Raw genomic sequence first — 287,637 nt, 5'->3', positions numbered from 1 at the left:
TTAGCAAAAACTCCCAGTTAAGCTTTCATTCTCTTAGAACTATTTGGATGTTGATACAGTGATCCCAGACCTGTGACCCTAAGTGAACCTCCAACTTAAAGTGTGGCCTTATTCATCCATTTGTCTGCACTAATTTTTGGTCCATTGAATTGCCTCCCTCCTTCTGTTTGTGTGTGTGTGTGTGTGTGTGTGTGTGTGTACATGCACATGTGTGTGTTGACATGTGTACATGTGTGTGGAGGCCAGAGGACAACCTCAGAGTCATTCTCCAGGAACACCTGACCATCTTTTCTGAGATAGGGCCTCTTACTGGCCTGGAGCTCACCACGTAGGCTGTACTGGGTAGTCAGTGAGCCTCAGGGATCTGCCTCAGGACCCACCCCAGTGACATACTTCCTCCAGCAAGGCCTCACCTCCTAAAGTCTCCATAATCTTCCCAAACAGTGATGCCAATTGGAGATGACGCCTATGGGGTACATTTTATATTCTAACCACCACAGAATGATGCCATCCATAGTCAAGATGAGTCTTCCCCTCTCAATTAACCTAATCAAGATAATCCCTCATTGGCATGCCTACAGAGTAACCTAATCTGTGTAATCTCTCGATTCTAGGTCAAGTTGACAATGACTATAAACCATCACAGTGATTTATGAAATGGAATCTCCTACTCTCTAACACCACATTGGAGACCACTGAGGAAGGTACACTGAAGATGATGGTAGCTCACTAAATTCTATAACCAGAAGGGCCTTTACAGACTAAGGATTTTGTGCCTTGGCACTGGGATTTGATGCACACTATGATTAGCAAATGCAGACTGAGTGCAAGATTCTAAACATTTGTTTAAAATCTTGACCCATTAGCTCATCTCCTCAGCTCCCTGCCGCCTTACCCATTTAGTCCATCTTCACTGTGTGATGGTTGACAGCAGTTAGAATAATAACCTAAGAGACACATCTACATGTTTTGCTGAGAGTGTTTCCAAAGAGGATTAAGTGAGCAGGGAAGACCCCCCGCCCCCGAAGTGGGTTGTACCATCCCATGACTGAATCAAAGGAGAAAAAGAAAAAAAAAAAATAGCTGAGCACCCACATTTCCCATTCTCTGTTTCCTGGCTTGTGCCAAGGACCAAGCTGCCCTCACCACAGTATCTGCATGTCATGATGAATTGCAATGCTCTGAATGTGAGACAAATTATTCCTTCCTCCCTTAAGATGCTTAAGGTTCTCAGCCATACCAACAAGAAAAGAAATTAATACAAAATGCTCACTCTGTAGACCAAATGAGCACCTGAATATGCATGTTCAAGTGTAGATGATTGTCTTGATGATCCCACTAATTGCTACATGGAGACTTTTTTTTTTCCAGCACGGTGCTCAGTGTTCCCATCTGGAGGAAGGGGATGCTGGCCATTGAGGGCTTGCACAGTAATGGCAGTTCTGATAGGAAATTGTCCGCCCTTACAAGAGTGGCTCTTTCTTTGATCCTGCAACTTGACTCCAGTAAGCAGAGGTTGGACAGGGAAACAATAGTCTCAGGCCAAAATCAGAATGGAAATTGGCATAACCTCTTTCCTATTATGAACTTGGTAGTTACTTGGGACTGGGGGCTGGGGACTGCGGGGAGACTTTTTAAGTCTCTGGAGAAAGTCCTTTGAGTAAATGTCTTAGTTTTTCTGATTTTATTTAGTGGTAAGGAAATACTTTTTCTGGTGAAACTGGAGCTTGGCTTAGAAGAATCAGTCTATTCAGCCCAACATGAGGAATTCCTGTTTCTCTTATGAAAGGTGCTCATGAACCACAGAGAACCAGCACAGGAAGTCTGGCTCATGAGGGCACCTGTTTAATGGTTAGGCATTGAGTCCCCTGTTTAACACAGATGCTAAAAATTAAATTATAAGCCTATAATTGAGTAACTTTAAAAACAGGCAGCATACAATTTCATTACTTTCTATTTCATTTTAATATTATCTTGAGCTTTCATTCATATATGGCAGAAATCCTGTAAATGATGCACTGCTTATTTATCTCTCTGTTTTTCCTCTGTCTCTTTTTTGGGAGTTGAGTCCTAGGGACTTTTAGGTTGTTGTATTTTTTTCTGCTGAGAAGGGAGAAGGTAATTTTCTTGAATCATCATTCATAAACTTGCCTGTACTGGTCCTAGCTTTTTGTCCTTTGCCACAATTCTAACAATTTTATTTTCCTCTAATTACAGTCCTATTCCAGTCCCATGAAGCTATAAATGACAGTCACCTCCAACTCTGTCTTTATACCCTGTTTTATCACCTAGGTGCTAAAATGTCTACTCAATAAGCATATTGAGAAAGAAATCAGGGAACCAGTCCCATTTATAAGACAAGAAAAGTTAAATATCTTGGAATATTCCTAACAAAGGAAGTGAAAGGCCCCTACAATGAAAACATTGAAACACAGAAAAAAGTAAATTGAGGAAGACACAAGAAGATAGAAGATCTCCCATGTTCATGGATTGGAAGAATTGATATCACAAAAATGGCCATCCTACCAAAAGCAATATATAGATTCAATACAATTGCAATTAAAATTCCAGCATCGTTCTCCACAGAAATAGAAAAAAAAATAATTTCAAAATTCATATGGAAGTACAAAAGGCCTTGGATAGCCAAAAATATCCTCAGCAAAAAGAATATTGTTGGTGGTATCACCATACCTTATTTCAAGAGTTACTACAGGGTTGGAGAGATGGCTTAGTGGTTAAGCGCTTGCCTGTGAAGCCTAAGGACCCCGGTTCAAGGCTCGGTTCCCCAGGTCCCACGTTAGCCAGATGCACAAGGGGGCACACATGTCTGGAGTTCGTTTGCAATGGCTGGAAGCCCTGGCGCGCCCATTCTCTCTCTCTCCCTCTATCTGTCTTTCTCTTTATGTCTGTCGCTCTCAAATAAAAAAAAAAAAAAAAGAGTTACTACAAAGCCATAGCAATAAAAACAACTCAGTACTGGCACAAAACAGACATGTAGATCAATGGAATAAAATAGGTCTAAATATAAGTTCTAGTAACTACAACCACCTGATCTTTGACAAAGAGCCCCTTGCCCCCTGCAAAAAGCACACTGGAGAAAAGATGGCATTTTCAACAGATAGCTCTTGAGAAACTGATTAATCACATGTAGAAGAATAAATTTTCACCTTGTTCTCTCATCCTTTAGGAAAATCAACTCCAAATGGATCATGGACCATGATATAAGATCTTAAACTATGAAATTACTAGAGAAAAAATAGGGAGAACATTCCTAGCTATAGGTGTAGGGAAAGACATTTTGAATAAGACCCCAGGAGTCCAGGGCCTATGACAAACACTCAACTATTGGGATTTCATGAAACTAAAAGGCTATTTATTATATAGCTAGGCAAATCATCTATAGAATCAATAGAAACTTATAGAATGGGAGAAAATGTTCACCATTTATATATCTGACAGCTATTTAATGTCTAGAATATACAAAGAATTCAGAAAACTAAATAATTAAAAAAAAAAAACACTGATTAACCAACTCAGATTAGTACAGTCCTCTGGGACCTCAGCTCAGCAGAATAGGTAGTCTGGCACATGTGTCCAGGTAGGTGGAAGGCAAGCCCTTACATCTACCTAAATGTGGGAAGTCTAGTCAATGTGACTTACAGAAGTCAGGTCCTGGCACCTGGCCAACCTGCCTGACCTGTGTCAGGGAACTCCAACCAGCATGACATCAGTCTTTCACCAGTAAGCTTTATCCATGGTCACAAGGGTAAAATCAAAGGTTCCTCTACAGCTAGTTATAACCAGGTGTTCTGATCAATAAGAGCTGGACACTACCATCAGTAGGAGTCCCACAGAGGACTAAACAAACTGCCAAGTAGCACTGAGAAGAGTGGGGAATTAAATCTGGATCAAATACGAGAGAGAGAGAGAGAGAGAGACATAAAGAATATGACTGAATCTCAACCCCACCTGTTTCTGGCCACCTAACTCTCTTAGAAAATAAGCCATAATCACCAAGGGGAAATGTGAGAGAAAAATTCAGAATCCTATTTCTGAAAAAGATCAATGACCAAATAGAAAACTCAACCAGATGAATGAGCTAAGGAAATATTCAAAGTCTTGACAAGACAGTCTCCAAAGAAGAATGAAATTAGACCCACATATCTCACCCTGTACAAAGGTCAATTCAAAATGTATAAAAGACCTTTTTATAAATGCAGAAATACTGAAGATACTAGAGGAAAACAGAGACAATGCAATGGAAGTTATAGGTATAGTAAGAACTTTCAAAGCAGGACTCCAATAACACAAGGAATAGTCCCAAGAATCAAGTGAGACTACATGCAACAAAATGTTTCTCTACAGCACAGAAGCTGTCATCAGAGTGAAAAGAAAGCCTACAGAATGGGAGGTCTTGGCCACCTGGTCTTCTAACAGAAGTACTGATATCTGGAACATATAAGAATTACAAACACTAAACACTAAAAACACCCTGGTTATCAATAAATGAACTGATAAAATGAACAAACAGTTCTCAAAAGAAGAAACACAAATGGCCAAGAGATGTTTTTTAAAAGTTCAGCATCATTAGCCATTACAGAAATACAAATTAAAAGCACAGGATTTCATCTCCCTCCAGTCAAAATGACTGTCATTAAGAAAAGCAACAACAACAAATGCTGACAAGATTGTGGGGAGAGGAGAACTCTTACTTACTGATGGTAGGAGTATAAACTGGTGAATCCACTATGGAAATCAGTTTCTAGGTTTCCCGAAAAGCTTAAAATTAAGCTACCATATGACCCCTATGCCACTCGTGGGCATATACCCAAAGGACTTGGTATTCTACTATAGTGATACAGTACATCCAGGTTCATTGCTGCTCTATTCCTAGTAAGTAGGAAGCAGAATCAACATAGTTGTCTATCAACTGATGACTGGATAATGAAAATGTGGTATAAATACACAATGGGGTTAAACTCAACTGTAAAGAAAAGTGAAATCATAAAATTTGCAAGAAAATGGGTAGAACTGGAAAAATTACACTAAGTGAAGTAACTCAAGCCTAGAAAGACAAAAAATTCCATGCTATGTTTCATATTTGTATCTTGACTTTTAATGTTTGTGTGTAAGTAAATAAGGGGATGTGAGAGTGAGTATAGGCTGGAGTCAAGATAGGAGTCCATGAGAGAGGAATAAGAGGAGACAATAAGGAGTGGCAGGGGACAGGATAAAAGGAAGCATGCAGTATGATAGCAGAAAGAAGTCTTTATTTGGAGGAGGGGGGAAAAAGAGGGGAAAAGGAAACCAAATTTTTATTTGAAAACACCATAATGAAACCTAATTCTCTGTATACTAATAAAAATAATTTAAATTAAATAGTAATATTCATTGTATAATTGAAAAAAGGTATTGATTTTCTAAGAAACCATAGTCCTCAATGGAATAATGAGCAAAATTAAAACACATATAAAAGCCTGAATTAACAAAAAGCCCCTGAAACTACTAAGTGATCATATCAAGGTTGTAGGATAGCATACAAGTTAACATGCTTGTTACGTTTCTATATGCCATCAAGGAACAAGTATAATGGAGAATTCATAATATTTTGATTAGCACCAAGAAAAAAGAAATACTAGGTATAAATATGCCAAAATACATACCAGGATCTATAGGAATTCTGATAAAAGAAATCAGAGAATTAAATAAATGAATGTTCCTCAAACGGCATGTGCTAAAGGCTTTTTGTCAGTTGGTTGGCTTTTTTTTTTTGGGGGGGGGGTTTGAGGTAGGGTCTCACTCTGGCTCAGGCTGACCTCGAATTCACTATGTAGTCTCAGGGTGGCCTTGAACTCATGGAGATCCTTCTACCTCTGCTTCCCAAGTGCTGGGATTAAAGGCATGCACCACCATGCCCAGCTAGTTGGTTGGCTTTTGAGAAGTCATCGGACAATGAGGTTCTAACTTCCCTAATGAATTAGTTCACTGACAGGAGGCAGAACTGTTAGAGGAATTAGGTTACTTGGGGGATGCCCTGGAAGGATATTTTGTCCCTGGCCATTTTCTGTCACCTCCTCCTTCCCTTCCTTTATCGTCTGATTCCTCCTCCTCCTCCACCTCTTCCCCCTCCTTCTCTGTCTTCTTTCTCTCTTGGTGTCTCATTCCCTCCCTCTCTTCTTCCTGGCTACCAGCATGAGGCAGAAACTGTTCACATTACTTTTTTTAGGTATTTTTCATAGAAAATATTTGTGACATAGGAGATATTTCATGTTTGTGGATAAGAAGATTCAATATTATTTAAGCTTCTCAGCATATGGTCCCAATATAATTTAAATAAAAATCCTAGCAAGTTGTTTTGTGGGGAAAAAACTCTAAATTTATTTGCAGTAGCAAAAGATCTAGAATATCCAACACAACGCTAAAGAAAAGAATAAAGTTGGAGGGATGACAGCATCCCAATTCAGGATTTATTATGAAGCCACAGAAATCAGGACCGAGTGGTATTGCTGAAATAATAGAACAGAAGAGAAAACCCAGAAATAGATCTATACAAATAGAGTTAATGGGCCTTTGATGGATGAACAAAGGCAATCCAATGAGGAAGACGATAACCTTTCCAACATATGATGCAGAAACAAGTGAACATTCACATGTAAAAATAAGTTAGACTTTGTACCTTTCACCAAAAAAATCAGTTCATGACCCACAGACCTGATATAAAATTCAAAACTATGAAATTGCCAGGTGTAACATAATCTAGATGTTAGCCATAACATTTCAGATCCAACATCAAAGGCATGATCCATGAAAATCCTAATTGATAAAGGTATGGTCCATGAATACCTAATTGATAAGCTAGACTTCATAAAGACTAACATTTTCTGTTCTGCCAAAGGTGCTATATTAGTTGCCTTCTGGTTGCTAGGACAAAATATCCAGCAGTGATGAGTTTAAGGGGCAAGGTTTACTTAAACTTGTAGTTCTGGGTTACAGTTGATCATGGCATTATGGAGGGCAGAGAGGATGACAGAAGCTTGAGGCAGCTCATCACATTCAGTTCACAGTAAGGAAGCAGAGAATGATGGATGAGTGCTTAGCCAGCTCTATCCTTTTTATGCAAAGTTAAAATGGCTCTTCCCAACTTAATTAACCTAATCACAGACATGCCCAGAGGCTAACCTAACCTAGACAATCCCTCACAGGTGTTCTTGGTCCTATCAAGTTGACAGTAAATATAAACCATCAAAGATACTGTCAAAGGAATGGGAAGCTAAGACCCAGACTGGGAGAAGCATATTTGCAAAAGACACATCTAATCAAGAATGGTTATCCAAGATATATAAAGAACTCTAAAACCCCAACAATATTAAAATCAGCAACCCAATAAAGATGAACAAAGACCTATGGCATATGAAAAGCTCACTATTATGTCTTTAGGGAGTTATAAATGAAAATGAGATCCTACTACATTATGAGAATGTGAAATTGAGAACATGGACAACACTCATATCTGGTGAGGATGCTGAGCAACAGGATCATTCATTGCTAGTGGTGATACTGAAGGAAGACCATATATTTAATGTTTCTAGCTTATATTAGTTTAGATGGATTATAATCAATGTATCTATAACAAATGTAAATGTACCTAGGACTTTCAGTGACATGACAGATACGGCACTTCCCTTCTCTGAAACTGCAGCAGGGGAGATTCCTCTGATGGTAGCTAACAAGAATTCTGTGACTCTGAGCCTGACCCCTTTAGACAATATATACTGCCTTATCTCAGGAGATGGCCGCCTGTACGTCATCTTATTTGGCAGAACCCTACACTCGTGGATGTAAATCTCTCCCTCTCTAAGCACAGGAGATTTCAGAGAGAGGCCTGTAAAAGGTATATGAGTCCAGGACAGTTTGAATTCCATGTAAGATCATAAGCAAAAGTTAAGGTCCCAAAGTTTCAAGTAAATTGGAATGGGGCCTCAAGGAAGATTTCTTTTCTTTGCATTACTGAAGGTCTAAGTTTGAAAAAGGGATCTGAGGGTCGAAGCATTTACCTGAAGGAAAGTGCTATAGAATTAAGAATGGAGAGTTGATAGGAAGCTCTATTCCTTGTGTGTCTCTCAAGATTTCATTTTCTCTTCTCTAATAATTTGGGATAAATGAGAGGGTATGGGGATTTACAGAAGGAGAGAGGATTTTTTTTTCTTCGATTTTTCAAGGTAGGGTTTCACTCTGGCTCAGGTTGACCTGGAATTCACTATGGAGTCTCAGGGTGGCCTCGAACTGTCAGCGATCCTCCTACCTCTGCTTCCTGAGTGCTGGGATTAAAGGCGTGCACCACCATGCCCAGCTTGAGAGAGAATATTTTTATCTGAGTCTCATTGCCCATTGTTTTGTATTTTGAAGGCAAGGTTTGGACATAAATGGGGATCATGTAGGATATCAGAGATGTTCCCTTTTGTTTGTTGAGGAGGGTACAGTCTGGAACTTCTGCCACAAAGTCACTGTCCCTGAACAAAGGAAAGGAATGGAGCTGGTAGCATTGGGATGCCTGGGGTGCCGCGGTGCTTGGGAATGAGCGTGTTGTGGACCCATGATTGTGATCATTGTCAGCACCATGGTGTCTGACTCCGAATGCGTGCTGTCTTTTTGATTTGTTACCTATTATTGTGCACAAGCTTCACTACCTTTTGTTGTGGTCTTCGTATGGCTGCCGTCATCTCTGTGTAGAATGCAGCTTCCATCTGCCTGCAGATGCGCAAACAGAAGTGGCAGTGTTCCCCAAAAATTCCTTGGGTGTACTGAAGGGAAGAGAATGACTCCTTGTATTTGAGAGCCCAAATACCATGGGGACATGGCATAGACAAGTGTTGTCATGCCTCTGCACATGTCTTGCTGCCCTTGAGGGGCTGTCTATCTGCCCACTGGCAGAAAGACTGACATTGCAATGTACTTTGGGTTCATTCTTATATGTGTGCTTCATGGCCCAGCATGAGTCTGACCACTGTTGCAGTAAGCTGGGGTGAAGGCAGGGGTCCCCTCGCCTCATATGTGCCCTAACCTACCCCAACAGTCCTGTAGTGTGGTAATCTGAGAAGGAGGTTGGGTCTGGTGCACCTGTGTTGTCGTCAGAGCTTCCATAGTGTTAGTTCCCTACCTGAGATTCCTGCACCTGAGTCTATGGTATCCCTGGGGCTGGGAAGGAAATGAAAGGAGATGGGGTAAGAAAAAAGGAAGGAAGGGAGGGAGGGAGGGAGGAAGTCAGGGATCTTGGGTTTCTTGGAGTTAAAGGGTTTTGGCCCCATACCCTCAATGATTCCAGAAGTGGATTTGTGAGCTAGGTTTTTGCTATCAAGTAAGCTTATGATATTGGTGGTTAACTTTGGTTTTGAATTTGGTTCCACAAAATGAATGAAAAAAATTCCCCTTCTGAAGCATCTCTCTGTCTTCAGTGAGGGACCAACACATTGTTGGCAATGCATGCATGTCTCTGCTTGTGTCCTCTGTGATACATTCTTTAACAAACAAGTTTCCCCAAGGCCCATGAGCCACTGTAGTGGAATAGTTAAACCTGAGGAGGGGGCTTAGGAGGGCCTGGCTTGATTTATAGCCAGTCAGTCAGATGCACAGGGAAGATGAGCAAGGGCTTTGATAGGCATCTGAAATTGGGGGAGAGCAGACTTTGGACTCAGTCCTCAGCTCCTGCAATTTGATGTGTTCCCCCCCCCCCCCGGTACATCACATGTGAGATGAATTGAAATTAGAGGGTACCAGCTGGTGCCAGCTGCAGAACTGATTGCTTGGTGGGTGGGAAGACCACTCCACACCTGGGGTCAGGGGTGTGTTGTGAGAGTAGCTAGAATTAACAGTTTGATTTTCCTCAGTACTCATTGAAAGGTGGTTTTCTTATCCTATCATTTTTGTGTAGTGGCAAACCTTGTGTGGTTACCCAGGTCTCTCTGGTCCCAGAACGTGTATTCTGTTGGGAAGTCCACATGGGTGCTTTCTTCTTGCTACCCTACTATGCGTCTGCCTGACGAGCAGCTGCCCACATGGAAGTGGACGTGCTTCGGTGAGATGGTGATGAGCCAAGAGACAGGAATTACCAGGAGAGTGACGTGGGTCTCTTCTGAGTGCGGACATTGATCCCATGGCTGCCAAGAATCCGATGCTCCAACCTTAAGCAGACACCTGAGCCTCTTCACCATCCTACAGTGTCAGCAGTGCTTTAAAAGCAGGAAAATGGAAGCACAAGGCCTGCTTGTATCTCATAGCTGGCAGGGAGTTGGCGCCAGGACAATGGAGAGCTCTGAATGGACCCTGCACAGCCAGAGCCCTTGCAGCTGGCCATTGAGGGGCACATGGTCAAGGTTAGCAGAGGAGGCACGAAGCACCCTCTGACCATTCCTCTACACAAAACCACTTCTAGGAGTATCACTACAAAAGAAAAATAGAATTTTATTTATTTGTTTGTTTGTTTTTTTAGTTGAGCCCTATAGCTCTCCTACTGAGGTCTCACCACACACCACTGCCTATCGCTTCACAGACTTGGACGTTCCCTGAGGAAGCCACACATTCCTCCACTGCTTGTCACATTCAGGGATTCAAGGGCTTTTCTTTGGCTGGATGCTCAAGGATTGCCCAAATTCTGGTTAGAGATTTCTGTTTTCTTACAATGATTATTAGTCCTTATGCTCCTAGTGCAAGCTGGGAGGCTCTCCCCTAATTATAGATTGTACAATAGCGTTTTCCCTTTCAGAGCCTGAATGTCTCTAAAAAGAAGAATTAGGAAGTTTGTTATTTTGCTTGATGTATCAAAATATTCCCATTGAACCCGGCATTGATAGAATACACGCACTGACCCAGCGCGTAGTGATAGACTTCACAGTGTCAGCATGCCACAGCAGTCAGCGGCAGCCGCGGCGCTTGCCTTCCTAGGCCTGGCCGTGACTTTCCGCCAGCATTTTGTTTACTTTACAAATTCAGTGTCACATCAGTTTAAGCTTTGAAACTGAGCACAACATGTTTTCAACAATATTTTAAATACCACTGGCAATTCCTTTCAAGACTAAATATAAATATAAATGCTTTTAAAAATTATACAGTGGGCTGGAGAGGTGGCTTAGCAATTAAGGCACTTACTTGCAAAGCGTAAGGGCCAGAGTTTGATTCCCCAGTACACACATAAAGCCAGATACACAAGGTAGTGCATGAATCTGGAGTTTGTGGTGGAGAATGGCCTGGTGTGCCATTCTCTCTCTCTGTTTCTTCCTCTCTCTTAAATAAATAAAAAAATTTTTTTTTAAAGACACAGAAAGGAAAAACCAAAGTAATGGAAAGATATATCATACTGAAAAACATATACAGGGGCTGCAGAGATGGCTCAGTGGTTAAGCTGCTTTCCTGCAGCCTAGGTCCAAATCCCCAGGACTCAGGTACCAGAGGTACAAAGTGGTGCATGCGTCTACAGTTTGTCTGCAGTGGCATGTGGCCCTGGCACACTCATTCTCTGTCTCTCTTTCTCTTTCCCCCTCAAATAAATTTTTTAAAGTTTAAAAAAATATACAGACTCCATAAGGCCATTTTTATGCAATTATACAATGTACTTTGAACACATCTCCCCTTCTCCATACTAAATATACTTTTAAAAATAAAAGAATGCATTTTTTAGGATCTCCATCTCTAGAATTTCTCCTGACCTCTTTAGAATTCCCTATCTGCCTACTCACGTTCCTATCCCATGTCTGTTTCCTCCACGTAGGGACATGTCGTGTGTGTAGACACTAGGTTGCCTGAATTAAAATGTCCATGACCCACTGTTATGTTCTGAACTATTTTGAAATGTAAAGAATAGAAGAACAGCTTTAATGCCTCAAATGAAATAGGAAATCTGGAGCTTGGCCAGGTGCTCAGTGACATCAGGGAAGTCTTATAAGCAATCCTTTATGCCTGCTCCTCAGAGCACACAGGGTTACTGTAGCTCCAGGCTTCACATCACCTCCAAGACAGTCACATATAGTGGTTTTTGCTTGTGTTCCCAAGATTCTGTCACATGGTTCTTATAGTAGGAAAAAAAGATGTTTCAGTCAGTGGTATCTTGATTTTGACCGTTCAGCCTCAGTACTGTGAGAAACAAGTGTATGCCATTTAAACCACTCGTTTGTGACATTTCTGTTATATCTGCTCCAACTGACATACATGCTGCATACATAAATTGCAGACATAGTCTGACTTAAATGCTTTATTATTTTCTCTCAAACTGGAGACTTTAAGAATAAATTGATGCCCATATTTTAGGAGGTTGATAAAACTAATATGAGTGCTAGTCATGCTTGAGAATAGACTCAAGCTACTGTTTTCCTTTTTCAAAATAAAGGTCAACATTGTCTCTAGAAGTACAGTATGAGGGGAGAGGCAGCTCTGCCAGCCTGAAGGTGCCTTCTATAGACCAAGAAGATGTTATGCCCCTTTGAATTATTTCACTTTATCTGTGCATCTATTCCCTGACATGAAAGAGAAATATTCTATGTACACTCACTAAAAATTCCTTGTAGCTCAGTCTGTAAAGTCCTTGCCTTGCAAGCATGAGGACTTGAATTTTATCCTCAGAACTTAAATTCAAAAATCTAGGTGTGGTGTTGCTTGCTTATAATCCCAGCATTGGGGAGGTGGACATAGTCTATCTAGCCCAATTACTTGTGTTTACTTTCTGTTGCTGGGACAAACACCTGGCCAGAAGCAGCTTATGGGAGGAAAGGGTTAATTTCAGGCTTACAGATAGATTCCAGGGGAAGTTTCATTATGGTGGAGGAAGCTGGCTTACTTCATCATCCATCCATTAGTAGACAGAGAATGAACTGCCAGAGATCAAAGTGGCTCTCTGCACACAGTTTAGGGCTAGATTCAAGATCTACCCTCCTGGTGACACACCTCCTCCAGCAGGGCCCCACCTTCTGGAGAATAAGTAGGAAGCATAACCAAAGACACTTGAGGCTATAGGGACATTTACATTCAAACACCACAGAAATGAATGTTCTTGAGATGTTTAAATCAGAAAATGCTTCTGGCAGCAGTATGTGTAAAACCAAGTTTCATAAACCATCTATACAGTAGAGAGAGAAAGGACCTCTGAGATTATTTTATCTTCTTCATATGAATTCTTGCACAGGACACACACTTAACCACTGAGCAATCTCTCCATCCCCTCATAGGAATTCTGATAAAATAAAATGTTATCACTTTCTTTGGTACCAGTTAAGGGATTGCACACATTTTGTGGTTAGCTGTTAGCACTACTGGTGTATCTGACTTTTCCCATTTTGAAATTGAATAAACAAGTGATATTTGAACCAATATCTTCATCATGTGAAATAAATAACCACTGTTCACAAAATTTGCACTTGTATTTTGGCATTTTGGGGATATGACACACAGATAAAATGTAGATCACAGGAACCACAGAAAGAATAAAAAAGATTGTCTTGATTTCACAATGTCCTGAGCACACCTGCCATTTAGAAGTCCAAAGTGATAACGAATAATACAGGCATTTGAAGAGATGAAATGATTGTGAACTCTTGAACTACACACCAGTTAAATTCAACATTGGGTGAAAAATCTCAGGTTATTCTCATTGGCCTAGTAGGGACTTCTCTGTTTCTAGGGCTCAGTCATCCACCAAAGCTGTGCTGACCTCCTCTACTGTTTTGGGGAACTTGGGGCTCATGGTTGGGTGACTTTGAGAAGCAGAGGCATTCAGAACTGGGGCCTGTCAGAAGCTTAGGGCTCTGTTGACCTGCCTCCTTTTGAGGCACTCACTTGCTTTGGGGCTTGGTCAGTGTTAGCTGTTTTTCTGTTATAACTGAAGCTTTGGCCAAACATTAGCCTTTTCCTGTGTGGAATTTGGAAAATAAATATTTTAAATTATACTCTTATTACCCCAGCCCTTTACCTGCAGGTCAGTAGGTCAGGGCTCCCAGACCTTATCTGTGGGGATCAGGATCTTCTGGTAGCACCTTTGTGACTCAAGCCAAAATCACAGACAGAAAATTAGCATAAACTGTCAAAATCTTGTTATTTATTTATTTATTTATTATTATTATTATTATTATTATTATTATTATTGCTGAATCCATGACATTTAGGGCATTCTGGCAAAACAGGACAGAGGCAGAGCAAAGCTGTTGAATACGGGCCATCTTCCGTGTCTGCAGGACGCTGCTGCCCTGATTAGGGATCTGTGGACTGAAGTGGGTCATCGCTCTTTTCACTCTTTTTCTTATCTTTAGATGATAAACATGAGGGTTAGCCATGGTGGAGGCTCTGCGGTGGGTTCCTGACCTCTATGCCAGATATATGATGTGACTCAGGAGGGTTGATGACACAGGGAGCCTCCCTCAGCAGTCTGCTGAGGTGGAAGTGCTGGCTAAGGGTCTCCTGCACCCAGCTGCCTGTCTCCAGCTTCAGCTGTGGTCATAGCACAGTGTAGATTTGCTGTTCTCAAGGGGGTGGATCATCATTGTTCCCTCTGGGCATGTTTTGTGCTTCCAGAGCCTCGAGTGGGCACCTAGCAACCCAACGGTGATGGGCAGGTGTTACCCGGAATTTCTACAAAGGACTGCAATGACTAGCTGCCCAGCAAGTGTGTGAAATAAAAAGCAGTCATTTCCTTGGATACACCTGTCAGAAAGAAATGAGAAAAAGTATTCATGTGGGAAGAGGAACCAGAGGAAAACAATGCACATGAGAATAAGGTTAATGAGAGCCAAGGGAGCAAGCAGACATCCATGGACATGCTGGGGAGGAATGCACTCAGAGTGGAGGGAGATGGGAATGCATCCAGGGGTAATAGCGAAACATTGTAGGATGTAATTACTCTTTCCAAATGAATATGTGGGCGCAGTGCAAATCCAAAGCCTTAACAGTGTTCAAGGATCCCCCAAAATTAAGCATTTGAATAAAAACAAATAGGAAAACGTGTGCAAGGTTACAGGGATCCTGAAAGAGAATGTAGGTGAGGAAGGAACCCAAGCTCTTTGGATTTCACTGCCTTGTTAAGATCCAAATGAAACTAAGGATTGGGCACACTGGGATGTAGCTTTTTTTTTTTCCCCAATAAAAAAGTGCTTAAGTTTCAGTGAAAGCAACCAGAATTCATCCAAGGATAATTGGAAACCAGCTTTGAAAAAATAATATTTTGTTTATTTAAAAGAGAGAGAAAGAAAGAGGGAGGATGGGTATGCTAGGGCCTCTTGCCACTGCAAACAAACTCCAGACTCATGGACCCACTTTGTGCATCTGGCTTTCCATGGGTACTGGGGAGCTGAAGTGGCAGGCTTTACAAGCAAGCACCTTTAATCACTGAGCAATTTACCTGGCTCTGAAAAGCAGCTTTTTAAGAATGGACCTGTGGTGAAGAAGCCAGCTTGACCTCTCAATGACCTTTTGTTGTTTGCACTTCAAAACTACCTGGGCATAATGTTTGCCCTCCTCCTCTGAAAAGAAGCACTCATTAGAAGGTCTGGTGATTATTTACACTTATGCAAAAGAACCTTAAAATTCCTTTTATCACCATCAACCAGCAAGTAGATGCTTTCCTCTGTTTTCCTATAAATTCCCTTGTTATGAACCAAAGGAGAGGCAGAGTTGAGTTTTTGCTTCTGTCTTCTTAAAGCTCTTTCTTTTTGCAAATACCAGTGTCACCATGTTGACTTCTATGCAAGTTGTATAACAAACCCTTGCTCAATATTGTATGAAGCAGTGCAAAAAAAAGTATAGAATGAAAGGGAAAGAATGAAAGCACAGAGGTGTCTGGAACTTACCGAGGTAAGTGTCCAAGAGAGGGAGGGAGGGATTATATTGTGCATGTTCTTAGAATAACTGGGCCATATTATTGGGAGGAGAATGTGTGGGGCTGACTGTCACGATGTGTGGCATAGGGCACCTTTGGTCTGAGTGCACAGTGCTGTGTGGCAGGGTCACACACACAATGCTGTTATATGGCTAGGACCACCAAGTGCGGTGAGCATGGCAGTGAGGGGCTGACTGTTATTCTCCTGATTCTCAGCTTGCTTGGGGGTAAATGGAATCAAGTCTTTCCATTGTTACTAAAAGAACTGCATTAAAGGCTGCAGGACCAGGCCAGAAGCTCTATCTGTGTCTACCCTTCCATGGAAGTAAAGCAAAATGAGCCAGGGGAAGGAGTGTCCAGGTGCATCCCTGAAACAATAGAAGGTGTGGCTCTGTCCTCTTGGCTGTAGTTGGCAGAAGGGGTTTGATGAATTAGACTGCTCCTGTATCCACCGATAAAGACCTGCCTGGAAAGATTGGATAGTTGTTCACCCTTGGCTTGTCTGTGGCTAAGCCTCTGTGCCCAGCTGGACCACAAAGGGGAAATGCAACAAAAATTTGAGCAGAGGAGATATTTTAGAGCTCTTTTCTAAAGAAGGGAGAATTGCTGATCTTACAAGCAAACTTTGCTCTCTGAAGATTTCAATACTAATTTTGCACATTTGGAAATCTTAGTTGGTTATGTAGTGGGAAAATTTGGGTTCTGGAGTGCTTCCTGGAACCCCAAGCCCTGAGTTCACATCTGCAAATTAACCAAAGAATTGACAATTCCAGAGAATTATTTTTAAAATACCACATTTTATTCAGATTTTGTAAAGGAGTATGGAAAGGAGAAGGCTGGGAGGTAAGGGGAGAATGGGACAAACTCACCCACAGCTGGAAGTTCCCAAGTGATCAGAGGGAGCCACTGCCCTTCCCTTGCAAAGGTATTTATAACCTTAGGGTGGTGGCCTGTCTTTTGGCCTAGGTGAACCAGCGGGCCAGCTGGTCAGGTAGGGCTAGGGGTTGTCTCAGGAAGAGATTAGCTCTGGCACCAAGTTTCTGGAGCCGAACTTGACCAACCACAATGTTTAAATCCTATAAATGACCTCCCTCCCAGGAGGGGTCCTGACTATGAAAAAAGAAACAACAACAACAAAACAGTTCTGTGGATCTAGGAAAGAGATAAGAAATCAGATCATTGATTTTTAGCAAGTATAAACTTTCCTGCCATTTTTACCTTCAGGGGTCCAGTCACACTAACTCTACCTCCATATCAGCTAGGCAGACTTTAAACCAAAATCCAAAGTTCTGGGACTGAACCAACTCACAACCACTCGGGCTTCATGATCTTTGAGCACATATCTGTGTGGGCAGGATTACCAGTGCTCAGGAGGCTACTGGTGAGACAAAGCACAGACTTCTGTCAGCAAACCCTTTCTTTCAGACCCATTTGCACCATAAATGAATGAGTAGGGGCAAGTGGCCTCAAAGGAAGAGGGTGACTTCTAAGACCAAAGAGCAGGGGAGTCAGAACCATCTCCTCCACCTCCCTACCCATGGAATGCAGTGAATAAGCAAGGAACAACAAACCCAGAGGGAACCTTTATTCTCAAGCATCAGATAAGTTAGCTGGCCGTTGCCTACCTAGAATTTCTGCTGGATGTGCAGACCAAAGGATGTGCTGGAACCTCTCCCTGCCCTAGAGGGTTGTGTGTAGCTGGGCTGTGGGAAAAATAGGACTTTGGAAGCTCTATCCTAAGCTTTTCATTTGCAGGGAGGAGGCTGGGCTCTGATCACTGCAGTGGGTTGAATGAACAATATTCTGAGAAGCAGGGTCTTCCTGGATGAGTAAGTGACTTGGAATCTGTTAAAGGAAGATTTCAAATAAAGAGTGGCATTGAGTCCAGCTTATCAAAGACACAAAAGAACAGCAAGCTAGTGGCAAGGACAGCTGTGTGTAGTGCACTTGTAAGTAAATTAAAGACAAGAGATAAAAAGGGGTCCGAAGTCAACACTAGAGATGACAATGAAGACAAATGGTCAAAGAAGGACTATGGGCAATGAGCAATAAAGAGTGGCCCTAAGGGCCCATTGGTGGAGTGAAGTGCAAAAGCCACACTAGGCAGAAACAACACAATGGCATGTAAATAAAGTCTGGGAAGCCTTTCCAAATGGTGAGAAAAGCAGACAAGGCAGGGATGAAAACAGAAATGCTGGGATATCATGAGTGGTGACCTTTGTTTCCAGAGAAAAGAACAAAAGCTGAGCACACACACGACTAAGAAAAACATATCCATACCTAAAAATGGAAGGAGATGTGTCTGCTCAAGAAGGATGAGCAGGTATGGATGCAGGTGACAGTGGGTCGCGTGCCTGGGGCTCAGACGCCATGACAGGGACCAGTTTCCTTCCATGTGGATACAGAAGGGTGAGGAAGTGGTGACATTCAGACTAGAAGAGCCAAGAAGATAGAGGGAGGGAAGTGTAGCAGACAGCTTCAGGTTGGCTGAGATAAACTTCCAGACCAGGCACAGTTACGGAGGGAGGGGTTTATTGAAGCTTATAGATCTCAAGGAAGTTCCAAAACAGCAGAAGAAGCTGACCTGTTTTACAGGACCAAACACACAGAGAGAAGTACAGGCTTAAGTCAAAAGCCACACAGGACAACACACTTCAGGAACTCCCACTAGGCAGTTTTCATATCTTTAGATTGAAATCTGAAATCTACCACCACACCTTAAGATAGGCCCAGTGACATCTCCTCCACTGAATATATTGGGGGTCATCTGTTCAGACTACCAAAGGAGGTCAACCACAGACTGGGAGCAGCACTGTCTAGGGCAACTAACAGGCCAATCAGAATGGCCACTGTGTAACAAACAGGCCAATCAGAATGGCCACTGTGTAACAAACAGACCAATCAGGATGGTTGCTGTGTAACAGACCAATCAGGATGGCCACTGTGGTTTTTCTGGCCAGGTGCTGCCCTAGCACCAAGGAGACACTTCCCATTCCTTGAACTGGTCTTTCCTGTCAGCTTTCTTCCTGTTAGATTCCCTTGCTGTCCACCCACTTCCTGTTCAGCCTATTCCCACTTACCTCCCACCTGTCTAGTTCCCCTTCCTCCCTGTCTCCACTTCCTCCCAGACCCCATTCTGTTCTAGCACGCTGCGTTTCTTGTTCCAGGCCTTATGCCCACGCTGCCATGCACAAACCCCTGTGGTAGGGGATCTTTGAGACCACTTTCTCTGCCAAGGCAGGATGATAAGAGCTGCCCTCTGCTGAGTGAGTGATCTGATCCACTGGAACAGGCTGCGGGTCAGGCTTACAGGAGCCAACTTAGCTTGGGCCACAGAGTGATGGGATTTGTTGATTTCTGAAGTTTGTGAAATGTTTCAGATCAACACAGCTGTGGCTTATTTTTCTTTTTTCTCTGCAAGCACTGCTTAGCCCCTTTTCCTGTGTCCACAAGGAGCCAGACCACAATGCTTGTCTCAGGGTCTTCAGAGCTTCAGAGGGTGCAGAACCTTGTATCTCAGCAGGTAGTCGTGCTCGTGAGGCCTGGGCTGGGCCCTCAGAGGAGCTCAGTGAGTAGCTGAGTTCAGGGAAGGCACTGGTGGCCACCCATGTGGACCTTCTGAGGAATTGTGGGAGCAACGCCTTGGCTTCTCTGTCCACTCTGGGAGGTGGAATTGAGAGTGGAGGATACATTCTAGATCAAGCAGAAAGGGAGGACTCCAAGCTTGGCCTAGAAGGAGTTCTGCCCATAGTAGAGCTGCTGACGCCAAGCACCTGCTGCCTTTGTAGTGTTGGACCAGGGTTTGTGGTCTATGCCCCCGCCCCCACCCCTGCCTTGATTTTGTTTTCCCCTCATGAACTATATGGACACCCATTGTCCTTCCAGTTGGAAAATACACACAGTAACCATAAAGAATTTTCTTTTAATTTGCTATGTCTGGAACTGGGGCGATACCTCAGTGGGTTAAGCAAGTCTGGTAAGGTGATTTCAGATACCCAGGACTCATACAAAGCTGGACATAGTTTGAGTGTCCATAATCTCAGTGCTTATGATGAGAAGAGAGCAGAGAGGGGAGAGCCCAGGTGCTCAAGGACCAGCTAGCCTGGCAAACACAGTGGTGAGCAGGAGGGACTTTGCCCTAAATTCAAGGTGAAGGTGAAGACTAATGCTTGGGATTGTCCTATGAGCTACACCTCCATGTGTGCGCATGGGCATGCCACACTTACGAACACACACACACACAATTAAAAAATGTTTAAAATTTTTATTATGCTTAAAAACACCTGGGCTTAAATAATGGCCTAACATTCATTCTTTATTTAAAAATATTTATCTACTGGAGAAATAGAAAGAGAGAGAGGAGAGGGAGATAAAAAGGGAACCTCTCATTTATGTGAAAAATTCTTAGGAAAAATTTTTTAAAGGATTGTAGCATAGTAACCCTGGATTTCTTTTAAGTTGTATGAAATTTTAAGCAAGTTCTAAACAATAACACCAACAAAAACCCATGAAAGTACAGGGGTTTTCTTCTCTCCCCTCATCCCAGGGAGAGACTTGGTACTGTTGGTGAGCATGACTGATAGTCATGTCAGTTTTCATCCAGAGCCCACCCTTGATGCTGCATATCCTACAGGTTTTAATGAATGGATGCATTATAACATGTATCTGCCACTATAATATCACACACAGTGTTTTCCCTGCCCTACAAATCCTCTGGGCTCTGCCTGCTCTCCCCCACTTCTCTAATTGTTGGCGACCTCTGTAGAGAGCACAATTAGTAAGAGCCATTGACATAGGCACAGCTACATCTTCCTCTAGCTGATCTGGTAGAGATCAGATCAGGGAACAGCCCCCCTTAAATCCTCCTCTTGGACTGTTTGTACGGGCCTGACCTTGTGCAGATAAATGGTCTGCAGCTGCCTCATTCCTACATCGTCTGACCTTGTCCCCCATCCCCATCCCTTATACGTATTCGATAAAAGAAAGTTGTTACCAAAGCTTTTCTGCTTGTGTATAAATTAAACTCAGGCTGGTTAGTGGTGCTGCAGTGTCTCCAGAAGAGTCTGCAGACCACCTGATCCCAGCTTTCACTTTGTTACTGTACCTGTCTTTCTTTCCTTCTCATCCTCCACTCGTCCCTAACAGGTCATCACTGCGTTCATCGTGGCAGACCTCTGACCATTCCACGGTCTCCATCATTTTGCCTTTTTCTGAATTTCATAGGGTAAGAGTCCTAGAGTGTGCAGACATTTCAGATGGACTCCTTTTACTTAGTAATATGCACTTGAGTTCTCTCCACGTCTTGTCATGGTTTGCTTGCTCAGTTCTTTTTTAGTGCAGAGTAATTTTCTATTGTCTAGATGAATCACAGTGCATTTGTCCATTTGCATACTGAAGAACATCCTAACTGTTTCAGATTTGTTTTTGACTTTTAAAAAAATCTTTCTGTGTTGTCCAGACCAAATTAGCCTAGCTTATGCTCCTCTTGCCTCTGCCTCATTAGTATACCACGATGCTTGACCAAATTTGGTCTTTGGGTAAAGCTGGTATGAACATCCATGTACAGGTTTTTGTGTGCATACAACTTTTCAGTTCCTTTGGGTAAATATTTAGGTGTCACATTGCTAGATGGTATGGTAAGAGTATATATGGTTTTGCAAGAAACCACCAAGCTACCATCCAAAGTACTGCGGTGGACTCCCACCTGGAGTGGTGAGTTCTTTCCAAAGTATTGAGCAAATACCACTTTATCTCTTCTCCAGGAAGTTGAGTTCTATAAAGGCAGTGTTTTTCTGTGGCTGATGTAAGACCCCAAAAAAGGGACACTGGAATGAATGGCAGACAGAGTTATTGTACCCACCCCATTTACTCACATGGGCATTGAGGTCACTTTGACATTTGCTGGTGCAGACAGTGTTTTTGGTGACTTCTTAGGAACAGATCTTCATTATCACTGGCATCTGGTCCTGATGCTTACTTGGGCCCCTGGTCCCTGTGGGATCAGATCAGCATGCATTCTCAACAGTAAACATTGGCATCTGGTCCTGATGCTGACCGGGGGCCCTGGTCGCTGTGGGCTCAGATTGGTTCTGACCATGAGCTGTGAACCACAGTCGCAGTCACATACTGCATCCTGGGTGAACGGCAGCCAGGAGGCCTGTCAGCCCAAGTCTAAGTGTTTAATAGACCATTCAAACTCAGTCACCATTAAATGAAATACAATTCATTCTAATGATAGGGGAAAATACGTCCTCTTCAGAGGTCATTCGTGTAGTTGACCTTTTTCTAATTTTCATTCCTAGGACCCATAAAGGTGCCATGTCAGTGTTGAGGGCAGACAGCTTGATCAAGCCTCATGAGAAGGTCAAGGCTCATGGTGAGAAGGATTGGACAGTTCCCATATCTGCTGCTAGATGGTGAGGGACAGGCTGAACGTAAGTGAATAAACAATGACCTTCCCCAGTCCATAAGCAGCAGGCCAGCTCTGCTCCTAGCAAGCAAACACAGGTCCCTCCCATGTCTCTGGAGCTCCGGAGACTGCGGTGGGGAAATTTCATGCAAGTGCACCTAGGGCTGTACTACCTGAGAAGGGCAGACACCAGGCGCCCAGCATCTAGAAAAACTTGTGAGAACTTAAGATCTAATGCAAGGACTTTGAGCCTCTGGTGTCATGGCTGAGCCTCCACCATCCCACAACACCGTTGTCCATGCCCAAGAGAGAGTACACTCAGGGAGAGGGGTAGGAACAGGGAAGGCATGAAGAATGCTATGGCTGGAGTCAGCCAGGGCACCAGTAAGAAAGCTGATTGGTGGAGGGCTGGGGTGAGGGTCAGGGCCAAAGCCCCAGGAAGCCTCATGTTGGCAGCATGCACAGGATTCATGGTATAGCCATGTGGTGGTTTCAGTCAGACATCCCCCTTAATCTGAAGTGACCTGAATGCATGGTCTCCAGCTGATGGCAGCTTGGAAGGTGGAGCCTTGCTGGAGGAGGTATGTTGCAGGCAGGCTTAGGTGTGTTACGGTCAGATAACCCTTGCCAGAGCTCATCTCTCTCTCATGTAGCATGTGATGTTCCACCTGCAGTGGCAGAGGTGATGCTCAGCCTCTGCTCGTGCCATCTTTCCCCCTGCCGTCACGGAGCTAGCCACAAGAATCCCTTTCCTCCCACAGGTTGCTTTTGGTGGGGTGCTTTGTCCCAGCAATATGAAGGTCACTACAACTAGTCCTGAACTCAGTCATTAGAGTTTTACTTTTTAAGCACTAGCTGCCATGTGTTGCTCTACAGGCTGCATAAAAGCAAGGACCTCATCATCTGTCTTCATAGTCTGAACCTTGCTACTCCATTGAAGCAAAGTGGAAAAATACTCAGCCCATCCCCAATTTTCCACTTGACGATGGTGCATAGAAATAGAAATATATGTTCAGTGGAAACAGTACTTCAATTTTTGAATTTGGATCCTTTCCTGGGCTTGCAATGTGCATTTTATCCTCTCTCATGATTCTGGGCAGCAGCCACTACAACTTCCTAATCAGCCATGTGGCCCTGAGGAGACACGTCTAATATTCAACAGTCCTCTTACTGAGCTATGATGTTCAGTAGGTAAAGTGTAGCAATCACAATTTCCACTTAATGGTATTTTGAATTTAGGATTGGTTGCTTAGAACGTGGCCTCAAGGTAAGAACAGGAGCATTGGTTTATGCTAAAAATCTGAAAGAAGCAAAGTTGGGGGAAGTTCCTTCCTCAGAGGGTGAGAAAAACATCCTGTTGTCTATGGCTCTGACTCTTCCTTGGGGCAAAATCCATGCTTAGCCAACTCCTCCAGTGAGGTAGTTTGTCCAAATGACAGAGGAGTTGCAGAAGGGTGCCCACAGCTTTGGCCACTGACCTGGACAGAAAGGGCTGGAAGCCTGCTTGGTTTAGTCGTACTCTGCCTCTTCCCTGATCCTTGAATGCAGGTACCCATTGTCTAGTGGTGCGGCACCTGCCCTCGCCCTCTGAGGGCCTCATGTGTGCTTGGCTTCAAAGAGAGACTTGGTGAATTTTCAACAGATTGGATTAGGTCTGGAAAGGATTCTATTGAAATACCAGAAAACTCATTGCCTCTCAAGTCCTAGGAGACAACTATTTTTAGTGAGTGTTTTGTTTCCAAAGGCACATAGCTCTGGTGAAACCAGCTGGGGGTTCATCTAATCAAGTTGTACTTGGGAATGTTTATGCTAATTCCTGAGAACAACCCCCTCTATCTGGGCAGTGAATGCCCCACTCTGCCCCCTCCCAGTCTTTCTGGATCTGGAGAAAACATGGCCCTTGCAGGCAGGGCCACCGATACTGTTATCTCCAGTCCTGTCTCATGCTTTTATCTTACTTTTACAATAGATCTTTGCATAGGGTCTCAGACATGGGGTCCTTGAGAGAGGCACAGTCATATCAGCCCACACATTTTACATGTTTTCATTTATGTGTGGACTATGTGATGGGACTTGGCTACACACACACAGAGAGAGAGAGAGAGAGAGAGAGAGAGAGAGAGAGAGAGAGGGAGGGAGGGAGAGAGAGAGACACACAAAGGGAGAGGGAGAGAGAGGGCTCCTTCTCTGCCTATATCAGTTACTGTCTCATTGCTGGGACAATTCCCAGACCAGGGGTTTAACTTGGTTTATAGGTCCAGAGGATAAAGTCTGTCATGGAGGGCAAAACATTGCAGTAGTAGGAAGCTGTCATCACACTGTCGCATCAGGAGGATGGACATAGAGCAAGAACAGCAAGTGGGACTGGACCCTAAAACCTCAAGGCTTGCCTCAGTGACACACTTCCTCCAGAAAGGTTCTGTCTCCTAAGAGGTCTATAAGCTTCTGTGACTGTACCACCAGCGGGCATCAAGTGTTCAAACCCATGAGCCTATGAGGGACATTTTACTTTCAAGAACTACACTGCCCTCTATCATTTTATGCTTCTAATACTGTGTCTACCCGAGAAACATTTTCTGTACAAAGACTGTTTTTGGCCACTCTTTAGACAGATTGTTCTCACCTTGCTTCCCAGCAAACCCTAACCTTCCCACTTTTTCCAAGTCTAGTTTTAGCATGTGTGTTAGTTTTTTTTTTTTTTTTTTTATCTTGCTGCTATGGACAAATACCAACAAGCAGTAACTGAAGTAAAGGAGGATTTATTTTAGCTTATGGGTTAAGAAGGGATTCAGCCCTTCATGACAGAGAAAACATGGTGGCAGGAACATGAGGTAGCTGGTCTTTAGTCAGAAAGTGGGCAGGATGTGGGGCTAGGATATAAACCCTCAAGCCCTGCCCCCATGACCCATGTCCTGTAGCAAGGAGAGGTCACATAACCTTCCAAAATAGTGACCCCAGATGGGGACCAAGTATTTAAACACATGAACTTATGGGGGACCACAGTAGTTTCAATGTGATAGTTTAAATGTATGGCCTATAGACTCAGGTGTTTCATTAAAATTGAGCTTGCAACATGAACCCTAGCAGACAGGTGGGCATGTTACTGAGGGAAGATCCTGGAGTCCAGCCCTAAGGAATGTTTGGGGGTGGACCTTCAGTCCAGCCTTACTAGGTGTGTTCAGAGCAGTTTTGAGCTCTGGCAGCTCCTGCTTGCTGGTGTTGGTATTTTCTTACAGCAGTTGTTTCTCTCTGCTTGGATCTATGGAAGTAAGCAGCTTCTTCCCCCTTGCATTTTGTAAGCCTGAAATAACCCTCTTTTTCCTGTAATCAGAGTTTGGTTGGATGTTTTTGTCCCAGTAACAAGGAGCAGACTGCAACAGGGACATTTCACATTCAAGCCACAATGGCATGAATCCCATTAAGGCAGTTTAGAGAAGATCTTTCTACCCTTAGTATCTGATCAGGTTTCTTATCCTCCACGACCTTTCCTATGCTAGTCTCTTTTTTTGTAAGAACACTGTCAGGTCAGGTTAGCTTGAATCCACCTGCCATGATGTCTCAGTCATTTTCTGTCCGTTGCATCCTTCTCACCACCAACGTAATTCACTCCTACTTATCCTTGCTGGGTTCAGAACTGAGCTGTTTTAGGTTTAGGTCTCTTCTCCCCTTATGCCATGTTTTCTGAATAAAGTGTGCCTGTATTCTTTCAGCTACCATCCACTCTTGGTTCTCTTCACCAGCTGTTAGGCAGACATTGTCTCCCCTGAGCAGCTGCTATGCCTCTTTGCTCAAGACATGTGATGTCTGTGTGTTCCAACACAGACTCTCCCGCACCAGCTGGGTGTTCTACAACTCAATTCAAATCTGACTCCAACACCCTGGAGTTAGTGCAGATTCCACAGATTAAAAAAAAAAAAAGTCCTAACGTCAGATGCCTGTCATGAATTATGTCCTTATCTAGGCTCAGCCAACAGTACATTTAGAACTTCTCACAATTCCCCTCAGGCTCACTAGTTGGCTAAAACCACTGGTAAGTGAAAAAAAATCTTGTGTTTATGATGCCCATTTTATTACAAAGGACACAGCTGAGTGGCCAAACGAAGAGGCTACAGGGCTGAGGCAGGAGGTCCTGAGGACAGAATTCTCACAGAGTTGGGGTCAGCCCTGCTCACTGACCAACCAGGAAGCTCCCAGCCTGTGCTCAGTTTTCTTGAAGCATCATTAAATGGGATGACTGACTGACTCACTGGCCACTCAATTGAAAGCTCCATTTCTCCATGGCAATGGGTGGGAACTTCTAATCATGGGTATGTTAGTCAGTTGTCCTCATAAACAAATACCTGGCAGAAACAACTTAGAAGGAAGATTTATTTTGCTCATGGTTTCAACCCATTTTGGCGGAGAGTGTATGACACAGAAGTTCAAATCCTGGCAGAAAGGAATCAGGGTTGGGCAATCACAAGAAGAGGCTAGGGTAAAAAATTGTCCACAAGGACACTTCCCCACTGACCTACTTCCTCTAGCAAGACCCCAACTTCCATTATTTCCACCACTTTCCAATAGTCTATTTAATTTTAATTCCATCAATAGATGAAACATTCATTAGGCAAGAGCACTTTAGGAACTAATTGTCTCTGGAGCTGCTTCCACAAGTATATCCTTGGATGTGTTTTTTTGAACACCCAAGGATTTGTCAGTCTCATCAAGTTGATAACATGAACTACAATAATGGAGTTGGCCTTTCTAGCCACTGGCTCTGTCTTCAAGCTACCAAGAGACACATCACTGGAGCACAACAAAGATTGGGTGCTCTCATTATCATCTGAAAATTATAGGGCTCTTAGAGCTCTGTGACAAGCACCAGGGACAAAGATCAGATACCATTTTTATTTCACAACAACCTGAAAAAGAAACAGGACTAAGTTCCTTCCATTTACTTCTCTTTATTTTTTTCTTCTTTCCTTACATGATACTTTTTTTTTTTTTTTTTTTTTTTTTTGGTTTTTTGAGGTAGGGTCTCACTCTGGCCCAGCCTGACCTGGAATTCACTATGGAGTCTCAGGGTGGCCTCGAACTCATGGTGATCCTCCTACCTCTGCCTCCTGAGTGCTGGGATTAAAGGCGTGTGCCACCACGCCCGGCTACATGATACTTCTTTTATTAGAAACCAACTGTCCAAGTTTAAGAGGTGGATAGGGTAGATCCCCATGGGCTCACATGGAGAAGATTTAGCCCAACTATTCAAAATAGTGATATTTTAAATAGCATTCATAGAAGAACAAATGCTAGGAACTTGAGACCTGTTTTGGTACCATGTTCTGAAAATAGAAAATGGATATAATAAAAGTCCTATCTGATTATTATGTCTGAATTGTGTCCTCTTAAAATCCATATGCTGAAGTCTAAACCTCCAGGATATTAGGATATAACCATTTTCAAAGACAGAGTCTTTAAAGAGCTGATTAAATTTAAACTAGGCCATTTGGGTTGGCCCAAATCTACTATGACTTGTGTCCTCATATGCATTGGAGGTCAGGACGCAGACACACAGATGGATGACCATGTGGGGACACAGGAAGGACATGTTGAGTATATGTTATAATTCTGTGTATTTTCAATTTACATTTCTTACACATTTTATTACCAAGCATTTGAAAAAAATTAAATAAATTTATTTATTTATTTGCAAGCAGAGAGAGGTAGAAGAGACTGAAAAGAATGGGTGTACCAGGGACTCCAGCCACTGAAAATGAACTCCAGATGCATGGACCATATTGTGCACCTGGATTTATGTGGGTACTGGGGAATCAAACCTGGACCCCATCAGGCTTTGCAGGCACATGCCTTAACCACTAAGCCATCTCTCCAGACTCCCAATCATTTTTTTTTTACTATTCCACGCTATACATATTTAATTATTTCTAATAAATTGCCTGAGTTTTATGGACTTAGCCACAAAACTCAATGTTTAATATTTCTTTGTTCTTTGATTTCTTCCCCGCAATTTTATTTTCTTTATTATTTTTCTTTATTTTCATGTCCATGTATGTCAGAATCTCTTGCTGCTGCTGCAAATCATTGCTCATTGGGCTTTATGTGGGTGGCTGGGGATTTGAACCAGGGCCATTAGGCTTTGCAAGTAAGCACCTTAACCATTCAGTCCATCCTCCTTTTTCTTTCCTTGTTTTCCTTTTTCTTTGTCTTTTCCTGTCATCCCTTCCTTCCCCTTCCACTTCCTTCTTCTTCTTTTTCTTCCTCTCTCTTTTTCTATGAAACCAGGAGAGTGCGCCACTTGATGTGTAGCCCAGGCTAGCCTCAACCTTGCAGTCTCCTGCCTCTGCCTTCCAAGTGCTGGGATTACAGGTGTGTGTCACCATGCCCAGATATTTCCTCTTTTTATAATCTCCACAGAAGGATATGTGGTTTCACTTTGACATGACCGATTCTCCAGAATCCAGTCAGTGGCATCACTGGGGTACTTTTGGAAGGTGTCTCTCCAAAGGCTGATGGGAAGGAGAACTTTTGTTCAGATATTTGATTGGTAATTCATTGACTTGTGACTGGTCTGTATTATTATTCCACATGACTAACTGTATCCCTTTTCATCCTTTCTTGAAGGAGCTCCCTGAACTGGATATCAATTTTACTTTGCTTTCTACTTGTCAGCAAGGACACACTCATCCCACTAAGCTTCTGGCAAAAGGCATATTGGGATGGTATTGTGATGGCCTGAACAGAAAGCAACCTAAACAGGGAGGGTCTCCAAGGCACAAACTTAATTTCTTTCTTTCACAGGTATATTCTGAACTTGTAGATTATTAAACAGGTACATCTGTATCACCATACTCCAGTGCTGGGTATGTACAGATAAGATCAGGTTACCCACATCACTGTACTCCAGTGCTGGGTGTGGACAGATGTGATAAGTGTATCCACATCACTGTACTCCAGTGCTGGGTACGGACAGATGTGATCAGTGTATCCACATCACTGTACTCCAGTGCTGGGTACGGACAGATGTGATCAGTGTATCCACATCACTGTACTCCAGTGCTGGGTGTGGACAGATGTGATCAGTGTATCCACGTCAATGTACTTCAGTGCTGAATGTGGACAGATGTGATCAGTGTATCCACATCACTGTACTCCAGTGCTGGGTGCAGACATATGTGATCAGTGTATCCACATCACTGTACTCCAGTGCTGGATGTGTACAGATGTGATCATTGTATCCACATCACTGTACTCCGGTGCTGGGTGTGGACAGATGTGATCAGTGTATCCACATCACTGTACTCCAGTGCTGGGTGTGGACATATGTGATCAGTGTATCCACATCACTGTACTCCAGTGCTGGGTACGGACAGATGTGATCAGTGTATCCACATCACTGTACTCCAGTGCTGGGTGTGGACAGATGTGATCAGTGTATCCACGTCAATGTACTTCAGTGCTGAATGTGGACAGATGTGATCAGTGTATCCACATCACTGTACTCCAGTGCTGGGTGCAGACATATGTGATCAGTGTATCCACATCACTGTACTCCAGTGCTGGATGTGTACAGATGTGATCATTGTATCCACATCACTGTACTCCAGTGCTGGGTGTGGACAGATGTGATCAGTGTATCCACATCACTGTACTCCAGTGCTGGGTGTGGACAGATGTGATCAGTGTATCCACATCACTGTACTCCAGTGCTGGATGTGTACAGATGTGATCATTGTATCCACATCACTGTACTCCAGTGCTGGGTGTGGACAGATGTGATCGGGTGTATCCACATCACTCTACTCCAGTGCTGGGTGTGGACAGATGTGATCGGGTGTACTCACATCACTGTACCCTAATGCTGGGTGTGGACAGATGTGCTTAACTTCTTACATCAATCTTCTTGTCATCTTCAGAATTCCTTTCAACACACAAATACAATCTTCCTAGTGCCACCCCATCTGCTTGCCATCCACAGACTTCCTCTTTTATTTAAGAGGTTATGCGCATCATACATCTTCTCATCAGTTTGTTGGTTCCATGATTGTATCTTTATATAATATGAAAGCCATTTTACCCACACAGTATTTCAGTCTTCTTTGTATAAATTTTCTTTGATATGACCAAGATGACAGATATGCCAGTTTCAGTGTTCTGAGCATTGCACAGATTACATGTGGACTTAATTCTACACTTTATCCCATCAACATGTAAAAAGTATCAATTAAATGCATTTAAATAAACAAATAAATATTTCTTAGGTCATTTAAATTATTCATTTTTCTCAATAATCTTTCATTTTTTTCTTTGAATATTCATTAAATTTACACATGAAATCAATTAGGGAATATCGTGGGAAAAGATGGACTTGTGTTGTCTGTTGCATTAGGACATTTGGCTATATGTAAGGCTAGAACCGGTGTCTTGCTCATAATAGCATCACCATTTTCAAATGGATAAATATTGAATATATCACAAGACAGAAGCAGGAGTATCTTGAGTTTGAGGCCAGCCTGAGTGATATCACTTCTCAAAGAAGAAAAGATTCAGATGTATAAATAAAAGGTGGGTGGGGCTGCAACTCTGATAAGGTAAAGGAAAAGTGCATTTTGGTTTTTTATTCCACAGAAGGCAGGTGTGAATTCTGGATGGAGTGCCTGGAGCAGTAACTTGAAACCCCCAAGGCATCAGTAGTAGCAGAAGGATTGGGCATAGGAAACAAGAATGTGAGGATGCATGGGGTCAGCCTCAGATCCTGATCTCTTTCTCAGCCCATGGGAGGAGCTTCTAGTGTCCGCTGAGGAGTAGAAAAGAGACTGAGACCTCAGAGAGTGCAGATGTCCTGCTCTTCCCCTTTCTCCTCTTTGTGCACCAGGGCTCCTGTCTCCAGGCCATCCCACAATGGAAGAAGAGAGGTAGAGGCAGCAATAGCCAGGAGCCACAGTGCTTAAAACTCCAGAGAAATGAATGCCCTTCGTTCTCAGAAGAGCTAGTGTCTGCAGAGGTCAGGCAAATACCAGTAGCTTCTTTTCTGCCTTTAGCCTCCCATCCCTTGGTTAAAGATAAGGGTTCTAAGTGCTTGGTAGAGCAGAGGAACAAAAGTGCCATGCCCCTTAATAGGGGCACTAGTGAGAAGACAGTATCAGGGAGATTGCAAAGTTGGAAGGATGCATCAAGTGGTTAATGTCGTGGGTTTATTCTATGCAGCACCTGCGTGACTCTGACTCTATCACACTGAGAGTTTCTGCACCAGAACTGCCAGCTAAATCCCAGCTGGGCTGGGTGGGTGACACTCAGGTGTGGCAAACCTCAGACCACAATCTACAGAAGGCAGGTTAGCACTGGTGATCTGAACCCATGTTCACAACACAATCCCACATTACTATTTGCACAGAGAAGCAGGGACATAGTGTTGTGAGTAGGAAAAGAAATCAGCATAAGCCAATGTGAAGATGGCAATGATGGTGGTGTTATCTGACAAAGACTTCACAGCTGCTGTGCATGGGGAAGAACAACCAATCTTGAAGAACATGGAAGACTAGAGTCTCAGAAGAATGAAAAGAAGGAAAACTGAATGGGAATTATAAACCTGAAAAACATGGTAGCCAAAAACTAAAAATCAAACCAAATTAAATAAAGCAACACACACACACCACAGAATCCTAGCATGTGTAGCAAGACAGAGGTGAGGAGCTAATTTCCAATAACACAGAGGAAAACGTTGAAAACAAAAATGGTACTAGAAGACCAACAGCCTGTGGGATGATGTAAGAAGGTCTAGTGTTTGTGTAGCAGGCGTCCCAGAGGGAAAAGATATTTGAAGGTTTAATGACTAAAGACATCTAAATACGGCCAACAATCTGAACCTAAAGACTTAATCTCAGTAAACTGTAAATAGGAAAGACAAATAGCAATTCAGCACAGATATGCCACAAAGATCACTAGAAAGCCTTGGACGTGTTGAAAATGCTACAGTAGTGACAAGGGCTTGATGACTCAAATAGGATATATTCTCTTCAAAACATGGAGACCAGAGAGATTAACAAACATCTCTAGGAAAAAAAAAAAAAAGTAAAAAGAAAAAATCATCAACCCATGACTCTACATCCGGGGAGAGAATATTTTTCAGGAATGAAAGCTAATAAAGCCATCTCAGATGATGGGAACTAAGAGAACTTAAAGGGAAAGCTCTGTTCTAATATTCCTAAAGAGGAAGGGCACTAGAGGGGATGGAGAATCAGCAAAAGAGGGGCCACAGGAACAGTTAACATCTGGGTTTCTTTAATCCACTAAAACTTTCTGGTGGGCTGGAGAAATGGCTTAATGGTTAAGGCACTTGCCTGCAAAGCCAAAGGACCCAGGTTCAATTCCCTGGTACCCACATAAAGCCACATGCAGAAAGTGTGGCACATGCGTTCTGGAGTTCACTTGCAGTGGCTAGAGGCCCTAATGTGCCTTTTCTTTCTCTTTATCTATCTGCCTTTTGCTTTCAAATAAATAAATAAAAATAAAATATTGAGGAACTAAGAATGATGCTTATAACATTGTTTGCCAGGGTTGCCAATACACATAGATGTAATTTATAGCATAGCAGTGTAGGCAAGGGAGGATAGGATGTTCCTATGTTCATAAATATTCTCTATTCCACTTGAAGTGGTAAAATATGGATTCTAAGTTAAGCATACATATTGTAATGCTGAAGCAATTTCTGCAAAAATATATAAAGGAATATAAACAAAACCATGATAGATAAATTATGTTCAAATAGTGCACAGAAGGAGGAAAGGAAAAGAGAGGGATAAAAAGCAAAGGAGACAAGCAGGAATGGTAGATTGAATTTATTAATAATTACATGGGCTGTAAGTAATTAAGCACACATTTTTACTGCACCTAACATTATTATCATAAATATTAAGTTCTATTAAGTTTATCATAAATATTAAGTTCTATTATATGTGCAGGCATATACTCAGCTTTGTGTCCTGTTCTCTCAGACCCCCTTCTCCTCACTCCTCCTCTCGTAGCTTTTCTCCAACAGTTTCCTTTCTACTTTCTTATCATTTGTTTTTTAGTTTACGCACAGGAGAGGAAACATGTGATCTTTGTTATTCTGAGTCTGGATTATGTTGCTTAACATGAGGACCTTTGGTTCCATCCATTTCTCTGCCTGTGACATGATTTTATTTTTCTTTGACTGAATAAGATTCTATTATGTGCGTTTAATATTTTCCTTATCTATTCATCTTTTAGTGGGCACCTAGGCTAATTCCACAGCTAGAATATTGTGAATAGTGTGATAATGAACCTGGGTGTGAAAGTGTTTCTATCATGTTGCTGACTTTTATTCCTTCAAGTATATACTCAGGAGTGGTATAGCTGGATTTTACAGTACTTCTAGTTTCAGGTTTTTTTTCAAGAACTTCCATACCTGTAGGAATTTATATTCCCATCACTAGTACGCAAAGGTTCCTTTTCGTCACTGGATATGTCTTTTTGATATTAGCCTTTCTGATTTTGATGGCGTAGAATTGGTTTGTGTTTCTTTTGCTCTCTTTATAAGGGTGCTTCTCTGTAGCTCAGGCTGCCCTGGGTCCACGAGCCTCCTGCCTCCAGTTGGGATTGCAGGTATGCCCCACTGCACCCAGCTAAAATATCAACGTAGATTTTATTTGCATTTATTCTGATATCTGAAGATGTTGAAGATATTTTTTTTTTAGAAATTTATTGGGCATTTGCATGACTTTTTGAGAACCGTCTTTTCAGATCATTTGCCCATTTGTTTATTAACTTGTTCTTTTGTTGATAACTTTTGGGGTTCTTTGTATAGTTTGGATATTAATCTTCAGAATCAGTGATAACAGCTGGAAAATATTTTCTCTCATTCCGTAGGCTGTATCTTTTTACTCTAGTGATTATTTCCTCTGCTGTGCAGGAGCTTTTAATTTGAAGCACTCTTGTTTGTCAATTCTTGCTTTTATTGCCTGCGCTATTGAAGCCCTATCCAGAAATCATTGCTTGGTAAGCACACCAAATAAATAACAGAGAATGTTTAGATATAGTTGAAATATGAACCCAAATCTTTGGTATTAGAAGAAAGTTTGTTCATATACCATGATACAGCTAGGTTAAAAGGAAGACTATAAAATGATATAATGTAAACATTCTGACTTGGAAATATATGGTGGCTATATTCTTATTAGACAAAATACACTTCAGAACAAAGAATATTATTGGTGACTAAGCATAGTATTACCCAATAATAAAAGAGCCAAGTTGCTAAGAAAACTTAGTGCTAAATATACCTGTGCCTAAAAATTGCAGAAAATAAAAATGTATTGGGCAAAAAAAGAATATATAACCCCATGATTATGCTGGAAGTTTCAACACTACTCTCTCAGTAATTCATAAAATGAACAGAACAATTAAACTGCCCAGTAAATTGCATCTAATTGACATACAAGATATACCATAAAGCAGGAAAAGCCATAGTCTTTTCCAGTGAATATGAACTATTCACCACAAATAGACCACATCCTGGGTTAAATTAAATGCTAACACATTAAAGAGAATTTCAATCATACAAAGAATGCATTCGAGAGAGAATGGAATTGGGGCAGAAACCAGATACAGGAAAGGAAGAAACTCTTCAAGTATTTGGAAATTAGACATTTTTTAAGGTCACACATACTTCAAAAGGAGTCTCAAGGGCAACAAGGAAATACTTAAACTGAGAAAAAGTGAAAATATATCAAATGTAAGATGCTGTTAAATCAGTGCTTAGGCAAATTCAATCTATTCCATTGAATAAACAGTATCTAATCTTCTGTATTAGGAAACTAGAAAAAGATAGGGCAAAGAAGCCTAAAGCAAGAATTTTTTGTTGACATCTTTTTTTTAAAAAAGTTTTATTTTTATTTATTTATTTGAGAGAGAGAAATAGATAGGTAGGTGGGGGGGGGAGAGAGAGAGAATGGGCACACCAGGGCCTTTAGCCACTGAAAATGAATTCCAGATTCATATGCCACCATGTGCATCTGGTTTATATGGGTACTGGAGAATCAAACCTGGGTCCTTAGGCTTCACAGGCAAATGCCTTAACTGCTAAGCCATCTCTCCAGCCCTTTTGTTGACATCTTTATCACTTGAAAACCTTCTTTTTCCCCTTTACAATGTTTGTACTTTACCTTTCATTGGTTAGAATGTCCAAGAAAAAGAAATACAGATAAATAAGTCCAGAAAAAATTAAAATTTATTATTTCTTATCACCTCAGATTTTAGTAGAAATGTCTCCAACACATTACAACAAGGCTTTGGAAGACATTTGCATGTATCATTCTTTATTGTGTTAAGTAATACCTTTCTTCTAACTGGTAGTTCAAGAAAAAATTAAAAAGTTAAACTAGATATTAAGTTTGATTTAATTTATATAATATTTATTTAAAATAGAATGCAGTGAAATGGAGCACAATTCCAATCTTCTTCCTTAAAAAGCATGATTTGGGGCTGGGGAGATGGCTTAGTGGTAAAGGTTCTTGCTTGTAAAGCATGCTGTCCCTGGTTCAATTCCCCAGCACCCATGTAAAGCCAGATGCACAAAGTGATGCATGTGTTAGGATTTTGTTTGCAGTGGCAAGAGTCTTTGGCTCCCTTCTTCTTTTTCTCTCATAAATTAATAAGTTATTTTAAAGTGATTTTTATTTTACTCTTGGGGAGTAGGAGAGATAGAAATGTCAGGGGGTGGGGTGGTTAGAAACAGCCTCACTGGTTATATCTGCAGAAAGATTTTAAAAACATCATGATAAACTTTGTATTTAGATTTACTAAAAATACATTTGTTACCAAGAGGATATAGAGAATAATCTTTAAAAAGTACATTTTATTTTAGAGAAACTTCAAAACCAAAGGAATCATTTCTATGAAAATCTGTAGAGAAAGTATATGAAAAGTCCCTCAAAAAGTTATTATAGGGCTGGAGAGATGTTTCAGTGGTTAAGACACTGCCTGAAAAGCCTAACGACCCCAGTCTGATTCCCCACGTAAAGCCAGATGCACAGTGGTGCATGCATCTGGAGTTCACTAGCAGCTGCTGGAGGCCCTAGTGCCTCCATCCTCTCTCTCTCTGTCTTCTATCTTTTTCTGCCTGCAAATAAATAAACTAAACTATTGAAAAAATTTAAAAAGTTATTACAATATCAACATGACCATATCCTTAATACTTCAGAAATTAATACTAGGGATTATCTCAATTTCTCTTGAGTATATTTCTAGCAAATAAATTCAGACATGTTTCATGAGAAAAACAAATGAAAGTGAAAAAAATACCCTCTTGTAAAGGTAAGGCTTGTGGCTGGTAAGCCCACCCCAGTGCAGGTGGGCTTCACTGCCTCTTCCTCAGCCCACCCCTGTCTGCAGCACAGAGGTAAGGATGCATGCGAGTCTGGCTCCTGCAGCATGCTCCCTCAACCCGGCCAGCTTCACACACTGCACTTCCCTGCCAGAGACTTAGGTGGGGGCGCCCAGGATGCCAAGTTGGGCCCACATACACAACAGTTCTGCAGTCACAGAGTCAGTAAGGAGCGAGGGCGAGGATCCCCCCACCCCCTGCCTTCTTGCTGTGTCCTCTCATGGGGGAGAAAGAAATGTCTCCCATCACAGGGACCCTAACTGGATGTGGGGTCACAATGTGTAGATGTTACACAGTGTGTACCTGGAGTGGGGGTCACAATGTGGTAGATGCCCAGAATGGAGTGCAGAAGCAATGCGAGGCCGAGCTGTGCTGTGTCTTGTGAGATAGGGACTCAAGACGTTTGTTCTGTGGTCGTTGTTGCCATGCAGATTTATGCATTAGCTAGGGCTGCCATACCAATTCCTCATGTACTGGGGAGCCCCAGACAACAGAAGTCTATTCTCAGACATGAGGTTCAGTTTTGAGTGAGCAGGGCCTGACTACTCTTCAGGCTCTAGGGAAGATCTTGTATTATCTTGTCCAGATTCTTGGAGCTTTGCAATGGGTATCTTATCATGATTTTGTAGCCTCTGAATGGCACTTCACAGAGACCAGGGGTAGACAATAAGCCCTCCTGATGGGCAGGTGACCAATGAGCAGGTGTAGGAAGGCTGCAGACACAGGCCCAGGCCCCTGAAGAATATCTATGAGTTTTGCTCTTGGTCTAGGCTCCAGAAAGCTGCTGGATTTTCTGGATCTTGGAACTGTAGTTCACCATGTCTGGAACATAGTAGCTGGAAGGTTAGAAAAAGCCTCTAGGGCTAGTTGCTCAGGGATAATTTGCTTTGTACAGATCAGAGTTCAAGGGAAGTGAAGTTAGGCCATGACAGCACAAGTGAGGAGGCAGCTCGTGCCAGCACAATCTAGGGAGTGGGACCTGCCAGGACTTGGTGAGGGTTGATGGCTGAGGAGTGTTGGTACAGAGTCCCAGTGAGTTCAGCTGGCTTCTCCATTCACTTGCTAGAGGCCCTTTGATGCTTGGTGCTTTTGCTGCTCTTTTACTGGTGGTCCCCCATCCCCCATGATGGATCTGCCCCTTACCTCAAAGGAGGCCTGGTAAGGCAACGTTGAGCTTCCAGTGAGGGTTGAGGTCTTTGCTGTAGTGTGGCATCACTGCAGGGCTGCTCTGGTCTCTGACTTTCTCATGTCCACATCCTTATGCTCAGGTGGCTTCCCCAGCAAGCTTCTGTCATGCAGGGACCCAGGCTACAAGAGGAGCCACACAGCTAGCACCAGAGCCGAGTCAGGCAACACCTTCTCCAACACAGTGAGGAGGAACTCAGGAGGTGTCTGTAGGATATTGACTGGCTTTTGCAGGTGCACCTGTGGGTGGGTGTTGTTTTCCAGGGTCATCTTAGGGAGGGCAGGTGGGCACTTAAGGGACAGTGCATCAAAGAGTGAGACCTAGGCAGGAAGTGCCTTCCACACTAGCTAAGAGGAGACACTTGAGAGATGACTGCTTCATTTCCAGGTGGCAAAAAACATGCAATCACTGATTTCCTTTGTCCTTGTTACATTTACGCAGGCAAGACAGGGCGAGCAGGCACTGGTGTGGGAGCATGCGGAGGGCAGGGGGGCCAGGACCAGCCTGCAGGTGGGCACAGAACAGAGGCTAGAGGAGGGTAGATGCCAAATGCAACATGGAGATGTTAAAAAATACACACTTAATTGCTGCAGAAAGTGCTGGGGAATCAGAACTATATTTGGATTGGAATGACTTATTGGCAAAATATTACAGCAGATGCTGGAAGGGTGCTTAATTGGGGGAGGCTGCCTGCTCAGATTCCAGAGATTCAGTGTCTGATGCAATTTAAGTTTTGCAAAATACAACATCTTCTAGGAGGTTGAGAGCTACCATATAAATCGTTTATTAGTTGTTAAAATGGCATTTTTCTCTTCTCAAAATAATTTGAAATGATTGCTAATGACTGGAAAAGTTAAGTGGCTTCTGGGGGGGGGTGAAGGAAAAAAGAATTACTACAAATGATAGGCTGTGTGTCATTATTTCATTTACCCTTCACGCTGAAACTCCTGAAAATTAAATAATTGTCTTTACCCTTCCAAAATAAATTAGGCATCACAGAGACCCAGTGAGGAAAATTGAGTCCAATTGTTTCTAATGAGGATGCAGTTTCCCTCAAGAGCCATCATGTTTTCAAGACACATTTGAAAACACCTTTAAAAACTTTTTTGTTGGAAACATAATTACAACTTTGTCATATTTCCATCTAGTTATCTTTTGACCCCTCCCCTTCCCCCATTCCAGAGAGGGTCCTCCTCAGTGTGGGTATCAATAATCACAATGGGGGTCATGAATGAACCAGGTTGTTCCTGTTGGGAGGGCAGTACCCCACAGTGCACCTTCCCCACCCTGTGGCTCTTACATTCTCCCAGCCACCTATTCCACAATGTTCCCTGGGTGTTGGAGAGCATGTTAGCAATTGCCTTTAGTGTATTAAGGCTGAGTACTTGACAGCCTCTTGTTTTCTGCTGTGATGAGTTTTGAGTCTCCTGAGTCTACCGCCATCGCCATAGAGAAAGTTCTCTGGTCAGTTGTGAGAGTGGCACTCATGCTTAGTCTGCCACTTCCCAGTGAAGGTTTGGTGCACATACACAATGGAGTTCTATTAAGCTGTAAATAAAAATAAAATTGCAGAATTTGCAGGAAAATTATTAGATCTGGGAAAATTATACTAAGACAGACCCAGGCTCTGAAAGGCAAATGCTGCATGCTCTCTGTTATGTGCAGATCCTACCTTGGAACAGTTATATTGATTTATAAGTTGTATGATGCTCACATAACTTTCTAAGGATATTACGGGAAAGAATGGGATGTCTATTTTCTTCTCTTCTCTCTAAGAGTTGCCTTGTCACCGTAAGGGTTTGACCTCCTTCACTAGTGATTTTCTTTTTGACCTTAATTCCAGCCACGTTTGGTTGGACAATTGGAAGGTCACCAGTTTGAAAGTTTAATTTCAGTTTTTATGATGGGTGTAGAGGAAGGAGAGGCAACACTGCAATAGGGCAGTGATCTTGCAGAAAAGATGTCAACTCTAGGCTTAGTTGTCCTCTTTACCCCTACATGTGCCCCTAGAAACAGAGAAAAATACAAGCTGCAGAGGAAGGAGACAAACACAGGCACTTGGAGGGCAGCTGAGAGCGGCAGTGGGATGTTCCCTGGGTTCTAGTAGTCCTTTGTGGCCAAGTGCCGTTCATTCCTAATGCGTAGCTGAAAGTGTCTCCTGAGTTCTCTGATGCCCTACTCCTTAAACTAGTTGTTCCTAAATGTATTCAGCCTGAATTATAGAACTTTCCAAAGAAATTCTTCATTAAGGAAGAAATTTCTCAACAATGGGGCTTCAGTCAAGGACCCTGGGTTGGGTGGAGAGATGAGCAGCTGTCAGCCTCCTCAGGAGATAATACAGGAGAGATTTGGACTGCTCCCAACAAAGTGTGCTGGTTCCTCCCAGCAGTCTTAAGGAAAATAGAATCCTGCAGGACAAAGCTGCCCAGCACGAAGTTGTGAGAGAACCTAAAATATGCCCTTGGAAACCCAGATCAGCTGAACTTTTGGTGCATGCTTTCGTCACATGCAGTTCAGGCAGGCCCTTGCCATCCTGGCTGCTGGAAGCATCAAAAGCTAGAATGTCTGCATACATGCCCCAATGCCTGCCTCTAGGTCATAGCAGAGACCCCTTGTTGCAGATCTATGTTAGAGCTAGCTTTCTGGAGCCTCACCTTTGACAGGGACTTGAGAACAGGAGACTTCAGTGTCTCATTGTTCCACTGAGGTCTTGGGCCTTGTGACAATCCAGGTGACCATCCCACCTCCAAATTTGCTGATTCAGTAGGGCAGCTCTGAGAGTTGTGTTTGTAGCAAGTCTCCAGATGTGACTGATGCTACTTGTCTGGAAACCACAGTTGGGGTGCACTTCTCTACAGAAATGTGACACAGCTTTAGAGTTAAAAATAGCAAGAAAAAAAGATCAGCACAGAAATACAGTCTAGGAACAAGGCGATATTCCAGCAGAGAATAGAGAAAGTGTCCTCTCTGCCTCATTCAGGGCCTAGGGCTGGGGTTGGGGTTGGGAACTGGACATGGAGATAAAAGGATGTGAGTTCAGAGTCCAAGACAGAAAGAATGGCTGTCCCTCAGGGATGGCCTAAATTCAGAAATTCACAGAGCCAGACAAGAAGGGTTTTTTTTTTTTTTCTAATATTAAGAAGCACATACATTTTTTTCTGAAAGGTATAAATTCCTGATTGTTTTTACCTCATATCCCCATAATATGATCAAAATGAAGAGCTGAAGTCCACTTAAATTTCTTACAAATTATCTGCTTTGTTTGCTGTATGACCTGTATTCCGGTCACTCAGTAGTAGTGATTCTTGAGGCACAAACTAGGTACCTCTGAAATCTGCCTTCTTCTGCTTCACATAGTCTTCTGTGAGTTATCCATTCACTGCTGGTGCCAGTAGTGTTAGAAATGAGTCTGGGTCTGAAAATGACCCACAATACAAAGTGTCCTGGGAAGGCAATGTTTTCTTCTGCAGAAGGGTAGGTAGCCATAAAGATTGCAGGCAGGTCAGCACATCCAACAGGCAGTCTGCTGGGTTTTTATCTCCTAATTCTAGGGTCTTGCAACCCATTCTGATTAGTCAGAGCTTGACCCAGCACTCTACACAACTGGCAAAAATATAAAAGTAGTACAGTATTTCAAGAAAATTTAAAGGAATGGAATCTTTTTACCAAATGCAGACATAGAAGCTTTGGTTTCAAGGATTGTTGATTCTTGGCCTCAAGAATGGCTGACTTGGGGAGGGGGGTTTCCCATTGAATGATGTCCTTCCAGAATTGAGTCTCTTTCTCTCTTTAACCCTTTCACAGGAAAGTCAGCATATCTTTCTCATATCTATTATAATTTCTCATTATTTTATTATATATCTTTAATCTTTTCTTCAAAATTTGTGTAGCATTCTTTGACTTTCTTGGTCTTTGAGATCTCTATTTTTGTAGGGCCTTGGGGTTTACTTAGTTATGGCTGTTTTTCTTAGTCTTTGAGTCAGTTCTAAGGCATGTGGAATTATACAGCATCTAAATGTGATCATAACTCTTAAAGCCATAATAAAGGCTGAGGCCATCATTCCCTTCTATTTTTTTGTTGTTGTTTTGAGGTAGGGTGTCCCTCACTGTGTAGTCTCAGGGTGGCCTCGAACCCATGGCAATCCTCCTACCTCTGCTTGCTGAGTGCTGGGATTAAAGGCATGCGCCACCACACCCAGCTCCCTTCTACTTTTTAAGCCATCTTTTTAGCCAGTATGTGAATCTTTCATGTATTAGTCAGGGTTCTCTACAGGAACAGAACCAGTAGAATGAGTTGTGTTAAACAGGGAATTTATTTAGCTTGTAGCAGTCCAACAATAGCAGTGTTCAGGTCTGAGAGTTAAGGAACCCAGTAGCTGCTCAGTCCACATGGGTGGAGGCCTCAGTAGTCCCAATCCAGCACTGAAGGCTTTCTGAGGAGCTGCAGGTCTTCAGTCCATGGAAGAGGGCTGAGGAAACCTGGTCCCAATGCTGAGGAAGAATAGCTCAACAGGGTAAATGCATGTGCAAGTGAAAACACTTACCAGTCACAGCACTGGAAGCCAGGTGGGAGGAAGGGACTCTTTTCTCCCAGAGCTTCCTTAGATAATGCCCCCATCCTGGAGGACCACCCTCTCTGGGGGAAGGACTTCCTCCGGTCAATCTTTCCTGGAAACAATCTCAGACCCACCCAAGACGAATGTCTGTGGATCTCTACTCAGAGTAAGTTGGCAATAGAACTTAACCATTCACAATTCATTAATTTCTGAGTTTTCTGCTAATTTATTAGCCAGGGTAGTTAATCTCTGAAGGGCTTTTTTTGGTGGTATAATTGATGGACGTATGATGATTAGAAGAGATATAATTAATCTTACCTGCATTTTTTATTTATCACTGACCACCAGAATAGAGCTGATATAAACCTTGCTCTTACTGGTTTATGTCCTTAAATTTATTTGGAAATCTATTTGGGGCTCCAATACAGTTAATGTGAATATGGGAATCAAAGGACCCATGTATGAACCTCTTAACTTGAGAATTAGTTTTGCTGAGAGGTGGAGAATTGACAGCCAGAGTTAAAGGGTAGGTATAGCAAACTGGACCAATGCACAGGTCTCATACCAGTTGGGTGGGAGGCTTGGCTAAAATTTTTCCCATTAACAGTACCACCTTTTGTCTGCTTGAAAGAACTGAGCACTGAGTAATGGCTATTTGCCCTCTTGTCATTGGAGACATTTAGCATGTGAGTACAGGCTTCAAGATACTCCACTGGGTGAGTGAGCCCATCTCCGGTAGGTGAGACATGAAGAGTAGTTTTTAGCTGTCTCAATAACCTCCACACTGATTTCTACAATGGCTGTACCAGACTACATTCCTACCAGCAATGTGGAAGAGTTCCTCTTTTTCCACACCCTGGCCAGCATTTATTGTCATTTGTTTTCTTGATGATAGCCATTCTGACAGGAGTGAGATGGAATCACAAAGCAGTTTTAATTTGCATTTCCCAGATGGCAAAGGATATAGAACATGTTTTTAGATGTTTGTTGGCCATCTGTATTTCTTATTTTGAGAGCTCTCTATTCAGTTTCATAGCCCAAATTTTTCCTTGCATTTTTTTTAAAGTCTTTTTTTTTTATTAAGTAGAAACTTTGTATGTACACATAATGTGGGGGTACCATTATTTCCCTTCTCCCTGCCCCCATTCTACTGAGGGCCCTCCTCAGTGGTATTGCATGGCCCATTTTTAATTATGTTGTTTGATTTCATTATTAATTAGTTTTTTGAGTTCTTTGTATATCCTGGATACTAATCTCAGATGTATACTGGCAAAGATTTTCTCCCATTCTGTAGGTTGCCTCTTTGCTTTATTCATAAGATCATTTGCTGTACAAAAACATTTTAATTTCATGAGGTCACAATGGCTAATTAGTGGTTTTATTTCTGAATAGAACTGGGGTTCTATTCAGAAAGTTGTTGCCTATGCCAATATGTTGAAATGTTTCTCCTACCTTTTCCTCTAGTAGTTTAGAGTTTCAGGTCTGATAATTAAGGTCTTTGATCCATTTGGATTTGACTCTTGTGCATGGAGAGAGATAAGGATCTATTTTTATCCTTCTACATATAGAGATCCAGTTCACTGGTGTTCATTTGTTAAAGAGGCTGTCTTTTCTCCAGTGAATATTTTGGGATTTTTGTCAAAAATCAGTTGACTGTAGCTGCCTGAGTTTAGATCTGGGTCCTCCATTCTTTTCCGTTGATCTACATGTCTGTTTTTGTGAAGTATTATACTGTCTTTATTACTATGTCTCTACAACATATCTTAAAATTATGTAGTGTGATACCAACAGCCTTATTTTTGTTGTTCAGAATTGCTTGTGCTATTCAAGGTTTTTTGTACTTCCAAATGAATTTTAGAATTGTTTTTTCTATTTCCATAAAGAATGCTGTTGGAATTTTGATGGAGATTGCAGTAGATTGCTTTTGGTAAGATTGACATTTTCACAATTGTGATTCTTCCAATCCATGAACATGGGATATCTTTCAGTTTCCTACAGTCTTCTGCAATTTCTGCTTTGAATATTTTAAAGTTTTGTTATAGAGATCCTTCACTTCCTTGGTTAGGTTTATTACAAGGTAATTTACTTTTTCAGGTAATTGTAAATAGGAGTGATTCCATGAATTCATCCTTAGCATTTTGGTATTGGTATATAGGAAGGCTACTGATTTCTGGGTATTTATTTTGTATCCTACTACTTTGCTAAAAGGGTTTATCAGATCTAAGAGTTTGCTCATAGAGTTTTTAGGATGCCTTATGTCTAGAATCATATCTTCTGTGAATAGTGATTACTTGACCTCTTCCTTTCCAACTTGTGTCCTTTTATTTGTGTATTTGTCTTATTGCTATAGTTATGACTTCCAGTACTATATTAAATAAGAGCAGGGCCAGTGGATACCCTTGTCTAGTTCCTGGTTTTAGTGGAAATGCTTTAAGTTTTTCCCCATTTAGTATAATGTTAGCTATAGGTTTGTCATAAATAGCCTTATCATGTTGAGATATGTTCCTTCTATTCCCAGTTTCTGAAGGACTTTTACCATGAAGGGATGTTGAATTTTGTTTAATGCCTTTTCTGCATCTATTGAGATGATCATGTGATATTTGTCCTTCAGTCCATATATATAGTGTATTATATTTATGGATTTGTATATGTTGAACCATCCCTGCAGCTCTGGGATAAAGTCTGCTAGGTCAGGGTGAATAATCTTTTAGATATATTCTTGCATTCTGTTTGCTAGTATGTCATTGATAATTTTTTCATGTATGTTCATGAGGGAGATTGGTGTATAATTTTCTTTTTTTGTTCTGTCTTTGGTTTTGGTATCAGGGTTAACCTGGCTTCAAAGAAGGAGTTTTTTGGAATTCTTTACTTTTTTGTTTTATGGAAAAGTTTGAAAAGCAGTGGTGTTAGTTCTTCCATGAAGGTCTGGTAAAATTCACCAGTGAATCCATCTGGATTTGGACTTTTTTTAGTTGGGAGACTTTTTTTTCTCAATTTTTATTAACATTCTCCATGATTATAAAAAATATCCCATGGTAACTCTCCCTCCCTCCCCCCACTTTCCCCTTTGAAATTCCATTCTCCATCATATCCCCTCCCCATCTCAATCAGTCTATCTTTTATTTTGATGTCATGATCTTTTCCTCCTCTTATGATGGTCTTGTGTAGGTAGTGTCAGGCACTATGAGGTCATGGATATCCAGGCCATTTTATGTCTGGAGGGAACACGTTGTAAGGAGTTCTACTCTTCCTTTGGCTCTTCTGCATTAGACCCTGAGCCTTGGAAGGTGTGATTGAGATGTTACTCATTACTGCAGTCACTTCTTTCCAGCACTATGATACCTTCTGAGTCATCCCAAGGTCACTGCCATCTGAAAAGAGAAGATTCTCTACCCAAAGTGAGAGTATCATTAATATAAGGGTATAAATATTAAGAGAAGTGCTTACTGGGCAGTTTGATAAGCATAGTATATACCTTTTTCCAGATATCAGAAGATGATATACCCTTAGGGCTCATGACTACCCCTGTTTAAATTTTCAGTATCAGGGATGTGTTCCCCCCCCCCCCATGGAGCGGGCCTCTAGTCCAAATGGAGGGCAGTTGGTTTCCACCATCACAGATGTGCCACTATTGCACCCATTGGCTCATTTGGCCTTGCTGGCCAATTATAAGGCATGCAGTGTCTACTGTTGAGTATCTTCACTGGTGGTATCTCTTTGTCCCATTGAACTGCATGTAGAATGGCTTCTTCCAGCTTTCTGTCAGCTGGTCTACATGGAGGAGGTTATCAGCTCAGTTCCAGCAGGATTTCTCAGTGGCATTGCAGCCCAAGTATGTGGAGTCCTCAGCAATAGGGTCTTATCATTTATTCCTGGTGGGAAACCAAGGGCCTTGGCAATAGCCTATAATGTTTTGGGAGCATCAGGGACCTCAGTTGGGAGACTTTTTATAACTATTTAGATCTCTGTACTTGTTATAGATCTATTTAAATAGTTTATTTCATCTTAATTTAATTTTGGTAGATCACATGAATCAAGGAAATCATCCATTTCTTTCAAACTTTCAAACTTAGAGGTATATATATTCCTAAAGTATGTCCTTATGGTTTTATAAATCTCTTTGGTATTTATTTTAATGGTGCCCTTTTCATCTCTAATTTTATTAATTTTTGTCTTTTCTCTCTTTCTTCTGTTCAGATTTGCTAAGGATTTATCAATTTTGTTTATTCTTTCAAAGAACCAAGTCTTTGTTTCATTGATTCTTTGAAATTTTTTTTTTTTTTGGTTTCTATTTCATTAATTTCTTCCCTAATCTTTATTATTTCTTCCTGTTTACTTCTTTTTGGTTCTCCTTATTCTTCTTTTTTCTTAAGGTGAAGCAGTAAATTATTTACTTGTGAACACTCTAATTGCTCAATATAAGCACTTAGAGCTATAAATTTCCCACTTAGGACTGCTTTCATTGTGTCCCAAAGGTTTTGGTATGTTGTATTCTCATCAACATTTGATTCTATGAATTTATTGTTTTATTTTTTTTATTTCTTCAATGACTCATTCATCATTCAATAGTATGCTGCTTAGTCTCCATGAATTTCTGTATGCTCTGTAGTTTTTCTTGTTGCTGATTTGTACTTTAATTCCACTGTGATCAGATACAGTACAAGGGATTATTTCAAATTTCCTGTATTTGTTAAGATTTTTTTTGTGTGTTCTAGTATATGATCTATTTTGGAGAATGTTATATGTGCTGCTAAGAAAAATGTATATCCTTCAGCATTTGGGTGGAATGTTCTATAGTTATCTGTTAGGTCCATTTGTTCCATGACATCATTTAATCCAGATGTTTCTCCATTTAGTTTTTGCTAGGATGACTTATCAATTGATGAGAATGGGGTTTTGAAGTCACCTATTACAATTGTGTTTGGTGTTATCTATGACCTTAAATCTAATAGTGTTTTCTTGATAAACTGGGAGCCCCCATGCTAGGTGCATATACATTTAGGTTTGTAATGTCCTTCTGTTGGAGTGTTTCTTTAATAAGTATAAAGTAACCTTTATCTTTCCTCACTAATGTTGGTTTGAAGTCTATCCTGTCAGATATTAGGATAGCAACTCTTGCTTGTTTCTGAGGCCCTTTTGCTTGAAATGGTGTTTTACATCCTTTTACCCTAAGACAGTTTCTATCTTTTATTGAGAGAGGACTTTCCTGGAGGCAACAAACAGCAGGATCCTGCCTTTTAATCCAGCCTATAAGCCTGCATCTGTTGTTTAGGGCATTGAGGCCATTGATATTGTTATTACTGAAAGGTATATGTTTATTCTTGCCTTTCTTCTTGTCTTGCAGTGCTTCCTGTTTCCCTTACTCGCTTGTGTTAACTGTTATTTGAGTATGGTTTATTTTTTCCTGTTCCCTCATGTGTGTGCTTTGCTTTCTCTTCAGAATGAAGGATTTTTTCAAGTATTTTTTGTAGAGCTGGCTTGGTTGTCATAAATTCCTTTTGGCTGTTTTTGTTGTGGAATGTCCTTATTTTGCCTTCAATTTGGATAGATAGCTTTGAAGGATAAACTATTTTTGGTTGACAGTTATTATCTTTCAGAACTTGGAATATATCACTTCAAGCCCTTCTGGATTTTAAAGTTTGTGATGAGTAATCTACGGTGGTCCTGGTGGGCTTTCCTTTATAGGTCACTTGCTTTTTCTCTCTAACTGCTTTCAATATATTTTGTTTGGTTTGTGTGTTTAGTAGTTTAATCATAACATGGCAAGGAGAGGTTCTTTCCAGGTTTTGTCTCTTTGGTGTTCTAAAAGCTTCTTGTATCTGCATTTACATTTCTTTCCCAATTTGGAGAAATTTTTCTTCTATGTTTTTGTTAAAATGCCTACTAAGCTTCTGGATTAAAATTCTTCTTTACTATACCCTGAATTCTTATGTTTGTTCTTTTCATAGTGCCCCAGGTATCTTGAAATTCACATTCATACCTTCCTATTAGCTTATATTTCTCTTTGTTGGACTGTATTAGACCTGCCACCTTGTCTTCTAGTTTAGATATTTTGTTCTCTCCTTCATCCATTCTACTGGTGAGACTTTCCACAGAGTTTTGTTTTATTGACTGACTGTGTTCTTCAGTGCTAGAATTTCAGCCTGGTTTTTCTTCCGTATTTTTATTTCCTTACTCATTTCTTATAAGGACCTCCTTATTTCATTAAGCTGGTTTCCTGTGTTCTCTTGGAATTCCTTCAGGAGTTTGTTTTCTTCTTTAATTCCTTTGTTTTCTTCTTTGATTCCCTTGATTTCTTTGAGTATAGATTAAATCATTTTTTCAAAATCTTTGTCAGGCATTTCATCTAAAATAGTCTCATTGGGGGCATTTCTGATGGATTTATATTTTTTAGTGGGATTGTATTGTCTTGATTCTTTGAGGTTCTTGTATTATAATGTTGTGATTTTTGCATCCTGAGTTGATTTGATGCTTGGGTTTTCTAATAATCTGTAGTGGTTTTAGATTTGGAAATCCAACTTTATGTACCTACAGAGTAGGAGTTGAAGGTCCCAAGTATAACCTGTGTGCTCTAATCATGATACTGGGATTTATTTCTGATTTGTTGTTGACTATTTTGTTTTATAAATTGTGGTGCACCTGTGCTTAGTGTGTATAAATTTATGGTTGTGATGTTCTCTTGTTGGATCATTCCCTTGATGAGTAAAAATTGGCCTTCTTTGTCATTTTTGATTTCTTTTGGTTTGTTAGATATTAATATAGCCATACCTTCTTGTTTCTTATTTATATTTTCATGGAAATTGTTTTCCATTCTTTCACCCTGAGGAGGTATCTATCCATAGTGGTGAGGGGGTTTCTTGAAAACAGCAGATGGGAGGGTCCATTTTTCTGATCCACCCTATTTAACATGTGTCTTTTAATGGGTAAGTTAAGACCATTAATATTTAAGGTTATAATTGAAAAGTTCAATTTAATCCTTGCCATCTTGGAGGCTTTATGGAGTTTGGTGCTTTTTTGGAATATTGTATATTTTATGATGGCTTTAGTTTTGATTATTGTGTTCTTCCTCTTGAAAGCTCTTGAGGTTGGTTGGGGCATAAGTGCAGGCCATAACTCCAGTACTTAGGGACTCACCCAGCAGTGAAGGAAGTGTGGGCCCTGGCTGTGGCAAAATAGGGACCCTAGGCATGGGGATGAGGTGCTTGGAAGATGGGGGAGGCTGTGAGGGAGTGCCTTGCAAGAAACTGGGTGGGAGGTAGGGAGAGCTGATGAGAGCAAGCAGAGGTGAGGAGGTGCACAGTGCTGGGATCTTGGCCCTAGCAAGGGGTGCTGGAGTGGAGGTGTGTATACACTCAGGAGGTTGGTTTCTTCTCTGAGTGCATGGGGCATGGAGAAAGGACAGTAGCCTGGCTGTGTGCCCTGCCTGCCTGAGCTCAGCTGGCTGTGCTCAGCACCAGCCCACCCCAGTGCTTGAAACCAGTGATATCTTTGCTATTTTCAGTTTTCTAACATATTTTCTTGAGTGGATAAGTGGGTAGAAGAGCAATTTACTCAAGTGAGATCCCAACAGTGTGACTTTGAAGAGGAAGGAGAATTTTAGTATTACAGGTTGTCATCATCATGGCTGCAGGAATTTCTCCTGTGCTTCTTCATATCCAGCTCTGAAGACTTGTAAAGCACATGTGAACTGGCCTGCAGTAGACAAAAGCAGAGAGGGTGATGGTACAGGCCCATGTGTCAGTCCTGATGCATAAATGGGAGCATACACTGTCCCATTCTTGAAATGGCCACACTATCTGGTCATTGCAAGTGAGCTCCAAGGGGACGGGGCTGATAATGGTCACAAGATAGACAGCTTCACTGTTTTATAGCATAAGTGCTGGGCCATAATAGGGAGCATTCACCCTGGGGCCATGTGTGAGTTAATACTGAGTTTCTACTAACTCAGACATGTGCCAGGTGAAGACAGACATGTACACATCACAGTGACGTGTGGCACCTCCTCAGATGACTCAAAACAGTTCACGGATGTCTGCTTTGCCTCTAGAAACAGCCTGGGCAGATCTGGGAGTAGATTTCATGCTTGGAAAAGACCAGACCTGAGGAACCATGGACCTGACTGATGGAGGTACTTCTACAGATAATGAAACATAATAAAAAAGATAAGATACAGTTACTTTAGGGAGAAAATTAACTTGAGGGGTATGAGGAATCCAGCCTAGTGCTGGCAGTGTTCACTAGACTAGTTTAGATGGTTATCTGGTTTACATGTAAGTGGATATTGTTCTAAAGATATATATGTTGTACTGTATTTAAGCTATTATGGGCTGAATTCTGTCCTCCCCAAAACTTACATGGTGAAATTGGAATACTTAGTACCTCACTGTGTGCCCTTATTCAGACTGTAAAGTTCTTACAGGTGTAGTTGGTGAAGGAAAATTGGACATATCCATATATGAAGAGAATGGCATGTGAAGGTTACGGTGCCCTTGCCACAAGGAGCCACCAGAAGCAGCTGTGTTGGAAGGAGCTGATACCTTGACTTGGACTTCCAGCCTCCAGGACTGTAAGATGATAAATATCTGTTGTTTCTGCCTCCCACACTGTGGGACTTTGTTACGTCAAAGCAAACTAATACATTGCTAGCAAATTAATGTGATTAGTGTCTGTCTAGAAGCTTTTAAAACTGCCTTGCCAGCTTAGCAAATTTAAGGTGAGAAGAAAAAATCCACCCAGAAGTCCCTGGGGGTTGACTGGCCACCTCATTGGCTACTTCCTTTTCAGGCTATGGCTAGTGTGAGTGAATGTTTAGTTTGGACTTCTTGCTTTGGAGGAATTTGTGGGTTCTTCGATGAAATATATCTGCATTTCAAATCAGCCATTTTTATACAGCTGAAGTAGATTGTGGTAAAAGTTTAAGTAATCTCAGCATTCGTAAGCATTTCTAATTATAAAAAGGATGGAAAAAATCAGAAAGGAAGGTGCACGTTAGGCTACTAAGATGTAAAGACAAATACTTTAATCCAAAGCAAAATGAATATTTTTCTCAAATGCATGTGGAATGCTCACCTGGAAAGGTCATTTATGAGGCCATAAAATAATACTCAAGAAATCCTAAAGTACTAGATCCAAGTATATCTTCTGAGTACAGTGGAATGAAAATTCCACTGGGCATGTTGGTGCACTTGGAAGGCAGAGGTAGGAGGATCATGATGAGTTTAAGGTCACCCTGAGACTACATAGTAAATTCCAGGTCAGCCTGGGCTAGAGTGTGACCCTACCTTGAAATCCCTTCCCCACCAAAAAAGTAATAAAGCAAATAAATTTGAGAAATTCACAAATATGTATATATTTTTAATTTTAAAGAAAAATAAAAATATCAATTCCTCAATGAATAATGGGTCAAAGTAAAAAAACAAGAAAAATTGGAAAATACATTGAGATAAATAAAAAAATCTAACACAGCATGGGACCAGGAAAATTTATTCTTATAGGTGTTTAAATTAAAATAAGGATGGAAGATTTCAAATGAATAACCTAACTGCGTTAATTAGGGCTATCCAAAGAAAGAGAACCAGTAGAGGAATGTATGGAGAGTGAGAGTGAGAGTTTTTTTGGGACTAAGGAATAAACTTAAAGGCCTTGCATATGCTAGGCATGTGCTCTATCTCTAAACTAAATTTCTAGCTCTCTTTTTACTGAGACAAGGTCTTACTCTATAGCTCAGATTTTGACTGGCCAGAATTGTCCAGAATTCCCCTTCTTAGTCAGATGTTTTTTCTTTTTTTTTTTTTTCTTTTAAGATTTTCAGATGATTGGATGAGGCCCACATGATGGGAGGTAGCATGCTTTATTCAAAATCTATGGGTTCAGGGCTGGAGAGATGGCTTAGTGGTTAAATGCTTGCCTGTGAAGCCTAAGGACCCTGGTTCGAGGCTCGATTCCCCAGGACCCACCTTAGCCAGATGCACAAGGGAGCGCACATGTCTGGAGTTCGTTTGCAGTGGCTGGAGGCTCTGGCACGCCCATTCCCTCTCTCTGTCTGCCTCTTTCTCTCTGTCTGTCGCTCTCAAATAAAAAAATAAAAATGAACAAAAAATTAAAAAAAAAATCTATGGATTCAAATGTTAATTCCATTGAAGAAATACCTTTACAAAAATATGTTGAATCATGTTTGGAAAATATCTAAGTATCAAGGAATTAATCATTTCCCTAATTTTCAACCTTCAGAAAGTAAAGATCAAACAGAACCCAAATCAAGAAGAAGAAGGAAAATAACTAAAATATAAAGGAAATAGAGTTTTGAAAAATAAAATAAATGCTTAACCCAAAATTTGGTCTTTTGGCAAGATCCCACAAATCGATAACTATTTAATTCAATTAAGAAAAAAAAGTTCCATTTGTGGAGACAAAGAATAAAAGAAGGGCCTTGGACCATGGCATAACCTATAATATGAACACTGGAGAAGTGGAGGCAGGAGAATTGACACAAGTTCAAGGTCATCCTGGATTACATAGCAAACTCATGTGGTCAGGGATGCAAAGTAAGTTCTTGGCTCAAAACAACACCAACAACAATGATAAAATAAAATACAATGGCAAAAGAGGGTCATTACTACTTATCAAACTAAAATAAATAAAAGGGACTTTAAGGGAACACTATGATCAAGTGTAGCCCAACAAATTAGGTTCACTGAGTGGAAGAGACACTTTCTTATAAACTCATAAACAGATCAAAAAGGCTAAAGGAAATCAGAATAAATCCATATTAAGTAAAATAACTGAATTAGTAAACATAATAGTAAAAGGCCTCTAGCAAAGAAAAACCTGAAACCAGATGGCTTCACTGGAATACTATATTTAAAGAAAAAAGAAGACATGCGTGACAACTTTTTTTTGGAGGTAGGGTCTTGATATAGCCCAGGCTGACCTGGAATTCACTATGGGTCATGTTTTTTACAGAAAATGAAAGAGGAAGGAATGATCTCTAATTTATCCTATAACACTAGTATTATACCATTATACCAAAACCAGACAAAGAGATCAACATCTCTTATGAAGAAGATGCAAAACCCTCTGTCAAATACCAGCAGACAGAACTCAAGAGCATATGTAACAAAAGATTATACAAAATAATTAAATGGAATTTTGCCTAGGACTATATGAATTGTACAAAACATGAAAATTATATACCATATTAATATAAGAAAGGAGAAAAATAAATAATTGCCTCATGGTAATAGAGAAAGTATTTGAGCAAATCCAGCACCTTAAAGACAGTCAACAAATTGGGTATAGAAGGATGCCTTCTTGATAGAATAACAAACACCTATGAAAAACTCACAGGTAACATCAGCATCCTATACAAGGTTGAACACTGAGTTTTTTTTCCTTGAGGAGAAGGAAAAAAACAGGACTGTGTGGTCTAACCTCGTCTGTTCAACATTGTATATACCAATATACACTGGTTCTTAATGTATAATTAGATAATATGTAAAAGGTACCCTGATTGGATAAAAAGATATCAAACTATCATTGTAGTTGACATGATTTCTATGTAGTCAATCCTAAAGAAGCCATACATAGGCACACACACCCAAACAAGCAACTCTGACAGAATTAAAAGAACTTGAGCACGTTTGTAGGATATGATAACCAAAGATCAATTTGAGTAAGTTGGAAGATTGCTCATCGATTAGCAGTCATAATATTAAGATGAAAATTCACTCTAAACTACATATACATTTCATGTAACCTCTAAGAAATTCCAATGAAGAAATTTAAAACCTTATTTGAAAAGTCATATGGAAATGTAAGAACACAAAATAGTTTAAACAGTGTTGAAGGAGCAGAATAAAGTTGAAGGGCACTGCTAGCTCATGATGTCAGCACAGTGCCCGCACGAGGAGAGCTACATAGACCCCTGGGTAGAACTGAATTAGGAGTGGACCCAGAACTCTATGTTTTTTTTTTTAATTAATTAATTTATTTATTTGAAAGCGACAGACACAGAGAGAAAGACAGATAGAGGGAGAGAGAGAGAATGGGCGCGCCAGGGCTTCCAGCCTCTGCAAACGAACTCCAGACGCGTGCGCCCCCTTGTGCATCTGGCTAACGTGGGACCTGGGGAAGCGAGCCTCGAACCGGGGTCCTTAGGCTTCACAGGCAAGCGCTTAACCGCTAAGCCATCTCTCCAGCCCCCAGAACTCTATGTTTAACTGATTTCAAGGGGGAATCAAGGTAATCTAGTGGACATAATGAATGGTCTTTTCAATGAGTGGCTCTGGGATAATTTGATATCCATAAGTAACAAAATAAATTTTGAGTCTTACTTCAGATCATAGATAAAAATTAACCCATAAAATTCAAATATTTAAATGTAAGTAAGAGTTAAAGTTGTGAGACTTTGAGAAGAAAACACAGGCATCAATCTTGCGAACTTAAATTAGGTCACAGTTTTTTAAAAAATTTATTTATGATGCCTAAAAGTACATAAAACCTAAGGAAAAAGAGGGGTTCCATGATTATATACTATGGCTCTTCATATTTTTTATATTTTCTGTAAGGTGTTTTTAGAGTTAAAAAAATCATTTAAAATCTATAATGCCGTTACTTAAGCCCTTAGAGGATATTCTAAGAGCTAGTACCTCAGCGAGTGGGAGGCTTTGCATTGCTCATTCTGGGGCCCTGGACTACACACTTGAAGTTGGCACTTAATAGGAAGCTTCTCTTAACCATAGTCTGTACATCCTCTGCTTACAGGTGGAGAAACTGAGGTCCAGTTCATGATGTTGTTCACCAAGGGTCACATGGCCAATATGTACAAAATCACTGGGGAAAGCAGGCTTAACTAGGGTTCCAAACTCCTGCCTCAGGAAGCACCAGGGCCACTCTTCCTGTCCCTGAGCCCCCACTTAGTCTTGGAGACAGGATTTTGCTTATTAGCAACCATGCCTGGAAATCAATTATTCCAGAAGCATTCAGAACCAAGCCAAGGCTGGCCCTGAGGCTGCTGGAGGAAGGCTCAGGTGAAGCCAAGACCTGGATGCAGGAGGGTGGAGACCTAGGTAGATCCTGTCCTAATGCATGTTCCCTCCAGGACTCATGAGAGCCCAGGAGGGTGCTGGAAATACGAGGCACTGGCTCTAGGCACCAGGAAAGGCCAGAACCACCAAGTAGGAACAGAAAAACAGTAAAAACAGTAATAGTAAATATTGTAGCAAAGCTGTGAGACACGGAGAGATTGCCTGGGTACAATGGAGTGGGAAGACCGAATCTGAGAGGGGACATCCCCCAGGAGGGCGTATGGCTTCACAGGAATCAAGGGCCGTGTGTGTGTGTGTGTGTGTGTGTGTGTGTGTGTGTGTGTGTGTGTGTGTGCTTATGTATACACATGGATATGTATGCTTACACGTGTGCTTGCTTGGTGTGTTTGTGACATCTGTGAAATTTGGTGTGTGTACCAGTGCAAACCTCCATGATGGTGTGGGTCTTTCCATGCATCTGTCCCTGTGTAGTTTTCATCATGTCCATTTCTCTGAGTCTCAACTTGCTGATCGATAAAGTGAAGTGAAAGCTATTCTATTCAGAAGTGACTGAGTGTGGTCTCTCAGGGTGGGTGACCGCCTGCACAGTGTGCTTTCAGCATCATTGAAGCAATCAGGGGCCTTTCCTGACTCTGGGATTTGCCTCCATGGAAAGTTCTCCTAGGACAGAGACCCACGCACAGCAGAACAATGGTGTCTCAGGAATGAAGGGCGTTCTTACATCCCCTAAGTTAGAAAGAGGTCAGTAAAGGAGCAACAGTGATTCCTGCTAGGGACCTCAGCAAGTCCCTTGCAAACTATGTCTCAGTGTCCCCACCTGACTGTCCAAATGAAGATCCATACCACACCATACCACACCAGGGGTCACTATTGATGTATATGTGGTTGAAACCATGGACCTGACAGAGCAGAAGCCATGTCCTCTGTGCATTTATCACTAGTTCAGACAAGCCTGCCTGTTCCATCACTAGTCTTAAGGAAAGTTGTCATCGCTGTGTCTGAGATGAACACTGTGGGACCAGTACGTTCTCCTGGAAATTGTACTCATCCTGTTGCTCTTAAAAGAAAATCACACTTAATGGGCTGGGGAAATGGCTTAGTGGTTAAGGCATTTGCCTGTGAAGCCTAAGGACCCCGGTTTGATTCCCAGGATCCACATAAGCCAGATGCACAAGGTGGCTTGTGTGTCTGGAGTGTGTTTGCAGTGGCCCTAGTGTGCCCATTCTTTCTTTCTGTCTGTCTGTCTCTTCCTTTCTCTCTTTCCCAAATAAATAAATAACATATTTTTTTGAAAATGAAAAGAAAAACACACTTGAACGACCTTGACTCTGTAACATTATGTGAGCATTTAGGCGAACAGCAAATCTGTCACTGTAGCTTCCTAATTGATTTAATGACATCAGTTCTGAGTTGTCTCTTGGTGGCTGTGTATGGTTGTGACCAGCATGGAAACTTTTGGTGAACACATAGACCACATGGCAATATCAATAGGAAGAGAGCTATTGCTTCTATAATTATGTAGCTTTTAGAGACCAGATTATGTCTATAGGTAGGATTGGTAATCTCTATTCCTGTTCAGACAGTAGAAATTGTAAATTTTAATACTTTGAATGTATTTTTCCAATTTTCTAATAAGAACTAGCACATTTATAAACAGAGTAAGAATTTAGATAAAACACAGGTCTTTTCTGTAAGGGGAGGTAAAGGAATATTTATGTGTAGACCTTCCTAACAACACAGCAGGTATCTGTTTAAAATTTTTTGTGTGTGTTTGTTGTATTTGCCTGTGGGCATACTACCTTGTGCATAAATGTGACTGTGCATGTGGAGGCCAGAAGTTGATGTCCGGTGTCCCCTTTAGTGCTCCCTTCTTCGTAGGGCCAGGGTCTCTCTCTGGAGCCCAGAGCTCACTGATTCAGCTGGTCTAGTTAGCTAACTTGCCCACTTCCCAAGCACTGGAGCTATAGGTGGGCCGCCACACCTACTCAGCATTTACATGCTGGCTAGGAGTCTGAACTCCAGGCCTCATGCTTATGTGACCAGGGTTTTATCCACAGCTTCACCCCAGCCCCCACAGCAGCTATTCTAAAAGTGGACTCTGGGGCAACAACTACGTCTTCATGCATGTGAAGTGAAGGTTCTCCGTCTCCCCCACTAACCAGAAGCTCTGGAGAGTGGGAGGACAGCAATCCAAGGTTTCCTACATTCTCCAGGTGGTTCCTATGCAGGCTTAAGTTTTAGAACTACTAATGTACTAATGTGTACAGTTTTGAGAACTACTAATGTACCGAAAGAATTTGAGATAATATTCCTGCCTCTATAACTCAGCAAAACACACACATGGCTACAGACCATATACATACATGCATATTTAACAATGCACATACACAATACAAAAACATATAATATATATCAATATATACCATATATATATATATATATATATATATATATATATATACACACTTAGTAACAAACACACCCACTAGAGATATACATAACACATACATGCAGAACACAATATATGTATATACACAACACACATGCTTGCATACATATACAACATAAAACACACATGCATTCATACTATAAAACATATTACATAACAATACACTTATATGTAATACATATTTAATACACACAAACACATACAAAAATAGATAAGGTTCTCTCTTTTGTGGCTTTCACAGAAAAAAGTAGCTAGCTTGCTACTTTATTGTTTTTGTACTGAGCAGATTTGATCTGTGAACAAAATCCTCAATTGCTTTGTGCCTTGGGTTCTTTGGGGCTATAGAAAAGATGGTAATGCTAACCTGACAGTTCTCTGAAAAACTAGATATGCTTCGATTTTGAATATCATGAAACCCAGAGGTCAGACCCTACAGGTCGTCTGGTCTGGTCTCTAGCCCAGCCTGCTACTGACAATCTGAGATAAATCTTCAGCAACATGATGGCCCAACCTTGGCTTTCCCAGGGATTCTCAGACCCTCTGGGGAGTTTTGTGAGTGACAGGGACTCTGACTTTGCCTTGATCCTCCACCCTTCCCTGTCCTCTGAGTGCTTAGGCACTCCTTATTCTCAGAGCATTTGCTGCAGTGGTGGGGGCTGCTTTCTGCCAAGGAAATGCACTGCAGCTTCAGGTTTTAATGTTGCAAATCGCATACGATCTGTTTGATGCACAGCAACCATAACATAAAGCCATTAGATGTGATAAACGTCCTGACCCAAGAATGGAGTCATTTCCAGCCATTGTATTCTGTTATGCAGCTCTCTGCTTCTAAAGCAGAGGCCATTGTCACACTGAGCTGAATGCTACCAGGCTCCAAATACTATTAAAAAAAAAAAAAAAAAAAAAAAAAGAGGGCGCAAGACATTGTGTGCCTCCCTAAATAAAAGATAGCTTCAATCTGCTTATTTTTAGGCTTTATGGCAAGTGTCACCATTTCTTTGAGACATGCATCATGTTGCAGTTCTCTCCAGTGCTTCATGACTTCCATTACACTGCTTCTGTACTGGAAACCTTTGTTTTATGGTGCACAAGGGCAAGGCTTTCTCAAAGCTTTGAAAAGCGAGGCGAACTCTCTCTGGGTGGTAGTGTGTGCAAACATTTAAATTTACAAGATCTGTCTAGTTGTTTCTTCCCCAGCTCAGTCAATTTGCTTTCTTCCTTCTCCTCTTTGAAGCCTCTTTCAGCACATGAGCTACCCAACTGGGAGAAGTAAGGGACTTCCTGTGACTGTCATTAGCGTGTTTGTTGTTGCAAACAGGGGAACAAGCGAGATGTCTTTAGATGTGTGTCTGCTTCTTTGTCAATCATGTTTCCTCTTCTCTAGATTATCGGTCCTGCTCTTTTTTTCCATTTGGGAGAAAGGAGACAGTTTTTGTTCTTAGTGATTCATAAGGATTTTTATAGCCATCCTCAACTCCTCCATGGATACAAAAAAGAAAAATCAACAGGTGCTTAAGTCAGTGATAGGGAGTCATGTTTGAATGTGACCTACACAACCCTTCCATATACTTTAAGCCATCTCAGATTATTCATGACACCTCACAGAAAGTCAGTGCCCTGTAAACAGTTATTTTTATCACTAGGGAGCAATTACAAGCAAGAAGTCTGTATGCAATTCAGATGTAAGTTTTTCTTTGAATATTTCTGATCTGTATTTGGATAAATCCATGAATGAGCCATCTGTGGATATCAGGGACCAACCTTGTAGGAGCTGTGGGCCGGCCATTCTCAGCTGTGGAGGCAGACGTTTCCTCTACTCTGTGGCTTGTCTTTCCATGCTCAGGGCATCTTTGGTGACAGAAATTCCCAATTGTAATGTAAACATTTCTCTAGTGAATGCCTTACTTTTGGTTTCTTACTGAAGCAAGCTTTTTTCCTCAAAGTTCAAGGAGTCTGTCTGTCTATCTATCTATCTATCTATCTATCTATCTATCTATCTATCTATCTATCTATCTGCATATGTATATATGTGTATATATGTACTGTATATACATACATTAGAGTTAAAACACCCCCTATAACTGGAGCTTACTGGATAGTATCAAGCCAGATTCCAGATTTAAATTTCATATTTCCTAGCAGTATTTATTGAACATCTATCAATGTTTTCAGAAAACAGCAATGTTACCTTTGTCAAATGTCAAATTTCCATATACATATGGGCCTATTTCTGGGTTATTTTGTTCTATTATTTAGTTTATTATACTCCTGCTTCTCCTTTTCTTTCTCCTCCTTCTCTTTTTTTCTAGAATATCTTATCTCTGCTTAAGTCTCTGTCCATAAAATAGAAATTTTAGAACCATCATATCAATTTCTTTTTAAAAAACTCCTTTGGGCTATTGGCTGGAATCACAATAGAAATAGAAATAGAAGAGCCTGAGCATGTTTTTGGATATTGGATTTTTTTATCCATATAACATCTTATTTACTTTTGTTTGCTTCAGTAACTTCAAGAAATCATCATAATTTTATCCTTATAAAACTCTTATATCTTTGGTTATACTTATTCTTAGATACCTTAGAGTTTTTGCTGTTATTGTAAATGGAAACGTTTAGATGTTTGTCATAAATTTTCAGGGGTATAAATGTGTAGTTAATTTTCATGTTCATCTTTATATAGTTATGCTATTAAGTATATAGCATCCTAAATAATTTGGTTATGATTTTGTTGTATTGTCTATATAGAAATGAATATGCCATCCATTTTTTAATATTTTAAATTGTCTTTTATACTATGTGAAAACCTCCAGTAAATTCCAAATGTAAAAGTAGGCTTCCTTGCCATATTTTTAAAGAAAATGATTTTGAGATTTAATAATGAAAACATACAAGTTTGATTCCCCAGTCCCCACATAAAGCTGGATGCACAAAGTGGTGCATGCATCTGGAGTTTGTTTGCCCTGGCTAGAGGCTCTGTCGTGCCCATTATATATCTCTCTCTCTCTCAAATAAAGAAGTAACTAAAATATTTAAAAATCTTTAGGAAAGTACAACCTAATATGATAAGGTTTGAAATCTGGCTGGCAGGGAGTTAAGAAGACTATGTTGAGAGAGGCTATGGTGGTTGTAAAGGGTGAGGCATATGCATTAGGACTGTGAGGTCATTTCCTTTGAAGAATAGGATGAATTGTAAACACAGAGAGAAGGAAGTCAGGTCAGACATTTATACTCACAACCACTAAGTCCCTGGTAGATGCATATATTAATCAGAGTCTGCTCTCTAGGGCTGGCAACACATTTCCATAAACTAGAGCCTTCAGCTCTTGCTCTTCAGTGCATGTACATTTTCTTTAGACAAGCACTGTTTTTAAAAAAATACTTTATTTACATAATATGTATGTACATACAGATAGTCAGGGGAAAAGTGAGTATGGGTGCACCAGGGCCTTCTGCCACTGCAAATGACATCTAGACAAGTGTGCTACTTTGTGCATCTGGCTTTATGTGGGTACCAGAGAATTGAATCCAGGCCAGCAGGCATGCAAGCAAATGCTTTTGACCACTGGTCCATCTTCCCATTGCAGCGCTGTCCTAAGAGGAGACCACTGGAATGTTTTCAGAAAGACTTTCTTGCTCCAGAAATACTTCATCTATTTCCCCCCACTAGCTTTCTCCTGAAGCTTTACACAGGGAGTAACTGCTTAGTTATAACTCATTACCATTTGCAGGGGAGAAACAGAGCTCAAATGCTATTGAAATCATGGTGGACACAAGGGCAAAACTACAAGGAGATGCTGCTATATACCTGGCAGAGTGATTACAACCAGCTCTGACCTTGCCTTCACCTTGCCTCAGCTGGCGTGCTTGGGGCACTGCCCGAGTACATGTTATGGAGGCGTTTCTTGGTGGTGATGACAGGGTCCATGTGCAAAAGTCTGCTCTCTCAGCATTGGGCCGGACACTCTCCTTGGACATGCTGTTGAGAAGCCCTTGACCTATCTCAGCCCCACCGGTCCAGAGTGACCTCCTTCAGGGGCGTTGGTTTCCAGAGCTCCACGTGGTCATCTGTGAAGAGAAGGTGACTCTGAGAGAGAGACTGGTCTTTGAGGCAGTGCTGTGAGACTGCTGCAGTGGGCAGAAAGCAATTCCCAGAGGAAAAGGTCTGCCTCACCCAGGAGGAAGGGCAGGGGAAGAAAAGAGGGTCTTCCCGTGGAGGAAGCGTGGGGTTCAAGACTGTCTTCCATCCTGATGCCTGGGAGAACCAGTGGCTGGAGCTGTGACATGTGCCCCAGGGGTGCAGGTGCGAAGAGCAGGTGCTGGCATATTCAGAGCCTTTGGATGATTACATGTGCAAGGGGGAAACCTCAACTTCACAGACCAAAAGGCATGGGAACTGTTCTAGAATAAATGGCACATACTGGTCAATTGACATGCATGAACATTATTAGATACTAGCTTAGAAAACAAATGCATGAAAGAGCCTTTGGGGAGCCATGAGAGAAATAAGAAAATGGTTGGAGCTACAATGCTGCAAGGGAATGACTGAATGGCCAGTTCACTTATTTGTGTATTTGTGTGTATGTGTGCATGTGTGTGTATGTTCATATGTATATAGGTGCACATGTGTGCAGTTGTGCATGCACATGTATGCATGCATGTGTGTGGATGCCAAAGATTAACATTAGGTGTCTTTCTCATTTGCTGTACACTTTATTTTTTGAGACTGGGTCTCTCCCCGATCCTGGAGCTCATTCGTTTGTCTAGGCCGGCTTGCCAGCAAGCACCATGCGTCCCTGCCTCCGCCACTGTGCCATGACAGTATGTCCATGTGGACTCTGGGGACCATGGCTCAGGTCCTCATGCTTGAGCAGCAATTACTTTACCAACCTAACCATCTCCCCAGCCCTCTCTCAGTCTTATGAAGAGTGACAATGAAAAGCTAAAAGTCTTCATTCTTAGAAAATGAATGAATCATCTAGGGATGAAGTTTCACAAAGTCTATTATATTTCTTGAATTCAGCCAAAGAAAGTTCTATTTCCATTTCTATGTACAAATGAACATTTTAAAATATTCTTTTTTTTTTTTTTTTTTTTTTTGGTTTTTCGAGGTAGGGTCTCACTCTGGCTCAGGCTGACCTGGAATTCACTATGTAGTCTCAGGGTGGCCTCGAACTCACGGTGATCCTCCTACCTCTGCCTCCAGAGTGCTGGGATTAAAGGCGTGCGCCACCACGCCCGGCTTAAAACTTCTTTTTGAGGTAGGGTCTCATCACTCTAGCCCAGGGTGACCAGGTAGTTACTGTGTAGTCCTGGGCTGGCCTCAAACTCACAGTGATCCTTTTAATTCTGCCTCTTCAGTACTGGGATTAAAGTCATGCTCCGTCATGCCCTTCACAACTGAACATTTTTATTTTTAAAGTTAGGAAAAGAAAGAGGGAAGAAGAGAAGAAAGTCTAATCTGGGATTCAGATCAGAAGGTCCTTTGGTTCTCAGAAGAAACCCAAGCATTCGCGGTGTAAAAGTATTCAGCATTTAGCCACTAGCTCTCCAATGAGTAGGGAAAAGTAAGCCTGAGTTCACACTAAGAGATGGTCAAGGACATAAGAGACTGGGAGTGACTGCCAACAGAGAGAACACAGAGCCGACCCAACGGCACTGTAAGCCGACAATGAATGACATTTTAAAGGAACTAAAGATATAGCTTTAAAAAAAGGCAAGCAAGCACAGAGACTATAATAAAAGGAAGATGGTCAGAGAAGGCAGAGGAAGGCAAAGAGAATCAGATCATACTTTTAAAGGACTGAGAAAAGAACAACTCCCAACCTAGAGTTGTATCATTTAAAGAATAAACTTTGTTAAAGAAGGTAAAATGAAGACGCTTCCAGAAAATCAAATACCAAGGGAACTATAACATAATGTACTTTAACTGTAACTATATTAGTGAGGTTTCTAACGAGGTACTCCAGGAGGGAGTTAAACGTCCAGAAAGATGATCTGGACTGGAGGGCAGACGAGAAAGCAAATACTGGGTCCACCAGCAACATTCAGCAGTGTATCATTCAGCAGAGCTATGCAGGTAAAGGTACAGGATGGTGGCTAATTGCAAACAGTTCAGGCAGACCAGTGCTGGCCAGGAGGATGACTGCCAATATTAAGACCTGGCAAGACAAACTTTAATGCCCAAAGTGCCATTAAGATAGAGAAAGGCCCACCAGGACCAGAGCTTCCATTTTCAGGAAGATCCCATTTTAAACTTGCATGTAAAAAGTGGACTCTAAGGACATGAATTAAGAACTGCTAGAACGACCAGGAGAAATTGCAAACATTTTATGATTGCCTGATGTCAATCCACCTCTGTCAAATATGAACAGGTCAAGGTAACAGAACAATGGGGAAGAGTTGAGATTTGAACATCCCTAAGGCTCCTGTTTTGGTCCTTTGTGTGCAGCGATGTTGTCTGCAGCTAGAGAACGCATGTCATTTCTCCTAGGCACATATGTGACATTGACAGGAATGCACTGCTATGCCACAAAGTGTTAAGCAGGTGCCATCTCAAACTCTAATTGGTGTATTGATTACTTCAAGCTAAAATCACCAGAGGAGCTCGCACCTTCAGAAAGGGCCATTTATCTTTACTTACAAGCAGCAAGTCATGAAGTCTGCTTTGGGAAGAATTTCCTCCTCCTACCATGCAAGACAATAGCCTTAATCAGCAGAGACTAGACACTGAGATTGTGATAAACCTGAATGAACAAACTCATTGGAGTAACCTTTATTTTCCACAAGCTTCACATGTCCCCATAGCCTAGTGATGCCTCTAGAATTTACTCCCCAGATCCATTTGTTCTGCTATTCTGTTACACATCTGTGATTGTCCTAATGGTATAAAGGACGATGCTTTGCTCACTTGTTTGGACTTCACACTCCCATGGAGATCCCCAGATTCGTGTAACCTGAACAACATGTGTCTGCTTTTCCTTTCTTACCTAGCCTTATGTTGATTTGGTTCCTAGAACCAGCTGAAGAGTGCACTCCGACTCTAAGGAAGAATATGGTGGGGGGACCTCTCCCTCCACCACAGATGGCGAGGTTCCTTGGCTGTGTCAGCATCACACTGGTCTCTGCTTTTGTCTTCACATGACTTCTCTGTGTCCATCCTAAAACTAGGATGACAACACTTTAAGATCTTTAGCCAACTGTGATGGTCATGCCTGGCCTTCAGTTACTGCATTTGGGAAACCAATGTTAAAGTGGGATGATTTGGCACTTTGTTTGTACAAGTAAATACCTTCCAGATGTTGGTAGGAACCAAGCACACATGAATTTCTTGAACTCTTAAAACAGTAAACAGCAGAACAGCAGCCACTGGATGACTCATCAGATGACACGGGAGACACACAGACACATCCGGCAGGACTTCAGGTTGCAGCGCCGCATGGACATCAACTAGTCCCTTCACCACGGACCACTTCTGAGCTCATCATGGGCTCTGCCCCTCACGCCCCAAATTGCCAAGTGATGTCTCAGTTGCCCTGGGACCCAGCTTCGTATGATCCTCCCTCCCATGGCATTGCCACTTTCATGCCATCCAGATCCTCACCTCAACATTTCTGCTATGTGAGTTACCCCAACACCTGACCATCTGCAATGACTCTTTCCATTGCCCCTCTAACTCACACAGCTTCATTTTTAAGTTTTTTTTTTTTATTTTTTATTTTAGAGAGCAAGCTCACGTGTGTGCACACTGCTTGTACCAGGGCCACAGCCCCTCAGCCACTGCAATCAAACTCCAGGCACTTGCACCACCTAGTGGGCATATTCAACCTTGCACTTGCCTCAACTTTGTGCTTCTGGCTTACATGGGATCTGGAGAGTTGAACATGGGTTGTTAGGCTTCACACACAAGTGTCTTAACTGCTGAACCATCTCTCCAGCCTACATAGTTTTTTTTTGGCTTGTGTGTGTGTGTGTATGTGTGTGTGATATGTATTGTATATGTATATGTACATATGTATATATTCATGTGTCCCATACACATGTTCAGAGGCCAGAGGAAGTGTATTCCACCTTACTTCCAAGAGGCAGTGTCTGTCACTGAGCCTGGAGCCCCAGTGATCTTTCTGTTTCTGACCCTTTCAGTACTGGGGCTATAGATGTGCATGATAATACCCAGCTTTTTACATGGGCACTGGGGATTGAACTCAGGTCTTCATGTTTGTGCAGCAAATGCTCATACCCTCTGAGCCATCTCTCTAACTCCACCCATATTTCCTAGCTTTCTGTAACCTACATAAATTGTGAGAGTGTGGTGTGTGATTTAACTATTATAGATACTAGTAATGAGATTGGTATGGAACAAAGAAATTGTGATTGCCATTCCTGTGGCTCTAAGTGAAATGGGATAAAGGTAATGAAATGGATATCATTTGTGAACATTTAGACCTGTGATAAATTATGAAAATTGTGGGAAAACACAAATGTCTGTGTCAGTTACAGCACTTGCTCATGACAAAGTGCATCTGAAAAGACCTTACTTCCTAAGGTCATTCTGAGATTTCAGATGGATATGTGAATTCAACTGGCTACAGAGACCCTGAAGTGTAGGAACCACAGGAGGAGGCTGAAGGCAAAGGGTCTGTGTGGGCCAGTGAGGAAGCATGTTTCAGTGAAGAGTTAGTTGGTTTTCTTCAATAGTGACTCTGTTTTCCTGGAGTAGCGCCCTGATCATCCCAACCAACATGTCGCATGAGTGGCCTATTTATCTCCCAGCACCTTCTTACCTAAGCATGAACATTGGCTCCTACATAGCGCTAATCCTGTGGCAAGGCACATGCCAGAATGGAGCAGAGGCGACCCTTGGTAGAGATTGGAAAGAATGCTGGGACAGACTTCCTTCCCTTCAATGATGGGAACTGAAGTGTGGTTGGACATCTCTTGAGATCACACCATCCGTTGGTCTCATTTACTATGTGTTGTGTAAAATTACTTTTTAGAATGTGCTTTGCCTTGAAAGACTCCATTTCATAAGTAACTTTTGACCCCAATTTGAGGGTGGAGGATGGCCCTACACCTGGGTGGACATGTGAGTGGCACCATCTTCCTGGCACCAACCTTGAGGCACAGGCTGATAAATGATGTATTTCTGGAAGTAGAAAGAGTTTTGCCCTATAAGTTTATTGGAATTCAGGGGAACATGGTATTACTAAAGGCTTATTAGGAAAACCAGGTCCAAGAATTTAATGGGCACACCAGACCAAGGAAAAGGCGTAACCTCTTAACCTGGACCTCGTAAAGAAGTGGAACCTAGGACAGCAAAGAGGGTGGTCACCACTGACGTGTCATCTGATGTATACTTAAGGAACTCTGACTGTTCCAGGGTTGAGCTCTGCTTGTTCTCATTGTTGATGCAATCTAACCAGTTGGCATTTGCCTGTCTGCATGTTTGCCCATCTGGACCTGCCATCCACCCATGTGTTAGACTGTACCCGGCTGTGCCCTTCACGTTGCATGCTGCTCTGCTCAGTTCTCTCCCTGCAGGCTGACTCCACGGCCAGCAGCAGCTTGGACAACTCCGCAGCAGATGAGCTCTGTGCCAACACAGACTTGCATTCCCAACAGTCTCCCAGCTTGGGCCGCCAGGACCCCTTGAAACTCTGTCTTTTCAACCCCGTGTAGTAATTCCTTTGACTACATATATGCTCATGCACACACATATAGTAATGTGTGTTGTGTGACTTGAGAGTGAATGTTAGTAATTAAGATTAGCCAAGGCTAATCTTAAGAAAAACAGTAGTACGTGACAAATTGCTGCCACCAAAATCACTGGATTTGTTGTTATTCAATAAATTCTGACATTATGGAAAGACATAAGCATATCTGTCAATGTTGCTGACACAGCATACTCATGACAGAACTGCTGGACTCCTCTCTGCAGGCTGAACAAAGCGAGCCTGGGATCAGGCAAATATGTAATCTCTGTCCAGAGTCTCCAGCACTCAGCTCCAAAACCTTCCAGTCCCTGAAGTGAAGTGTTTTTGTATGCTTGTGACATGACTGAGGCCTCAGGCTTGTGCCCAGCCTCACGATGGAAGCTGGGACCAATTTAGGGATGAAAGGCTTGGAACTTCCAGCCTCAGCAAGCAATAGCCTCTGTGGAGAAGAGCAAGAGTGAAGGTTTAGTTGATCACCAATGATCAATGATTTAAACATCTCCAAGGCTGGTTTTGTAGAGTTTAGGGATTAGCAAACAGGAAAATATCCAAGTATTTTCCAGTGAGTTTTTGATCAGGGAGGCTCCAGGTGCCCTCAAAACATTATAGTCTATTGCCAAGGCTCTTAGTTACCCACAAGGACTAGATGGTATGATCCTATTGCCGAAGATGTCACATGCTCAGGCTGTAGAATGCTGAGAAATCAAGCTGGAGCAGAGCTGGAAGTCTCCTTTCTGTTGACTAGCTGCAGGGTGCTGGGAAGAGCTGTGCAGCCTGTTGAAGTCATCAATGGTCTTAGCCCCCAGTGGACCTTGAAAGTTTAAAAATAGCTCACCAGCCAAGCCAAATATGTTAACTGGAACAATGGTGGCATGTTTGTTATGGAGGAAACCAACTGCTCTGTGATTGGACTTGAGACCCACTCCAGGAGAGAGAATTCAAGGCTTATACTGAAAATGTAATCAAAGCCCATGACTGAGGAGGTCATAAGCCCTAGGGTGGAAACTATTGCTATTCTCTGGCTAAATAGACACATTATATCCACCAAACTACCCTCTCAATATTTTTGTTTCTACCCATATATTAATGCTACTCTCACTTTTGTTTCGTAAAACCTCTTTTCAAATGGTGATGATCACTGAGGAGACACAAAACTCATCAAAGTGCTGAGAAGAAGAGAAGTGTAGTGTTCAGCATCAAGTGAGACATCTCCATCACATCCTCCAAGGCTCAGGGGCTGGGTGGCAGAGGTGGCAGAAGGAATGTAAGAGTGAAAGGAGGGGAGAAGTGTTTACAATACTGACTTCCAGGCACAAAGTGGCCTTGAGAGTCATGACCTCACAGTGGCTGATGCTGCCTGCACAAGACCTGTGTACTAGGAGGGAGAAATATGATGACATCAAAATAGAGCAGAGCCTAGTTGGAAAGAAGGAATTCAGTGTGTGTGTGGCGGGTGTGGGGGGGAATTCGGGAGGGAGGAACAGAAGGGTGGGGGGGAGAGGATTATGATCATAGTATATTGTTTATATGTATGGAAGTTGTCAATAAAATGCTTTTTTTAGGGCTGGAGAGATGGCTCAGCAGTGAAGGCACTTACCTGCAAAGCCAGGTTTGATTCTCTAGTACCCATGGAGAGCCAGATGCACAAGGTGGTCCATTTATTTGCTTGCAAGTAGATAAATAAAATATTTTAAAAAGTTTTTTAGAAGTAATTTTATTTATTTACTTATTTTAGGGAGAAATAAGGGGTGTGCCAGTGTTTTCAGCCACTGAAAACGAACTCCAGACACGTATGCCACCTTGTGCATCTGGCTTTATAAGGATACTGGGGAATCGTACCTCAGTCCTTAGGCTTTGCAGGGAAGTGCTTTAACTACTAAGCCATCTCTCCAATCCTACAAAGTTTTTTCTTCTTTTAAGAATATGTCCAGGGGCTGGAGAGATGGCTTAGCAGTTAAGCACTTGCCTGTGTAACCTAAGGACTCCAGTTTGAGGATTGATTCCCCAGTACCCATGTAAGCCATATGCACAAGGTGGCACATGCATCTAGAGTTTGTTTGCAATGGCTGGAGGCCCTGAAGCACCCATTTTTTTCTTTCTCTCTCTCTCTCTCTCTCTCTCTCAGCTTTTATTTTTCTCTGTCTGTTGCTCTCAAATAAATAAATAAATAAAAATAAACAAAAAATAAATAAAAGAACATATCAAAATTTTGGGTTGTGCTACATCTCAAAACTTCATAGGGTCAGAAGGTCCTGTGCTTGGGACTTTTATAGACCTCTATGCATCTGTATGTCCATTGTTATGAACTTGTACCACAGTAAGGCAACTTTTTCAATGTCCCAAAAACTCCTCTAGTAAATGATGGAGCCTGAGACTGGGGTTGTGAGAACCTCTGATTTGCAGCAGAGTTTGATAATATGTTAGGGTGACTTTGTGACCTCCTAACCTGCAATTGGCATCAGAAGTGGACTGAGTCCTTAATCTTGGGGTAGGAGCTCTGACACTACCCCAAGCTGCAGGGTGTGACCAGAGTGGGGCACCCAGCTGCTGTCTGCACTGGTTGTGTGGGAAGCCCCACCTTTGAGTGACTGGAGGAGTTCTGTGTAGAGGACAAGCAGTTGGCTCTCCCTATATGCTCCACAAGGAGGAAGGGGGGTTGGAAGAGGGTCTCACAGGGAGCTGGAGAGGTGCAGAAGCAGAACGCAAGGGACAGGCCAAGAACCCTCAGGGACTGGGCAGGAGACAGACACTCAGAGGTGTCCAGGGAGGCAAACCACAGCCACTGAGAGCCCCAGGGCTGCTGCGATGGCCTGGTTCATCTTAGGATGCCTCAGGTGTTCTCTTGTCAGGGACTTGGCAGCATTGCCTTAAGCCAAGGGAGCCTGTTCTTGCTCAAGTTCTCTAGAATGCATTCAAGAGGAGACCTCTTCTCTTCCCTTCTCTTCTCTTCTCTTCTCTTCTCTTCTCTTCTCTTCTCTTCTCTGCTCTTCTCTGCTCTGCTCTGCTCTGCTCTGCTCTGCTCTGCTCTGCTCTGCTCTGCTCTGCCCTGCCCTGCTCTTCTCTCCTCTCCTCCACCCTCCCTTCCCTCCTCTCTTTCTTTCTTTCTCTTTTCCTTTCCCTTCCTTCATTCCTTTCTTCCATCTTTCTTTCTTCCTCTCCCTCTTTCCCCTCCCTTCCTTCCCTCCTTCCTTCCTTCCTTCCTTCCTTCCTTCCTTCCTTCCTTCCTTCCTTCTTTCTTTCTTTCTTTCTTTCTTTCCCTCTCTCCCTCTTTCTTTCCTTCCTTCCTTCTTTTCTTTTTTCTTTTTGGTTTTCTGAGGTAGGGTCTCACTCTGGTCCAGGCTGACCTGGAATTAACTATGTAGTCTCAGGGTGGCCGAACTCATGGCGATCCTCCTACCTCTGCCTCCCGAGTACTGGTATTAAAGGCATGCGCTACCATGCCCGGCTCCTTCCTTCGCTTTTCTTTCTTTTCCTTCCTTCCTTCCTTCCTTCCTTCCTTCCTTCCTTCCTTCCTTCCTTCCTTCCTTCCTTCCCTCCCTCCCTCCCTCCCTCCCTCCCTCCCTCCCTCCCTCCCTCCTTCCTTCCTTCCTTCCTTCCTTCCTTCTTTCCTTTTTCTCTCTCTCTCTCTTTCTTTCATGATTTCCTCAGGATGCCCATGCTGTAAAAACACATTTTTAGGGACAGTTTGGAGGATTTAAGAAGCCAGTTTTTTTTTTTTTTTTTTTCTGGAGCCAGGAACAGACAAGACCCTCTTCACATTTCAAGAGCCTGAGAAGGTGTTATTGTGGGGGGAGGGGGCTGGAGGCAGAGAGCAAAGGGTAGGAGCTCCAGAGGTCACGACAGGAACTTGTGATAGCATGAATGGAGCCAGCAGCAGGCATGGTACAGGAGGAAGCTATCTGGGGGACTGGGTCCATAGAGCTTGGTGATAGATTGATGGTGAGGAGGAGAGAGGCATGGAGTGTGTTTTTGGGTTCCCGGCCAGATGTAAGGTTGCTTGTGGGTAGGGAGAATCCAGAATGCACTGGGTGGGGTCTAGTTTGTATCCACTGTGTGCTGACATTGTCATGCATGTGTGTCAAGTGTAATCAAAGCCCCTTCCACTAGCCTGGCTCTTGAGCATGGGAAGGGCCATTTAGCCAGACCCCCAACAGTAGCATTTGGGGATGGCGCTGGGTTCAGGACCAGGGCGGCAGAGTGGCTTGGTGAAGCTGCCGCCTGAGCGCATCTCAGCTCCTGTATGAAGCTGCATTTGGGAATCCTGTCCAGATCCCTGCACTTAAAGGAGATGCAAGATTTATTTTACAATCTTTCTGAAGTTTTGGTTTTCCTTTTAATCCCAAATGGCCTTTTAAGGTTCTGGTTCCTATATTTAACCTATTTAATGAGATTTCTTTTCCAGTAATTCCTGAAACTGGTAATCTCTAATTGGGTCAAATTCTCTACCCACAAGCCAGCGATGCTATTTTTAGCACAAATCCTCAGGCTGAAGCTCCGGGGCCTTTCAGGCGCAGCTGTCTGTGGTGCCTCTCGCCACGCTCCACTCTCCAGAGCCAGGCCTGATCTTCAATATTTTCCCTGTGCATTTCAGGGCCAGCCCGCCTGCCCAGCCCTCTGGCCTCCTCCCCTTCTGCAGCCCCAGGATGGTTTACACAAATCCATTTAACGTTCATCAGCTTAGATCCCCAGTGTCACTATTAATAATCGGGCGCTGGCGGCGGCTTTGAGGAAGCGCCTGAGCTCTGTTGTGGATCAATCACCTGGAGAGAGGAGGGGAGGGGCTCATGTTGACCCTGAAAGTCACTGGGGGAATTTAGAGAATACCTTTCTGCTATCCCTGTTCAGCCAGGGAACCTTTTTGGTTTTAGGGTGATCCGGGTCCCCAGGGATGTCCCCCCCATGGGACAGGCGTCTCCTCCCCTCCTTAGAGCCAAGAGGATCTTGTGGTCCCAGAGGCTGTTACTCTTCTGCCCTCTCTACACAGCTCTGGGTTGTGAGCCCCTGGGGGCAGGATGAGGCTTTCTAGACTGTTGTCCCCAGAACACATGTGAAATATCCTGAGGGCATATAAGGATCTTCCGTACACAGACAGCTACCTGGGGAGCTCTTGACCCTGCCCTTGAAGATGACACATTTCTGCTCGTCTAGGCCAGCGGGCAAGGATAATGTTGGGGAAGGGGAGCCAGTGCAGTGTGGACCTGTAGCTTGCAGAGTCTACCTGCCCCAAGTCACCATGTGATCGGTCAGCCCCAGACTTATTTTCTCCAAAGTGAGGGTATAGGCAAAAGGGCGGGAAAATGGGGCATGTTGAGGTTTAATGCCTCCTGCTCGGGGCTTTTTGACCAAAGGGTTTTCCTCTTGGCAATATTTGGAAGGTTTGCACTTATGGATATTTAGAAGAAGGACGCTCACCCCAGTGTCACATTGGTCTGGCAAGTCCTGGGTTTTAAAGTAGCGTGGCTGCCATTGTCCCTGGCATATAAATTCACCTCACCTGTTCCTGTCTGGTGACTTGGGCCAAATTCCCTGTGAACATTAATTTTGTGGATCATCTTGGATGGGCCACAGTGCCTAGGTAGGTACCCCAACATTATTCTCAATGCATCTACAAGGGTATTTTTGGTGGGATTTACACTTCCATCATTGGGTTTTGAATCAAGTAGACTGTTCTCTATAATGTGGGTAGGCCTCATCTAATCAGTTGAAGGCCTGAATAGAAAGAAAAAAACACTGGCCTTCCTCAAGGAATGAAGATGTCCAAAGCAGATGGTCTTTGGACTTGAATTGCAGCATGAGCTCTTTCCTGGGTTTTCTAGCTCCACACCAGCCAGGCAGGTCCTCCATCATTTCATGATCTAATTCTTTAATGGAACTGTCTTTCTCTGTGTGTATCATGTGTAGCTTGTAACACACACACACACACACACACACACACACACACATGCACACACACACACACACACACCATGTCCTTTAGGTTCTGTTTCTGTGGAGAACCCTGAGTCATGCATACAATGCTGCCACACACACTGGCCTTCTTTTTTAAAATTTTTGCTTATTTATGTGGGTGTGTGTCAGAGAGAGAGAGAGAGAGAGAGAGAGAGAGAGAGAGAGAGAGAGAGAGAGAGGGAGAGAGGGAGAGAGAGAGGGGGGACACATGCTAGAGCCTCTTCCCACTGTAAACAAACCTCATATTCATTTGCCACTTTGTGCATCTGGATTGACATAGGTACTGGGGAACCAAGCCTGGGCCATCAGGGTTTGCAAATATCTTTAACCACTGAGCCACCTCTGCCACTCACACTGGCCTTCTTGAGAGAGCAGTGTGGGAGGCAGGTGATGAAGGAAGGAGGCAGGGCAGGTGAAGCTTGCTGTGCACTCAGCAAGAATGAGTCTGGACAACTACTTCTGATCTCCCAATACCACAGTCAGGCATCTCCCTGCATTGCTGTTCTCTGAAAATGCACCCCAAGGACACATGATGAACACTAGACATCTCTTAGGAAATCAGCAGTCGTCTGCAAGGTAACAAGGGGCAAGGCAAGAGCTGTCCAGAGAAACTGCACTGGGGCAATGGATTCATGATGGGAAGCCATAAGGCATACCCAAGAGCAGACTTGGGCATCGGAAGCCAGCCAGGTCCCATGTACAAGCCATGCCCACCACCCCAGAACATGCCAAAGAACTCCAGGGCGCTTAGCAAGGATAGAGCACACAGTACATGTCATGTCCAGCCCCCAGAGGAGCTCACTTGCGCTCTAAGAAGTGGAGATTTGAGGGTGCAGTACACCTCAGTGGATGTAACTACTTTTGAATTCAGTGGAAAGGAATTGAGAGAATCGGGAGGTGCATCACTTGACTTGGACTCGTGCGGAGTGTGTGATGCCCACTCAGGAAGCTGAATCTTCCTTAGGAAACATGAGTTAGCATGGGTGGGAGTAGTTTCTGGAATATCCCACCAGCCATCTCCATTTGACAGATAGGGTAGAACAGACAGGCCAGAGATCTGTGTGTACAGATGGCATCAGAGGCTGAAGTTTTGGCCAGATGTCTAGGAAGCCCAGGCATCAGTTGGTCTGAAGAATGATAAGAAAGAAAGAAGGGTTTCTAAGAAGCTCTGAGGACCACTGGCTGGGGCTCCAACAGATCTTGACAAGTGACCTTTAGAGCATTGTGGGAGAGATGGAGACTCGCTCCATCTACCCCTTTAGCCCTCTCTTGAACTCTTTGGCTGGATCTAAAATGCCAGTTGATCCAAGTGTTGATGAACAAGGCACAACATGTAAGTGTTATGATGTTCACATGAACATAGAGACCCTCACAGAGAGTGAAACCTGAGGAAATGACCACGCATGATGCTTTTGTACCTTCTAGACAGAGCATGGTATATTTAAGGAGGAGGAATCTCTGGGCTAGGTAAGTCCTAGAGAGGTGACTAGACTGTTTTCCAGCTATGCTAAAGGATACATTACTCAAAGGTTCTTTATTTCTTTCTGCATGCTAGAGACAACAGGCCAATGGCCCTTCTAGAGCTGCAGCTCCTCTGGTATCTGCACTAGCAAAAACCAGCCTGCCGGTTCAGCATACTTCCTTTGTCCTCCTGTCCATAGTTGTCCATGAATTGTATTATATTTCAAAATCTCTCTCCTAGCAAGCAGCACTTCTCACCCTGCACCCCACATCCCCTATGAAGCTTTGTGTGAAGAGCTTTGGCCAGTGCTGCCCTGAGGGACACAGGCATGAGGAACAGGAGGCTCAAAGGAAGAGATTAAGGAATGAGAACCTACCCAGAATGCACTGTTCTTCCAGCAGGTGCATCTGGAAGCTGTCACGTTTCCTATCACACATTGAGGACATTGAGAATTGCTGAGTAAGTAAAGTGTGTCTCTCCTGCCCAGCCAGGAATCTCATGGAGAGTCTTCCTGTCTCGGCCTCCTTCATGCTGGAATCACAGCTGTGAGCTTCCACACCTGGTCTCACTGCCAAATCTTAAGTGCCAAAGTGGCCTTCTTGAGAGAATAGTGTGGGAGGCAGGCAAACTTTTGCCTGACTGATAAACAGCCTACTTTTCCTGCAAGCTGCGTCACACTGTTGGATGTTGCTCTGATGCCTTGCGTCTTCTTAGGCTGCTGAGACCCTTGCATGGTGCAGAGGAAGCTAAGTCTCCAAGACACAAGAGTGTCATCTTTTTTACACGGACACAAATGGCAGCACTGGCTCCGAAGCCACCTTCACCACCATCCACTCCACCCTCTTCTTGTGTCGCTAGTCTGTGTCCTCAGACTAGTCACCCCAGATCCTGCCTGCTGTGCTCCCCGGTGGCTCTGATCACCTCACACCCCTCTTGTGCAGCTGCAGCCCTGCCTGTGGTGTCTGAACCCCTTTCTCTCAGTTCCAGCTATCTGGGCACTGCCCACGGAGGGAGCCTGCGCTTTCCATGTGGTCATGTGGCCACAGCCAGGCCTGGCAGATGGCAGCGAGAGCCCCACCCAATGGCCTTAGAGGCTCTGGGGCTCTGAGGCTTTGGCTACCTCAGGCCATTAGTCATGAGAGCCAGTGCCACCCAGATTTGGATTCAGGCAGGGTAACTTGATATTCTCTGTCACTTTTGAGGGGAGGAGTCCTAAACAGATGCAGGGGGGGGGGGAGTTCTGTCCTCAAGTGAAGTACAAACCCCTTTACATGTCCCCATGCTCCAAGCAAAGAATTACATGAGGAAGGGCTCTGAGAAGAGCTGGGTCATGTGCATCAGGTGATGCCAGGCTTTGAAAGCTGTTCTGTATAAAGGGGAGAAATGGGAAGAAGGCAGCAAGGCAGGGTCTGTTGTAGTCTGTTTATGATTGCTGTAACAGAACACCTGAGGGTGGGAAATTGATAAAGCATGAAGGCTTATTTGGTTCACAGCTTAGAAATCTGCTCAGTGTTACAGAGTGCTTTCCTCCTAGCATACCAGCCATTGCCAGGAGTGTCATCTTTAGTTTACATGGGCGTGAGTGGAGCTGTGACGACTTGCAGGAGACCCTTGAAGTCAGGCTTACTGATGCTCCTTCATAGACGAGAGGTGGGGTGAGGAGGCTCACTTGATTCCCACCTAAGCTCTCAGCCACTCCCACCTTCCCTTCCCACACAGTTGTATGTCATTCTTCCCAGGAGGTGCCAGAGTAGTGTGTGGAAAATGAACTAAACTAGGAGGGTCTCCATCTCTGCAGCTGTGGGGCGGTTGTCATCTCTGCTGAGCTGAGACTTTCTGGTGACCTGGCTGCTTTGGGGTCACACATGCCCCCATAAGTCCCTGGGAGGAAGCGTGTCAAACTCACTGCTCTGTTGTTAGCTCCCTATCCGGGGGGAGCAGGCACTTGCAAAGACTCGGCTTCTGGTGTCTCATGCTGGTGCACGCATGGCAGGAAATGGAAGAGGACAGGGTCCATGAGAGCCAGCAAAGGGGGCTTAGTGGCTAGCCAGCTGGCACTGTAACCCATTTGTGAGGGCTCCACCCCTGTGACCCTTGCATCGTCCACTAGGGCCCGCCTCTGCACACTGTTGCATAGAGAAGTTGAGCTCCGACATGTGTGTCCGTACTAACACGCTGCGTCCAAGCCGCAGCAGGGCTGCTCTACTCTTCAATATTTCTTCATTCCACGACTGCTGTGTGGGTTATCTGCTCACCTAGGTCAGCAACATTCACTCTGCTGAGTGTCCTATAGTCCCAGAGCCAGTGACCTCTTTCCTGGCCAGGCTCATGTCCACAGTGGCTTAATGTCTGCACAGGTTCCCAGGGAAACAAAGTGGGAATGTACACATTCCTACAGATGCCGACTGCTGGCTGAAGTCAGTGCAAACAGCGAGCAGAAGCTGGGCCAGCTGGCTTCCCTGGCTATTTGAGTCACTGTCTGCATGACTTAATTGAAGTTTTGTGTTGGGAGAGTTCAAATCATGCTCACCCATTCATGTACATATAATATGGCATTGTTGCAGGGCAACCATCTTTGTTTTGCACATGGGAAGGGTAGACTTCTGTGTCTGGGGTCTTCCCACATTTAGCTAGACATAGGATCCCTAATCCACAGTGGAGGAATCAGAGCACAGACAGTGGGGTCCTAATCCACAGTGGAGGAATCAGAGCACAGACAAGTGGGGTAGCCTGTTCAAAGTCACACAGCTGGCAGAGGTGTCCCTGAGACGCCAGCTCAGGACTCAAGGGTTCACATTTTTAGTGATGACACCACATGACCATCAGGAACCAGGCCCAGGTCAGATGGGCTGAGGCTCCAGGCCCTTCTCTCTGTGGCCTTGAGGCTTCAGTGCTTAGGTATATAGCAGAGATCCGCAACAGTTGGAAACCACACACGTGCCCAGTGGTATCATGGTGGCCAGTGGCCCTGCACTGCAGGTGTGTCTTGAAGGGGCACCAGCTTCTTATAGTACAAGCTAGTAGACTGTGAGCCTGAGCTTTTGTCCATGTGGGCAAGAATGCTCATATTGCCTTTCTTTTCCTATTAAGAGTAAAGAGTAAAGTGCATGCTAAGGTGACTAGGAGGTGACCAAATCCTTGCCATCTCAGATATACACACACCTATGACTAGAGATGAGGCCTCTCTCACTGCTGACATCTGATGGGGACAACAGACTTTCTCCCTGTGATCCTCACGAGTGCTGAAACAAACCTACTCCAGCCCCTCTCTGCACACTCTAGTAGCTCCTTGGTTTGTGGCTGCAAACTCCAGTCTTTATATGGTGTGCTCTGTGCCCAAGTCTATGTCCAAACTTCCCTCTTTTATAGAAATGGCATCAGCCACACTGGACATATAGGCTCATCTTGACGCGGAACATCCGCAATGTCTATGTTTCCAGATAAGATCACACTCTGAGATTCTGGAGGTTAATTTCTACATACGTTTTGGAGGCAGACACAATTCAACTTGGGACAGCCACCAAAAGCATGGGGTACATTACTTTGCTGTACTGCATATAACCCTCCTGCGGTCCCTGGTGGCAAGCATCCTGTTGAAGGCCGTCTTTTTCCAGCCTGGGACATGGGACAAAAGTATTAATGTATTAGCATACAAGTCCCCACCAGCCATGTAAATTGTGGCTTCTTGTCCCAAGGTTTGACAAAGTGCTTGGAGTGAGGTGCCTCCTGCTAACACCGGACTCTGACACTCAGCCAGCTCCTGAGAGCCTCCAGGTGTCTGCTTCTTCACAGACAAATGAAGGCGACAAAAGCTGCTTTCCAAGATGTCGTGGAGGGTCAAGTAGTACCACAGGTCTGAGAACGATGGGCAGGTTGTGCAGTGGGTGAAAAGGTCGACACCCTTCTCTTCATCCAGACCTCAGCGTAAGTCCCTTCAGAGAGCGGGTGATGCTGGCCCTGCCCAGAAACCTTTGAGAGAGGGGGTGTTGAGAGCCCGAACAGGTACGAGAGAGAATGTGCTGTTTAGTTGTGGATTTTGCACCCAAACAGCCTCATTGTGTTTCTTATTTTCGTGCAGTTGGATCATTTGGGATATCTTTCAGCTTTGCTTTCATGAAATCCTTAAGGATATAAACCCACACCACACAAGGTAACAAGAGAACCTATATTTGAAACGAGAAATTTTGCAGACTTTGCAAGGCTTTCAGGACAAATGGGGACCAGGTGATTAAAATGGCGCATGACCAAGGCCGGGGGTAGGTCGTCTTCGTGCTGCTGCTGCCCGCAGTGGAGATCAGCTAAAAGAAGGAAGGGACACGAACGACCAGAAAATGAGACTGGAGAGCGATAGGTGTAGACCTTTATGGAAAGAGAGGGTTTGGGAAGAAAGCAATTAACTGGGTGGCCTTCAATAGGGGTGTCCCGCTGAGGAGGCCACTCCAAGAAGGACTACGTGGTCACCAAGTGTTTCTTGAGGCTCTTGGGTGTGAGATATTGGGAATCAATGGGGCGGGAACAAGCCGGCACCGTAGGTGAAGCCCATGTTGAGACATGTAAAAATAGAGTTGTTGTCCGACCATTACGGATCTTTTTTTACAAAAATGGCAATTTCACGTGATTTAAACTAATACTAATTCCAGAAATGGGAACACCTCAAATTCTAATTATTGCACCCAGTGGGCGGTGGCTCTCACTCTGAGAATCTCTGGGGGCTTTCTGAAATAGATTAGTGTGCCTGGGCAGCATCAATTATACCTGTTTTTTGGAAGTGGGACTTCCTGTAGGAAGGTATTAGGTCTGCAAGATTTCGTGGAACCCACAGTTCTCTCTCATCTCGAGGATCACCAAGGTGGTAAGAGCTGCAGCCTTTTCTCCGAAGGGGGTGGGTTACCTGGGGGTCTGGTCCCACCAAACGGGGATAGAAGCAGAGATGGGGGAGGGGATAATTCTGAGCACCAAATGAAATGCTGTATGTGAAAGAAAGCACCAGCCGGAAGTCCTCTCACTGGATGCGACACGTGCCGACCCGTCTCTGTCCCTGCCACTTGCCTTTTGGAAGAAAGCCTCTCGCCATCCCTCGCGTGGCCAGCACCTATTTAGGGCAGAAAGCAGCACTGTTCGTCTCGTTCAGGCCCCGCTCATCCCTGCACCTTCGCCCCTGGACCCAGCAGGGCCAGGACCCTCTCCTCCTTCAGGCCGGGGCACCCTCTGGGGGACTTGATCCCGTCAGTCCTTCACAGCACTTGCCTCGCTGCAACTCCCATCTCCTCGCCGACGGTTTGTAGAGCGCTAGGACGACCAGCCACATAAGGCGACCCTCGTGCGTGCACAGGGGTCCGGTATGGGACACTGCAGGCCCCGCCACCCTCCTCCCAGGCTGGACCCTCGGGGGTCGCTTCTCCTTGGCTGGCCGGCGCTGGCTCGGAGTGCGCCTCTGATCGCGGGCTCCTCTCGAGTGGCCTAGCCTACCTGGGGAGGCAACACACATCTGGCAGGACAGTGCCCCCTCCGCTGGGAATTTCAGATTTTTTTTTTTGAACCGTCTCAAAAGACTCCAAGGGGGTGGGTTTCCCGGTGCAAGGGTGGGGACATCGAGGTTTTGAGAGGCAGGGGACGTGCCCAAGGTCACGGGCTCCCCCCTGGTGCGGACGGAGACGCGGAGTTCGGACGCCGGCCGTGCGCCTCCAGGAGCGCGGCGGGCCGCCGGGGGGCCGGGGCTCGGCTGTCGCAGCGCGATCGCCTCCCAGGACCGCGGCCGCCGGGGCGCGGGCGGGCGCCAGTGCGCAGGCGCGGCGGGCGGGCGGGAGGGGACGCGCTCGGGGCGCGCACGCTGGGCAGCCGGCGCCCCAACTCCGCCCGCCCGAGCCCCGGCGCCTCGCCGCCCGCCGCCCGCTCGCCCCGGCGCCCCGGGGCCGGCGAGGGGCGCGCCCGCGGCCCGCGGCCGCTGCATGGCGCTGAGATGGCGGGGGCGCCGCGCGGCCCAGGCGGCGGCGGAGGCGGCGGCGGAGGCGGCGGGGGCGAGCCCGGGGGCGCCGAGCGGGCGGCCGGGCCGGGCGGCCGGCGCGGGCTCCGGGCGTGCGGCGAGGAGTTCGCGTGCCCGGAGCTGGAGGCGCTGTTCCGCGGGTACACGCTGCGGCTGGAGCAGGCGGCCACGCTGAAGGCGCTGGCGGTGCTCAGCCTGCTGGCGGGCGCGCTGGCGCTGGCCGAGCTGCTGGGCGCGTCGGGGCCGGCGCCCGGCCTGGCCAAGGGCTCGCACCCGGTGCACTGCGTCCTGTTCCTGGCGCTGCTCGTGGTCACCAACGTCCGCTCCCTGCAGGTGCCGCAGCTGCAGCAGGTCGGGCAGCTGGCGCTGTTCTTCAGCCTCACCTTCGCGCTGCTCTGCTGTCCCTTCGCGCTGGGCGGCCCCGCCAGGGGCTCGGCGGGAGCCTTGGCCGGCGCGGCGGTCGCCGAGCAGGGCGTCTGGCAACTCCTCCTGGTCACCTTCGTGTCCTATGCCTTGCTGCCCGTGCGCAGCCTACTGGCCGTCAGCTTCGGGCTTGTGGTGGCTGCCTCGCACCTACTGGTCACGGCCACCTTGTTCCCTGCCAAGCGCCCACGCCTCTGGAGGACGGTAAGCGCCGCCACGTGCCCACCGCTGGGTTTGGAGACACACCTGCCCCGGGGAGCTGGGAGTGCCGGGAGCTTTCTTCTAGAGGGGCGGGTGTGGACACTGAGGCTCTGAGTGGAGGGCGTGTGTGTGTGTTTCAAGGTCACTCCGCGAGCCCCGGGGGACTCGGTAGGGGCTGGCACCCTGAGCTCGGACTGTCGGACTGTCTAGAGAGACAGTCCCCACCGCCCCTCTGGCTGAGCGCGTGCAGACAGGAGGCAGGTGTGGAGGGAGCGAGCGGAGGATGGGGCCAAGGTCAGGCGGCCAGCGAGCCGTCCAACGGGGCCCCTGGAGCCGGATCCTCCGCTCCGCCGGTACTCAGGCCGGCGAGACTGAAAGTGAGAGGGCGCGCGGTTCCAGACGGGCGGAGCGCGCAGCGCGCAGCGGGGACTCCTCTCCTGGCCGCCTGGAGCGCGCCTTTGGAGCTCCCTTCTCAGTGGAGTCCCTGGACAGTGGGAGGGAAAGGACTTTAGATTATGTCAGTCTCCCTGCCCACTCTATGGTGGACCGACGGCGACCTCCAAGAAGTAGGGTTTGCCAAGGTCACACCCTGGCTGGACCCTGTCGCCTCGCCCTAGGGGCGCCCAGCCGCTGGCTCCACAGCACCTGAACTTTGTTACTGTCTTTCCACCTTGGCGGCTGAAGAGACTTCTGCTTCCTGAGGCTCTTGCTCGACCCTGAAGGCTCCTGTTCCTACCAGATCACCCCACCCAAGTGGGGGGAGTGGGCTTGGAGACTTTGTTCCCAGAGGTTTGGAGTTTCCGGGGTACCAGTTTCATCAAGTCTTGGCTCGCTGGCTGAGGGAAGATTTTGTTTCTGGGTCTAGCTACATACAGTTGAGCAGGAAGAACAGCAGCGGTGGGGGGCATCTGAAAGAGGGTGGTCGTGGAAGCACTTGGGAAGAGACAAGGAACTGGTGATGGTGGAAAAGATTCCAGACTAGGAATGACTGGTGTGTGTATGTGCGATCACTGTCACACAGCTGTTCCTGCAGGGCGTAGACCTTGATGCCCAGGGAGAGCACTTGGTGCGGGATGAGGAGGGGCGCACAGCCACTGGCATATTTCTGAGCTTGTGTTGTAGAGACCCAGAGAGAGAGAGAGAGAGACTGGCATGTGCTCAGGCCCATGGGCTGGTTCTCCAGTAGATCTCTTCACTGCCTCAGCTGGGCAGCTTTCTCTGACAACCCTCGGGGGCCACTCCCACGTCCCCTTCATCTAGCTGTTTAGCCCAGGCCTCAAACTAGTCCCCAACCATCCCTGTAGCCCCAAGACAGCCCCTCACTCTGACCAGAAGGGAGGCCAGATGTCAGGGCAGTTTAGGAGTGAGGAGTGATCCCAGAGATTACTACATTTTGTGCACACCAGGGAGTCAGCAGGTGCCATAAAAGGCTTTATTACTGTCTTCATGTGAATTACTAATTTCCTATACAAATTTTAGGCATTCCTTTTAAGGTAAGATAGCAAGAGAGGGAGGAGTTTGCAAAGGTGCCTCTGCTCCTCCCAGATCCTGAAAGTAGGATTCTTAGGTGGCAGACACTTGGGTATCCGTGCTTTAGACTCCCGGGTGATGCAAGCCCTTCCCATACTGACACTCGGTTTCCTGATCCACGTGAAGGATCGGCAGGTCTGTGCAGGAATGCGGACATGAAACGTCCATCATGGAGAGGCACACATTGGAAATCTTCTGCCACCTCTAAATCGTTTCGTCCTCTCTAGAATGAACCCATTCAAATCCATACGGTGGTAGTGAGAATGACAAAAAGATGGAGACCAGTGCAGAGAAACCTATAGTGAAGGGAAGCAGGTGGCCTCCGAGGATTCTAGGCATCTGTGCAGTCTGCCCTTAAGGAACTCTGCAACTTGGTATTTGAGATGCCTGAAAGAGGTGGCCTTTGCCTTAGCAAATGTTGGGGGTTTGTGCTGCTCCTCACTGCCACCTCTCTTCAGACCTTGCTATCTCTGCCACACAGTAACCCTCTGATGGTGTGCTGCTCCTCAGCTCTGAATTCTAGGCAAGGCAGTAATCAGGAGGGCATGGGGCATGTACCCAAACGAGAGTGAAAGACTGGAATGAAGGGTGGAGGAAATTCTGCAGGGGGTGACCCCTGCTGCATATGCAGGGAGAAGCTGCTTTGGGGTGTCCTGTCTCCATGAGGGCCTCCTGGTGCTGACCCTGGTAAAACCCAGAGCCAGATGAACTTCCCAAACAGGGGAGCTGCTCCCCTTCATCTGAGACCCTCAGGCTAGAGTCTCATCAAAGACAGCCCTGTAGAAGCCCAGAGCAAACCTGCCCTTTGCACTGGGGCCAGGAGTCAAATCCTGCTGTATACATCCTAGCAAGTCCCTTTCCAGAGCCACTTCCCATCTTCAGGGGGGCTCCAACCACCTTTGTGGGGAAGCCAGGCTGTGTGTACTGGAAGTCAATGCCTTGGAGCCCTGTGGAGGACAAGGGAACTGTTGGAAGAAGAGCTGGGTGGGGCCCAGCTACTGCGTCAAGGTCCGGTCCACAGTGGCTCTATCTTGCCCAGAGCCGAGGAGGCGTGCCTCTGCTGGGAGCGTCCTCCTGTGCCACCGTGCTGTTTCCACCCTTCTAATGCAGCTTGCTTTCTATTGGCATGAGTTGGGATTCCTGTTACTATCTTTAAAGTAGCCGAGGTGCATTGCCTTCTCTGCATTCTGCATTTCAGCTTCTGCTGGTTCTTAACCATAGGCAGGATGACAGAAATCGAGGTTGTCAAGGCATTTGCATGCTCTTGTTCCCATCCACGCATCAAAGCTATCAACGCCGTGCTCTAGGCTCACATAGCTTTGGATTCATTCTCTTTCCCGCCACGTCCCTGAGGTCCTAGGGTCCAGTGATGAGCTCCCTGAGTGCACAGGCCCTGTAGGCAGAGTGGTTGAGAGGTTGACTCAGGTGGGCGTGGATGGGCAGGATGTGAGGGGCTGGGCCTCCAGCACCTAAAGGGTGCCAGCACAGTCATGTGATCTGAGCCTTAGTCGTCTCCACTGGCAATGAGAAAAGACACTCACTCCACTGTTTTGTAGGACAGACACATCCTCTGGCTACATGTGTACTCTGGGTCTGGCCAGCATTCCCAGTCCTGCATGCATGTTTGGAATCATTGATGGGGATATTACCTCTTACTATCAGTAGCTGCTCAAAACCGGTCATCTGCTAGTTGGTCCTCGGCTTGGTGAACCAGCATTGTCTGAGTGAGGTGCTGGTTGAGACACCCTGTTGAAAGCGTCCCCCCAGGACACAGGTTCCAGAAGCAGACAGTCTTGCTAGAGGGGCCCCATGACTGTGCTTGAGGTGGTGTCCCCGTGTCTTGGGCAGGCTCTTGTGCAACCTGGATTTGCAGCACAAGAGGCTATGGGCCAGGGCTCCAATGTGGACAGAAAGAACAGTGCGACTTCCCTTGATCAGAGAGACCCTGTTTCGATAGCCATGGGCTTCTGTCTTCACCCCAGGGGCTGTGCAAGGAAGAACGAAGAAGAGCCTTCACCCTGGAGGGTGTGGTGTCATTGTGTCCACGAATGTGAGGCATGCCTGTCCTTCCTCTGCTCCACATGCAAACACACATGTCCCCCATGAACTCACGCACCCACTCCTGTGCATTCACCCATACAGTTTCCATGCACCCTGCCACACTTTTACACTTCTATACTAATGTACACATGTTCACATGCAGACACTCACACTCTTACATTCCCATGTGTACAAGAGCCATAAATGAACCTACACAAACACTCAAACTTACCTTTACATTTTTTAAATTTAATCTATTTATTTGAGAGAGATTGAGAGTAAGAGGCAGAGAAAGAGGGCGGGAGAGAATGGGCACACCAGGTCCTCTAGCCCCTGCAAAAGAACTCCAGATGCATGCCCCATTTTGTGTGTCTGGCTTTATGTTGGTACTGGGGACTTGAACTTGGGTCCTTAGGCTTTGCAGGCAAGCACCTTAATCGCTGAGCCATCTCTCCAGCCCCTACTTTCACACTTCTAATGTCTACATTTGCATGCAGAGATACAAACACAAGTCAGTGCATACTTACAGATAATACATGATGCGCACACAGACACACATTCATCCCTGTGCACTCTTTTCACATTTCTGCATATGCAATCACGCATGTACACATAGGTGCACACACTACCCATGTACGTACCATGTATGTTCACAGGCACCCTTGTAAACTGTCATGTACTAACAGATGCCAAAGAGAAAGAGAGAGAGAGGTGACTTGGGAAAGGTAGCCTGGTCTCTGGCTGAGGTCCCCCTCCTGCATTGCTGTGTCCATGACCTTGGGCTACTTTAGAATGTAGACTGTAGAGTAAGGAGGCCAATTTTGGTCCTTGCCTAGATAGGTGAGATTGGCTGTATCCTTGTGGAGGGCCAAAGAATAGTGGTCACAGATAGTGACCAGGTCCAGGATTGACAGCCTCTGGTGGGAAAGGGAGTGGGTCTCCCACCACCTGACCCAGACCTAGACAGGTTTGTGTCCTGGGTCTTCTGGCGCATCCACAGCAGTAGCCCCTTCAGCATGCCCCTTTATGTCCTCTTCCTTCTCTAGGCTGCCCCCTTTAGGCCTCCCCTTCTGTGTGCCCTCCTTTAGTTGGGCTGTGGCATCCTGTGTGCTCTTATGTTAAGGAGCCCCACTGTACCCTGTTACCAAGTGTTGTGCACTAATGCCAGTCCCAGGAAGCCCTCCCCAGGGCTCCTGAATGATCTGTCTTTGGGTTGGAGGGGGCACGGCCTGCTTACAAGTCCAAGCTGGGTATTTACATTGCTTTTGAGAAGGACACACGGAGCCATGCTACCTTGCATCCTAGGGCTCGGGTCCAAGGAGAGGCTGGATACAGCACTTGGTGGCATCCTTGTATGACCATTAACATGTATGCATTCACGGGCACAGGTATGATCATGTGTGTTTGCACATGGCCAGGTGCCTGTGCATGGATGCTTGGGTATACATACATGTGCAGAATAGTTGGCCATATATGGAAGATCATAGGAGCCTGTGAGTAGGAATCTCCCTGCAGAGAGACTGAGCCTACGGATGTCGCTGGTTCAGCCTCTGAGCCCTGTAGAGGGAAAGTCTATGCCAGTAGTACACTGTGGATCTGAGCACCACCTTTTGTTTTCATTCTAGGAACACAACTGGAGTACAGGGTTTCTTTCTCTAAAGGAGATGGCCGGGCCTTCAGAAGTGGGCTGTGCCTGGGATGGTACCCATGCAGAGTGGCTGGCCTCCCTCCCCAATGTTTTGCTACTAGAGTGCCCTTTTCTTAGCAACAGGGTTCATCTGATTGCTCTCATGCCACATGCTGTGCGTGGTGCTCACCTGCAGTTTTGTTCCAGGCTTCCTGGGAGCGCCAGTGCTTTTGACAGATGGTAGGGACATTGTTGCTCACACAGTAAGCTGTGTGGGCTCGAGGCATCACATGTCAGAGTGTGAAGATGTGGGGTGTGCACCTTGAATGAGGAGCGTTGCCAGCTCACAGCACACTCTCCCCTAGCTTGGAACACCTGGCCACCTCCCCTTGTCTGGTCCTGCCTGTGCTCCCAGGCCACCTCAGTCCTGATGGGCCACTTGATTTCCTGACCCTGCAACATGCTTCTTCCATTGCTATTACCAGTAGCAGACCCAGTTTCCAGCAATCTGTATTGTATTGTGCTCTGTGGAGGACACCTCCCTCTCCCTACCTACTTACCTGTTGCTGACATCTAGCTTCTCCGTGAACTGTCACTGTGAGATACCCACTTTCCGCCTGCCTGTACTTCTGGGAGCCTTTAGTGCACCTGTGGGGTTTCTCAGCTTTACCATCTGCCCCTTGAAGCTGCGTTATCACAGCGACTGTGCGTCTGCTTGGGAAGGGAGTGGAGAGTTCAAGAAATGCCAGAAGGTTGCAGATGGGCACCAGGAGTGAGACAGCCTACTTCAGGACAGTCTGTGCCTGCTGCGTAAATGGGCTGTGAGCGTTCTTCCTGGTCACTGTGGTGTGCTGTGCACCAAGCCAGGTGCTAAGACCCTCCTCTCAGGCTTGACTGCGCGCGTGCTGTGCCGCGACCCCACCCCTCGCGGGAGAAGTGCGCCTGGTAGAGGACTTGTTGCTTCTGAAGCAACATGGCCTCTGAAAGGGACTGGCAAACTTACTCCTTGAACTTTTTACCACCCCAGTGCTGTGTGCCTGTTGTGAATGATTGAGTGAGCCTGTACCTGGGACTCATTTATTAAGATTTTGAAATATCTTTGATATTTAATTTTTAAAAAAACATACATCACAAGATTTTCCTGAGCACTGTTCGTGGTGCGATGGCTGAACCAGGTCTCATCCAAAGATGAGAAATGGATGGAATTCTGATAGCTTGGCCAGTGATGCGGTTTCATTTTGGCTCCTGCTGATGTCCACGTACTTCGAGGGATTAGAGAAGCAGAGACATCCCAGGTGCTGTGGACAGAGGCCGAGCCAGCATGAAGTGGGGCTGTCAGAGGCTCCAGTGGGCAAGCTTGAGCCTGAAGGGAACATTCTCTGGGAGATTCAGCTGGCCGCTGTGTTACTCATTGATCCCCTGAGCAGGGGTGTGTCAGCCTGTGTGGGAAGCTGCTTGTCCTTGGTGGGAATTATCCCTGGAGTGTTTAACCACTCAGGGCTTCACATTATCTCCTGGCATCCTCCCTTTCATTCCTAATGGTCCTGGGGACTGTGTGTTAGTCACTCTTACCTCTCTTGTCATATGAAGATGTGCTGTGCGTGATCTGAGAGGCGAGGATGTATCTTGGTTGGAGAGGGACTCCGTGTAGAGCATGTAGTTAGTGAACCTCTGGGTGGAACCCTAATCCTCGGCCTCCAGGTGCAAAGAGTTATATGCCAAGGTCATTCTTTGCAGGTCCTCGTGGCAATCTAGATCTGAAGACTGTGGCTCTTTGAAACTTTGAACCTCTTTGGAACCTGATGACAGAAATTCAAGGAGAACTATAACATTTTTGTTTTTATTTTATTTGCAAGGAGAGAGAGAGAGAGAGAGAGGGAGGGGGGAGGGAGGGAGGGAGGGAGGGAGGGGGGAGGGAGGGAGAGAGAGAATAGGGGTGTACCAGGCCTTCTAGTCACTGCAAATGAACTCCAGATGCATGCACCATTTTGTGCATCTGGCTTTACATGGGTACTGGGGATTCAAGCTCAGGCCCTTAGGTTTTGCAGCCAGCCAAGCACCTTAACTGCTGAGGCCATCTCTCGAGCGCACACATTCTTGTTTTTATTTTAATCGTGGAAAAGTCAAATACCTAGAAGTAGAGAGACTGACATGGTGGTCTCCTGAGTGTCATTACTAGCTCCAGGAAGTAAGGAGCAGGTATTCTGCTGGTCCTCTTTCCCACGATACTAATTCAGACACATTGATTATTTCAGAAATAGAGAACTAGAGAGCAGTTACATTATTTTTAAAACACACTTGCATGCAGTGTTGAAAGAGCATCCAGGGTTGGAAGAGTGACATTATTATTCCTGCCCAGCTGTTGGTGGACACCCACATGCAGGATGGGCAGAGTCTGGCTTAAATGCCTAAGATGGAGGCTGCGAGGCTGACCTTACCCATCAGGTACCCAGGGGGCTGTGTGAAGCCAATGACAGCCTGTGGATTTGCTACAGATGTCCCTTGTGCTGAGTGGAGCATTGTGTAGGGTTGGGTCATCTGTTCTACAAAAGTGGCAAAACTGCTATAAACTAACATGAGAAAGGCCTTCCAAGAGCAGGGACTTACATCTGCACACCCTGTGAGAGATGACTTCCCAGAGGGCCCTGCTTCTATGCACCCTGTGAGAGATGATTCCCAGAGAGGACCCTACATCTTCGCACCCTGTGAGAGATGACTTCCCAGAGGGACCTGCTTCTATGCACCCTGTGAGAGATGATTCCCAGAGAGGACCCTACATCTTCGCACCCTGTGAGAGATGATTCCCAGAGAGGACCCTGCATCTACGCACCCATCTAGCAGAAGTCATTTTGCTGGTAGCATGCAGTGTTTTTCCATCCCCACAAACAGTTTCAGTGCTTCCCAGACTCAATACCTAGTACATAAATGGTCCAGGCAGCCAGAGGCTGGCATCGGGAGCAAGTTCAATGGACAGTTTTGTGTACTACACAGGACTGAGTATAAGTTAGTGTACTATAGGATGGCAAAGGACCACCCATCCCCAGGCAGGGTCTGGAGGTCTGGAGAAGTAAAAGCCTCCAGGCCAAAGCTGCAATGAATGGTCCCAAGAATGTGAGCAGACATGTCTCTGTGCACTGTGTCCTGTTCAGGGGACAGAGGAGAGATGAGACCCATGCTGGGGCTCTAGGGCTGCTTTCAGAGTGTGGGATTACAGGAGTGTCTCTTGCAGGGACAGCAGTCTGGCATAGCTCTGCTGGGCAATGAGAGTGGAGAAAGCTGGGTGGCCTGGAGCCCTCGGGTACAAGAATTAATAAAAGTGAGTGGGGAGAGACGGAGGTCGGGGGACTTAGATGTGGCACAGGGGAGAAGGATCAAGTTCCCTGGAGGGTGGATGATGATGTGTGATTGGAATAGGCCGTTTCTTCAGGACGGTGAGACACATGGGCATGGGGGAGTGGCCAGAGACAGGGCTTTCCAAGTGTGAGTATAGTGATCTCCAGAGTGACTGTCCACTTGCCGTCGACAAGTGATGATGTTCTCATGGTTTTCTGGTGTGCTGGCTTTTCAGCAGGGCGCTCTTAAAAAGAGGTGTTCTCTTCCGAACATCGGTCGAGGTGACTTACCAGGGCTAAGCTGCTCTCAGAGTCTGGTGAGGGGTGCTGCTTGGCATCTCTGCTCCGAAGACCTCTCCTGTCTTCCTTGTCCATGCTCTGCTGTGTGGAAGGAGTGCCGTGTCTGTCCCTCACTTGCAGAGTGGGAGGCTTACTTTGTGGGGCATCGAGTGGTGTGAGTGACTCGAATGCTGCCAGAGTTTGCTCATCCTGTAGTGTAACGCGTGTTTTCTCTGTCACTGATGTCAGTGCAGCTCTGCAGGCTGACTCTACACCTGGGTTGTTCTCCGATGCCATGCCATTTTGTTTGTTGCTTACAACATCCCAGTCTTGTCCCTTGGAGCTCTTTCATCTGCTCCTTTGTCCTCTAACAAGCCCCATCTCTCTCGGTATGTGATACTCTCCCCGTGTGTGTATGTGTGTGTGTGTGTGTGTGTGTGTGTGTGTGTGTGTGTGTGTGTTCATGTGAGGGCAGGTAGGTGAGTGTGGAGGCTAGAGGTCAACCTTGGATCCTCTTTGGGAGCATCCTCCACCTTGTTTGACACAGGGTCTCTCACTGTCGTGGAGCCTCCCAACCAGGCTGGACTGGCTGCCCAGCAAGCCCCAGGAAGTTGGCCTTTCTTTGCATTTTTAGTGTTGGGATTACAAGCTATGGCCATTTTTTTTAAAAAAAGATCTCTTTCTCCCCCCCCCCCTTTTTTTTTTCTGAGGTAGGGTCTCACGCTAGCTCAGGCTGACCTGGAACTCACTATGTAGTCTCAGGGTGGCCTTGAACTCTCAGCGATTCTCTTACCTCTGCCTCCAAAGTGCTGGGATGAAAGGTGTGCACCACCATGCCCAGCCACAAAGATCTTTTTATTGATTTATTTGAGAGAGAGGGAGAGAGAGGGAGGGAGAGAGGGTGAGAGAAAAAGAGAGAGAACGTACCACATACCAGGGCCTCTTGCTACTGCAAAAGCACTCCAGATGCATGCACCCCTTTGTGCATCTGACTTTATGTGGGTTCTGGGTAATCGGGCTTTGCAAGCAAGTTCTTTTAGCTGTTGAGCCGTCTCCCAGCCGTACACCCAGCTATTTTACATGGATTTTGAGGCTCAAACTAAGATCCTCATGCTTACAAGTCACACACTTTACTGGCTGAACTCTCCCTAACACCTGGGTGTGATGTTTTTCAAAAGCCTTTTTCTTCCTTGTGGCACCACCGGATGCTTCAGGCTTGTCATACGGCCTCTGTTTCAGCCTGAAGATCAGTGCTTTTGTCCATGGAGCCAGGACATTTGTTTGTGAAACAGGTTTTTGCTATGTAGTCCAGGCTGGCCTTGAACTCACCATCCTCACCAGCCTCCACCCTCCTGAGTGCTAGGATTATAGGCATGTGTCACCACACCTGACCCTGGATCCCTTTCTTACAGGTTCATATTAGAGATCACAGTCTGGGCCCTACATATCCTTGTTTCTCCTGGGGTACCTTTGCTTCTGCCAGCAGACCTAGAAAATTCATGCAGATGCACATTTCTGTCAGTATGTGTACACATGCCCTTCCATTTCTGAATCAAGCTGAACATAAGTTCAACCCAATGCCTCTGACTTTGGCTTGTTACTCCACGGACCACCTTAACCCTCTGCCTCATCAGCCCCTCCTACATAAAGACACTGGCTCCTGGGATGTTTTGAGCATATGGAAATGGTGCTAATGGCCCCTCTCCTAGAACCTGCTGCGGGTTTGGCCTTGGCAAAGCCTGCTTCCCTGAGAGGGCCTCTTCTGTCAGCTTCAGCTGGCCAGGCAGAGCCCATGCAGGCCTCTGAGCGTGATCTGCAGGGGGCTGGTCTGCAGTGTCTGATGCCAGCTTGTCCTGCCTCCCGGTGAGCACATGACTGACGCTTTGCAGCTTATCTAATTTCTGTGAGTCATGAGCATTGGTCCAGATGCTGGGTTTGTCCCCATCACGGGGGAATCATCTGGGTGGGTCTTGGGACAGCTTCATGGGATGGTGTGGGCATCTCATTGATTGAAGAACCCTGTCTTCTCCTCTGATTAGTGTGTGTGCCTGTAGAATGGGATCAGTGGCACGGGGTGGGCTGGGGTGGGGTGATGCAGGACGGGATGTGCAGTTCTTGGTGCCGCCTCTGTCCCCACAGGCCCTGCCAGCAGAGGAGCTCTGCTGCACATTGAGCCTCTGTTTGGCTGAGTGGAGATCATGAGGAATGTCTGACTTGAGTGTAGTCCTGGGGGTCCACACAGCTTCCTCCACACGTGGGGAAAAGGTATTTGTGTGGGGTGTGCTTACCTGTGATGGTGAGATGGTGGCTCTCTCCAGATGCACAGGGGCAGTTGAGTAGCCTTGGCCACTGCACCCACTCTTAACACCTCCATTCCTGAAGCTGGTATGTAGAGCCCATGGTGAAAGACTCGGAACTTAAAAGGACGCGGAAGGAGGAAACTAGGGGTTGGAGAGATGGCTTGGTGGTTAGCACACTTGCTTGTGAAGCCTAAGGATGCATTCCCCCCTCGTAAATCAATAAATAAAATACAACAAAGAAGGAGGAAACTATACCTGAAGAGGGGAAAAGGAATGGTTTAGGAGGATGACACTGTGGCTGGGATGAAGGCCACAGAGGGTCTGTAGACCAAGAGCAGGCCCTGGGCCACTCGGCATGCTTGGTCCGGGGCTGCCAGGTGGCCAGTGAGGGCAGTGGTAGTAAGCAGGCTGCCTGGGGCAGCATGGGAGCCAGGCCTCTCCCTGTACACCTGCAGTCCTGAGCCACCTCGTCTGTTGTTAATGAGCGGGTGCTCTGCCACATTGTCAGCTCCTTGTGCTGGGTGGCGTGCTCTTCGGGTCCAGGGGCCCCTCTGGCCATGATTCAGAAGGCCTCATGGGAAGAACTGACAACTACTGCCTCTTCCGACTGCCACAGGCACCATGTTTGTATCAGTTCATGCATTTGGTACATGAAGAAGCTCTGACCAGTGAACTATGGGACTTTAGTGCCGAGTGGGAAAGGCCTGGGCAGGGGATGGGCACTTGGCAGATGTCATCCAGGCCTCCTGAGGTGTTAATTCCCCAGCAAGACTTTTTCCACTTATCTACTCCACAGGTTTTTTGTGCAGGCATGCACACTTCACAGGAAATGGTCTGTTTGACCCACTGAGCTCTTCGGTGGTGATAATGCCTTAAGACATCCTAAGGGTAGGTGGGTGCACTCCATTCTAGGGAGGGCAGAATTGTAACTAGCAGGAGTAGAGAGAGAAGCTGCTTACCTATGAGTGGGGGGTACTAGGCAGCCAGGGGGCTCACTGGGCACTACTATGCTATGTCGAGATGGGAGGATCAGCAGCCCCTGTCCACAACCCATGTAGAAGGGCTCTAATGCACACAGACAGAATGGGAAGGCCCACGAGGCCTGGTCAGTTATCCTCAAAAATGAATGCACCAGCTGTCCTTCCCCCTAGACTCTCTTTCTCACTGACTGTTGTTTATATACTCCAACCTCCAGGGGGACACCATGACACTGTGGGAGAAAGGAAGTGAGGATATGGACATGACTCAGAAAGGAGGCTTTAATTGTAGTCACTGCCTTAAGGGGTGGGGTGGCCTGTCTTCCCCTTAGAGGGTGGGTGGTGGTATCCTGTATAGGCCCTTCTTTGGGGCTCTCCAGCATAGCTGATGGCATGGCTCCTTAGTCTGCCTCTGCCTCTGGCCCATTCCAGAACTCCTTGGTGATCTCCCATCAGCGCTCATACGCCTCAGTAGTGTGCTACATCGTCCTGAGAGGCACTGCTGCCCTGCAGGCCCACTAGTCTGGCTTCCCTGCCCTCAGCATTGATCTTATCCTGTAATGGTAAGGGGAAGGGGAGGCTATGCCATCCTCCTAGTGATCTTCCTGTTGGTCCTGTCATTCAACCCTGTACGTTTGGGTCCCCTGGGGTCTCCTGTGTCCTGTCAGCCACCAGACACAGAGACTTAGCTGTAGCCTCTCAGGCTTGTAGTTCCATTCCTATGGTTGGAACCTGTATTCTTGTGACTTCACAGGGTTTCGTGGACAGTGGCAGGCCTTGCCCAGAGTTCAGCGAATGCCAAGAGTCGCCTGCTTGGCCCTTGTGCTGAGGCTGCTGTGAGGCCTCTACCCTCGCGCACCACCTTCAGTGGTCTCCCCACTGGCTGGGGCAGGTTGTGGGGCTTGTTGTCTTTGCTGTCTGTATCCACGTTCTTCCACCTTCTACCTCTTGACTGTGACCCACATTTTCTCACAGACCTTGCAGCCCTACTAGCCTGAACAACCACCCACTACACTTAATTTATTTCCCCGTGGTTGAGTTACTTACCTGACAGCTCCTCGGGGTTGGAAGTTATGGCAGTGCCCTTGCTATAGCCTGTACCACTGAGCATGTTGGTCCAGCGAACCTTTCAGTGGCTGAGAATGCATCAAGAGAACACAGCACCTGGGCTGGAGGGATGGCTTAGCGGTTAAGGTGTTTGCCTGCAAAGCCAAAGGACCCAGGTTTGATTCCTCAGGACCCACATAAGCCAGATGCACAAGGGGGCGCACACATCTGGAGTTGTTTGCAGTGGCTGGAGGCCCTGGCATGCCCATTCTCTCTCCTTCCCTCTTTCTCTATCAAATAAATAATAAGATATTTTTAAAAAGAGAGAGAACACAGCACCCAGTGGTGTTGGGCAAGAGTGTAGCTGTTTTCTTAGGATATGAGCAAGGACACACTTATTCTTGTCCTTAGTGAACTCCAAGATGTATTCTTCAGTGCAGTGGAGATTTGGTTCCTCTCTGGTTTTGCATTTATCATTAAAGAGGCATTGAAGGCAGTACCTGGATGGACCCAGGCAGCTGATATGGATAAGCTCAGAGGAACATCAAGTGTGGGTCCAGGCAAGGCCAAGGACTCAGGAAGAATGTGATACAGGCTGGCGTTTACTATTGCTCTGTGAACAGGATGCCCCCTGGGTAAAAGATTCAAACCTGCACTGAGGTTGGCAAGAGGCTGTGTGGACCCCATCTGCAAGGCTGCTGAGGACAGCAGGCAGGCTGACTTACTGAAAGAACTTGGCAAAGGGTGTCCTTGTACTAAGAGAGGAGGCTTGCCCTGGAAACAACTACAAGTATGCTAAGGGCATAATCAGAAATCTTTGAGAGGCTGGGGAAATGGCTTAGCCGTTAAGGTGTTTGCCTGTGAAGCCTAAGGACCCTGGTTTGATTCCCCAGGATCCACGTAAGCCAGATGCACAAAGGGGTGCATGCGTCTAGAGTTTGCAATGGCTAGAGGCCCTGGTGTGCCCATTCTCCCTTTCTCTGTCTAACTGCCTCTTTCTATCACATAAATAAAATATTAAAAGAAACACCTTTGAGGACCTTATTTTACAAGGGACACAAATACTAGAAAGCGCCAAGACTTGTCACAGAAAGAGCATGAGCATAGGAAAGACACAGATCTCATGCAATACGATCTTAAGGTAGCTAACATGCATCCAGTACATCCTGTGTAACAGAGATTTGGGGTTCAGGGAAAGTCCTTGAACTCTGAACCCTGGGTTTTTATCTGTTTTAAGCAAATAACTGAAATAAATGTACTAAGAAGGGTAGGTTATAAACTATTACATTTATGCAGAGGAGCAAAGGAGAGTCCATGAACCAAGGAAAAGGAGCTGATGCACCCACGTGGTCCAAGAGCCCATGTGGGAGGTGAGCATGGGCCTGGGGAGATACGTGAAAGGGATTTTCTAAAAAGGCTTGCACTTAATAAAAGTAAAAGACCATAAAAACAATAGAAAAAGGATATCTTTTCCCACTCTGGCACTCAGGCCATCAGAATGGGAAGGACATGGTCTTAACAGCACTGGGACCCCCAAGATTCAGGTGTGGAAAGATGGACAACTAAGAAGCCAGCAAAAGATTGAGAGGGTGCCACCCCCACTGTAAGTCTCTATTTATTGGCCTAGAGGATGTATCCAGAAGCAGTTGGCACACCTGAGTAGAGCAAGAGAGCCTCCTGGCCTGGGCTCAGGAAGAGTAGTGTGTGTGTGTGGGGGGGGGCAGAGGGAGAAAGAATGGTAGAGAGCCGATTGGTCTGGCCTCATAAAGGGGATCCACACGCCTGGGTAAGGTGCAAGAGAGAGAGAGAGAAAGCTGATTGGATGAAATTGTGAGCCTTTCCTTCACCGACTGCCTCGCAAAGCTACCTAACTCCTTCCCTCTCACGAACATGCTCACTGCCGTCTGCATGGGAAAAGTTGGGTTGAAATTCTGTCCATCCCGTGATGTCTCTCAGTAAAAAGTACCAAAAGAAATGGGGCTGGAGAGATGGCTTAATGGTTAAGCACTTGCCTGTGAAGCCTAAGGACCCTGGTTCGAGGCTCAATTCTCCAGGACCCATGTTAGCCAGATGCACAAGGGGGCGCATGGGTCTGGAGTTCGTTCGCAGTGGCTGGAGGCCCTGGCATGCCCATTCTCTCTCTCTCTATCTGCTTCTTCCTCTCTCTGTCTGTCACTCTCAAATAAATAAATAAAAATAAACAAAAAATTTAAAAAGTTACTATTGTTCAGGGAGTCAGATGATCATGTGAGATCTTCCAGTAATGTGATGTTTAGGGTCACAATGGCATAAAAAAGTTCACAGTGAGATGGTTGGGATCATAGGGGTAAGTTCAGGGTCACATGGAAAGGTCAGGGTCACAGTGACATGCTCAGGATCATAATGAGATGTTCAGTCACAGATGAAAGGGTCCCCATGAGATGCTTAAGGTTACAGTGGGAGGAAGATGTCTCAGTAAAATGAAAATGTCACAGTGAGATACTCAGAAAGTTTCAGGTCTGATGTTAAGGTCTTTGATGGAGTCAATTCTTGTACATGGATAGTGATAAGGATCTACTTTTGTTCTTCTATCTACACACACACACACACACACACACATTTCTTCTCTCTGGAGAGAGATCCAGTTTTACCAGCACCATTTGGTAAAGTTGCTCTCTTTTTGCCAATAAATATTTTTAGCATTTTTATCAAAAATCAAATGGCTGTAGCTGCCTGGGGTTATATCTGGGTCTTCTGTTTAGTTGATTCGCATACTTCTTTTTATGCCAGTACCATGCTGTTTTTGTAACTGTGGCTCTATAGTGCATCTCAAAATGAGGTATTGTGATACATCCAGCATTAAAATTGTTGTCCAGGATTGCTTTGGTTAGTTGAAGTTTTTGTGCTTACAAATGAATTTTAGGACTTTTTTTTTTTTAATTTCAGTGAAGAATAGCATTGGAACTTTGGTGGTGATTGCATTAAATGTGTAAATTGCTTTGGTGAGGACAGCCATTTTCACAATATTGATTCTTCCAGTCCATGAACATGGGATGCCTTTCCATTATCCCAGTGTCTTCTTCGATACTTTCTTGAGTGTTTTGAAGTTTTCACTGTCGAGAGCCTTCTCTTCCTTGGTTAGGTTTATTCCAACATGTTTGTTTTGTTGAGGCAATTGTGAATGGAGTGATTTCCTGGTTTCCTCCTCAGCATGGTTGTTATTGTATGTAGGAAGGCCACTGAATTTTGTGTGTCAGTTTTGTATCCTAGTATTTTGCTACAAGTGTTTATCAGCTCTGATTGTTTTCTGGTAGTGTATTTAGGATCCTTTACATACCATATGTCATCTGCAAATTAAGAGAATTTGACTTCTTATTTTCGTGATTTTGTCCTTTTTACTTGTGTAACTTTTCTTAATGCTATATCTAACACTTCTAGTACTATACTAAATAAAAGTGGAGAAAGTGGGCACCCTTTGTCTTGTGACTGATTTTAGTGGAAATGCTTCTAGTATTTCCCCATTTAGTATGAAGTTGGCTATAGGCTTGTCATGTAGCCTTCATATGTTGAGATACATCCTTCAGTTCTCAGTTTCTTTAGGGCCTTTATTATGAAGGGTTGTTGGATTTTGTCAAATTTCTTTTCTTCTTTCATTGATAGGATCATGTGATTTTATGTCCTTGAGTCCAATCATATGGCATATTACATTGATTAACTTGCACATTTTGAACTGCCCCTGTGTCTCTGGAGTAAACCCCACTTTATCAGGGTGAATGATCTCTTTGTAATCCTTCCTGGTCCCTTGTTGGGTGTGACAGAGATGACTCATCCTGTGCTAGGCACTTGGCATTCTATTCTTGTCTCTGATGGGTCTCGGGTTTCCCCAGTATTTGCTGTCATATGTAATAGCAGGTTCTCATAACAAGGAACGAGACTAATATTGATCAAAGGGGATAAACATATATGATGGATATTACTTCTTTATTTAGCTAGAGAACAGTGGAAGCTTCCCCTAGGGTCTGTGACCTTCTAAGCCACAGGCTTCTGACTTGTTTCTCAGTACCAGATGTGAATTCCCTCCCACTGAGTGGTTGTTTTATCCAATCAGAGAGCAGTTTATTACTCTATCTGCTGCTATTTTGCTGGTGGATACATGATGCTTGGCTAGTTGGTTTTGTAGCTGCAGAATTCACTGCTTGTTAACACAGTTGGTGACTTTTAATCCCAGCAGCTGGCATAGTACTTTCCAGCACTACGACAGCTAGCCTGCGGGCAGCTGGCTTCTATCTCCATTCCAGCTTGATTTCAATGTCTTGCACCTGCAACCTGTATTGTCATCAATAGTAGGGCCTTAACATCTAGTTCTGGTGGGTATCCAAGTGCTTTGGCAATGACCTGCATTGTTTTGGGGGCCTCATGGGATTCCGTGACCAACAAGTCACCACAGGAGGGGGAATGTTGACCCAATTCTGGCCCTAGGATTTACCAGCAGCAGCCTATGGGTATAGGGTAAAGCCTTTTCCAACCCAGCAGGGTCCTCTATCTCCACCTTTCTATCTTTTTATGAGCGTTGCATCTTCTAATTAGATAGTAAGACACTGGTTTCTGTAGTGCTAATTCTCACCATCTTCAGTGTTGTAAATCCTCCCTCTCTGTGCCCTGTGCCCCTCTGGACCCGTTCACCCTCTGTATTCTGTCCCTCCACTTGCCTGTCTACTATCCCCTCTAATTCCTCTTCAAGCCCCATTCTAGATTCCTGACCAGCTTATGCTTATGCTTTCTACAATTTATAAACAAACCAAGCTGTTCCAAGTTAGAGTCTACATATGAGAGAGCCTGTGTGGCATTTGTCTCTTTGTGCCAGTGTAATCTCAGTTAGTATATATATTTTTCAAATCCATCCATCTTCCAGCAAATTATATAATTTGAGTTTTTCCTTAACTCTGAACAGAACTTCGCTGTGTATATGAGCCACACCTTCATTATTCATTCATCAGCTGATGGGCATCTGGGCTGATTCCATTTCCTAGCTATTGTCAATACGGCAGCAACAAACAGGGTTGGGCAAGTAACTCTGTGGTAAAGTCTAGATTCTTTAGGGTACGTGCTCAGGAGTGGTATAACGGGTCAAATGGCGGATCTATTTTTAGATTTTTAAAAAGAAGTCTCCAAGCTGATCTACACTGGTTGGCTATACAAATTTATCCTCCTACCAATAGTGGATGAGGGTCTCTCTTCTCCACTCCATTACCAGCATTTGTTGCCATTTGATTTCTTGATGATAGCCATTCTGACCAGACGAAGGTGAAATCTCAAAGTAGTTTTAATTTGCATTTCCCTGATGACTAAAGATGCTGAACATCTTTTTAGGTGTGATTTAGCCATTTGTATTTCTTTTTTTCAGAACTCTCTGTTCAGTTCCCTGTCCCATTTTGTGAGTGGATTGATTTATATTTTTATTGCTTAGCTTCTTGAGTTCTCTGTATATTCTAAATATTAAAGCTCTGTCAGGTGTATAGCTGACAAAGATTGTCTCCCATTCTGTATGTGTGCTTAGCTGTACAATAGCTTTTAGTTTCATGAGATCCCAGTTGTTGTCTCTCTGAGCTACTGGGGTCTCATTCCCAAAGTCTGTCCTTGTGCCTATATACTGGTGTGTTTTCCCTAGTGGTTCCTCTTACCATTTCACTTTTGGGTCTTATGTTGAGGTCACTGATCCATTTGGAGTTAATTTTTGTGCAGGATGAGAGAAGAGGGTTCAGAGTCAACCTTCCACATATTATTATCCACTTTCTCCAGCACCATATGTTGAAAATACTGTCTTTCTCCAGTTTTTTTTTTTCTTTTTTGTCAAAGATCAGGTGGCTGCAGTTACTAGAACTTACACCTGGATATTCTATGATATTCCATTGATCTATTTTTTTTTTTTTGTGCCAGTACCATTCTGACTCATTACTATGACATTGTAGTATATCTTGAAATCAGGTATGGTGATATCACCAGCATTGCTCTTTTTTAATAATATTATTATTATTACATTAATTATAGCAGGTTATTCTCTTTTATTACCCCCTCACTCCAGTTAACCTGGAGACCTTTCTCTGTGGGGTTATGATATTCATTGTGGGGTCATGAAGGCCTCAGTCAGTCCCTGTGAAGTAGCTGGGAACCATGCCTTGGGATATTCCTACCTACTCTATGGCTCTTAAAATCTTTCTGCCCCTCTTCTGCAATGTTCCCTGAGTCATGGCAGGCCTGTTGGCAGGTCTGATTTAGTGTTGAATTCTCTGCAGCCTCTGAATCTCTGTTTTGGTAGGTTCTTATTGATCACTGTGTTTGTCATCATCAACCTGGGACTGGTTGTCAGTCTAATAGTAAGAGCAGTGTTCATGTCTCTTCCCCTGAAATTTTTCCTGAGCCATGGCAGATGTGGTAGAGGTGGCACATCTCATGGTGAGCAGTCAGCTAACTTCTTATCTTGTTGATGGGTTTTGGTTCTCCTCTGTTTTCTCTGCCATCTGTAAACAAAGCAGATTCTCCAAACAAGAGTGAGAACAGCTTGTAATAAAGGATAGTATGCAAATTTGACAGGTGTTTGTGTGTGTGTGTGTGTGTGTGTGTGTGCGTGCGTGTGCGTGTGCAAGTCTACTCCAGAGAGCAGTGGGAGATCCTCGCTGAAGTCTATAAGTTTTCTGACAATGGGATTCTGACTTGGTTTCCAGCCCCAGATATGAGTTCTCTCTCACTGAATGGGCCTCATGTCCAATCAGAGAACAGTTGGTTACCTGCAAAGGCTGTGTGCCACTATTGCACAAGTGTGCACTTCTTGACCAGTTGGTTGATTTCATAGTCTGTAGGGTCTCCTGCTTATTCATGTTGGTGACCATTTCTTCCAGCAGCTCCATAGGGTTTTCCAGCACTATGAGGGCTTAGTCAGGTGGGAGCAAATTTCCCTTTTGGTTCCAGCATGATATTCTCATGTCCTGCCTGTGACTACAGCCAGTGGCATCTTCAGCAACACGATCTTACCTTTTAGCTCTGGCTGGCAATCAAGTGTTTTTGGCAATTATTTTGGAGACCTCATGGGTCTTCTTGGCCTACAGCTCACCATGGGTGGCGGGGGGGTGTGTGGTAATCCAATTCTAGGCCTGGAGATTTACCAGCCAGAGTCCATGGTTTTAAAGTTAAGTTTTTCTAACTTCTGTCTGGACTGCCCCCCCTTTATTGGTGGTTATATCTTGTAGAATGTTAGCCAGAATAAGGGTTTCTATGGAACTGATTCATGTTGTCTCAACTTCTGTGTAGTTCCCTCTTCACCCTCCCAACCTCACTCTAAGCTCCCCCAACCTCCGATGTCTGTCCCTCCCCCAACGCGTCGGTAACTCCTCTTCTCCTCTCTCCTGGTCTCATTATAGTTTTGTGCCCATATTCCTGTTGCTTACCACCATTTTCACTCATCTCCGATTGATCCCAGTTAGGAACCACAGGTGAGAGAGGACAGGCAATGTTTGTCTTTCTGTGCCTGTGTGACCTTGCTTAGAATGATTTGTTCCAACTTCATCCATTTTCTGCAAATTTCATTATTTCATTTTTACTTATTGCTGAGTATAATTCCATTGTGTGTATACGTACCACATCTTCATTATCCATTCATCAGTTGATGGGCATCTGGGCTGATTCTAGTTCCTAGCTATTGTGAAAAGAGCAGCAACAAATATGGCTGAGTAAGTATCTGTATTGTCTAGTAAATTTTGCTTCATAAAAATAGGTGTCCTGGGGCTGGAGAGGTGTCTTAGCAGTTAAGCACTTGCCTGTGAAGCCTAAGGACCCATTTCGAGGCTCAATTCCCCAGGACCCACGTTAGCCAGATGCACAAGGGGGCACACACGTCTGGAGTTCGTTTGCAGTGCTGGAGGCCCTGGCGTGCCCATTCTCTCTATCTGTCTCTTTCTCTCTCAAATAAGTAAATAAAAATAAAAAATTAAAAAAAAATAGGTGTCCTGTGGATGGTCCATATAAGTTTATGATTATAATATCTTCTTGTTGAATTATTCCTTTAATAAGTATGAAGTGGCCTTCTTTATCTGTTTTGATTACTTTTTGTTTAAAGTAAATTTTGTCAGAAATCAGTACAGATAATCCTGCTTGTTTCATGTTTCTGTTTGCTTGAAGTATCTTTTTCCATCCTTTCCCCCTAAGGTAGTATTTGTCTTTAATTGTGAGGCAGGCTCCAGACATGTGTGCCCCCTTGTGTGCATGTGCGACATTGTGCACTTATATCACTTGTGCATCTGGCTATGTGGGACCTGGAGATTTGAACATGGGTCCTTAGGCTTCTCAGGCCAGCACCTTAACCGCTAAGCCATCTCTCCAGCCCTTCCTGTGTCTTTTGATTGGAGAGTTGGGCCCATTAATGTTCAGAGTTATATTGTGATGTGTGAGTTAATCCCTGTTATTTTGAAGGTTTTGTGGAGTTTGTTTTGGGGTTTGTCTACTTTGTGTGTCTATTCTGGTTCTGACTGTGTCTCTTCTCCCATCCTGTGCATGTTGGGTCATCTCCTCCTGAGTGTGGAGAATTCCTTATTCTCTGTGGGGGTGGCTTGGTGTTCATGAAATTGTAAAGCTTGTCTCTAGTGTGAAAGTTTTTTCTTTCACTTTCTATTATGAAAGATAATTTTGTTAGGTATAGTATTTTGGGTTGGAAGCCATGGTCTTTCAGCTTTTGAAGGACCCTGTTCCAAGCTCTTTGGCTTCAAGAGTTTCTGTTGAAAAGGTAGATTTAATTCTGATGGGCTTATCTCTGTGTGTAATGAGCTGTTTTACTTTTCAGCTTTTCTTACTCTGTCCTTGTTTTATGTGCTTAGTGTTTTGATTATTATGTGTCGTGGGGTGCCTCTTCTCTGGTCCTGTCCAGGTATTCTGTGCACCTCCTATACTTGGACCAGTCTGTCTTTTGTAGGGTTGGAAACTTTTTCTTCAATACTTTTGTTGAAGACATTCTCTATGGCCTTACTCTAATCTTTATTTCTTCCCCTTCCTGTATGCCTGTGATCTGAATGTTTGTTTTTTTAAGGTCTCCCAAAATTCCCTGATGTTCTGTTTGCACATTTTTGAACTTGGCAGTGTTTTTGGAGTCCTGATCTAATTTTCCTGTCTTGACCTTGAGTTCTGCAATTCTGTCCTCCATGTGTTCTGTTCTGTTGGTGAGGCTTCATGGGACGCTTTTTAAGAGGGTTATTTCATTTCTGTTTTCTGTTATGTTTTTCTTCAGCATTTCCATCACTTGTTTGAATCCCATTTCATTTCTTTTATTATTTATTTGAGAGAGAAAGAAGCATGGGGGTGGGGCAGGGGTCAGGGAGGGAAAATGGAAAGAATGAGAACGGGTACATCAGGGCCTCTAGCCACTGCAAACAAACTCCAGATACATGTGTCACCTTGTGCATCTGGCTTTATGTGGGTACTGGGGAGTCCAACCTGGGTCCTTTGGCTTTGCCAGCAAGAGCCTTAATTTCTAAGCCATTATTTCCAGCCCTTTAAAAAAATTACTTATTTATTTATTTGAGAGTGAAAGAGACAGACAGAGAGCATTTTCATTTCTAGATTTGACCTTTTTATTGTCTCTTGGAGTTCATTCTTGCATTTGGTTATGTCCTTGTTGAGCTCGTTCCATTGGCCCATGAGCTTATTTTTTGATTCTCCTTAAATTCGTTTAGCCTTCCGTTGATCTGTTTTTGATTGTTTTTGATTTAACTAAGCTGTCTGTGGAGTACTGTTTCCTGATTCTCTTTGGTTTCCTTCAGCCACCTATTGAGATGTTCTTGTTGATTATCTTCCATTTCCTTCATTCATCTTTTGAGTTCTTTTTGTTGCCTTTCTTCCAATTCATTGAGCCTTCCTTTGATTTGTAATTTGAATCCTCTTTGCTGATTTTCTTCCATTTCCTTCAGCCATTCTTGGAGTTTCTGTTTGATTTCTCTTTTTCTAGTTTTTTTCCCAATCTACCAGCCATTTGTTATTGTCTCATTAAGTTTGTTTGCATTGTTGTCACGATTTCATTTGGAGCTTCTATGTCTTGGGTTTCCCCTAGGCTTTCACTGGAGGCTTCCCCCGTGGGACTGGCTAGTCTTGGTGGGGATCCCCTTGCTGGCTGTTGTGTATCATTTGCTTCTGTTGTGGTCTGTCCAAGTCAAGATCAGTTGTCTCCCCTACAGTAGTAGCAGCTCTTGTACAGCCTGTGTTGAGTGGCCTGGTCTAAATTGTTCATGGTGGGTGTGAGATTGAAGACACTGCATTGGGGTGGGTGTGCTTGAGCCGGAAGAGGGTCTACTGTGTGTGTGTGCCACTTACTGGCAAATCTGGAGTAGGACCTTGGCAGGCCTGGTGACCAAGCTGAGCACTGATCTTCCAGATCTATCCCCTGTCTGGATTTCTGGAGTGAGATAATCTCCAAGCTTCTCCCAGAGGCTGGAGCTGATACAGCTGCCTCTGCTTCAGCTCTTCAGCAAAAAAAGTCTTGCTAGGTGAGCATAAGAAGAATCCAAGGTGCTGGGCTGCTTGCCACTGGCCTTTCCCTGGCTTGTTGCTTCCCAGGCAGTTATCCTGGAATGAGCCTTGCCCTGGTGCTCAGCCCTGTCCCACCGCGGTGTGCAGCCCTGCTCCCCTCTGACCATCTGCCTCTTTGTTCCCTCCCAGAAAGGCGCCCTGGCAAGCAACCCAGGTGCTCAGCCTTCTCTCACAATGTGTGCAGCCCTGCTCCCCTCTTAGTATTCTTTTTGCTGAGGATATTTTTTGGCCATCTGAATCCTTTCATCCTCCCATGTGAATTTTGAGATTATTCTATTTCTGTAAACAGTGGTGCTCGAATTTGGATTGGAATTGCATTGAATCTGTATATTGCATTTGAGGGGGTGTCCATTTTCACAAAATTAATTTTACCAAACCATGAGCACGAGAAAACTTTCCATCTTCTCCTGTCTTCTTTAGTTTCTTTCTTCACTTAAATGTTTTCATTATAAAGGTCTTTCTCTTCCTTGGTGTGGTGGTTTAAATGTGAATGTATGTCCCCCTAAACCTGAGGTATTTTTGATTAAGCTTACAACTTTCTTTTAATAGGGTTAGGAAATTTTTCTTCTGTAATTTTATTGAAGATATTCTCTATGCCCTTGGCCTGTAGTTCTTCTTCTATGCCATTGAATTAAATGTTTGGTCTTTTAAAATTGTACTATTTCTCTCATGTTCTGTTTGTATGTTGTTGTTTTTTTCAACTTATTACTGATTTTGGTCTCCTGATGTATTTCCTTTGCCTTGTCCTTAAGCCCTAATACTCTGTCCTCCACACGATCTTCTCTGTTGGTGAGGTTTTCTTGGGAGCCTTTTAGTTGAATTATTTCATTTTTTTGATAACCATTAGGTTTTTCTTCAGCATCTCTGTCTCTTTATAGTTTTCCATGTTCATTTCTTGATTTGACTCCTCATTTTATTTAGTTGATTGTGCTGTCTTAAATTTATTCAGATGTTTGTTTCTGTCATCTTTGAATTCATTCAGGTGTTTATTGAGTTATTTTAGCTCAACTCCAGATGTATGCACCACTTTGTGCATCTGGATTTATGTAGGTACTGGGGAACTAAACCCAGGTAATTTAGGCTTAGCAGACAAGTGTCTTGGGCACTGAGCCATCTCTCCAGCCCCTCCTGGGTTTCTTCCATGACCCATTCATTGTTTTCTTAATGTGTGTGTGCATGCACATGTTCCTTAAATTACTGCATTGAGATTTTTGTACCCTGGTTTATTTCATTGCCTGGATTTTCTTTTTGTTTCATCAGCTGTGAAGCTGACTTGTTCCTTGGCTTGTCTCAGCTGGCCGTGTCAGTCAGCAGTTTGAATCCGCTGGTCCAGAGGCTATAGGAGAAGGTGGATGGGCTCCTGTGACTTCCTGCTGGTGCATGAGGAAGGGAGGCCCTGGAATGCTTTCAGGGGATACCTGGAGCCTTTCTTCTCCCCCAAGTTCCCTCCATCCTGCAGGGCTGGTGTGAGGGTGGAGAGCCCCCTCCTGGCTGCCTTGGGCAGGGCAGGGCAGGGCAGGGCAGGGCAGGGCAGGGCAGGGCAGGGCAGGGCAGGGCAGGGCAGGGCAGGGCAGGGCAGGGCAGGGCAGGGCAGGTTGAGCTAGAGCCTGGCCCTCTGATTGCCAGGAGCTTTGTCCTGCCTCTCACAGGGGTGGAATCTGGTTTAACAAACCCTTTACGGATTTTGACTTTTTCAGCAGGGTGAAAGGGAGCGTGTGTTGTGTTAACTTGCCTCTCTGCCCCAGGTTTCTGCCATCTTAGCCAGAAATCATCCCAACTCACTTCTTCATAGGCCTGTCAGTCACACTGTGAGGTTCTCAGTGTTAGGGTTTCGACATGTGCATTTGGGGGAGGGTGTTCAAATTCAACTTAAAGCCCTACACTTAGCTGCTCCTCAGCTCCATGACGGACTTCGGCGTCGCTACCTGCTTGGGTAGACAAGTGTGTTTCTGGCCCACTAAGCTCCTGCTTGGTTTCACTGTGTGTCTTGGCAGTGCTTGCAGAGGCCTTGGGTAGCTGCAGTTTTGAGGCTGTCTGCAGGGTTACTGGGAAACCTCTGGGTGCTTTCTGGGTGTCCCAGACCCCACACACTGTGTCTGTTCTCTCTCTGCAGCTCGGTGCCAACGCCCTTCTCTTTGTGGGTGTGAACATGTACGGCGTCTTCGTGCGGATCCTGACAGAGCGCTCGCAGAGGAAGGCCTTCCTGCAGGCCCGGAGCTGCATTGAAGACCGGCTGAAGCTGGAGGATGAGAACGAGAAGCAGGTCAGTGAGTGCAGGAGGAGAGCTTTGCTCCTCTCTGCCTTTCCCTAGGCTGTGTTGGCTTCAGACATGTGGGCCAGTGGGCTAAATGGGTGCAGTCGTGGCCTTGGAGCAGTAGGAGTTGACCACTCTTTATATCATGAGCCTCCATCAGCCCTTTGGTGAAAGGGGCTTCAATTCTGTGTCTTGATGTCTAGTGGTGTGGTTTTGCAGGGATGTGATGGACAGACAGTCTGGGCCTGCTGCCCTGCAGGGGCTAAACTGCTCATCAACTGTGGATGATCATGGATGGTGGCATGTAGGTGACTTGTTCTAATGCAGCTGGAATGGGTTTGCCGAGTCTTGGAAGCATGACACAGGCCTGGGCATGCCTCAGGCAAATGTGCATGTGTAGCTGGCCCTTACCCGCTGGCCATAGGCATTCATCTGCCCTGGCCTTGGGTCAGCAAGGTCAACCCTGGAGCATGCTGAGTTCTTGGGGGCACTTAGGATCTATAGAAAAGTTTTTTTCTGTACTTTAAAAAGACAGTCTCCATACTATGACTAGAGCGCCCTCCTTGGGCTCCTTGCCATGGCCTACGGAAGCAGTGTGATTATCACCCAACTAGGCAAATGAGATGGACTAGGTGGGAGCCACACCTCAGCCTCACCTGCCTTCTATGACGGGCGAGGGGGTTCTGTGCCCACAAGGTGGGTAAAGGAAGGGTAACCCAAGAGAGCCTCTCTGTTTCTCTCCCTCTCTCTGTCTCTAATAAGTAAATAAAAATAAATCTTTTTTAAAAGTTAAGGTTTGTATGAGGTGTGGGGTTGAGATTAAGGCTGATTTTTATGTCTATGAGTGTTCAATTGTTAGTATTTATTTTAAAGCATGTATTTATCTATTGAATAATAGGCTTCTGGCCACTGTACATGAACTCCAGATGCATGCACCATGTGGAACATCCAGCTTTATGTGGGTACTAGGGGATGTAATCTGGGTCCTTTGGCTTTGCTGGCAAGTGCCTTAAGTGCTAAGCCACCTCTCCAGTCCGTGTTGTAGATCTTTATCAAGATGAAGAAGTTCCTTCTTCCTATTTCTGTGAAAGTTTTTACCACAGAGTTATATTTTATTACACTTTTTATAAATATTGTATGATATTTATTCTTTACCCTGTTGTGGGGCGCATTGATTGCTATTTCAGTATTGAGCTAGCATTGCATCCTTGGATTAAATCCTGTTTGGCTACCGTATAGAGTTCTTTTTACGTATTGGCAACCTACTATTACCTTGTTAATGATTCTTATAGTCACTCTTCATGGGCCTGGGATGTAGCTAAGTTGGTAGAGTGCTTGCCTAACATGCATGAAGCCCTGGGCTTGACCCCTGCCGCTGTGTACAGTGGACATGGTGCCACCCTCTTGTCATGCCAGCAGTTGGGAGGTAGAGGCAGGAGGATCAGAAGTTCAGTGTCATCTTCACCTAGCAAGTTCAAGGCAAAGCCTGGGCTATTTGAAACCTTGCCTCAAAAACCCCAAATATTTTTCATTTTCAAGTTGTGTTTTAGTTCTTCATAGAGCCATTCTTGTCCTGCTGCATTGTCTTTGTTATTGTAGCATCTCTGTCCTCCTGCTGCTGGGTGTCTTGGTTCTCTCAGGGGACATGTTGTGGTTCTTCGTACAACAAACAGTATCCCATTGGAATCTGGACATCTGGGCTGTATTGTATGAGGCTGTGTATCCTGTTTGGGCCTTATGTTTGGCCTGGTTTTCCGTGATGTCATGCTGGAGGGGGAAGGGCAGCTGAAGTTTCTCTACTGTCAGGTGGGATGAGGTCCAGGCCTTTCCTGGCCTTCATTGACCCTCTTGTGTGGAGGGTTATGCTTGGCAGAGGTGAGACTACTTGCCTCTAGACTCACTGACAGCTCTCAGCTAGGGGAGCAGCAGGTCCACTGGGTGGGAGGGGTGCTAGTTACCAGCAGGTGGAATGATAAGCTTTCCCCTGTAACCTTCTCTGACACCACCTAGCAGTAAGGGAAGAGTCGGTGATGGGCGTTTCAGCCTGACTTTTGCTGGTACAGGTAGGATTTGAGCATAGACTTTTCAGTGTCTCTGGCCTGAGTGAGTGAGTTGGTATCTAAAGGGCTACTCCTGTGAGCTTCCGTACCCTGGCCTCTGGGGTGAGGGGCAGCTTTTGTTGGGCCTTTTAGTTTGTGTCGTTAGCACCCCGAGTTCCTGCTACTCCTACGCTGGACCTGGGATACAAGAGGCAGAGTAAAAAACCTGGAGACTCACTTCCATGTGGTGAATTAATCACAGATCTCTACCTTCCTCCTTCCACCTTTCAACCTCATGATGTTTTATGTGCAACACCCGTGATATCTACTGGAGCGGTCTGGGAAGGATAAGGAGAAGTTGGCTTTCCCTATTGACAGGAACAAAGCCCTCACAATTACCATGGAAGCATTTCATTTTTACTGAGAATGGTATTTGTATCGTAAGTATCTTGATAAACAAGACAGCTGTGTTAAGGTTTTCGTGTAGTCTTCAAGACACTGATACTTCTTGTGATCTGCATTTGTGATAATTTCTGTTGCTGTTATTTCTGCCTTTGAATCGTATATCTTTGGTTAGAATTTAGTGCTGTCATCATCTGCTTCTGATGCTGTTTGTGTTGGGAGCTTTAGGTGTGAGATTGGAAGTTAATTTCAGGTATAAATTATCTTTATAATAGGAATGAGCTACTTTATCTTGGGATTTTTTGGGGGGCAGAATGAGGGCTCAATCATATGAAATGGTTGTTTTATCCCCTTTGGCAAGGATATGTACTTTAATCTTGGTTATGAAAAGTATTGCCTTTTGGTTCTGCTGCTAACCCGGTGGAGGGAACTGATGCTGTGTCCTTGGTTAATATGAGGTGCACATGCAGTGGCTTATCCGAGCGAGGCAGTTCTCACATAGCCAGGCAGGCGCCTTGTGCTGCATGCAGGCTGATGCAGTACCCTGCGGCTTGTCTTCAGCTCACCGCCTGTGCTTCTTGTGCGCAGCTTGCATTCTTGTGAATGACCAGTAGAGAGTCAGCCATTGTGATTGCATTCCCGGCACTGGCAAGGGGCAAGGGAAGATGGACAGGTTATGTTTAGGGAATATTCCAGAAGCATTTGATAGAGTAAAGGTGTTTACCTTATGGCCAGGAAGCAAAATAAAGGAAGAAGAGGCTGGTCTCCCAGTACCCCCTTAATAGCACACTTCCAATGACGTAAGGACTTTTCACAAAGCTCTATCTTTCAAGGTTACACCACTTCTAACGTTGCCACCCTGGGGACACAGCTTTTTAAAAAAGTATTTTATTTTTATTTATTTATTTGACAAAGAAAGAGGGAAGGAAGGAGCAAAGGAGAGAGAGATGGGGAAAGAGAAAGAGAGAGAAGGTGGGCACACTAGGGTCTCTAGCCACTGCAAACGAACTCCAGATGCATGCACCCTTTTGTGCATCTGGCTAATGTGGGTCCTGGGGAATTGAACCAGAGTCTTTGGCTTTGCAAACAAATGTCTTAACCGCTAAGCCATCCCTCCAGCCCAGGGGCACAGCTTTTGACACCTGGGCCTTTGGTGGAGGGACAGTGACGAGCAAAACCATACCATTCCCATATGATCTTGAATTTATATCTTCTTGGCTACATGAGAAATTGAAAGATGTGGTCCTTATGCCAAAAACCCTGATGAAAGTGTGCTATGAGCTGAGTAGGGGTAATGGGATAGCCAGAGGCTGATGCTGTGTGTGCTTCAACACCATGCATTTGTTTTTTTTTTCTCTGCAAGACAGGATGGGCCAAGGCATGAGAGGCCTGAGGGAAATGGGACTGGTACACTGAATGCAGCACCAGGGTTCTTAAACCCAGGGCTGTGCCTGGTGTGTCAGGGCTAGCCAGGGCTGAGGTCAGGGAAGGCTCCACCTAGAAGACGGAAGACAGAGTCTAACTCATGCCCTTGGTCCAGGTAGGAAACCACACCTGGGAAGGGGAGAGGCTGAGTTCTCCAGGGTGGCACAGGCCTTCTGTCCTTGATGGAGTAAGAAAGGGCCTGTATACAGATCAGGAAGGAGCCATGACCAAGAACAAAGGCTAGCTGGTCCCTGGGGCTTTGTGTTAAAAGGGGGCCAGGCTTCTTTGTGCTAAGCCAACATGGTGGACTCCTGTTGGAGCAATGGGAGTATGAGCCTGGGTGGAGACATTGGTGTTTGCTGGGCTGTGACTCTACTGTGTCCTGAAGCTCACAGTGCCTAGCAGGCTGGAAGAGGAGCATGCTGGGACACAGACATAGCTTTGTATGCAGTAGGGTAGGTTTTCACATACAGGCTATGTTCCTAGTGCCAATTACTTGCTTAGTGGTAGTACAGGTTTGGATATGGGTCCATTGGGCTCTGCGGACTAGGAAAGGTATGCAGACCCCCACATGTATAGCTTGCTTGAATAGGGTCTGGAGACCTTGCCTGGGGAAGCTCCTCAACCCACCCTTATGGGGGAGGAAGCTTCAAAGAATGGGGACTCCCTGCTGTCTGATGAAGACCTTCTTTTTTCTATCTAGGAGCGGCTGCTCATGAGTCTCTTGCCCCGGAATGTTGCCATGGAGATGAAAGAAGACTTTCTGAAGCCCCCTGAGAGAATCTTCCACAAGATTTACATCCAGAGGCATGACAATGTGAGGTAGGGTTAGCGCTGACCCAGCCCCTGTGGTGGGCTGGAGGCTGTGATGTGGAGGAATTGGGTAGTGGTGGGGAGGGGGCCGCTTGGGGAGGGATGGAGTGCAGGATGGGAGATCACAATAGTTTGGGTGGACTGAGGAAGAATAGGAGCTTAGGTTGGAAGCTATCTGGCAGGGAAGCTGGTTTTAGGTGGAGGGAGCTGTGTCCTCCTAGGTGACACATGCTACAGTTCTATTCCACATTTCTTCCACTTCCTGCATTGACTAATCAGAATCAGAACTCTGTCCCCCAAATTGGTATGGCGCAGCAAGGTGCTGGGCTGCTTGGTAACTTTCCTATTCTGGATAATTAATGAGCGTGGTGCTAGTGGCTACCAGGTCAGGGGTCGGGGTTTCTTTCTCCTACTCATTCCCTTCATCTCATCAGTCTTATGAAGCCGGAGCTACTCTTCCCATTTTACAGGCAAGAAAACTGAGCCCTCAGTGGGAATCAACTTGTGGATCCTGATGTTTGATTGGCCACCTAGGATTCTGTTGCAAGTATTTGTCTCATTACAGTATACATTCCTTTAAAAATTCCAGTTTTTTTTTTTTGGTTGTTGTTGTTTTGTTTTGTTTTTTCAAGGTAGGGTCTCACTCTAGCTCAGGCTGATGTGAAATTCACTATGTATTTTCAGGGTGGCCTCAAACTCAGAGTGATTCTCCTACCTCTGCCTCCCAAGTTCTGGGATTAAAGATGTGCGCCACTATGCCTGGCTTTAAGATACTTTTTGTTAACATGTAATATTCTTAGACTAGTTTAGTGTCACTTGTTTGGGATTGACACTGAGTGTGTCACTCAGATAGGAGATGGTATTGGATAGGACAAAAGTACTTTCTTCTTAGCTATTAGCAAATCTAGCCTTTCTGGGTGTTGGATGTCAGGCTTCCCTGCCATTGCCCCTGAAGACACAAAAACATATGAAAAATTTAGGCTTATGCCAGGCATCACAGACTGGGTCCTTAGGAGCTGGGACCAGCTTCTTACAAGAGAGCTGAGGCTGTGTCCCCGTAGGGGGAGGCAGCATGGCTAATCTGCTTCCAGGTGCTTCTGTCTGCAATCCTATGGGTTTCGTCACTCCACACTGTCACACACAGTTAGTTAGGGGTCAGTGCTGTTGTCCCCCAGAGGAGGATGTTGAAACGGTGTAGACTTAGGCCCAGGTGTTTGAAGTGGAGCTGCAGAGCCAGCATTTGAACCCAGATGACTGCAGAAGTAGAGCTCAGAACCTCCTTGATGAATCTGCGGTCTGATATAGTCTCACTCACAAACATCTAACCAGAAACAGCTTACAGGAGGAAGGGGTTTATTTCAGGCTTAAAAATTCAAGGGGAACACCATCCGTGCTGGAAGAAACTGGCTTCTCTTTCATAGATCCAAGCAGAATATCATCAAACAGCCAGCAAACACCACCATCAGCAAGTACCAGCTGCCATAGCGCCAATCACTCTCCTCACACCTTATGGCTGCACTCAAGATCCACCCCCAAACACTCCTCAGTACTTTTCTTGTTGCTCTGGGAAAATGATGTTTGAACAAGACAACTTTAGGAAAGAAGGGTTTGTTTTGGCTCACAGTTCAAGGGTCCATGGCAGGGAAGTCATAGCTGCAAGAGCTTGGGGCAGCTGGCCACACTGCACCCACAGTCAGAAACCAGAGAGAAATGAATGCTGACACGCAGCTCACATTCTGTTTTGTTCTTGAGGTCAGGTCTCACTCTAGCCCAGGTGGACCTGAAATTCACTATGTAGTCCCAGGCTGGCTTTGCACTCACAGTGATCCTTCTACTTCTGCCTCTTGCGTGTTGGGATTAACGGCATGTGGGCATGCGCATCACACCCAGCATTTCTCTTTCTAATTAAGCCTGAGTCCCAAGCTCATGGGAAGGTGCCACACATAGGGTGTGGCTCTTTACCTCAATTAGCCCAATCTAGAAATACTCAAAGATCTGTGCAGGGGTTTGTCTCCTCTGTTTCTCTAGATTAATTTTTTTGACAACAGAAAGTAACCATCACTCATATCAATAAAAAACAACAACAAAACGTAATAGAATACATAAAGAGAAGAATAGACAGGCAAAAATAAATCAACCCTACAAGATTAACAAAAAAAAAAAATAACTAAGAAAATAGCAGTGTTATCCCTTCCTTACTTCTAAGTGTGAATAGAATAAGTTCCCCAAATAAAAGACAGAATGGATGAATGGAAAAAACACCAAACAAATGAACAAACATCAAACAATAGCCAAACCGGACTAGCCATATCTAGTGTGCATAAAGCTTTAGATTTGAGAAGGTGGCTTAGGCTGAAGGTGAAGGGATGGAAAAGATAGATGCTGTGGATGGCAACTAAGAGAGCCGGGGTGGCCATGCTTTGGTCAGCCCAAATAGACAAGTCCGGAAACTGTCAGAAGAGACCAGAAGATATTTACAATGAAAAAATGATAAAACAATTGTAAAAGGCATGCACACCCAACATGAAAGCACTTAAATATGTAAAGCAAGCATTGTTAGAACTTAAAGGGGAAATAGTTGTCAAAACAAGAGGAGACTTCAGCAATCCACCTTCAATGATGGACAGAATGTCTGTCTAGACAGAAGATCAAAGTGAAAGCAGAGGATTCTGATAGGACTGTAGATGAAATGTTGCTAACAGGCATATTCAGAACATTTCACTCAACAACATCAGAATATACATTATTCTCAGTTACCCACATAGATCACATTATATCACAGAAAAGTCTTAATAAAGTTAATAAAGATGAAATACATAATTCTCTGATCATAATGACATCATATCTCCTAGCTTCAAATTATATTGCAAAGCTATCGTCATTTCACAATGTAGATGTAGATGAAAGTGTGAGGTTATATACCATAGGTACCATTTTTGTCTTTAGTATGTTAACATTTCACATTTGTAAAAAGAAAGACATAAATTTAAAAATATTTACTTGTGTATGTGCATGTGTGTACATACATGTGTGCATGCACCTACATGCCAGATTGCATGTGTGCAGGTCAGGGGGTAACTTGAAGGTGTTATCCCTCTCCTTCTGCTTTTATGCAAACAATTTTTTTATGCAATGATGTCTTAATAAAGTGTTAAAATACGTACATGAAATGGAATACTTTTTATTAAAAAGCAAGAAATTCTCTTGGCATGTGACAGATGTACTTATTGGACATTATCCATGTGTGTCCCCTGGTTGTCTGCAGTCCCCTGCAGCTGGAGGGTTGGCGTGTTTATATGCAGGTGTGATACCCAGATGAACATGGTGCCAGTGCCATCCTGTCTCTCTGGCACTGAGCAGCCATCATTAAATCTTTCTGTACCTCAGGTACGAGCTTTTTGTTGCTGTCTGTCCCCCCTCACTGGACTCCTCCACTGCTCCAAAGTCACATCAAGATTGATGTTCAAACTTGGCGCTGTTCACATGCCTCCAGGGATGTGCATCTCACACTCCGACAACACTGGACGGCACAGTCCCCTTGCTGATGAACAGAGTCCTGCACCTATCCAACAGTGTTTCTCTAAGAAGAAGTCCTCATCCGGAGCAGGAACAAGTAATGTTTACTTTGCCCTGTTCACATCTTGCCATTGCCTCTGCTCCACAATTGCTTTGAAAAAACCCAGTCATGTTCAGCGCAAGAACCAGCAGCCTGGAAGGAAGCAACCTAGGGCTAAGGATGGGCTGGTGCTCTTTTAAAGCCCCGGCCTCAGAGAATTTTCAGAATGTTACCTAGCTGCCAAGTGCTTCAACTGCCTGTCTCCGGTGGTCCTGACTCAGCCCTGCTGAGTGCCCTTTCTTGGCACCTTTTTTTTCCTGTTAGATATGGACCTATTTAGTATGTAAATAACACATGTTGGTACCATCCTTTTCCTCTTCTTGTCCCTTTTCTGAAGAGGCCTTCGTCTCTGGGGATGTAGGTCCACCCCATGGGGATTGTGGGTCATGCATTATGGGGCAGCAGTCAGTTATGGGGGAGAGGCAATGTCTCTGTGCAAAATTTCCTGACTTGTGGCTCTAACAATCTTTCTGCCCTCTCTCCTGCACAATTCCCCGAGCCATGCTGGGAGCATTTTAAGTTTACTTCAGTGATGGCACTTAGGAGCCTCTGGATCTCTGGTTTGGTAGACGTTGAGTGTCCTCAGTGTCTGTCTCCTTCGCCCTTCTGCTGATATCAGATTCACTAAGAAATTAGCAGTCTTGCTCATTTCCCCAGTTCATCTGAGGTTTTAGCTGGGGCCAGGGTGGAGTGCACTGAGAGGTTTATCTCCTCAGGTCCAGCTCCTGTCTAAAAAAGAGAAGCAGATTCTCCAATGGAGAAGAAGTCAGCACCAGTTAAATGGGTTAACCATTATTAATTTAGAGAGAATTAAAAGGATGTAGGTCCTCTTATAATCTGAGGTTATTTGGAGCTTGACAGTGGAAAGCAGAATCATTATCTGGGTATGATTCTGACTTGTTTCCTAGTTCCAGATATGGTTTCCTTTCCACTGAGTGGATCTGTTAGCCACCCCAAGAGCAGTCGGTTACCCACCATGGCTGTGTGCCGCTATTGCACTTGTGTGAGCATCATGTCAAGTTGTTTGCTTCTGAGTTGCTTAGACTTTGAGTTGCTTGGATAGATGTTGGCCACTTTCCCCTGGTAGCTCATGTAGCACCTTCCAGCACTGGATGGGCTAATTGTCTGGGGACTGGCTCTCCTCCAGATTCCAGTCAGGTCTCTCCATGGTCCGTGACAACAGCATATGGTGTCTTCAGCAGTAGGTTCTTATCATTAATCTCTGGTGGGTAATCAAGTGCTCTGACAGAAGTCTGTCTTGTTTGTTTTTGGAGATCCAGCAGGTCTCATTGATCAACAGCTCATTGTGGATGTAGACCATATCCTGGTACAAGGAATTAGAGGCCAGCATCTTGGAACCCTTTTTTTGAAAATAGTCCATGGGGATTATCTAGCATCATAGCTGCTTTGGAAGTGATGACAGTGGAAGCAAGTAACAAGATTGCCAAAGAGAATGGAAGGGGACTAAACAGCGTGTTTTGAAAAGTTCCTGGGCAGAATTCTGGGGATTTTGGGATACAACACTGATGTAAATTAGTTTAGAAAAATCACCAACCAGGGTCAAAACCCAACAATAGTAACAGGCTGTCTGACATGGGATGTGGGAGAGACTCTGGTGTCTAGAGTTGCTGTGTTATGCTAGTCAGGCCTCATATCTTGGAAACATATATGACTCACACATGGGACAAAAAAAAGCAGTTAGCATAAATTGTCTCTAAGAAAGGCTAGGCATTGGGCTTGTTAGAGGAAAACTTTAAATTGGCTATTTTAAATGTGTTCAAAGGACAAATGGCGTCTATAAAATTAAGGAAAACCATGTGAATGGTTTTTCACCAAATAGAAAATACTTAAAACATTGACATTATTAAAAACAACCAACCAATCATACAGAAATTCCAAATTTAAGGAATGCAATGACTGATGTGAAAAATTCACTGGAGGGGCTGGCTCAACAGCTGACTTGAGCAGGCCGGGAAAGAATGAGTGAACTTGAAGATGGATCCAGTGAGATTTTTCCACTCTGAAGAACAGAATAAATGAAGAGTTAAGCAATGAGACTCTCGGAACTCTGTGAGAGAGATACTATCGAGCGTGAGACACCATCGAGTGTGAGACACCACTATCAAACGTATTAACACATGCATATCAAGACTGCCTGAGGAGAGGACAGAAAGGTATTGGAAGGAATAATGGACAAAGTTGACCCATTGCTTTAAAAGGAAACAAAACAAACAACAACAACAAAAGACACTAACCTCTTTTTTTTTTATTTTATTTTTAATTTATTTATTTGAGAGCGACAGACACAGAGAGAAAGACAGATAGAGGGAGAGAGAGAGAATGGACGCGCCAGGGCTTCCAGCCTCTGCAAACGAACTCCAGACACGTGCGCCTCCTTGTGCATCTGGCTAACGTGGGACCTGGGGAACCGAGCCTCGAACCGGGGTCCTTAGGCTTCACAGGCAAGCACTTAACCGCTAAGCCATCTCTCCAGCCCGACACTAACCTCTTAATCCAAGAAGCTCATTGTGCTCTGAGGTGGATTAAATGCACAGACCCATAGCAAGATACATCATAATCCAGTTGACACCAGCAAGGGAGGCAGAGACAACGTGGACACAGCAAGAGAGAAAGGCTCTACCTATTAATGCTCTTCAGTGAGGTCATGGCTGATTCCTCATGGGAACAGAGCTAGAAGGCAGTGGGATGGCATGCTGAAGGGCTGAAATAAGGACCAATAATTCTGCATCCTGCAGAATGTGGAAGTGATGGTACCTGCTGTTTCCTCCTTCGCTCTGCCTGGAGCCCTGTTCCTCCAGTGTCTACATACCTCCCTTGCCCCATCTCACGAAGCTCGCCTACCCTATCCCAGGTGGCAGTCCACATTCCACACCCGTCTCCTTTCCTCAGGGTTCAGCCACGGGTAGAAGTACCCCTGGCAAACCTCAGATGTCCCCTTCCCTTGGCCAGCATGGAATCCCCTTGAGAGCACAAACGTTTGAATCATTTTTCCGTGGTAAGTCCCAAGCACTTAGGACAATGCCAGCATAGCTGGCCCTCCCCAAAAGGCCCACAAGTAACTGAACGCCTGATGACATCTTAAGTTGTTGAAAATGCTCATACACAAGTGAGCTCCTAGTCCCATTTTCAGACTAGAAGATGAGCACGAGGAAGGCCTGCTGTGTTGCCGAGCTCTCTGTCACACGGCTGGTAGGGTGTGACAGTCCCTGGAGTTCAGTTCTGAGTCCCTGCTTTCCTTTGTGCTTCCCAGCCTGGCTCCTCTTTGGTGACAGGCTCTCTTGTCCGCAAGAAGCTAATTTCTGGGACTAGAGAGATGGATTAGTGGTTAAGATGCTTGTTTTCAAACCCTGCTTGGCCCAGGTTCAATTCCTGAGCACACACAGAAAGCCAGATGTGAGAAGTAACACATTGGTGATCCCCACATGCCTGTGTACCATGACATACACACACACACACACACACACACACACACACACACACACACACACATACACACACACACACACACACAATGTATTTTTTAAGCATGGAGGATAAAGTACATGGAAGGAGGAGGGGCCTCAGTGGGAAAGGGTCAAAAGAGGATAACAGAATGGGAATACTATCAACTTATAGTGTGCTTACATATTAAAGTTCTCAATAAAAATACTCCTTCCTTTTGTGACCACCCCTCTCCCCATGGGGAATGTGGCAGGTGGGCTAGATTGTGTAAGTCCTAAAGTTAGAGGAAAGCCAGAAACATTTGAGCCAAGGTAAATAAATGGTTGGGAACATATTTTAAGATATATCTTAAAGCTACAGAATTCATAGAGATAAGCCCCATTTTAATTTTCCTTCATGTCTCAGATATTTGGAAAGAGCATGTTTGGGCTTTGTAAAAAAAAAAAAAAAAAGAAAGAAAAGAAAAAGAAAGAAATAGGAAAGATCTTCTTCAAGTCTTCCAATTCTTAGGGAACACACTGTGTTCTTGAGGCTGATCCCAGTTCTGTACTAAACAGGTGCCCAGTTTGAGGAGGGTCTCCTGCAAGACTGTGGGTCCTCTTCTCAGTAATGCAGGGACTCTGTCCCTTTCACAGTAATGCCCTGACCTCCTGCCCAGGGCCAGATGGCAAAAGGGAAAGGAGAAGGTGTGGTGCAGATGAGCGCGTGCCTCTTAAAAGCTTGCCATTTCTGTGTTGTGCTTGGGGCCACAATGTAGGAACAGGCGCTCCCTGGGGAGGAGTCAGGCCTCATGGACACTGGGCAGCAGTGTTGTTCAGTATAAGGGAGGGCAAGCTCACAATGGCCTAGCAGTCACTGTCTGTGTTGCCAAGAGGGGTGTCTTGTGGCTGCTAAGAGCTCGGGTCTTTTTGCCTATAAAATGGGAAGAAGGAAGTCATTATCTATAGCCTGCGTTGAGAAGTGAGTGGAGTGACTGTTCTCAGAGTGGTTTTTAGGTGGAAAAGGCTCTGAGGTCATGACTCCCTAAACGACTGGGATGAGACAGCCCCTCCTCACTTCTCTCTTGCAGCATCTTGTTTGCAGACATCGTGGGCTTCACAGGCCTGGCATCCCAGTGCACGGCTCAGGAGCTGGTGAAACTGCTTAATGAGCTCTTTGGCAAGTTCGACGAGTTAGCCACGGTAAGCATGGGACGTTCCTTTGTTTGGGTTAAATTAACACGGTTCCTGGAACGGCACTATGCCAAGTATCTGGAATGTAAGACGTATGGGCCATTGATGCCTCTCCTTGGGTCTGAGTCCTGCATGAAAACTGTCCAAGCTCCCCTGACTCCTTCCAAGATGCTTCCAGGCGGAGGCACGTCCTACAGGCTAGACCTGGCCCTGGCCAGCCTTGTACTGTTTACTCCAGGACAACACAGCTGGTGACTACAGTCCTACACCTGAGGCAGCCCTGGCTGAGTCTCTGCTGCCTCTGCCTTTGCTTTGAGCTCGCCACCCTTCTGGGCTGGAACCTGCCTGCCCGGCCCCCACCTCACTGCACGGGTGCTGGGCACACCAGGACTGCACAGGGGTTTCTGTGGTGCTTGGCAAGTTTCCTGCTGGTGTCTTGAAGCTCTCTGTGGGATGGATAGCATCTGGCAGCCAAGACCTGCTCAAGGTCTGGCCAAGGCTACGCTGACATGTCAGCCTGAATCAGGCATTTGGATGCTGAGACGAACCTGCGGCCTCCACGGGTGTTGTGTCTCGGGCCACTGTGGCACTGTCTGGGAGTGCAGTCTATGGTCTCAGAAGCCCTTTGCACTCTTAGAACTCAGCCACATCAGCCACCGAGTCCCTGAGGACTTTGTGTCCCTAGTGTTCACTCCCCATACCCTGCCCCATCCAGAACATGCTGGTGTTTTGAGCAGGGACAGAGCCCACAGCAGGAACTGGAGCCGTGCAAGCTCGCAGTCTGTCCAGACACATCGTATTATGCACTGCTGACCACAGGAATGTCCGGGATCCGCTCTGTGGCTCACAGCAACAGTCAGGTTAAAGCAGAGACTGCCCTGCTACCCTGTGGCAGAAATCCCCCTCTAGTTTCACTCACTTGGCAAACCTGCCTTGGTTGCAGGGCTCAGCTTGTGTAGGCTGGGGTGGCCACAGGACACTGGCCACAGCTTAGAAAGGTTCACGCTCAGTGGCACAAGGGCAACAGAAAGCAGGAATGGAGGTAGACTTGTGGAAGGTGCTGCCACCTAGGCTTCCTGGAGGTTTGAGACTCTACCTACCATCTCTGCCCTTTAAGGAGGTGCAGGAGCGTGGGGGATGGAGCTATGTTCTCTCTTCTCATGTCCGGGCTCTGCCCAGGTGTAACTAACGAGCGCTGAGAAACGAGGGAGGGAGTGGACATCTCTGTGGACGATCAGTGCCTTTCTCAGTGAGAAGCGACAATGGAAGGTCATTCAGTATAGGAGGGGAGGAGAGAGCTGAGGGCCACTGGAGCATAGTACAGGGTGGGCAAGGAGCCCCACTGGGCAGAGCAGGGCTAGGTGGTGGTCACTAGGGGCAGGTGTGGGGTCTGACTGCCCATGAGAATGACCCAGAGCGTGCTGAAGACAGTCGGGCCAGGAGGGATCCTAGGTGGTAGGGGTGGGTGTGAGGATTTTAGATAGAGTCCCCCTTGAGAGATTCCATGTGGAGACACTGAGATTGAGTTGTAAAGCTCTTGTCTATATGCCTGATGGACCCACTGGAAGATTCCCTTTTTTCTGGTGCACCACAGATGCACTGAACAGGTTCTGGAAGACCCCTTTTGGGAAAGGCTGGTCCTCCTTCCTGAGAATGAAGCAGGGATGGAGGGGCTAGTGAGGGACATATGATTTGGTCAAAATAATGCCTTTTCTTTGGGCTCTGGGGTCTGCCTGTGGGCCCTTGTAGCTGTGTCTGGCTGTCCACTAGGCTTGTTCCCCTGGGCACATTGATTTCTGCCCTCACACAATTACCTTCACCCTCTGGGGTGGGTTCTAGCCTCTTGCTTGCAGTCCATTGTAGAGGATTTCTGTCTGGCTTTGCCTGAATAGTGCTACCAATATGTGTATGTGTGTGTGGACATGATGAGTGTGCTACCAATGTGTGGGGTGAGGGGACGATGAGTGTGCTTCCAACGTGTGTGTGTGGGTGAGGGGACGATGAGTGTGCTACCAACGTGTGTGTGGGGGTGAGAGGACGATGAGTGTGCTTCCAACGTGTGTGTGGGGTGAGGGGACGATGAGTGTGCTACCAACGTGTGTGTGGGGTGAGGGGACGATGAGTGTGCTTCCAACGTGTGTGTGGGGGTGAGGGGATGATGAGTGTGCTACCAACGTGTGTGTGGGGGTGAGGGGATGATGAGTGTGCTACCAACGTGTGTGTGGGGGTGAGGGGATGATGAGTGTGCTTCCAACGTGTGTGTGGGGGTGAGGGGATGATGAGTGTGCTTCCAACGTGTGTGTGGGGGTGAGGGGATGATGAGTGTGCTTCCAACGTGTGTGTGGGGGTGAGGGGATGATGAGTGTGCTTCCAACGTGTGTGTGGGGGTGAGGGGATGATGAGTGTGCTTCCAACGTGTGTGTGGGGGTGAGGGGATGATGAGTGTGCTACCAACGTGTGTGTGGGGGTGAGGGGATGTGCTTCCAACGTGTGTGTGGGGTGAGGGGATGATGAGTGTGCTACCAATGTGTGTGTGTGGGTGAGGGGATGATGAGTGTGCTACCAATGTGTGTGTGGGTGAGGGGATGATGAGTGTGCTACCAACGTGTGTGTGGGGGTGAGGGGATGATGAGTGTGCTACCAATGTGTGTGGGATGCAGAGACCACGAGGGTGCAGCAGGGAAGATGAGTCTCCAGCCCCTTTGCATTTAGGTGACAAAGTACTTTTAGCCCAGGTCTCCAGAGCTCCCAGGAGACCTTCCTGTGGCCCGGGGCGTTCACAGATGTGGCCAGCGGCGCTGTAGCCTGCTTCCTCATGGCTTTCACGTTCCCCCTTTTGGAAGCTTCTGCGATGGAGGGTCCAGATGGGTCCTGTGGCGGGGGGGGTGGGGGGCCTCTTTTACTCCCTTGTTCTCAGAGTTCACGTTCCCTTTAGGATGACTCTGGACCCTTACAGTGCACTCCTCTAAGAAGCCCTGAGGTCTCCCACAGGGGCCATGCCTAGTCAGTCACCCCTGAAGGCTCCCGAGGGGTCTAGTTTTCCTACAAGGCAAGATCTACAGGATGGCAAGGATAGAACAAACTTCAGGGGGCTAGATGGGCTTGCAAATGTCTCCTCCCAGGCTGAGGCCCATGCTGCATGAAGGGCCAACATTTTTACTTTTCATGGAGTCTTTTTTAAGGATTATCACGGTGTTCCAACTAGGAAAAAAAAAAAGTCTTTGCCTCATCAGAAGTCATGGATATCTCCCACCGTGTTTTCGTCTGGACATTTGTTCTTTTAGGCTTTGCATGTGGGTCTACAGTCATTCTGAGTTGAGACCCGCACACAGAACAGCCTCTGGGTGGGAGACTCCTGGCCCTGCCTTAGGACAGATGTGGGCCGTGGGGCTCTGTCCTTGGCCGCTTACTTCTCCGTGGGCTTCACTGTAGCTCCAGCCCTGTCCCGCAGACCCTGGTGTGGCGAAGCAGCTGCGGGGAGCACCCCAGGGCTGCCCGCTGCACTGAGGCGAGCCCGACTCCCTGGCTTCTGGGCTCTTGCCACTGTTGGTGTGCCCAGCACGGCCCCTGTGTGCAGCCCCCCTCAGGCTCTGCTGTCTTTGTTTCTGGGGATAAGGTTTCTAGGTAACAGGGCCTACAGTACTGGGCAGAGGCCAGGCATGTCCCTGTGACCGAAAAGTGCCTTCAGCGCACCCTTGTTTCCGCCAGTGCAAACGAGGTCCCTGAAGAGCAGGACATTCAGAACTGCAGTTACCGTGGCTGTCTCAGCTCCCCAACAGCATAAGCAGTGTCACCTGCCACAGCACCAACCTCGAGTGTAAAGAGGCAGCTTGTCCCTAGGAGTGTGACTTTGGGCTGAAGAGAATATTTTCTGGAACTTTCCTAGAAGCGTGCTATGAATGGGGTTTGTGTGGGTTTGAAGGGAGCAGTCAGGATCGTGATGAAAGATCTCAGGAGTGGGTGGGCAGAAGGATGATCTGTATCCCAGTGCACCCACTGGTACCGCAGCAGTGACTGGTTCCAGGTGCCCAGAGAGCCTTTCCGTGTGTGAGTGGAGCAGCGTGACCATTGGTTTCCCAGAACCTGACAGCTGGCGTATTTGCAGGTGGGAGTGGTCATGGTCCCCGGGGCTAGGTCTGCCCATCTCTTCGCTTCCGCCTTCAAAATCAAGGTAGAACTTGAACAGCACAGGCTGGAAGTGTTGTGTTTGATTGCACTTTGCAGCGTGGGAAAGAAGTGAACACCCAGTTACCTTCTGGGATGGGAATCTCCCTCACATCCCAGCAGGAGACAAGTCATATTTATCCCCCAAGTGAGGAAAAAGATACTGTGTGACAAAGCAGCTTTACAAGGTCTCTGTGGGTTCAGAGACTGTCCCCTTAGGAGAATTCCTCCACTTACTTCAAAGCTCCACAGGCCATCTTCTCTGAGAGGTCTTGCTTATTGGCCTCTGATCTTTCTCTGGCCTTCTGTGGAACAGGGCCATATCCTGCCCACAGGGAACTGCTCATCCTATTACTGTGCGTGTCCCCCGTAAGCCAGTGACCGTCTATGGGCAGCTTACACCGATGTCTGAGTCTGAGGTCTTACTTATGACCGCTGAGCCTGGAAGTATTAGACTGAAGTGTCTGCTTTGGTGGCCTCTGGACTCATTGGCCTGGGATGTGAGACCAGTGGACCTGACATTGTCTGCCTGTGAGGAAGGTCAGAAGAGGGGCTCAGCTGCCTGTGGGCTGCAGCAACCTCTTCTAGACACACTGAGCCAGGCTGGAACAGAGCAGTGCCAGGAGAGGCAGCAGCTTGAGTGTGGGTTTCCTTAGGGCTCTACTTTGCAATGGTGACAGCCATAAAAGGTTTCTGCTCATCCTTTCCCTTACCTGTGGCCGGGAGGAATCTCTGGAAGCCTGGGGAAGCTCCCTGGGTCTTGGCTCAAGCACTCTGACTGGCCTTTGCCAAGTGATGCTATGCCATGTGGGGCTGGAGCTGTGCTCCATACCTGGACCACTTGGTGTGCAAGTGCCCAGCTTTGGATGAGGATGAGACAGCCCCTGGCAGGCTCCTGGCCATTCGAGTCCATCTCCTCTGTTCATGGGTTCTAGGCTATTTCTGAGAAAGTCATTGAGAGGCCATCACATGTCACCAGGACCTTGAAGGGTGGATTCTGGGACTTGATACATAACTATTTAACAGAGACTCAGGTCCTAGAAATCTCCAGTTTCCTAACTGGGTTTTGTAGCCAATGTCTGAGCATGACTTGTTCAAGCACGTGCCCATGTACGGAGCACTAAGCCTGGGAGGTGGGACTTTGTGAGTCCCTGGCTTGGCTCTTTGGATCTTCCTCCAGTCACTGCAGCCTCTCTCCTTTTCTACCACGACACCTTGACCCCCATTTGCCCACCGAGTCCTGGGCAGGCTGTAGGCCCTGTGGCCCCTTCATAGTTACTGGCCATGCAGAATGGACATGCCTCCCTGACTCATCCTGGAACCTTATTGGGCAACCCTGCAAGGCTCCGCTGGGGTGAAGAATGGGTGACCCCATTCTTCTCAGGGATGGGACTGGAGGACATGGGAAGAGCCACCCTTTCCCCACCAGGATCAGGGCACACCCTGTGGGCTGAGTTTGGGTGTCTCTAGGGAAGATCTTTATTGAGACAAGTTCTCAAAGGTGTCTTTCTTAGAAGTCATTGTAAACAGACGAGATGATTTAACACCTCACACCTTCCTCAGCCTGCTGGGCTCCTCTTTCCCAGAAAACAGACCTTCCTAAATGCCAGCTCACTCAGCCAGTGTGTGGGACAGGGGTGCAAAATCTCAGGATGTATATTGCTGCACATCCTAGATTCCTGCAGTGGCTCCTTCATGGAGTGAGCCTTAAGGGCAAACCTGTCTTTGTGCTTCCTGCTTCTAAGCCTTCTCTTTGCTTCCTGCACAAAGAGTTCATTAAAAGAAAAAGTCACTTTTGAGCTACCATTTAGGTGTCCAAAACTGACCATGTGGAAGGCATCTGTGCACAGGCATGAACGTCACCACAATCAGAAACTGAACATCCCTTACCTCAGATGTTTTCTTCTCTTCCTTGTGTTTAGATAACAGTTAAGATTTATCTGGGGGCTGGAGAGAGGTGGCTTAGTGGTTAAGCACTTGCCTGTGAAGCCTAAGGACCCCGGTTCGAGGCTCAATTCCCCAGGACCCACGTTAGCCAGATGCACAAGTGGGTGCATGAGTCTGGAATTCATTTACAGTGGCTGGAGGCCCTGGCATGCCCATTCTCTCTCTCTGCCTTTCTCTCTCTCTCAATCTGTTGCTCTCAAATAAATAAGTAAAAATAAACAAAAAATAAAAAATAAAGATTTATCTGGTTTGTGTCACTAGAGATGTTTGGATTTTCTACAATCTTCTACAATGAATAACACAGTAAACACATAACACTTCTTGGCCTCTTCCTGTTAGCCTAATTTTTTGGGATTTATTATATTATATGTAGACACTTCATTCCTTCTCACTGTCTAGAAGCATCTAGCTGAAGCAAAGCTTGTCCCTTCACAACCTAATGGGCATTCTGGTTATTGCTGGGTCTGGGTTATCCCAAAGCTGCTGGAAACATTTATGTGTAAGTCTTAGTGTCGATGAATGCTTGCCATTTTCTTAGATAAATACTTAGGAGTTTAACTATTTTATTTTACTTATCTTATTTTGAGATAAAACCAACAGACCGACCTTTTTTTTTTTTTTTAATGAGAAGGGTGTGTGGCGGGGTGGGAGGTAAGGATTGGCATGCCAGGTCCTCCAGCCACTGCAATCTAACTCCTGACACGTGCGCCCCCTAGTGCACATGTGTGACATTGTGCACTTGCATCACTATGTGTCTGGCTGTGTGGGACCTGGAGGGTTGAACATGAGTCCTTAGGCTTTGAAGACAGGCGCCTTAATTGCTAAGCCATCTCTCCAGCCTGCGTTTAACTTTGTAAGTGCTAAGTGCTTGTGCACCTCACACCCCACCAGCAGCACATGAGTTCCAGCCCCTAAACATTCTTGTCTATGCTGCTCTGACACATTTTGGCCATTTTCACAGGTCTGCAGTGTTCTGTTGAATTTTACTTACCCTACTGACTATGTTGACCATGTTTTCATTACCTACTGACCATCCATATGTCTTCTTTGGTGAAGAATTGTTTTTGGCTATACTTTTAAATTGGGATTAGCTTCCTTATTGCAGAGTTTAAGAACTTAAGGAGGGGTTGGTTGCTCTGTTTTAGTTACAGTCTTACTATGAAGCCCAAGCTGTCCTCACGCTCACGCTCCCCTGCCTTAGCTTCTTGAGTGCTGAGATTACAGCTCCATCACCGTATGTGGTCTACAGTCGTACGAGTCCTTCATCAGACATGTGACTCACAACTGGTTGCTCTCTGGCTTGTCCATTCTGCAAAAGTGTTGTTCAAAGAGCAGAAGTTGTTTTTAATATTTAATTTTTAAATTTTTTATTAATTTACTTGTTTGAGAGAGAGAGAATGGGCATGCCAGGGTCTCCAGCCACTGCAAATGAACTCCAGTTGCATGTACTACCTTGTGCATCTGGCTTGCATGGATTTGGGGGAATCGAACCTGGATCTTTTGGTTTCTAAGACAAGTGCCTTAACCACTAAGCTATCTTTAGCCCAAGGTTTTTTTTACACTTAAGTTTATGAGCTTTATTTTTCTTTTATGGATTGTCATTTTGTGTGTTGTGTTTAAAAAGTCTTTGCCCAAAGTGCTATCAGTGTGTTGCTTTCTCAAGGCCATTGTGATAAATTACCACACGAGCTGTGTCCTCACAGTTTTGGAGCTTGCATCCTGAAGTCAGTGCTGCCTGGCCAGCATCAAGGTATCAGCAGGTTCACACTCCCTCCAGGGACTGCAGGGAGAATCTGTCCCTTGCCACTTCCACTTTTTGTGGGTCTGCGCCAGATCACCCCAGTCTTCTGGCTTCATGTTTCTGCCTTCTGCTCCTTCTCCCCATCCTCTTCCTTGCCTCTAATCCCCCTACTTCACATGGCTTCTCCATTTTGGAACTTGAGCTAAATATATCTGCAAAGATTCCTCTTTTCATTGTTCACATAAGATATTTGCATATCCAGGGGGTTGGGATCATTTTTCAGCCAATCATGTACTGTAAACAGTCATCTCTCTGGATTTTAGTCTTCTCTCTTAAAGAAATGAAACTAGCAATGACTATTTCAAGGGAATAGTGTAGCAAGAAATTAAATATGGATGTAAAATAAGAGAAAGCGTCGAAACACCTAGCATAGGGCCTTGGGCAGGGATGACACACAATGAAGAATAATTCCTATCCTTACCAGGAAGATTGATTAGTGGGGCCAGTGATGTTAAAACTACATGGATAACTGAAATCTTCATGTGAAAAAAGAATATTCCATCATAAAGATATAAGCTCATTTTTTTAAATCCCATCAAGTTCTTAATTTATAACCAGATAATGCTTGTTGCCAGAAAATGTCCATTTGTCAGGTGGTTCTGTTTTAGAGAATTGTCAATTAGCTGCTGCCTTGCTACCATTCTGATTCAATCAGACCGCACTCCAACTCCGCAGTGGTTCCCTGTCTAGCCACAAGGGAGAAATGCTGCGCTCCACCGGGATGCACACTTCTGAGCAGGGCCCTGGCTATGAGTTGGTCAGCCGCACGATCCAGCAGAGGAACAAAGGGTTTCTTAAATACTCATTTCCTAAGGCACAAACTGTGTCTTGGCTTATATATAAACTAAGTAAATGGAGTATAATAATTGGTGAGGCCTGTATTCAAACTTGAAAACCGACATTATTAACATAAAGGCAAAGCATTAAATACAACAGTTCTGATTTACAATTGATGAAATGATATGACAGTGTGTGTAGTACATACAATGTTTTTTGTGGTCATAGCTTTACAAGAACATATTGTTCTTAGGAAAACATGCATGACTGAGACATGCAAAGATATCAGGCACTTGTTTCATTTGCCAGTTCCTGCACTGAACAATAAATAATAAAACCGTTTTCTTCCCAGAATCATAAAGATTTCTCCCTAGTGTTTTTTTTTTCCAGAAGTTTTGTAGTTAGGTTTATATTTTCAAATGATTTTTATTTTTTAAAATTATTTTACATTTCTTTATTTGAGACAGAGAGGCAAGAGAAAGGGGGGAAGAGTGCACCAGGCCCTCTAGCTACTGCAAACGAACTCCAGATGCACGGGCCACCTTGTGCATCTGCCTTATGTGGTTCCCAGGGAATAGAACCTGGGTCCTTATGCTTCCTAGGAAAGTGTAGTCCTTCTCTCCAGCCTTTGAGTTGATTCTTGTGTATGGATCGAAACTCTTTTTGCATATGATATCATCATTTGTTAAGAAGGCTATCCTTTCTCTACTAAATGGCCTGTCCATTCTTTAAAAAAGTAATTTTTCCATATGTAGGTGTCTGGATTTATTTCTGGACCTTATATATTAATTAGTACACTGATCTTTGTATTTGTCTTGAAACCCAAACTATATGACAAGTCTGGAGTAAGGGCTAGTGAGCCTTCAAGATTTGGTGGTTTTTTTCAAAGTGGTTTTGGATATGGTAAGTCTTATACTTTTTTGTATGAATTTTGAGAATCATCTCTTCTGTTCTTGCAACAGAGACTATTGGGATTTTGTTTTGGATTTGTTGAAACTACATTATAAATCTAGGGAGAATTGGCATTCTACAAATAGAGAGACTTCTATGACCATACTTCATCTCTCTATTTTGTACATCTTTTTAAGCTTTTTAGAAATGTTGTATAATTTTTAGCAACCAAGCGATTTTTATCTCTTAGCAGATAATGTCCCTAAATATCTCCCACTTCTTGATAGTATATTTCCTGCTGATTTCTAATAGTTCTTTCTTAATAATGTAAAATATATCAATTGTGACCATACCACCCTGGATGTGCCTTATCTTGTCTAGTGCTGTAAAATATAAATTACATTTTTGTGTTGATTTATTATTCCAAAACACTGGAATATTCATTTCTAGTAGAGTCTTAAGATTTTCACTGGATTTTCTACCTAAATGATCATGTTTGCACGTGGCTGTAGTGTTATTTCTTCATTTTCACACTTAGTTGCCTTTTTTTTTGTTTTTGCTTTTTGCTTTTTCTTACTTCATTTTACTGGCTACAACCTTTGTGTGATGTCAAATGGAAACAGAAAGAGTAAGCATTCTTGTTTTTGTTCTTTAGCTCATGGGGCAAACATCACTGAGTATGGATTAGCTATCGGGTTTTGTGACACTTGTAGTGAAATTAGTAAGTTTTTCTTTATTCCTAGTTTTCTGGAGAGTTTTCATTTTTTATTTTGGAAATGCAAGTTTTGTGTTGTCATTTTTTTTCTTATGCATCTATCATTTGTTTCCCATTTTTTTAGTCTGCTTCCACTTCATTATGTTGTTGCTGCTAGAATGTTAAAACATTCCTGGATAGGTTCTACTTAGACCTCCTATCCTGTCTTTCTTGCCTCTGATTTACTGAAATTCTGTCTAGAGCTTTTCCTATTTATGTTACTTAAGCTATTAGTCTGTGGCTTTTCTTATTCTGTTTTTTCATAGTGGCAAGGTAATGCTGACCTCATAATTGAGTCTGTGTTTCTTCTTATCTAATTCTCTGGAAGTTCTGTAAAGTAATGTTATTTCTTTCTTAAATTTGTGGTAGAATGTACCAGCAAACCTATATGGGCCTGTACTGGGGAATTGAACCTGGGTCCTTAGCCTTTGCAGGCAAGTGCTTTAACTGCTAAGCCATCTCTCCAGCCCATCAACTTTTTTTTGATTATTTTGAGAAAGTCTCCTTTTCTCTATACTTTTAGTTTTAGTCTATTCATATGTGTTTATGGAGTTTCTTTCTAATTTGATTTTGTGTTTATTTATTTTTTTAAAAAATAAATGTTTTAATTTTATTTTAGAGAGGGAGAGAAAAAAAGACAGAGAGAAAATTGACACACCAGGGCCTCAGCCACTGAAATCAAACTCCAGATGCTTGTGCCACCTAGTGGGCATGTGTGACCCTGCACGTGCCTCACCTTTGTGCATCTGGCTGATGTGGGATCTGAAGAGTAGAACTTGGATCCTTAGGCTTCGCAGGCAAGCGCCTTAACCGCTAAACCATCTCTCCAGCCTCAATTCTCTTTTAATTGTAGTTGAATCATAGAAAAGTCTTAGCTATTTATTCAGATAATTACTATTTCTGTGGTTGAGTTCCACTCACATGATCAATATTTCTGTGTTCTGTTTTCTTGCCTATGGGATTTCTTTAACATGTCTTGTAGTAAGTTCCCTACTGCCAGGATAGTTTCATTTGTTGTGTTTCTGAAAAGCTTTTCATTTTACCTTCTTTTCTTTGTTTCTTTGTTTCTTTTTTTTTTTTTTTTGTTAACTTTCTTCATCCTGACAGAATTCTAGGTGACAGGTTGGTTTTGCTTTGTTTTCACACTTCAAGGTAGTCATGTTGCTTCTCTTGTATTGTCTCTGAGGAGACTTCAGCAGTCAGTTATCTGTTCCCAGGTATGAAATAAGTCTCTTCCGCATATCTCTGCTTATAGGATTTTCTCTTTATCATTGGTTCAGAGAAATGTGATTTGATTTGTTATGATGTGGTTTGCCTGCACTCTGTGTTTGGAACTTCTTATAGCCAGAGGTTTAAAGTTACACCAAATTTAGAAAAGACAAAATATTGGGTTTACCTTTTCACTCCCCTCTGAGGCACTAATTCCACCGATGTTAGTTCCCTTAAGGCTGTCTATCCTGCAGGCACTGTGGTAAGAATACTCTTCTCTTTATTTTCCATTTCATTTCAAACAGTATCTGCTTTTTTCTGCAGTGTCTAACCTGTTGTTCCTGCTTAATATAATAATTTTCTTCTTAGATATGGCTTCATCATTTTCCCTCCTATTCTTCTAGGAAGTTCAGAAGTGGAGTGAATCATCTGTGTTAGCTGTTCTTTTTTTTTTTTTTTTTTTTTTTTTTTTTTGCTTTGTTCTCTGTGGGCACTGTGTGGTATTAAAGCCCTTACCTGAGTGAGTGGACTCCGCCCAGGCACCCATCTTGTGTTTGAGTCCCTGACCTTGAGATGCATGGTGTCCTCTGTGAAGTGTGGGTTTGGGAAATAATACACAGCTGCAGCCCAAGCACCTTTTCTTTCTGTAGGTTCCTGAGGGAAGTTAAGCAAATACGTAGTGTGTTTGCCTTTACCTCTTTAATAGCTGATGGCTTATTTATCTGCTTAGCTACAGTTGGTGGGCACAATTGCAAGCAATGTTTTTGATCTTGCCGCCAATCATCCAACACCTGTTGGATTTGTATTGGTTCTTATGCATCTTTGAGAAACTGGCCACACCCCTTTGACATGGTAGAGAAACTCCTGTCTTGGCTCTACCGTCCCTTGTGGAATGACTGGGTCCCTTTTCAGGATGTCAGTTGCAATAAGAACCAGAATCCCTTTGACTAGTTCCAGGAGGCTGAGGGGTGGCACAGTGAGATCACAATGTGCCATCTGTAGAGGAAACTAAACTCAGTGTGGCCTCTGACCAGCTGGGCCACCTGCTGCTTGCTTTGAGACCATTGACAGAGCTCCCTGGTCCTGAGTATAATCCCCAGAACCTTTTGCCCCAGTGGGAGCACACCCTGCTGGTGTTTGTGGTCTCCCCAGTGCAGTGTCTGCCTGGCACCTGTCAGAGGGTGAATTCGGAGTCAGGTGGATTCCCTGGTAGGTGACAGCTGGTTCATGCAGTGGCTGGTTGCATAGTCCCACAAGATTAGAGACCTCATGCAACACATATTCTCCCTGTTCTGGACCTAGAGCTGAGTAGTGCTGTGGTGTGTGCTGGGTTTGTTGATGTTCTGTTGATATCAAACATGGACACGCTGTGGGATTGTCTGACCCACAGAGATTATTACAGAGAAGTATTTGCACAAGAAGTTTCACGTATTCTCACCATTTGGATATGAAGTTCCTCAGCAAGACGTCTGTATTGGAGACTTGGCTCCTGCCTGTTAATGCTCTTTTGGGAGGTTCTAGAAACTTGTGGAAGCAGAGCCAAGCTGGAGGAACTAGGTCACTACGTCATCTATTGGGAGCTGCCTCTCATCCTGGACCCTGTCTGCTTCTCTCTCTGTTTTGTGGCCACCATGGCCGGCTAGTGTTGCCCTTCCCTGTCCTCTCTGCCATGAAGTTCTGCCTCACCATGGTCTAGAAATGACAGAGCTAGTGAGCGGGCACTGATGTCTCTGGAGCCAAAATCTACCTACACAAGACCTTTATTTATTTATTTATTTTTTGGTTCATTTTTTATTTATTTATTTGAGAGTGACAGACACAGGGAGAAAGACAGATAGAGGGAGAGAGAGAGAATGGGCGCGCCAGGGCTTCCAGCCACTGCAAACGAACTCCAGACGCGTGCGCCCCCTTGTGCATCTGGCTAACATGGGACCTGGGGAACCGAGCCTTGAACTGGGGTCCTTAGGCTTCACAGGCAAGCGCTTAACCGCTAAGCCATCTCTCCAGCCCCACAAGACCTTTATAACAGGAGGGAAAAGAGATATCATTAGAATAGAAGAGAGACTAATAGGAAAGAAGAGGTTTATGGAGGGAGGAAAAAGGATTTATTGTCCATACTTAATGGAAGTTGTCAATAAAAATGTCTGCTATTGTAAAAACTGTCTGCCTTTTAAGTAGTTCTTTTAGGAATTTAGTTACAAAGATAAAAATTCTGATGAAGGGCTGGAGGGATGGCTTAGCAGTTAAGGTGTTTGCCTGCAAAGCCAAAGGACCCAGGTTTGATTACCCAGGACCTACGTTAGCCAGATGCACAAGGGGCACATGCATCTGGAGTTTGTTTGCAGTGGCTATAGGCCCTGGCATGCCTGTTCTCTTTCTCTCACTCTCTTTCTCTGTTAAATAAATAAATGAAAATAAAAATTCTGATGAATACCAATCTTTTTAAGTTGCTTTAGGGAAAAATAAGATGCCTGTACCAAGTTGAAAAATCTTCTTGTGGGCTTAACAACAATAGCCTCTGGTCACAAATCCCAAACATACCTGATCCTAGGATACAGTGTGGCTATTTTGTTTAGCTTTTCATTGCTGAAAGATGATGTTGCTATGATCTGTGATAGTGAAGTTATCCTTTGCCAGTTACCTCTGAATATTTCCAAAAGGGACTCATGGAAGCTGGACCAGTAACCAGAATTGCTCCTGCCAGGCTCCAGACACATCATGTCTAACCTTCCTCTGTCCTTCCTGGCCTTTGCCCTCTCAGAACCTTACAATGGCCTGGACTCACCAGAACTCAGCCACATTACTTGCCATGCCTCAGTTTCCCTGCCTGTGAAATGTGAAGAGGGAACTACACGAGTGTTCACATTAATTCCTGTTCTAACACCTTCATTCTGTGAGCCACCTATATTGGTTAGTTACAGTCACTCTTAATGGTGTCCTTGTACCAAACTTGTGTGGCACATGTGTTGTCAAGCACAGCCTGTGCTGGGGTAGAGACACGGAGCAAGAGGACCGAGTCCTACTTATAGCTCATGGAGGGGACTTTGAATTTTATACAATTATTTGTACAGAATTAAGAATTTGTTGAATAAGATGCCTGACAGACTATGATCCTAGAGGTAGGACATAGCTCCTTTCTAGGGAGATGGTGTTCCAGATGGAGAGAATACAGGGGAGATAGAATATGGCACCTTTCATGGAGTTGATATCAGAAGTGTAGAAGAGTGAACAAACAGCAAGGGGAGCATGGCTGAATGTGACGTGAGCGCAGGAGTGAGTTGGGCAGTGGGAAGCCAACGGTGGGGGATCAAGACCAGTTAGATGGGAGGGCTTGGCTGTCATGCACAGCCACAGAGGTGTTCACCCTTCAGTCCCTCATAGGGAAGGACAGAGGTTTTCAGTTATATGTGTTCACTAAGAAAAAAGCTACTATTTCCCCTATGGGCTGTACCTTGTTTTTAGATGCACATTTTTTCGATGGCAGGGACCAGTGCAGTTCTGCTCTCAGGAGCCTGGCATTTGAAACCTTGCCATGAAGACATTCAAATATATAGCCGGCTACCGAGAAGACTATAATGAGCCGCATGCACCCATCGCATAGCATCCACAGTCATTTAGTTCGGTCATCTTTGATCTCTACCCTTCACCTTCTCCCAGATCTTAGACATCCTCTGACATTGTGGCTGAGTTATTCAGTGTATCGCTGTGCCATCTGAGGACATTCAGCTAGTACTACCACATTTCATTATCAAACCCGACCAAACTGATACCAGACACATCATTTCCTGGGCTTGTTTATTTCAAAAAGGTCTCTTCATTAGAGCTGGTTTCTTAAATTAGGGTGAGAATGAGAGGGACATGAATCTTTTTAAAAACTTTTTATTTATTTTATTTGACAGAGAAAGAAAGAGGGAGAGGGAGAGGGAGAGGGAGAGAGAGAGAGAGAGAGAATGGGCCTGCCAAGGCCTTCAGCCTCTGCAAACCAACTCCAGAAACATGCACCACCATGTACATTTGGCTTATGTGGGTCCTGGGAAATCAAACTTGGGTCCTTTGATTTGCAGGCAAGCGCCTTGACTGCTAAGCCATCCCTCCAGCCCCAGGAACATGAATCTTAGTTGTCCTGAAGGATTTTAATTTATAGAATGAATATGGACACAGAGAAGCCAATACCATTGGAGTTTTTTCACTTGTGGTCTGTAGATAACGAGGCAGTTTTCTGTGCTACATAGGGCCATGTGGGAAGTTCTGAGGTCAGCCAGCTGGCAGGAGCAGGGGAAGCTTAGCCCTGGCCTTTTATTGTGTTTTCTGATAGGAGGAGGTATGAGTCATGTTACTCAGCTTATCTGGCTAGTTTGAGTAATGTCCCTGTGGTCTGTGCTCCCTTCATAGTTTCCAGTTATCTGGGACTAGACCCCTGTGATGAGGCAAGGGCCAATGACAAGTGTGAGCTTGGTGGGTGTGGCAGACAGCTTCAGGTTCACTGAGATGAGCTTCCAGACCAGCACAGTTATGGAAGAAGGGATTTATTGAAGCTTACAGATCCAGGGGAAGTTCCGTAATGGCAGATAAGCTAGCCTGCTTCCTTCCCAGATCCAAGCAGAGAGAGAAGCCACAAGTCCAAAAAGCCAAAAGCCACAACCACACAGCACACTTCAGGAACTCCAGCTAGGCATGCTTGCCGTATCTTTAGATTGGCATTTCAAACCCACCACACCTTAGTGCTGAACCCTAAGATACGCCCAGTGACACTGCTTCCAGCCAGGTGGCTGCAGATGCAAAGTACAAATTAATAAAACACTGAGAGTGTATTGGGGGCCAGTTATTCAAACTACCACAGTGGGTGAGAGTTGGTTGGTTGGATGGAAGGTAGTTGGGTTTGTGGACTGGCTCGGCAGGTCCATTCATGAAATACAAGTTCTCCGGGCGTCTTTGGCTGTCCTGGGAAGGGCAGTCTCTCCTCAGTTAACCAAGCCTCCAAAGTCAGGACATCATAAGATACAGAAAGTCAAAACATGAAGGGAAGTTTTAAATTTTCTCTTTTGTCTGAAATTTTGATAAATTTAGTCTATGAAATAAATTGATAAGGGATTGGCAGGAAACAAAAAAAGCATACACATTTATTAACATTCAGAGGCATCGGGACCGCACCAGAGAACAAGGCTCAAAAGAGCAGGCCAAAAGCTTTAATAGCATTTTGATCGAGAGAAAGAAACAGGGGCTTGAGGCTGCTGAGGGTAGGGACAGCGAAATAAGCTGAACAGAGCTTGTCTTAATAGCTGACGGAAGGCTACCTGTGGTCCTCGGGCCAGTTGTCCGACTCGAGTCTCCTCCTGTAAGAAGTCTTATGTAAGCTGATGCGGTGGGGCTCTGAGAAAGTCTCTTCTGCCCATAGTTCTGGGCAGATGCACACCCCCACCTGCCAACACCCCCACCTGCCAACACACACTCCAGGACACCCCTTCAGAGCTATCCTTTGCCTACAGTCCCTGCAAATAACTGCTGTAAAGTATGTGAAAAAATACATATTTGGGCAGGTTTATGTTGATATTCCTCATATGTTGCATTTGGTGGATGTTAGGTTCCATCCCCTTTTGATTCTTTGACAGCTTTCCTCAATTATTTGGACCTTCAATTTCTTACCATCTCCTGTGAGCTGGTCTTTCTTTAGTGGGTTCCTAGGCCTGTTTGCTCTGTTCACACCCTTCTCTGCATAGCTATGAGAATCTTTCTCTCCAGCAGGGGGCGCAAGCTGCTTTTTTTTTTTTTTTTCCTTTCTGCGTGGTTGAGATGGTGAATTCAATTGTTGGCATTGTCAGTCCCTCTCTGCTCCCTTGTACTGTGCACCCAATGATCTCACAGCAGCTCTTATAAGCATCACCAAGATTTCATATTTCTCTTGAGTTTGCCACATTTTCACATTAAAGAAGAAATGTTTATTTATCAGCTACTTGATTATCCTCAAAAATAATAAATATTTCATTCTTTTTGTTTATTAGTATTCAAAATGATGACTTACTGTGCTATTGTGCACTTATGGATTTGATGAAATTTATTTGCCAGTATTATCATCGGGAACAAGACTACTGATTTCACCTGTAACATTCCTTTGTGGTTATTTTTGTCTTTGGATTATACTTTACCAGCTATATGGTACAATATGTGTATTCATATCCCTTGGCATATTTCTTCTCTGGGTAGTTATTATATTCTCATTGGAACAGGTTTATTTCATTTTGGTTTGGAGTTTTAGACATTACTTTTTTTGTTTTTGTTTTGATTTTTTGAGGTAGGGTCTCACTCTATCAGGCTGACCTGGAATTCACTATGTAGCCTCAGGGTGGCCTCGAACTCATGGTGATCCTCCTACCTCTGCCTCCCAAGTGCAGGGATTAATGCGCCACCACACCCCGCTCTCTTTCTCTTTGTTTTCCGTTTATATACATAAAATATGTCCAGTTCAGTTGTAAAAACTTTTAAGTCAAGATACGTTGCCTTCTCTGTCTTCTGCCTGGACAGTTCAACATTTGTTCTGGAGTCACTTTGTCCTCTTACTCCATTTTGCTACCAGGAACAGATATACACAGGAGAGTGTCTGTGGAGGGCTCCCCTGCTCACAGTCCACGCTGACCCCTGCCAGCCCCTCCTGGAGCTGGGGACCCTCTGGGGACCGTGTTGCTGGCTTTGTTGATGAGCAGATGTCTGCAGTGTTTCAGCCCCTGTTCCCTCACGTGCCACGCCCTGTGGTGAGAAGCACGATGAAAACAAAAGCCTTCATTTTCATTCCATCTACTTTTATGCATTCACTGGGTGAATTTCTTTCTAATTGTGAGGGTCACAGCTTGAGTGTGTAAGGCCACCGTCATCCATACTCATACGTAGAATAGACTGTTCTGAAATATCCTATTCTAAACACTCGATTTTGCACACTTTAGTGAAACTCCCTAGTTTGGATTTTGAGTCAGTCAGTTTGCAGCAAAAGCTGGATTCATCCAGGTTTGCCCTTTCCATCCCCTCCTTTTGCTGAAGGTGGGAGATGGCGTTCCAGGTTGCTGCACCTGCCTGTCTCTCAGAATAGGGTGCCGTATGGAGTCCCCATGTCCTCTGGCCTCTCTGCACTCTCTTGGGTTTGCAGCTGACCTGAGTGGGGCTTGGGCCTCAGCAGTAGAGCCGACCAGCTCTTGCCTTCTTCCTGTACCTGCCAAATGATGGGTTCTGCACGGGGTGAAAGCCTGTTGTGACCCCAGACTTCCCAGCCCTGTGTAACTTACGGGGGGCAGGCTCCTTTGGAATGTGGGGAGCGCTGTCATCCTATACGCTTGTCTGTGAGCTCACCCAGGGTCCAGATTTTGTCTGCCAATGGTAGCAGCTGTCCAGAGAAGCCACCGTCCAGGGAGCACACATGGGAAGTGAGGCACATGGGTTCCTACTGATGCTCTTGGCATCCCTGCCCCTCCCAAGTTTGGGAGGGGGCTCTTGTACTCAAGGCTGAACATGCCTCTAGCTGCTCCCCCTCTTCTCTCTTCCTGTCTTTCCTCCCTGGTAGGACACAGAACCACCGGGCATCTTCATTCTCCCAGTCACTCTGGGCAGAAGCTTTCTATATTTACAGAGAAGATTCTAAACATCTAAATCAGCAAAATCTTTTTTTCTTTTTAATTCTTTGAGCTTGCTGACAACTCAGGAATTTGGAGATTAAGAATAAACCAATATACACGGCATCCATGTGTATTTGTTGGAGGTGGTGGCCGCTGATGTGGTGGGGACCAAGTGGAAAAAAAAATAAAAGACAAGCAAGGGCTAGGAGAGATCGGCTTTGCACCTCAGGACTGCTCTGAAAGGCTCGTGTGGTGGTGAACGTGCTGGGATTGTGTGTCTGTGCGCACGCGTGGTGCTGGGTGTGTTAGCATGTGTCTGTGTGTACACGTGCTAACCTGGTTCTGGGAGCTACTTGTTATTTATTGATGGTTCTCTAGAGAACACATGACTCCGACCTGTGTAGAAGGGCCTTGCTGTGTGAACATGTGCACATGAATGCTCAGTAACTGAAAACTTTGCCCTCAGTGCCTATTCAAAGGGGGCATCTCACCATGCACATACTGTCCGTGCCATGCAGTCATGGTCACGCTTGGTGTTCCCACGGGCATTTCTTTTGTCTTCATCACACTGTGCTATGTTCGTGTCCTCCATATAACTGTTGTGGGGACTATAATTAGATTTTATTTCTGCCAGCCCCTCGGGAATTTCTCTTTTCTATGGAGGTGCTGTGTGCTGAGGGAGGTCTGAAGGTGGAAGGAGCAGGCAGGCTTAGAGTTATCTGCAAGGCTGAGGCTCTCCCTTCTCGGATGTCTACTGGTGCTGGAGCCTTCTCTCAAAATGCTTGCATGAAGGGAAGGGACCTAGGGCAGCTCCGGACGGCAGTGGACGCCAGCTGCCTGCCCAGCTCTGGAAGGTCTCGCTGGGTAGATCTGGCAGCTGCCCCACCCCCAGCCACCCAGTTGCTATGCTGAATACCTGTCTAGTCCCAACAGTAACTCACAGAACATACAGGTTCCAGATAATTAGTAAGACATTCAAGGTTAAAACTGAATATGAGCTGTGGAAGTGCTCTTACAGTGGAGTCCAAGGAGCTGTGGGACTCCGTGAGATCCACCGCAAGGCTGTGAGGTCCTCTGTCCTGTAACAGTGTGCCTGTGGGAGACAAGGCCGTTTCTCCCATGTACATCCATGACAACAGCCCGTCATGAAGGACCAGATGTGAGTGTGAATTAAAACACAGAGCTGTCAGCTTTGAAAACAGACGTCAGAGACAACAAGTGGTCAGCAGAGCCACGATTCTCTCTTGTGTTTTGTGTGGGGAAATGTCACAGTTTTTCCATGAAATACTAGTTAAAAGATAGTTGGTTTACTATTGCCTTGAAGCACATCCATAGAGGCTTAAAATGATCCCAGTGTGTTTTCTTGTGAGTAAATAAATGCTAATGACTACAACTCACCTATACGAAGTTTCTTTGTGACAATGTTAGCTATTTCTAAATTTAAAGGCACCCCAAAATGGGAATGCTTAAGAGCTGTGGTTTTATGTATTCCTTAAAGTAAAATAGCAGTGGTCAGGATATAGTGGTAGCTGATGTCGGTTTGTTAGCATGGGCCAGATGGAGTAATGCTCAACTGACTCTCTTAAAAGTTGTTTTATCTTATTTGTTGACAATTTTTTTTTTCCGAGGTAGGGCCTCACTCTAGCCCAGGCTGTCCTGACCTGGAAGTTACTATGTAGTCTCAGGCTGGCCTTGAACTCTTGGCAGTCCTCCGCCTCCCGAGTGCTGGAATTAAAGGGGTGTGCTCAGTACCATGCAGGTAGCAGGAGTTGTTTGTGTGGTCATGAATGCAATATACAGTGGCCGCATTGTGTGTGGAAGACAGTATTCCTGAGCACTCCTTCCCAGTCTCTAGCTCTTACATTCTTTCTTCCCTCCTTTCTGCAATGATCCCTGAGCCTTGAAGAAGGTGTCATAGATGTATCATTTAGCACTAAGCACTCAACCGTCACTTGTTCTCAGTATTTTGATGGATTTTGAGTCACTCTGGTATCGACGGACTCTCTTGATGTTCACTGTAATCCACTGAGCCTTCCTGGGGGAGTTCATGCTTCCCCTTCCAGGATCACCCATGCCTTCTGTATAGGTAGTCAGGGGGTGCTGGGCAAGTTCATGGGACTGGGACAGATTCCACTGAGGTTCTGTCACAGCTGAGTACTTGTGAAAATCCAAAGTATCAGATGTTCCGGAAGCTGAGATTTGACATCATGTGGATGCTTAAAGACTTGAAGGAGGTGAAGCATTTTGGATTATAGATTTTAGGATTAGGGATGCTTTGCCAGCCAAGACTATACAAGTACTTCAAAATCTGAAGAAAAAAATCAGAGATTTGAAGTATTTCTGGTCCTAGGCATTTCAGTTAAGGGAACTCAGCCTGTATTCTTTCTTATTCATATCTTAATATAAACAAAAACGTGGATATTCAGTGGCAGTCAGTGCCTTCTGGAAGTCCGCCCTAGGGTGGGGAGGCTGAGAGCTGCGGGGACACCTGGCTAGGTATGACCTGGACTTTATGGAGGATGTACGAGAACTGGCCCATGGTCAAGGCAGGGAGGGGGGCACTCTGTGAGTTCACTGGCTAAGGGCAGATTCCCACCAGAGGTGGCCTTACACCTGGACCTTGGAGGATTTATAGGGTTGGGTAAATGGATAGAGTGGGGAGGTGAACTCCCCAAGTGGAAAGACACTATGGGTAAGGACATTAGGAGCAGAGCGGAGGCATGCCTGTGAGCCTGGTCCTGGCCACGGGGGCAGCTGCATCCCCTGAGGCCATGCAGGAACAACATGAGGCGGTCCTTGTTTAGTAGTGACGAGCGTGTAGAGCTGATGAGGAATCGAGGAATGGAGCTGTCTGAGCTGACTGTTGACTGTCAGTGATTCTGCTCTGTGTCTCCCTGAAGGAGAACCACTGTCGCCGCATCAAGATCCTTGGGGACTGCTACTACTGTGTGTCGGGTCTCACCCAGCCCAAGACTGACCACGCCCACTGCTGCGTGGAGATGGGACTTGACATGATTGACACCATCACGTAAGTGCCACCTTGCTCCAAAGTCTTGTCCAGGGTTGTGGGGACCAGAGCAGCAAGGATGCTTCACACCCAACGTTGGAAGCTTTGGTAACCCTGCTGTGACATTTTGAGATGTACTTTGTTGTTCACAGAAATCGTAGGTCTCATCAGCTATGCCTGAGACCTGCAAAAATAACCGACCTTTATAGCTGAGGTGGATAAGGGAATGACAGAGGGTGAGGTCCTGCGTCATCGTGGAAGGCAGTGAGAGTGTTCTTCCCAGGCAGGTGACTGCCTCGGGCTCTGTGTGGCGAGGGGGCTAGGGCCTGGGCAGGTCAGCCAACCCTGAGTGGTAGGACTCCTGAGAGGTGCAGCCTGCTGTCTGTGGGTCAGCCTTGGTCGTCCTTAGCAGACACTGGGATAGCTGTGCTCTCTGACAGCTCCTACTCCTGCCAGGCTCCCCTGTCACCAGGCACCTTGTCTCTGCCATGGACTCTGGTCTTTCTACCTTTCCAGTTTTTATCTTTTGAGATAGGCATGCGTGTAGATTTCTATGTGACTTTTGTAGACTGCACCTCCTCATTGCTACCCAGGAAGCATCACATCTCCCTGTTGGCCTTTGTCGAGCTTGGAGCTAAAACTGCATTCCCCTGCCCATCTTTCACTGCTTCATGGCCCTGTGCTCCATGAAATTACATCTCCTCACTGATCCTCTTGTATTACAGCTGGAGCGCTCTCTCTCTCTCTCTCTCTCTCTCTCTCTCTCTCTCTCTCTCTCTCTCTCTGTCATGTCCTGCCACGTGGGACTGGTGAGCCCCAGGCCTGGCCAGCATCTTCCTGAGCTTCCCAGCCTGCTCTCCTGTGAGTCCCTGTATGGCCCGAGTCCTTGACTGTAGACTGGAAGGAAAGCCAACGAAAGGCTAAACATAGTAGAACACTGCCTAATCAAGTCCCTCCTCTTCCCAGGACCGCGTAGAGACAGGGATAGGCAGTGTGTACTCGTGGCTAGCCTCTTTTCCTCCCAGGAAAGCCCCTCCTGGGAACCAGTGACCTTCCTTCTGGCCCCACGAGGCTGCATATGTCTCTGTTTCATGCACAGACACACGGGACGGAACATTTTTCTGAAAGGAATAGGCATGTCCAGACCCAGCCGGGTATTGTATGGGTTTGTTCTTTTGGCCTTCAAGCCGGGCGCCTCCTGTATTGTTTCAGCTTGGCTTCTGTTACCAGGTGAGACTCATAGCTCACAGCCTATGGGCCTCGTTCAGTTGTGTTTCGTACACTTGAACCTCCCATAGTAATTTTCACTGGTGTGATCTTCAGTAATTTCTTTGAGTGGTGCATGTTCATTTTGGGACAAGTGATTTCAGAAACAAATGAGTTTGTTTTGCCACCTCGTCTTGCCTCTGAAGAGCAAGAGAACACCGTGCATATCCCTTATGTTTTGGGGCCGCAGTGTTCCCCATCTGTAAATTGGGAGCTTCATGACACTGTGGCTCTAAGCCAGGATACACTGGCACGCACAAGGGTCATCCTCTCAGACGCTGTAATTAGGCCAGCAAGAAAGTAGGCCCTGAATCCTGCGGGCAGGGGCCAAACCTAGCCTCATTTTTTAAATTTATTTAAATCTCATTGGGAACTTTAGTATTTGAACACATTGCACACTGGTCATATTCCCTCTCCCCTGCCCCCACTTCCTTAAGGGCCCTCTGCAGTGGGGTGTCCATAGCGAGGTTACGATTGCGATTGCAGAGTTCGGCAGACAATGCCTCGCAGGAAGCCTTCCCACCCTGCTGCTCTTACACTCTGTCTGCGCTCCCTCTCTACAGTGTTGCCTAAGCCTTGGAAGGAGTGTTAGTTTGCTTTCCCGGCCTTCTTTCCTACTTGACAAGTTTTGAGTCTCTCAGGCTCTATGCGATCTCTCTGGAGGTGGTCCTGGGGCTAGCTGTGGGAGCACAGCTCATGTTCAGTTGTCTTCTTCCCCTGGGATGCTTCCTGGTCCCTTGGTGAGGTCCTGGAGGACTCCCAGTGATGCTCCGGCCTCGGGCTCTTCCAGGCTTTGTTCCCAGAAACTCATGCAGGCCTCAGGGGTGGAGGACACTGGGATTTTTTGTTGTGGTTGTTATTGTTATTCTGGGGAAGCCAAGGCCGAGACCCTTCCCCACTGGGGTCTTGCTCTCTGAGTTATTTGTGTTCCTCTCCATCTTCTGCTTGGATCTGCCTTCCCATATCTCCGCTTTCTCTGAAAGGGCCCGGAAAGTTTGCCTCCCCAGGGAGCAGAGGAGCCTGCAGATTCCTGGCTCACGTCTTGAGGTGACATTACATTTTCCTTGAATCCTTCATCTTTTGGGCTGTGAATGGAGAAATGGCGATAGCATCTCTCAGTGTCTCCCAGACACTTCCCAGTGGCTGCATTGGAAGGTTCCAGCAGCTTCTTCAGGGAATGACTCACTGGCTCTCAGACAAAGGGAGCTATTTCAAGGAGAGTGAGCCCCTATGTTCCAGGATTCCCTTTGCAGCCTGTGGTCCCACATGCCTGTAGGAATGGGGGGGGGGGGCGTCTGCTCACTTCATGAGGAATCCTCTGCTGGTGCGGGTGAGGGAGGTTTGGGGACTCCATTCTTCTTCCACATGTCCCTCCCCCAACCCCAGGGTGCTGGGCTTTGCCAAGGAGACTTCATCCAGGTGATGGCTTTGCCCTTGAACTTTGCAGCTCTCGCTTGCTGTGCTATATTAAGTTGTCAGGAAATGTAAATGCTTTTTTTTCCTCTATGCTGGTCCACCTTGAGCTGGTGATGAGCCATTAGCAGGTGGTCCTGGCCCCTGGTCGGAAGTCCTTACCCCCGTGCACCTCCTTCTTTCAGCCAGCTGTGTGTGGGACCCTCAGAGCATCCTCCAGTTTCTCAGCTCACGCACACACGGGTTACTTGGTCATATTACTAGAGTCTAGTTTTCAAAGCCACAGACCTGTGTCTGCATTTAGGGAGGGATTTTTCTCTGGATGCATGGGTGTATTCCTATTTATGCTCACACCTCAAAAGATTTATTTTAATATTCGGGGGATCTGGAGCTGTGGAGCCTGTGTATTGCAGGTTGACAATTGCATTTTTAATTTTTTATTTATTTTATTATATTTATTTATTTGAGAGGAGAGAGAGAAAGAGGCAGATAGAACAAGAGAGAAAATGAGCACACCAGGGTCTCCAGCTGCTGCAAACGGACTCCAGATGCATGTACCACCTTGTGCAGCTGGCTTATGTAGGTGCTGGGTCCTTTGGCTTTGTAGGCAAGCACCTTAACTGATAAGCCATCCTCCAGCATGAAAATTGCATTTTTATAGATAGAGAAGCTGGGGCTCAAAGACCATGGGTTTGAACATACAGATGTTGAAACTATTTGCTTCATTCTTCCACCATGCCAGGACTGGGGCTGGTGGCTGCTGTAGATATGTTCATTGTCACCATTTCTGGACATTTCTGTCTTGGTTCCTCCATGGTGTTTGTTGCTCCATCTCTCCTATTGGGCACGTAGAGCAGACATAGTGCTTTGGAGAAGGGCTGAGTGGGGAGGGCTCAATAGATGTTTGTTAAACATATGAGCAGATTTGCTCGGGGTTTTTTTTTTTTTTTGGTTTGTTTTTTGAGGTAGAGTCTCATTCTAGCCCAGGCTGGCCTGGAACTCACTATGGAGTCTCAGGGTAGCCTTGAACCACAGCGATTCTCCTAGCTCTGCCTCCCAAGTGCTGGGATTAAAGGCATGCGCCACCATGCCCAGGTTTTGCTCTTTGATTTTTGAGCTACAGTATAGCCATGCTAGGTCCTGGGTCTGCCAGGACTTATTGATACCAAGAGACTGGTGTGACCCCATGCTTTGGGGGTTACCTCCTCCTTTGCTCCCTGATAGGCTCTAGTAGCAAAGGCCAAGTTCAGGGTTGTAAGTGCTGGAGAGTCCATCTCTTTTCCTGCATAGAAAATTCTCCAGACAAATAAGACACTCTGAGAGCATAAATGGAAAGAAATATAGGACAAATAAAGCCAGAGGGGCTATGGAATTGCTGGTGCCCTGGAAAGGAAGTCAGAGGTTCTGTTGGATTTAAGCAAAGCCGGCCTGGATGTCCCAGAGCAAGGGGCAAGCACAGCCGCAGTAGAGCAGCTGCAAGCGTGGTCTCTTTAGCCGTGACTCTCCAGTTTGCTGTGTGTTGGATGGTGCCAGCCCTGGCACATCGGAGGCAGAACTTGCCAAGAAAGACTGAAAAACATGTTGGCAGGAGGCACCAGGTGGCAGACGTGTGGAGGGGCTTGGGTGGTGGCTGGTTGTGGTACTGTTCATGAAGACCCCAAAGGACTGGTTTGGGGGTTTGGGACGGTTATTCAGGGGCTTGGGAACGGGGTGAACGCAAGTTCCAGCAGCCCCCATGCTGTCTGCCCTTCTGTGGCCGCAGAAGTTTAAATACTGAAAGTGCAAAAGAGCACCATGGGCAGGTTTCATCATCTGCATTTGCTCATGTGGCTTTTGAAATAGAAATTTTAACTTTAGGCTTTTGTTTCCATGTCTATTGTTGAAGATTAATAAACAACTGGGTATAAAGGTAAAATCTGAAAACTTGCATTCACAATATATAAAACTAGGTATTAATGACCTAACCATAGTCTTAACTTTTACACACACTTCCGAGGTGGTTACTGAAGCTGAACTTTGCTGGGACCCTGGGGACTCCAGGTTTGAATGCATCTGACTCCAACATCCTGGGCACAGTGGCTGGAAGACAGCCCTCCCGGACACGACTGGTGCTGTGGTGTTGGAAATGCACAGTGGGTGGAGAGGGCAGAGGTGCTCCTATTTAGAGGACAGCTCAGGATGGCAGCTGGTGGGGGCACAAGGGGAGGCCAGAGGCTGTGGGATGTGCCAGACAAGTGCTTCGTTAGCCACCCCTGGGACTTCAGGTGGGAACAGAGTGGGCAGTCTGCAAAATGAAGTAAAGGTGAAGGGAGTCAGAGACATGGGCGGGTCAGCCCACACAGCCCGTGCTGTTACTGACAGAGGTAACATGTAGACACCTCCCGGTGTGGCGGGGGGCTGTGGGGCAAAGCATGGAGCCGGCTGAGGGTGCGGTGAGGGTAGCACCCATTTGCCTCATCACCATGAGCTGACTAGGGCTGAGCTCCCAGAGTCCTTCCTGGAGCCTTCCTTGTGTTTTTCTGTGGATGGCATAGGACACATGCTGTCTCCTACATTGGGGTGCAGAGTGGAAATGATTCCAGAGATTGTCAGAGCCAACATCTGCATAGCCAGATTCACATGCCAGGACACAGCTAGCCAAGGTGTGGTTGAGTTTCTCAGCCCTCAGTTTCCCCACACCCACCCTGCCTTTGTGTGCCTCCTCAATTCCAAGAATTTTGTAGGATAGACTTGGGGTTCATTTTCCTTTGGGGACTGCCTGGGGTGGGGAGGGGCAGGAAGGGGCCATAGGAGAAGGCTGCAGAGCTGCTTAAACATCAGCAGGGCAGCAGCCTTGCCTGCGGGGTCCTCAGTTCACAGGGGAGCAGAGAACTGCTACTGTCCACTGGCAAGCCCTTCAAGTAACCGGTTCCATCTCAAACCTGCGCAGCCTGTGGATAGCAGGGACAGCATATGAGTCCCTTCACTCGGCCTTGCCGTACAGACCATGGCAGCCCCTCAAGGCAGGTGCCAGGCAGTCCACAGCCCCATGCCCTGTGCTTGTGTTACAGATCTGTGGCAGAGGCCACTGAGGTGGACCTGAACATGCGTGTGGGGCTTCATACGGGCAGGGTCCTCTGTGGTGTTCTGGGCCTGCGCAAGTGGCAGTATGATGTGTGGTCCAATGATGTGACCCTGGCCAACGTGATGGAGGCTGCTGGCCTACCGGGGTAAGTGGGAGTTTGGGAGAGAGTGGCTGCATGTCCCCATTGTGTTTGCTCTGTGAGCCTTCTTCCTACGTACACTTGAATGGGTTCTAATTTGCCCATTAGCATCAAGATGTTAGAGGAGCCTGTTCTGTCCTGGTTATATCTGCTGCCAAGTGACCCTGTGGTGGGAGTCTTGCCCTACCTACTTTGCCCTCTGTGAAACCCAGCAGAGGCCCAGTGCACATCTGTAGAAAGCTGGAGTCGAATCAGACCAAGTGCATGTGTTGACCTTGGACTGGTGTACGGGCCATGCTTCTAGCTTACTATTGCTTCTCCACTTTTTTTTCATGTTCTCAAATACATGTGGAGAATTCTGCGACTTCAGAGCCCCACTAGGTACTGAGTTTCCTCCCCACTCCTTCATGTCCTGTTCACCTTTCCTATGTCTCTGGCAGCTGTGAGTTTGAACATGAGCTTGAGTTTGAATGTGACTTCTCCTGCAGGGAAGTCGGGAGACTGTGTGGGGAAGAGTGTCGGGTGCAGTGCTGGGGAGCCCCAGAGGAGCGAAAGCTGGGGGGTTTGGTCTGCTTCACACGCCACTCATGACCCCTTGGTCACCAGCCAGCCCTGACCTGCTTCCACTCAGGGGGTCAGCTGGGAAGTTTGGGATGTGCAGCCCCCACTTCTCCTCTTCCCTTTCTTTCCTCTCACCCTGCGCTTTCTGTTTCCTCATTGCATCCTTCTGGTGGTTTCTCTTTCTCCTTTGGGTCCTGTCTTTCCCCTAGCCCTTTGACCTCTCCGCCTCAGCAGACCCTGCCTTTCCTTCCTGGGTATGTTCCTCTCTTGCCTTTGGTCTCCCTCACTTTTCTTCCCAGGTCACCTGTGCCCTGGGAACATGAGAGCCTCACAGACCTTGCTTGCCGAGAGTGGGAAGCTCTGCTACGGCGTTGTTGAGAGCCCCAGGAACTCAGCAGCACGGCCTGCCATTTCTTGTACCACTTCCTATCCTTTTCTTGTAGGAAGGTTCACATTACAAAGACGACCCTCGCCTGCTTGAATGGAGACTACGAGGTGGAGCCAGGTCACGGACATGAGAGGAACAGCTTCCTGAAAGCACATAACATCGAGACCTTCTTTATTGTGCCATCTCATCGAAGAAAGGTGGGCAGCCGACCCCCTGACTCCCACCTGGGCTTTAACCAGCTTGGCCTGGGCACCTTTAAAGACGTAACTGTTCTCACTCCTGCATCGGTTACTGTTTCTCTGGCAGTGGACTTTAAGTGGTCCCAATAGCATTAGGTGCAGGGCGTTGCCTCTTATAGGTAGGAGGGAGACCATTTGAAGAGAGAAGAGGGGCAGGAACTTCAACTAGGAGATTGGGGATGTCTGGGCCACCCTGAGTCCTCTCTCCTTCCGGGGTCCTTCACTGACTCCCTTCCAGAGTGGCCTTGGGAGTTCCTGCAGGAAGTCAGGGTGAGGAGCTTCAGGAGCTGCTGTGTTCTGTAGAACAAGGGGCCGTGGCCATGCTTTGTATGGCACACCAGGCCGCTCCACAAGGAAAGCAATGCCAGAGCTGCCTCTAGGCTTATGTAGCTGTGTGTGCTCAAGTGGGGATGCGGTCGCTGCTGAAGGAGCAGGCTCAGGTGACTTGTGGAGGCTCAGGTTAAGATACATGCTTAGGAGTGTACTTGGACTCCTGTGAGTGTGAGTGTGAGGGCTCAAGTACGTTGTGAATACTCAAGTTAAGATTTGTGTTTACAAATGTGTGCAGGTTCAGGTAAAGGTGTGCATTCAGGTAAAGGAGCCCAGGCTTATTGAGGGTGTGGGGCTCAGTCAGGGAGCAGAATCATATGGAGGTGCATGCTCAGGTGGAGGTTCAGGAGAGGAAGAGGGAGTAGAACATGTGTTTTGTTGATGATGATGTTTTAAAGAAAGAGATTTTGATAAAATTGAAGGAGAATAAAAGATGGCTTCACTACCCATAACTACCCATACTCCACACCGTTTCCCCTCATTTTCTGTAAGAATGGGGGACTCTGTTTAGCTTGTTTGACCAAGTCTCTCCAGAGCTGCCACAAAGCAGATGTGTCAGGGCTCTGGTCCCCTCCTGTCTGAGGTTCTGGGTCCGGTTGGGCTGAGCAGTGATGAACAGCCCTGCAGGCACTGTGGCCATGTGCTCTAGCTCAGCTGCCCAGCCCTCTGGGACTTTGCTGCTGGGTAATGCCTGGTGTGCGTGAGTGGAGAGAACCACTCTGTAAACAGATGCTGTAGGGTGCTCCCAGAAGCCACTGCTCTCAGAGCCCTCACCATCACCCCTTGTCCCCTAACTGTGTTCTCCATTGTCCTTCTATCACTTCAAGCTTGTTACTATGGCTTCACTTAGAGGCCCAGAATGTTGAAGTGCTCAGAGGTTGATGAACGATTTAGGGTCCCAAAACCCTGGTGTGTATCTCTGTCCCACGTCCTTTCCCTGTATGGGCTGAGCCCCGAATTCACATTCCAAATACAGTTCCCATTTCTGCCCAGTTTCACCCTAGATTCCCTTCTTTCAGTGAAATTATCGCACTACAAGTGTGAAGTAGAGTTGTTAGACCACCATCATTTGTTGGCATCTGGAACCAAACTACAGATTTCCAAGAAGTCATGTTTTGAAATCATGGGTTGGGTGGGGGCATGTCTGTGAATTCATGGGGCAGAGAGACACCCGAGGACATGGGACGTTCCTGTGCTGGTGGCGGGTTACTCTCCAGCAGCTCCCTGTGCTGATCCTCAGGCTGGAACACACCTCAGTGTGACAGGGACCGCATCCTGATGGATGTCAGCAAAGATGGATCTGCGAGCAGAAAGGCCAGGTGCATGCTGTGTGAGCTAAGCCCTCTCCCAGCTCTCTGCCTGAGCTCCCTGCCTCAGAGGCAACTCTCAAAGAGACTTCAAGATGGACCCTTCTCTTCCCCACCTCTAAAAGTCTGACACCCTGGTGCCCCTTGGGTGTCTGGAGCTGATGTGGGGGTGTGGAGTTCTTGGGGACCCTCACCTCATTGGAACATGGCACTGGGACGTGGAAGAGCTTAGGACCACTGTGGCTCTGTTGGAATGCCTAGCAGTGACTCCCACCTGCCTGCTGGATCTGGTGCCCTTCTGAGCCCTGGAGATGCAGTGCTTAGCCTGAGCAGCTGTTGCCCATGGTGGGCAGGGCAGCTGACTGTGGGTACCTGAGTCAGCGAGACATGGGATTCATAATGCAGGACAGGCTGGGGAGCCAGCTTTCTCCCTACTGGACTGAGCCTGAGGGAGAAACTCTGATGGGAGCTTGGGTTGATTTCTGAGGGTAGCTGGGATCACCTGGGGGAAGGAGAAGAGTGTAGAAATGGCTTCCTCAGAAGGGTCTGGATCAGCCACATAGGATTTTTGAGCAAGGATAAGGCAATATAACAGATAGAGAAGGTCCAGGTGAGTGGGAGCCAGTGGACCTGGAGTCCTAAGGAGGAAAGAGCCTGGGTGCCTGATGCGGTGAGACTCCCAGGCTGGTTCACAGTGCCAAAGTGTTGGGGTCCTGTGGGCTGCCAGTGAGTGGGGGTTGTGAGGTCAGGAGGGAACACAGCACTGTTTGGAGAACTATCAGTGGAGGAGGAGGGTGTGGCAAAGAGCTGGAGGATGTGCTGTTGCTTGGAAGTCATGGCCTCACAATACCTGACCAGTGAGGCGAAGGAAGGAAGTGGTCAGGGCGTCCAGGCGGGGCAGCTGGAAATCAAGCTGAGGGTGCTGTGCTGCAGAGAGCACCTGGCAGGAGAGCTGCTCTAGGGGCAGAGCTGTCAGCTGACTGACATACAAGCATACAGCAAGATTGATAACCAAGCTTTAATCCTTGGTGCTTTCTGAAGCTCCCCCCTGCTGGCTCAACTTGGTCTTGAGGAGGCCCATGGAGTGTAGTGGGCTGTGTTGGCTCCATGGTGCAGATCAGAGACCAGGACGCAGTCTGAGGTGGGAAGCCCTCAGCCTCAGGAGGTGCTGCTCCTGCCCAGTCTTCCCAACTGTGGCCTCTTTCCTCGCCTGTAGAGTGAAACATGTCAGCACCAGGAAAGTGTAATGAGAAACTCCCAAGTGATGTTCCCTCTAAGCTCTGGTGGTCAGCCTTCTCCCCACTCTGCTCAGGACACGATCTTTTGATTTTCAGGGACTTTGGGTGGGATTTGAGAATTGGATATTCTGGAGCCTGGAGAGAGAGTTTTCGCTGCTGTGTTTCTAGTGGAGTCCCAGGTGGTACCTGGTGCACAGCAGGCGCTGAGCAATCCGACCCCAGCACTCAGTGTCCCCGTCACTGTTGGAGTCACGTTCCCAGCCTGAGAGGCAAGATGTGTCTCGCTGACAGCATTTCTCTCTGCCCTTCGTGTTTGCGCAGATATTCCCAGGCTTGATCCTCTCAGATATAAAACCAGCCAAGCGGATGAAGTTCAAGACGGTCTGCTACCTGCTGGTGCAGCTCATGCACTGCCGGAAGATGTTCAAGGCTGAGATCCCCTTCTCCAATGTCATGACCTGCGAGGATGATGACAAGGTAGGTGTGGCCAGGGCCACCGCAGACATCCATGGGACTGGGCATTCACTCCTCCCCCGTGTAGTTTGGATAGCTGCATCCTCATTTTATGATTTTGTAACGCTTCCCAGAGTTAAGCTACTTTTTCCTTTCTGCACAAATCTTTGTAATATCTTTTACTTGGTATTCCGTATTTATGTAAGATCAATCGAATATTCCTCACACGTTGTCTAAGGTGCTCAGGTTAGTCCTTCAGGTCTGATGTTCTAGCCATTTGACCTGGGTTTGGGCCATCTTGTAAGGCTGGTCCTTGTCATTCTTTCCCCTGTGGGCTTCTGTGGTCCCATATCTTCCCCCATGGTTGACTTCTGCTGGGCTCCTTTTCCTTTAGGGGCACAGAAGGCGACTTTGGGAGGCTTTGCATGTGCAAATGGTTCTGTTGGCAAGATAAAGCCTTGATTTTTAGACTGGAGTATTAGTCAGCACAGACCGTCACAACATAATTGCTCAGCTCAGGAGATTCAAGTCACAGACACTCATCCCTCCCATAGTACTGGAGGCTGGAGGCCCAAGATCAAGGTGTCAGCAGGGAGGTTTCTTCGTGACTTACAGGTGCTTGGTTCTTGCTCACATAACAGCTACAAAGCTATCACTTTTTCTCTTATAAGGGCATCATTCCATCAGTACCTCACCTAAATAGAGGTGCCTTCAGAATATCCACCTCCAAATGTGGGGGTGGCAAAGTTTCAACACGTGGGTTTTGAGGGGACATGAGCATTTTGGCTCATTGTACTTGGCCACGATCTTTTGTCCTCTGACAACTTGCTTCAACTGGCTTCTGGGGCTGCTGCTGAGCTCAGACAGGTTCTCTTGTGCCAGACCCTTGGATGTGACGCTACTGTGCGATCTTGTCTCAGGAAGCCAAAAGATCCATTCTTGGCACCTGATGTTGTAAACCTGCTAAAGAAGAGTTTTGATTCAAGTCCCTTTTGTGCTTTGGGGCAGGCACCCCCTGAGCACAGGGGGCTCACTACTGGAAATGCTCAGGCATTATTTTGTCAGGTTTTTCCCACATTTCCCTCCCCAAAACTAGCCTAATTCTTTTCTGTCTCCTTGCTCTCCTCTGTCAGTTGTTTTCTTTTTTCTTTTCCCTTCTCTTCCTTTCTTTTTTCTTTTCTTCCTTCCTCTTTTCTTTTTCTCCTTCTCTTTTCTTTTGTGCAGCCTATTTCAGTGCCAGTAGCCTATAGGGAAGAGGCCAGGCAATAGAATTTTTTGGAATATGTCTTCAACTTCATCGTTTAATACTTCTAGTTAGTATTTCTATGATCATGGAAGGAAGTTTTAAAATTTCCCTGAACTTTTTGTTTCTTATATTTTTTATGAAATCATATTCCCTTGTCAGGGATGTGTTTTTGTTTCTCATTTATCTCCTTGAGATGAGGCCTTGTTGTTATTATTATTTGGGGTGGGGAGCGGGAAGCAGGGCCTTGTGTTTCCCAGACTGGCCTTGAACATCAAGGCTGATCTTGAACTTCTGATTCTCCTGTCTCCACCTCCTGAGGCCACTATGGTAGATTTTATGTGGTGCTGGGAATCAGACCTGAGGTTCTCTATATACTTGGCAAGTACTCTACTAGTTGAACTACATCCTTAGCCTCCACTGAAGTTTTTAAAAGGTATTTTCTTATCCCAGAAACATGTTTTCTCTGAGCATCTTTTTTGTTTGTTGTGGCTGCCTGTCTCCATTTGAAGTATTATGTTCCTTCGATGCCCAGCCCTTTCTGCTTTTAAACACATTTACTTATTTATTTATAAGCTAAACGCGACAGACAGACAGACAGAGGATGGGTGCACCAGGCCTCCAGCCACTGCAAATGAACTCCAGACACAGGCAGCACTTTGTAGGCAAGTGCCCTGACCGCGGGGCCATCTCTCCAGCCCCTTCTGCTGTGTCTCTGGTGAATATCAGGAATGCAGAGCTGTCTGCAAGTGCTGCCCAGGCAAGCTCTTCTAGCTGGACTCCGGACCCCAGGGCTTTCTGTCTTCTTGGATGCATCAGACTCACCTGCATTTCCTTTGGTCTTTTCCTGGGGATGTGGGAGGTCTCAACCTTCACTTAACCACATGCCACATGGGCTTCATTTTAGCCCAGGGCCAGAGACCCTGACCCCTAACTCAGAAAGGACCCCACTGTTGTTCTCACGGATCACCAGAGGCCTTGTCAAGGAGCTTAGGGTACCCCTGAACCGCTGACATTATCTCATGATTTGTTTTTTACCAGAGCAGCTGTAGCCACTGTGCCAGAGCCCGTCATACTTGGCTCCTGTCCTGCCCAGCCTTCCTGGGGCCCACATTGTCACTGCCTGATGTCTCTTTTCTCTGTTGCTGCTTGCTCCACCTTTCTTTCCCTTGTCTTTATTGGTCTTCTTCCTTGTTTAAAAGTTAAAGTTTTTATTTCTTGTGTGTGTGTGTGTGTGTGTGTGTGTGTGTGTGTGTGTGCGTGTGTGTGTGTTGGAAAGGTCACTCCATGGTCTCTTGCCCATCTGGCCTTATATGGGTGGTTGGGGAATTGAACCTGATCTGACAGGCTTTGCAAGCAAGAACCTTTAACCATTAAGCTATCTCTCCAGCCCATTTTACACCCTTTAAAGGCATATTCACCCGTAGTTTAGAGGCTTCTCAGGATGAAGCAACAGTCTGTTCTCTTTCTTTTAGTGCCTTGTTACCACAAGGCTTTGTGTGAGTTCATCTTCTGTAGAATGTTATCTGAGAATTCCATAAGCGCTTTGTTCATGGTGGATCTCATCAGAGAAAAGTGGTCTTTGCACATGCCAGGCAACTTGGGACTGCTTTATACTAAATGCTGGGCTTTGGTGCCAAATCGTAGGGATTTTGGTCCATATCAGCCTGGCAAATGTGCCTGTTCCCAAAGACAGGGGTCCAAGAAAAGTGAACTTCTATGTTCCATGAAAGATGCTTCCATAGGCATTGTCCAGAGGGGGTGGAGTTTCTGGGATCTGGCATTCCTGCCACTTTCAGGCCCTGGCAGTGGTGTTCTGTGGCGCCCCAGGAAATATACAGTAGTTCTTACAAGCTGGAGGTCTCCTGGGATTGCTGCTGTCCTTGGGGCACCCAGAGATTTAAGCATTCTCACCCTGTCTAGCTAGACTCCCACTTGCTTGAATGATTCTGGCCTCTTATCATTGTCTTTCCTTGCATCACTTCTGCTGTGCGTTTTAAAAGGAGTGTGTGTTTTATTGACAATTTTTAATGGCAGAATTTCCGTTTATCTTGTTTTCCATATTGCCAGATCTGATCTCTGTCTTCCTGTCCTCAGCATCTGGCATCCCTCACCCCACCCAACAGGATCAGGATGATGGCCAGAGATGGCCTGAATTTAGGTCTATAAGCCTAGTCCTGTGGGTGGAGTTGGGAAGCACATATGCTGGCAGGGGACAAGAGGATGGAACACCAGAGAATCTCTAAGGCTTCCTTACTGAAAAAATGTCAACTCCAGCTCCAGTGAGATGCTTTCTCGGGGAAACAAGGGGATGAGCAGAAAAGGGAGGACGCTTTCCCACCGTGTGTCTCCTGCATTCTTTCTACCCTCCCCACCTTCCACAATGTTCCCTGAGCCTTGGAGGGTATGTTATAGAACTCCATTGGTGTGGAGCTCTCTGCAGCCTCTGATTGATTGTTTTGATGATAGCCTGGCACCTCTCCCAAGGGGGAGGTCTGTCCTCTGCCCTAAGCAGCTTTGTAGATTAAATCACCTCGCCCTGGTATGAGCAAGCCCATCAGTTTCCAGGGGCTGTTGTGGACTGATGTGCTGATGGCCCACGCAGCCACATCAGGTGCCATCGATGGCTCAACACCACTGCCTGGACTCAACATCTGAGAGACATTCTTCCTAAGCAAGGATCCTTGAAGACCACAGGATCTGCTTCTCCCCTTGTAAAACAGTTCCCATGCAACATTGGTGGTCTGCAAACCTGAGTCCCCTCCTCATCTCAAGGTTATGAAGAAACCTTTTTGGTTCACAGCATCAAGTCAAATCCACTGTCCATGTCCAGTCCCTACATGCTGAATCTGAAGCACTCTTCAGGGAGGGGTGTGAGGCTGAGCATATTGCCCCCTCGTTTTAGTCTCCTCGGTGTCTCCTGTCTTCAGGGAGGGGCGTGAGGCTGAGCATATTGCCCCCTCGTTTTAGTCTCCTCGGTGTCTCCTGTCTTCAGGGAGGGGCGTGAGGCTGAGCATATTGCCCCCTCGTTTTAGTCTCCTCGGTGTCTCCTGTCTTCAGGGAGGGGCGTGAGGCTGAGCATAGTGCCCCCTCGTTTTAGTCTCCTCGGTGTCTCCTGTCTTCAGGGAGGGGCATGAGGCTGAGCATAGTGCCCCCTCGTTTTAGTCTCCTCAGTGTCTCCTGTCTTCAGGGAGGGGCGTGAGGCTGAGCATATTGCCCCCTCGTTTTAGTCTCCTCGGTGTCTCCTGTCTTCAGGGAGGGGCGTGAGGCTGAGCATATTGCCCCCTCGTTTTAGTCTCCTCGGTGTCTCCTGTCTTCAGGGAGGGGCGTGAGGCTGAGCATAGTGCCCCCTCGTTTTAGTCTCCTCGGTGTCTCCTGTCTTCAGGGAGGGGCATGAGGCTGAGCATAGTGCCCCCTCGTTTTAGTCTCCTCGGTGTCTCCTGTCTTCAGGGAGGGGTGTGAGGCTGAGCATAGTGCCCCCTCGTTTTAGTCTCCTCGGTGTCTCCTGTCTTCAGGGAGGGGCGTGAGGCTGAGCATAGTGCCCCCTCGTTTTAGTCTCCTCGGTGTCTCCTGTCTTCAGGGAGGGGCGTGAGGCTGAGCATAGTGCCCCCTCGTTTTAGTCTCCTCAGTGTCTCCTGTCTTCAGGGAGGGGCGTGAGGCTGAGCATAGTGCCCCCTCGTTTTAGTCTCCTCGGTGTCTCCTGTCTTCAGGAAGGGGCGTGAGGCTGAGCATAGTGCCCCCTCGTTTTAGTCCCCTCGGTGTCTCCTGTCTTCAGGGAGGGGTGTGAGGCTGAGCATAGTGCCCCCTCGTTTTAGTCTCCTCGGTGTCTCCTGTCTTCAGGAAGGGGCGTGAGGCTGAGCATAGTGCCCCCTCGTTTTAGTCTCCTCGGTGTCTCCTGTCTTCAGGAAGGGGCGTGAGGCTGAGCATAGTGCCCCCTCGTTTTAGTCTCCTCGGTGTCTCCTGTCTTCAGGAAGGGGCGTGAGGCTGAGCATAGTGCCCCCTCGTTTTAGTCTCCTCAGTGTCTCCTGTCTTCAGGAAGGGGTGTGAGGCTGAGCATATTGCCCCCTCGTTTTAGTCTCCTCGGTGTCTCCTGTCTTCAGGGAGGGGCGTGAGGCTGAGCATAGTGCCCCCTCGTTTTAGTCTCCTCAGTGTCTCCTGTCTTCAGGAAGGGGTGTGAGGCTGAGCATATTGCCCCCTCGTTTTAGTCTCCTCGGTGTCTCCTGTCTTCAGGAAGGGGCGTGAGGCTGAGCATAGTGCCCCCTCGTTTTAGTCTCCTCAGTGTCTCCTGTCTTCAGGAAGGGGCGTGAGGCTGAGCATAGTGCCCCCTCGTTTTAGTCTCCTCGGTGTCTCCTGTCTTCAGGAAGGGGCGTGAGGCTGAGCATAGTGCCCCCTCGTTTTAGTCCCCTCGGTGTCTCCTGTCTTCAGGGAGGGGTGTGAGGCTGAGCATAGTGCCCCCTCGTTTTAGTCTCCTCGGTGTCTCCTGTCTTCAGGAAGGGGCGTGAGGCTGAGCATAGTGCCCCCTCGTTTTAGTCTCCTCGGTGTCTCCTGTCTTCAGGAAGGGGCGTGAGGCTGAGCATAGTGCCCCCTCGTTTTAGTCTCCTCGGTGTCTCCTGTCTTCAGGAAGGGGCGTGAGGCTGAGCATAGTGCCCCCTCGTTTTAGTCTCCTCAGTGTCTCCTGTCTTCAGGAAGGGGTGTGAGGCTGAGCATATTGCCCCCTCGTTTTAGTCTCCTCGGTGTCTCCTGTCTTCAGGGAGGGGCGTGAGGCTGAGCATAGTGCCCCCTCGTTTTAGTCTCCTCAGTGTCTCCTGTCTTCAGGAAGGGGTGTGAGGCTGAGCATATTGCCCCCTCGTTTTAGTCTCCTCGGTGTCTCCTGTCTCAGGAAGGGGCGTGAGGCTGAGCATAGTGCCCCCTCGTTTTAGTCTCCTCAGTGTCTCCTGTCTTCAGGAAGGGGCGTGAGGCTGAGCATAGTGCCCCCTCGTTTTAGTCTCCTCGGTGTCTCCTGTCTTCAGGGAGGGGCGTGAGGCTGAGCATAGTGCCCCCTCGTTTTAGTCTCCTCGGTGTCTCCTGTCTTCAGGAAGGGGCGTGAGGCTGAGCATAGTGCCCCCTCGTTTTAGTCCCCTCGGTGTCTCCTGTCTTCAGGGAGGGGTGTGAGGCTGAGCATAGTGCCCCCTCGTTTTAGTCTCCTCGGTGTCTCCTGTCTTCAGGAAGGGGCGTGAGGCTGAGCATAGTGCCCCCTCGTTTTAGTCTCCTCGGTGTCTCCTGTCTTCAGGAAGGGGCGTGAGGCTGAGCATAGTGCCCCCTCGTTTTAGTCTCCTCGGTGTCTCCTGTCTTCAGGAAGGGGCGTGAGGCTGAGCATAGTGCCCCCTCGTTTTAGTCTCCTCGGTGTCTCCTGTCTTCAGGAAGGGGCGTGAGGCTGAGCATAGTGCCCCCTCGTTTTAGTCTCCTCAGTGTCTCCTGTCTTCAGGAAGGGGTGTGAGGCTGAGCATATTGCCCCCTCGTTTTAGTCTCCTCGGTGTCTCCTGTCTTCAGGGAGGGGCGTGAGGCTGAGCATAGTGCCCCCTCGTTTTAGTCTCCTCAGTGTCTCCTGTCTTCAGGAAGGGGTGTGAGGCTGAGCATATTGCCCCCTCGTTTTAGTCTCCTCGGTGTCTCCTGTCTTCAGGGAGGGGTGTGAGGCTGAGCATATTGCCCCCTCGTTTTAGTCTCCTCGGTGTCTCCTGTCTTCAGGGAGGGGTGTGAGGCTGAGCATATTGCCCCCTCGTTTTAGTCTCCTCGGTGTCTCCTGTCTTCAGGGAGGGGTGTGAGGCTGAGCATATTGCCCCCTCGTTTTAGTCTCCTCGGTGTCTCCTGTCTTCAGGAAGGGGTGTGAGGCTGAGCATATTGCCCCCTCGTTTTAGTCTCCTCGGTGTCTCCTGTCTTCAGGGAGGGGTGTGAGGCTGAGCATAGTGCCCCCTCGTTTTAGTCTCCTCGGTGTCTCCTGTCTTCAGGGAGGGGTGTGAGGCTGAGCATAGTGCCCCCTCGTTTTAGTCTCCTCGGTGTCTCCTGTCTTCAGGAAGGGGCGTGAGGCTGAGCATAGTGCCCCCTCGTTTTAGTCTCCTCGGTGTCTCCAGTCTTCAGGGAGGGGCGTGAGGCTGAGCATAGTGCCCCCTCGTTTTAGTCTCCTCGGTGTCTCCTGTCTTCAGGGAGGGGTGTGAGGCTGAGCATAGTGCCCCCTCGTTTTAGTCTCCTCGGTGTCTCCTGTCTTCAGGGAGGGGCGTGAGGCTGAGCATAGTGCCCCCTCGTTTTAGTCTCCTCGGTGTCTCCTGTCTTCAGGAAGGGGTGTGAGGCTGAGCATAGTGCCCCCTCGTTTTAGTCTCCTCGGTGTCTCCTGTCTTCAGGAAGGGGCGTGAGGCTGAGCATAGTGCCCCCTCGTTTTAGTCTCTTCTGTGTCTCCTGTCTTCAGGAAGGGGCGTGAGGCTGAGCATAGTGCCCCCTCGTTTTAGTCTCCTCAGTGTCTCCTGTCTTCAGGAAGGGGCGTGAGGCTGAGCATAGTGCCCCCTCGTTTTAGTCTCTTCTGTGTCTCCTGTCTTCAGGAAGGGGCGTGAGGCTGAGCATAGTGCCCCCTCGTTTTAGTCTCCTCGGTGTCTCCTGTCTTCAGGAAGGGGCGTGAGGCTGAGCATAGTGCCCCCTCGTTTTAGTCTCCTCGGTGTCTCCTGTCTTCAGGAAGGGGCGTGAGGCTGAGCATAGTGCCCCCTCGTTTTAGTCTCCTCAGAGTCTCCTGTCTTCAGGAAGGGGCGTGAGGCTGAGCATAGTGCCCCCTCGTTTTAGTCTCTTCTGTGTCTCCTGTCTTCAGGAAGGGGCGTGAGGCTGAGCATAGTGCCCCCTCGTTTTAGTCTCCTCGGTGTCTCCTGTCTTCAGGAAGGGGCGTGAGGCTGAGCATAGTGCCCCCTCGTTTTAGTCTCCTCGGTGTCTCCTGTCTTCAGGAAGGGGCGTGAGGCTGAGCATAGTGCCCCCTCGTTTTAGTCTCCTCGGTGTCTCCTGTCTTCAGGAAGGGGCGTGAGGCTGAGCATAGTGCCCCCTCGTTTTAGTCTCCTCGGTGTCTCCTGTCTTCAGGAAGGGGCGTGAGGCTGAGCATAGTGCCCCCTCGTTTTAGTCTCCTCTGTGTCTCCTGTCTTCAGGAAGGGGTGTGAGGCTGAGCATAGTGCCCCCTCGTTTTAGTCTCCTCGGTGTCTCCTGTCTTCAGGGAGGGGCGTGAGGCTGAACATATTGCCCCCTCGTTTTAGTCTCCTCGGTGTCTCCTGTCTTCAGGGAGGGGCGTGAGGCTGAGCATAGTGCCCCCTCGTTTTAGTCTCCTCGGTGTCTCCTGTCTTCAGGGAGGGGCGTGAGGCTGAGCATAGTGCCCCCTCGTTTTAGTCTCCTCGGTGTCTCCTGTCTTCAGGGAGGGGTGTGAGGCTGAGCATAGTGCCCCCTCGTTTTAGTCTCCTCGGTGTCTCCTGTCTTCAGGAAGGGGCGTGAGGCTGAGCATAGTGCCCCCTCGTTTTATTCTCCTCGGTGTCTCCTGTCTTCAGGGAGGGGCGTGAGGCTGAGCATAGTGCCCCCTCGTTTTAGTCTCCTCGGTGTCTCCTGTCTTCAGGGAGGGGCGTGAGGCTGAGCATAGTGCCCCCTCGTTTTAGTCTCCTCAGTGTCTCCTGTCTTCAGGGAGGGGCGTGAGGCTGAGCATAGTGCCCCCTCATTTTAGTCTCCTCGGTGTCTCCTGTCTTCAGGGAGGGGCGTGAGGCTGAGCATATTGCCCCCTCGTTTTAGTCTCCTTGGTGTCTCCTGTCACTTCCCTGGAGGAGGCGTCAGACTAGCAGTGATATTTCCTGGGCTGTGGCAGACGTGAAAGAGGTGACTAGGCAGTTGGTTTCCTTTATTTGTCCTACCAGTGGGCCTAGGCTCTCTCCAGTGTTTGCTAGCATCTGTGAAAAGCAAATTCTCTAAGAAGTATGGAGAACAGCATGAATCAAAGGAGATAAACGTAGACATTTAGAAGATTTCTTGATAAGCATAACTTCTCCTTTTAGCCGGAGAACAGTGGAAGCTTCCTGGCTTGGTTCTCAGTACCGGTATGACCTCCCTTTCACTGAGGACTCCCCCCACTGACAGACACTGGTGCATTCATGATGCCAAAGAGGATACTAATCACTGTGAGGATCCTCAGTGGATCATAGTTAGGGAGAGGAAACATAGAGTGCAGTCCAGTGGGAATAGGACCAATATGCAGTGTTTTCATACAATAAAGTTCTCAATTTAAAAGAAAAAAAAAACCTAAATAGTAGGGACGTATTTTAGAACTCACTTAGTCTGTATGCATTTATATCTGGGAGTCAGCCACGTATAGCCTGTGGACAAATATGGACTTCTAACTGTACATGTATGGCTTGTGAGCTCAATATAATTTTTGTGTTTTTAAATAGTTAAAAAATGTTATCCCATATACCACAAACTACAACTCCTACTTTGTGCACTTGATATACAATAATTTGAAGCATGAAAGTAGCTAAATAAAAACAATTAAAGAAGAGGACATCTGGCATTCACCTCTGTCCTCTATATGAATGTGCGTGCGTACACACACACACACACACACACACACACACACACACACACACACAAATAAAAAAGAATCTGCCCAAAATTCAGTCATTGAAATAAATAACATTTTCATGCAAGTTTTGAAAATCAAATTAGTTCAACAAAATCCAAATACACGAACATCAGTAGTAGAGAAAATCTGTCTTTTCTGCAACCACATGACAGCTTGTTCTCAACATTCTTGTTTCCTGCTGAAATGTGGGAAGGACCAGAGACCCTGTCTGTGGGGTGCTGACGATGATACAACACTGGGTGGCTTCAGATGAGACCTGGTTCTTCTTTCAGCATGCCAGTGCCCTCTTGTTCCTCTGTCTGACAGACGTGAGACGTGGAAGAGCTGCTCATGTGTGGGTTCTTTCAGCCCTGGCTGCCAGTCTTGTCTCTCTGCTCGTCCATCCCTCCCTCCTAGGAGAAAGGCACAGGGCACCAGCCCTTGTCACTGACCTCCAGGTGCTTCTTCTCACATGCATGCCTTGTGAGTGCGGGAGGCTGCTCTGCTCGGTTCTGCACTGACTCCTCCAACCCTTTCCGTGCTGCTGTCACACAGGAGTCCTAGAACCTGCATTACAGATGTGGGAACTCAACCCTGGCTGCTCAGTTACCGAACCTGCCTCTTGCCAGCAAAGGGCAGAGCTATCATTGTGTCTTGGGTCTTTGAAGCCAGCCCAGCCTGCAGCAGACCAGAATACAGGTTGGAAGGGTGCACATAAATGGTTTTCTTCAAAAAGTGGAGCATTTGTTGCTGTTTCTTTATTTCCATGATGAATGCAGCGGAGGGCATTGAGAACGGCTTCAGAAAAACTCAGAAACCGCTCGTCTTTCTCCACAAACGTGGTCTATACCACTCCGGGAACACGTGTCAACAGGTATATCAGCCGCCTCCTAGAAGCCCGCCAAACAGAGCTGGAGATGGCCGATCTGAACTTCTTTACCCTGAAGTATAAACATATTGAACGGGAACAAAAGGTAGGTGACAAAGGCCCTCATCTTTGTCGGTGTCCTTTGCAAACCCTCTGCCTGTGTCCCGGAAGCCTGTGGCTCTCATGGCTTGACCGAGCTCTCCCTTCTTCCCCCTCCTCTCTCGCACAGTACCACCAGCTTCAGGATGAGTACTTCACCAGCGCCGTCGTCCTCGCCCTCATCCTGGCTGCCTTATTTGGCCTTGTCTACCTTCTGATAATCCCTCAGTAAGTGCTGCTCTTGTGGTAATCAGTGACATGGAAAGTTGACGAAGATTTCCAGGTCTCTGTGTGTACTAAGTTACTTTTCTCATCATGGTAGTCAAATAACTAAGAGCAAACAACTTCAGAAAGGAAGAATTTAGTTTGGCTCACAGATAAGGACACAGTCCATTATGGTGAAGAGGGAGCTACTCTCAGCTGTGGTAGCAGGAACATGAGGCTGCTTGCTACTTCTGTATGGAACAGGAAGCAGAGGTGGGACAGGAAGTGGGGCTGGGCTATAAAACCTCAATGTCTTTCCTCAGTTGCCCACTTCCTCCAGTGAGATCTCACCTGTGAAGGTCCCACAACCTCCCAAAACAGCAGCACCAGCAGGGGAACAACTGTTCAAACACATGGGCCCGTGGTGGGGCATCTCACATTCAAGCTACGACAGCAAGGCAACTGTATGCCCCTTTCTCCATTGGAGATACGCCTTCTAGTCACTCTCTTGCTGTGCCTGGTATTTGAGGAGGATATTAGCTGCCTGCTAGTTCTCCATTTGCTCATGTCAGTTTGGCAAGCCTCAGTAACATTTAGCATGGGACTGGTCACTGTCCTTAACTTTGAATTTATCAGATTCTTATATTTTGGCTTTTCCAACTACCTGACATACATAATTGCCTTTGAAAATAGCTTTTGAGGGGAAACAAACTACTCCATTGGTTTCTAAGTCCACATTTATTTTCAGAAACATTAAAATCAGAAAAACAGTCTGAAAAGGAATAAAATTGTAGTGATTTTAATAATATTTAACCATCATATGGCATTGCAGTTGGGTTCACATTGCTGGCAGAAATCACCCAACCAAGAGCAGTTTTTTGGGGTAAGGGGTTTATTTTGGCTTACAAACTCAAGAGGAAGCTCCATGATGGCAGGGGGAAACAATGGCATGAGCAGAGGGTGGACATCACCCCCTGGCCAACATAAGGTAGACAATAGCAATGGTAGAGTGTGTCAAACGCTGGCAAGGGAACACTGGCTTTTAATACCCACAAGCCCGCCCCCAACAATACGACGCCTCCAGGAAGTGTTAATTTCCAAATCTCCATTAGCTGGGAATCTAGCATTCAGAACACCCAAGTTTATGAGGTACACCTGAATCAAACCACCACATATGGTTAAGTCAGTATGAACATGGGGATTTTGCTTTTGGGCAAGGAAATTGCCACAGAGTGTCCACTTACTCCTTCTCCCACAAACACACATGCTTCCTGATGAAACCTGGCTATAAGGAACACCGTCTGTTTTTAGTTTCCAGAAACCATACAGAAGCTGCTGAGGACAGGAGGACTCAGCCATGGGAGGCCCTCAAACATTGGGAAGATGGCAGTCCACCTGATAGCATTGTTTGGGAGTCAGGATTTTCCTTGAAATATGCATTCCAGATAAAGGTTGGCAAGAGGACTGCTATGTGAAGCCAGATAGCACCTTCCGTTTCACCAGAAAGAAAGGGCTTCCAGAAAGTAGTGTGGCCCTCAGACAAAGCTACACTTTGCTTTCCAGGGCAATACAGATAGGAGGTATTCACGGGAACTTTACTCAGGAACCTCGGGCACCGTCCCTAGAGGAGAACCAGGTGTGGGCCCCAGGGACCTCAGGCAGACAGTCCATGCTTTCACCTCTGAGGGAAGTCAGGAGAGTAGGAGGGGCCAATCTTTAGGTACTTGTATGACCCCCCCCACCATCATGGCCCCCACAGCAGTGACCTGTGTGTCCTCTGTCCCCAGGAGTGTGGCTGTCCTGCTCCTGCTGGTGTTCTCTATCTGCTTCCTGGTGGCCTGTGTTCTCTACCTGCACATCACGCGGGTCCAGGTATGTTTGTGTGTCCTCTACCTACACACCACCTGGGCAGCTGTGCGAGCCTGTGCCCCTTGGTATGCTCTGCCTGGCAGGACAGGTGGCAGTTCTGTCCCTCATCCTCCTTATCAGTAAAAGGCATCTGCTCATGTGCCAGGCACTGGTTAAGTCCTGCCCTTCACTAAGCATCCGGCACTGTTTTGGGAGCTGCCTAATGGGCAGTGGATATGGATGAAGAAAAGGGACATGAGATACAGACCCTGTTACCTGCCTGGAAAGCTCATGGTTTCCTGTGTTCATATCACTGACCTTGGGCAGGTGTGTTCCTGGTAGGCTCTGTCTCAACCTGATACTTAGCTGCTCTGTGATTTTGCATATTTGGAGCAAAGACTGAGCATTATAGCCTTACCCTCCTCTTCTCCCTTACAGTGCTATTTCTCCCGGCCCTGCTTCCCTTCTTCACAGCCTCATTCTAGATCCCTAGTACCTCCAACCCAGTACCCTCCCCTCCCCTGCCATCACTGCTACTAGATCCAGCCCAAGTTGTTTTGAAGATTAAACACTTAACTTCATCACTGTCATTATTCATAGATACTATCTTGATTTCTAAATTAGAAACATGCTCTATATTAAAACCACATCACAGCTCTTTGTCTTCTGTAGGTTGAGTGATACTTGATTTTAAATTTCCTACTTTCAATAAGGTTGAAACTCAGTAGAGTTTCAAGGGACAGCATGCCAGAGGGAGGCTAATTTTTAAAGCTTGTCACTGTCTGCAGTGATGGGAGTCACCGTGCCCCATGGTGGTCTGCAGATAGCACGGTACATGTAGATGGTGTGGAAATCTGCTGGAGAAAGAAAAACAGTCAGAGAATACCTGGGGAACACGTTGCCCAGCATTTCCTCACAGGAACCTCGCTCAGGTCTCCTAAGCAGGGTCCTAAAGGCTTCCATCTACCCAGCCTTTTGTCCATAAAAACAATACTGAGACCCAAGCACTGCCTAACTCTGTCAAATGCATGTGTTATGAGATCAGAGCAGGATGGTCTCAGAGCACTGGAACCTGCCCCCTTTCTTGACAAAATAGTTGCCCATGTCTGGAAACTTGGGCCAGAATAATTTCAGGGTGATGACAATAAAGTCGTCTGGGCCACATGGTCCTTGCTCTTAACCCCCACCCCCCATCCAAGAGCAGCAATGTCTTCTAAATGTGTTCATGAAGCACCAGGCTCTCAAACTTTGGAGGTCTGAATTTCTTGGGGTCTGGTGTCGGTGGCATTCATGGTGACAGGCAAGGGACAGAGAGGGGAGGCTGCGCTTAGCTGAAATGGAAGCAGGTGGGACCCAGCGGCAGCAATGCCGCCCTAGGTTGGGGTGAGTGGGCAGAGCGGAATGGTGTCCATGGGGCTGTAGCTTGGGCTTCACTGGGCCACAGCAGAGGCAGTGGGGGAGGCCACCCAGGTGGGGGCTGGGAGTAGGGTTTGGTGGGCGAGGCTAGCCGGCAGGAGGTCAAGCCGTCCAAGAGAGGAAGACACTGAGGCGCTGGGGCACAGCTACGTAGTGCGTTTTCCTCTTTGATATCCTTGGTGCTCAGAGCCGGGGCTCCCTGAGACCTTTGCTGCCTGCATCTATTTTTGTGGTCACCATTGCTCCCTTCCTGAGGAGACATTTTAACTCTCATTATCTTATTAGGTACATTCACAGAATCGAGGGTTGAATGTGGCATAGAGAGTATCTGAAATCCTTTAGGGCTGGCAGCCTCCCCAAGTACCGTCTACCTCCACAAGGACCCCAGAGCAGTAGTTGACATTTTACAAGCTATTGAATAGTTGGCGAGAACTCCTTGGGTATGCAGAAAGAGGGTTGATTTGAGCCAAATGACTCTTTTGAGTCCTCCCTTGACCATGCACTTCAACTTTGGCCCAACACTGGTCTCCCTTGAGGTGGTAAAAACTGAGCAGTAGTTGAAGCTTCATGTGCACCGCACACAGCATGCACGTAGAAGAGGAGAGCCTGCTGCTCCACACCTCTCCAAAGGCCCAGCAGCATCCTACCCTGCAACGGCAGCCAGCCGGACCTCAGAGGAGTGGGTGGGACCTGGAGGTTGTGGGAATCTGTCTGTCCAGGATGGTTCTTGCAGGGGCTGAACTGGCCAGGGCTCGTGTCAGAACTCTGGACTGGTGTTTGCAGGGTAGGAGAGAGCAAGGACCCACTTTCTCTAGCCTGCTCCTTGGAATTCTTCCCCTGTGTCCCTACTGCCCAGTTCCAAAACTGGCCCCCGACTTCTGTGTAATGAAATTTATCTTAGTTTGCTGTTTTTCTTGATATGTAGCCACAGGAACGGTGGCATAAAATAAAACCACAGCTGTTTCTGAGCTCCCAGCTCTATAGGGCAAAGTCAAATTCCAGGTACCCTGGCTTATCAGGTGCTGTGGGAAGGGGCACACTTCCGGGCCATTCTGGTTGGCTGAATCCAGTCCTGGTGATGGTGGGCTGAGGTTCTGTGCCCAGAGGCCATTGCTGAGGACTGTTTACTGCCCGAAAGGCCCCTCAGCAGAACTTTAATACAACTTTCTCCATTTCCAAACTATCAGTGATGGGACAAGCCTTTCTAACACTCTACTCTCTACTCTACTCTCTCTTATTTCTCTCTATGTTTATAACTTAAAGGAACAAAGAATTTGATATCTTAACAAACATTTATAAGGGTTTTGGGAGAATGGTAATCTTCCCCATTAAGTATTAAAGTCACTTTGCATGGCTTTGACTTGCATGGTCATTTCTGCACCCCTGCATGAGCATATCATGAGGCACTGCTCACACTGAGTGTGAACACTGGCTTTGAGTGTGTGGGAGAGTCGTGAGGAACCTGGCCGCACCTTGCGGGATATTGCCACGCAGCTGGTTTATAAGCCAGTTTCCACATGGTCGGTATAAATGTTACGTGAGAAGACAGCCACGTCAGGAGGGAGGGCCGCATGTGCTAGCGGTCATCCTCTTTGTTAACATATTGTATTTTTATTTATTTATTTGAGAGAGAGAGAGAGAGGTACAGCAGGAAAGAGAGAGAGAATGGGCACGCCAGGGCCTCCAGCTGCTGCAGATAAACTCCAAACGCATGTAACACCTTGTGCATCTGGCTTATGTGGATACTAGGGAGTTGAATCTGGGTCCTTTGGCTTTGCAGGCAAATGCCTTAACCACTAAGCAATCTCTCCAGCCCTTAGTTGTCATTCTTGTTCTTCTCACAAAATTCCTGACAGAAGTGACTTAAGAAGGAAGGGTTTATTTCAGTTCACAGTTCAGGAAGATAATAGCATCCATCACGGCAGGGAAGGCGTGGCAGCAGGAGCGCGAAGGAGCTGGGCACGTGAGGTCTGCTCTCAAGAATGCACTGCTGTTGCTTAGTCAACTCTCTCTTCTGTAGCAGTTCCAGACCCCTAACCTGTGGAGTGGAGTCACCCACATTTAAATGGGTTTTCCCATCTCAATTGACCTAATCCAGACATTGGCTTTTGGACATGCTCAGAGAAGTGTTTACAGCTGAGACTAACCATTATACCATGTAAAACCAGTACATTATTTCACCAAGTGCCCTTTCCTTTGCCTAAGCTGTCGAGCGGCTAGAGCCAGGCTGGCCTTGGTGAATGGAGTCTGTGGTGTATGTCTAAGTGTAGCCTCCATTCCTGTCACTATGGTCATGTTGCTCATGAGCCCACTGAGCTACTGGGCTGCTGGAAGAAGAGACTGACCAGTTTCTACAGAGCAGGTCAAACTTCCCCACTGATTACTAAAATCCTCCCTGTCACAACACCCTTTGGTGAAAATCCGCATGAGGCACAAATGTTTTTTGCCCATTTAGAGAGGTCTTTGTCACCAATTTTCAATTGTATTCTTTGCAATTCCTGATCATCCAAACTATTGACCACTGTTCAGATATTGATATGTGATTGCATGTATGGCCATTGCCTCTTCAAAACAAAAAAGAGCTGGGTGTGCTGCCTCTGTTTTCCGTCCAGTGGGAGGATTTCCTGTCACCACTGTCCTTCAGGGATGACCCAGAGAAAGGCTATAGTGCCACAGCTGTCCACTCTGGGATAGTGTCTGCATATCTGTAAGTCAAGAATCTTCCTCTTCCTCTGTCCATGGGTCATATGATGATCCCCATGAGGCCACAGATACAGGCTGAGAGGGCTGAGGCAGTGCAATGGAAGTAGACATGGGTGTTTGGGATACTTTTTATGTCACTTATGTGTGCCCTCAGGGTCTGCTAAAACATTATTTTATATATATAATCACACCTGTTGTGCACAGTCACTTTTGTGGCTGGGTAGGACATATATATAACACCCAAGTCATGATGGGAAGCTCAGGTCTCATGGTAACTAAGGGGGCCATGATCAGACATTCCAATAGCCTGTCTCAGAAATAGAGTCATCTATGGGGTATAACTTGCCTGAAGCACATATGTGGACCAGATTGGGGTCTGCCAGTTGGTCTAGCCACATTTCCAGCCACAATGAGTTCTATTGTGATGGGGGTAAGTGAAGCAGCCACTGGAGATGAGAGCCTTGAGGCTGTGCTGGGTCTAGGGACAGAGACCAGATCAGGAAGAAAATGAGGAGAGGTAAGATCAGTAAGGCACTTGGACCTCACCCTGCACGGGAGCTCTTTTGCTGGAGATTAGTGGAGATGATCATTTTGTTAAAGCACTATAGCATCAGGACTTGGGAACCTGGATGTACAACCCATCTGCTATGTGAGCTGGCCAAAATGCTTTGTCCCAGTCCCCAGAATCCATGATCCTTGGTTTGCTAGTATTGGCACCATGAAATTGAAGGGGAAAGCTTAGTTATTGATTAGGGAGAATAACACTCCCAACTTCACAGGTAAGCTCACTATAATCACTGCTGGTGCATTCTTCCAGGCTAGGCTCTGCCCATGCATGTGGTTTCTGTTTTCCATAATGTGCTGAGGATATGTACTATAGTCTGTGTCTTTATTTTTAGGAGTGTGAGTATAAACACAGCTTCTTACTTTCATCCTTGAAAACATTTGTTAAATATTTAAAACCATCTAAAGTAACAAGATTTAAAATAAAATTTCTAGCATCAAGAATGATATAAAACTTGTACATAAAATAATAAAACTTTCCTAAAGGGCATGAAAGAAGACACAAATGAATGGAATTACTGAGATGGGAGAATTCAGTATAATGAGTAAGAAGTCAGTCTATTTTATTCAGTGAATTTCAGTGCCTGACAAGTAAGTCTCAATGCCTGGGAAAGGGAGGTGGGTATTATATCTCCTGATTTGAAGACTTTGAGGTTTTAAAACTTTGGTGAGTTCTTTGCTTGGGAAATAAACAGAAGAGAACAGGTAAAACATTTGCATAAAGTACAAAAACCTTATAAGGCTCTTGAGAGCCTTGGCTGCATGTTCTGCCCCATGTGGGTTGCTTGCTCTGTATACAAATCTAATTTGCAAACAGGATGCTTTTCATTGAGAACTTTAGTATATGAACAGGCTATAGTTTGATCATATCCATTCCTTGTTGTTCTTTACACCCTCTTTCCTGCCCTCATTCCACTGAGGACCCTCCTTTTTCTAGGTAGTCCTTCCTGTTTCATTGTACCATTTCTTTTGTCCTCCTCCATTCTCCATGTCAAAATGTTGATGGGCTCAGAACAGCGTGGGCCTAGTGGGGGTATTGTGAGGTTGTGAATGCACCAGTTGGTTCATGTCAGGAGAGCAGCATCTCAAAGCAGTTCTTACCACTCTACGGCTCTTACACTCATCCCTCCCCCACTTCTGCATTGTGCCCTGAGACGTGGAGTTCATGATAGATAACTCCTTTAGTGTTGAGCTCTCCACAGCCTCTTGCTTTTGGCTTTGATGAGTTTTGAGTCTCCTCGGTGTCTACCACCCCCTCCAGAGAAACTTCTCTGACCAGCAGTTAGAGCAATACTCATTCCATTACTTCCTCTGCAGAGCTCCCTGATCCCTGGTGGGTGTCATAGAGATGACTCGTCTAGAGCTCCCTGAGCCCTGGCGGGTGTCACAGAGATGACTCGTCTAGAGCTCCCTGAGCCCTGGCGGGTGTCACAGAGATGACTCGTCTAGAGCTCCCTGAGCCCTGGCGGGTGTCACAGAGATGACTCGTCTAGAGCTCCCTGAGCCCTGGAGGGTGTCACAGAGATGACTCGTCTAGAGCTCCCTGAGCCCTGGAGGGTGTCACAGAGATGACTCGTCTAGAGCTCCCTGAGCCCTGGAGGGTGTCACAGAGATGACTCGTCTAGAGCTCCCTCAGCCCTGGTGGATGTCATAGAGATGACTCGTCTAGAGCTCCCTCAGCCCTGGTGGATGTCATAGAGATGACTTGTCTAGAGCTCCCTCAGCCCTGGTGGATGTCACAGAGATGACTTGTCTAGAGCTCCCTGAGCCCTGGCAGGTGTCATAGAGATGACTTGTCTAGAGCTCCCTCAGAGCAGGCAAGTGTCAGAGAGATGTCTTGTCTAGCTCTATTCTTGTCATTTTGATGAGTCTTGAGTCTCTGGTTTTCCACCACCATCTGTTAAAACAAACTATTTTAACCAAAAGTGAGAATAGCATTAATCAAACGTATAGAGATATGCTGTTTGAAGGCTTTTTGATCAGCATAACATCTCCATTTAGGCAAAGGACAGTGGTAGCTTTCCTCTAAGGTCTAAAACCTTCTGGGAAATTTAATATATGAACACACTATAAATTGGCCATATTCCCATCAGATTGTCTTCACTTGTTCCTGCCTCGTGCTCCCACTGGGGCTAGAAAGATGGCTCAGTTGGTAAATTGCTTGTCACACAAGCATGAGGACCTAGGTTTGAATCTAGGCATGTCAACCTGTAATTTCAGGTCTGGGAAGGTGGAGGATGGGTGATTCCTAAGGCTTGCTGGCTCATTAGTTTAGCCCAATTGGTGAGCACCAGGTTCAGCAATAGATCCTATCATAATAAAAAAAAAAGTGTGATTGAAATAGAAACCTGATGTTAACCTCTGGTCTCTGCATGCATATGTAAAATATAGTGTGATTGAAGGAGATGCCTAATGCCGACCTCTGGTCTCTGCATGTGTACGTATGCACGCACTCCCCCCACACGTGCACCTGCATACACATGAACATCCACACATGCTTACAAATGTGTACCCGCACACACATGAATATACACACCTTTCTTTTTAGTAAATGAACTTGGGGTCTTGAGCATGCTAGAAAGGCACTCTACCACTGAGCTACAACCCGAACCCTAAAGTGGTATTTTTGTGTTCAGTGTTTTCCAGGGTGCCTGACAATACAGATTCGCACTGTCCTGTGCGTATTCATCGTGGTCTTAATCTACTCAGTAGCCCAAGGATGCGTGGTGAGCATTATTAACCTTAGGCAGGCACTGGAGCAGAAGCGGCAGTGGGGGTGGGGGGGGCGTCTGAGGCAGGAGTCACAAGCTGGTGTGGGCCGGGGCAGAAACCAGAGGATTGGCTGCCAGGGTTGGGGACCAGGAAGGGGTTGGTGCCACCCAGTCTTGGCCCGTTGTTTTTCCTCCAGCCGGCTGGAGCCTTCCTGGGTTGTGGCAGCAGGAGAATCGGGGCCTGGGTGGGAGCACCAGGAACGCGGCTGCTGCAGGAGGCGGGGGCCGCAGAATTGAGACTCCTGGACTTTCCGAGGGACTGCTGGGCATCTAAGCCGGCGTCCTCTCGCTTCTCAGGTCGGCTGCCTGCCCTGGGCCTGGAGCTCTCAGTCCAACAGCTCCCTCGTGGTCCTCGCTGCTGGTGGCCGGCGCACCGTGCTGCCTGCCCTGCCCTGCGAGTCCGCTCACCACGCCCTCCTCTGCTGCCTGGTGGGCACCCTCCCACTAGCCATATTCCTGCGGGTGTCCTCCTTGCCAAAGATGATCCTGCTGTCCGGGCTCACCACATCCTACATCCTTGTTCTGGAGCTCAGTGGCTATACCAAGGCGGGGTGAGTTGTCTCCCAAGGAGCAGAAGGCTGCTCATTCTTCTTCATAGTCACCTCTGATTATTAATTCTATAGGCATCTCTCACCCTCTCTCCTTTTTACGTGTGTGTGTGTATGTGTGTGTGTGTGTCTGTCTGTATACATGTCCTGATTTTTAGTTCCATGGCTTTTCCATTTCTCCTCTTCAGTCAGGTCTCTGACTTCCTGGCTAAGAGTAGGTATGGGTCCATCTTAGCAAGCCATTAACAGGCATCATCATCCAGGGATGGCTCTCAGTCATGCTGTAAGGGTTCATGGCCATGCCTTGCCTGGAAGTCTGACACTGACAATTTCTTCCTCACTTTCCCCAGGGGTGGTGCCCTGTCTGGGCATAGCTATGAGCCAATCATGGCCATCCTGCTCTTCTCGTGCACGTTGGCCCTGCATGCCAGGCAGGTGGATGTCAGGCTGCGTCTGGACTACCTCTGGGCAGCACAGGCAAGTTGAGTCCTCTATGCTTTCTGGGGATGGGTGGGCAGGTGAGCCAGTGGCTGAGACAGTCACAGGCCATGTTGCATAAAGAGGCCCTGCTAAGCACTGCTCAGGGGTGGAGAGGGCTGTTCTTGGGTTCTTAAGGCTTATGAGCAGTGCCCATAGGATGACTGAACAAGTGGCTGCAGGATGAGTGGGCTGGAGAAGTCTGAGGTCAGAGTCACTGTGTTGTGGGGCAGCAAGTTCTCCCTCCTAGACAGTGTGTGGTGGTAATGCTCAGCGGTATCAGCCTCCAAGGGGGCTGGATCTCATCAGGGTCGTTGGGAAATGAAAACATGCCAAATCTCACTGAATTTGCCTCTGATCCAGTAGGTGTACTGAACCAGGAAAGGCACAAGGAGCCCTTTTACAGAAGTGCCAAGGAGTGGCAGTGTGAGCTGGCCTTGGGCTCTGACTGGGCACAGGGCAGGGTGTCATGCTGTCTGTAGGTAGCTTTCTCTTCTTCTGTGAGGCAGATATCAACTGAGGAATGTTAACTTAAGTCCCTGTCATGAACACATTTGGAAAGAGGGCCTACATATATCTATAGTGGGACAGAGACACCTGGTGTTGGTGTGCACACATCTCTGCATGTGCCCACCCATACCCTCCCCGTGTCCCCGGGTCCCTGGGATGCAAGGCAATTGAGCATTCAGGACCAGGTTGTCTAGGCTCATGACTCATCTATAGGACTTACAATAGGTTTCTTCTTTGCAAGATTGTCCCACCTGGGCTTTCTTACCTGAAAGTGAGGAATGAAGGCTGGTGAATCTCAGCGTCAGCAAAAGACAAGTCTAATTCAGATGCATTAAGCAACTCCTTGCTGCTAGAGCTATGTTCTCCTTTAGTTCTCAGAGTGGACCACTCAGAAAATATAGTCTTATATGAGGAAACAGGGTCCATAGAGGGCCAGTGCTGAACAGTGGCCCAGCCAAGATAAGTGGTGAGCCAGAAAACATCCACATCCACATGATATCAGGCAAGCAGCAGTGTCCTCAGCCCACAGCCTCCATTCTGCAGCCAGGGCTGAAGGATCCCAACCCAGAGTTGGGGGTCCAAACACCAGATAGGTATGCCAGAGGACTGCTATGGGGAGCTACTGACCAAGACACCAGAGGCTCACCATGGGAGTCTTGAAGGAAGCTATGGGACTAACCTTGACACACCTTCTGGAGTGGGAGAGCCTGTTGATTTATCCCTGCTCCTGACTCAGAGGGAGCAGCTGGCTGTTCGTGGAGAGACAGAGACCCTGGTCAGCCCCAGCAAGGGTGGCAAGGGCTGGGCCTGCACCTGGTAGTTCTGGTCTTCAATTCCAGCAACTTCAAGTAGAGCCGGTTCTGAGCCAAGCAGTAAACTGTCTTCTACCTAGCGATAAAATGTAGTGAGAAGTCCAGTCTGGGCTGCCAGAGTAACTGCAGCTCCCTTCTTGGCACCTTGTCCTCAGGCCTGGGAAGAGGATGGAAGGCGTACTATGTCACCTCTGGCTTGATTTCTGCAGGCGACCCTGTCCCTTGACTACAGGTCATGAATCCTGTTGGGCGGCAAGCTTTTGTGGGCACACTCTGTTGACCCAACTCACCCAGAAACAGGAGCCTGGGAGCCTATTGGTTAGTAGTGTCCAGGTCGATTTCCTGGGGCAGAGCGTGTGGGGATGCCTCAGGTGCTGGCACATGCTAATTCCTGGACAGGCAGCCTTGCCAGCTGCATTTTGCCAGAGCCACAGTGGGTTATGAGAAGAGCTCTTCGGCCCTGTGCTCTCCATTGGACTCAACTGTCCGTCCACCATAAGCCAGCTGGCTGCCCACTATGAGCCATTGGCTTTGGTGTCTGTCAGCTGGCTTCTTGGGTTCTAGAACTCTAGTGTGAATATCTTCCCAGAGCTGGAAACTAGACTTATAATGAGCCAGGAAGACCCTGACAACAAACAGGACGATGAGATAGAGTTCTATAAGCATTTTTAACAGGTCACTCACTTGGCTCAATGGTCTGAGCCCTATACTTCCAGTTGGGGACACCCCTGGTGTAGACATTTTCTCATCTTGTTTGGCCTGACCTTTACTTGGCTCTGATTATTAAATTCTGTTATTAATTATTAAATACATCATTTAAATGTTATTAAATTGGCATTTAACCCTGACATTTAACCCCCAACCATGCCTGGCATTTTTGCTTATGCTCAGTTTTTTTTTAATTTTAATTTTTTTGTTTTTGAGGTAGGATCTTACAGTAGTCCAGGCTGGCCTGGAATTCACTATGTAATCTCAGAACCACAGCACAGCTTTCCAGCAAGTGTGGGACATGAGTGCATTTCTCATGTCTGGCCCCCGAGCACGTGTGTCTGGGGGAAGGCTGGCTGGAAAGAACACACTGACACATTTTTTCCATAGATGGGTAACAAGGAACGTCATCCTGTCTTCCTGTGACCCCAGCAAAGCATGGAGCTTCCGGGACTTTGTCTCTTTGGCCTCTGGACATTTAGTCAGGTTGTACTCACATCACGGTGCCTCACTGTCAGGATAAACACCATCAGGGTTAATTATTTACGGACCAGATCAGCCTCACAAACCCACGTAAGCCTGGCTTTGCTTTGCCCTTGTGAGGACACCCGTCTTTAACTACTAGGGTACTTTTGGCCCAGTGTTATTTTCTTTGAATTCAGTGGATAATCCCCATGGCAAACATAAAGTCCAATGCTTATGCTAATTATCCTATATACAGTTAACTTACTTGTTTACCAATAACTGCTTAATCTAAGGCTAATTTCCATCTTGCAATAGCCATTACTAACTCTGAGAGGGAAAACTGCCTGTGGGTTTCCCAAAGCTTAGGCAGGGGATCCCCAGCATTAGAACTAAATTAGAGAAGCCGTTACATTCCTTACTTAAGTCCCTTGTGTCCTTGGCTGTGCACTTTTGCACAGGGCGACAGTAGCAGAGAATTCGCACCATACCGGTTGTCAGCTGTCTTGCGCTCTGCAATGCTGTAGCATGTTGGTTGTCATTTTGCTCCATTATTTGACACAGGCTTACTTCCGAAGTGTGAGGGAGACAGATGATTCGCAGTCATCTCCACCTATGTGTCTCATCACGTCTCAGTGCCACCGCACTGGACGCTAAGCCCTGAGCTTAGCTCTGGGAGCAAGCCACATTGCACCACAGAAGTGTCATCATCTGGTTTTGATATCCGAGTAATGCTGGCCACCCAGAATGAGTGGGAAATTTTCCATTCTTAACAGTATTCTGGAAGAGTTTAGTCTGCATATATGCTTAAACCCAAGGTATATTATTATTGTTTCTGTGATGAACATTTTATTTTTTTTAATTTTTATTTATTTATTTGAGAGTGATACACAGAGAGAGAAAGAGGCAGGGGGAGGGGGAAAAGAAGAGAATGGGTGCACCAGGTCCTCCGGCCACTACAAGCAAACTCCACATGCATGCGCCACCTTGTGCCTCTGGCTTACATGGGTCCTGGGGAATTGAGCCTCAAACCAGGGTGCTTAGACTTCCCAGGTAAGCGCTTAACTGCTAAGCCATCTCTCCAGCCCCCATTTTATTGTTTTCAAAAGCATTTAATTGAGAGTTTTTAACTTGTGATTTCTGGTGCTTTTCACATTTGTGTGTAGATCCAGGTTTCCATCTGGAATTTGCTCTGTCCTAAATGACTTGCTTTAACATATCATGAAGGTATGTTGGTACAATTTCTTCAGCTTTTGGATAATTAAAAAATGTTTATTGTGCCTTGCTGTTTAGAAGACTTTTTAAGAAGTAGGATTCTAGGATCAGAATAGGATTCTGATGATGGGTGACTCCAGAGATCTTCTCCCAGCTTCTTTGTGGCATGGCTTGTGAGATGCCTGCTTCCCTGGACCTGTTTCTCTGTGTGCAAAATGTTGTTATTATCTGTCTTTTTAAGACTATTGCTGGCTTTCAGCAGTTTATGGTATACTTTAGTGATGGATTTTTTTATGGTTTTCTTTTAGAGTGTTGCTGTGTAGCCAAGTCAGCATGGAACTCACCGTACAGCCTAGGCTGGCTTGAAAAACATGATGCTTCTGCCTCAGCCACTTGAGGGCTGGGATTACAGGGGTGCCCAACCATGCCTGGAACTTTTGCTTATGCTCAGGTTTTTTTTATTTTTTTTATTTTTATTTTTTGGTTTTTGAGGTAGGATCTTACAGTAGTCCAGGCTGGCCTGGAATTCACTATGTAATCTCAGAACTCATGATGATCCTCCTCCCTTGGCCTTCTAAGTGCTGAGATTAAAGGTGTGTGCCACCATGCCTTGCTTATGATTGGGTTTTATTGAGCCTCTTGAATCTGTTGGTTTATAATTCCATAAGATTTGGTGAAATTATCATAATTTCTTCCAATATTTATCTATCTTTGTCTCTTCTTCTCCCTCTCCTTTCTCATCTTCCTCTTTCCTTCCTTCTCCTCTTTATATCTTTTCGCCACCTCAGAAATGCTAGTTACACCTATATTAGGCTTCTTAAAATTGTCATTCACCTCACTAAACCTCTTCAGTTTTTTTGTCCTTTTTCTGTTCCATTTTTGACAGTTTATAACAATATCCTCAAGTGTATTGATCTTTTTATATTGAAATGTCTGAGACATTGTGAGTCCTGACAGGTGCACTGTTCATCTCAGACATTGTGATTTTCTGGAAGTTAGGATCTTTTTATATCTTCTTTGTTTGTACTTGACATGATTCTCTCAGCTTCTTGAATGTATAGGGTACATTTATAATCACCATTTGCCTCTGTCCAATCCCATTAACCATGTTCAAGTTATTATTGATGTATTGTTTTCTCCTTTCACTATGGATTGTACTCTATTTTTCTTTTGTGCTTTCTTTTTTATTGCTGAACAGTGAACCAGGGCTTCAATACTAAGCAAGAATTCTATCACTGATCTGTACCCCAAATATCACATGTTCAATTTTTAATGGGAGAGACATTTTGAATTTTGAAGAAACAAAGGAATGCTTATTCTAGGGCTGCTTTACATGCTATCGAGGTAAAACTCTTCAGTATTTTATCTGATGCCCAGTGAATTATAGAGTTTTCTATTATTATCAATAATCTCCTGGGCGATTCTTTTCCTGGCCTATGTTGGCCAGTACTCCCCCGTAAACTTGTTTGAAGGAGTCCTCCGTCTTCTCTCCGTATTTCCCCTGTAAGCCCAGACTATCCTGGGTATCTGTCTCCCAAATTCGTCAGCTTTGGGAGATCCCCAGACTCCACATGCAGGCCGTAAACTGAACTGTGCCGAGAGTAAAGCGGATCTGATTTGAGCAGCAGGTCACTGGATCTAGAGAGAAGGGCAGTGACAGAGAACAGCCCGTGGCCATATTGGCAGGATGCCGTAGATCAGAAGTGCTGAGCTGAGTATGAGGAGGTTAAGCATCCAAATAGAGACATCTTCAAGATAGTCAGTCTGCTCCTTGTCATGTGGACAGTGTGCATAAAGTCTTGCCCATAAGCTGGAGGAATCACCAGTGATATGAATGTGTCCTTGGAATAGCTAGCTTGTTACCCAAAGTTAGAATTTTCAGTTGGCTAATCCTAGATCCTCTGTCTCCTTTGCCTGGCCCTGTCCTCAGGTTGGTCATTTTCTTACATGGCTGTGGCCATGGGTTAGAGGAGAATCAAGCAATGGAGCTGGTTCAGTGCCCAAGTTTACCATGGCAGCTAGATTGTTGGCACCAGCTAGACAGGATAGAACTGAAAGGAAATGTGTTTTAAGCAGTTACTTATAAGAATAAACTAGACTAGGCAGCTTAGTGCCAGTCCCAGAAAGAAGTCTGAGAGATGGCCAGGTGACTGCTGGCAGGTGAGTGCTTGGGGACGCTGGCATTTGGATAAAGCCCTGCTTGCCAGGCTCTTGCCTGGAAGAGGCCTTAGTCACAACCCAGCCTGCTGCACTTGGCCTGAACATCTAGTCAGTGGGGGACTTTCAAACTAGTCTCAGGGAAGAGGGTGGCATGAAGAACTGAGGTAGTTCCCTGGGAGAGGGGGCTCTAGCTCTCCCATAGTAGCCCCCTGAGAGTAAAAGCAAGGCCTCGACAGCCCCTTGGTGGCTTTAGAGCCCACGCGTAGGTGAGGCAGGCTGTGTAGTAGTAGATTCCCAGCTATGTGGCTAGTTGAGGAAGAGTGGATGATGGTGCAGGATAATGGAAATCTCCTCACTAACTCCCACTTGACCTCCGGAAGTCTTCAACACAGCCGTGAAGAGAAGTGGTGAGTGTGTGATCTCACTTTCATTAGGTGTGGGTTGGAGGTACCAGACTGTGGCTTCTTCAGCATTTGGGGACATGGAAAGAAAGCTCCAGAAGAAAAGCGCGGTCTTCCTCACCTCCAGGGAAAGGCTCGTATCATGCCCTGGTGTGTGAACATCAGTGGAGAACATGGGAATGTCTGTCCCAGAGCCCTGGAGCCTGGAAGTCAGGGGAGAACGTTAGGAATGTTTGTCCCAGAGCCTTTATAAAAGTTTCTTAAGGAGTCTGTTCCTTGAAGACTGCTCACATTGATCCTTCTGGTGGTTCAGCCATCACCGACAGCCAGGCAGCCTTCTGTGGTCAGCTATACCCAGTCCATTGTGCCTGGTCTGAACCACTCTGATCTTAGAATGCATTCACCTGAGGGACAGTGATGTCATGCAGAAATGAATGTCACATCTGGTCCTTACCCTCATACTGTGAACTTCATGTATCCAGAAGATATGCACTTTGGGGGCCTCGGGCTCAAATCAGTTATCAAAAGAAAGAAGGTGGCATCAAATACCTCACAACAAGCTTAGAAATCTACCCTCCTCTCCCATTAGGACTGAAGATGCTTGATCTTAGCCTTCCAGTACTTGCTCTCTTTGTTCCTCCAAAAGAGCTGGATCTAGGTCACTAGATGGGTCAGGGAGGAGGACATGAGAATTTCTTTATAATTGTTTAAGAAATGTGGAGTCCCGATGCTGAAGAACAAACTAGCAGTCAGACTCTTGGCAGATGCCCTGTGACCCTTGCAGAGGGTCATAGCCAGAGGATGGCACCACCATATGGGCTGTCCATTGTGAGGAACACACTGTTGTTTCCAGGCATAGGCTGAGGGTTGCTCAAAACGCTTTGTCAGGGTGATGATGAGAGCTGCTGAAGTGCACGTCGGTATCCCAGGGAGTTGTCAGATTAGGCCATTGGTTGTTTTGTTTTGTTCGTTATACAAAGTGACAAATGCTCCAGCAATGACCTCCTTGGTCAATAAAGGTGCCCTGGTCGATAAATTCTAAAATGTAAGCACACATGAGATGGGAAATGCCTTTTGAAAGAAAGTGTCATCAAGAGAACATTTTGAAAACAGAAGTTCAACGTGTCTCCCTCATATGACCTTGCTGACAAGAGTAATGGTGCAACCCACAACAACTCACCTTCAAAAGTACCACAGTCAGCCGGGTGTGGTGGTGCACGCCTTTAATCCCAGCACTTGGGAGGCAGAGGTAGGAGGATCTCCGTGAGTTTGAGGTCACCCTGAGACTACATAGTGAATTCCAGGTCAGACTGAGCTATAGTGAGACCCTACCTCGAAAAAACAAACAAACAAAAAACAAACTATACTGGTTTTAAAATCTTATAGGTAGAGAATTTCTGTGAATTTTCATCTTTACTTGTTAAAAACATAAGAATAAACTTCTGCTTCATTTATAAAAATCACTGGCACAGGGAGAATAGACATTTGTCACTCAAATTTCAGTAGAAATCTTCATATGTGTGAATGGGTTAAGAAATACATGATGATTAGGGAGGATGGTGGATTGGGCAGTCATTAAATCAGCATGTTTGTATAAGCAGCACTTAGGGTGAGATCTTTTAATTATAAGGTGATAAGTCAAGGTGTTATTTGTAATAAAAGTATATTTGGGGCTGAAGAGATGGCTTGGTGGTTACAGCCCTTGCCTGCAAAGACAAAGGACCTAGGTCGATTACCCAGGTCCCACATAAGCCAGATGTACAAGGTGGCACATGCGTCTGGAGTTCATTTGCAGTGGTGGAGGCCTTGGTGTGCCCATTCTCTCTGTGTCTGCCTCTTAGATAACTAAACATAAGAAAGTATATTTGACTATGTTGTTTTTATAAAATATTACTGACATTAACAATGTTTTATTTTAGAGTAAATTTTTGTGCCACTAATAAATAGAATCAATCTTATTTTTTTCTCTTACCCTTTATATTTTTCTTTGCCTATATTAGCATATAGTGTGTTGAAGGTAGTTATTAATCCATGTCTTATAGAGAGGGTACTTTGAAAACTGTTATATTGACAGGTGTGGAGAGTGAGCAGACAGTGAGAGCCTGGAAATCAGAGTCCATTGACCTCTGAGAAGGACCCAAAGCAAGTCATGTATTTATTTCATGAAGTCTTGTTGCCAGAGGGTCACCCCAAATAGTGGCAGCTCTGCATAGAAACATGTCCTCATCCCCTTCTGATGCCTTTCTTTCCAACACAGACCAGGGACCCGGAGCCCCTTTCAGAATTGCTATTTACAGAGCAGGCTCCAGCTTGTCTGGGTGGTGGGCCAATGTCAGTTCTGGTTTGACCTGGAGTTTAGGGCCCAAGGTTGTCTTTCTCACCCACGCAGTATAGTCTACCCTTTGTAAAGAGCAGGAAAAAATATATTATGGCTGTCTGTGTGGGTCACATTGACTTATTGACCTTGTTTTCCCAAGAGCACCCTTGAGAGCTTTCCATGCCCTTCCTGATCTTTCACCCAGCGGTCACTGTGTTTTCATCCCTAACTGATTTGGCTTGAGGCCTCTTCCACACCTCTGTTGTGAAATCTCTGCTCCTTGTTTTAACTGGTGGGATCACAACATGAAATCTAGCAACATGCAAAGGGCCAAGTCAACTCTGTCCCAACCACTCACCAGTGGGAAGCCCTGGTCTCTTTCCAAAGGTCCTGGCAAGTACAACCCTAGGAACGACACCTCAAAAGATGGGTGACAAGACACTGAGCCCAGAGGTGTACCTGCTCTGCCCTTGGTTTTGGCCCTTGAGTGATGCTTTGGCCTCTGAATGGTAGCCTTTGGTGGCAGCCCCAAGCATCCAGGGCATCATAGTGACATTTCTATCATACTAGGCATTTGATATCCAACAAAGGCTGATGCAAAGAGTACTTCTCAAGCCAAACTCCTTTTTGAGGGTTAGGTTTAGCACCAGGGATATACAGTGGCCTTAGAGGTGTCTGCCTCTGAAAGCTATGTTGTACTCCCAGCAGCATCCCTTAGAGAATCATGCATGGGGATGTCCCTTTCATTATTATCAGCCTCTTTGGGGCTCTAGCTGGTGGTGAGCAGGCAGGGACCAGACTGCTTCTGCCATTTTTCCTGTCAGACTCTGCTCTTGGTTTTGGGAGTTGGTGGTCACTGATCCAAGCTCCCGAATCCACCCTATCTCCCTCGCCACAGCATTCCTGTCTTGGCTATGGGGGGACGTGAACTCTTGCAAGAGGTTGCAGGGGGCTTCAGGTGCCTTACGTGGGTGACTGCCACCCACTTCTGGGCAGGGAAACCAGAGTTCAGCTGGTGGGTGGGCTTATACTTCAGAAGAGCCACGATGACACTGGTTCCCAGGGGGTGGCCAAGGGTGAGGCAGAGCCTGAAAATGGAGTGGGGGAGAGCTGTTGTCTGCCCATTAAAAGTTCCAGTGGGTGGGGTGGTGACTCATGCAGGCATCCCTGAATCCCTCAACTCTGGAACCAGGCTCTGGTCCCTGTGTCTGGTGTTCAGCGGGGAATATACTGGTGTAGGCCATCTGGAGTCCAGCGTGGGTGGTCAGAGAGGAGCCACGGTGGGAGGGCGGAGGCAGCATACATGGCTAGTACTCATGACCCCGTGACCCCTAGGCAGAAGAAGAGCGGGATGACATGGAGAGAGTGAAGCTGGACAACAAGAGGATCCTCTTCAACCTCCTGCCAGCCCACGTTGCCCAGCATTTCCTCATGTCCAATCCCAGGAACATGGTGAGCGCCCGGCCCGTGGATGCTCTGCCCAGATGACCGACCCCCCACGGGGCTCTGCTGAGTGGCAGGAGTTCCTAGTCTATAGCTTCTCTGTGGCCCTCTGCCTTTGCCACTGCAAGCCTCGTTGGTCTTCAGAAATCCCAGTGCTTTAGTGGCTCAGGTCCCCACCTGGCCTCCCGCCCAGCCTCCAGGGCAGGATGGGCTCTGGGCCTCCATGAAGCTCCCAGGGCCCCAGGTTGACAGGGAGGCCTGGTTTTCAGTCATTTTCCTTTTGGTTGTGAAAGAGTACATGGGATTCTTAACACTCAAGAGAAGAAAGTAAGCTTTAAGAAACGAGATGTTGAAAGTAAATGTTCTTTTTCAGGTTCTGAACATTTCAAATGAGGTTTCCCTTATAGCTCATTTTTGGGCAATAAATGTCAAAAACCCAGAACATGCCTGGCTATATAACAGTTTTATTGATACATGTACTCCAATATTTGGAGATTCCTTTTCCTTTCTCTTCTTGGCATATATAACTGGTTAGCACTCCTCACAGCATTCCTGCTGAGTGACTGCTGAGGTGGCCTTGGAGCCACCAGCAGCACAAAGCAGGTGCTTTCAGAGTAACGAGATTTGGGTTGGTTTTTACGTATGTAAGGGCAGGAAAACCAGGAAGTTCCACTCCTTGTTGGCTGGGGCGCATTTTAGAGCCACGTAGAGTGTGTGGTTTTCCTGTGGTCTCCCCGTCCCTGCTGCCTCCTCATCTTTTTGGGCACCAGAGGAAGCCGACCGTAGGGACTGGCGAGTCACGCGGCCTCACCGCGTCAGGAGCGCTGGCGGGCGCCGCGGCCTGGCCCAGCGTGACGTGCGGCCCGTGTGCCCTGCAGGACCTGTACTACCAGTCCTACTCGCAGGTGGGCGTGATGTTCGCCTCCATCCCCAACTTCAACGACTTCTACATCGAGCTGGACGGCAACAACATGGGGGTAGAGTGCCTGCGGCTCCTGAACGAGATCATCGCGGACTTTGATGAGGTGAGGCTCAGTGGCGCCAGGCACATGCGGGGTGGCGTGGTGGTCCCTTCCTGTCTTGCTTGTGTCCTTTTTGCCACATCCTCTGTGGGTGGATGAGGAGAGACATACACACCTGTGTCCTTTGCAGTTCAGGTCAGCTGTGACAGTTAAAGCAGAGTGTCAGGACGCTAGGGTGGGAACTAGGTTATTGGCCAGGGTTTGGACAACTGCAACAACAGCGGTAGTTGGCTTGGCAGCTTCCTGTGTAGGAAGTGGGAAACTGCAGGCCCTTCCTCAACCGGGCAGTATGTCCACCCCATCACTGGACATAACCATCCTCCCCAGTGAACGTGGGCTTGGCTGTGTGTAGGGACAGGACCTGTCCTATAACATCTCCCCTGGCTGTGTCTTTCACACATAGCCCCAGACCCAAAGCAAATAGGAGTAGCTGCTGCCCACCAGGTGATACCTCTGCTGCGACTCCTGGAGGCTGATGACTAGAGTGCTGTCATTCAGGTGTCATGTGACGAGTAACGGTTCTGTGTTTTAACAAGCTCATGGACAAGGAGTTCTATAAAGACCTGGAGAAGATCAAGACCATTGGGAGTACCTACATGGCTGCGGTGGGGCTGACGCCCACGGCAGGGGCCCGGGTGAGTGCTGTCAGCTCTCTTAGGTCAGGGCCCAGCTCCGCTGCAGACGGATTTGGGCCCCTGGGCAGGTTCCTAACCTGGGATGGGTTTCCCCTGCACTGGATTAGGGAAGTGGATGCTAGGTTGTTTTGCCAGAGGCTGATTCCCTTCAGACTGGATCTCTGAGGAAAGCCCACATCCTTATCCCTCCTTGACAACTGCCTTGCCTCCCTGCCACTCCCTGTTCCCTCCACCCAGCCTTGCATCACTGAGAACTCTTCTTCCCCAAAGAATTGCAAATACAAAGGTTAACATTCAGAACAGATCTGTGGCTACTAAGGAGATTAATTGGGTAATCTTCCAAATCAGAAATCAAAAGCTGAAGTCCAGCAAATATTGAAGCAGCATGATACCAACCATCTGCATTCTCTCCCCGGAGACAAGAGCAGAGATGCTGCTGTCTAACTCATTCTAGGTCAGCACCACAAGCTAAAAGACCCCACCAGGAAGGAAAACCTCAGACAAGTATTTCTCAGTGTTGTGTGAACTCTTTTCTCTTGAGAAGCCTCTAAACACTTGCTGCACCACAGGCTGGGCACCTCTAACAAACTGAAGACAAATTCCACAAAAATCTACCTGGGTGAACCAATGACTTTATTGGGCTTCCTTATGGGGCATGGGTGAAGGATTACTTACAAGAGCATGGGGACCCCAAAACAGTCCCATTGAAGGGTCTCATGCCAACATGGATAACAAGCTCCCCATGACTGAGTGGATGGACCTCCCATTCCTTGTTTTTCCGCCCTATGTGAACTCAGTCTTCCAGGAGCCCCCATGATCAGTGCACAGGGCCTAACTGAGACCTCGTCCCAGGTGGGGTCTGGCGACCCTTCCCTGCCCCTCTCCTTCTATGCAGGAATGTCAACAGGCTCAATGTGGAGAGTATTTGGGTGCAGTCATAGCTGCTTCTGATAAAGAGGGCAATAGTTATTTTTCTTAGAAGGTCACATCACACAATACTCATGAATACAGATGTATAAATTCCTCATCAAACATTAGCAAATTGAATTCAATAAAAATAAAAAAATATTCTATATGAGATCTAAGTAGGATTTATTCCAGGTATGAAATTTATTCCAAAATGAATTTATGAATTTATGAGGTTCACCATAGGATTTGAAAGAAGAACTAAAACTCTTTGTTTGCAGATGACATGACTATATTTGTAGAAAACCTGAAAGAAATAAAGGGGGAGAAAAAAGCATTCCTAGAACAAATGAACTGATAAATGAGTATCCTGCAAGATTGCAAGATATAAGGTTAATGTATAAAACTCAGTCTTGTTTCCGTATACTTGCAATGGGCATTTGGAATTTGCATTTACAAATATAATACCATTTACAATAGCACTAAAATAAAACACTAAGTACAAATATAATGCACACATGTAAGATCTACATGAGGAAAACTGTTCCTTGGTACTGAAATGACTATTGTCAAGATGTCAGTGCTTCCAAATTTGATTTGGAAATTTAGCACAATCTAAGTCAAAATCACATAAGAATACCTGGTGACACTCAGATTCCAAGTTTATAATGAAAGACCACTCTAACAAGATATTGAGAAGATTGAACTTCAAAAACTACAGAAATCCTGGCAGTGGTATTGAGGAGGTCTGCAAATAGATCAGTGAACTGGAAAGAAAGCCCAGAGCAAGATCCCATAACTATGCTACACTGATCTTCGAACTTGAACATGGGCAGCATGGTGGAGGAACAGTCACCTCTCCAACCACTGGCTATCCACATGCCAAAAATGAACCTTCACAGAACTAGCCTAAATGAAAAATTTAAAAACTGGTCTGGAGAGATAGCTTAGCGACTAAGGCATTTGCCTGCAAAGCTAAAGGACCCAGGTTTGATTCCCCAGGACCCATGTAAGCCAGATGCCCAAGGTGACACATGCGTCTGGAATTCATTTGCAGTGGTTAGAGGCCCTGGCATTCCTATTCTTTATTTGCACCCCCCCCCCAAATAACTTTAAAAATATTTGAAATATTTTTTAAAAAATTTAAAAGAACCTCTAGACAATTAATATGAGAAAAAATGTAATGATCTGGAATTTGGGGCTTTCAGATAGAACAAGAAAAGCATAATCAATGGGAGAGAAAAGCATTAAGTTGGACTTCATTAAAATGAGAAACTCTACAGATGATACGTCTCAGAGACTGCACAGGCTACAGGCTGGGAGAAAGTCTGTATACTCCACCTGTGTGATAAAGAGCCTGTCCTGTTCAGCAAGAAGGAATGTGCCAACCTATTTAAAATATGGACACACCGAGCAGGCACCTCCTCAAAGATCCGCAGGGTCAAGTTAGCTTAGGAAAAGGTGTGCAGCACCACATGTCCTTGGGAGCTGGAGATCAGAACAGCGACACAGCATGTCAACCTTTTGAAAACTCCCAACAGTGACAAGTGCCCAGAGCGGGTGAGGCTGTGGAGCATGGTGAACCCTCCTTTGCTTCTGGTGGGAATGCAAAGAGGCCCAGAGACTGAGACCAGATGGCAGCTTCTTGCAAAGCTAAACATACTGTCACCCATGCCGCCCTGCAGTTGCTGCCCTTGGAGTCACCTAGACGAGACACGAGCCCACGTCCACCCAGCAAACCAAGCACAAATGTCCATGGCAGCTTTACTCATAAACACTGAAAACTGGAAGCAAGCAACTTCCCTTCATTAGGTGAGCAGGTAAAGGATTTCTGATAAAACAAGATTGAATATTACCACTTTATAAAAAGAAACATTCCAGTGAAGAACAGTCGTGCAGTGATTGTGAGCACAAATTATGACGTGAAAGAGGCCAGCGAGGAAGGACTGCAGACTGCGATTCCAACCACACGAAGTTGCCCCTGGTGGCTGATGGCTGTACCAACGTCTCCCAAGGGCCATTTGATGAGCAACATTTCTGTGTTTTAACAAGCTCAGGGACAAGGATTATGATAAAGACCTAGAGAAGATCAAGGCCACTGGGAGTGCTTGTATGGCAGTGGTGGGGTGGAGTAGAGGTATTTTAGGCCAAGGAAGGTGTTCCACGTGACACTGCATTGGTGGATACGTGCCGTTATATATCTGTCACAACCTGCAGAATGAGCCACACCAAGAACAAACCCCAGTGTTAACTGTGGCCTTTGCTTGGCAAGACTGTGCCAATATTGGCTCAAGGGTTGGAACACGTGTACCACTGGAATATAAGAATTTAGCAACAGCCAAAGCTGTACGTGGAGGAGGATGGTACATGGAAATTTTGTGTCATCTGCTTGGTTACATATCAGCCTAAAAACTGTCCAAATAACATTAGTTCTCTAATTTTGAGGACCAGTAAATTTCCTTAATAAAGGAAAATTAGGGCTGGAGAGATGGCTTAGCGGTTAAGCGCTTGCCTGTGAAGCCTAAGGACCCTGGTTCGAGGCTCAATTCCCCAGGACCCACATTAGCCAGATGCACAAGGGGGCACACATGTCTGGAGTTCCTTAGCAGTGGCTGGAAGCACTGGCTTGCCCATTCTCTCTCTCTCTCTCTCTATGTGCCTCTTTCTCTCTCTGTCACTCTCAAATAAATGAATTAAATAAACAAAAAAAATTTAAAAAAAGAAAAATTAGGAGCCTTTCAACTGTCCCTGCTTCACAGAAGAATGGACTGGATCACCTAAACACATATAAACAGAGGTGGTGCGAGTCTCCTGGACAGAAGTTGTTGCTGCTTCCTGTCACATGTCTGTTGTCCTTGTTTCCCATTTACGAAGAATAGTGACAGCATTATCTGAGCAAGAATGTAGACACTTGGTTGGTCCCATGGTTGGCTATCCCCTCAACACCTGCAGGGGGTACAGCTTGGACTCACATGACCTTGGAGTAGTTTCTGCTTTTGTCTCTTGGGAGCCACATTTTGGCTTTGTCTCCTGCCTGCAGAATGTTAGGCTAGGTATGTTCCCAACCAGATACCAAGAGCACCCACATTTTCCAAGCCTGCTGCGTTTTGTAGGAATCACATCCCAGTCCCAGAACCTGCCCCTGCTTCCTTCCCTAGCAGCCCCTGAAACCCGGTTCCTGTGTGTTCACGCCTAGGCTAAGAAGTCCATCTCCTCCCACCTGAGCACGCTGGCTGACTTCGCCATTGACATGTTTGATGTCCTGGACGAAATCAACTACCAGTCATATAACGACTTCGTCCTCCGAGTTGGTATGTGGCTCTGAACCTGTCCCCATCACTGATGGGGGACACCCTTCCCACCCTGCAGGGTTGGCACAGGCTCCTGGTCTCACAGGCGAGAGAGTGGTCCCGCCCAGGAACTCAGGGTTGCCCCTGAAGGTGGCTTGTAGAAGTGGTGATGCTTCAGGAAGGGATATAAGAGTGAATACTCATTGTCCACCAGAGCGCCCCATTGTTGCGGTCATTCAGAGGTGTCTCTGTACCCTCACTCAGCTGGGGAAGGGCTCCTTCTGTCATGGCCCTGGTGGCTTCTGGGCTGAGGCACTGGGTTCCCTTAGAAAGACCCTTTGGTGGGAGTCCAGCGTAAGGCCCAGGCAGCAACTTCCCTGACTGTTAAGTGAAAAGGGAAAACTATTCTATGTTGAGGTCCCTTTCTGTGTTTATAGAACTGTGGTTTTCTGAAGGATTATTAATCCCAGATTCACCTTTGATCTGAGATGTAGATAGTTTATTAAAATGATTCTTACTAGTGTAAAATCCACTTAAATTAAATGTTAATATTTATATAATAATATGGGATTAAAGGTGCACATCTTTAATCCCAACACTTGGGAGGCAGAGGTAGGTGGATAGCTGTGAGTTTGAGGCCACCCTGAGAGTACATAGTGAATTCCAGGTTAGCCTGGGTTAGAGAGGGAGACCCTACCTTGAAAAAACAAGTGTATAGTTCCTCTTTCCCTCCCCCTTTTCCTCTCAATCTCCCTTCCTTGCACGTAGCCCAGGACTAGAAATTAACAGCCAGTAAACAGCCTTGGCTGGTGCTTGACTGTAATGGTGATGGGAAGCTTCCTAGCAGGAGCTTGCTGGTGTCCTTAGAAGTGAGTTCTGTTGAGGCGTGGTGTCCCCCAAAGCTGGGGGCAGAGCAGCCCCTGGCCTCACTCTCAGTAGCCGTCCATCCTCCCGGGCCCAGGGCTCTGAACAGTGTCATCGCTGATGTGACCAGAAACAGACTGGATACGACAAGATAAGCTGAAGTTAGTTATAGGACTTAGAACTTTTCCTCGGGATTGGGAATTGCTTCTGAGGGCCAGCCCTGCTGTGCGCGTGGAGGATGTGCTGTGAGAGGGCAGCCTGGGGACCCTGTGCTCGAAGGGTTTGCCTGAGGTGAAGCCTCGCCCCAGGTGACCTGAAATCAAGACCCTGCGAGTGGAGTGGCATCTTCCCCACCAGATGCGCTTGGGCACACTGGGCGGCCCTGGCAGCTGAGCTGTGTTTCCAGCTGCCCACAGGCCATGCTGTGGGTGTTTTCCAGGCATCAATGTTGGCCCTGTGGTGGCCGGAGTGATTGGCGCTCGCAGGCCCCAGTACGACATCTGGGGAAACACGGTCAACGTGGCCAGTCGGATGGACAGCACTGGGGTCCAGGGCAGAATCCAGGTGAGTTCACCCAGAAACCCCTAAGACACAAGGGCCCATTTGGCAGGTGAGGAAGCTAGGCTACTTAGAGGTCTGTAGCCAGGAAGTGGTAGGGCAGAACCAGCTGTGTGTCTCAGTCTGGTGCTGGACCCGGACATCGCTGCCAGTCCTGGCAGTTTGATTTTGCTACTTGTCTCTGATCCAGCCGTGGGGCTGGCTCTCGAGGGAGCACACGCGGCATGGTGGTCAGTGTGAGTCGGGGCCTTAGCACACCGATGGCCTGGCTTCGTGGTGTCTGCCCTTGTTTCAGAACCACGGCCACCATTCAGCTAGGAAGAGCTCTGCCGTACATTTGAAGGGCAGGGCACTGGGCATTCCCACTTCTCCTGAGGGATTTCTGAGCCATTCAGGTAGGACAAGACCTATTGGCTGTGATACCTCTCGGAAGCCGCAAAGGCTCAGTGTGGGGAGTAGTCCGTCTCTTAGGATTTCCCCTAGAATAACATGAGCTCTGGCGCCCGTATACACTTGGATGAGCCTTTGTGGGTCAGTCAGAGATGTCAAGGGCAGCCAGTCCTCCCTGCCACCCCACCAGAGAGCCATAGCCGTCCAGGGCATTGGACGGATGGCCCCACTCCTCTGTGCATGTCCCAGTGGACTGAGGCCTGTGGAACAAAGGAGTGACGTACGGCCTTCAGCAGGTAGTGTGGCTCCCTCCTGCCTGCGCTGTCACCATGGCGTGTCCCGACACGCGTTGGTCCTTTAGCTTATCACAAAATCTCCTCAGTCATCCCATAGCCCTGTGAGGTACAAGCATTTGCACTAGTGGCTAAACAAGGCGCCCAGCTCTAGTGTCCATGGAATTTCTACTATTTCTTAAATTTCCTCAGATTTCATTTATTGTGATAAATAAATGTATGTCTTCACCAGTTTTAAGTGCGTGGCCACGTGGCGCTGAGCATGTCCCCACAGCCACGCAGCCATCCCGTCCTCTTCTCTAGGACGTGTACAACATTTTGTTACCCTGACATCCATCCCACCTGCGTTCTTCTGCAGTTTCTTCAAAGCTGGTCACTACCCAGGAGAGAATATCATGGGAGCCCCGTCCTGTGTCAAGCTGGTATTCTGCCCCAAGACAGTGTTGCATCTCTGGTTTTAGACTTAAATCTGAGCCTGCAAAAGCACAACTTCCCTAACCCAGGCATGCCTATCCACCCGTGGCTTCCCTCCCCGAAGGCCTCCCCAGCACATTCCAAGCCCTCTGTCCTCCCTCTCGTGTCTAGAACTCCTAGTGTCCAACATGATGTCAGGAAGCTGCCCTCCCCAGTTCTGTCAGGATGTGAGAAGGGGGCTTGACGTGGTATCATTGCTTCAACTCAAGATGGAGGTTGAGTGCAATGAGGAAGGCAGAGGAGGAGAGAGGTAGCTTCAAGATAGAGCAAAAATCTGGTTCTGTCCTCTGATTGTCCAGCACCATAACAAAGAGGAAGTACAGCTCGTTCTTTGTCTTCTCTAATTCTATGAGTCAGGGATTCTTTGGGCTACAGTACTGTTCAGAGGCCAGGAAGAAGAGGTGCTGAGAGAGACCTTGTTGACTTCCAGCAGGGTGCCTTTACTTGTGACCTCTACCCTGAGGTCTCTATGGCAGCTGCGCCCCAACCCCAAACCGAGGGTACCACTCCCAGTGACGTGGGTAGAAGCCGTGAACTCTGCCCTGCTGAGATGAGCAGACCCCTGGGCCTGAGAGCCAGCCTGTGCCCTGTCCCTCAACTCCCAGCACGAGTTGATCCCACACAGCCCTCAGCAAGTACACCAAACAGTCACAGCCGCTCACTCAGGCCCCGCCGAGCCCCTGCCAACCCAGGAATGGGGTGACTGCAGCAGAGCTGGGGCGCCTCCTCCAGGTGCTGGCAGGGTTAAGCAGTTAGGGTGTGCGGTGCAGCAAGGTGGGGGGTACATGGCAGGATCCTGCCCTCGGTTGGCCCTTTCGGCCTGTGGCTGAGAGTAATGGGCTTCTTTTCACCAACAGGTGACTGAGGAGGTCCACCGGCTACTGCGGAGGTGCTCCTACCAGTTTGTGTGCCGAGGCAAAGTCAGCGTCAAGGGCAAGGGGGAGATGCTAACTTACTTTCTAGAAGGCAGGACTGATGGACACAGCTCCCACCCCAGGTCTCTTCGCATGGAGCGGAGGATGTGTCATTATGGGAGAGCTGGAGGCCAGGCCAGGTGGCCCCCTCTGTGCCCTGGGGCTGGACCCCCAGTCAGGGCTGGGCTCCCCCCGGCCCCCATGGGCCAGTACCTGCCACCTGAAGCAGCAGTGAAGAAAGCCTAGTGAAGCCCGTGGGCCTCTGGAGGTGCATGTGGGGCAAGAATGCTCCAGGATAACACAGGCCACAATGGCTCCAGCCAAGACCAGCAGAGCAGCAGCGGCCAAGGAGTCAGGCTGAAGAAGGAGCACTGTCCAGGGGTGACCGGAGAGCCAAACAAAGATGTGTCCAAGACAGTCCCCTGGGGGTGCAGGGAGCCTTGACTTCCCAGCTGACCTGACCAGGTTTGGGCAGTGCTGGCATTGGCATTGGGACCTTGGGACTATCACCAGGGTCATAGCAAGGGCTATGGGGATCCTGCTGGCCGAGCATGGAGGAGCCCACCATGACTTGGCCCCTAGTCAGTTTGGCTATGGTAAGCTGTAGCCTATGGTGGCTCCATCCCTGGCCAGCAGCTTTAGGTATCGGACTGGGGATTGGCCCTGCTGGGCAGGGTGATGTGGCTTAAGCTTAAGCTGTTCATACCATGTGCACAGTACAGAGCTGGTCAGGTCTCAGGCTGGACATCATGGACTGAATTGGAAAGCTATCTCTCACTGCATGAAGAGTGAGGCTGTTGGCTTTCCTCAAGAGCAGGCTGTTGCGAAGAGCCAGAGGCAGGTCTTCTGGAAGCCCCACCTCCATCTTCTTGGCCTTTGCATTCTCGCCCAGCTCCACCTTGCCTTCTGGCTTCCAGCTCCCGTGACAGTCGGGCTGTCCTCTTCCTGCGCTGTCACTGTCATTGCCTGTTCAGAGAAGAGGGGTGGGCACCTTGTCTTGCCCTCTCTGTGGTGTCTTGAATACTGTACACTTAACAAGAACCAAGACTTCATTTATGCAGAGAGTGATGGACAGCCACACTAACGAGCAAGAGCAAGTTTTCCTGCCGGGAGACGTCACTTCTCTGGCAGAATTGGTCCTCCTGGTGGGGGTGGAGGGCACTCGAAGTCAGCAGACTGTGTGTCCCTGAGTTCAGAGTGCAGGGAAAGTGGCTGTGGGCCATCCTGTTGAAACCAGGGACCTCCCACCTGTACTTCATGAGTGCAGCTAAGGTAAAGACCCTGATGTGAAGGACAGGTGTCTAGAGATCTAGAAATGGCCAGAAAGCTGGCTGGGCCTGGCTCTTGGAGACCTCACTCACACAGGAAGGGAGGCAGCTTGAAATGGAGTCGCTGGGCATGAGCCCTCCATGCCCCAGTCATGGCATGGGAGTTCTGGCTCCGTACTGCTCCTCTGGGGCCTGCCCCCTTTGAAGACCAGGGCAGAATGAAGTTCTGTTTTCCCTAGCAGGGTGAGTGGGTGGTGCCTCTGACTCTGCCCTGGCTTCTGTGTGTGGCCACGCAGGGTCTAGGTGGTTTTGCAGGTCAGCAAGCACCTTTCCCTGGGAGGCTGGTCTCAGGATAGAGGTAGGTGGGTAAATAGTTTGTGGCAGGGGAGGCTTGAGGACTGTACGCCGAGTCCCCAAGTACCCAAGGCCATGGACTGCCAGTGATGGGTAGGAATCCATGCAATCTCGCTGGGCAGGGCTGTGGTTTTGTCATGGGAACAGTCCTCTGGCACCTTGTGTAGAGGGACTGTGACCCATGTGTACCCCACATTGCTGCCTTGCTGGTACCCTGCTCTGGCCAGGACCCACAGCGAGAGCCACGTGGACCTCACGGTGCCACTGAAAACTTCAGGGGTGGAGTGCAGGCAGCTTTATTCTCCTTGGGCAGCTTTATCTGGCTGCCATGGCCTGGTGTGTTGGCATCATTGTGCAGGTGAGTCTAGCTCCCATGAAGCTGAGGGCGTAGGAGAGGCTCTGGGGAGTAACTGCCAGGGACTGCGTCTGTGGGGAGATGACAGGCAGCTCCATCTGATGACCTAGCGTCCATCTGAGCCACTAGGAAGCAGACAGCGTGGCTAGGGTGCCCCAGCCCCCCCCCCCATTTGTGGCCGCCGCCTCCTCTCTGCTCCCACGTTTTCTTCGGGACAAGTGGTTCACCCTTAGGAACCTCTTCCTGTAGGGCTTCCTCATCTCTGTGTCTGTACTGACCAGGTTGGACGGAGGATATTCTGCCCCACAGCTGGGGGAGAGAGTTGCGAGAGGAGCCGAAGGCTAAGAATGAACCCTAGACCACTCATGGACTTATTGTAACCACAGGGTCCTCAGTGAAGCATATGGCCCCTCATAAAGGAATGGTTCCAGAAGAAGGTTCCAGAGAGATCTGAAGCATGCCTGGGACTGTTGTCCTTCTCTGCTTATGTGAAGAACAGGGTCATGAGACCACACTGCAGAGGCTGGATGTGAGGACAGCCCAGCCCAGGCTGGCAAAGAAGCAGGGATATTGCTCCCACAACAAGGAGCTTGAATTGGCAATAACCTAACTAAACATCAGGTAGATTCACCCAGAGCCACCAGGTGGGAGCTGTACGTGACCTGTCAGGCTCCCAGCAGTCAGTGCTGGCATGCTGTGATGTGACCTGGCACACAAGGCCCTGAGCCATCACACATGAGCGTGCAGTGTCATGAGATCACATGGGTATGTGACCAAAGTCACTGAAAGTATGGATGGAGCAAGCTGAAGCCACCTTAGGGGACTGCGCTGCCTTCTCTGGGGACAGGACTGTTTTGAAGGGAGCCACACAGGAGCCTTGGCGAGCTCTTCACTTCAGGGGCAGACATCTCCATCATCAGCAATTCCAAGCCTGCCTACTTCCTGTGAGGTCAGGAACTGTGTGTAGCCATAATGTTTCTTGGGGTTTGGTGAAAACAACTTCCTTTTTCTTTGTGATAAAATGTATTATATTGCCTTATTTATTTTTAATCTTGTACGATATTCATGTACAAATGTTAGAGCCATTCGGATGGGATTCCCTCTAAATTATTTATTTTAAGATGCTCTGTAAATAGTGCACCCATCACAGGTGCTGCCTGTTCACTTGTACCAAAAATGAGGAAAAGCTCTGCACCCACGCCAGCCCTGCTTGTGACGTCACAGCCCCTGGGAAATGACCCTGTGTGTCCCCTTCTCAACCCTAGCATGCCTCCCGTGCCTGACACTGTAGAGTAGAACACCGCCCAGAATGCTTCCAGTGGGCCGTGCCAACCGGGCTGGTCCAGTCCTAGAGTATCCGTACACGCAGGTGGATGTCTCTCTCTCTCTCTCTCTCTCTCGCTCACACACACATACATACACAGCAACCCAGTTGCCAAGCCCGTGTTTATCAGACTCTAAAGCCACCAGGGCTTCCAGACCCCTTCTGTCATAGAAGCAATAACCGTAACTTTACACTGCAGAGAGGAGTCCAAGTGGAACGGTAATTCGGAAACTACGCGTTCGTGCACGTTTGCTGTGGGGGATTGCACTCCTCAAGCCCCCACCTCTTCCTCGAGGCCCAGCTCTGGCTCCTCACTCAGTTATTAGGGCCAAGCTCAGCATCCTGGGCAGGTGAGCAGACAGCCAGTCAGCCACCAGTTCTGGGCTCAACACTGTCTCAGCAGAGACAGAGGTAGCAGCACCCATCTGTCCCCAAGTCTGTGCCTATCCTCCAATCGCAGTGCTGGCCCCATGTGACCCAGGGGTGGTAAGCAGTATAGTTTGCTGCGGCAGCTAGAGAATTCAAAGGGAAACATTTCCAGGCTCACTTGTATATGCTGTTTAAAGAAAATGAGGGCACCTTGACCATTGCAGATCTTGCTGTCACAGTCCTGGTGGGAGAAGAGCCCTTGGGACAGGACACCTGTCTTCTGTGGGTGAGGTTGTGGCCAGAATGGCTGGAAACCCTGGCTAACATGGCACATCCAGGTCTCGGCTTGGCAGGATGAAGCCAGGCTTCAGTGATTCCCTGCTTCATTTATCTTTGCGTTGAAGGAGGCCTGTGATATAGTTCTGAGAGCAACATGGTTAAATGGCTTGCTTTTGCTGGCCGTTTTAGAAGGAAGTGGTCTGGATTGGGGAATCATGGAGGTACTGAGGGTTGTGCTTGGTTCCTGCACCCTTCACCACCACCCCGTGGGATGGGTCCTGGGATTGCCTGAATCTCAGGCATCTTATGCGGGGCCTGTGTACAATAGGTATTCAGGGTTCATCAAGCAAGTGGTCACCTTTCATCACATACGTAACAGTGGCAGAAAAAGAAAGGGCACATTTCAGTGTATTGTATGCCAGTGAGCAGCTATCTGAGAAGGGGGTTGCCAAGGTGATGTTGATAGCTTACAATCTGAAAATGTGCAGGTCCCATGGCTGCATATATCCCCCAACACTGACTTGTTTATTACGGTTTTGTAATGGCTACAACTTAAAAAAAATGTGTGCACGCATGCGCACACCCCCTTTAACCTGCTCAGAAGAGACTGGATTTTAAAATGCTTGGTTTGGTAAAAGTTAATAAAGTGTAAGTTCTGGATGGGCAGCTTGTGGGGCACAGCTCTGGGTGAACACTGAAGCACTCTACCTCCAGCTGGGGTTGCTTTGAATGGTCACACTGAGGTCTTGAGCCAGCAGTTCCATATTTCTAGGTAGAACCGCAGGCTTGGAAGTCAATGGTTAAGAAAAAAAAAATTTCTGTGGAATTTTCAGGTTTGTATTCATGGCTCCTTAGGCTGAGCGTAGAGGAGCTCCCTGGGGTGGACTTAAGTTAGATGCAGAGGACTGTTGGGTCATGTGAAGAGATTTAGCAGGCAGGAGGGCACATCTAGTTGGCTTGGGCACAGATAGTTAATCTCTGCCTCTGGCGGAAGGAGGTCTTGTTCCAAGAAACGAGATACCTGAACACCTGTTTTGCACAAGTCTGTTCTTTGGCACCGGAAAGGGAATGTGGTCACATGTCCACTGCTGACAGTGGATATGGAAATGGGGTCTCTTCAGCTTTCAGTGTCTCCCAGCTCCTCTCTGCACATTTGGTCAGGCAGCTGGATGAAGCCAGAAGCACTGGGGCTGGAGCCCAGGTGGGAGGAGGTGGAAGGCGCAGGGCATGGCCCCAGACTCCTCCTCCTGGAGGGCAGGATGGGGATAGAGCGGAAGGAGACTCTAATGCCCGCTGCTCTGTGGAAGGAGCGTGTCTTCTGGATAGTCTGATCCTGCATGCACGTAGCTGGGGCCTCTGGAGGGGCAGGTCCTGCTGCTAGCTGATGGCAGCTGTACAGGGAGCTGGCTCTCTCCCACCTGGAGGCCATAGGCTCTGATGCTCTGGGGACCCACTGGGAGGAAGGTGTTTTAAGGCTCTGGAGCTGTCCATTTTCACAGGGTCAGGTAACCACTAAGCACAACCCCAGACAAACACATGGGAAGCAGTGGGTCAGGGACGATGCTGGGATCCTCCAGGGGTTGTTTTGCCTCAAGGAACCTGAGGGGACACTTTAAAAGTGTCTGAGGATTATCTGCCTTGTCCTCCTCTGTGTTCACACCTTAGTGAAGGCAAGACGAGTAGCAATGTGAGATTTTGATGGTGCATTCTGTAAATTTCACAGATCCAATCAATTTCAGATGCCACATTCTGTGGTGCTCTCTAAGCAACATATCATCATGCAATGAGTAAGACATTTGGTATTTTTAAGATTCCTTAAAAATTTAACTCACTCTATTTACTGTTCTGTTCACTATGTTAAAAAAAAAACAACAATTCCGCTAGCAGTTGTGCTTAGTTCTAATCAATGTGTATGGTTGTGCACATGGGTATGCATGTCTGTAAGCAAAAAAAAGGTTTTTGTTTTTTTTTTTTCCTGGGATTAAGATGAACTCATGTAAGGAACAAAATTAAATTTAAACACTGTCAGCTTACTTTCATGGCATTTAGCATTCCAGACATCAAGATAGTACCAGTCATCCAGATGGCCTCTGAGCCACTGTCCACCAACAACTGCCCAGTATTTGGTTTCCTTCAGGAGGGCTCTCATATCAGCAACTCAGGTCTGGGTACACTGAGGCACTAAGTTGGTTCTGTTTCTTTTGTTTTATTTGGTTTGGGGTTTTGGTATGTGTGGATCCCTATGCAGAGATCTCAGGGTGAATGAATATCTGTCAGGAATTTCCAAAGAAGAAACCGAGTGGCACCAACTTCGGGCACCACAGCCCCACTCCCCTCCCAGCTGCAGGAGCTCACTTGGTCAGGTCTGCCCACTTGGGTTAGCTGCTCTCTGTCTGAGTTATGTGCTGGGAAGGCAAGAGGTCGCCTCCTTGGGCTGTGTTGTATAATTGGATGGGAACAACTTCTTAAAATTCAGAAAGCTGACCACAGTAGCCTGATGACATGTCCTCCATCCTGACAGGTGTCAGTCATGTTAAATCTAGCTTCTCATTCTTTGTGAAGTGATTGAGTTTTCTTCTGGAGGCCTCCTGATCTGCTGGGTTCTGCACTCATAACTCCGAGGGCGGACAGTATCTTCCTCCTGTGTGGTTAAAAGGTCTCCAACAGGTCTTTGGCGTGGGTATAGATTAAGACGCTTGTTACGAGTTCCCAGATCTGGCTTTACAGTCCCTAGGCATCTCTGTGTGCTTCATTGCACTCCATTAAATAGCCTTTGGAGGAGGTGGTGCCACAATTATTCTTCTTGTCCACAGATACTCTGAGACCCACAGAGGTTAAGGATTTGCGCATGGGAGAGGAAGGGCCAGGCCTCAACTCTGGATCTTTCCTATCTTAAGCCCTGTGCTTTCTATGACAAGTAAGGGTATCTTTGCTAAAAGTGAAATCTGTAAGAATTAGAATGGTTTTGCTAGAGATCCTCACTTGTTCACACAATAATGCTTACCATAGTGTCAGGGACCCCACAGAGGCTGGTCCTGTCCTGTGGGTAAGGCTTGCTCTGACCCCATCCTTGTAGGATGCAGTCATGTCATCATTGGCTCTGCAGTCCTTGACTACATGTTGTTAAATGAGAGCCATGATGGTCCTTTAATATTAGAGATAACCAGGAAGAAAGTAAGGTGCTCTGATTGAACAACTCCTATTTTGTATTGCCATACTTGACATTCCAAAACTTTTTTTTAGAATATAACTGTCATAGAATCTTCTTAAACAGAGAGGACAGTTACTGTTTTCTGTCAAGCCTCTCTGATATCAAGTAAGGACAGAGCCGTGACACACCTCCCAAACTACACACCGTTTCTGCACTAGCCATCTAGGCTCTTGTTGCTGATCTGGAGTTCCTTGAGCTCTGAGAAGGGTGCAGGTTGTAATTACTGTTTCTGCGCTTATCTTCAGTGCCGACACATGCTGCCAACTGGTGCAGCAGTCATTCGGGGTACCTTACCTTCCCAGGGATCAAAAGGTATTTGGAGGCATTCCCCCAGGAGGATACAGAAGGTTAACAAGAAATTTCGAAGGATGGTGGGAAATTTGGCGATCCTTCAAGTACAGGTGCCCAATGCCTTCTGAGAGCTGGCTCCTGCTGACACTCGGCAGCAGGCACATCCACATCATTTCCAGCCACTTATTGAGAATTAATGTTTCAAGAGAGACGATATCTGTGACTAATTCCTAAGAGAACTATGGAACTTCTTGGACTTAATAAATTTGGATTTGTGTGGGATTGTTTGCAAGAACAGTTGCTCAGAATGTCCAACCCACGGGCAGCTACCACCTGTGGCAAGTGCCATGGGAAGTTGGCCCCAAAGCAGCCAGAACTTGTTTCTTTCCTCCCACCAGCAACCCCCACTCAACCCCAGGCCCTGGGCACATGAAGCACAAGTCTCAGGGGACAATGCCCATGTTGTGGGGGGTCCCAAGGAAGCCCACAGCACCTCTTGCATACACACTGGGAGTGTGGGCACAATTGGCCACCTGGAGCACACATGTCCAGGGCAGAGGGGCCCACTCTGTTGCCTTCGTCCCTCTAAACATAGAGTATATGCAAGCCATCTGCACTCTGGAATTGCATGCAGTGAAATTCCCAATTGTGTGCACCTACGTTTTAATCTGAGATCACACAACCACAGCATGCACAAAGGGACAGGCCTTGGCTTGTCCCCCAGATCCACACACCTGCTTGCTGGGAGCAGAGCACCCCTAAGCCAGGGACAGACCTGTGGAATCTGAGCTTTGCATAACTCTGGCGCTTAGTACACACCGCGTCCTTTCAGCTGAAGCCCCCTTCCCACCATCCTTGAACTTAAGCCAATTGCACACAACTCACACAAAGGGAGATGTCATTCCAATCATCTGTCGTGCCAGCAGCAATTCCATTTTGATTTAAGGTAAGCCCAAAGCCCAAGAAAAGGCCTCTAAGCACTGTTTATTAAGGCCTGACTATTAAAGTGTTATATCCTTTAGTGGGACAGAGGGTAGCGTGGGCAAGGGGTTCATTTTTCCACAGGTAAACTCACCCCATGCTTCTGAGAACACAGTGACTATATTCAAAATCACAGTGACTCAATCTCACTGGGTAACTTCTCACGATAGATTTGTATAATCAATACGGGTCTATTTTTATGCCAACTGAACACTGTAGAGCACCTTCCAGTCTTTTTCAAGATTGTTAAATTGAGACAAGTAATTGAATAATTTGTCCTATTTTTATTTTAAAAAAGTGAGTGGACTGAAATGTTAAATGTGAATGTACATTTCTTAATTGCAACTTTTCTACTGAGTGTTTGCACTATACTTTCTGGAGTCTTATCTATCAAAAATAAAGGAAAAGAATTGCTTGACTAAACGACCTGACCATTGTAATTGAAAGGCAAGTGGTTGTGTGGATGTTTTTGACACTCCTATTTAGTATACCTTAGGGGGAAAATTTTATTATTCAAAGTATCAAGTGACACACGACCCCCACTCAGCGTAAGCAACATTACCTCTCACCTGTACTCCACTCCTTACCTGTTCTTCTTACCCCAACTTTTTAGGCTTGTGCTATCTTGAATCTCACAATTAAGATATTTATCTTACTCATAAAATTTAAAATTTTCATGCTGTTCCTTGTCATAAAGGCTTCTTGCACTTTGGAATATAGTTTGCATAACAACCTTGTTGGATCTTTAACAGTTTCACTAACTCAGGCTGCACAAGTTTATTTTTACTGTCACCAGTGAATTCTTTATTTCATCTGTGCACATGCTAGGCAAGCACTCTAATGCTGGGCTTTGCCCACAGCCATCACCACCCTTTCTAGAAGATAACAATGATCTCATGTGCACAGTCACGTCGTCATCGAGACATTGATTCCATGTTGTTTTTCCTTTGCATATTGTCTTAATGTTCTGTAGAAGACACAAACAAAGAGGGAAGGGGTGTGTGTATGTGCATGCGTGTGCTGGGAAGACAGGTGAAAAACAGAATTTGATTTAAGGAATCGACTCCCATGTCTATGGGGTGGAAGTCTGAAATCTGCAGGACAGCTGGAGTGTCCAGGAAGAACTTAATTTACAGCTTGAGTCTGAAGATGTCTTGAGACAAAATTACCTCTTCCTAGCAGGATCTGTCTTTTCTCTTTAAGACTGTCAGCTGGTTGCCTGAGGCCCGCCCACACTGTGGCGGGTCATCTGCTTCACTTCAAGTCTACCAATAGGGACCTCAGTCATGTCAAAGAAGTATTTTCACAGCAACATTTGTACTATAGTTTGACCAGGTAACTAGGAAGTGTGACCCAACCAAGTTGATCTATGAAATTTACTATCACAAACATGATATATAGTTTTTTTTTTTCCTTTTCAATTAAGGACTGTCTTTAATGTCAAATAAAATCACATCCCAGTAAAAGAAAGAATTACGAAAAAAAATCCAATACATTAAAAGAGAAAGAAATACAACCAACTGTAAAAGCAGACATGAACAGAACTGTTAATGAAAAGAAAGCAAACTCAGTTTTTATTATTCCATGGCAAATGTTCTTAAAAGATAACATAGGTCTGGAGAGATGGCTTAGCAGTTAAGTGCTTGCCTGTGAAGCCTAAGGACCCTGGTTGAAGGCTCGATTCCCCAGGTCCCATGTTAGCCAGATGCACAAGGGGGCACATGCATCTGAAGTTCGTTTGCAGTGGCTAGAGGCCCTGGCGTGCCTGTTCTTTCTCTCTGCCTCTTTCTCTCTCTGTAGCTCTCAAATAAATAAATAAATAAAGATGATTTAAATATATTTTTTTAAAATAACAGTACTAGCAGCTCTGCAGTGAGATCACACTTGTACTTTCTCGCAGGAGTTTCTTGCTTGGTAAAATTTCACAGTAAGTGTTAGGTGCTAATATCCTTTAATATAGTAAAACAACCCCAAGGAATGGATTGCTAGTATTTCTTTTTTTCACATAGGCTTTCACTGTGTTGTTTGTGATGATAAGCACTGGCAATATATGGTGCTAGACAGAACTCTAAGATGCCATGCCAGGATCCTTTGCCCTTACAACTGGTGATTGGGTAGCAAGTCACTCCTGATTGTGCCAGGTGGACTCCTCATGCTCTCAGAGTAGAGACCCCTCTCTAGCTGGTGGCAGGAGGACAAGCTAGAAGTATCTGAAAGATGACAGGATTTGTCCAGTCATTGATAGCTTGCATATTAATATAGTCATGTGACTAGGAAGGGGGTCCTTAGGATCTCAGCAGAGTAGTGCTCCATTGACTCACAAGAGAGATCCACCCTCCATGGGACGCTGAAGAAAGAATCAAGTATAATTAAATTAGTATGAATATTAGTGACCTGTATTGTAAGCACTCCTTGCAGATTCACAATTTCTTACAATGCAACACCCTAATTGCCAGCTTGCAGAACCTTCCCTTTTCCAGCTGCCTCAGGAGCAGGCTATCAGTCCCCCTGGCGCTGACCGGCTCTCCATCCAGCCTGACAGCTTTGGCCAGTCTACGGATGCCTTGAGGAAGTTACAGAGCAACTACAGCTGCTTGTAGCTGGTGCACAGTCTGGCTCCCAAGGGTGCGATCCCAGCCACAATGTTCCAGATAGCTTCCACTGCACCCTTTTGCCATCACAAACGTCTGCAAACTCAATAACTCTACTTATCCGGCAGCTATTCTCACTCAGGCTGAAGTGGAAGCAGGTATCCTGGTTGTAACCTGTGATTGGCACCAGTGCAGTCCTTCATTTGCATGAGGGACTTTGCCACGATTGGTACAAAGTGCTTAATTTGCAGGGAGGTCTCCTGTGAAGTTAGAGACGCCCTCCTTGCTGCCCCCTTCCATTGCAACATTAGGGCCAATGAAGCTTTTTTGAGTGGTTTCTTCTTACTTCTGATTCTTATCATCAGCAGAGCAGAAGGAACTGGCAACTTGAGGAGGTCATAGAGCTGGCATCAGAACAGTGGAAGCACCAGCAGGAGGGCAGCTGGAAAGTTTTCAAGAACAGCCAGGGCAGAACCGATGGCAGTGGCCGTGGAAGCCATCAGGGCTGTGAAGAGCTGATGAGGAGAAAGGGCCTTGGCCTCTGGGCGGGGTCCAGGGAGCCTCCAAGCCTTAGAGGCCACTCCAAGCCTGAGAGCAGCACCAAAGGTCTGTTCAGAGGCTTTAACGCTCGCAGGACCTGCCTACTGCCTGCTGTGCTAGAAGCTGACAGTCCAGAGCAATAGGGTTATAACCTGAGTGTTTAGAGGTGTGCGGCCCTGGCTTCTAAAGCCCGGAGCAGTAAGCTCTCAGTGACTGGGACAGTGATGCACCTGGTCTGCCATGACTAGGTGAGCTTCTCTGTGCCTACTTATGGTTTCTACCAGAACAGAACAAATAGACCCTGGCTGGCTGTAAGCACTACTAGGAACTAGACTTGCAATCCTAAATGAGTTTGGGAGTCTGCCCAGGACCTCCACTTAAGGACTCCCTTGATTTCACTTTAAAGGATTTCAGAGATAACCCCACTGAGCTGCCAGAACTGACAAAAGGGTACAGCTGTCAGCTACTAGGTTTGCTTCTTTGGTAAATATCTTGTCGAGAGAGAGAGAGAGAGAGAGAGAGAGAGAGAGAGAGAGAGAGAGAGAGAGAGAGAGAGAGGGAGAAAACAAATAACAGAGGCAATGGATGCTCCAGGGTCTCTTGTCACTGCACATGAACTCCAGACACATGTGCCACTTTGTGCATCTGGATTTATGTGGATATTAGGGAATCAAACCCAAGATATCAAGCTGTTGAAAGCAAGTGCATTTGACCATTGAGCAATCTCTCCAGCCCCAAAATGTTTTTATTTTATTTGCAAGTAGAGAGAGAACATGGACACAGCAAGACCTCTTGCTACTGAAAACTCCAGATGTATGTGCCAGTTTGTGCATTTGGTCCTACATAGGTGCTGGGAATTGAACCTGGGCCATCAGACTTTGAAAGCAAGCACCTTTAACTGCTGAGCCGTCACTCTAGCCCCTGTGTGAGCCACTAAGTTTTTGATAGCTTGTCATTCAGCCACAGAAAACTAAAATACAGTAGAAATCAATCCACTGGTCATTATAATGATGTCCAATACATAGCACAAGAGACATGACTCTGTGAAGTAGCTTGAACATGTAAGACATGCATGGCTTGTGATTAGAAATTAGTTCTTTGAACCACATGCCTATCAGGAGGTGCTCCAGCACCATGCGCAAACATAATACTCATGTTAGGGGAAAGAAGTGTGATTATAATAAACATTAGAGGGAGTAACTTCTCAGAGTTTGAGAGCATTTTGTTGAAACTTCCAGGAAAAAGAATGTGTCCCCCTTCCTCTTGTGTAGCGTAACTATGTACGGCTCTGCATACATAGCCAGCCTTAAGGGAGCAATGGTGCAAGCTGTGCCCATGCTTTCCTCTCAGTGACCATTGCTGGTATTGTCCTAAGGACAGTTTTGGTTTTTTAGTAAACTATCACTGGATTGGTAACTTAGGAACCTTACTTGTCTCACCTGAGCCATCAGCAGAAATTTCACATGTCTCAGTCTTCTGTTTCCAATTTCTCACAGCTACTTCTCCTGCTGAGGACACAGGAAGTGTCCGAGAGCAAAGGGGGCTCTGGGCCACCTGTGTTTCCAGGCACTGGGATGGTAGCCCTGCTCCAGATTTAGCAGGCTTCCCATGGGCATGTTTCTGTAAACAGAATGTGAGGACCTTCTATGCTTAAATACCCGAGATGGCATTTTAATCACTTTATCCAGAGGCCTATAAATAAGTGAATAGATTCCAACTAGGTAAATACATTAATCCCAGAAAATGCACCGTGGAAACCTGGAAATCATCTGTCACATAAACCTGCCTCTGGGTGCCTGTAATCTTTCAAGAACACATTTCCCCAAGCTTCTTCCCTGGACCCATTCTCAGTTTGAATTTCAGTCTACAAAGAAAGAAATAGAATTTACTTGGCTACATTTCTGAATCAATTTGTGTCAACCACAAACTTAGGAATAGTTTTCAAGAAAAGTTTATTTTTATTGAAAAAATATTGGAAATAATCCTCTGAAGTACTTCTCCCCATGTTATACAGTTCTAGGCAGTCTGTTTATACTTTTCTGTTTTGTTTGAAAATTAATAACATTCTAGCGTTTTTATAAACCTGATTTTATAACCCTGTAATTCTACAAAATGAAAGAACAATTTTAGGAGGCAGTGTATCCAGGAGGAAATAGCTCATAAAACTTGCAAATGTCTAAACATACATTATAAAAATAAATTCTTATCACTTATGGAGATCACCAGATGAATTCTGAAGTTACCGTCTCAATTGCAGCTGACAGCCTGCATCTAATTTTGGGAGGGATTTCATTAAGTCAAACCCTCTCTCATATTAGAATCTCCAAAGGGATATGGATACTTCTAGGGAGAACTGATTAGTGATCTTACTTAACATATCCCTGAGGCAGAGATTGAAACTTCTTGTCACCTGACTCTTCAACACTTGACCCTGGACCTCACATGTCCTTGGAATCTATTATATTATGTCATATTTTAGATCCAGTCTGGAGGGGTTTTTTTATTTTCTGAGGCAAGCGCAACTGATTGGCCTTTTTTTTTATGTGAGAAATCAAGAGTAAAAACAAGAGAGAGAGAAAATTGACATGCCAGGGCGTCCAGCCACTGTAATCAAACTGCAGATGCACGTGTCTCTGTGTGCATATACATTGCATGCTTGCATCACCTGGTACATCTGGCTTATGTGGGATCTGAAGAGTAGAACATGAGTCTTTAGGCTTTGCAGGCAAGTGCCTTAACTGCTAAGCCATCTCTCCAGCCAGAGTCTGGGGTTTTTAGGAGTTGGCTCTCTGATTACACTGTAACAGTCATCTTTTATCCTCATGATCCAGAAGACTGGGCCACCTGCTGACAAACTGAGAAGGTGATGGGTAGGAGGTAGAAGAGACTGCCCTGGAAATGTAAGTGTACTTCTGCTTTTAACAATAGGTAAACCATTTTGGATGCCGTGTAGGCTGCAGAGATTTATAAGAATAACATGCCCACTCAGAGATCTGATGGTCGGTCTTATGTTAAACTCCAAGTGCCTTGGGAGCACATCGTATGTCTGCTTCCTGACAGTATGTAGCCACACTTCCAGTACTTGGATGTTAAGTGGGAAGCACAGAGTGGAGAGAAATCTGGTAGGGCAGGAGGCCATCCAGAGGTTTAAATTCCTCTGGTCCTGCCCACAAAGCCAACACCAGCAGCAGTCAGGTTTTCAGGGGAAGGTCTAGGAAACAGGTCTGAGGGTGCTTGGGAAGTCAACCCAGCCTGTGCCTGAGGGGACCAAAGCCCAAGCCGAGACTCCATCAGAAACCCTTTCTCTCCATCTTTATCACCGGGCTGACCCCACCCAGAAAATGGGCTTCCCTCACCAGTCCATTCACCGTTTCCTGTCATAGGCCCCACTGGCCAACCTGTGAGACGAAGCTCAGAACACCAACGGCCTCTGCACTTGCACTTAGCCTCATGTCCCAGAGCTCCGCACCCCACTGCCTTTTGGTCCCACTCAGTCCAGAGCAAGCAAAGGATTCTGGGCATGTACTGCTTTTCCATGACAGAGGGAGCTGGACCAATACAGTCTTAGGTTCTTTGCAGTTCACACAATAGGTTTTTATTTTATTTTTCACATAAGTAAAACAAGGGTCAGAGGAGCAGAGAGCCACCCTGAGGTCAGAGCCAGTCAGTGGAGGACATGCAGCTCCATCAGCTCCAGGGGCCTTTGTCAAGCTGCACAACACACAGAAACTCAGGGTCTTAAACCACGGATTCTGTCCCATGGCCCCATCCCCTTGGCATCTCTTATCCCCGCCGTTACAATCAGAGTAACAAGGTCTGCTTCCACCTCATTCACATGGAGCCATGAGGCCCTGGAAGTCGGAGGAACTGAATGACCAAGTCAGGCCAAGGCACCAGCATCAACCGTGACTCTCCTGGGGCGTGGGTGCCCCCTCTGCTTGGCAGGTAAGCTCAGCGCTCAGGGCTCCCTCAGCTTGGATGGTGAGCTCATGCTGAATGGCCTCTTCAATTTCCCGGAGCAGGCGGGCTTCCCACTGCTTCAGTCGCCTCATCTGTGGAGAAGACAGACATCACCGAGAAGGTACAGCTGGTGTGATCTGACAGCAGTGTGTACCATGCACTCTGGAAAAGAAATGACCAGCTGGCCTGGGGACCCTTGTCCAGTCAGAGACACCAGTCAACCCTACAGGGTCCCCCTCTCAATGCCCTGCGTGTTGTTCCAGATGTGTGGGGTGGGGGTGGGGGGCTCCCAGGTGCAAGGCCTTCCTATTCTTAGGAGGCATTCTTACTTGCTAGCCTGCTGTGAATGAAAAGGCAGACATCTCTAGGACAGTGCCCTGCTCAGGAAGCTACTCACACTTTAGGTTCATCAGTGAGAGGCTCAATCTTAAGAGGAGAGGAGTCAGAGGCCCTTCCTGGAACGAGCCTGGGATACACTGATTGCCTTCTATGCTAGAGGCCAGCATGCTCCCAAGGGGCGCAGAACAGAAAAGAGCAGGACGGTTAGTCCTGTGTAAGCCGAGCTGCTCTCACAGGCTGAGCCGGATGTCGACCACAGAGGATTCCTGTGCTTAGTTAAAGGGAGGTAGAGTTTAGAGTCTGACCTGTTCAGAGGGGCCTGGAACCAGGCAGATAGTGGAGTTTGTTGTTGTTTACAACAGAATCTATATAACCCAGACTGGCCTTGAATTTGAGATTTTCTGGCTTGTGCCTTCCAGGGCTGTTACTACAGGTGTGCAACGTGCCCAGTGTGCGGGCGCACGGGCTTTGCTCCCCTGTGCGCGCCCACCTCTCTCCTGCCAGGCGCTGCAAATGCTGGGCTCCAGTGCTTACCTGATCCTCGGGGCTTTGGGGTGAGGCATGGCAGAAGCACCCTGGGGACAGGGAGGTGTTGGGGGCAGCTTGTGCCCTTGCTATAGGAGGGTGCTATACACACAGCTCTCTGTTAAAGGCTGTGCTGGAATTGCTCAGCCAGGTTCTGTGAGCCCGGAACTGTGCCAGGTGGCAACTAACAGTCTTCTAAGTCCAGGCACAGGTGAAGTGCAGAGACTCAGCTGTGGGGGGGGGGGGAGGGGGCGGGGTTTCCACTAGAAGCAGCCTGTTCCTACCACACTTGAGACAGGAGGTGTGGGGCCATTCTTAGCCCCAGCCTCTCTGTTGACTCCTCAGTGCTGAAGATTCATGTGGTACCTGGATGCCTGTGAGTTAGAGACCAAGGACAAGCAGCAGCCTGAGTTACAGCTAGGGTCTAGACAGGCAGAGCCCGTGGTTAGGAAGTCATGTCTTCACAGGTAAAACAGCCACAGCAGCCCCTTGGAGCTGAAAGTCATCTTTACACAGCACTGAGTGTTACAAAGCCTGGAAGGTTTTGGAGATTTCTCATGGCAAAGTGTGCCCAGGGCTAGGGGTGCGGACTATGCCACGGCTGGGAAAGCCCTGCTTTTCTAGTCGTTAACAAGGATCTAGTGTTCCCTAGGGGTGCGAGCGCACTGGAAAGTGGGAGACCTACTGCTGCTGCCCGCCCCTTCCAGTCTGGTCTCTTCCTCTGGGCTGCGTCTGGAATTCCGGGCAATCCTGGGTTCTGCTGCCGGCTCCTAGGTGGGCGCACGGCCTGCGGCGGGCGTGGCGGTGGCCGCTGCGGCTGCTTGCGCGGGTGGTTCAGCGGCGCTGACGCGGGTGGGTCTTCCCCTGCAGCTGAGCGGTCTGCGCAGGGCTCCAACTTGGCGCTGGAGCCCTCGGAATCCCAGACGGTGGAAAGCCGCCTCTTTCTGAAGGTGGCTATGGGGCTGACCTCGGCCAGCTGGGAGGCGAGGTCCTGGGAGGAGTGTGCGGGCAAGGGAGACCCGTGCAGATAGGCCGCCCTGCCCGGCGGCCGTGGGCTCGGGCCCCTGGTCATCTCGTCAGGGGTACTGTGCTTGGTGGGCTTTCTCCACGGCGGCTTCCGTGTCACTAGAGAGGGGCTCCGGTCTAAAGAGGAACCCAGTCCAGAAACCTGCAAGATGAAGATGCAAGTTGGGGTCCAACTGCAGCGAGCTTCAAGAGCTGGGCACTAACCTCCCAACCGCAAGTACGTGCGCTTCCGGGCCTGACCACCCTGAGAGACCCAAGTGTCCCGGAGACTCGGGCGCCCGCGTGTGCTCTGTGCGCGCTGACCGCTGAAGTCGCGTCCACGTGGAAACCACGTGAAGTCGAAACCGGCGGCAGACAGCGAAGCTTCCCGGGCACCGGCAGGGAAGGCAGCTTCTCGGTGGCCCTGGCTGAAGGCTGGCGGTGGGCCCTGTGGGCAGGGTTTGCTGTACGGCACCAGCTGCAGCTCCAGGAGTGGAGCCACCATTCTGGCCAAGATTTTCCTCCAAGACAAAAGTGTACATCAAACCAGCCATACTGCTACACGCAGACGCCTCTCTGGGACACTGACAAACTACAACCTCAGCCTCCATAGCTTCAGGTTCTTCATCAGCAGATTCAACAAATTGCAGATGAAAAATAGTCAAGAAGAAATTCTCATTGTAGGTAATTTCCAAAACAGCAACCTACACATGAGCACACAAGGCAGTTTTCTTTTATCCTAAACAGTATGGTCCAACAACTTCCATCCACATTACGTTCAGTCTGGGAAGATTTAAAGTGAATGAGAGGATGTGTAGGCTGTATGCAAATACCATACCATTTTATATAAGAGACTTAAACATGTGTGGATTTTGGCATCCGAGGGGTCCCAGAACTGATCACCTAGATGAAACCTATCTGTGTTCACCACAAGGTGTGACTCCCCCAGTGCTTCTATAAAATCATTTTGACTGAGCCCTTCATTGTGTTTTGTGCTTGTAATGATTCCTTGGGGTTTTAGACATACTCATCCATGCTGACAGCATCACTATCTGCTTTACCACCAACTGAAAACACCTTCCAAGTAGAACCAGATTCCCATCTTGTCTAATCCCACCATATGGAGCAATTTCCTGCATTTATGCTTCAGCAATGTGAATAGCAGCTTCTATTACAACGTCTACTGTAGGCAATGACATCCCCAAGATGTAAAGGAAACCATTGTCACTAGGGGGATCAGAGGAACTGAAATATTCCCAAACAGAAAGGATAAATATAAATATAAATCAAGGCAGAGCAAAGCAAGGTGGGGCTTCTTGACACTTCCTGAGGCCTGCCACCACTGTGGGGTTAGCCATTGCCTATCTATTGGCTGAACAAAGCCGGCCAGCTGTAGAAACCTACAGGGGTTGGGGACATGGCTCAGAGGACACAATGCTTGCCGAGCATGCATGAGGCCCTGAGTTTGGCCCTAAGCACTGCATAAACTGGATATGGGGGTTCACACTTGTAATCCTGGCACTTGGGAGGGAGGAGGAGGCAAGAGTATCAGAAGTTCAAAGTCGTCTTTGGTGTGATGGCTTATACTGTCAACTTGACAGGATCTAAAATCACCTGTGACGGATTAGGTTAATCGAAATGAGAAGACTCATTTTCGCCATGGGGGTCCTGGACTGCATAGAAAGGAGGAAGTAGGCTGAGCACCAGAATTCATCACTGTGCCCAACTTATTGGACTGAATCTAACCAACTCCTGCCACCATGCCTGCCCTGTCATGATGGGCTGTAATCTGGATCTGTAAACTGAGATCAACCTTTCTTCCCTGATACTAATTTTTGTCAGGTATTTTGTTTCAGAAACAAGAAGTTGGCTAGTGTACTTGGCTACATAGCAAGTTTGAGGCCAGCCTGGGCTTTGAGAGACTTGGTCTTAACACAAAGAAAGGGGAAAAGTGCTTTGGAATACTGTCTTCCAGATATTAAGTGGCCGTTGCATTCATGTGCTCATGGTGGCCAACCTACATGATATGAGGGTGAAAAGGAAGATGACATTAAAATAGAAGAGGGACTAGTTGGGAAGAAGGGGTTCAGTGGAAAGGAGGACAAAGGAGGGTGGTGTGAGGGGATGATGATCAAAGTACATTGTGTATATGAATGGAGGTCTTCAATAAAAACTTTAAAAAGGAAATTAAAACAAAAAGAACATAGGCTTAAGCAGAGAAACTCATGAATATGTGACTATCCTTCATTTGCCCCTCTAGTCAAGGTCCAAGTCCTGAGCCCATCTATGGAGTTCTGTCTTCTGCTTGTGATAGCTACGTTGTAGTAAGAATAAGTGCACAACCACTCAACTGACTTCTTACCTACATTTGTGAGGTTTCTCTGGTAATTAACTTGATGTGAGAACGTTAACCATGTTGCAGCAGTGAGGAGCTCAACCCCTACTCGGTCTCACATAGAGCTGCACGCGTGTTCCTGCTTTAAGCATGAACCTGCTTAGGAAGATTGACCAAAGCAGTGGGGACAGGTATTAGTTTTCCATTTGTTGCAAAACAGATTACATTAAGTGAACACTGGAGCAGTAGTCTCCCTTTACCCACAGGAAATATGTTCTAAGAACACTGGAAGATGCTGGTCACTACAGATAATACCAAATCCACTCTGTGTCTTGTACTATATATGTATACCTATGATAAACTTTCACTTTTTCACTTAAGATGAGAACTCCCTGCCTTTTTAAAATTTATTTTTATTTATTAGACAGACAGAGAGAGACAAAGGGAGACTGGATGTGCCAGGGCTGCCAGCCCTACAAACTAACTCCAGAGGCATGGGGAACCTTGTGCATCTGGCTTACATGGGCACTGGAGAATCGAACCTGGATCTTTAGGCTTTGTAGGCGAGTGTCTTAACCACTAAGCAATCTCTCCAGCCCTCATAACAACAGTTTTGTGTCTAGCTTTCCACAAAGATTCTAGTATATGCCATAGAAGTTCTAGATGGTTTGTCCTAGAAACACCTATTTTTTTTTGTTTGTTTGTTTTGTTTTTGAGGTAGGGTCTCACTCTACCTCAGGCTGACCTGGAATTCACTATATAGTCTTAGGGTGGCCTCTATCTCACAGCAATCCTCCTACCTCTGCCTCCTGAGTACTGGGATTAAAGGTGTCCCAACCTTTGGCTGGATTCATGTCAACTCCAGTAATCTGAGGGAGGAGCTAGATGAAAAAGCCTCAGGAAGCAAAGTGTTTTTCAGCCCCACCAGCAATGCATTGGATTGTTCCAGTGTGAACAGGCATTTCATTTATATAGAGGCTTTAATAGGCACTTCTTGAATGAAAAATGAACATTTCATCTATATGTATTTTTGGTAAACTAGAAAAATTCAAGACCAAAGACATCTACCACCTTAATAAAGGAAAACAGAATAAAACCCAACTATTAAAGTATTCTCAGACTAGAAAAAAACAGAAATAAAGAACAGGTGGATGCTAACACATGATTTTTATCCCTTGCTACATCAAGGGGAAAAAGAACTGAAACCATGTTGAAGATGACCTTGTTCCCTGGAGGAACATTTATGCCTGTTCATGGGTTTCCCCTTCCAGACTGAAGAGCCTGTGATAATATATCCTGGGGACACTGGTCTCTTTAGCCTCCTGGCATGTAGACTCTTAACACTCAGATTCCTGAGACCCCAGGAGGGGAAAAATAGCAAAATCCCAGAGTCCTAGGACAGAGCATGAGATCTTCTCAAACATACACCACTGAGATCTTGCAGAGGGTCTTGGGGGTTTGGGATGCTCCCGAGACCTCAAAGCCAGGTTGAAGAGACTTTGACCTGGTCACAGCTAGGACAGCCTGGAAGTGGGGTTCCAGCAACTGACCCAGGAAGCTATGGTTCAGGGGGTGCTTTGGGTCAAAGACAGGATGTTAAAACTGAACACACCCCAGAAAGCTTATGTGCCAGTCAGGGGTTCTTTGGGGCTCACTGGGGAGGGGTGTGCCTTTTGCTCCATCCTACCCCATCCTGCCCCGTCCTACCCCAGCCCAGCAGTGCCTCTCGGTACATACATACCTGTGTTGTCAGTGCCATCCTGTCTCTCCTCTGCAATCAGCCTTCTTAGGTTGTAAGAGCCCCTGGCTCCTAGACCCAGAGTGCCGAGAAATACCGGCAGCTGCAGATTCCATTAAGGCCAGACAGGTGTGTCAGAGCTAACTAACGACCACGTGCCTGCATGGACAGAGGGGCAGTTTTCCTTACCCTGCAGGCTTCCACCTGGCTCTTTTCTCCTTGAGTGTGTAACCAAGACTATGTATGGTCTCCCCAACTACAAGCCTCGTATAGTGCACTCACTGAGTCCAGTATGTCCCCTGCATATTTACAACACAAAGGAACAGAGATTATCAGGCCAGCTAGCTTAAAGGAGACCAAAGATATTTCCATGCCAAGGCAAACAGAGAGACACGGAACGGCTGGGTGCCCAAGTAGGTTCTGTAGTTGAAGATGCCTTCCACTGAGTTGCTCAGAACTTCTTTATTAAAATACTTAGCTGGACATGGTGGCACATGCTTTTAATCCCAGCACTTGGAAGGCAGAGGTAGTAGGATCTGTGAGTTTGAGGCCACCCTGATATTACATAGTGAATCCCAGGTCAGCCTGAGCTAGAGTGAGACTCTACCTTGAAAAACTAAAAAGGAAAAACAACAACAACAACAACAAAAAAAAACACCTTAATAGGCTTCCCTCAGCATGAGGTGCCGGACAGCCAAGTTCCTGACTGAGCCACTCTGGGTGGAGCCTCAGTGGCATCTCTAAGGTGATCTCCCAGGTGATGGTGCTGTGCCGGGCACCTCTGCAGCCCCGGGGTCAGGGAGTGGTGTGAGTATCCCAGAGGAATGGTAGCATGGTCATTTCTAACCTGTATCTCCTGTACTTGTGGCCAACTCCTACTTCTCTTTGAGCATTCGGGAGGATGGAACTGAAAAGAGAGCAGCTAAGAAGCTAATGACACCCAAAGGAACAAGTCAGCCCAGAATAGAACATTTGACAATTTCAAAACATTACTGACATGAAGACCACATATGCTTTCAGGAAAAGTCAAGTAATGATTGGAAGTGGCAGTTTGTTCTTGTATCACCTCAGTCTCCTAACCCCCAAGAGCAAAGCAGCGAGTTTGCTGGTCGTGATGGGGGGAAGACGGTGCGGAGAGCGGAGCACATTGCCGGCATCCGTCTCTTAGTGGGAGAGTTACAGTAAGAATCTAGGACATCTGCCTCTCACATACGCGCTCTTGACTCTTGCAACTCTGTGACTTTTGAAAATTATGGTTCTTCCAAACTTTGTCACTAAACTTCAGAGTGACTTGTTGGGTTTTTCTTTGTAAAATGAAGTAGTATGTGGAAGTTTTTCTAGCTTTGCAACACTACAAACTCAGGAAGCTAAGCGAGGGGAAGGTGGTTATAGTGATGTCCTGTGGACTCAGCCCCCAAGCCAGGTGCAGGTGCCGAGCTCAGTCTGGGGTTCCTACACACGTACCTACTCTCCAGACTGTTCACTTTGGGGATACACCCAATGGCAAAGACAAACAGATTCCTGAAAACAGAACTTTGTGAGGCATCACAGAACAAGGGGCTAGCAGAGACCAGGTGGTGGCCATTTGACTTGTGCTGATGGCCTAGTGCAGCACAGCTGAGTGACAGACAAGGTGTCAGTGCTGAGCATGGCTAGAAAAACATTCCACGTTGCTGGTAAGGCGCTCAGCGTATAGCCCTCATGGGGTGCAAGTTGGCATTCGTGTGCATTGAACCTCAAAGTGTGACCTTGAAGCAGAAATTTTACTTGCTTGAATATGTCAGAAAACAATCAGAATGGCTTGTTGCTCGTCTCCATGGAGTTTTATCTTTAGGTACCCAGTGAAGGCCATGTGTATAGCTAGAAAAAGGCCACTGATAGAGCAGATTAGGACACGTCTAAGGAAAGGAATACTTTGCACTGATGTGTGTGCGAGCATATGTGTTTCCATATGTAGGTCTATATAGGTAAGTAAGTGCACTATATCCAGAATATTTTTTAATTTTATTTTTATTTAGTTATTTGAGAGGTAGATACTGTTTTCTTACTTGGACTTGGCTCTGTGTTCTGAATGGGTCTCAGAAAGTCATCATAGTTTCTTGGCCCTTGTGAGATTCTGCAGACCTTATCCTGAGAGACCTCTCTCTGCAGGTGGATCCCAGCCCCCACCTCCATCACCGGTCCTTCAGCCACCACAAGCACTGTTATGCTGATGCTAAGCCCCTGTTTTGAAGACTGGCCCCTTTCATGCAATATCTCTCCTCCCTGCAGATTCTAGATTAAGTGACCTAGACCCAGCCATCTCTTTAGGGCAATAGTTCTTGAACCATATGGTTACTGGTGACGAACGTTTGTCATGTGTGTCTGATTAGCCCTTGCTATCAACTGGGAAAGCGTGTGATGGACAGGAACTGTCTGAAACTCATCTGCTGGCAGAAATAATTCAGGAACATATCCAGAGACATATCACTCTGTCATTAGTCACTCTAGGTGACACTAGGGGAAGGTCATACTGCTGCTAAGGAAGCCTAGACTTCACGCTAGTATCTTCATACCAGATACACTATTTCTTAATAGACATGGCCACCCCAAGAATCCCCACTCTCCTGACCTGCCCCTGGGACTCCCTGGATTTCTGACTTCTTGACCTTCAGGGTTCCTCTGATCTCCTGACCTCTCAGGTTCCCCCCGAACTTCTATCCCCCAGTTCCTCCTTGCCTTTGGCACCAAGACACATAGATTTGGGCATAGTCAGGCTATGGCTTGCATTTGCAAAGGTAATTTAGAACCAGCACACTGGGCATACCCCAGAAGCCAGTTCCACGGTCTGACACTTCTACCCAGCTCCCTGGTGGCTTGACACTACACTTTCCACAGGTGAGAGTGGTCAGGAGGGTCCCAGCCTATATGCAGAAAAAGAACAAGGGAATAACTATGTGTGTCTGACACCTTCCTTGTGCCCTCTTAAGCCAATTATGATTCACAACCGAATGCAAGTGTACGATGGGTGGGCTGGCTTAGCTGACAACTCTGAGATTGGAATCACAGTCTCCAGACAGGGCCTCCAGACACTAGCTCTTGGCCCACCCAACTCATCCTGTGTTTGGAACCTGGCCTTGTCCACGTGGCATGCAGGAAGCATAGGCATGAGCTATTTTTTCCCAACCTTTCTTACAGTTTGCAGAGTCGGGCCTTTCATCTGTCCAGGAGATAAGGGCAGCAGGCCAGGCCTTTGCAGGCGCTTACATCAGCCTTGTGTTGATCATGAGCACAGGCAGAACATCCCTTTGTGTTTTTCTATCAGGTTAAAAACAACTTCTCTTGTGAGGTTCCCCGGGGTTGCAGCATCTTTTTCTCTTTGAACGTTTGACCTTGCCCTTGACTCCTGTATTATTTTCCAGAGCACGGATTGCCCAACTTTCCAGCTGCTGGTGGGTAAGCAGCGCCCTTGGTGAAGGCAGAACTGGGAACAGTGGGTGACGGAAGGCCTCCCATGGTTGCATCATTCCCAGACCCCACAGCCTCTGTCCATAGCAGCAGATGGATCCCCCAGGCAGCCGGGGGTGACAGCAGCTCACATTTGATTCAGCACTTCTGCCGAGGCATTCCTTCATCCCTGCTCACGGCCTCGGTGGTTACATGATGCTATAGGGGCGTGAAAATCCAAGGTGAATGCACACACTTTGCTTCTGTGGGAATTTCCCTTCTGGTGCTAAGAAAACTGTCATAATTGAGTTCTTCATATGCAATATTTAACAGCTTTCAGAGTTCTCACCACAAAAAGACAGAGGTGTTAAGAATTACTGGCCAAAGTGCTGAGTGCCATTGCTTCACAGTGCCCTCTAGAGTACACAGGGGGACAGCCCCAAAGGTGTATCCTTGCCTTCTCTCATCTGCAAAGGCAGCTTTCTCCGTGCCGCACACTGAATTAACAGTGAGCTAGGAAGTGAGGGCTATCTCCCAACCTCTGGAAAAATGCTCTTTTTTGTTTTTTCAAGGTAAGGGTCTCATTCTAGCCCAGGCTGACCTGGAATTCACTATGTAATCTCAGGGTGGCCTCGAACTCACTCACAGTGATCTACCTACCTCTGCCTCCCAAGTACTGGGATTAAAGGTGTGGGCCACCACGCCTGACTCAAAAAATGCTCTTTTAAAAAAAATAAATTTTATTTATTTATTTGAGAGAGAGAGAGAGAGAGAGAGAGAGAGAGAGAGAGAGGGAGAGGCAGACAGTGAATGGGCTCGCCAAGGCCTCCAGCCACTGCAAATGCACTCCAGATGCATGCGCTGCCTTGTGCATCTGGCTTACATGTGTCCTGGGGAATCAAACATGGGTCCTTTGGCTTTGCAGGCAAGCACCTTAACCACTAAGCCATCTCTTCAGACCTCCAGTGCTTTTTAAAATTTTTATTTATTTATTTGAGAATGACAGACAGAGAAAGAGGCAGATAGAGAGAGACAGAGAATGGGCACACAGAGCCTCCAGCCACTGCAAACAAACTCCAAATGCACGTGCCCCCTTGTGCATCTGGCTAACATGGGTCCTGGGGAATCGAGCCTCGAACCAGGGTCTTTAGGCTTCACAGGCAAGAGCTTAACCACTAAGCCATCTCTCCAGCCCCCCAGTGCTTTTTTTTTAATACACAGGCTTTAATGATGGCGAAGTAGGGGCTGCATCACAGCGGTTGGTAAGGAGACTTAACAACTACGGCGTCCTGGCTGACACCAGCTGCTTGTGGTGACAAGAAGTAGGCTTACAGTTAGATGAGGCAGGTGCCTGTAATCCCAGCATAGGATAGGTAGAAGCAAGAGAACCAGGAGTTCAAGGCTAGCCCCTGCTTCTTAATGAGTTTGAGGCCAGCCTGAACCATATGAGACCCTCTCACGATAAAATAGCACACACATATGCAATTGGTCTTGTCTCTGTTATTGCATATTCCTTTATGGGACACCTGTCTTGTCCTGTGCATGTGCTGAGCAGAGGGGGTATTGTGCACCTGTCTCTGCCCACCTACCCTATGAGAGAGGGGTGTAGAGGGATGGAGGGAGAAACGGGGGAGAGAGAACACCAGAGGTGCATTTTAGCTCTTTGGCATAATGAAAACTCAGTAAGTCGCCATGCTTTGGGGCCAACCTAGTTCTAAAAAAGAAAATGCTGAGGAGGAGAGGACACTTAGGGCAGGTCTTGGGCCATGAAGAAAGGACTGAGAGGAGACACAACCGTGACCATGAAGACACACTGGGCTCAGGTGGCCTCAGTCTGCATGGTTAGAGGCCCTAATGATGCTAATGAGGTCCCACGTGCCACACACAAGCACTTGGCCACACACAAGCACTCGGCATGCTGATGACTCCAGGGATTCCTTGGCACCTTGAGCTGACGTGTGCTTCTCTCTTGAGTTTCCTCATTATCTGCTTCCACCACGGCGGGGGAATGTCTGCCGGCTTTTCTTACCTCTGGCTGCCATGAGACCTTCCCCCTAAAACATCCCTTCACACCTGTCCATTCCCTTCCCTCCTTCGTTCTGTCCTTTCCTCTCTCCCTCCCTCCTTCTCTTCTTCCTTCCCTCCCTCCCTCCCTCCACCCCTCTCTCTCCCTTCCTTCCCTCTTCCTCCATCCCTTCTTCTTTCCTTTCTTCCTCTTTTCTTCTTTCCCTCCTTCCTTCCTCCTTCCATTCTTCCTTCTTTCCTACATCCCTCCCTCCTTTTCTCTCTTCCTTCCTTTCTTCCTTTGTTCCTCCTTCTGCCTCCCTCCCGTCCTACCTTCTTCTGTCTGACTTTCCCCTTTCTTCCTTCCTCCTCTTCCCCCGTCCTCCCTCCCTCTTCCTTCTTCTTCCTTTCTCTCTTTTGGGGCAGGGTGTCACTATGTAGTCCGGGTTGGTTTTGAACTTGCAATCCTCCTGCCTGGACCTTCAGAGGGCTGTGTTTGGAAGTGTGCACCACCAGACCTGGATCTCTCATTTTCCTCACTTTCATGAATTTATCACAAGCCACAGCACGTTTAAAGGTGGTGCTCATTGTTTCTCCCATGTAGAACTTTAAGGATGGGGCTGTATCTCAATGATGCTCAGCCCACATTTAGGTGTCTGTCCAGTACACAGAAGGGGTGTGGGATGAAGGAGTCCCCAGGGCTGCTTCCTTTCTGGTATTGTGAACTGCTAGAGGCAAGGCTTCCAACACTTGCTCACAGCAGTCTTCTCAGCTTGTTCAGACCCGCGGTGGCCTCCAGGCTGTTCTCAGAGCACACGGCGCTCCTGCGGGTGTCACCTTTTACTTCTCACACCCTGCTCTCCCTCAGCACCCAAACTTTCACTGCATGGGGGGGGGGTCGCTCTTCCCCTCCAGGACCAGCTATGGCAGCACCTTTTCCTAGAGGTGCCCTGGCATGCTAAGTGCTCTTCCCTCCTGCCAGGGGGGCCAAAGGGTGGACTTAGAAGGAGCCTGTCATAGGCCTTATGGGCATCATCGCATTAATGCCTTTGTCCAGTTCCCTCTGCTCCACCATTGGCTACTGTTGGGGGAGGAAAATACGCCAACAGAAGCTCCAAAAGTGAACTGTGCAGAAGCTGGAGAAGAGACAGACAGACAGAATGGGTGTGCCAGGGCTTCTAGGCACTGCAAACAGACTCCACATGCTTGTGCCACTTTGTGCATCTGGCTTCACATGGGTACTGGGGAAGCCAACCTGTCAGGCTTTGCTGGCAAATGCCTTTAAAACCACTGAGCTATCACCCCTGTGCTCTCTGCATTATTTTATTTTATTTTATTTTTTTGAGACAACGTCTCACTCCATACCTAGGCTGGTCTCGAACTTGTGGCAATCCATCTGCCTCAGTCCCTGAGTGCTGGATGACAGGAACCACACTCAGCTTGGTGGCGTTCCTTCAGTGATGGCCACTGTCTGTCCATCCTGTGGTAGCACCAAGGCAAGGCAACTAACTCCCATTGCCCCCCTCTCAGATGAATCAAGAAGGGGCCTCCCAAAGGGGGCTTGGTGTGGGCAGCATGCCCGCATGTGCCATACCCTTCTGTGTGATGGAACTGAGCCCACTGCATTCCCACTGCCCACACCACTCCTTCCCTCAGGGCTTCACCTGGGAACCCTCCTTCCCACTTTCACGCCTCTCAGGTCCTCTCCTAGCAGGAGCTCTGCTCCTAATTGCAGTCCAACCGCTTGGACTCCCCAGTCTTGCCATTGTATTCCTTATGGCTTGGGGCTTTTTTTTTTGTCTTTTTTTAATTGAAAACAATATCCCATGATATTTCCCTCTGTCCTCCACTTTCCCCTTTGAAACTCCATTCTTCACCATATCCCCTTCCCCTCTCAATCAGTTTCTTTTATTTTGATGTCATGATCTTTTCCTCCTATCATGATGGTCCTTTGTAGGTAGGGTCAGGCACTGTGAGGTCATGGATATCCAGGTCATTTTGTGTATGCTTGGGGTTTTGCTGTACCTCAGACTTAGCAATCAGTCCATCACTGCCATCACCTTCCCTCCCACCTGCCCTGGTGATACAAGAGAACTGTGCAGACAGAGCTTTTGAACTTGAGGGCTGATAACCCAGTGCCCCAAATGCCAGATTGTCGAAGGCAGTGTGGGTCTGGCTCCACTGTCCAGCAAAAGGGTTCTGAGTCTTTCTCCCATTTGGAGACGCAGCTGATAAAGTTGTTTTCTTGGGGCTGCAACCTTGCCATTGCCCGGGGTGAGCAGTGGGTTTATTTCCTTCCTGGATGGGGGCTTCTTTTGGTAGAGGGGGGAGCAGTTCTGGGCTTTGACATCAAGAATAGCACCCACTCCCATTGTCAGAATCTGGAAGGACCCAGCTTAACCTGCCCTTCTTTGCTCTGGTCTCCCAGGCTACGCTGAGCCTAGACAGCCACTTTGATACTCCTGAACGTAAACAAGTACCAGCCCCCTTTTGGCTGTGAGCTTATTGTTAGAACTGGACTTTAACTCTGGGTCCAACTCTATCACAACAGGACAAACATAGTGGGAAACCTGTTCTCTTTACCCTCCTTCCACCCACGGTTTGCAGAGCTCATGAGCAAAACAAACTTATTTTGAACACGGGGATCCCAACACGCCTTACTGCCAATCATTAACTTCCCAGTCTAAGCACTGAGCTCCAGACCTATATAAGGAGCTGGGTGCAGGCAGCGAGTATCGTCCACTGCCCGCCAGCAAAGGACAAGTATTGGACAGCACACCACCACCACCTGCCCGAGAGGTGTGACCACCGCATCATCACTACCTGCCCTGTGACACTGCCTGCCGTCTTCCATTGTGATGTCTGAATCCGCAGCCAGCCGCTCCTGGCCGTTCTTACTCCTGCTAGCCATCCATGTCAACGTGGCCACGGGAGTCCCTCAACCATGGCACTGTGCACCTTGCTCCGCTGAGAGGCTCGCCCTCTGCCCACCGGTGCCATCCACCTGCCCAGAGATCTCCCGGCCGGCCGGCTGTGGCTGCTGCCCTATGTGTGCCCTGCCACTGGGTGCTGCCTGTGGTGTGGCCACTGCACGCTGCGCCTCAGGACTCAGCTGCCGTGCTCTGCCTGGGGAGCCTCGCCCTCTGCATGCCCTCACCCGTGGCCAAGGCGCCTGTGTGCCAGAGCCTGCGGCCCCAGGCCCGGTGGTGTCCAGCTCAGAGCGTGAAGGTACTGCAGACTCAACCTCCACCCCTAGATCTCTCTGATGGGGCCTTAGGCATGCAGAAGCTTGTCCCAAGCCCACTGTGGGCTGGGGGGTGGGACCCCAATGCCCAAGAGCTGATAGCCATAGTGGGCAAAGGAGAAAGTCAGTACCTGTGGCCCTTGGTTGCTTGGTCCTAGCAGGATGGGTCCCAGAGGAGGAATTGGTCCAAGGGTACTGTACTTGGTGGAGAGTTGGGGAGAGAGCTCACGCCTGGGACTCTTGATCCCCAGAGATAAGCAGAATAGTCAGGAGGGAGCTCCCAGGTGGGTGGGATGAAGGCCTTCCTACTCTTCCACCCCTGCAATGTCAGTGGCTACGAGCCCTTCTGTCTGGGAAGGCTTAGGATAGGAACCTTCCCGCTGCCCCAGCCTCAGGACTTTGGAATGTTCTTTGTAGTGTATATATCCTGTGGTACAGTAAGTGCTTCCCAGATGTTTACAGAACATAATGTCAAACGTTAGGAGAAAAAAAACAAACCTCACTTCCATTCATTGCCACAGACAAACAATGTTTGATGTGTATGTTGCCAGCTAAGAGTTCGACAATCAGGCTCTTTCCTGAATTTAAGGAGCGATTTGTTTGTAGTAGGAAGCTTGGGAGATGCCGCTTTGCCTGCTCCGGCCTCTATCTCACCATCTGAGCCGCCTGCACGTCCTGTGTGGACGTGGAGTTTCATGGTTCCGTGTCCTGATAGGAACCTGTAGGGCAGCGCTCAATCCTTCCAAGGGGGGAACATGTCTTGTCTGACCTTCTGATTAAATGAAATATATGTCAACGATTCTCAGATGGATTTCTCCTTGGTGGGGCTGAGCTTTGAAGTGGAGATCTGTGACTGTCCATGAGCCCTGGCATTATATCTGCACATGACTCCCTCAGGAGGTTGCAGAGAAGTGACTTCGTATGTGGGAAGGCAGTACCTTAGAGGAGAAGGGGGTGGAGTTCTGGGCCAGGAAAGTTGTATTCTAGACTTTGCTTCTAAATGAACGCCTGCTCCTGGGGTCTGGCTGAACTTCCTATTCATAGAGGGGAGCCGAGGGGCCAAGGCTCCCCACTAGTGGCTCAGGAGCTGAACCTGGCCGTTGGCTTCTTTGGGGCTTTCCTGCTCTGGCCTGTGTGCGCCTTTCTCCCTTTGCCATGTTACTTCCAAAGTGCAATCATGGGGTACTCTTGCCTCACCCCAAAGCTTACTATTTTCCCAGGGTATAATTATTACTGCTGTTGGGTTCTAGAAACCATTGATGAAAAATCCAGTTAACCATCCCAGGCTGACTGGGTGAAGGCAGGGACTCAGGTGGGACAAGGGCAGTAGATGTTTCTGGAGGACTCATGGGTCTGTGGTGCTCCCTTTTCAGAGGTGAAGGGAACTGTGGCCCCCAAGAATGAGCCCCCCGAGAGTGCAGAGATGACTGAGGAGCAGCTGCTGGAGAGCTTCCACCTGATGGCCTCTTCCAGTGAGGACCGGCCCATCCTCTGGAATGCCATCAGCACCTATAACAGCATGAGGGCCCGTGAGGTGGCCGATCTCAAGAGATGGAAGGTAGGCTCCTGCGGGCAGACTTCTAGACAGGTGACTTCATGTCCCCAAGCTCGCCGCTGAATGAAGGGATTAGTTAAGACAATCTCTAAAGGGCATTGAGTTACATGATACTGACACTGAATTCAGAACCTGTCTTCCTCACCCTTCTCTATCTTCTTGTTTTCCTTTGAAAATTAGGGCAATATAAACCTAACATATACATAAAACATACATAACATAAAAGTGGCCCCTTTCAGTGTAAGTTTATGTGACACTGAGTATATTCAGCAACCATAGTGCATTTCCTGATTTTTTTTTCTACTTTCCAACAGCTGTAAACTATTTAACTCCCCTATTTTAATTAATGGCTGGTTTTGATTCTACCACTTGGGGGCGACAGAGAATGAAACTTGGAGGGATTCAAGTTAACTTGAAGGGTTGTAAAAGTGGAAGATTACTTCTATAAACACACGCACACAGAAAAATGATAGAATGAAAGCTTTTTATGCACACTTCAGATTTTCATTTGGAAATTAAAAGTGGGGCAAGGTTAATTCTTACCTCAGGCCTTGCTTTGCATTTGATTTGGCTTGTGTCGTTTGCAAGGAAAATTGTTCAAAACTCTAGACATCTCTGCTGCTAAATTACTCATTTTAAATACCATGGTGACTCTCATTTTTACTAGAAGGCAGGTGCAGGTCAGTAGGTGGCAGGAGGGGGAAGGGTTTTGCGGCATTGGTGAGGCTCTTGCTGGGGAGGTCTTTGAGTAGGTGTTTAGAAAATCGCCAGCAAAAGTGACAGTGCAAGTCTCGTCCTTCATCCTAACAGCTCAAGACAGAGGCCCCTGCCCCACTCACAGATGGGAAGTGCAACCCCAGGCCGGCACATTACTTAACACGTAGCCCTCGGCCACCACAGCCAGACAGTCTACTGCTCCTGCCCTGTCTTCCTGGCTCGCCCAGAAGCTTCTCAGAGTTGTTGTCTCAACTAATAATGCACCGTCTCTTATACTCATCCTGACATCAAATTATTCTTTTAGGAGCCCTGTCAACGAGAGCTCTACAAAGTGCTAGAGAGATTGGCCAAGGCCCAACAGAAAGCAGGAGATGAGATCTATAAATTTTATCTGCCAAACTGCAACAAGAATGGATTTTACCACAGCAAACAGGTAGGTGGCCTTGCCAATGTGTGTTCTCATGCAGGCGGCCCGCTGCTTCACATCCCTGCAAAAGTGTGGTCTTCAAGGCAACCCTGATGTGAAGCCGCACAAATATATACACTGCCGATAATCTCATTAAGTGGGATCCACCTCCGTGGGAGCCCGTCCTGAGGTAGAGGAAGCATGATGAGCACTGCAGCGGTGGAGGCAGCCCACCCCACTTAGGCCCACAGCTGAACACCAGCACCCTCACTCAGCCAGAAACAGAGACGGGGGATCCTCAGGTCCGCCAACGTTCAGCGCTGTCAGTTCTCACTTAGAATAGCAGAGGGGAAAAAATTAATTTAGGAAAACAGTATCTAACTTTCCCCACATGAAGAAAAAGCAAGACCTATAATAAAACACAGTACCCTTATTTTGCGAAATGCCAAATGAGATCAGATGTATCAAGATGTATTTTTGAGGAGCTTTTCAAGGGACTCAGAAAAGCCCAGTTTTTATGGATTTTATCGAGGGAAACAGAGGTCTGGACCCAGCTCCAAACCGATGTGTTTCATGACAAGGACATACTGCTGGTTGGAACGCGGCTCCTCCGTCATGGAGTCCGGAGCCGAGGCACACAGGACCAAGTACCCAATGCATTGAGGCCATTATCTCATAGGCACCGCCCACATTTTGTGATGATGACAAGCTAGGCAGAGGGCGTTGGCTTTGCCACTCTCCACTTGAGGGAGACCCCACAGTGCTACTGCTGCTCTCAGGCAGGGCTGACCCGGTCACACCTCCTGGGTGTTCATGACTCTGGTGCTGTCTTTGCAGTGTGAGACGTCCTTGGATGGAGAGGCAGGGCTCTGCTGGTGCGTTTACCCTTGGAGCGGGAAGAAGATCCCGGGGTCTCCGGAGATCAGAGGGGAGCCAAACTGCCACCGGTTCTTTTACTTACAAAACTGAAAAGAAATATCTTATATGTTCTTTCACACAAATATTTAAGTATATAGTATATTTATACTCTGGAATACACATGTGTTTTTATATATGTGTGTATGTATGTATGTATGTATGTATGTATATATATATAGGAACTACTTTTTATACTCTACATATTGCTTGATATATAAAGCTGGTTTATATTTATTCACTGTAAGTATATTTTTTTCTACACAGTAACTACTTTCACTCTATTAATTTATATATTATGAAACACTTCTCAGCACTGTATATGTAAATACTTGTATTTCAGCTCTTCAGAAGTTCACATTTCTGTTTTTAAGGAGCATACAGTGATACTGCCTTGAAAATGAAAAAGTAAACATAAAGCAATGACTTTTAAAAAAAAGTGTTCCAAAGAAGGACAGTTAGCTTGTGTTTAAGAACAATCTAGTCTGTGTATCCCACACTTCCATGTCTGATGGGAATTTGCAAGGAAAGTTAAGATGCTGATTTTGTAACCAAAGCTGGATGTGGCAGTGATGTTGTTATGTGTGGAAATGTGCCTTGGATACATTGTTAAACACATACACAATGGAAACATACTTGGAATAAATACTCCATGTGGAAATATTGTTGACAGTGGACATTCATTGAATTAGTGTCATCTTTGTTTTTGAATTTTTTTTTTTTTGAGAGAGCAAAAGAGAGAGAGAATTGGTAAGCCGAAGTCTCAGCCACTCAATAGAATGCCAGATGCTTGCGCCACCTAGTGGGCATGTGCAACCTTGCACTTGCCTCTCCTTTGTGTGTCTGGCTTACATGGGATCTGGAAAGCAGAACTTGGATCCTTTAGGCTTCATAGGCAAGTGCCTTAACCGCTAAGCCATCTCTCAAGCCCTCTGAAATCTTTTTGTCTTTCACCCTCGCCTGCATCATACTTTGTGCTTTTGGGATAGTGTGATAAATGGTATTTTCTCTCTACAAAGTTTAGGAAAGAACTGGATCTAAGGGCAGGTTGTAGGAGAGGGAACGGAAGACATGTCCATGCTCTTGCAAAAGTTGCCCAAGGTTGACTGAAGAAAGGGGAGGCTTCCAGACTCAATTGAGGAGCAGCATGCTTTTCTGAATAAAAACAAATACTGAGCTGGAGAGATGGCTTAGTGGTTAAGGTGCTTGCCTGCGAAGCCAAATGACCCAGGTTCAATTCCCCAGTACTGGTGTTAGCCAGATGCGCAAGGGGGCGCATGTGTCTGGAGTTTGTTTTCAGTGGCTAGAAGCCCTGGTGCACCCATTCTGTCTCTGTCTCCTCTCTCTCTTTCTCTGCTTGCAAATAAATAAGAAAAGAAAAAGAAAATTAAAAAAAAAGAAATACAATTGTGTTCATTACTGAAATTGTTGAGATTATAATAAAATGGTAATAGAAAGAGGGAAGTCATCCCATTCATACAACTTGTAAACATTCGGGTGTGTTTCTGTTTAATGTGTGTGTACACTATGATTGCCTTCTGCTTTTGATTTATTTACCACAAACATTTTTCCACATTAACTCTTACTTAGAACCACTTCAAGGGCATTTCTATTTCAAATGCCCTTGCACTTTCTTCTGAGTTTTTCTCAGGATACTTTTGGGGTTATTTTTGGCAAATGGGGTTTTCTAGCCATGCCAATTTGAACTTCAGCTGTTAACATAGCCTCTGTGTTTTTACTCCAGGAGGTAGGGGCATCTTTCATTCCCATGTGCACATGGGGTGGCTGGGCATTGGCAACCTGAGGGTTAGTAGAGGCTAAATCCTAAGGGGGTTGAGAGTGGCTGGGAGGAATGCAGAGGGGCCGAGGAACTCTGGTCTGGCTGGGAGGCCTGGCAGGGAGGCAGAGGAAGAGAACAAAGTCAGCATACTTCCTGTGATAGGAGAGCTTTTAGGAGGAAGATGTGATCAAGGATGTTAGCTCCCCAGAGGAACAGAACCAATAGATTACATCTATCATTTATGTATATATTGATCTATCATCTATATGTTTATCAATTGATAATCCATCTGCTTATCTACTCATCTTTTTTGATGCTGGAAAATGAACCCATGGCTTCACACAATGCTAAGTAAGTGCTCTGCCACTGAGCTTTACCCCTCATTCTACCATCTATTAATCACCTACCAATCATCCATCTACTTATAATCTAGCAATTATCTACCATCCAATCATCTATTTGCTTATCTGGCTTTATCACCCATAAATCATCTATGTAAATTCATTTGCCCATCTATCTCTACCCATCAGTCATCTATCATATCTATCCATCTGTCCATCCACCCAACATCCATCTACTCAGACCCATCCACCCACCAACTGATGGAAATTTGATATGAAGACTTGCTCACACCCCAGGGAGAATAACTCCTACCACTTGTCATATGCAAGGTGAGGACCCAGGAGAGGAGACAGTGGCAGAAGTCTGAGATCAAGGACCTGAAAATTAGGGCCCTGATGGTGGACGTCTGACTCTGATAGTTCCAGATGGACAGGAAGAAGAGTGAAATTGCTTCTGCCTTTTTAAAAAGTTTGAGGGACTCACACACACCCTTGAAATAATGATCACTTTGGACACCCAGTGGAAAGAACCTCATGAGAATGGACTGGTGGTAAAGGGTAAAATGGGTTTTTCATCAACTAGTGGGTTTATGAAGCATCATTGTGTGTACACACCTCTGCAATGGCACCAAGGAGCCAGCCAGGTTCCAGTCCTGGTTTCACCCATGCTCGGGCTGCAGGGGCATGCACTCCAGTCTCCAGGGCAACCCATGGCCAGTGTGTGCCCCTCTACTCCCGATGATGAGTTCACTTTCCCTCTTTTCCTTGAAGTGTTGCAAGCACAGTACCTCAGGGCTCTAGCCTCGCATTTTCCTCACTTGCATCCCATGGCCAAACTGCACATCCTCAGACTTCTGAATTGTTCACAACTCTGTGAACCATTTTGGATGTCTGCTCAGTGTAAGTCTGACATGGCTCTAAACACAGGATATCTTGCCAGGGTTTGGTGGTGCACTTGGGAGGCAGAGATAGGAGGATTGCTGCGAGTTCGAGGCCAGCTTGGGACTACATAGTGAATTCCAAGTCAGCATGAAAACAAAAACAAAAAACAAACAAGAAAAAAGTATATCTTGATGCACAGTCTATCCTCCAATGCCCAGAAGTCACTGGGCTTAAGACTTGTCTGCAACTGTTGTGACCATTGCTCCAAGGCTGCAGAGAGGGAATGAGATCGTAGAAGCCAACTCAGCATCCATGGGCTTTCCCCTAGCCCTTTCTGGCCTCTGTCCACCTCCCTTCTCAAGTATCCAGTGGCAGAAAGGCTTCAAATAAGAGAGGACTATGGCCGGGTGTGGTGGTGCATGCCTTTAATCCCAGCACTCGGGAGGCAGAGGTAGGAGGATCACCATTAGTTCGAGGCCACCCTGAGACTACATAGTGAATTTCAGGTCAGCCTGGGCTAGAGTGAGACCCTACCTTGAAAAACCAAAAAAAAAAAAAAAAAAAAAAAAAAAAGAGGACTATGCCTCATCATGCCTCCTGCCTACCTGCTCTAAAGGGAACATGACACACAACCCAGAGAGGCAATGACTGGACTATCATTGAGATGCATCTGCTGACCTGCGGTACCATCTCACACCATGACAGCCAGCACCACCACCTCCCACACCTAGATACCAGAAATGATTTTACTGGGGTTTGTTAAGAGATAGAAGCAGGGACACATTTGTGTTGATGCAGTTGTCTACCATGTAGAATATTCTACCCTCTTGATTATTTTGCAGGCAGTCAAAAAACAAGGGAGAGTTATTTTATTGTTAAAAACTTTATTTACTATTTATAAATACATTGCAAGACAAATTTTTCAAAAATACTTTCCCCCCCCAAAACTTAAAAAAATAAAGAAAAGCTAATAGGTAGGCAGAGTGTCTTGAGACTCTTCTGTGTTCTCAAGGAGAGCTCTGTGCAGTGTGTACCCACCCTGTGGGCCAGTGGAGCAGGGCAGAGTCTCCTTATGCCCTATGTTGCTAGACCTCCTTGGGTTTGGTCTTGGGCAGAGTAGCCCAGCCTTCCGACATGGGCTCCCTTCCTTGGGTGTGATTATATCTAGTATCCATAACATTTTATCTAGGATTATCTAGTATACATCCTATTATATTTGGGCTATGTTGTATATATTGTTAACATGAATGTATCTTCTCTGCATATATGTGTGACTTATAAAGAAATTATGAGAAGGACCTTAAGTTCAACATGGCTGATTCTCTTTAACAAGCCATTCATCTTTCCTGTTTAGAGAGTAAAGATGAGAGATGAAAATAAACCTTTTGCCTTTAAAGAGTTCGTCCCCCAACATAAACTTGGTTTTGAGGGGTTGGATTAAAAAGTTACTTGTGATGACTTCTGTAGGCTCCCAGAGCGCTCTGGAACATTCTTGGTCATTGCATTTTGGTAAATAAGTCGTTTCCAGGTAGGCCAGGTCACCTGCAGATAATGACCCAGGCCCTCAATTTGGAGATGAAACCATGAGGGGCATGAGCTGAGGAGGTGTGTCAAGATGTCCAGGTGATGGGAAATTAGGTAGGAGTTTTCCTACTCTCCACAAGGCCTATGCTCCTTTAGAGGGAACGGGGAGGAGTTCTCTACATCAGCAACAGAGCCACTGGAGTCAGAAAGGCTAAGGGCCAGCAGCTTTGCAGCCCGTGCTAATGGTCCAGGAGGGATGGTGTCCATGGTCTGAACAAACACATGAGTATTTTTATAGGAAGCAACAGGAAAATCCAAACTGACTTTTGCTGACTACTGGAAAGTAGAAAGATGCTTAAGTTTACCACTTAAAGGAACCATAGGCATTTCAAAAACTTGTCTAAACTTTGGTTTGTGTTTTTACATCAGTTCACCACAAAAAGAAATAGAAATCAAGGATGTAGCCAGCTGCTGATCATGTCCTTGGCAGTCTTTTGTGCAAAATAAGGCGTATTTGAGCTCCACATTGACTAGAACAGAAAGAAAAGGAAATATATTGAAACAACAATCCCTCTAAAAATCAAAAGGGCTCAACTCTTTCTCCCAAACATAGTTCCAGGCCCCAGGCACTAAGAGTGGCATGGTATGCAAAGAGCTGGAGCTTCAGGCTATACATATATATATATATATATATATTAAAGATTAAAGAGAGAGAGAGAAATGGGCACACCAGAGCCTATAGCCATGGAAAATAAACTCCAGATGCATGTGCCACCATGTGAATCTGGCTTACATGGCACCTGGAGAATCGAACCTGGGTCCTTAGGCTTCACAGGAATTTGCCTTAACCACTAAGCTACCTCTCCAGCCCCAGACTGTATACTTTTGAACAAAGAATATCATAAGACACAGTACTTATAAAAAATTGGAATTACTTTTTTCTAACTTAGAAAGAAAATTCTAACTGAAAATGAGAATTTCTTATATCACTGAAATTGTCTTGAGAAGATGAGAGGAAGCATAATTTTCTATTTCCTTAATGCTTTCATTTATTGCAAGCAAAAGGAATATCCAATATGAAAGTATACTTTAAAACAGGTCTTTAGAATTTGAGTCTTAGATTTAAATAATCTTTCTTAAAACTAAACTAATCAGAAACAGAATATTCCTAATCCATTTTGCAAAATGAATCAGGAACATCTTTAATTTAGAAACAAGGGTCTTTAACCAGCCCTTGGAGAGGAAAATCTTTTCCTGTGAAGAGAAATGAATACAGGACTTCTGCAGAAAAAGCTTTATTTTAAGAAATCTTCCTATCATGTGTTCACGGGTGTTTCCATGTTCTACGTTATTGAGAATAGCACAGTCTTTGCAGCCACACTAGTACTGGCCTCTTTCCCTCAGCATGTGTGACTGGGCTGGGGACTTCCCTGTCCCTGGCCTCATCTGAGGGAACAGTCTCCTTCACTTTCCTTTCTTGGGTGAGTGGAACCATGGGCTGGCTGGTGGCCTGGAGCATTCCTCCTCACTCTCAGCCACTCCCTGTAGAAAGCGCGCAGGAGTGGGGCAGGCCCTTGGCTTACATGGGGCGGGTGTCTACTGGCTCTGCATGCTGAGGCAGTGCACATCGTCCTTCCCCTTGGTGTCGTAGCCCGGCAGGGGCTGCCCGTACTTGTCCACACACCAGCAGAAGCCCCGCTTTCTGCCTTTGGAAGGGCGGCACTGAAGGAGAGAGAGAAAACCCCACAGAGTAAGTACAATGGGCAAGTTGGTATCCAAGGCCTAACGTGGTTTTCCTAGCATGGGTCTGTTGAGCTGAGAAAGTACAGTGAAAATCAAGACCATCAAAGAGCCAACCATGCTCAACTGGAGATGCATACACCCATGTGGGAATAACCTGTCCCAGAAAGCTGGAAGAGATGCATAGTTGAAGTCAGGCCATGTCTCTCAGAGATCACCCCCAGCCTTACCCTGGCTACCTTCTCAGTAAGAATCTGCTAAACAAATGGCTGCTATAAAATGCCAATGTGGATGAGAGTCAAGAGAACAGCGATGAATGAGGCTCAGGCTCTTTGATCATGACCACTGTCATGAACACAAGCGCGTGGCCATGCTGCGGCTAGTATTACTTACTTCAGCAGTCTCCCAGACTCTCTAACTAGAACGTCCAGCTGCCACTACTTAATCATAGCTGCATCTGACAGAGGCATACAGACTGCAACATAAGAACATCTTAGTTTGAGCTTTTCACCATCAGGGAGAACCAGCATGGGATCTACGTTCTCATAGCAGACATTCACTACTGAAAAGGCCACTCCGTGACAACAGAGGGCGCCTCTGGTAGCTTCTTATTTGCTCTGTGCGAGGGATGTTGAAATAGATGGTTGAAAGGCAGTAAAGCTTAGGATTTCAGCTTAGCCCCCCCCCCCCCAACCCTTGGAACAAATCACAATGGCACAAAGTCACAATGCCATTGTCGCACAGGCTTGGGATTCCAGGGGGTTGTCATGAGACCAATTTCTCTTCTAAGCCCTGGGAGATAGGAGAAGATGACATCTGCAGGCCCTCACTCACCTGCTTCTTCTTATAAAACCCCTTCTTGTCACAGTTTGGGATGTGGACGCCCCTGGGACTCAGCACATTGAGGAACTTTAGGTGGTTCAGTGTGTCCTCCATTTCTCGACGGCAGGGACCCTGTGGGTGAGCCCACATCAGAACCTCGGCACAGTTAGGTTTCAAGAAGCCCACAAGACCACCCATCTCCAGTATATTCCGCTGGAATGAGTAGGAAGGAGGTCCCAGTAGGATGACCCCCATTGTTCCCTGTCTTTTGCTCTCTCCAGTATGAGACACAGAACCTGGAAGGGGTCCAAGAATCAGTCAGTGGGTTTGGGAAGCCCAGTGAATAGAATAAGCCATGTTCTACGCAGGATCTTTCTTTACCTGCAGGGCTTATCACACTTTACAAGTACAGTTCAGTCTGAGCCTGCCAGGAGCCTACGAGCTAGGAAAGAGTCAAGACTCTTTACCTAAGGAGGGGTGAGAAGAAGGTGGGCCTTGACACCGCCCACTCATCAGCCAGGCCCACTGGGACTTGCCATAAAGAATGTCTTGTGGGTACCCCCACCCCACGAGGAGAGGAGAGGTTCTCACGTGTTCTGTCTCCCGCTTAGATTCAGAGGAGTAGTTCTGGGTGTCTGTGCTCTGAGACTCATAGTCAACTTTGTAGCGCTGGCTGTCCTTGGCGTGGCCTTTCTTGATGACGTCTATTTTTGCATGGAGAGGGTGGAACTTGGAGTCAGCCACCCGGTGTGTGCTGGACACTGCCTGGCTCTCCACACTCCCAGTGCCGCGGTCCTCCTCGGACTCACTTGAATTTCCTGGAAAACGCACAAGGGAGACAAAGAGGTGATAACTGGTATACAACAATAGTCTTCAAAATCTTGTTGCAAGGGAGTCACACCCTACATGGCAATGTCATTCAACAATCTCAATAAAGTTAAGAAAAATAGCTGGTTAAACTTTTAGTCTATAATATTCCTTGTTGCACCTCAACCGCTCTGCTTCAGGAAGCCAACTGTTCAGAAACTGCTCTCTCCTGCTTTTACTGCTCCCCCTGCAAGCAGAGGAAGGAGTAAATGCCAATGCCTCTCAGTGGAGGCAAAGGCAGCAAGTTCCACGACCGACCAGCAGGGGGCAGACGCACCTCAGGTAAAGGCTGCAGAGCTAACCAGAAAGGGACTCCCAAGCGCTATCCGCGATCCTCTCTCCGGGTGCAGCTGTTGCCAGGGGACTTGGAAGAAATATACATTCCCCACCCCCAAGTACTGAGGAAGTGGCAGCAGTCTGGTGTGAACAAATCCCTCCTGGGGTTCTAACATTTGCTCAAATTTGAGTAGTACTGTCTGCTTCCACGTGGTGAGCAGGACAGAAATAAATATGCGAGCTCTTACCAGACTGGCCTAGACGGGGAAGCAGTTCCATAAGAAGCGTGGCTCTCTAGGAGCCCAGACTCATGCCTGTGGCGGTGCTGGAGGCTTACTTCCCAGCTGCCTGTCACGCTCTTTCCTCGAGGTCTACACAGACCCTATGGGGGAGCACTTTTTGGGTGAGACCCACACGGGAGTGCACAGGAGCAGAAAGCACCAAAGCCGGGTCCACAGCACAGACCTGTAAGTGTCTGATTCCCCGGGGCTGGAGCTGAGGGACAAGGCCCCTCTTGCAGGACGCTTTTCCCTAATCCAAGGTGCTAAGGAGGACAGCTGCACCTTCAGGCCGGGCGCTGTAAACTTATGAATTAGTTCGGATCTTAAGTATGTGAACTAAATTTGTGGCTTAATGTGTGGCCAGAGTTTTCCATTCCTTTTCCAGGAGAAAGTTGGGGTGGCTGTAGGACTGACGTGGGGATCCAAGGCCAGATGCCCTGTCCTCAGTGTCCAGCTCTGACCTCTAAAGATTCAGCCAGCAGGTGACTATCACGGAATTTCTTTGCTCTCAAGCAAAGGGCCTTGATACCTCCCCTTAGCAGGGTGCTTCGGTCGGTTGTCCATCTGGTTCTGAATTTATTCGGCCTGGGTGCATAGTGCCCAGCGGTAGCTGAACTCTTTCTTGCCTCTTGGGACGTGCCTGGCAGTGGCACCCTGCCCACAGGGAAGCCACAGGCTTGGCCAGAGGCTCTTGGCCAAAAGGAGCAAATGCCTGATTCCCTCGGAGTTGCCAGAGGGCTGCAGATGCAGCTCTCTCTGGAAAGCAGCAACCAGCAGACTTCTCAGGAGGCCCCTCTGGACCCTGAGCCTCAGTTTCCTTACCTGCCCAATAGCCCCCAGAGGTCCAGCTGCAAAGCACCCCCCCCCCCCAAACAATCTGCTCCTCACTGAGCACAGATTCCCAGGGTCTAGAGCAGCATTTGGCAGAGTAAGTCAACAATTAAAATAATGGAGTTGGTTTAAATTTGCTTTAACTATTTTTTTTAAAGGAAGAGTTAGACAAAGAAGATGCTAAGAATATGTAAATTAGTATATTTGCATTTCTTTTCCAAGAGCCCTAGTAACTTCTAAAACTTCTTTGTTTTCTTTTTAATCCTTAAACCGCTGATGAGGGGGACAAGACAGTGTGGTGGTTGGCTGGTTCTATTTAAGAAATAGAATTGTGGCTTTAGATTGTCTCACAACCACTATTATCTCCAGTGCAGCTTAGAAGTCATTGCACTGGGTTTATGATCTTGTAACAAGCCACATCAACTTATCCTGGTGCTGCAATGGCGGTTCGCTGTAATGGTCATTAACGCCCAAATAAAATGGCAATGTTGGTATTTCTAAGGTAACTTTCTGAATCCTCCAAAACACATGAGAAGGAAAAACCTTCACAGCACAGAACATAATTTTGCTCTTAACAGAGCTAGAGAAACAACTGGAACCCGGCTTTTTCACGAAACCTCTGCTTCTCAGGACTGAACAAAGCCAGGCAGACCTTGCTCGGGAGTGCAAATCTGCAGCCCCAGGAATCAAATTAGCTTTGGGGTGGGAGTTTACAGGGCTCTGGCGGGCAGGAACCTTCCTAACATAACTGAGCCCGGCTAAGCTGCCTGGAATTGAGAGGCACCGCTGCCAAGTCTGTTTACATTTCTTTATTAAACGACAATTGAGGCTCTACGTGGTTACCTACGTGATAGTGCCCTTGCCAGAGGTCTGCATTTGTCCTCTCTGGGGAGCGCTCCTAATGCACCCCATTCCTTACACTTCGGATTAAGAAGGGGACGATCTTGGGACGGATTTCGACTTCCCTCGTGGTCAAGGAAATCATCTCAGCCTGCATTCCCAGCACCCCGCGCACAGGGGCTACGTTCTGGGGGACCCGAAGGCGCGGCAGGACAAGGGCTCAGATCAGGGCAAGCGGGGGTAGGAACTTGGATTACTGCAGCAGCAGGTAACCTTGCGACGTTCCTACTTCTTGGACCTGAATTTGCAACTGCAAAGATAGCAGTGCTTGAATTCGACGTCAGTTTCTGCAAATGGTAGGGCTTTTCAAGACAGGTCACTTCCACCAACGTGCCCTCCTCCAGGTCCAAAACGATCCCGCTCCCTTCGCCTCCCCGTCCTCTAAGGGATTGAGGCGCTCCTCCCCATTAGGAGAATGGAAGCCTAGGAAGCTACAGAGTCCACATCTGTGGACCCCGTTGGGCGAGGAGATTCTCCGTGACCAGCATCCTTCCGCTGGCAATAGACTCTGGCGTCCACTCTCCCCATCATTTTAACGTTCGATCCACGTTTCACTAAAAAGCACTTCGCAATTGGCAAGAACAGTGCGCCCCGGGAAGCGAGCAGGGTGGTGCAGGTCCCCTCGCCTCCCAGGGGCGAATCTTCCGGACCAGAAGCGCAAAGCAGCCCGAGGCGCAGAGGGGAGGGTGGTCCCGGCGTTCGCCTTACCTGGAGCCGAGGGAGAGGGCAGCAGGTAGGCGCGCAGACGGCTGGCGACGCTGGCGTTGACGCAGAGGCCGCGGCCGTCCAGCAGCGCCTGCAGCGGGCGCGGCTCCGCGGCCGGGGGCTGGCAGCTGAGGCCCGAGCCGCAGCGCTCCGTGTAGACGCCGCACGGCTCGCCCTCGCGCAGCGCGCACGTCAGGCAGCAGCCGCAGCCGGGCTCGCGCACCAGCTCGGCGCAGGCCGGCCGGGTGGGCGGGGGCGCGCACTGCGCCAGCGCGCGCGCGTCGCACGGCTCGCAGCGCACCACGGGGCCCGCGCCCACCGCTCCCGCGCCGGCCCGCGCCCCCGGGGGCCCGCGGAGCAGCACCAGGGTGACGAGCGCAGCCGTCCACAGCGCGGGGCGCGCCCGCTGCATGGCGAGGGACCTGCGGCGGGGCGACCGGAGCTTGCGGGGGGCGACACCGGGACCGACGGCGCGCGGAGCGGGGCTGCGGGCGGGCGGGCTGTGCGCAGCGGGGAGCAGCGGATCCTCAGCCTCCGGACGACTTCGCTCGCTTCTGGGCAGCCGGGGCGCTGCCGGCCGCTATATAGAAGCCAGGGTGGCCGAGGACACGCCCCGGAACGGCGCGCCCGCCGGGTGGGGGTGGGGGTGGAGATGGGGGGTGGGCCGGCGCCGGCACAGCTCCGGGGGCCCGCGCCTCGCCGCCAAGTGGGGGGTGGGGAGGCGAGGACGGGGGCCGCGCGTCGCACGTCCCCACGGGACACCTGCTCCTCGGGCGGACTCCCTGTGCTCGGGACGCCCCTCGGTCCCCGGGAATCGCCGCGCGCTCCGCTACGTCGGACGCCCTGGCCATCTCCGTACCTGTGGTCCTCTGCGCCACCCCGGCGCCCCGGACCTGGCAGACGGCTGCCCTTCCCCCTCCTGCACTCCTAGGATTAGGTGGGCCGCGGCGACCTGGTGCTGGGACGTGCATCGACCTTTCTGCGATGTAGAGCATGGTGTGTGTGGGGGGAGGGTTGCACTTCTAAGGGAGAATAAGTGACGCGTGGGGGTCTCGGGGAGCCAGGGCTCGTGCTTTTGCACCCGCTGCCCGTTGTAATTCCCAGGGACTCACTAGGGCGTCTGCAAAAGCGCACGTGGACTTGGCTGTCCATTCTCCGCGCCCAGGTTGCAGACTTACTTCGCTGCAGGTCCCGAGTTAGCAGGACCCCAGCGAATGCGTCCTCACGGCAAAGCTTTTTGATTTTAAGGGTCAACAATTTGTGTTTCATATATTCTCTCTAGTAACCTTTTCAAACACAGGTTACGTCCGCGACCAAGAACAATAAAAACACTAAAACGGACCATCACTGAGGCATAATTAACCTAGTCGCTCTTAACAAGAGTAATTTTCCCAACCACTTTTGTAGGCCCTTTGTACCCCCTGTACCAAATTCTGTGCGTGCCAGGACAGACTGGCTTCTAGCTAAGGTGCGCACCCGGATCACTTGGAGGAGAGTGGCAATCCCGTCCCGGTGGCGCCCTGGAACCGCTTGGGATGTGCTGGTCTGTGCGTCCACTCGCTCTTCCCGTAGGCGACCAACAGAGGACGCTGGTGGTCCAGGATTGGATTTGAGAAACTTCATGGCTCTTTCACAACTTGTGGATGAGCAGTAGGATCCCAGGAAGACCACCGAGGGAGGAGATTGGTGCGTCTTCGAAGCTAGGTGTTTACTTTAGGTTTCATTTTAGAGGAAATATATGTGTGCGGTTTGCGGCAGGAATAGCAAGTTAAGACCCCCTTCCTCGCACAGCCCACCCAGCCTCCTTCCGGAGAAGCTGACATTCATCATTCCATGAATCTCACTTCCGTACCCGTCGTTCTCTTTCCATATATTTAACTTCACTTTATAAATATGTCTTAATTTTAGTTAAAATGAACCCTCCCTTTCCTATTTGTAGCAAATCAGTCAGTCAATCAATCAATCAATCAATCAGTCATACTGACTTGGGCCTTAACAAAGGAAAAGAGACCAGGGGCTAGAAATATGGAGGGCCCGGCTTCCATGGCAGGCCCTGCCAAGGCTCAGCGGCCCCTGTTTCTTATTAGCTCTCAGGCTACACGTAGACTCAACCCTGTTTACAAATAACCTGTACCCCAATTCTCCCTTCCTCCTGTAAACTTACACCCAAGAATAAGATCTGTGATTTCACTGGAAAATTTAAAGAAACAAAATAAATCTCTCAGGGTTACATTTGTTCTTTAAATAACCACGGAGACCTTGACTGGGAAGTTGGATGCAAGTCCTGTATCAAAAATGATGCTATCCTTTAGTACAGTGTCAGACACAAGCCAGTCTGGTCTCTGGTCGATGTAGCACTTTTGTCCAGCTTTATCTAAAGCTGGATAGTGGACAGAGGGCGCTCAGAAGGAATGCCTTTTGGTAAATGATAAAATAATAAAAAAAAACTAAATAACTCTTTGTTCTTGGTTCTCTTTAGCCCTGCCTGCCTTTGCCCAGTAGCTTGAGCACTTGTTCCCCGTGGCGCTCCTAGGGGGCGCCAGAGCTCCAGGAGTCCACCTGAAACGAAGGCGTTGCAAAGTCGAAGTTACAAGGCAACTTTCAAAATACGTGTTCTTATAATAATGTTTTCTATAGGCTGTCATCACCTGAAGCATGAAATCTTGCAACAGCCAAGTACATCCGTGGCACTGACGTGAAGAGAATTGTGTTTTAATAATTATCCGTTTTCTTTTGACAAAATGGCAAGGGAAAACCCCCCAGAAAGGCATTGTTGCAGGAAGGATTTGGATGGGATAAAATGCGATTCTGTGACATGTTAGCTAATTTTTCAAACTTTTAATTGGTTTTGTGTTTGTGGCTATGAATTGTAAAGTGTTTAGTGGGAAAGACCTTTTTCCCTCTGGGGTAGCATACAACTGTGAAAAGCTGTGAGAGTATGTAACTAGAGGAACAGTCAGGAGGCTGACTGAGTCTTTTGGTACTGACAGAGCCCTGGTGAGGTATCTGATTATAGTTAGACTCTGGGGCCCAGTCTGCTTATCTTACCCAGGCGACACAAATGCACTATTGCTTTGAGCACATTCGCTGTTGATGGCACCCATAGACACATGTGGCTGCCCTCTTCTTTGCTGCCCAGGTAGTCCTGGGGCCTGGAGTCCCCAGGCACTGCTGATGGCAGGTGTCAGTTCTGTTTCCTGGGGTGTGGTTACGGGCGTAAGAGATCTCCACTTGACTTAGGACATCAAGGTCCACACTCCTATGGGCAAATGATGTTGGACACCGAGTTTCCATCACTCAGTGTTAGCCTAAAGCGGGATTTCATCTGGTGTGGGACAGGGTCCTAATTTTTCACTCGTTCAGGTCATCTGCTCAGTAAGCCTTCCAGAGTTACATATTTCATGTTGGAGATGTTTCAGGGACCATCAACTGCCAGTTTCACTGATGTTAATAACATTATAAATGACTTGCTCATAAATGGTCACTGAATACATTTATGTGCCAGCTGCAAAGGTTCACAACTGTCCAAAGACCATAGACCAGACCAGAAGGACAGCACATCTGCCCATGTGGTTAGGAAAAGGTTTAGAGGGGTGATGGCATTTGGATCAAGGCTTATGGGATACAAAGAGGCTGACTGAGGAAAATAGGTAAAGCAACTGTACATGCATGTGCACGTGTGTGTGTGTGTGTGTGTGTGTGTGTGTGTGTGTGTGTGTCTGTCTGTCTCAGGAGAGTTGATCTGTGTGTTGGAAGGACAGGGTTTGGGCTTAGAAAGGACAGTGCTGCCCTTGACACTTGGCTCCTTGTTTTGCAGCGAGTGGGATTCTGAAGTGTGGAAGAGTGGATAAAGTGGAGTAGAGAGGGCTGGAGAGATGGCTTAGCGGTTAAGCATTTGCCTGTGAAGCCTAAGGACCCCGGTTCGAGGCTCGGTTCCCCAGGTCCCACGTTAGCCAGATGCACAAGGGGGCGCACGCGTCTGGAGTTCGTTTGCAGAGGCTGGAAGCCCTGGCGCGCCCATTCTCTCTCTCTCCCTCTATCTGTCTTTCTCTCTGTGTCTGTCGCTCTCAAATAAATAGATAAACAAAAAATATTTAAAAAAAAAAAAGTGGAGTAGAGAAGGGAGCAACCACAGTACTGGACTCCAAAACCTGGAGCTCAGTGCCCCTGAGGGCTGTTGCTGTTGTCTTGGAAAATTTGGAGCTGGATGGCAGGTTTCTGGAGAAAGGGCTTGGACATGTTCTGAAGAGAAGAGAGGACTTCTTGGCAGCTCCTCCCTGGAAGGAAATGTCTGCTTAGTACAATAATGCCATGTTTGAGACCCTTTCCCTCTCAACAATGTCGCTTTCCACCTGAGCACCCACAGCCAGGCCCAGCTTAGCAGTAATTTCCATAAGAAGAACTGGTTTTTTTTTTTTTTCTGTCTCTGGTCATTCTGACAATTTCTCTCTGCCTCCACATCTCACAAACACACAGTGTTAGGAATAGTAAGAGAGGCTAGAGACTTGAGGTAGTGTAAAACTCAGTTTATTCTTGCCTGCTGAATCAGTTCTCTCCTTGCTGGCTTTCTGACACATGGTCCCACATCTTGAGTCTAGGGCATGGTAGGGGGTTGCATGGCATGGTTGGAGAATTGACCTCGGACATGGCGTCACCTGGTGTCTGGGATGTCAAAGCTCACATCCTTGCTCCATCCAGTCACATGAACAAACCTTAAATTAGAAGTTTTATTCTGAAGTGGATCAAAGCTCACAGTCCACCTACTCCCTGTTTGCCTTGTATGTTTTGTTTAAATGTCTACCTGGTTATAATTGATGCCCCCTACAAACTGAAATGAGTCTAATAAGTTGTCTCACTGGCCAATAGGTCTTAGACAGCAGCAAAGAAAATTTGAGAGCCTATGTCATTCAGCCGGTTGGCCCCTTGGGACCAAGATCGGCCCTTCTCCCCACAACAGCTGTGCTCTGTTCTGTGTTCCCTTCACCAAGCTCTCTAAGGCTAGGTGGGAAGGGCGAGACGTCTACTACTCCCCTCTTATGCTACGAAGGCCTTGGAGTACTATCTGCCCACCCGTTTCTCCTCTGCTGGCCATCCAAGAGCATAATCCATAGATTTCATGGTGCATCCTCCACTGAGTTGATAAGTAAACAGATTTTTCTTTTCTACTGGACTGTAACTAACATAGATTACACAGATTTTAAATGCACAGTTAGATGGGTTTGGGCTTATATGTACACTCAGGACCTCAGCATTAAGTAAAGATCATCTCCATCACTTTCAACTCTTCCTGTTCTTTGTTGTCTAGAGTCGTCCTTCCCTCTGCTCTTGTCCTCAGGCTCTGTCTGTCACTCTAGACTATCTCCCCAGTATTTGCTGCCATCTGTAAAAATCAGATTCTCTAATCAAAAGTGAGAGCTCATTCCACTTTTTAACAATTTTGTGTAGTGGATATTTAAATTTTGAGGAATTACCAAAATGCTATTTATCGGGCTAGAGAGATTGTCTAGTGGTTAAGGTACTTGCCTGTGAAGTCTAAGGAGCCAGGTTCAATCCCTCAGGACCCATGTAAGCCAGATGCACAAGGTGGCACATGCATCTGGAGTTCATTTGCAATGGCTGGAGTCCCTAGTGTGCCCATTCTCTATTTCTTTTTCTCTTTCAAATAAATAAATAAAATATAAAGATTTTAACAATAATGCTATTTTTATTAATCATACTTTTGGTACGGCATATAATTTTTTTCTTGATTAAGAGTCAGTAAGGGTCTAGCCTATAATTTTTTCTATAAAGCTTATAGGCTTAGCTTTCATATTTGGGTTGACATCTATTTTGAGTTAATTTTTAAATAAAATGTGAGCTAAATTGAAATTACATGGATGTTGCATTTTCAGCACCATTTGCTAAAAAGATTTTCTCCACCGGCTTGCCTGCATGTCATTGTTGAAAACTAGCTTTCTATATATGTGTGGATATATTTCTAAATTCTATATTACACTGTACTCTAATGTGTTATGCCATTTATATCTATGTAGAAATATCATAATATTTTCACTATTGTAGCTGAATTATAAATGTTAAAGTTGTGTTAGTCTTCTCAAGATATCTTCCCTTTTAAAATTTTTAATTAGGGCCAGAGAGATAGCTTAGCAGTTAAACACTTGCCTGTGAAGCCTAAGGACCCCCATTCGAGGCTCGATTCCCCAGGACCCATGTTAGCCAGATGCACAAGGGGGCACACGCGTCTGGAGTTCGTTTGCAGAGGCTGGAGGCCCCGGGTGCCCATTCTTTTTCTCTCTCTATCTGTCTCTTTCTCTGTCTGTCACTTTCAAATAAATAAAGAAAGAAAAATAAACAATATTTAAAAAATAAAAAAATTAATTAGCTTACATAGTTCAGGTTCCTTTATGGTATTTTGATATAAACCTAAATTTAGTTAAACCTCTTCTCTTCCCCCATCTCCCTCCCATTGAGCCTCACTTAAACTCGTCTGCCCTCAGTATCCCCTTCTACTTTCATATCACACATGATCTGTTCCTCTCCCAAACTCTCCTCCTTAAATCCTCCTTTTCCTTTTATAAGATTTTCTTAGATCTTTGATATTCCACAAAAATTTTGGTACTAATATTTTAGTTTCTACAGAAAAGGGCACCAGAATTTTGATCAGGTTTATCCTGGTTATAGAAATCACTTTGGGATGAACTACCTTTTTTATTACAGTTCTGAGTCCTTAAATACCTGAATATAGGATGTACAACTGTTTCTTGTTTTTTTTTAAAGAAGTATTTTTATTTTATTTTTTTCCAGTATTAGAGTTATTTTTTTAAAAAATTATTGGTATTTTTATTTATTTATTAGAGAGAGCAAGCATGCACTAGAGCCCCTTGCTATTGCTAATGAATTCCCGACATGTGCATGCCTTTGTGCATCTGGCTTTCTGTCAGTACTGAGGAGCTGAACCTGGCTGGCAGGCTTTGCAAGCAAGTGCTTTTTTACCACTGAGCCACTTTCCCCATCCATGTAACCATTTTTATTTATTTATTTATTTTGCATTGTTTCACTTCTCTCAGGAACATTTGTGTAGTTTTTAGTGTGTCTAAGTTGGGAACTTCTTTTGTCAGACACATTATGAACTGTCATTTTGGGGTGTTATTTTAAATATATTTTACATTTGAATTTATAAGTATGCATTATTACTATATAAAAGCAGAGTTGATTATGGAACCAGGTGTGTGGTGGTGCATGTTTTTAATCCCAGCACTCAGAACGCCAAGGTAGGAGGATCACTATGATTCTGAGGCCAGCCTGAAATTAATTCCAGGTCATCCTGGCCTTGACTGAGATCCTCCTTCAAAACTTAAAAAAATAAAAAGGTTGAGGGATATTAATATGTATTCTGAAATATGAAAAACTCACAAATTAATTATATTAGTTGTATTATGGATTATGTTACCTGTGGATAAACATAGTTGTACTTAATTTTGTCATTTCTGGATGTCTTTTATTTTCTTTTTCTCAGTTCTCTGACAAGAACTTCTAGTACAATATTTATTAGTAATGCATTGAGTAGTTCCCAAAAGATATTTTGAAGTGCTATCCCCATGTGAATGTGATATTATTTGGTGCCGCATCTTAGCAGATGCAATTAGTTAAGGCATGGTGATTCTAGTTAACGGTAACCTCTAAACACAATAAGTGACATCTTTTAAAGGAGAGAAAAAGATTTGCAGACACACTGAGGAAAGGAAGCCACAGCAAGAGGCAAGATGGCAACAGGTGGCTGGGGAATGTTCAGGATCACCAACAATTCCCAGGAGCCAGGAAGAGGCCCTGAAACTTCAGAAGGAGCAGGGCCCTGCCACCAACCGGATTCCAGATGTTTGTCCTTCAAAACTGTGATAGAATAGCTTTGTGGGTTTTTTTATCTCAAGTTTTCTACTCTGGTCATTTGTTATACCAGTCTTAAGGAACTAGTATTTGTGGCAATTTCAACCACAATTTAGATACAAAATAGTTCCATGTACCCAAATCCTCTCTTGTGTTAACATTTTTTAAAACTAAAAATCTTTATAAACATTTACATAATCCCCTCTTACCACCCTTCTCTGTGCCTCTTCCATGACTTTCCCTCCACTGAATGCCCTTTTCTTTCCAACTATTCTCTCTTCTGTTTTGATATCTTTTACTTGTTTTGCCCTTTTCCATCATCCATGACATGTTCATGGGCTCAATATCATTTGGGTCTTGTGTGGGGAACTATAGCCTCCGTGAGGTTATCAACAAGATGACCAGTCACTTTGTAAGACAGTTCCAAAACATGTCAACCTATCCTTTGTTTCTTGCATTCTTTTTGCCACCTCTTCTTCAGTGGCCCCCAAACCTTGGAGGGTGTGATAGAGATGTCTCATTTAGTGCTGAACACTAAAGTGCTTTGATGATTTTTGAGTCTCTCCAGTAGTCACAGCATTTGCAAGGAAAAGCCTTTCTATCCAATTGTGAAAATAGTACTTCTCTATTAGCATAAATATGAATATTTAGAGGGCAATTTCATGGATACAACATACCCATTTACCAAAAACCAGTAGCAGTTTCTCCCCAGGTGCCTATGAACTTCAAAGTCATTAGCTTTTCACTGGGTTTTTAGCCTCAGGTATGGCTGCTGTCCTGTGGAGTGAACCTCAGATCTAAGCAGGGAGTGATTAGTACACCCATAGCAGACATGCCATTGTTGTGCCAGGGGGCACATCTTTCCAGGCTTGCCAGTAAAGCTTGCAGAGTCTGCTTTGATCAAAGCTCCATAAAAAGTATCTTCTTTCTTTTGTGTGTGTGTGGGTGTGAGCACGTTTATGTGTTTGTATGTGTAGAGATGTGTATGGGTGCATGTGCACATGCATGTGAAGTTCTGATCACATACCTTTCTCAGTCACAATCCACCTTGTTTTTCATTGAACTATTTTATTAACAATTTTCAAACATGTAAATAATGTATCTTTATCCCATTCCCCTCCCACTAACTTCTGTTGTTGCCACACCTCTGTCCTAACTCCACCGAATCCCTTCTTCTGGTGAGTTCTTCTTATTTTGATGTCTTTTGTTTTGTCCTGCCTTTGTCATCCATGTTAAAATGTTGCTGGGCGCAATACTGTGTAAGTCTGTTGCAGGTTGCTGCAGCTACTGAGGATTCATGAATGCAATGGCAACTTCATGTCCAGAAGATTTCTGTTTCAAAGCACTACTCCCTATCACCTGGCTCCTACATTCTTATGCCTCCTCTTCCCCAAGCTCCCTAACCTTTGGAAGGCATGGTAGAGAGGTCTCATTTAGTGATGAACACTCAAAAGCCACTTAGGACTTTGACTGGTTTTGTATATCCACAGTAGTCACCACTATCTGCAAAAAGAAGTTTTTCTGTCCGAAAGTGGGAATAAACATAAATATTTAGAGGGCAATTTGATGGACACAACTCATCCCTTTAGTCAAAGAAGAGTACTAGCTTTCCCCTAGGGTCTATGATTTTATCAGCCAGAAGCTTTTGAATAAATTTTAGTACCAGGCATGAATTCCCTCCCAAGAAGTGTGCCTCAAATCCAATCAGAGAGCAAATGATTACCCCATAACTGTTGTTCCAGTTGCCTTTACATTGTGGGACAAACACCCCACCAGAAGCAGCTTATGAGAGGAAAGGATTTATTTCAGGTTTACAGATTCTAGGGGAAACTTCATCATGAAAGAAGAACCTGGCTCATGTCGTCATCCACAGCAGAGAGAAGAAAGCCAACACCAGCGAGCTCAGTTTGGTTCTCGACACACCTTTTAGGGCTGTACTCACAATCTGCCCCCAGTGACGTGCCTCTTCCAGCAAGCTCTACCTGCTGGAAACCTAAGTAGGAAGCTCAATCTTAATCAAAAATACTTCAAAAAAAAAATACTTCAAGCATGAGGGGCTAAGGAGGCCTGAGAATGATTCCATATAAATCAGATCCCATGTAAAACATCTGGGCATGGCTACATACGTCTGTATCTTATGTTTGCTTTCCTTCATCATCCACAACAGCATGTTGATGGGCTCAATATTGTGCTGGTAATGATAGCCACTGTGAGGCCATGAGACTAATGGCGTTCGTGTACCTGGAGTACAGCCTGCTAAAGCATTCTTCCCCATCCTCTGGCTCTTACATCCTTTCAGCCTCCTTTTCTGCAATGCTCCCTGAGCCTTGATGGTTTTGACAGTAGATGTCTCATTTGATGCTCAGTGTTTAACTGTCTCTTCTCCTCAGCACTTTGATGAGTTTGAGTTTCCCCAGTAATCATGACCATCCGCAAAAAGAAGGTTCTTTGATCAAAGATGAGAGCAGCATACTATATGAGTATAAGCGTGACTATCTAGATGGCAATTTGATGAGCATAATATAATATATCCATTTATCTAAGCAACATTTAGCTAAACAGCACCTATAACCCCCAATTCATAGGATTTTGATTAGGTGTCCAGCATGAGTTACAAATTCCCTTCTGTGAAATGGGCCTCAAATCCACTCACAGAGCACTTGGTTACCCCCATAGTAGACATGCCACTCTTGCAACCGAGGATACATCTTGCCTGTCTGGTGCTTGCACAGTTCACAGGTTCACTGCTGCGTATGGCTATTGTAATCGCCTTTCCCAGCAGCCTGCATAACACTTGCCAGCCCTATGGTAGATACCCAGTAAGGAGAAGGCTTCTAGGTTAGTGCCTGCTTGATTTCTCAGTGTCTAGCTTGTGGTGTCTTTAGCAATAGGGTCTTACAGTCTACATCGTGTGGGGAGCTAAGAGAATTGGCAGTATTTTGTATTGTTTTGAAGGCCTCATGGGGCCGCATGGACTGATAACAAACTGAGAGGATTCCCATACCTGGCCAGGTGAAGATTTTGTGACTTCCCTCCTCCATCTGTCAAAGAGTTGTCAATAGCTCTGTTACTATTCCCGTAGACCTTGTGTTATAGTATTGTTGTGCTCCAAAGTTTCCACAGTTCCTGGGCTATTGTTCTCTTCAAGATGACTTCATGATCTGCCAGGAGGAAAAAATACCGTACAACATGGCTACATAGAAAATTCCAGGGCATCCTAGGAAACTTAGTGAGACCCTGACTCTAAAATAAAACGAAATAATGACTTATAGATGATTTGCTTCTAAGACCTTGGGACACAGTGTAGAAATGTACAATGTAGAGACAAGCTCCACTGAGTCTTCCTTGTGACTCCACACAGCTCATAGTGATTTTCATAAAATACAGTTTCTTTGTTGCTTGAATGTGAATACTTGGTCCCTGGCTGTTAGTGCTGTTTGGGAGAGTTGTGGACCTTCCGGAGGTGGAGACTTTCTGGAAGCAGTGGGTCGTTGGGGGTGGCCCCTGAGATCTTATAACCTATTTCTACTTCCTGTTCATTTTCTGCTTCCTGGCTGAAACGTGATGTCCTGGCCTGACATGCCATCCTTTCAGTAATGGATTATATCTTCTCATAATGCAAGCCAAAATGAACTTTTTCCTTCCTTAACTTGCCTCTGGTCAGGTATTTGTTCACAACAATTAGAAAGTAACTAATACAGAAGGTTAGACCTGAGAAGTAGAGCTGCTGTTATGATAAACCTGACCATGTGGTTCATAGGACTTTGGAATTCATTTCCTGGAGGAATGTGAAAAGAAGTTTAAACTTTGGGACAGAACATTAAAAAAAACACCAACAACACTTTGAATGCTGTAAGCAGAGTATAGGGAGGCATCCTAGAGGGAGTTTTGAAGACCAGAATGGTTACAGAAGCACAGGTGGTGGGGACGTGGCTCATGAGACTTCTGAGGGGATCAAGGACTCTACAGGGTATTGAGCTACTGACAGTTCATGTTATGTTCTGGCAAACAAACTGACTGTATTTACACCCATAAGACCATAGGTACAGTCAAATTTAAAGTCAGTGGACTAATTTGTTTGACAGAGAAAATTGGCAAAATCCAGGTGTGGTGTGGATTTTATTGACTTCTTACCAATTCTTCATTGGAAGGCAGTAACGAGTAGAGCCAAAGGATATGAAAAAATGTGCCATTTGGTGATGAAAGTATCAAGTTTGAAATTTCCACAGTGAGCATGCTGGTGTTCAAAAGGCTGTGATTGTTAACATTAGTACCAGTAAAGAAAATATGTTGATTTGTACTGGGAAAGTAGGAATGGTGCTTTGAGGGCAAGACCCCTCCAATTGAAGGTTTTAGCTTGTGAGGACCAAAATTCTTGTAAAATTCTTGTAAAAGAACAAGGCCTGAAGGGGTTCTCTTCTCAAATATAGCTTCCTGGGAGAATGTTTTCACAGATCAAGCAAAAGTGATAAGAGCATTAATCAATGGGTATAAACATATACATTTAGGAAGTTATTTTATGGGCTTAACATATCCATTTAGCCCGAGAGTAGTGGCGGCTTCCCTCTAGGGCCCCTGTTCTTCCAATTTGTAAGCTTCGGACACACTTTTCAGGACCAGGCATGAATTCTGTCCCAATGGAGTTGGCCTCAAACAAACAAACAAACCCCTATTAAATCCAATCAATTGGCTTTAGGACTTTTCTGGTGGAGTCTTTAGGTTCTCTTAAATACAGAAACGTATCCCATGAAAATAAGGCTTCTTTGACTTCTTCCTTTATAATTTATATCAATTTTGTTTCTTTCCCTTGCCTTGTTGCTTGAGCTAAGACTTTGAGTACTGTGTTAAGTAGAGGTGGGGAGAGTACACGCTGGATCTCAGTGGAAAATCTTCAAGGCTTTTTCCATCTTGTATGATGGTTGGCTTTAGGCTTATTGTATATAGCCTTAATTGTGTTGAGAAATGACCATCTATCCCTAGTCTCTCCAGAGATTTTAATCATAAGGGGTGTGTTTCATTTTGCCAAAGGCTTTTTCTGCATTTATTGAGTTGGTCATGTGAATTTTGTTCTTAAGTCTGCTTATGTGATGTATTATACTCATTGATTTCTATATGTTTATCCATCCCTGAATACCTACAACAAGAACCTACTTGATTGAAATAGCTGATATTTTTAAAATATTTTCTTGAATTAGATTCACCAGTATTTGATTGATAATTTTTCCACCTTAGTTTATCAGGGATATTTGTCTGCAATTTTCTGTGTCTCTGTCTAGTTTTGCTATTAACAGAATGCTAGCTTCATAGAATGAGTTAAGGAACATTACCTCTTTTTCAATTTTATGAAATAATTTGAGATGCTGTGGTTTCAAAGATTATACAAAGCTTTGATAGAATTATTCAATGAACCCATATGGTCCTGGGCATTTTTTTCATTTTGGGGATTTTGATTACTGCTGCAATACTATTATTTGTTATAGCTCTACTTAAATTTTTTTTGTCTCTTCTTGGTTTAACTTTGGTAGATCATATGTGTCAAGAAATTGATCCAGGGGCTGGAGAGATGGCTTAGTGGTTAAGCGCTCACCTGTGAAGCCTAAGGACCCTGGTTCGAGGCTCGGTTCCCCAGGTCCCACGTTAGCCAGATGCACAAGGGGGCGCACGCGTCTGGAGTTCGTTTGCAGTGGCTGGAAGCCCTGGCGCGCCCATTCTCTCTCTTTCCCTCTATCTGTCTTTCTCTCTGTGTCTGTCGCTCTCAAATAAATAAATAAAAATGAACAAAAATATTAAAAAAAAGAAATTGATCCATTACTCTTGTATTTTCCTGTTTGGTGGGATCTAGCTTTTGAAATATGTTAGGATTATATTTCATTCATCCATCTGTTTGGGTCCTCTTTGATCTCATTCAGGATTTCAACATTTTGTAACACATTCTTTTTTTTTAATTTTTAAATTTTTATTAACATTTTCCATGATTATAAAAAAATATCCCATGGTAATTCCCTCCCTTCTCCCTGACACTTTCCCCTTTGAAATTCCATTCTCCATCATATTACCTCCCCATCTCAATCATTGTACTTACATATATACAATATCAACCTATTAAGTACCCTCCTCCCTTCCTTTCTCTTCCCTTTATGTCTCCTTTTTAACTTACTGGCCTCTGCTACCAAGTATTTTCCTTCTCATGCAGAAGCCCAATCATCTGTAGCTAGGATCCACATATGAGAGAGAACATGTGGCGCTTGGCTTTCTGGGCCTGGGTTACCTCACTTAGTATAATCCTTTCCAGGTCCATCCATTTTTCTGTGAGACAAAGAGGGAAGGGGAGAAAGCGAGAGAGAGAAGGAAAGAGAGAAAGAGAGAGAGAGACTGGGTGTGCCAGACCTCTAGCACCTGCAAACGAAGTCCATATGCATGCACCACCTTGTGCATCTTGCTCATGTGGGTCCTGGAGAATCTAACCTGGGTCCTTTGGCTTTGTAGACAAGTACCTTAATGGCTAAGGCATCCCTCCAGCCCACCTCTTCTTTCTTATTTCTGATCTTATTGATTAGGGTCTTCTCTCTCCTTACTTTGTTTAATTTGGCTAAAGGTTTGCCAGTCTTGTTTATCTTTTTAAAGACCCAACTCTTCTTTTTCACTGATGCCATTAATTCTTTTCTGAATTTCTTTCATTGATTTCTGTCCTCATCTTGATCATTTCCTTGTGTCTGATACTTTTGCAATTAGTTTTTTCTTGTTTTCCCAAAGTCTTTAGGTGGATCATTGAGTTATTTATTTGGGATCTCTCTGTTTTTGTAATTCAGCCACTTAGAGCTACAAACTTTCCTCTCATGACTGCCTCTATCATGTCCTATAGGTCTTGGTTTGTTGTGTTTTCATTTTCATTCAGTTTTAAGAATATTTTGATTTCCTTCTTGATTTCTTCAATGAGCGATTGATTGTTCAATAGGATGTTGTTCAGCCTCTAAGAGTTTGTGTATTTTCTGTAGTTTCATTTGTTATTAATTTCTAGCTTTATTGCATTGCGGTTAGATAAAATATTAGGAGTTATTTCACTTTTCCTAAATTTGTTGAGACTTGTTTTGTGTCCTAATATATGATCTATTTTAGAAAAACTTTCATGGGATGTTAAGAAGAATGTATATTCTCTGGTGTTTGGATAGAATAGTCTATGAATGCCTTTTAGGTCCATTTGATGTATGATGTCCTTAACTCCCTTGTTTCTTGCTAACATTCTATCTAGATGACCTGTGTATTTGTGATAGTGAGGTATTGAAGTTGTCTACTATTACTGTGTTGGGACGTATCTCTGATTTTCTATCTAGTAGATTTTGTTTGTTTTATAAAATTATGTATACCTGTGTTTGGTGCGAGTATGTTTCCATTGAAAATGTCAGCTGTTATTCTGATGAGCTTCACTTTGCATGTGATGAGATGTTTTGAATCTCCCAGTACTCTTTCTTTACTCTGTGTATTTAGTGTCTTGACTATGAGGTGATGTGGGGAATTTCTTTTCTGATCTAGTGTATTTGGTGTTCTTATGCCTCTTGTTCTTAGATTGGCATCTCTTTCCTTGGATTGGGGGAAATTTATTTATTTATTTATTTGAGAGAGACAGACAGAGAGATAAAGAGGGAGGGAGAGAGAGAGAGAGAGAGAATGGGCATGCCAGGGCCTCCAGCCACTGCAAATGAACTCCAGATGCTTGCGCCCCCTTGTACATCTGGCTTACGTGGGTCCTGGGGAATCAAGCTCAAACCAGGGTCCTTAGGCTTCACAGGCAAGCACTTAACTGCTAAGCCATCTCCTCAGCCTGGAAATTTCTTCAATATTTTCATTAATAATATTTTCCATGCGATTGGCCTTGTATGCCCTTCTTCTCCTGGTGTGCTCCCAGCGCAGACATGTTGTCTTTTCAGTGTTGTTGCGCATTCCTCTCACTTCTATTCATGCCTTTCTTTTAAACTTCTCATTGATTTTGATTGTGACTAATCAATCAAATTCCTCTTCTTTGTTTTCAGGGCCTGATATTCTGTATTCTACTTGCTCCAGTCTATTGGTGAAGCTTTCTGTGGTATTATTTATTTGGCATGCATTAAAAAAAAATCCAATTTGATTTCATCTTGGTTTTTGTTTTCGTTTAGATTTCTAATTTTTGGGTTTCATTTTCATTTCCTGGTAATATTTCCTTATTTAATCCATCTGTTTGTGTCCTTCTTGAACATATTCAGTATTTCATTTATGCATTTATCTGTCTTTCTTGAGTTCTTTTCTTTTCTTTTTTTTTTTTTTTTTTTTTTGGTTTTTCGAGGTAGGGTCTCACTTTAGCTCAGGCTGACCTGGAATTCTCTTTGTAGTCTCAGGGTGGCCTCAAACTCACAGTGATCCTACTACCTCTGCCTCCCAAGTGCTGGGATTAAAGGCATTCACCTGGCTCTTGAATTCTTTATGCATATTTATAATCATTCTTTGAGTTTTTTTCTGGAGGTTCCTTAGGCAATGCTTATGGATGCCCTCTGCTATGGGCTTGTATTTGTTGAGGAAGACATATTGGCTTGGCTTTTCCTGTTACAATTAGTTACCCATCTGGAAATAGTTCTTTGTCAGAAAGCTCTTTCACAAACACCTGTGTTAATTGAGTACTTGGAACAATGCTTATTGTTTCTTGATTTCTGCCTGCATTTTCTCTGGTTTGTGGTGCGTGGAGTTCAGTCTTGGAGCTACTTGGTTCTGCTTCATGGATGAGGTCATTTAATTCACTTGCAGCTGTGCTGGAGCTTACACTTGGCTCCCAGCCCACATGGGTGATCTTTGGTGCCTCCACTCTTGCCATGCTGGGAAGAGGATTGCTGACTGGAACCTGACTGATGGAACACAGCTGGGGTTCTGGCCCCACTGGAGGTCAGAGTGTGCCCATAGGGAGGAGGGAAGAGGATTCTTAGCAGGGTCCAGCAGCCTGAACTTGAGCACCCTATACCAAAACCTATCTTGTTCACGGTGGCAGGTCCTGTGTCCCAAGTAGAGTGAGTGGAGAGGGGCTTCTAAATGAATCATTTGCTGGACCTTACCAATGTCAGTCCCATTCAACATGGCAGTTTCAGTGTGTCATACATGGAAAAGGAATCATGGTTTCTAAAGAGATCTGGCATTTAGATATCCTTTCATCTCCTAGATGGCCTGCTTTGGGACCAAGAAGATAAGCCTGCCTGCCCAGCAGGTCACATCACATGGTCACTGCCTCTGTGATCTGGCTGTGATGTCTTGCCACCCCCATTCCCAACAGAAGTCGGGTCAGTTTATGAAGAGGGGGAATGAAGGAGAAATTTTCTGATTCTGGAAATTACATGGTTAATTTAGAAATTATATACTTTATTGAGGATTATCTCTGGAAGTTCAACCAGAAAAGCTGTGGCCAAGGCAGTTCACAGCTGGCTTCTGCACCCAGCTTACCCTGTTCTTTCAACACAAGTTTTTTTTTTTTTTTCAGTTATTGCTAAGAAACTTTCAATAGACAATCAGTCAGCTGAGGGCACTTTCAATTATAGGTAGAGACATCCCCAACATCCTTAACACTACCCTGAATTCAGTTGAGTTCACACTTTGGGGCTTTCACCCAGTCCCGGTTGGGTCCTGTCTTACTTGTAATTAAGCCTGCATGCTGTGTCTTTCTTTGCTATAATTTTGATTCCTGTACAGTAAATTTTACTGCATTCATTGTTCTCACTTTTTGGATTGTCTTGTGGCCTGAGAATGATAAACTAGCTGAACTTTGGCCCCATTCCACTGAGGGCCCTCCCCAGAGGGGTTGTCAGTGTTCTCTCTGGGGTCATGAATACTCCAGTCTCCATAGGAGGGACCAATGCCTCACAGTACATATTTCTACCCTGTAGCTCTTACATTCTTTCCATCTCTCCACAATGTTGCCTAAGCCTCAGAGAGCATGATATTAGTCTCCTTTAGTGTCTCACTCTCAGCAGCCTCTGATTTTCTGCTTTGATGAGTTTTGAGTCTCCTCAGCATCTACTGCCATCTTCCTGAAGGAGGTTCTCAGGCTGGCAGTGAGAACAGCACTCATATTTAAGCCACCACTTCCTCTTTAGTGCTTCCTGGACACTGAAAGATATGGTAGAGATGACTCATCTTAGTCTAGGTGGCCAGTTTCTTTTCTTGTATTGCTTGAACTTGGGTCTCCCCAATATTCACTGAATCTGTGAAAAACCGATTCTCTAACCAGGAATGAGAGCAGCATGGATCAATGGAGATAAAAAGAGACATTTAGAAGAACTTTTTGATGGGTGTACCTTCTCTTTTTAGCCAAAGAACAGTGGAAGGAAGCTTCCTTCTAGGATTTATACCATCCAAGCCCTAACTTGGTTCTCAGTAACATGTATGAATTCTCTCCCACTGAGAACATCTCATATCTAACAAGAATCTTAAAGGATGTTCATTGAGCTGGAATGATGGCCTAGCAGTTAAGGAGTTTGCTGGCGAAGCCAAAGGACTCAGGTTTGCTTCCCCAGTACCCATGTAAAAGCTGGATGCCCAAAGTGGCACACGTGTCTGGAGTTAGTTTGCAGTGGCTAGAGGCTTTGGCAATTCCATTCTCACTATCTGCCTTTCTCTTTTAAATAAATAATTTTTTTTGAAAGATGTTCAATATCTTTAGCCATCAGGAAAATACAAATTAAAAGTACTCTGAGATTCAATCTCACTTTAGTCAGAATGGCTGTAATACAACAATCAGATGACAACAAGTTATGGTGCAGGTGTTGGGGTAAAGGAACCCTCATCGACTCTTGGTGGGAGTGCAAACTTGTAAATCAGTATGGAGGTTCCTTAAAAATCTTCAAATAGATTTGCTGTTGACCCAGATATGTTACTCCTCAACATATACCCAGAGACTCTACTCTTTACCATAGAGCTACTTGCTCAACCGTTTGTTGCTGCTCTATTCACAATTGTTCAGAAATGGCATCCCAGATGCCCATCAACTGATGAATGGATAATTAAGTTATAGTACATATTCACAACAAAATTTGATCAGTGATAAGGAATAATTAAACTATGAAATTTGAAGGAAAATAGATGGAACTGGAAAAAATCATACTAAGTAAGGTAACACAGATAGACAAATACAATGTCTTTCTCATATATTATATAACATGGAATAGTTTAATTTGTTTATAAGTTAGCGTAAGCATCAATACCATTCATTAGGAAGCTATATTGAGGCTTGGAGAGAGAAAGCACTGAGGGAGAAGAGGAGAGGACACTTGACAGGCAAGGGAAGGGGTAGATTATAGGGGATGAGAGGACCTGACGGGAGAGTGGGGCACAGGAAGCAGGGGGTGGGGAGATACACAAAACAAATGAAATCATGAATCAGTTCCACAGATAGCTTCCTCTTGGTTGGCTAATTTGCAGGTATAACTCTTTTAATAAAAGAAGGGTGGTGGATTGGTTTGGGCAGAAGCACCATGTATGGGTGTAGAAAGATTTACCCTAAAACCATAGGCTGTTGTTGGTAAATGTAAGTGCTAGAATTGGGTTACCCTCCACAGTGAGCTGTTGGTCAGGCAGGTTCATGAAGCCCCCAAAATAATACATGCCATTGCCAAAGTACTTGATTACCCACCATACATAAAATGTTAAGTCCCTATTGCTGAGCACATCACAGGCTGCATCACAAGATATTGAGAGATCATGCTAGAGCTGAGGTGAAAGCTGGCTTCTTCCTGGATGGCTCTCATAGTACTGGACAATGCTGTGTGAGCTTCTGGGGTATAAAGGTCACCAACAGTGTGAACAAGCAGTGGGTTTTGTAAGCTGCAGAATCAACCAGCCAGGCAAGTGTGCATACTGGTGCAGTAGTGGCACACAGGCTATGTATGAGGGTAAACAACTGCTCACTGATTGGAAATGAAGAACTTTTGAAGTCCTGGGAAACCATGCTGACAGGCTGAGCCTCAATCACCTTGTCTCTTCCTCCTTAACCAATTTTACACCCTTGTGGCTATCAGGCCCTCTTCATGTGCAGTTTCTATAGCAGTTTTTAGGTCCACTCTCTGGTCTTCTTATTCTGTTTGAGATGCTTGAGGAGTCTCCACCTTCTCCATTTCAGTCATGTGGATCTATGCTGCTTCCTCAGTGAGGTGAAATTCTTTTTTTTTTTTTTTTTTTTGAGGTAGGGTTTCACTCTGGCTCAGGCTGACCTGGAATCCACTATGTAGTCTCAGGGTGGCCTTGAACTCACAGCTATCCTCCTACTTCTGCCTCCCGAGTGCTGAGATTAAAGGTGTGTGTCACCACACCCAGCTTGTATGGTGAAATTCTTAATAAATCTTGTCCTATTTCCAAGACCCAAGAAAAGATTAATTTTAGTTGCTATGACTTTCTGGTTTCTAGTCTTAACTTCTGGGGATGGAAGGTTCTCATAGGTTTTATACCTAGTGTATAATTTCTTTTCTGTATGCAGTGTGGAGACCAATACTTATCACCTTCCTGTCTTTTCCACACACTTTCCTTTAGGTGACTTCTCCTTCATTTTTTTCTTCCTTTATTTTTTTACCAATAATTCATACTTATGTGAAATTATGTAGAAAGTCAGATAAGTATAATTAGGAAACTAGGAAATATTCTATTAGAGTCTGTTGGAAAGTATTCTTTTAGAGTCTGTATGACAATCAGAAGTAGAGCCAGAAAGATGTAGAAGCTCACAAGCAGCAGCAACAGCAGAGACTTTGTCTCAAAAGGTGGAAGGAGAAAAGAAACATCTTTAGAGTGACCTTTCACATCTACACATGAATCATGGCACATGTGCACATACATACATATCATATACATGGGTGCATGCATGCATACATACACACAAGTAAGTAATAAAAATAGAATGTTTAAAAAAGCCTTGATTAGGAGATATCATCTGAATCTCCTGTTAGGGACTGATGCAACTGGTGACTAAAAGATGAAGCCAGGGCTCATTTGCCATTCAAAAAATCCAAGAGCCCTTACGAAATAAACTTAACCTGTTCTATTAATAGTGCAATAAATACTAGATGAGATGGTGTTAGTTTACAATAGGGCTTGCTGAACATGTCAATTCCACTGTTCAGACCTACTTCAAGGAACACAGGGTAGAGAACAGATGTTTCAAATATTAATACTTATTGAAATATGTTTTCATGCTTGCTAACACAACAGCCAAACTTCAGTCCATAGATCAGAGGGTAATTTCCATTGTTAAATTTTGTTATGTAAAAAATACAGTTAGTATATAAAAAGCACAGTTCATAAAGTTACAACTTTCATAAACAGTGGTTCTTGTGATGGATCAGAAGTTCTGGAAGGGCTGAAGATATGGTAGACATGCCAAGAGCGTCAGAAGTGGAGCCTGTAGATGTGATTGAACTGTGCCACGCCCTCAGGATGAAAGAATTGAGTAGGCGGGGATTGATTCTTCTGGATGAGCAAAGAAAGTGGTTTCTTGGGATGGAAACCTTTCCGGGTGGAGGTGCTCTGAACACGGTTGAAAAGACATCAGAGGGTTAGAACACCACACCAACGTAGCCGATAAAGCAGCATCGGCTGTGAGGGACTTACTCCACGGCAAGGAAGCTGCTTTCTGACAGCACTGCCTGCTGCACAGAGGCGGTTCATGAAAGAAAGTCAACATGGCAAAATTGTCCAAGAAACTGCCACACAGACTCATCCTTCAGTAACCACCAGCCTGATAGCCATCAACACCGAGGCAAGATCTCCTACAGAAAGACGATTTGCTGAAGGCTCAGAGGATCATTGGCATTTTCAGCAATATTTAAAAATTATATACATTTTTTTAGACATGTGCCATTTGAAACTTAATAGATTCTTGTATAGAACAAATGCAATGTTTATATGTGTTTCGAAATTTAAAAAAGTCATGTACCTCACTTTATTGATACTTTATCACAATGCTGCAAAAACAGATATGAAATATCTCCAAAATCTGCCTGTAGTATGTAGTATATAAATTCTATAACAAGTAAGTTATGAGAATTTTATGGATGAGGAATCTGAAGGTGTGTCTCAGATGGGCACCACTGGCAACTGGGTCTGTTCTAATATTTCCCATCCTTGAAGTATGATCTGTTCTCCACCCTATGTTCTGCCTTCATTAGTGTGGTGGTCTGAATTAGGTGTCCCCCACAAACTCGTGTGCTCTGAATGCTTGGTTCTCATTGCAATTTGGGAGGTGGAGTGAGTCTTGCTGGAGGAAGTGTGCTGTTGGGGGGTGGAACTATGGGTAAAGTTTGGCTCATTCTCCTGCTGTGGTTTTCCACCTACTGTGGCAGAGAGGATGTCCAGCCTCTGCTCATGCCAAGCTTTCACCTGCCATCATGAAGTTTCCCTTCTAGACTAAAAGCTAAAATAAACACTTTCCTTTCTTTGTCTGCTTCTGGTTGGGTGTTTCGTGTCAGCAACGAGAAGGTAACTACAATAGTTGAGTTTTATTTAAGTAACTTTTCAATTCAGGATTTTTTTTTTAGCTAAATAGATGTATGAATTGTGCTCTTGCTTTCTGAATTTATGTCCTTCGATAAAAGAAAGCCAGGTGTTATACAGAGCTGTATCTGGTGAGGTATTCAAAGTCAAGGAGTTGATAGAAAACCTGGAAGGATAAGAGGAGGATGTTCCAGACAAACAGTGCAAACCATAGACCCCAACAACAAAGACAAGCTTCCAGTGCTGTGTGGCATGCCAGCTCTTTAAAGAGTTAGGTAGAACTGCTGTTTGACGAAATCCCATTTCCCTCATCCATAAAATTTTCATTTTCCATGAGGCAATGGAAAAGACTTATAATCTGAGATTCTATTCTTATTCTATTTAAATAACCTTTCCCAGGTATTGTGCTTGAGTGAGTGAGTGTGTGTGTGTGTGTGTGTGTGTGTGTGTGTGTTTGTGTGTATGCACACTTGAGTAGATAGTTGGAGCATGAGTATGTGTTCGGGAGTGGCTGTGCAGCCAAGTGTGAGGGGATGTTAGGCAGAAGCAAATTCACATTTTGCTATTTTATCACTTGTATTTCAACAAAATATTAACTGAAGCCATAAGGAAGCAATAATTGTCAAGCCTGGCTGCATAAAAGCATCAATTCAATTTGAAAATAATCCAAATGGCTCAAGACAGATTTATTTTGTTGAAATGAAGAAAATAATTTTTCAGTAAAAAAAAAAACAGCTTGAGTGAAGACTTCTGACTATTTCTCCTTTATTAAAATCATATAAGAATTATTTACAATGTGCTCATTGTTAACTCCACACCTTCAAAGCTTTGAGCCTGCAAAGAATACACTGTAATATGTAAAATAAATTAAGAGTAAGAACAAGTAACTTCTCAAACAAGCTGCAAACAAACAAGCAAACCTCCCAGTTCTACAGGGGCTGGCAGGATGCTGGGAACCACACAGTCCACCGCCTCCTCTGGGTAAAATTTATAAAGTGTTGATCTGCCAAGGGAAAGCGACAGGGTTTGGAAGAATGTCAAGCCTGGCCTCATTTCCAGCTCTGTGAGATTTTCAGAATCTAGTTAGCATGACAAGGGAATGGTGAATTGGCACATCCTCATCGTTGTCAGTCCTGGATGGGTGTGCTCCCGTAGGGGGTGCGGAGTGCACAATGTGGACCCCACCCATTCTCTATGCTTAGGGCCTGACTCTACCTCACTGGGATGCACTGATACCATCTCCTGACTCAAGCTTAAGGGACCCAATCAATACAGTTGAAAAAGTACTCCAATCCCCCTTGCGAACTTAGCACAGAAACAATAGAGTTATAAATGAGAGATTGAACAATGAGATTCGACACAAAAATTAATTAATAAGGGTTTAATGTTTAATAACAAAAGCCATTATTATTTGTCCCATACTCAGGTTCAGGTCCTGCAATGTGTAAATGACATCCTTCTCTGTGTCTCTATGAAGGAGATTTAATAAGGGAACAATGATGGTCATGAGTCAATTGCCTTTAAATTAGGGCTCCATTGGGGAACTATTCTCTCCTACATGAGATGGGGTATTACCCTGGTTTTCCTAATCTAGAGCAACCCAACAACACAAGACATACCATTCTTCAGCTGGACTTGTTTAACAAGAAAAAGAGAAAGAAATAGACTGGGTTGCTCTATGTCCATCTCTTTTCATCTCTCAGACCATGCAAAATTAACCCAGAACCATAGGTTAGACTGTCAGACTTCTAAATTTCCTGACAGATATAGCTACAAGTCTTTAAATTCTAAGGATCAACTGTGCCAAGCCACTAACTATAAAGTATTTGAGATTGGTTTTGTCAGAGGAACTGGAACATTAAGTGGAAAGGAGATGAGGCCTATTGTCTTCTGCTTACTCTCTGGGACCTCAAGAAACTCAGGACATGTTTGAGACTCACAGGTTCTGTTAGATGTGGTAGAACACGCCAGTAAAGAACTGCTCAGGAAGCAGATACAGAAAAGTCCAGTTCGCGGCCAGCCACCTCCAGGCACTGACAATAGTCTTTCTAATTCCCAAGGCTAACTCTGAGGAGCAGCAGCCTGACTGTATATACACCCATGATGCGCTAAGTCTGTGATCCTCTCGGGGAAATTTCTGGATAATAACTAACTGCCCCCTGCAGAGATAATAGGTTGTTCTCCTCTGTGGTGGTTTGATTCAGGTGTCCCCCATAAACTTAGGTGTTCTGAATGCTAGGTTCCCAGCTGATGGATATTTGGGAATTAATGCCTCCTGGAGGGAGTGTATTGTTGGGGGCGGGCTTATGGGCTTTATAGCCAGTTTCCCCATGCCAGTGTTTGGCACACCCTCCTGTTGCTGTGGTCCATCTTCTGTTGGCCAGGGGGTGATGTCCACCCTCTTCTCATGCCATCGTTTTCCCCTGCCATCGTGGAGCTTCCCCTCGAGCCTGTAAGCCAAATAAACCTCTTTTTCCCAGAAGCTACTCTTGGTTGGGTGATTTCTACCAGCAATGCGAACCGGACTGCAACATCCTCAAAGTTCCTTTAAGATTAAAAGTACATCTCTGCATAATGCTCAGGAACAAAACTAGTGGCTTTAACTGGGCACTAGAACTAAACGAAAGTCAGTGCTAATATTTATGGTTTGTTGATAAAAATTGTCTTCAGGACTATATATATATGCTCTCTTTAGATATGGCTTATTATGTCACCAAATTAAATGCTACAAATAATGTAAGGCTTTTAATACCATCCTTTAACTAGATCTATATTGCTGAAGACAAAAGATTCAAACATACTCTCATTTTTCTTCTGGATGCTCAACAACCAGACATAATAGCCAAAAACAATGAGGTCTCTGGGGACTAGAAGGATGGCCAATATATTTTTTTGTCTCAAGCCCCCCAGGTCCAAAAGACTCAGGAGACCATGGGACACTACAAGAGGGTTCTATAGCTCTCAGTAAGTCATGGATCTTCTCAATCAGGGAGGACACGGAGAGTCAGAGATTGGATTCCAATCAGTGTGCAGGAGGGCCAGGCCAGAGGGGGAAACCTCAGTGCATCCAAGGGGAGCCACATGGTCAGCATGGCCCTGACTCACTCCAGCAAGTGACTCAAATGCTAAGAGAGCCATAGAGCTCCTCCCAGGCCCTTAAAAGTCTCTCCTAAAGGGCCGGAACTGACCTTCAAAAGTACATATGATACTAAAGTTGTTGGCTACCTACTTGGTCTTAAGCACTTAATAAAAGGTAAGGTAAAAAGCTTAGACAACGCAGCAGTGGATTGGCTCACTCAGTGCTGTCCATGCCACTACCAAAGTCCAGTGCAATGTCTGTACTCTGCTATTGTCTCGTTGGCTTTACAAGATAGGTATAGACCATGCCATTTAGTAAATAGTTCTAAAAATGGATCTCAAAATTTTCATGGTAACAAAAGATTATATCTATTATAATTCTACCAGGAATTCTGTTCACCTCTTGACCTTCCATACTCAACTGCTGTTTTAACCTTATCTCCTCTTTTAACCTTATTTCATTCATAATCAGATAATCCTGGGACAATCTTACTTCATCCACCTGGGTTCCCTTGATCACTCTCCAAGGCCTAAAAGTCTACAAGAGCAGGAACCCTGAAGACCTCCACTTTTCTGTGTGCTCACTCCCTCTTAACTCTTAACTCTTTGCTCTCATTCGTTCTCCCCAACACTTTCTTCCAGGACTGTTTTTCTATACTCCACCAATGCACTTGCAGGGTCCCTTAGATAGTCCCACTGGAGGTGTTTCCCAACTGCCACAACCAACGACCCCAGTCAGCTTGAACAAGTCAGATTGGGCATTGTTCCAGTTTCTCAACAGTAGTTAGGGTAGATTGAGGCAGTTTAGTATGACAGGGCCTCCAAAAGCAGAGAGCAGGAATGTCCTTGGACCTGTCCTTGCAATCTCTATTTTGGTAAAGATCAGAGTAGGATCTGGCTTCTTATCTCTTATTGCTCAAGGAATCCCCTAAACCTGTTTTTCCATAAACAACCTGAGCCCCTCCCTAGGAAGGAGCATTCCTGGGAGGCTTAAATCTGATCCTGACATTGTGATTGGTTAAACTCAGTCCAAACCTTGGCTTCATGGCTAGCTAGTTTAGCCCCATTCAGAATCTATAACCAACCTCTGTTTGGATCACAGTGCGGGCTTTACTCCGTCTCGCCTCCCTTATGGCAGGAGCTCTCTGTATTTCTTCCTCTTTCCCTCTCTTAATCTCATAAAATCTCTCTAAACTTTAAAAAGAAAAATCCTGAGGCAAGGGGAACGTGGAACAGATAATTGATTAGGCAAATGGTGAACCCTTTTCCAAGTGAGTTCAGCAGGACCATTTGGAAGCTTTTTGTTGAGTCTTTTTGGTTTGCTTTTCCATGAATTGCTGAAGAACTCTATGTCTTACATTGCAGTCTGGGCTGGCTGTAACCTCCAGGGTCTGGTTGGTGGAGTTAAGGCAGATTCTTAAGCACAGAGACTTTACTGCAGGGTCCTTTTCTTCCCTGCGGCTCTGTACATCCTGGTCCTGTGATGGGGCTGGTCTGTGTCCTTACGGGAGGCCCTGAGTGAGCAGATGCCTCTCTGGCTGGTGGAACTCTGATTTGGTGACCAGTTTCCATGCCAGTATTGCGTTCAGAGCTCTACAATGTTTGTGTGGTCTTTGGGGTGGACGTCCTTCTCCATCTGAGCCAACTTAAGGGCAGCTGCTGCTCGCTGAGATGAAGCCTCATTCTGACCTGTGCTTCCCTGTGTCATGGCCAGGATCCGCTTCTTCTAGCATAGTCTTTGCCCTGCAGTTAGGGGAGTCCTGAAAGAACATGTCACTATAGTTGCTGGGTGGCCTGAGTGAAATGTTGAATGACAGCTGCCTACGCTTAGAACAGAAGCTCAATTTCCTAGACCTGTCCTGATCTCCCACAGGGAGAGCCAGACATGTGATTTGTGCCACTGTGTGGTGGCCTCCTATTTAAGCACAGTGGATCCAATTGGTCCTGTGGCCATTGTCGTGGAATCACTTCCATGCCTGGTGAAGATGCTGGCCCTTGGGGCAGGGAGAGCCAGTCACATGCCAGGGAAGAGCCCAGTGCTCTCTAACCATTTTACTTTCCTTGACTTGATTCCCACCTCTCGTTAACATTCTCAGGATATTCTCATGCATCTGTGAAGGTGAGGCAAGAACACCCGTTATGTCCGAATGGGCTCCTATGAGGACATAGTGCCCTCCTCAGCTTTTCTGGCTGCTTCCTGCATCATGCAGGTGGCATCAGCAGATGTGGCAAAGGCCTAGAGTCTGAGAGGTGCACAGCTGGGTGGCAGATCCTGTAGGGCCAGGGATAGCTTCCCAGAGCTAGGGCAGGAGGATGGGGATGGGCAACTGGGAGGCCTTTGAGGGAGAAGGCGTCCAAGTAGGAAAAGGGAAAGGAGTTGCTGACAGAGGAAGGCGTTTCTCTCTGAGACTTGCCTTGGATTTTACTAAGCCATTCAAGTAGTGGAACAGAGCCAGCTTCCATTTGTCCCTAAACAGTAGCCTGTACCTACTGGGACATTCCTACCTGCTTTGGCCTCCTGACTCTGGCTGAGGTGTCCCTGAGGAGACGTTGGTGTTTGGGTGTCATTCAGAAAGTTGTTCATACGTCCACCCGGCAACAGCATGTGGTGGAAACTCATTTCATCTTGAACAGCCTCTAGTGTTTTCATGATTAGAAGCCTGATGCTTGTTCATAGGCAGCAGACATCGTGTCTGACACTTGGGCTGGAGCTAGTACATGCAGTCTTCTAAGCTTTGTGACTTCACTGCCGGGCTTGGTTCTGAACTCACAACCCTTGGCACTGTACTTGCTGTCACACCATGCAATGTCCCCTCAGCCACTGTCTAAACACCTCAGCTCAGATTTGAAACTATTCTATTCCATGAGTCGTGGTCTTTTCACTGTATAAAACTTTCTGCTATCATATAAAAATGCTGGTTTAATTATGGAAAACAAAGACTTAATATTTTCCTACCATCATTCAAAAGCATGCAAGTATCAAATTAGTATCTTTGGGTTATGTTGCTTTAGGATGTTTGATTTAAAAAATTGTGGTTTGATCTACTGACTTGAATTTCATAAAAAATTAATTAAATGAAGGTGTGCATAGTGGTGCACACCTTTAATCCCAGAACTTTGGAGACAGAGGTAAGGAGGAGTGTTTTGAGTTCAAGGCCACTCTGAGATTGCATAGGGAATTCCAGGTCAGCCTGGACTAGAGTGCTAGAGTGAGACTCTACCTTGAAAAACAAAACAAAAAACAAACAAAAACATTAAATGAATTTGAATTTGGCTTGGGATTAGGGAGAAATTTCCCAAATAGTCAAAAATATACTTTTAGGGTATCCATGTATCTTGCACGGACCTCACTCTCCACTGGAGAATTTGCTTTTCTTTTTCAGATGGGTGCAGAACCTAAGGAAAGAACCAGCCCATTGCACCTCATCAGGGCACCAGCTGAAGCCATAGAGTTAGTGGGGAAATGAGAAAGAGCTGCTTTCTCTGTGAACCTGGTACCATCTTCTAAGATGCAGGTAGGTATGTATGCAAAGCAGCATTCTCAGCATTGGTAATAAAATAAAGAAATTCTAGAATACACTCAAAAAAGAAATCAAGGAGGGCATGAGAGGATAGAGGGAACTTTCATGCTCTTGGGTAGGTAGAATTAATATTGTGAAAATAGCAATTCTACCTTTTTTTTTTTATCATCAGTACACTTTTAATTTATATACATATTTCCTATTATTGTATTCTAGAGTTGCACAAAAATGTCTTGGGTAAAAAGGGGTTGCAAGTGGGAAAACTTTAACAAGCCCGTGTCTAAGGCATACTGCTTGGCGCTATTCTCCTTGTTAGCATCCCTCTCCTCCCTCATTTTCTTTCTACCTTCTTCCTTCTTATATATTTCTATTTTTCAAAATATTTCTGTTCCCTGTACCCTCTGGCCCTTTCCTGTTTCTGTCACTCCTCATCTGCCCTCTCTCCTCCTAAAGGTGGATGTAGTCACTGATCATTGAATGTCCTTTCCATGGGTTTCTACTCTGTTGATTTAAATGGGATCATCACATACATCTGTGGATACCTGCCAATTTGTTTTCTGCAAGCATGCATTTCTGACTCTTTCTATACTAGGACACAAAGTAGTTTGTGTTTTCAATGGCCATGAGGTGCTTCCTTGTTGGGTAGGCCTGGATAGAGTAAGTGATCCCTTGATCCAGGAATGGCAAAGTTACAATGACTAAATAGTATTTGAAGGGTTGGGGGTATGCAGATAGCTCGATGAAGCTGACATCAGAGATGAACAAAACTATCTGTTGTGTGCTGAGCTTCCCACTTGAACTTACTTTCCAATTTACTTTTTATGGCAGATGTCCAAGTGTGATTGTGGTGGCTTGAATCAGATGTCCACCATAAACTCATGTGTTTTGAAGGCATGGTTCCCAGCTGATGGCAGTTTGGGAGGTGGTCCCTTGTTAGTGGAGGAATGCTGTTGGGGTGGGCTTGTAGCGTGGTTGTCGACAGCCTCCCTTTGCTCGAGGTTTGCTCACTCTCCTGCTGCTTTGGCACAGGGGATGTCCAGCCTCTGCTCATGCCATGCTGTCTCCCACCACCATCAAGCTGTCTCTCGAGACCGTCAGCCAAAATAAAAATTGTTCCTACAATCAGGCATTGGGTTGGATGCTTTGTCAGCAACCAGAAGGTAACGGTGACAGTGAGGAAAATTCACGTCCCTTTAGATAAGGCCTCTTCGTAACTAAGGCATTTAGATGAAGGATTTTGGGAATGTAGATGAAAAGAGATCCCTCCTTCCAGGTATTATGGGTTTCCTAGCATAGATATACTTCCTCACCATTCATGAAGTGGCCCTCATTTCCTCAAAAGGCTGGCTGGGTGGACACCATGTATTTGGGTAAAGCTTTGACTGAAGAAGGGATAGGTTGTTTTCTTCCTCTTGAGCATTTATTTCTTTATTTTTGTTTTGTTTTGTTTTAGATCAGATGACACATTTAATCTAAGAGGACCATAAATATCAGACATGTATCATTTGCTGATTCCAGCTTAGTCTCCCTGCCTATATCCTAAGCACAACACAAAATAAATTACTCCAGGAATGGCAGGGAATTTCCACATGCTGGTGTGAAAGGATTCTGATCTTAATTGATGTGTCCTCTGAGTGAAGTCACTGAGGGAAGTGATAAAGTGGGCAGATGTTCATCTTATCTCACCCAAAGAGAGCTGTCATGTGACAGGGACAAGGAGGGGGGCCAGAGATGTGCTCAGTGGTTATGGCACTTGCCTGCAAATTCTAAGGACCTAGGTTCGATTCCTCAGTACCCACATAAAGCCAGATGCACAAGGTGGTGCATGAGTCTGGAGTTTGTTTATAGTGGCTAGAGGCCCTGGCGTGCCTATTCTCTCTCTGTCATCTATCTGCCTCTTTCTCTATCTCTGTCAAATAAATTATGAAAAGCAATTTTAAAAAGGGACAAGGAGTTGCTCTATAAGTGATCCAGAGGGTGGAACTTTACCGCTTTCACTTTACTTGGTTATCTTCCTTCAAATATCCACAGCATGTCAAGCTGTGATAGAAACTTCCATGTTGAAAGCCTTGTTCTCCCAGGTGACAGTTACATACTGGACATGCCTTGACACTCTAATTCTGTAGTCCACTTGATCTCATCCTATTATAGGACACAGGATAATTAACCTCTCTGTTGTGGCAGCTGTAGGAGACAGACTTTTAGGAAGTCTTGAGACCAGTCAGGGTAGGAGAGAGCAGCTTTGGGTGTGGCTGTGACTGCCTGGGGGGTGTGGTAAGTTGCCCAGTCCAAGTGAAACTTGTCTTTTTTTTTTTTTAATATAGTTTATTTATTTATTTGAGAGAGAGTGAAAAAGAGAGAGAGAGAGAATGGACGTGCCAGGGCCTCCAGCCATTGCAAACGAACTCCAGATGCGTCCTGTGCCCCCTTGTGCATCTGGCTTACACGGGTCCTGGAGAGTTCAACTGGGATCCTTTGGCTTTGCAGGCAAACACCTTAACTGCTAAGCCATCTCTCCAGCCCCCAAGTGACACTTGGGACTGGCCTTAGAGACAATAGTAGTTTATAAGCTGGAGAGGAGGGTGGTAAGAGCACATTGAGTTATGGGGTTTTGGACTGGGCTGTATTGTTAGCTGCGCTCACTTCAGGAGCACGGTGGAGAGGAAGCTCAGAAATCAAAGCAGACTTGCTCCTGTCTTATCCCTCATCTCTGTGTCTGCTGCTTCAGCTCGCACGCTCCTGCGTTATGCCTCATTTGGCAGGACATTTCCGGGTGCTTCTAAAACCAGACTAGATTATTTTTAATTAATTAATTAATAGAGAGAGAGTAAGAGAGAGAAAGAGTATGGGTGTGCCAGGGCCTGCTGAAAACAATTCTAGACACATGGGCATCTTGCTTCATGTGTGCACTGGGGAATTGAAGCAGGGCCATAGGGTTTTGCAAGCAAGTGCCTTTAACCACCGAGCCATCTCTCCAACCCAAGACTAGATTCTTATTATGGAGGCTTTTGTGTGAAAATGTGAGGCTATGGAATGCACTGCATCTTTGGGCATCCTCCTTCATCAGGCTCTTTCTGCTTTTGCCTTTAGAGATGATATTCCTCTGCTTATATATCTGGACAAGTTTTCCTGCTCCAAACGCAAGCCTGTTCCCTGAAAATGCACTACAGCAGCTCCCAAGATTCAGGTGGAAGTGTGGATTTCCTACCCTGTTCAGCATGTGAGGCTGAAATTCCTGAATCAGGTGCTCAAGGCTCAGCTACAGTGAGAATGTCTCTGAGATCCTGGTGCTGACCCCAGATAGACTGCTGGAGAGGCTGACGCCCACACCCTTCCTTCTCCTCCACTCTTCCCCACCGCGGACTTCCCTTGGGTCTCCAGGTGCAGTCTGGGTTTCACTTCGCTTCCTTATCCTGTCTGGTTCTTGAATTTCTGTGAGCATCCATCCTGTCTCCACCTCATGTGAATTCAGATGAGGCTGTTGGCCCACAAACGCTCTGAGTATGTTAGAAATGAGTCTAGGGTTCGAGAGTAACCACACAGCCTGAAGTATATTGTTAAGGCAATGTTTACTTCTGCAGAAGGGTGTGTAGGTCTTTGGAGATTTCTGGCAGACAAGCAGAGCAGCAGGCAGTCCGTTGGGGTTTTTATTCTCTAACAGAAAGCCAGCCTATGCCTTTACTCTGCTTGATTAGTCAAAGCTTGACCGCACACTCTTACACGATTGGCTAAAATATGAAGCAGTGGAGGTTACTAGGGGAAATCTAAGAGAAAGGTATTTTGTAAGAGGTGGGGTCTTATTACTGAGTGCTGAAATAACATTGTTTTTTCTCAATGACTGTTTCTCAACTTTGGTTTCAGAGACTGTTGAATCAGGGTCTCAAAGCTTGTTTACATTTTAGGCCCCAACGACTTCTGACTCAGGAGGGGCTTTCAGTAAACTGGTCTCTTTTCAGAGCCAATATGTCTTAACCCTTTGTCAGTAAAGAAAGCAAGTTCCCTGTTCATATTCTTGACAGGTAGGATCTCTGCTCATTGGTGACAACTCTCACTGTCCCCAGGGCTGTTTCTCCAGCATGGGGGATGATGTCACATGGCCATCCATGCGTAAAGATGACTTCTTGAGGCAAAGCCTCTCCCCTGTCAGAAGCATGCTTTGAGAGACAGGCTATCACAGTCCCTGGTCAGCAGGCTACAATGGCCCAGGAGAAAACAATGGCTCCACAGCGCTAAGCTTGTACACTTGAAGCTTCCAGCCATGGGCTGTTGAATCGCCTCCCTGAAAGAATGCCTCCCCACCCACCGCCAAAGAAAACCAGAGACACAAGAGGAAGAAGTCCATCCCACCTGCAGCTTGGGCCCTTATTATTTGGTTCTCCACCATCCACTCTTTGTAACCCTTCTCCAGATCTTTCTGAGAGCTTTTCTCCTCTGCTGTGTGCTCTTTAGGGGAGTTCTTCCTAGTCAACAGGTCCCTCTCACATGACCTGGCTTCTTCCTGCTCCCAGCATCCTCCTGTGAGAGAGAGCCTACTTCCTTACCGTGTTGTACTGCCAGACCTGGAAGGCGCCAGTGTCTTGTTGTGCTGGGGTTCCTTCCCACATCTATTTACCCCAGAAGGGGCTCAGATGAACGAACTAAGTACAATTGCACCAAAGCCAGTTTTGGAAAACCCGTGGGCTTGCTGGCATTACTTACAGAGCAGGGCAAGGAGTTGCTCACAGGAGTGTGGGTGATTCAAAGGTAGCCGAGGAGCCCAGCCCAGCCCAGGCCACAACTCACAGGTGACAGAAGCTGCCTCTCCAGAACACACTGCATGATCTGTGGTTCAGTCAGCAGGGCAGATGGGAGAGTGTCCCCTCACACAGTTGTTTACCTTTTATATACTCAGGGAGGCATCTTGCAACCTTTTAATTTGGAAAATTGCTGTATAACACTGGTTAGAGTCTGTCCCTCAGCGATTACTGTGCCTATCATCTTGGGAAGCGGCCATGTGATATTTTAGGTATTAGCTCTTGCAGATTTGTTGACCTCCTGACTCCCTCTTCCTTCTTGAACAAAACTATTTCAATTTGGAGAAATTTGCTATACAAAACAGCCCTCTTCAAAGTTGTCCCAGGTATATCCCCCTTATGCCAAATCATGAGATTAAAAAAAACACCTCATTTTATACTTGCTTTTATGATCAATGCATTTCTTCTTTTTTAAAAAATGTTTTTTGGTTTATTTTATTTATTTGAGAGCAACAAACACAGAGAGAAAGAGGGAGGGAGGGAGGGAGGGAGGGAAGGAGGGAGGGAGGGAGGGAGAGAGAGAATGGGTGCACCAGGGCCTCCAGCCACTGCAAACGAACTCCAGATGTGTGCACCTCCTTGTGCATCTGGCTAACGTGGGTCCTGGGAATTGGGCGTTGAACAGGGGTCCTTAGGCTTCTCAGGCAAGCACTTAACCACTAAGCCATCTCTCCAGCCCAGTGCATTTCTACTTATCTTCTGTCTGTCCCACGAAGAAGCCAGCCCTGCAGGAAGCTGCTACATGACTTTCCTGGGAAGACACAGAGAAGTATTTATTCACCCTAGAGAGACACTAACAGGCCAAAGAAACCATCCCACCCGAGTCTAACTTGGTAAACTACTGAGATTTGGGGGTGACCTACAGGAGCATGGGAGACTCAAAGACATTGTACGCTGACAAGCCCACCTGAGCACAGGTGAGGACCCGGGAGCTGCAGCCTGGCAGCTTTCAGCAGCTCCGAAGCAGGGCTCAGGCTTTGTCAACAAAGAGCGTCTTGCTTTCTTTTTAAGGCTGGAGGGAAAGTTTACTTCATGTGACACAATCTTTGTACTAGGAGCCACAGACACTAGCCAGGACCCAACACCATAATCCAGGTGAATTAGGGCTTCCCTGGCGACTAGAAATTGTCTGCTGCAGCAGGGCTGGGGGATGGGGTGAGGCAGGAAGCCACATAGATGAGAGAGTTAAATTACCTTAGCTCAGTGTGGACAGCCAGTGGGCTCTTAAAGTGGCCACATGTGGTTTAGCCTTCTACTCAGCAGTGGTGGAAAATACTGGGAAGAACCAGGATATATCAATACATCAAGAATAGAGAGCAGACTGCCTATCATGAGGTGGGCCACCCCCACCTCGTCTGCCCAGACCCAGAAGTCACTACAGAGGAGGTGGTGACATGAATAACACTCTCACAGCTAGCTTTACAAACAGCTCCAGGCAGATGGTGACAAACACTATGGTCACTCAAACCTCATCATAAACAGATCAGGAGGCTACAGAGAAGGCACCACTAAATAAGCTCCCTTTTGCCTACCAAGGCTCAGAGAACTTTGCACATGAAAGACTGTAAGGCCCTCAGGGTGGTGGGAATAGTCTGAGGCACTGCATCCTCCCTGCTCCTCCCCCAAACTGACTGAGGTCTCCTGGTCCCCACAATAAAGACCAAATAACCCCACTGAAGAAGACCATTGGCAGAATTGGGGTGGAGATAAGGGGTCTAAGAGTACTATCTTTTTATTTTAAAAAATCAGTAAATGACAATTATATTTCTAAAAAATAAAAATGCAAAATACCAGAAAAAATGGAAAATAAGGATGACTTTATTAAAAGGTAGAGGAAGCTTATGGGATAAGGGACATTAAATTTACTGCCTTGACTCCTTTGAGCTGAATTAAGAATTAAGACATCCTTGGATTAGGATTGGCCTCCTAGTTTTCTTTTTAATATCATTTACTTAAAAAATATTTTATATTTATTTATTTGGGGGGGTGAGAATAAGTGTACCAGGGCATCCAGCCACTGCAAACAAATTCCAGACACATGTGCCACCTTGTGCATCTGGCTTATGTGAGTCCTGGGTCATTGAAGCTAAGTCTTTTGGCTTTGAAGGCAAGAACCTTAATCACTAAGCCATATCTCTAGCTCTGGCCTCCTAGTTGTGATGAATGTGGTCAGTTAGTGCGCTTTGGGTCAGAGGCTGGTATCCGTCAGTAGGATATTGTCCATCTGAGTCCATGAGACATTGCTAGCTAGTGGTCTATATTAGCAGATGGACTAGAGACGGGCATATGGGTATGGAAATCAAAATGACTTATTTTTATTTTTGAGAGACTGAGAGAAAGAAGGAGAGAGAGAGAATGGGAGCACTATGAGCCTTTCAGCTGCTGTGAATGAACTCCTGAAGCATGTGCCCTCCTGTGCATGTGTGACATTGCACACTTGTGTCAATGTGCGTCTGGCTACATGGGGCCTGGAAATTCAAACATGCATTTCAGGCAAGTGCCTTAACTACTGTCATCTCTCCAGTCCTAAAAAAATGATTATTAGGGAATAACAACAGATATGAGCCTGGGGGTGGGGGATAGGATGAGTCTTGAAACCATATAGGGATCGGATTTGTTGAATTTTGAAAGGAAGATTTTAAGGCTACTTATGACATTGAGTGGCAGAGGAAGGCTCAGTTAAGGTGAGTTCTAGCATATAAAAGAATGGATTTAACCTTGGAGGGAATAAGATTTTTATATATAGGCTTAATATAAAAAAGAAAGAGTATATTGTATATTTAGAAGAATCATAACTAGAACAGGGGTTGTTTTATGGAGATGTTGCATTATATACGGAAGTAAACATTTATATATGGTACATAATAAGAGTGTTATATTTTAAGGTTAAAATAGTAAGGGGTATGGTATGGTTAAGGAGTAAAATAAGCATTTCAGTAAATATGAAGATTTGGTTTAGGTAAGGTTGAAAGTAAACAGCTAGAAACATTAGTAACATAAGAACATAATATTTTAATTTATAGCTTAATTAAAATAAGATCAACAGGCAAAACTTGAAATACTTTGGACAATTTAAAATGATTTAAACATTCTGAGAATCTCTTTTCCCCAGCAATTGAGAACCTTATAATTTTCTGAGCTTCCTACGCCTGATCAACTACATGTGCTTACTGACATTGTAGGAGTTTTTCTCCTCCTTCCAGGAGGGAATGCTTCAGTTCAGAGGAAACAACTCTGTAACAGGAGCATGTATGTGGGAGACAAGGGTTCTTTGGGGGCTTCTTGCTGAGAACTGGGTGAGGGTGAGGCTTCTGTGAGGATTTTTACTTCTGGTTGTCACCAGTTCTGCCAACCTTGTCACCACGTCTGCCAACCTTGGCCTCTACAACTCTCTTATGTATGCCAACAGGATTTGGCCATTTTTCACTGCCCTTACCCCCATCCTACCAAATACACTGCTGCAGAGAACAGGATGACAACAGTGAAATTGAAGAGTGTCATCTTGGGGTTGGACCCAAGGACACATGGAACCTGAGCCCAGATGGTCAGGGCCGAGTGGGGCTTGAGACCTAATGGCTAAATTTTCACCAAGTCAAATGCAGGTCTAAGGAGAGGCCTTCTGGGACCTCCGTTCATGTTGGTGCTACGACCCTTCCAATGTGTGTGCTTCTGCCTGCTTGTTGTCTTCCTAATTCAGGGAGTCAGCTCTCGTCTGTATCACATGTGACTGGACACCACAAAAGCACGTTTAAAGTTCGTCTCCCAGGCTGGAGAGATGGCTTAGCGGTTACTTGCTTGCCTGTGAAGCCTAAGGACCACGGTTCGAGGCTCAGTTCCCCAGGACCCATGTTAGCCAGATGCACAAGGGGGCGTACGCATCTGGAGTTTGTCTGCAGAGGCTAGAGGCCCTGGCGCGCCCATTCTCTCTCTCTCCCCCTACCTGCCTCTTTCTCTCTCTGTCTGTCACTCTCAAATAAATAAATAAAAATAATAAACCAAAAAAAAAAAAAGTTCGTCTCCTTGCAGCAGCCAAAGATACATGAGGGTTGCAGACGATGGTCCCCAGGCTGGGCTGTGTGGTAGGGGGTAGTAGTGTTAGAATGTCAACCACACATTTAGGATGTGACTGGCTTGTGGGACTCTGAGGAATACGGGGACAAATGAGGGCAATGCAGGGAGGTGGAAGCCCTAAAAGAGGCTCTTCAGGGTGAGCTGTTGCTAACATCCCCAATCCCCCTGAGAGCCAAGCAGATACCCAGGCCCGGTGTGACAGAGGGCCACTTCTGACCTAAGAACATCCACATGAACCCGAATGAAGAAGGCTGACAAAAGAAGCCAGTGGCTCATTGTCTAAAATCTCTTTCCAGTTTTTTTTCCCCTTATACTGTCTACCCATTTCCCCACTCAGGTAAGTGCAGACTGTAGCAGTAGGTTCCCAGAGTCCTGGAGAAACACCTGTTGCAGTCAACTTCACATTGCTGGTGGAAAACGCCTGACCAAGAGCAGCTTGTAGAAGGAAAGGGTTTATTTTGGCTTACACACTTGAGGGGAAGCTCCATGATGGCAGGGAAAATGATGGCATGAGCAGAGGGTGGACATCATGTCCTGGCCAACATCAAGTGGACAATAGCAGCAGGAGAGTGTGCCAAACACTGGCAAGGGGAAGCTGGCTGTAAGCCTGCCCCCAACAATGTACTGCTCCAGGAGGCTCCAATTGCCAAATTGCCACCAGCTGGAGACCTGGCATTCAGAACACATGAGTTTATATGGGATACTTGAATCAAACCATCACACACACCATGCCTTCTGCCATTCTGGAATTTCTAAAATTCTGAAGCTCCCCAGCCTTGAAAAGACCCAAGATATTGGAATATTCTGGAAAGCACTTCTCCAAGGGTAAGGAGTAGGCATAGTGGGAATTCTCAGGGTTCCTGCCATTCTGGAATTTCTAAAATTCTGAAGCTCCCCAGCCTTGAAAAGACCCAAGATATTGGAATATTCTGGAAAGCACTTCTCCAAGGGTAAGGAGTAGGCATAGTGGGAATTCTCAGGGTTCCTGGTAAAAATACATGCATACTTTGCATGCCACTCCATAATCTATCCTTTTTTTTTAAAAAAAATCAAAGAAACATGTAATGCTTAGATTACTGCTATGTGCCAAATTTAATGCCACATTCTCTTAAGCCACACTACAGTACTTTAAAGTTGCTCCTGTCATTATTTCCGAGAATCTACATCTTATTTGATTTAAGGTAGCTCAGAGAAATTAGGACCAATCAGATTTTGGCCTTATGTTCTCATACATAAACCTTAGATCCTTACCAGGTCAGAATAATGCAGAACTATAATACTCAGGGCTGGGTCCTTCTGGAAGCTAATTTCCAGTGACTTAAGGCATGTGGTTTCACTCTCCTTATAATGACATTCATTAGGCACAGAGCAACTGGAGATAGCAGATCCTTTGGGACACTTGCTTTAGAGACAAGCATGCTGTATTTGTCTCCACTTAGCTGGATTTTTAAATTGGTCATTTTCTCTTGTCAGTGGGCCTGGCATTGGAGAACCAGCTCAGTCCCTTGTCCCACATGTTCCTTCTGGTCATTTGCTAATTGCACTTTACTTAGTCAGGGGACAGTGCACAAAGCTCTTTTCACCCTGAAGTGTTTGTCGTCCTAACTCTGGGTCCTCATGTATCCCTCTGGCCTCCCCATCCTCAGCAGGAAATGGCAACTCACACACAATCTGTGTTGCAGTCAGCTCCACATTGCTGGGATGAACATCCAACCAAACACAGTTAATGGGAGAAGGGATTTATTTCAATCTTAAAGATACAAGAAATGTTCCATCAGTGGCAGAAGAAGCTGACTCCCTTTCACATAGAGGAAAAAAAAAAACCCAAGTAGCCAGCAAACACCCCCCCCCAAAAAAAAAAAAAAAAACAAGCATACACCTACCTGAACTCAAAACTCTTATCTCTACACCTTCTGGCTGGAATCAGATCCCCCCTCCCCCAACACACACACTCTCGCCCTCCAGCAGGCTGTAGCAGGCAGTTTAACCTTAATCAAAAAATACCTGAGGCTATGGGGAACGTGCACACAGTTGGCCTCCTGTGGAAGGTGCAGGGATGACTAATGAGAGGCAGCTTAGCCTCTTGAGAGTGGTGTCAACTCATAATTACCCAGCTGCCCTGGATTTGCTTCACAGATGATGGATGTTTTAATTATGTCATCCTCGGCCTTCTCTGCCTCAGCACCATACTCACGCTAAACATGCTCGTTAGTGTCCCCTCTGTCGAAGTCAGTAGTGCTCCTGTCCCGACAACGGAAGTGGTAGCACCCAGCTAGGAACTGTGTCTGATTCTAGAGGAGCACTTGGGGAAATTTTCTCTGGGAAGTATCTGGGGAGCTTCCAGGACAGGTACAGATGGAGCCTGAAGTTCAGAACTCAGGGCACCTGAGTGGGTGAATAGACATTCATAGGCGTTTGTCACTTTCTCTGCATCCACCAAGGCCTGGTCCTAGGTGTGGGTGTGAGTAGGGGAAGGAGGCCAGAAGCTGAACCAAGTGACACCCGGTATATAAGCTTTGGGTGCACAGGAGGTTGGAGAAGGTGGGGGCTGAAAGGTGGCTACAGTGGGTGAGTCCCTGGGAAAGGGTATAGCAGGCACACTGAGGATTGTGTTGAAAGGCTGGAGACACCAACAGACCACTGTGGAAATGTGTGTTTGCAATACACTGACAGCTAAACAAATGTGCCTCTAAAACCTGGTACCGAAGATAACCTGTACAGTCAGATGGTATTGATCCTTTCCAGAAGTTAATGGCAGCAGTGCCTCTGGCTGAATCCTTACCTGGATCAGGCATCACTCACCATGGTAAGTGTTTTAAGTCTGCATAACTCATCCTCCTTTTCATTTGAAGGAGAAGCTTGCTCCTTTGAAAGAGGAGGAGAGGCAGTAAGTTCTCTGCAGGCACATTGCTCGTTGACAGTGAGACTGGGGTTGAGCTAGCCAATAGTAGAGCTGGGCTTCAGAGCTCATGGGGAGCTCTATGCTTGGTCTCCTCTGTGCTTGAAGGTGCCCTTTTTCTCAGTCAACCTGTTACTGTGGGATGGGAAATGACCCTAGCACAATAAAGCATAGGTGTGACACTGCCACAAATGAGGATAGTTCACGTAGAAGCTCTGGGAAGTTGGCTTAGCAGGCTGAGTAGAATGCACAAGCCATGCCCCCGCGCCCCCCTCCACCAGCTCCACCCCACCCCCAGCTCCGAGTGAGGCTGAGTGGTTGTCATTGCTGTTTTCGGCTTCTCTAAGGGGCCTGGAGGCTCTGAGGGCACAGTGAGACAGCTCACGGAGATCGTGCGTGTGGGCAGTGTGCCTGTGGCATGCAACTTTCACAAGCTGTGTCCTAGTCTTACTTCCTATTGCCAGCACACCTAGGCCCCTCACAGGGAAGGTTTGGATGAAGCTTGGGGAGAGATGACCTCTTGTGAACCATAGCAGTTGGGCCCTTTGGGGTCTGTAGGTTTAGAGGAGGTATGAAGTAAGACTAGAGGAGGATGTGGTTCGGGCCTAAGTTAATCCTGAAAAGCCAGCACTGTCATGTAGGCCCAACTGCAACAGGTCCTGATGGACAGACACTTTGGAACCAGCAGATAGTTGCAAAGAAGGAACTGTGAACTGCCAGCCCACCCTGGAGAAACTTCAAAATGTGTCTCCAATATCCAGATTTTAGCCTGTTTGTGATGGATTTCTGTGATATTTGATGAAATAATTCTTATGGACCAATCTTCAATATGCCCCATTGGGACAGTCTCTGTAAATACTAAAGGCAGTCTGTATCTTCCACTTATTTCCAGTGGCCCACATGGAATAAAGGTAGTGTGTCTCTTTTCAGCTCTCCTGCACCTTAACAATTTCTGATATTTCATTTGCTCATTTTGTCTCAGGAACAGGGAATGTTGATTCACCATGCAGTGGGACACATCTAACCACGTCAGCGCCAATGTCTGAATGCTAGTGACAGAGTGGCTGTCATGGTGATAAAGTGGTCGAGCACACAAACATCTGGAAGGGCAATGTGAGAGTCATATATAGAGGAACTTGTCAGTGGTAGTGTGCACACATCAACAAAAGGTGCACGGGAAGGCACTCACGTAGATATGGGTGCATGTGCAGCTCATGGGGCAAACGGACTGTGAGGAAATTCAAAGACATCTCAGGTTCAGCACAATCAGAGACCACAGTCCCACTCACCCCTAGCCTCCCATTCAGGTTCCTTAAGGCAAAAAGCAGTGTAGGATCATTCAAGTTGCTTTCCTGCAGCAGTCTGCCAGGATGAAAAGTCATTCCTGTGCTGGTGTCTCTTAGTTGCCCCAAATATTCTTTCAGCAGTAATGCAGGGGCCTCAAGGCTTTTGTAAGGAGCTAAGTCTTGGCAGTAGGCATAGGACTTGAGAGGGGTTAGCAGTTGTGGGATCATGAGTTTCAATGTAGGTATCTGTGGCTGATGCCAGCTTCTGTACTTGGCTACTTTCAGGGAAATTTTCTGGAGTTAGAAAATGGGGGTGAACAGGATTCTGTCCCTGAACAGGTCATGGTCACTTGGAGAGACCCTAAACAAATGGTGGCATCTGTGGGTGACAGTTCATAGGGGACAGGATGAGGCCTCTTCACCCTAGCTCTATCTTCTACATAGTGCTTTGCTATTTGTTTGTTTGTTTATACATTTGGGAATTCTGTATGAGCAAATGTGTTGCTGGGTGGTTATGGGACTTCTCCCATAGGTGCATTAAAGACTGGACAGGTAAGACTGAATCAGGTAAGGGTGGAACTCAGGCCAAAAGTGCTCTCCAAGATTGGCCAGGGCTCAGCCCCAGGCTTTCCTCCAAGAAGTCCTGGCCCTGTGGTGGTGGCCCAAAGAATACTTTTGTTCTTGCTTTTCTGACCTGGCAACCTTTTCTCCATTGCAAGAGGATGTGGTCACAGTATGCTTTTATCAGTCCCTGACACCTGTGGCTCTCCCCTACTTCATGCCACTTTTGTAACTGCTATGCCTCAGCGGGTGAGGGTGCTGGGGTGTTCAGTAGCACAAGTGGGTTGAAATTCTATGAGCTTGATCTTGCGTTTTTCCATCCATCACCTAGCAGAGTTGTCCTTCCATGTATGTGATGAGATCTGGAGGGGTCAGTGGCCTGGGGTTGGTCTCACTGGTCCTAAAAGGAAAGAACAGCAATTGAGGGTAAATCTTTCAGTAATTCTTGCCTGTAGGATCTAGAAGGAATCGGCATTTGTGTCTTATGAGTTATTTCATCCCCCTTTCCTAGAATTGTAGGCTATTTTATTTTACCAAAAAAAAAAAAAAAATAGTTCCCAGTGAATTGAAATGAAAACTCACTTCCAAGTCCCTTCACTGCAAGTGCACTAAGAGGCAACAGGCTGACACAGAAAACAGAAGTCAGCGGTGATCTAACATATGTGAGACAGGCACTACAGAATGCCGGTGAACCTGGGTCACAGATCACATAGTAATACAGGTAACACAAGGCTGGGAGCTCAGAGGTAACTTAGGTGCCCACATCCCCAGAGGTCTCCTGAGATGGTCAGGTGTCTGCTCCCAGGTGTCCTAGTGCAGGGGCCCTAACATGAGGGCACCCTTAGTTCTCGTTCAGTCACATTGGGTAGGCATATCCACATGCCTCACCACATTAAGTTTCATTAGAGTCAGGACAGACCCAGCCCAGAACCAGTGTGCCTGGCTCCACTGAAAACACATGGAGGCCATTTGCTTACTCAGCCTGTGTGCATTTCTTTGTCATATCCTGGTATCTGAGAGGAGATCTATATTTTTTTCTCAACAGTGTATTGTACTGAGGCTCAGGGCAAACACTTCTGTTTCCTGATTCCATCTGTGGAAGGCTGGGGACATGGCCACTAAAGTCCTTCTGGGCATGTCCTTAAAAGACGTGGGAAGTAACTGCCTAGCTGCTGTCTCCATCACCATGGCTTTCTCATGCCTTTTCTTGGGCCTTAGTGTCCCGGTCCCAGCCAGTGCAGGGCATTCTGGCCTGTCTGCAAAAACTTCTGGCCATAGCCACAGATTCTCCAAATGCTCCAGAAGTTTGGAGGTATCTTTTCCCCTTTTTACTGACTCTGTTGTGACCTATTGCAAACAAGAAGGTTCTTGTGGGTAGACGGTGTTACATTTTCCAAAGGAAACAGAAGAACTTTGACTCAATGGTTTAGTCAAAGGAAATCAGTCCTCCAGTGCTAAAACCAAGTTGCTTGTGTCTGATAATGAGCCTTGGCGACTCCATGGTTCCAACAGGAGTCCAAGGGAGCTGCTGTTACAGGGCTGGAGCTCCAGGTAGGATTAGAACTCCCGGGGCTCATGGCTCTCAAGCCTGAGGTTTTGTTCATGTTTGGGAAAGAACTGAAAAGGGCAGAATCAGAAGAGTAAGGTATGGAGGGTTTACTAAGGTAGGGTGGAAACAGGAAAGACACACACACAAAAGAAAAAAAGCACAAACCTTCCTAAGCCAAGAGGAACTCCTGTACTCTTAGCCTCACACTAGGAGGGGAGAGGAAAAGACTGCACAAAAATCTCTTTTAACATGGAGAAGACATCTTTCTCACACACGTGGCTCCAGTGAATTAGGAACCCAGTTAGAATTAGCCTTCTTACCAGGTTCAAGGGCATAGGAAGAACGCTGATTGGCTGATGGGTGCCCAAGAGGAAGAGTGCTGACTCAGGAAGTGCTCACCTAGAGGTGCTCGGACACCCCCCCCTCCCCGGGCAAGTTGAGGAAGAACCCGGAAATGCTTCTGCCTGCAGCCGCCTCCAGTGAGAATGAGGCTGGAGCTCCAGTCAGGCCAGGGCAGCAGAGTGGCATCTTTGGGCCAGTGTCTAGGTGACTACCTACAAAATAACTGCTTTGCTCCTAACCTGTATCACTGCCATTGTGGGAAGACCCTCACACTGCACGGAGTCTGTGGCAGGTTTGTAGAGATGGCAGCTTTAAAGGGGAATCTCACTGAAAACACAAAACAAAACTTTGAACTTCCTTAGTGCCAGCAATATTCTTACCCAAGAAAACCTTATATGATACTCTGACATAATAAAATTCCTATACAAAGACACTATTTTGTACATGTTCCTTTATACTTTCAAATTAACACTATTTACTTGTTTGTTATTAAGCAAACTAGCCAGCCAAAGCTTTTATGATGGACTGAAAATGTTCAGTTGTTTCAATATTTCTGTCTTGGTCTTCCTCTCACAAAATGCTGCACTCCCTTCCCCTAGCCCAATTCATAAAGATAAGTGGTAATATCATAAGACTTAAATCTTTACTGGGAAATAAATTCAGTCCTGAATAAAGCTTATTCTCATAATTTGTGCAGGGAAGAGGCACGGGTTGGGTGGGCTGCTGGCCATGGGGGCCTTCAGAACCAGTAGAACCAGCTGGTCATGGGCTTGGGCCTTGTTCATTGTCATGGTCGGGCTTTACAGGTGATCCTGCACGAAGCTAGGATACATATATCTGATGGAGGACTGGAGGTCACAGGGACATGAGTGATTTGTGTACCACTGTCCCCTCCACCTTATCTGCAGGGGAGTGTTTCAATCCTAGTGGGTGCCTGACATAGGACAGTGCTGAAACCTATACATAGCATGTTTCCTATACAAACACACCTAAGACAAAGTTTAGGTGCAGTAGGAATTCAGAATAATGACAACATAGAGACATTATAACAACACATTATGATAAAAAGCATGTTGTTGCAGTCAGGTTCATATTGCTGGTAAAAATCACCCAACCAAGAGCAGCTTGTGGGAAAGAGGGTTTATTTTGGCTTACAGGCTTGAGGGGAAGCTCTATGATGGCAGGGGAAGTGATGGCATGAGCAGAGGGTGGACATTATCCCCTGGCCCAGCTAAGGTGCACAACAGGAACAGGTAGTGTGCCAAACACTGGCAAGTTGACACTGGCTATAATGCCCATAAGCCCACCCAACAATAAACTACCTCCAGGAGGCAATAATTCTCAAGTATCCTTCAGCTGGGAACCTAGCATTCGGAACACCTAAGTTTATGGGGGACACCTCACTCAAACCACCACACATGTGAATTTGCAGTCTTTATCTCAACATATTTCCTAGTGTTCATTCTTTCCTTCTGTGAAACACATTAGGGCTTCCTGTTGTCATATCAGGATTGTTAGCACCAACACTCTTGTACTTTGGGGTCATTGTTGTATAAAATAGCAGTCACTTAAACACAGCACTGTGATACCTCATTTGTCAACCTGATAAATAAGATAGGTACTAAGTATATAATGGAGAGTAATAGATACCAGCCTGGATATATTGGACAAAAGGATGCTTCCTATCCTGGGCTAGTAGGAGTGGAAGGGCCTGAGGTTTTTATAATGCTGTTTAGAAAAGTATATAGTTCACAAACTAGAAATTATTTCTGGAATTTCCCATGTGGTACTTTCAGGTCATGGCTGACCACAGTAAACAAAACCGTGAGCCTCTGTAGGTGACTGACAGAAAGAGTCAATGAGAGGGTCAGCTGTAAACCCAAGAGTTTATCTAGGATCCTCTTTGTTCACTGCATGCATGTAATAACTATACAGTGGGATTCTCTGACACTGGGAATCTTGGTTCTATGAAATCAAAAGTTATTTAAATGCTAAGCTGATTGAAATGATGTCATGTTGAGTTATGAGCAGGCATTTTTTGTGTACTAACAAGATTTTGTGAAATTTATTTTATTGAAAACTCACTAGTGGCCATTGGCATGACGGGCAGCTTGTCAGAAAGGTGTTGGCCACCAGAACCTCTGCTGGAGCCTCTTCCCTTATGTTCATTCGGTGCCTGGCCGAGTATTGTCCACAAAGATGCTTTTTATGTTCACAGTGCTTTGTTGGTTAACATAGACAAGTTTAATTACTCCTTTAGTGAGGATGGAGCAATTCCAGCCTGTTTCTTCATGAATTTCAGCATCATCTGTCCTGTGTTCTGACCAAGATCACAGGGGCAGTGTGGTTAGAAGAAACTCTGGCCCCCACCTGAGACCCATACAGTGGGCACTTGGTCAGTTCTCTCTGGAAGTGGGCATCATGAGCCCAGTTGGTCAGGCAGGTGTCCTCCTGGGCTTCTGATGGGCTGAGTACACCACCCTCTGGCTACCATGCCCCTGCCCAGGCCTTGCTCCTGCTGCATAGGACACCTGCGCACTTGGCACTGGGGCAGAAATCCCCACAGGCTCTAAGAATAGAGCTCTTTCTGGGACTCTCATTCCAGTGTCTGAACCAACTTTGCAATATTAAACAACTATTGAGCAAAGTTGACCACCTTTCTCCTGCCAAAACTTTCAGCTTATTTTTCTAAAATCTGCGAATAGCTTCCCTGAACCTTTCCTCTGTTAGACCCGCCCCTCTCTTTTTCCCGTGTACTTGCTGAAAGCTCATATATCATAAAAGAAATCCACTAAACTCCCAGGAACTTAGGAAGTCCAATGTTGCTTGAGAAAAATATAACCCAGTAACAAAAATCTTAAAAAATGTTTTTAATGAGCTCTTGAGTAATGGAATTTATTCAGGATTTTAGATTGAGCCAAATGTGAAATCTGTTCTCATTTAGTATTAGTCAACAACAATTCCAAAAAAAAAATGTTCTCAATTTTAAGAGGTGGCTTAGATATTAATTTTTAAGAGATATTTTTTGCTTTCAGGAAAAAATAAAGTCAAATCAAGCATGAACTTGATTAGGTGATATTTTTCTTAAAATCCTTGGTGGGTTCCCATTCTTTGGAGGAAATCCCAGCATCTGAAGCAAACTTCTTTTTCAATCTTAATGCTTATCATTACCTTCTCACCTCCACGCAGTGCACCCCTCTATCCCAATACCACCTTCCAGGTATAAGGGACTGGTTCCTCCATGAGACCCTGGGATCCTTCCACAGATCCATATAGGTCACTGGCAAGGCTGGTACTGTGACTTGGCACAATCTTAGCAGGATGTCTTGTGATCTCCCCATACCCTGGCTTGATTAGAGAGCAATATGGGAAGGTGAGGTTTCTCAGTAGCACTGTCCCGTTATGCCTGCAGTAACAAAGTTGTCTTGGGAGTTTTGTTTGGGCTGTGATGGGACATGTATCTCCCCCCACCACCCGCCCCTGTCTTCCCTGGGCACAGTACAGCTGTGGGCTGCTGTGCTGGTTGTGTGCAGAACTCCCATCATTCCTTCTGCTGTCCTCTGGCCTTCGTATTCTGGTGTCATTGCTCAAGGATCTGGGAGCTGCCTCTTTGGATACTCTACAGGATGATGACTGAACCTGAGGAGGGTCCCAGTTTCTTTACGTTCTGAATTTGTTCCATCAGACTCTGTCTTGTCATTCTTCACATGTCCCTGGCTACCATCCCTTGGGACTCTGCTTGCTCTGAGAAACCTCCCTCAGAAGTCATTAGTGATCCTCCTACCTCTGCCTCCAGAGTGATGGGATTAAAGGCGTGTGCCACCATACCCGGCTTTCAGTTATTTTTCATTCCTACGCTCACAGAAACAACTTAAAGCAAGAAATACTTATTTCATCTCACAGTTTCAGACGTGTCTGTTCATCACTGCAGGGATGGTGTGGCAGAGTAGAGAAGTTCATATCATGGCTGCCAAAAGCAGAGCAAGGAGCTATGGGCAGGGCCTGGGCCAGATGGAGCCCTGAGGTAAACCCTGAGGTGAGTCTTGAGGTACACCTACCAGGACCTCTTTCCCTCCATTCAAGCCCCACTCCGATTTTTTGTCATGTCCAATAAGCCCATAAGAATCCACTAATGGATTAGTCCACTGATTAAGTCAGAGCCCTCAGGATTCAATTACCTCTCTTGAGCCCATCCTCTGGCAACCCAGTCCCCAACACAAGAGGCTATGGAAGTCATTTCACACTCAAACGACAGCAGAGATGGAAGTACCTTCAGGGTGGTAAAGCAAGCTCTCCAGTGTCCACATGTGGGCTGCACCGAGCTACGCACTTCTGCACAAAGAGCACATGATGAAAGGCAGGAAGAAGATCTCTACAGTGTGACGCTAGCAAATATGAGCTCAGCCAGGAGATCAAGGTCAGCTCCCTCAGTGCTGAGTCCTCTTGGGAGTGTGAGCCCTTGTGGCCAGGCCATGAAAGTCACACTTTACTCCTGAGGCTTCCTCAAAGCTAACATCACATCTCCAATGTAACGAGGAGAAACCTTATCACATTAATCCCATTTGAGGGACATTCCACAAAAATACCTGGCCAGTCCTCAACACCATCAAAGTTATCCAAAGCAAGGAAGAGTCTCAGGAACTTCCACGTCAGGAAGTCTTAAAGAAACATGAAACTAAAGGTCTATGGTATCCTGGAACAGGGTAGGAAGTTTAGGTACAACCTAAAGGATCCTGAGTA

The 287,637-nt window shown here is 46.1% G+C and overlaps 4 protein-coding genes across 4 annotated transcripts; 2 read left to right on the top strand and 2 right to left on the bottom strand.

Annotated features, from left to right (window-relative positions):
• The first annotated feature begins 80,974 nt into the window (after positions 1 to 80,974).
• On the top strand, positions 80,975 to 202,600 carry Adcy1 (adenylate cyclase 1). Its single transcript, XM_045135472.1, has 20 exons — positions 80,975 to 81,625; positions 107,413 to 107,562; positions 112,123 to 112,241; positions 120,380 to 120,491; positions 142,524 to 142,651; positions 148,360 to 148,518; positions 149,517 to 149,658; positions 152,897 to 153,052; positions 163,653 to 163,847; positions 163,971 to 164,068; positions 165,832 to 165,916; positions 173,212 to 173,301; positions 173,644 to 173,897; positions 174,245 to 174,371; positions 184,292 to 184,408; positions 185,278 to 185,424; positions 185,958 to 186,056; positions 190,159 to 190,273; positions 191,556 to 191,680; positions 193,689 to 202,600. The coding sequence occupies exons 1-20, from the start codon at positions 80,975 to 80,977 to the stop codon at positions 193,989 to 193,991; spliced, it is 3,372 nt and encodes a 1,123-aa protein (XP_044991407.1). The 3' UTR covers positions 193,992 to 202,600.
• A 6,607-nt stretch (positions 202,601 to 209,207) lies between these two features.
• LOC123455361 lies at positions 209,208 to 215,231 on the bottom strand. Its single transcript, XM_045136158.1, has 4 exons — positions 215,214 to 215,231; positions 211,380 to 211,841; positions 210,818 to 211,300; positions 209,208 to 209,360 (listed from the first exon to the last, which is right to left on the bottom strand). Exons 1-4 carry the CDS (start codon positions 215,229 to 215,231, stop codon positions 209,208 to 209,210), a joined length of 1,116 nt encoding a protein of 371 aa, XP_044992093.1.
• Positions 215,232 to 223,394: 8,163 nt separating this feature from the next.
• On the top strand, positions 223,395 to 227,630 carry Igfbp1 (insulin like growth factor binding protein 1). The gene is made up of 4 exons (XM_004652927.2): positions 223,395 to 223,868; positions 225,258 to 225,442; positions 226,461 to 226,589; positions 227,400 to 227,630. The coding sequence occupies exons 1-4, from the start codon at positions 223,499 to 223,501 to the stop codon at positions 227,529 to 227,531; spliced, it is 816 nt and encodes a 271-aa protein (XP_004652984.1). The 5' UTR covers positions 223,395 to 223,498; the 3' UTR covers positions 227,532 to 227,630.
• Positions 227,631 to 231,347: 3,717 nt separating this feature from the next.
• Positions 231,348 to 238,853, bottom strand: Igfbp3 (insulin like growth factor binding protein 3). Its single transcript, XM_004652704.2, has 5 exons — positions 238,430 to 238,853; positions 235,158 to 235,384; positions 234,579 to 234,698; positions 233,588 to 233,726; positions 231,348 to 232,534 (listed from the first exon to the last, which is right to left on the bottom strand). The coding sequence occupies exons 1-4, from the start codon at positions 238,836 to 238,838 to the stop codon at positions 233,601 to 233,603; spliced, it is 882 nt and encodes a 293-aa protein (XP_004652761.2). The 5' UTR covers positions 238,839 to 238,853; the 3' UTR covers positions 231,348 to 232,534; positions 233,588 to 233,600.
• Positions 238,854 to 287,637: the final 48,784 nt, after the last annotated feature.

Source organism: Jaculus jaculus, chromosome 16 (assembly GCF_020740685.1).
Source record: "Jaculus jaculus isolate mJacJac1 chromosome 16, mJacJac1.mat.Y.cur, whole genome shotgun sequence".
Classification (NCBI taxonomy): Eukaryota; Metazoa; Chordata; class Mammalia; order Rodentia; family Dipodidae; genus Jaculus; species Jaculus jaculus.
The sequence above is the reverse complement of the archived record's forward strand: the minus strand, read 5'-3'. Positions and strand labels throughout refer to the sequence as shown.

Excerpts from the sequence above, each read along its gene's own strand:
- Igfbp3 (XM_004652704.2), bottom strand. The coding sequence starts at position 238,838 with ATGCAGCGGGCGCGCCCCGCGCTGTGGACGGCTGCGCTCGTCACCCTG. Across the intron at positions 235,385-238,429 it reads GCCCTCTCCCTCGGCTCCAG|GAAATTCAAGTGAGTCCGAG; the intron begins GTAAGGCGAACG and ends TGCGTTTTCCAG. Across the intron at positions 233,727-234,578 it reads GGTTTTATAAGAAGAAGCAG|TGCCGCCCTTCCAAAGGCAG; the intron begins GTGAGTGAGGGC and ends TCTCTCCTTCAG.
- Igfbp1 (XM_004652927.2), top strand. The coding sequence starts at position 223,499 with ATGTCTGAATCCGCAGCCAGCCGCTCCTGGCCGTTCTTACTCCTGCTA. Across the intron at positions 223,869-225,257 it reads GTCCAGCTCAGAGCGTGAAG|AGGTGAAGGGAACTGTGGCC; the intron begins GTACTGCAGACT and ends CTCCCTTTTCAG. Across the intron at positions 225,443-226,460 it reads CCGATCTCAAGAGATGGAAG|GAGCCCTGTCAACGAGAGCT; the intron begins GTAGGCTCCTGC and ends TTATTCTTTTAG.
- LOC123455361 (XM_045136158.1), bottom strand. Across the intron at positions 211,301-211,379 it reads GGTCAGGCCCGGAAGCGCAC|GTTTCTGGACTGGGTTCCTC; the intron begins GTACTTGCGGTT and ends TTCATCTTGCAG. Across the intron at positions 209,361-210,817 it reads GGAAGGGGCGGGCAGCAGCA|ATGAGGCGACTGAAGCAGTG; the intron begins GTAGGTCTCCCA and ends TCTTCTCCACAG.
- Adcy1 (XM_045135472.1), top strand. The coding sequence starts at position 80,975 with ATGGCGGGGGCGCCGCGCGGCCCAGGCGGCGGCGGAGGCGGCGGCGGA. Across the intron at positions 142,652-148,359 it reads GACATGATTGACACCATCAC|ATCTGTGGCAGAGGCCACTG; the intron begins GTAAGTGCCACC and ends CTTGTGTTACAG. Across the intron at positions 191,681-193,688 it reads GGGTCCAGGGCAGAATCCAG|GTGACTGAGGAGGTCCACCG; the intron begins GTGAGTTCACCC and ends TTTCACCAACAG.